This window comes from Brienomyrus brachyistius, unplaced genomic scaffold, assembly GCF_023856365.1.
Source record: "Brienomyrus brachyistius isolate T26 unplaced genomic scaffold, BBRACH_0.4 scaffold59, whole genome shotgun sequence".
NCBI lineage: Eukaryota > Metazoa > Chordata > Actinopteri > Osteoglossiformes > Mormyridae > Brienomyrus > Brienomyrus brachyistius.
Genome location: NW_026042334.1, coordinates 1,335,164 through 1,613,400, shown reverse-complemented (window position 1 = coordinate 1,613,400; position 278,237 = coordinate 1,335,164). Strand labels below are relative to the sequence as shown.

At 46.8% G+C, this 278,237-nt stretch overlaps 13 protein-coding genes and 4 long non-coding RNA genes across 32 annotated transcripts in view; 6 read left to right on the top strand and 11 right to left on the bottom strand.

Annotated features, from left to right (window-relative positions):
• Window positions 1–7,062: 7,062 nt before the first annotated feature.
• On the bottom strand, window positions 7,063–15,268 carry msi2b (musashi RNA-binding protein 2b). The gene is made up of 5 exons (XM_049001593.1): window positions 15,038–15,268; window positions 14,648–14,688; window positions 14,247–14,328; window positions 13,605–13,689; window positions 7,063–7,195 (listed from the first exon to the last, which is right to left on the bottom strand). The coding sequence occupies exons 1-5, from the start codon at window positions 15,097–15,099 to the stop codon at window positions 7,109–7,111; spliced, it is 357 nt and encodes a 118-aa protein (XP_048857550.1). The 5' UTR covers window positions 15,100–15,268; the 3' UTR covers window positions 7,063–7,108.
• A 19,692-nt stretch (window positions 15,269–34,960) lies between these two features.
• Window positions 34,961–46,339, bottom strand: akap1b (A kinase (PRKA) anchor protein 1b). Of its 3 annotated transcripts, none has more exons than XM_049001558.1 (11): window positions 46,100–46,339; window positions 39,937–41,510; window positions 38,844–38,980; window positions 38,246–38,372; window positions 38,022–38,149; window positions 37,758–37,935; window positions 36,867–37,017; window positions 36,449–36,516; window positions 36,237–36,310; window positions 35,934–35,999; window positions 34,961–35,686 (listed from the first exon to the last, which is right to left on the bottom strand). In XM_049001558.1, the coding sequence occupies exons 2-11, from the start codon at window positions 41,483–41,485 to the stop codon at window positions 35,624–35,626; spliced, it is 2,541 nt and encodes an 846-aa protein (XP_048857515.1). In that variant the 5' UTR covers window positions 41,486–41,510; window positions 46,100–46,339; the 3' UTR covers window positions 34,961–35,623. The 3 variants fall into 3 exon arrangements, with proteins under 3 accessions (XP_048857515.1, XP_048857516.1, XP_048857517.1); XM_049001559.1 differs by lacking the exon at window positions 46,100–46,339 and adding an exon at window positions 45,780–45,954; XM_049001560.1 differs by lacking the exon at window positions 46,100–46,339 and adding an exon at window positions 45,079–45,184.
• Window positions 46,340–47,033: 694 nt separating this feature from the next.
• On the bottom strand, window positions 47,034–122,154 carry nf1a (neurofibromin 1a). Of its 2 annotated transcripts, XM_049001581.1 has the most exons (59): window positions 121,817–122,154; window positions 111,247–111,390; window positions 110,584–110,667; window positions 108,739–108,929; window positions 107,120–107,226; window positions 106,964–107,031; window positions 106,149–106,224; window positions 105,739–105,896; window positions 105,368–105,541; window positions 105,121–105,249; window positions 104,883–104,957; window positions 104,158–104,289; window positions 103,404–103,538; window positions 101,994–102,092; window positions 101,751–101,830; window positions 101,541–101,664; window positions 101,174–101,420; window positions 100,624–100,697; window positions 100,192–100,275; window positions 99,053–99,397; window positions 98,429–98,568; window positions 98,061–98,183; window positions 97,838–97,921; window positions 97,567–97,683; window positions 95,767–95,948; window positions 95,144–95,355; window positions 94,890–95,051; window positions 94,284–94,387; window positions 93,031–93,166; window positions 91,964–92,026; window positions 89,559–89,717; window positions 89,296–89,393; window positions 88,455–88,601; window positions 86,774–86,920; window positions 86,429–86,539; window positions 65,315–65,747; window positions 64,150–64,490; window positions 63,482–63,684; window positions 62,973–63,166; window positions 62,479–62,619; window positions 61,462–61,741; window positions 60,734–60,948; window positions 60,393–60,454; window positions 60,005–60,146; window positions 59,665–59,766; window positions 58,916–59,056; window positions 57,295–57,421; window positions 56,971–57,102; window positions 56,561–56,696; window positions 55,745–55,902; window positions 55,342–55,464; window positions 55,128–55,255; window positions 54,794–54,894; window positions 54,503–54,645; window positions 54,018–54,064; window positions 53,431–53,647; window positions 52,688–52,753; window positions 52,176–52,229; window positions 47,034–51,390 (listed from the first exon to the last, which is right to left on the bottom strand). In XM_049001581.1, exons 1-59 carry the CDS (start codon window positions 121,874–121,876, stop codon window positions 51,248–51,250), a joined length of 8,400 nt encoding a protein of 2,799 aa, XP_048857538.1. In that variant the 5' UTR covers window positions 121,877–122,154; the 3' UTR covers window positions 47,034–51,247. The 2 variants fall into 2 exon arrangements, with proteins under 2 accessions (XP_048857538.1, XP_048857539.1); XM_049001582.1 differs by lacking the exons at window positions 52,176–52,229; window positions 52,688–52,753 and having other exon boundaries at window positions 121,817–122,149.
• Window positions 70,667–74,029, top strand: LOC125725036 (uncharacterized). Its single transcript, XM_049001583.1, has 2 exons — window positions 70,667–71,053; window positions 71,856–74,029. The coding sequence occupies exon 2, from the start codon at window positions 71,896–71,898 to the stop codon at window positions 73,297–73,299; it is 1,404 nt and encodes a 467-aa protein (XP_048857540.1). The 5' UTR covers window positions 70,667–71,053; window positions 71,856–71,895; the 3' UTR covers window positions 73,300–74,029.
• Window positions 75,659–79,040, top strand: omgb (oligodendrocyte myelin glycoprotein b). The gene is made up of 2 exons (XM_049001585.1): window positions 75,659–76,432; window positions 77,628–79,040. Exons 1-2 carry the CDS (start codon window positions 76,419–76,421, stop codon window positions 78,808–78,810), a joined length of 1,197 nt encoding a protein of 398 aa, XP_048857542.1. The 5' UTR covers window positions 75,659–76,418; the 3' UTR covers window positions 78,811–79,040.
• Window positions 82,464–84,989, top strand: LOC125725041 (uncharacterized). Its single transcript, XR_007387288.1, has 3 exons — window positions 82,464–82,548; window positions 82,688–83,545; window positions 84,380–84,989. It is a non-coding gene; the product is annotated as an uncharacterized LOC125725041 (long non-coding RNA).
• Window positions 122,155–128,081: 5,927 nt separating the features above from the next.
• LOC125725040 (galectin-9-like) lies at window positions 128,082–138,199 on the bottom strand. Its single transcript, XM_049001592.1, has 9 exons — window positions 138,074–138,199; window positions 137,755–137,843; window positions 135,959–136,166; window positions 135,595–135,714; window positions 135,425–135,457; window positions 130,737–130,763; window positions 130,533–130,621; window positions 129,878–130,034; window positions 128,082–128,288 (listed from the first exon to the last, which is right to left on the bottom strand). The coding sequence occupies exons 1-9, from the start codon at window positions 138,107–138,109 to the stop codon at window positions 128,142–128,144; spliced, it is 906 nt and encodes a 301-aa protein (XP_048857549.1). The 5' UTR covers window positions 138,110–138,199; the 3' UTR covers window positions 128,082–128,141.
• On the top strand, window positions 135,678–148,974 carry LOC125725044 (uncharacterized). Its single transcript, XR_007387290.1, has 3 exons — window positions 135,678–135,725; window positions 135,973–136,276; window positions 148,876–148,974. It is a non-coding gene; the product is annotated as an uncharacterized LOC125725044 (long non-coding RNA).
• On the bottom strand, window positions 144,455–151,060 carry LOC125725039 (galectin-9-like). Of its 2 annotated transcripts, none has more exons than XM_049001590.1 (11): window positions 150,689–151,060; window positions 150,360–150,448; window positions 148,552–148,759; window positions 148,174–148,305; window positions 148,017–148,049; window positions 147,607–147,636; window positions 147,317–147,337; window positions 146,503–146,529; window positions 146,299–146,387; window positions 145,688–145,844; window positions 144,455–144,719 (listed from the first exon to the last, which is right to left on the bottom strand). In XM_049001590.1, exons 1-11 carry the CDS (start codon window positions 150,722–150,724, stop codon window positions 144,573–144,575), a joined length of 969 nt encoding a protein of 322 aa, XP_048857547.1. In that variant the 5' UTR covers window positions 150,725–151,060; the 3' UTR covers window positions 144,455–144,572. The 2 variants fall into 2 exon arrangements, with proteins under 2 accessions (XP_048857547.1, XP_048857548.1); XM_049001591.1 differs by having other exon boundaries at window positions 148,186–148,305; window positions 150,689–151,050.
• A 1,539-nt stretch (window positions 151,061–152,599) lies between these two features.
• On the bottom strand, window positions 152,600–161,997 carry LOC125725038 (galectin-9B-like). Of its 4 annotated transcripts, XM_049001586.1 has the most exons (12): window positions 161,731–161,989; window positions 161,428–161,516; window positions 161,080–161,287; window positions 160,715–160,834; window positions 159,760–159,792; window positions 159,329–159,358; window positions 158,722–158,751; window positions 158,373–158,393; window positions 156,551–156,577; window positions 156,347–156,435; window positions 155,900–156,056; window positions 152,600–153,174 (listed from the first exon to the last, which is right to left on the bottom strand). In XM_049001586.1, the coding sequence occupies exons 1-12, from the start codon at window positions 161,764–161,766 to the stop codon at window positions 153,028–153,030; spliced, it is 987 nt and encodes a 328-aa protein (XP_048857543.1). In that variant the 5' UTR covers window positions 161,767–161,989; the 3' UTR covers window positions 152,600–153,027. The 4 variants fall into 4 exon arrangements, with proteins under 4 accessions (XP_048857543.1, XP_048857544.1, XP_048857545.1 ...); XM_049001587.1 differs by lacking the exon at window positions 158,373–158,393 and having other exon boundaries at window positions 161,731–161,995; XM_049001588.1 differs by lacking the exon at window positions 159,329–159,358 and having other exon boundaries at window positions 161,731–161,995.
• On the top strand, window positions 154,805–157,692 carry LOC125725043 (uncharacterized). Its single transcript, XR_007387289.1, has 2 exons — window positions 154,805–155,045; window positions 155,348–157,692. It is a non-coding gene; the product is annotated as an uncharacterized LOC125725043 (long non-coding RNA).
• Window positions 161,998–167,827: 5,830 nt separating the features above from the next.
• ksr1b (kinase suppressor of ras 1b) lies at window positions 167,828–202,808 on the bottom strand. Of its 5 annotated transcripts, XM_049001499.1 has the most exons (21): window positions 202,768–202,808; window positions 202,268–202,520; window positions 184,520–184,660; window positions 177,126–177,273; window positions 176,489–176,939; window positions 175,762–175,952; window positions 174,868–174,937; window positions 174,683–174,766; window positions 174,522–174,583; window positions 174,142–174,248; window positions 173,676–173,844; window positions 173,360–173,401; window positions 172,956–173,013; window positions 172,706–172,772; window positions 171,936–172,360; window positions 171,589–171,685; window positions 171,357–171,490; window positions 171,056–171,187; window positions 170,813–170,948; window positions 170,430–170,563; window positions 167,828–169,167 (listed from the first exon to the last, which is right to left on the bottom strand). In XM_049001499.1, exons 1-21 carry the CDS (start codon window positions 202,791–202,793, stop codon window positions 169,161–169,163), a joined length of 2,934 nt encoding a protein of 977 aa, XP_048857456.1. In that variant the 5' UTR covers window positions 202,794–202,808; the 3' UTR covers window positions 167,828–169,160. The 5 variants fall into 5 exon arrangements, with proteins under 5 accessions (XP_048857456.1, XP_048857454.1, XP_048857455.1 ...); XM_049001497.1 differs by lacking the exon at window positions 167,828–169,167 and having other exon boundaries at window positions 169,174–170,563; XM_049001498.1 differs by lacking the exon at window positions 167,828–169,167 and having other exon boundaries at window positions 169,174–170,563; window positions 175,762–175,949.
• LOC125724992 (uncharacterized) lies at window positions 178,023–180,628 on the bottom strand. Its single transcript, XR_007387275.1, has 2 exons — window positions 179,377–180,628; window positions 178,023–179,060 (listed from the first exon to the last, which is right to left on the bottom strand). It is a non-coding gene; the product is annotated as an uncharacterized LOC125724992 (long non-coding RNA).
• Window positions 202,809–213,643: 10,835 nt separating the features above from the next.
• wsb1 (WD repeat and SOCS box containing 1) lies at window positions 213,644–226,639 on the bottom strand. Of its 2 annotated transcripts, none has more exons than XM_049001502.1 (9): window positions 226,234–226,639; window positions 225,096–225,264; window positions 222,369–222,643; window positions 220,963–221,094; window positions 220,147–220,247; window positions 217,422–217,594; window positions 217,226–217,339; window positions 216,076–216,183; window positions 213,644–215,561 (listed from the first exon to the last, which is right to left on the bottom strand). In XM_049001502.1, exons 1-9 carry the CDS (start codon window positions 226,271–226,273, stop codon window positions 215,399–215,401), a joined length of 1,275 nt encoding a protein of 424 aa, XP_048857459.1. In that variant the 5' UTR covers window positions 226,274–226,639; the 3' UTR covers window positions 213,644–215,398. The 2 variants fall into 2 exon arrangements, with proteins under 2 accessions (XP_048857459.1, XP_048857460.1); XM_049001503.1 differs by lacking the exon at window positions 226,234–226,639 and adding an exon at window positions 225,751–226,188.
• Window positions 226,640–229,581: 2,942 nt separating this feature from the next.
• On the bottom strand, window positions 229,582–255,265 carry cuedc1b (CUE domain containing 1b). Its single transcript, XM_049001495.1, is given in 12 exon segments — window positions 229,582–233,251; window positions 233,560–233,629; window positions 233,775–233,833; window positions 234,122–234,215; window positions 234,681–234,770; window positions 235,545–235,616; window positions 236,192–236,423; window positions 236,527–236,653; window positions 237,077–237,088; window positions 237,090–237,205; window positions 238,214–238,918; window positions 254,815–255,265. Coding segments are annotated over 11 exon segments (1,167 nt in total). The 5' UTR covers window positions 238,508–238,918; window positions 254,815–255,265; the 3' UTR covers window positions 229,582–233,250.
• Window positions 255,266–259,463: 4,198 nt separating this feature from the next.
• On the bottom strand, window positions 259,464–271,775 carry vezf1b (vascular endothelial zinc finger 1b). 4 transcript variants are annotated; one of them, XM_049001491.1, is made up of 6 exons: window positions 271,660–271,775; window positions 264,672–265,435; window positions 263,660–263,729; window positions 262,851–263,016; window positions 260,508–260,549; window positions 259,464–260,138 (listed from the first exon to the last, which is right to left on the bottom strand). In XM_049001491.1, exons 1-6 carry the CDS (start codon window positions 271,690–271,692, stop codon window positions 259,777–259,779), a joined length of 1,437 nt encoding a protein of 478 aa, XP_048857448.1. In that variant the 5' UTR covers window positions 271,693–271,775; the 3' UTR covers window positions 259,464–259,776. The 4 variants fall into 4 exon arrangements, with proteins under 4 accessions (XP_048857448.1, XP_048857450.1, XP_048857449.1 ...); XM_049001493.1 differs by having other exon boundaries at window positions 264,708–265,435; XM_049001492.1 differs by having other exon boundaries at window positions 264,672–265,432; window positions 271,660–271,753.
• Window positions 271,776–277,325: 5,550 nt separating this feature from the next.
• Window positions 277,326–278,237, top strand: part of LOC125724988 (gap junction gamma-1 protein) — a 2,682-nt gene continuing 1,770 nt past the window's right edge. Inside the window, 7 exon segments of the mRNA XM_049001490.1 lie at window positions 277,326–277,335; window positions 277,417–277,474; window positions 277,476–277,583; window positions 277,585–277,757; window positions 277,760–277,858; window positions 277,861–277,989; window positions 277,992–278,237. The exon segment at window positions 277,992–278,237 is cut by the window's right edge and continues 1,770 nt beyond it. Of these exon segments, the coding sequence (XP_048857447.1) occupies window positions 277,326–277,335; window positions 277,417–277,474; window positions 277,476–277,583; window positions 277,585–277,757; window positions 277,760–277,858; window positions 277,861–277,989; window positions 277,992–278,176 (762 nt within the window). The 3' untranslated portion in view covers window positions 278,177–278,237.

Here is a 278,237-nt window from a genome sequence, read left to right as displayed (position 1 = left end):
CCTCGGGCAGGGTCACTGGCAGGCCCATGAAAACGCACTTCTGGAGGCGGGACACGAGTTGCAAATGAAAGAAAAAAGCCGCGGTAGCAGAGCTGAACGAAACAGAAGACGAGCAAGAACGAATGAGATCAAGGCCGGGCCAGGCGATTATCTGCTTCCGGCCCGGGAGGATCCTGCTCACAAGCGTCCGGGTCAAGCAGGAACACTCAGTAGTGCTGCTTGGTCCTCGACCATCTCTCAGCCGTGATAAAGGAAAATAAAAAGGGGTCACTCTGCTTCCTGAAGCATTCTGCCGCGCGCCCCTACGAGGGGCTCCAGAGTGCCCCGCAGCCGCCGCCCACCCCCCCCCCCCCCCAGGAGGGGGCCTCCGGCAGCACCATGGATCTGCCGCGGCACATCTGTCACCCCACTAACGACCTTCACAACAAATCGGCAAGGTCAAACGTAACCTAAAGATGTCCAGTAAACTAGTGAAATTAAATAAACATCACAATACACGGGAACTCTAAAGAGAGACTGGAGTGGGGAGGGGGTTAATGTCAATGGTCCAGGTAATTCACCTCGTGGGGGGGGGGGGAGAGAGGCAGTGAAAGAAATCTGAAAGATGTTTAACCCTGACAAAACATTTATGGCAAAACCCTAGTAAACCGCTCCATTCAGCGAGAGTTACTGTCACCCAGCAGCATCCATCGAGTCACCATCCAATCCCTCACTGTGACGAAAACCCCCATGGCAACATCACTGACAGGATTTACCCATAGGGGGGGGTGGGGGTCTCACACATCCTTGGGGGGGAGAGTAAAAATATGGCTGCACACCCACAAGCTGGCAGGAACACCACCCAGACCGGAAAGTGGAATGTCTCCTGTTTCTTTAAGGTTCTTATCACGGGGGCTCATCGTCCCCATTCAGTATCCCACAATGCCGCGCTTCTCCGCTTTCGGGAGCTGCATTATCACCCAATCGCTATCTATTATGCTCGCCGGCGGCACAGAGCTTGACCCCGCGGCCAGCCACGCCGGAGATTACCAAGGCGGAGATTATACAACTAAGAGGAACTTTGATAGACGTTCCGTGTTGTTTCCAAGCCACAGGGATGTGAATTTGAATAAGGAGTGGGGGGGCGGTGGGGTCTTGGGTGCCCCCTCTGCCGTGCGTCCAGTGCTGGGAAAACCTTTGTTAGTAGCGTGTCGAGAGGGGACGTTGCTTTTCTCCTCCTGCCTGCCCGCTCTCCTCATTAATGTCACTCAACATCAGTTTTTGCTAGGCTAACTGCAGTGCCCCCCCCTTCTCCAATGCCTGAACGCCATCCTAACCGATATTATCACAGAGCCCAGCACCCTTTTGAATGGTTGGCTTGATAAAAACACGAGGGGGGGAGGGGCACAAAGGACGGGGGAGGGAGACCATTGAGTTGGACAAGAGAGGCAGGGCGAACGCTCACCACCACGCCCCCTTCAGGCCTCCGCGCCACAGAACACACCATCAAGTCACAAAATCTTCACAGCTAGTATAACATACAAAGGCATTTAAATTATTACACATAAAAACTATCAGCTGTGATTTCCCATTTTTAAGAAGGTGAATTTAAAAAAGCAAGAACAATAAATGTGACATGAATCCATAATATTTTGGTTCCCCGCCGGCACTGTTCTCCCAGACTGTCCAAGACCAGCGTTACCGCTAACCGGCAATTTCCCATCATGCCCCAAAATTGCAGCGATGACAGGGGATATAATGACACCTATCAGGACGGGGGCAAGGTGGTGCTTGTGGGAAGTGGTGGTAAACTTGGTGATGGTAAACCTCTGCCCTCTGCATGCCAAATGCAGCCTGTTCATAAGCTCCCCCCTGGGCGCTGGAAAGTGGCTGGTGTGTCGGCGCCGTGGGGGGCCCTCCACGGCGCTGCCGGGAGCCCATTAGCTCAAGGCCAAGTATATTATTTGATTGACGCTCCCGTTATAATCAGAACCCTGTTTTTATTTTCGTGTTTTCATGTGCTTTTGCGATTGGAGCCACAGCGATAATATGACGCCTTTCCTACAATTTCAGGAACTCCAGGTAAACAAGGCAAACACACACGGACACACTCGATGTGCACAGTCGCATCCACAAGGACACACCTCCATGTGCACAGTCGCATCCACAAGGACACACTCCATGTGCACAGTCGCATCCACAAGGACACACTCCATGTGCACAGTCGCATCCACAAGGACACACTCCATGTGCACAGTCGCATCCACAAGGACACACTCCATGTGCACAGTCGCATCCACAAGGACACACTCGATGAGCACAGTCGCATCCACAAGGACACACTCGATGAGCACAGTCCGCATCCACAAGGACACACTCGATGAGCACAGTCGCATCCACAAGGACACACTCGATGTGCACAGTCGCATCCACAAGGACACACTCGATGTGCACAGTCGCATCCACAAGGACACCCTCGATGTGCACAGTCGCATCCACAAGGACACACTCGATGTGCACAGTCGCATCCACAAGGACACACTCGATGAGCACAGTCGCATCCACAAGGACACACTCGATGAGCACAGTCGCATCCACAAAGACACACTCCATGTGCACAGTCGCATTCACGCGGACACACTCCATGTGCAGTCGCATCCACACAGACACACAAATGCGTACATCTCTGTGACGACTCTTCCTTCGTTTCTAATTCATTTTCAGTTTTCTGATTGCAGTCACAGGTCTTTGTGGGAACCTGAAAAATGGTCCACACAACATCAAAATAACAGGTTTTGATTACATTGTTGGGGACATTTGGTCCCCAAATGTCAATGCAATAAATACCACATACAACATCAGACACACACACAACATCAATCACACACAACAATGTATCTCTGCTGAAAAGCTCCCTTGAAATCATATTATTTTTGCCCGTAAATAACGACATGCCCCTTAAGAACACAGATAAATGCGAGAGGCAGCAGAGCTTCACGTCGGACCTGTCAAACGGCCGAGACGTCCTGTCCCATCACCCCCACCCACCCCGTCTCCCGTTACCGAGCATGCCCCAATGAAAGCGGAGTGAGCGGGAGGACACGGCGGCGCGGGATCCTAATTGGAGGCAGAGAGTGAGAACAGGCTCCTGGGCTGGAGACTCTCCTGGCAGGACCAGACAGATGGGCCTTTGGGGGGGGGGGGGGGGGGGGGGGGAGTTAGGTTGGGGGGCTGGGTCAGGTTGTGAGGGGGGTGGGTAGTCAGCCTTATACACAGCCTCACCTTTGGACTTCATTAAAAGAGAAAGGAAAAGATGGGGGGGGGGGGGAACTTGGCAGGGATGGTTTCTATCTCCACACAACTCTTCCCCTTCAGCACTCACATCACCTGACCCGTGTGCTCCGGCCGGCCAATCACGCGCGCAGCAGCAGCAGCAACGGCACCGGATGGGGGGAGGGGAGGGGCAGGAGATTAAGCTCAGGGGAAAATTCAGCCCACTTAACAACGTGGCCCTGACGTTGTAGCACCCCAGCTCCCAGGAAAACAGCAACGGTTCACCGAAAACACCGGCATTTCACGCCAGCGTCAGCATTAAGCCCGGATTCGGGCTGGCCACTAAACTCCGCTTTCGCTATATCAGCAAGCACTCCGGCTCTCTCTCTCCCCCTCTCCCTCCATCTCTCTCTCCTCCGACGGTGGCTGTGTCCCACTCCCCTCGCCAGTTACCGCCACGTTAACGTGAACCACAGTTACGTCAGTCTGCGCCACTGATCCGCTATGAGTCTCCGTAAAGCGTTCCGGAGCACTGTATAAACAACGTTCAATTTAACGGAATTAACGCAGCAATAATACAAAGATACTTCAAATATTTTGATTTCCCGGGCATGTTGACTACCTACAGACACCGTGCTGACTGACTACATGCAGAATAGTGCCCCTTAATGAAAGCCAATTATTAGGATTTGGAATTAAACACTAACCAGCTAAGGCATGGCTAAAGTGTAAACATGTCTATTTTTAAAATTCCAAAGCGCCCAGCTGACACGAATCGAAAGGGGACAAGCTGACCATGAGTACGGAAAATAAGATGACAATAAGGGGAATTTAAAAACACGACACTCAGAATAGTTCTGGTTTATCATCCGTAGTTAATAATCCGGTTAAAGTAACTCAAGCCTAAAGCCGCTTGCAAAGGTTGTCAAATCTAAGTAAACTGCAAACACACACACACACACACACACAGATACAAAGAAACACACAGACATACAGACAAACACACACAGACACACACACAACTTCACCTACCCTCTCTGATTTTAAGGGCCAAGCAACGCACATTTCACACCTTTAGGGGCGTCAGCTGCAATAACAAAGGTCACCCATAAATGCCACGCAGGGGGGTGACTCCCGGCGGCGCTGCGTTTGCCAAAGTAAAACAAGGAAACCTGACAATGAGTAGCATGCCAAAAAAAAACCTTAGCCTCCACAGTAGGACTGAAACCACGAGCCACTAACCCAGATCGTTACGTAACCACATGGACTAGGTAGGTCACCTAGTTACGGCAGATAAGCGCTCAGGCCGCGCCGACCGTTTATCGTGGCTAACCACGGACGCATACGTGAGCTAACTAAATCGCCCGATCTGACGTGGAACCGCTCTTCCCGCCAAGCGATTTTGGTGTAACAGACTCTCCTCACAAAACGTCATTTTACAGAGGACGTTGTCTTCGGAGTATGTCCAGGGGAGAGGGGGGGGGGGGGGGGGGGACGACGGCAAATTTGCACTGTCCGCAAACAGCCCACGTGAGCGATGAGTCCCTGAGATCAGCCAGGGGACGATCTGGGCTCACTCCCCCGCTTCACGGGGCACGCGGGCTGCCGGCGCGACACGCCTGGGACGCCAGGCCTCGGCCTGCACCACGACTCGAAGCGTCTCACGGACAGAAGGAAAAGTAGAAGGCGATCCACGCTGCAGACCGAAAACAGACCTTGCTCGTTCACCACGTAATTAGAAGTACCACGTCCACCTCCCGGAGCAGACAGCAACGCCGGCACGCCGCGGCACATCGGCAGGCGGGGGGGGGGGGGGGGGGGGGGGGGACTCATTTGAGAGCGGCAAGACGAAACACGCTCAGCGCTCCATAACAGCCCCAGCCCTGTTTATATCGCCGGAATGACTGAATGGGGCTGGGGGGGGGGGGGGAATGATTGTGATTTCATAGAAGAGAACTGCAGCGGGAGTGAACGCAGCAGCTTTTTCAATTCCCCCCCCAAGCCTGCTCACCCCAGAGAGAAACAACAAGCCTTTCGGAATTCAGCCCCCACCGAGGTGGCCAGACTCCTATTATCAATTAAAAAACATCGTGTCTGGGCACGCAGAGGAGCAGCGCGGCAGAATCCATGCGCCGGCGATGGTGCCGTATGGCGAAGTCCGCGATACGCTGGACACCAAAATCTGGCATCCCTGGTACTGATACAGACAAACGCACAGCTAAGGCCTCCCCAGATTAAGGCAGAGGGACCCCAGGATGTCTGCGCCACCCCCCCCCCCACCGCAAGTCCATAAAGGCTTCTCTAATATGTGAAACCCTGTGATATTAGCAGGCTACGCACACAGCGGGGGGCAGGGACGCACCAGCGGAAATCACTTTCCTCCATGACTTGGTTTGCCAAACACAAGACACAAAGAGGTACCCAGAGGCACTCGGTGTACAGAGCCGGCTGTGGTGCTCACTGGCGAGAGCAGAGGCACGCGATCCCCCAGCCAGGGGCGTCTCCCGCCTCGACTTCCTGGACAGACGGCACCACAGACAGCCGTTACCTTCAGAGGTATCCCCATGGTGAAAGGTAGATAACAGAGCCCTTATCTGTGTGTGTGTGTGTGTGTGTGTGTGTGTGTGTGTGTGTTGTGGGGGGGGGGGGGGTGGGGGGGGTCGGGAGAGGGTCATGGGAAGGAGCCACGGGGGCATGTCGGGGACGGGAGCTGGCAGTTCTCACGTCGAGCGCTCAGGCTGCCAACTCCACCGCAAACGGCGGTCACCTGACCGCAGGCGTAACCTGACCTAAATACAGCGGGGGGGGGGGGGGGGGGACGCGGCTTAGACGGCAAGCCGGGACTGCAGAGCTGGCGCCAGAACCAGTGCCTGAGATTAAACGAAAACGGGCCCGACGTGCATCCGGGGACCAGCATCGAATTACCACTTCCAGCAGGGCAGAAACAAACGCGCAGAGCAACGCTAATCTCAGAGCCTTAATCTCGTCGGCCGTAAGAAACCGTGCTCCACCCTTAAAACAAATAAACCCATCTTAACTAACAAGCCTGGCCGCCAGCTCAGGACCACGGCGTAAGCCGACGAGGATGCAGTAATGCCATGACGGAGCCCTTGGCGTCTTGTGGCGAACTCGGCCGCCCCGGGAACCGGTTAAGGCTCAAAAATTTGAAAACAAGCAAAATAAATGCGGAAGAAAGAGACCATTCAACTCTGAGCCGGTCTTTGGTACTTTCCTCAATAATACGCCGATATTCCCAAGGCAGGCGAGCGGCCGAGCTTTCAAGGAGCTCGCTGCCAATTCCCCGTCTGAAACCTGAACTCGCCGGGAACAATACTCCTCTGTTCACCACGCGGAGGAAAAAATTCATTACCGATCTCGGCCTGTTCTGGCCAGAAAGGCTTTTTGGGCCATGAGTATAATTGAAGTGAAAGGGGCTCCTCTTCTCCTTTCAGGCTGCGCGCCGCAATTTTCTGGTGAGGAATGGCCAGAACCGGGCCGACGGGAAACGTCAAAGTCTATTACACAGAGCGGGGGGCTTATCAATGGGCGCTTATTTCCACGAAAAAACGAGAAATCACCACCATCGCCGCGGGCCAACCTCCTCGGCAGACGTCAACCGCCAGGTTAGCGCTCATTACACAAACGGCTCCAGGTTCCGTACAGTATCGACGCGAAGCTCCCTCTTCCCGGGGATATCCGAGATACCATTCTGCCAGACCACAATCCCCTTCTGCCATATGCTAATTAGCTGGGAGGAAATGGAACGAAGAAAACCGGCCCTAATCCCCAGATGGAAAGGAAACATTCCCGGAAGAATAAAAACTAAATCACAAGGTCCTAACGCAAACGGGCCCGCTCATCTAGAACCAGCGAGGGAAGGTGACCCAAGTCTGCATCTTACCTTGGGCTGGGCGCGTCTAGGGAAGGCAACTTTAGGGTCGATCTGCGGAGGGGTGAAAAAAGAGAGAGACAATGTAAACACTACAAATCATACTTTCATTTACACAATTAGAAAGGAACAGCAAGCACAGAATTGGGGGGGCAGGGGCAAAAAAGGAGAATAAATGCAGACAATCTCAGCATTTTACCCGGGAGTGTGAGATGCAGCCCCCCCTCCCCCCTTAATAACACAGGCATAGAATCAGATCAGCACCTCCACTCTCCCACGTCCCTTACAGTGCTTATCGTCCTCGCTAATTACATTTGTACCGTTTGGCTCGTACCACGGCAAACGCGGGGAGCAGCGTTTCTCAGAATTAGCAGTGTATTCGTGTTAAAGCCAGTCGATGCACCAGAGCTCCCCCCTGGATCAAAAAGAGGCTGAGTACTTTCCCACAATACGATGAAATGAAGGGAGAGATGTACCACTTTCCCTCTGACGTTCCTACTTGTGCTAGAGGCCAAACTGTCCCTAAGGCCGATATTTTTATTATAGCCTAACAGCCAGCTTTAAAACTTTTTTCTTTTTTTTTTATCATCAAGCAAACAACAAAAGACTAACGATGAATTACCTTGAAAAGATCGAAAGCATCAGTGGAAAAAGAAAGATCATGTATTTAGGTAAATCAAAGTGGATGTGAGCCGGTTCATTTTTTTCTCCGGATCATCCTCAAATCTTCAGAGGATTTTCCACACCTGATCTTAAAGGGACAGAGGCCATCTCGGCTTTGGATGACAGGGCGCAGGTGCACCGAGGTTAGACTCAGATGCCTGTTCTTTCCTTTTTTAGCACAATGCTAATGCTAACTAACGATCTGGGAGAGAAAAAAAAAAAACTAACAAAAGGAGCAGGGAAAAAAACCCTGTAGAGTGACAGGCACCTAAACACTGCTTTCATCCAAGATTCATTACGATTCATCCCAGCCCCTTCCGAAACCCAAAAGGACATCGCCGCGATCGGCCTTTGAAGGCCATCTTCAGAGATCCAGGTGGTCTCCCCCACCTGCACCCCCGCCCCCATTCCCCGTATTATTTCCAGAGGTTACCGTGACGCACAGTCAATGACCCATTTTGATTTCATCGATTCCAATTAAGCGGCAGGGGGAAATAAAAATGCGATGTGTTTACAGGTGCACCTCTAGGCACCACGATGCCGGGCAGAGCGACAGACAGGCCGAGGCCCAATTCTCCTCAAAAGTAGATATCGACCACATTTAAATAACACCAGCTCTGAAAAACAAAACCACTTAAACCCAGAATAAAAGGAATCCAAAACAATCTATGGGACCATTCAGGGACTCTCCACTCACACTCTCTCTCTCTCTCATTTTCCTTGTGATCTGTTCATCTCACTTGCTATTTTTACACACAGACAAAAAAAAAATATATACATGTCATCCCTTCCTTTCACTTCTTCCAAAAATATAACCAGTAACGATGTGCAGAACAGGAAGAAGCTTGCAGGCACGGCCTACGGTCAAAGGAAGAGAGAGCAGACACCCGGTCACACCGTCTACGGCGACCCGGAAAAGCACTTTGACCATAAGTCACCGCTAAGGAACGCCGACTCTGTTCCACCGCACAGCGGCAGCCGAGCGGACAAAGCAGCAGGTGAGCAGAGAGTCCGGGGCCCATTTGGCAATTATCGCTCAGCCCTGAATGCTATGAATAGTTCACAGTGTCTGCTAAAGCCCCCCCCCCCCCCCCCAAACGTTAACATCTCTTCCCAGGGCAGAAATGACTTCAGGAGAGAAAGTGTATTAGCGGATTGTTAGAGGAATACACACTGCAACATGGTAGGAAATGTCTTTCCATTCATAAGGAACAAGAAAAAGGTTTAGGGTTAAATACTTGGTTAATTCCAGTGCTTCAGAAACAGCACAAGCTATGAGCTAGCTTTGAGTAAAAGTTTTGAAGCGTGAAACTTCAGGTCACAAGTATAGTTCCCTAACCGCTACTCCACCTAATGTTAGAAGAGTGAAAATGCAGTCAAGCAAACGGGATCTGTAAACCGAACTACTTTCTCCTGATGCGTTTCTTCTAGAAACGGACTACACCCCGTGACAGGACTCAAAATTAACTTCTTAATTCCATTTTGTCAAAATCAAAGCAGGCAGAGGTAAGTACCACCTGCTTGGTGGTAGCTACACAAACACGCCGGCTTAGAGGGACGCGAGCGTGACACACATTCACAGACACTGGCGCGTGGGTCACGTGACACCGGCATTTTCACAATAACTGCACACATCCGCTTACATAAATCAGAAACAAACTGGTTATCAGCCAAGACGAATTGCGATGTAAATTATTCACCAGACACCAACTCATGTGCATTCAAACACAGAACTGGGCGTCTAACAGACGGAAGAGACACACCCCCCCCCCCCCACAAATAACTGCTGAATGAGCACCAGTAATAGTACCTAATGATCTCTGACAACCACGGGAGAAATTATTCATATCCGCGATGTCTGACAGATAAGCCAGCCAATACCAAGCAATCCAGAAGCGGCCCGATTACCCGGCAATGAACCTGATGGGGGAGCCGGCGAGCGGGGTCCCTTTCTGCCCGAGGGACATGCACCTGACACACCACAGGAACGACACGCCTCTGAACACACCACAAACATGGGGCAATGGAGCCCGGAAGGTGGCCAGTTCAAATCCCATCCTTTGACACGGTGATATCGCCGCCGGACAGCTGAGTGAGGCCCTTAATCCTAACTGCTCCAGGGACTGACTGACCCTGTTCTCTCCCAAAAAAAAAAAAAAAGTGTACATTGTTTTTGATACGCGTCAAACAAATTTAAATAAAAATACATAAGCTACACCTGAAAAGAAAAAAAAATTATGAAATTATGAAAACAAGAAAGGAAAACAGGAGCACTGATGAGACCAGAGGCGAAGCGACGCCTAGTAATGCGATGAGGCTGCGGCGATGCAGATGCAGGCTGGCACGTCTGCGCTCCCCAAAGCTCATTCCACAGGCCCACCTGGACGCACCTTTCCGGAAGCCTAACCAGCCCGCGGGCTGTTCCGGGGCGCGATCCTGAAAACCAGGCCCCGGCTCAGCGCCAGCTTACCTGGGCGCTTAAAGAAAAACAACAACGACTAAAAAAAACTGCTTTACAATTTAAAAAGGTAAGCAGTGTCAGGAAAGTGGGGGAGGGGGCGCTCCCGCAAACGGGGCAGGGAGCCCCCATCTGAGGGCTCCTCTTTGGTGAGGAGATGCCGGGTTTGACTCAACGAGAAGCAACAGCAGCTCCGGGAGGTTTTAAAAAAAAAAAACAGAAGAGCAGAGAATATTTCAGATCCCCGAGGGGAAGAGAGAAGAAGGGGGGGGGGGGGGGGGGGGGGGGGGTTTGGCCCGCCACGCTGGATAAGCCCTCGTTAGTGTACATGACGTGTTTGGGCAGAGGGGGCTGCTGGTATGGGGAGGGGGGCAAGAGAGAAGCGGACTGTCGATTGCAGCGAGATCAGAGAGGCAGGTCCTATCAGCAAGGCCACAGATCACCTCCTGCGACTCAATTTCACAACTTAAACAGAGAGCGCTGCCGCACACGCATGGCGCCGACTGCCGGAGCTGCTCCTCCGCCACTCGCTCCCGTGTTCCCCACCTCCTCCTGGCCCGGCACTCTCAATCTGCTTCCCTGACACACTGATCACAGCCGCGAGGCTCCCCTTCATCCCCAGACGTGCCTGGATCGCCCGTCCGCAGCCAACCGGACCGTACCTCCAAGAGTGTCTCAAATAGGCAAATGTGCTAAACTGATTAAATTAAATAAAAACAAAAAAAACATAAGCGCCGACAACCCCTCCCCCCCCCCCACCCCATCGTTGCCATTCTGCTGCCGGTCGACCCGTATACCTGCCAAATAACGTTATAACGAGTTAAAGCCGTCGCCCCTGCCAGCGATCACAAGGGAGAACACAGGCTCGGGATGGTCATAAGGCACTCTCTCTCACTCTCTCTCTCACTCTCTCTCACACTCTCTCTCACACAGAGACACACACACACACAGGTGAGGAAGCCGAAGTCACGACGAGAAGCACGAGAACATTACGGTTCTCGCTCGGCTGACGAACCCCGCAGGCCATCGCCAATCCACTAGTGAGTGACGCCATAAATAAGAGAGAGACATAAAACAGCCACACAGACAGCAGACAGAATGACCTCCTGCGGAGGTTAACCTGCAGTCGCTTTCACACACCTCTCCCCCGTAGCTGAGCCCAGGTGCCAGACTGCCTAGCCGAATAATATGAAAATTATAGGGCCGGGTATTTTCATTTAAAAGAAAAATTGACATGTATGAAAAGCGTCCTTCTGCGGTCTGCACAGCTACATTCAATCAGATCCGGACAGCTGTGTGCTGCCTGTCCCCCTCAACCTCCGATCACATTCCACTCATCAAAGATCAACGCTCATAGAAACGCACTGAATTTTTTTTTTTTGTTTAAATCTAATTTTGTTTTAAGCCACTTTTTTTCCCCCAGTTTGCGCCATTAAAAGGCTTTCAAAAGAAGCACGAAGTTATCAGGAACTACGGAAACATGCCCGACAGATCACACCCGAGTGCACACACACTGGAGCACAACACATCGCACACATCAAGGGGTTTCAGCATCCAGCCTGTATTTAAATCTGCATCAATTAAAAATTATAACACGGAGCCGAGTGGAAACGAGAGATCATGCATATGATCTACACGCACCTTTTGTGTCGACTTAAAACTGCAAAAACAAGAATCGAGATCTACTCCTCCAATAATCAGATTTCCAACAAGTGTTTCCTGTTAGTATCAGCTAATGACAAACAGGGACTCGAGAGAGAAAATGTCAACTAAGTGACATATTAGGCATGGATGGACGACCTAAAATAACCACCTGTTTAATATAACCTGATTATTTTTTTATTTTAAAAATAAACAGTGTTGTCATTTTCTCCACATCCAACATACCCTTTTAATAAATGTCCAGCGTGGCTCCACAATAAAAATATTTTTTTTTTATGATAATTTTTCAAATTCGAATCCAACAATCCGACACCTGCATTTGTCACAAATTTATTAAACCGAAAAACATCAAAGAGCATATCTGAGTTTTAAATGATACATTTAAAAACATTCTGATCTTCAAAAACAAAAGGCGATAGCGTAGATGCCAAATTCAATACCAATATAACAGCACAGGAAAGAAAAACACATTTAGCAACACAATTGCAGACAAAATTGCATTCAATTGTTCAAAAGCTTTAAAGTACAAAGAAAAAAAGCATTATTCATATTTATAGGATTTGTGCTTCATCAATACATTAAATCCTGAAGTGCACTTGTATCCGCCAAAACAGCATTTGCTTTAATTTAATAGCACAATATCAAATGTCAGAAACCCAGCAAGAGAATAAATGTGATCTACATGCAATCTGTCCACACATGAAAACAGTCACATCATCACAGGCAGCCGTTTATTAAAAAATATCAAACGTGTGGACATATCTAGCTCATCATTTCAGCAGTTTTGATTTTCTCGGTTAAATAGCTCAAGGAAGGTTTCTTAAAGGGTAACGCTGTGCTGACACAACATGCATTGCTGCTGTAAAAGGCTCTTAAATAGCCTTTGAAATAAATAACGTTTGAAGAAAGTAAGGCTTTATAACAACAACCCCCACCCCCCCCAGAAGCTAGGCTGTGGGGTGGGGGGGTAGCTTTTAATACCGCTTTATTGAAAGGTTTCGAGTAAGTACATATTAGGGGTGGAGGGGGGGCGGTAAATTAATATGTTCCAGTAAACTGCTCTATCAGTGCTGGTAAGCTCTCTGGGCAGTAAAAGCTAAAATTTAATACCGAGCACATTCTTCACGCAGAGTAAAACTGACAAGTGTCTCGAACCATTATTACAAAACGGTCCCAGAGAATGTCATATCTACCAAGTACACATGAAGGCACTCTCCAACACAAAGCCTTGTATCACCATTTCGACATCCTAGGGCAGTCTAATAAAAAAAAATCATCCCATAACTAAAAGGAGTGGCAGTGAAAAGAAAGCGTGTAGGATACAATTTCGAGCTTAGGTAAAGGGAGGGGGGGTAAAAAAAAGGCACTTTTGAAAGCAATTAAGTGGTGCTTTAAGCATACTGGAGAAGTGAAGGACTTCAGTAAGGAAGGGGTTAATGGAGATAAGGCAGCCGCAGGAACACGGTAGGAAAGCCATGAGTTGGAAACCATAATTACTTATTTGCGTCAACAGTGTGTGTTGCTGTGTTAATGACATTACTTATAATGTCACTGCGCAACTCTAATGGAAACAATGGAATATGTGACAGCGGCCCTTTAAAAGCCACGTTAATCAGGCAGGCACAAACACCATCCAAAAATACATACACACGTATATAAAATCAATAACGAGAAACATACCGTCTTTGAGTCTAATTCGTGGTGTGGCTGAGCTAAGACTTTATCTACACTGGCAGCATCCGCAAACGTAACGAACCCAAATCCCCTGGAAAAAGAGAGACAAAATTAAGTCAGAGCGGTTAGAGTAAAGAATAATTACGACACATACATCTTGCTAAATATCATGGAAAAATAGACAAAAATAAAAGCGCAGGAAAAAAACATGCATGCAAATCTAAGACGCCGATACAACGGTACTTGGCGATCGCCTTGGAAAAAAAATAATGCTGCCTTTTAACACGCCCTCAGCCGTATACAGAAGGTTACTTTTTAAACAGTTATAATATTTATCAACAAGCGAGGGAAACATGTATCGGCACTTTGAAACATTCGTCATTTTGTTTGTTTAAAATAAATCACATACTGCCGGCGAGCTAAAGCAGAAAGAATCCGCCTGAAGTCCCAAGTCAATGTCAAATTGTATCACCTTTGCAAAGCGCCGATTTAATTGCGGACAAAGCACAACTCGTGTGTAAAATAAAAGTACTGGATCGCCACGGTCCGCCGTGCCGAGCAATAGGAGGGAAAAGTGCATCTGTCATTGTGTGAATTTAAAGTAAAGTGAAAAACCAGCAGCCCCGAAAAACACGTCCTTGTTTTTACCTGGATCGCTTGGTCGTGGGGTCCCGCATCACCATACATTCTCTGATCTCCCCGAATTTACTGAAATAGTCTCTAAGGCTGTCTGCAAACGAAAGAAGAGGGACATTTTTTCTTAGTAAGCAGTTTCTTTTCTTTTTTTTACCAAACAAGTGCTGTTTCCTCGATTTAAAAACAAGAGGAAAAGAAGAAAAGGGAGACGACGGCCGATGTGCACAGGGGTCGAATAGAGGACTCTAAATGAGTGGAAATTTAGAATAAGACACGGGCTCATCCCGCAAGGGCGATGCACACGCCGCACATCGCGACTGGCACAGGCGGACTGGCTCGGCTGCAACAACAAGACAAGAAGACAACTCAACAACAAAGGCGGCCGCTCGGGCACGGACGGGAAAATCTCTCACCTGGTGAGGTCTGCCAGCTGAGGCCACCGATAAACATTTTACTGTAAGGGGAAAACACGGCACAAGTCAGTCCAGATGTCAGATCGGCCATTTTGACGTGCAGCTAACTACTTAGCTAGCTACAAAAAAGAAAAAAGAGAAAAACAGCGAGCTAAACGAGAGGCAAGGACAGCAGCGAGAGCTGTTACAGCTAGCCCAGAAAGCTATCCTGGAGAAAAGAGGGGGGGAGGCCCCGTTCGCAAATATCATCAAACAAAGGTGTAGTTAACTCACTGCGTCCAGGAGACACACATTTGCTTGTGCACATGCGAGGACAAATTTGTGTCTGAATAATGTATCCTCAACAAAATAATTAAGGCAAAAAAGTGTCGCTATAATTAGCTCCCTTACCCCGGGTCGTGTTGTGAATCATTCGGGCTTCCAGATGTGGCTTGGCTTCCGTCTCCCTCCATAGCTAACCCAACTATAGCCAGTAACTAACAAACACACACAGACGCGGCAAAAGCTACACGAAGCCCCGCTAAGAGAATATTACTGAGCCGGGAATGCGATCGTCACACGTGGGATCAGCTCAGCCTGGCTCCCTCCCCCCTCCCTAGACCCACATGGGGCGGAGCAAGGGCTCGTCGCCTAACCATTTCGATTGACGTCAGCGCGTCGGCCCCGCCCACTTCAGCTGAAACGCCGGTTCTGATGACTTTTTTTTTCCTCTCTCTCTCTCCCTCCCGTGAGAAGCGACGCTAGGAAACCATTACATCATTGATATCGCCGCGCGCAGCGAGCGTGCGTTAATCCCCCGTTTAAGAGCAAGATGTCTTCGAAGGTATAACGCGAAAAGGCGTCCGGGGGACAGTCGGTGACTTCAGATATAGCCCCTGCGATCCAATGAGGTCACATTCCCTAAATAGAACAGAAAATAAAAATTATTCATCTCCAGCCAAGTCAGCATGTGATGCTATCATACAGATACGGACGGATATTAATAACCAATGTCAATGTAAAAACAGCGACAAACACGAAAGACACAATCCATTCATAAGTCTGTTACGCCAACAAAATCAAATGATTAAAGGAAAAAAGACATATAGTCCTCCATCCGATTCATGTACTAAAAACAATGCTAGCTATACTTGAGGACTACTTTAACTGTCATTAACTGTAAAAATAAGAATATCTAAAAACCTTCTATCGTAATGATGCAAAAGTGGTGTGCAGGTATTAGTGACACATTTAATTTGTGACACATATTACATTCTGTGTTGTTTTTGTGTAACAGTATACCATCACATGCAAAGTGCTGTGCTCCCATAAAAACCATGCCATTTAAAATGAACCACTTCCAATTTCTCTTTCTGACAACGGGCATGTAATGCATCTTACGCGCACAGATGCTTGCTGCGGTCAGCAACAGAAAAGCCTGATCTATGCACACGTGCCGTTCTGCCACAAACCAGGCCACAGAGGCAGCAGCAGCCCTGCAAAGGCAGAACGCAGCATGTCTGGCAAAGCTCAAGAAACATTGTGTTGGAGAAAGAGACAATAAGGCTTCGAGATAACACTGGAGCTCTTTGTCACATATTAAGGCACAAACAAGAATTTATGTAGAAAAAAATAGATTCATCCGTGTTCTGTGGCTAGTTCAAGTCCTGTGAAGTAATTATATTATTTGTACGGCATTTTCCAGCTCTGAAACGCTGTCAGTGACGAGACAGTGAACCCTGAAAAAGACTCATTAAAGAGCATTGTTTCTTTAATGCATGTTATTGCCTTTCAGTCCTTACAAAATGGGCTGTTCCGTACACAGCAATTTGAAAGGGGGGAGAAAACAGAACATCTGCAATCTGCGACTTAGCACAGGTGTATCAGAGGGAACAAGAGAGAAAGCGGCCAAGTAAAGGAGATTGTACTGCACGTGGTAATTTTCAAAATCTCAGTGCCGAGGCTTTTATTTCATGCGCTGAGCTCCCGGTACTTGACCTTCTGTGGAGTGTTCATCTAATACAGGAATTTCGGAACTGCGTACGGGTGTTCTGATGCATAGAAGACCAGTCCTCGTGTCTGCTTTTTTTTTTTTTTAAATGAGACTTAACAGTGCTGGTTAAATTATCTTCATTTTGGGGTAAAACTAAGACTTTACATCCATCGAAATGTGTCAGCTTGGCCATTTCAAAACCTCTGGTAAAATCACCCCAGCATTTGCAACGATCATCCAGTACACCAGTGTGTTTTTTGATTCCACCACTAGCAAACCTTGTTTGGACAATAAATACATCACTGAGTTATTTAACTAATTAAGTTAACTGGCTAAGAGAGTTTGACAAATTTGACAAATACATGGAACGGCTGGGGTGCCCTTGAGGAGAGGTTTGGGAACCAAAGTGGTGCTCATCTATATCATTCCAAGAAGAGATCAAAAACGTTTTGGAGAACAGAAGACATTTTTGTTCATTTTTATTGTGTTACTCTCAATTTGCATATATTCTAATGTTACATTCTTTTTTTCCCCTGAACAAATATACAATTACTACGAAGACAAATAGCTTTGAACATTTTTTTGACTGTCTAAGACTTTCACACAGTGCTTTTTTTCCTTTATGATTTCCCACAGATACACCCTTAGATGTAACACAACCGTTTATTCCCACAAAGTACACAACAGCAATCAATAGCAACGTGCTGTCCGAGTTAAGAAATGTCTGGTCTAAACTTTGTCCAGGAGTGTCTATATTATGAATGTATGTTTAATATAAAGTAAATATAGATGCACAGACGTGCCTGCATCAGCTACAGCCTTTGTATTCCATCTACAAACTATGCGTCATCCATTTTTCATAGCAAGATCAAAATGACATGACGTCCAACAAAGAGCTCAAACAATCGAAAAGTCAGATTCTCCATATATGCAGATTCGGCCTCCCACGGTGTCGGGGCTCCTTCAGGATGACATTGCCTAAAATGTAGCCAGAATCCGTGGCATTTTAACCAGTATCAGCTGCTTAAACCGTCCCAGTATGTCACTGCATGCTTCCGAACTCGGAAATGTAAAGGCAACCTGAAATGAATGTAAAACCGAGGTCGCAGTCCACGGCACATGCAAATGCGCCTCGTCCGTTTCAGTTTAATCATTGAACGTAGCAGAGTTCCGCAACTCACTTCCAGAACTTCTGCCCCTCAGTATAGCTGCTTAATTACAACTCGATTTGACATCAGTAGTCTGTACTGCTTCGCACTCACTAAACTTTCACAGGGAATAGATTTTCACACTTAGGTCTATTAAGTGTTAAAATGATGTTTCGAGAGATATGGGACTGGACGGATTGGGTGTCGGACTTCTGCAGTAGCTAATACAGGGTCTGACTGATTCACTCACTCACACACACACACACACACACACTGTCCTGCCTGTACTCACGGTGTCGCTCGCTTAACCCACTCTGACGTGCAACCCCTCTTGCAGCCGCCTGTTTTTCACTAATAGCGGCGCATGCTGGGCGTAGTTCATTAAGCCGAACCAAACGTAGATAAGCATCTTTTCACAGGGTTTCCTGAAACAAGCTCTTAAAATGTAATGTTTGAATGACGTTGTCAGGAAAGAAAAAGTTTATTGAGCTAGTTCATTTATTTTATTTGTTAAACAGAAACAAACTGAGTAAAAAAAATTAGTATTCAGCTGAAGATTAATGCACAATTTATAAAACTAGCTAATGGAATAACAATTAAATCTCAGCAAAATACATTAAGCAGTTCGCTATGTGCCCAAGTTCTGCCAATCTAAACCTTAATATGTTTACAAAATAATCTGTAATGTGTTTTGCTTAGTTTGATTCACAAGAAACAAGTGGTAATACGTGTAAGATTGAAGTTAAAATTTGTTTTGGCTCGATTATTTCACGTTTCTGGAGCTTATGTAACGTCAGTAACAATTAACTTAATGTTGTGCTTGGAGAATTTAACAGTCCAGATTTTGATCTTTTGCTTCTTGGAAAGAAAAATCTTTTTCAAAGATTAACGTATGAGATTTAAAAACTCTAGTTTGTCACCTCCAATGAGACTGCTTTTACCTGAGGACGGGAAAGTAGCAGGGAAAATTACGATGAGTGTCCTTTTAAACATCACAACAGTTCTTATCTAAAAGTCAATTGAAATAAATTGATATTGTGCAAGTACATTCATTACTGGGAAGAGTGTGATTTGAAAGCGCCTTTCATTCGCCTGAAATTACCCAGTCATTTCATGATAAAGAAATTGCATTAACTAGTAATAAGTTAGGACATGTAAACACATCGGTTTTCATTCGGAAACCTTGCAGCTCCACCGTTTCAAAACAGATGTGTGAAAATCAGTGAAGTAGCTTTTCAAGCTACCGCAAAAAAAGAGTCATTTTCTTACGACTAAACCAACGGGTCGCGCCTGTCAGCTGACAACTATGTCATGTTAAACAATTGTAAAATAGCACGTAGTTTTTTTTTTTTAGAATTCGTCCCGTCGACGCAAAATTATATAAAAAACCCGTTATGTATAAAAATGACATTTGGCAAAGAGACAATGCAGCATTATAGAGAAATAGAAAGGAAAGCATTGGAAGATCCTATTACAAGCTCTAAATATGCATGCTCATTACTCAGTAACCGGCAGAAGCGGGCCTGCTTTTCCATTAAATCTGAAAGTGAGAGCTCAATTAAAGGGAGCAGCTCAGTGGATTCGGAGTCATGCTACAGTGATTGCTGTTTATTTCCTCTCTCGTTCCGAGCTTCACGGCTCGAAAAGCGGCTTACCGTTCCCCTTCTCCCCACCCCTCCCTGTTTGCTTTTCATTTTTTTGCCCCCACCCTCCCGAAAGAAATCCTCCAGACAGCAGTTAAGTTTTAAAAAATACTGGAGGGGCCACATCAAGTCAAGGACTAAGCGGAGTTGACGTGATCCCCCCCCCCCTGACTGGCAGGTGAATGCTGCTGTTTCACCTCACTGAGTAGCTCCTAGGAATATGCAGCAGTCACTATATATACGATATCTAACGCGTGTTTCCGCAGGTAATTTCAGCGCCCTTAATTATGAATACGTTCACCGTCTCCGTATTTTGGTGCAGAAATTTAAACAAACGTCAGAAAATTAAATGCAAATTTCATACAGGTTGGAATTAAAATAAACAGTTTTTAAATGTTAGAAAACCTCAAAACAAAACTTTTTTTCTAGGTAGCCTAGGAACTCCACTGCGTTTAAAAAAAAATAATAAATCGGAATTAAGCTGTGCCACCACGATTTCCAGCCAAGTGTGGCACTCTAAACTAAAGGAAAAGCTCTTCGAGGCCGTAGACGCTTAATCCCAACCTAATAGTTTGAAATCCCTTGCCCTCTGTCTAAAGGCTTGTTCCTACCGGACGGAGTTCAGTTAAATTCGGCGTGGCCCCCAGGGACCGTCCACTAACCTCTGGGGCTTTGCCAAATAGGACGTCACTGTGGTCCCTGCCCCCACCCCCATCGCAGATTAAACCACATCTCAAGAAATAAACAGAAATATGAGGCGCCCAGAAGACGTTCTTGAAAACGTCTAGCATTTAAGGATCACCCTCCTTCCGCAAGCTGTTACTGCAGACCCATATAGCCCCCCCGTTTGCTTTACAGGATTGTGGAGATATGACCGTTTGTTTTAACAGGGATCGCTCAGTGCTCGTTATGTGTGTTTAAGAATTCAATGACACATATTACTTATTTATAAATGGGTCACTCGCTGACCTTGACCAGGATAAACACTGAAGAGATGAATGAATAGGTAGGCCAATCTAAAGTGAGATGCACTTAGCGATATCTAAACATGCCTCTGGTATGCATACAGCAGCCTATTGGATTATATTAATAAAGTAGATCTATTTACGTTTATTTACGTTTCCCGTATGACTGAGTTTGTCTTATTTATTCCTTGTTGTGCCAGGGAAAACGAGGTCAGATACTGTCTGAGGCAAACCCAGTCTTCTGTTTGAAATAACTACCCAAGCTTTTTGGCTTCCTTCGCAGAGGAAAGGGCATCAGAGCATGAAAGGATGAAGAGGAGGAGAAGGACGGGTATCCGGAGTAACAAACTGGTCATAAAAGGACAGCACCAGTTAACCGATCAGGCCACGCAGCACAAAACCCACACAGCACATGCGTTTGTAACAAATGACCTTCGGATAATACACAAACACACAAGTCGCAGATCCCTCTTTAACTTTAATGCGCTTTAAAATTACATTTTAAATTAAGCCCGCTAGAATTATCATTATGAGACATCTATAGTAATTCAAATTACTCCAGTTTCTAATTAGATTTTCATTAGATAGCAAAGACGCAGGCTCTAGGTTATGATTTTACTAGAAATTGACTAATTCGCTCAGACAAAACACCGAAAATCCCATTTGCTTTTCTCCGATTTCCAATGCGCGTCCTCAAATGGAGCCGCAGTAACTTATCATTCATGAGAAACGCATTTCCTGCGGCAAACTGCAAACCCTTAGGACAGCGCCGAGACCACTTGTGACGCCCGACTTAATCGTCCTTATTTTTTTCCTTCTTTCCCCCCAAGTGCACTGACACAATCCGCCATCCGTAGCGATGGAGTCACCGTTAACCCTTTCTGGCACTTAACGACTTAACACGCTTTCGCTTAGCAAAAGCAGCACGACCATGCGTCCAGCAGCACACGGCGGAGAGTACAAAAATACCCAATATTAAAAGCCTGTTTCGCTTGTCTTTACGGTCTGATTTTCTGTGGGACTTTAGGGCTCATTACTTGACCTTCTACATTCACCCACTTCTGCATGTTAGTCCTCATGGAAGCGATTTTGTTGCGACAAATTATAAATATATATATCGCTACAGAGCCGAGTGGGTGGCGCAACGTCGAATAGGAGGGGTTTATCATGGATAGGCGGGGCTTATGGTTATGGTATACGTATAAACCCCGCCCATAATGCTCCTCCTACTCGATATTGCCCCGCCCACTCGACATTGCTCCTCCCATTCGACATCCGGCTCTTGGATGCAGTGATACGCCTCTCACAAATGAGGCTGGCCAGCAGGAAACCGTGACGCACATGGGCGTCTTCGACGTTTTGCTCCGTCACCTGGGTTCTTCCTTCGCTTGTTCTCCCGCTGCCATCACTGCACCATCACTCCCGCGCCGGCAGAGGAAAGAGACGTCTTCCATGTAATAAAATCCATATTTAAATGTGAATGCTAACTTGACTGCGACAAGAGCTCCTTATGCGTGACGTGCAAATATATAGGTCAGCAAACAGAGTAAGATATTACCGCTGGGCTGAGCACACATCACGGGGCAAGTGCTCACCGTGGATAAATCATTGTAATTGTGACAGCTGTTCTATTTATTTCAATGAAAACATATAAATCCGGGGTTTATGGAGAGTTTGTTTATTCTCTTTAATCTGTGCAGCTATCAGTGTTAAGTGAGTGTGGCAGAGAAGCCATTAAACCTTCAAAACAACATAAGAGATGGGAAGCTCTTGTGCTTCGCCAGCTTTTAGCACAGCTGTCTGTAAGCGCGTTTCTTTTTACCCATAAAGAACTGGAAACGCAGTTCATACCGCCGTATTAATGTTCCATAATGAAAAGCACGTGTCAATGTTTGGACACGGAGGGCACCTATTTTCTGCTGAGCGATTTAAGTTAATATGTAAATGGAAGACTCCTGTTCGGGGAAGTGAGTCAAGAAATATAATTTATGAACATAGATGTATTCGCAAACACTGCCTGAAGCGAAAACGACATCTTTGTTTCATTATTAACTTGATGAAGTATTTAAGGGAAGAGTTTAAATGTTAATGTCCTACAGTTGTTAAATGTCATGAAGAGATAAATATGAGTCCCTATTACTGGAGAGGATGAATCCTGTGTGTGTGTTTCTATACAAAATTGATTTACTTGGCAAACGATGCGGTCAGCGCCAACAGACGTTGTGTTCTGTCACACTTACCAACACTCACGTGTGCCGTGTGACAGCCACTAGTGGCATTCACTCTGACGCAAACCCTGCATTTGCTTGGGGCCCCTGAATCTTGGGGGCCCCCTGTTGTCTGCAAGCAGTAACTACATGGGGTGGGGGGAACCCAAAGTGACTCGGAGAGAGGGCCCAGAAATAACAAACCCACCCCTGGCGACGGCCGAGTTTCCGAGGACAGAAGCCTATCATCAGTGAAGGCTGAGAAAAAAAGGAAGTCTGCTGGGAATTATGGGAGGGAGAGCATTTGCAGCAGGAGGGGAGAGAGGGAGAGGGAGTGAGAGCCAGGGACAGCCGGGGACACGGAGCACATGATGCAGGAACAGGGATCTGCACGGGGCTGAGAACATGGACACAGCGCCCGAGAACCTCCTGACATGGAGCACGTGATGCAGGAACAGGGATCTGCACGGGGCTGAGAACACGGGGCACAGCGCCCGAGAACCTCCTGACATGGAGCACGTGATGCAGGAACAGGGATCTGCACGGGGCTGAGAACATGGGACACAGCGCCCGAGAACCTCCTGACATGGAGCACGTAATGCAGGAACAGGGATCTGCACGGGGCTGAGAACACGGACACAGCGCCCGAGAACCTCCTGACATGGAGCACGTGATGCAGGAACAGGGATCTGCACGGGGCTGAGAACACGGACACAGCGCCCGAGAACCTCCTGACATGGAGCACGTGATGCAGGAACAGGGATCTGCACGGGGCTGAGAACACGGATACAGCGCCCGAGAACCTCCTGACATGGAGCACGTGATGCAGGAACAGGGATCTGCACGGGGCTGAGAACACGGGGCACAGCGCCCGAGAACCTCCTGACATGGAGCACGTGATGCAGGAACAGGGATCTGCACGGGGCTGAGAACACGGGGCACAGCGCCCGAGAACCTCCTGACATGGAGCACGTGATGCAGGAACAGGGATCTGCACGGGGCTGAGAACATGGGACACAGCGCCCGAGAACCTCCTGACATGGAGCACGTAATGCAGGAACAGGGATCTGCACGGGGCTGAGAACACGGACACAGCGCCCGAGAACCTCCTGACATGGAGCACGTGATGCAGGAACAGGGATCTGCACGGGGCTGAGAACACGGACACAGCGCCCGAGAACCTCCTGACATGGAGCACGTGATGCAGGAACAGGGATCTGCACGGGGCTGAGAACACGGATACAGCGCCCGAGAACCTCCTGACATGGAGCACGTGATGCAGGAACAGGGATCTGCACGGGGCTGAGAACACGGGGCACAGCGCCCGAGAACCTCCTGACATGGAGCACGTGATGCAGGAACAGGGATCTGCACGGGGCTGAGAACACGGGGCACAGCGCCCGAGAGCCTCCTGACGGCACAGTCCCCCTTGTTTGTGACAGAGCTGACTCTCCAGCAGACTCACACGCCACTTGAGTTCACATGCAAAGCTGTTGCACCAACCTGAAAAAAAAATGCAATTATTCAAGTGTCAAAATGCACCCTTTGCGACCCCCCCCCCCCACTCCCCGGGTGAAGGTTTGGATGATATCTTCATACATCCCTAAGATTATATCATGGGAAAAAGACACTAATCTGTGCCCATTCACTCTGAAATTAAAAAAGGGACAGCAAACGAATTTCAGCCTCATCAGCCTGTTTTATCCATTATAAAAGGTAGTGATATATTTATATGTATGTTTATAAATAAATATGTGATGCAGTGTGGTCACCGTCCTGTCTGGATCCACCACACGCAATTATCTACTGATCCGTGCAAAACCTGCCCTTGGCTCTTAGAAGTCGGCACAGGTGGACCTTTTGGGACACTCGTCCACTCGCCTGTCCATTATCAGCAAAGACTTATGTAATGCAAAAACAGGGCCTTTCATGGGAAGCATGGGGAAGAGGGGGCATATATGGGACAGGACTTGTGCTTATTGAGGCCTCTCACTAGTGTCACGGGTGATTTAGAGTACCAGAACGAACCCACCCCCCAAAAAGGGAGAGAGAAAATGCGGACTCTACATTTAAACTCGTCATATAGTCTCTATGATGTTTGCAGTGCTGCTGTTGATCCGGCACACGCAAGATGAGCTGCCACAGCATGTCACTTCCCCTGAAGGTCGTTTGGGAAGTTACGGGTTAAAGCCTTCCAGCGGAAGCCCTTCATTTTCATATGGCACTGAACTGAATAATGCTCTGATTAGGCTGTAAAGCCATTGTTACAGTTGGTACGGAGTCCTGAATATATTTAAGGTGCAGTCTTCAGACGGGCGGACAACATTAGCGCATAATCTCCAGAGTGGAGACGCACAGCACAGCCCCAGCCGTGCGCCGAATGAGATTAAGCCAACTTAACGGCACGGTGAGGATGACGTACGAAGATTGCCTGACATGCCAAGCGACAAAAGGTACAAGAATAACAGCTCTGAAAAATACGGCACAATGTAATGGCGGCTGAAATTATATTACATGTTTCATACACTCTTTTATCATTCTTTCAATTGTATGGGAAGAACCAATCTAGTCGCCTGGTTTAAAGATAGAACTAAAGTATTCAATAAGGGCCCTCAAGTGTATTTTTGTCTGTTGTTGGGCAAAGGAGTCTGTTCTATTATCTGAGCCAAAGATAATGAGACTGACAAACTGTGATTTAATTAATCAATGGGGGTCTTTGAAAAGCCATTTCATTTCACCAAACATTGAACACGTTTACTGCTCCGTTCAGAACCAGCGTACGCACCTCTGCCGGCTGCTAAACACTCAGTGCGCAAATTAGGGGACACGTGACTGCGGAGTCGCATCGGGACCGTCAGGAGGAGAGAGCAGGCAGCGCCATTTATAGTGGACTGATGGAAAAAGCGGTAATGCTGCTGCAATCCCCTAAGGAAAGGGGACGCAAGGTGTGCATTTCCTACCCCCCCCCCCCCAAGAGAATAGCCCAGGCACGTGTTTTGAGGTACAAAAGTGTCTGACGTGTTTTCTTCCCCCCCACCCCCTTTGAGCGATGGCTTCACAGGTACCAACAATTTATTTCCCACCTTTTTTCTAAAGCAATCTTTTAATCAGTGTCACGGAACTGCGCAATTATTCTCCGAATTTCACGGCTGAGTAAATAAAATTCCCGTTTGACAATCGGAGCCGGGGAAAGCTGTCAATATAAACCGGGGGAGAAAATGCCGCGCAAGCTTTTAAGAAGCCTACTGGCGGGAATATTTTTAAAGTCGCTCCCCATTACCTTCCCCAGTAAAGCTAGGTTTACCTTCCAGAGTTAAAAGTGATCACAATAGGGACTGTTGCCACAGCAACTGCCGAAAATGGATGTGCAGCTTTCATGGGTGATGTGTGGTTCAGGGCATCTCCTGACTGGCAGTATCCATCAGTCCGTGATACAGACACAGCCGTCACTAGAAAAAAAAAACAAACTTTCCAGATTACTGTCACATCCCCTGTTGTTGTGCACACGGATGGATAGTGTGCTGTCACCGGGCCCCGTAGTCCGGAGGAGTCGACTAAACGCTGTAAATCAGCCTTTAAAGTAACTAAGATTTCCTGACACCACTTTCACCAAACACAAACAGCTATCTTGTTATTCTGAGCCAAATCGCCCTGGGTGCACATGTTCGATTTGCTAAGGGAAGGTTCAATGCCTGAAGTCGTCTTCTGCGAGGAAAAAGAATGTTACCTCGAAAAACGGTTCTTATTTCCAATGTTTTTCTTCTTCTCTGGGGACATTAAATAAATCTTGATTTAATAAAAACGATGGAGACAGGGCTGGGCGCTTGTTTTCTATTGGCCAATAGCAGTTAGCTCTGAATTCCTGGCTTTGTCTGGTCCCACGCTTATTCATCCTGTTAAAAAACTTTACATAGCAAAACATCCTGTTTTATTCCCCCCCCCCCCCTTAGATCTTGAGAGATTTGGAAACAAATCAAAAGAATTATCTGTACTTGGCAGCTTCTAATTTGAGCACAGATTTATTTGTCAATGAAAGAAAGAAAAAATCACAGTGCACGGTGTGCCTTCGTCAGCGTACTATTTAATGTTTTGTTTTGGCTGCTTGTGACATGCCGCGGATTTAATTTTTTCTGACGGGCGAAGATCGCCCCCCCCCCTTCACCACGGGCCAGCAGCACAAAAACTACATAAAAGACGTTTCATTGTAATGAACTCCCCAGAGGACCGGTGGCCTCTTCATTCATAAGCTGAGGGCGAGAATCTCGCGCCTACGTTTTATTTCTTTGTATTTTGAAGTTGCATGCAGCATAAATGGATGGCGTCCCTTGGACGTTCATCTTTTTTCCATGAGTAAATGTTTCTGATGATATCCATCCCCACCCAAACCATCACAATATCACAACTCGGATATAAGTGACAAAATGAGAGAATATAGTAGCGCTATCCATATGGCGGCGACCAGAGAGTCATTTTTCGCAGTGCGTAATGAAGGTGCCCTTTGGCGGGGGTGTTTCATCGGTCCCGACTGAACTTGTCCTTATAATAAAAGCATTTCGATGACAGAAGAATTGCCCAGAACTACGCTGGCGGTTTTAAAACTACAGTTTAATGTGCATGCTCCAAAGCTACAGCCCTCACCATCGCAGAACCAAGTAAATCCAGAACCAGCCCTGCTTTAATTTTGGTTCTTGGGTTGTTTGCGGTTCCAAACTCCTGGTCCCATTTCTTCCTGTGAACTGTTCTGCTCTGTTTGGTCAAACGATCTACGCGCAAAGAACCCACATCCTACAGGAATAAAATATTTAAAATCCGATAAATACGCTCATTCATCTGGCAATTTTGATTTAAAAAATGTTTTGGGCGAGAAATATTTCAACAGCAACATGGTATGAAAGGAATCTGAGATAAAAACGTGCTGTTACCCGAAATGCAATTTGGGGGTTCACTGGAGTGCAGTAGCGCGAGTGCGGTGGAGATAACGCAACACGTCAAAGGCTCAGGGCAACACGTGTGAATTATCGTTAATCACCATACAGAATATATAATAATTGCCAAGGATTCGAGTTTCTATCGATCTCCTATCGATCTCCGAGGTCACTGCAATGACCGAATCTGTCCTGTAACTACTAACAACTGGTTCCCTTGGATACAACGTACCTTCTGTCATCTGGTTACATCTCTTGTCATTACCGTTGACCTTGGTTTACTAAGTGATCTGGTGTATTTTTTTAATGCAGCTCCAGGGAACGGCCATTAGGATTTGCTCGGGAGTAAAATGGGCTGTATTTTGGTGGGCAAAAAAATAGGAGACAATGATGATACCTGGGAAGGTTTAACACAGTTTTGGCTACACTGATGTGCAAAATCTAGTTAAAAACGCTCTAAAAAGCATTCAAACAAAAATACCAATTTAAACCCCAATACAACTATTGGCATCGCTGCAATAAAATTATAATATTATGAAGAAGTATCAAGTATTGAAGCAAAACAATAAAGAAGTTAATCATTTGAACTATACTTATTAAACTAGTTTTCGTATCAAATATATATATATATATATATATATATATATATATATATATATATATATATATATATATATATATATATATATATATATATATATATTATTTCTATGTATAGTACAAACCAATAGTTACAGCGTGAAGTAACGCTGGTGAAGTTCACACGAAATAGTATCAACATTTGACAGACACGGTGATTTAAAAGAGCCTGCAAGTATTAAAACACGTTGCCTCATTCATGCCGCTTTACTAAAATCGATGAGACGTTGAAAAAACTGCTTCAGATCTTTAAAAATCCAGTGGATATCTGTTATAAAGATGTATCTAGTCAAACACTCCAACAAATCATTTCTTTACGTTATTGTTCCTTCTGTTACCTGTGAAACGTAAGCCTCAGGCGCCATCTGGTGTCTAAATTAAGCAGTTACACGTCTGTCTTTAATATTCAGGTTCAATATTGCCTGAGAAATGTTGCTGCCATTCGCCTGTTTTTGATAATTTATCCTGACACATTCTTCACGTTTGCTACTTAATCCTGATCTGCATTTCTCCGAGAATAATAATATTTGCCTGGTACATAAGGTAGGATCTATAACGGATTAGGGTGTTCATATTAGTATGGCATACTTCTTCAAATGTATCCATCTATCCATCCATAAATCCATCCATCATCGAACGCTTATCCGGGTTGGGGTCGTCGGGAGCCTGGAACCTTCTCTAAACATGTGCTTTTTATGTATTTCTTTGTATTTTCAAATATTATACTGCGTGATACGATTGTAATTTATTTTATTTCTAAATATGATCGATGACAGTAAAATTCGACTGAAAAACTGAATAACTATAATTTATAACACTGCTCAATGGAATTCAGGCGTATCATAGAAAAACAACATGCAACAAACAGCAATACATTAAAAGTTCAACGTGACAATCGTTCACTGAGACATAAATAACAGCAAATGAGGGGGCATTTATCATGGGATGGGAGGTATGAGTGCATGGCGTCATCAAACAGCTGAGAAGCGTAAATGCCTTTTACCTCTGCGTCAAAACTGTTAATAACAAAACGATTAACAGGTCACTTGCACTTCCGACTATCTGATGTCTGACTCTTCTCTCCTGCGTTCTCTCTTATTTGCCTTCCCTTTATGCCGCACCGCTATAAACAGGCTCGCTCGTTACTTACGCCAATCTCTGGTTAGGTACTCGATCTCCGGAAAGTAAAAATCCATACCATGATTTACTTTCAACCAACCAGTTGAGTACTCTGTGACTCTTTATGCTCAACTGGTTGATTTAAAGTAAATCATGGTCTGGATTTTTACTTTCTGGACCTGAAATTGCCAACTCTGCTAACTAGTAAACAAAGCACCATCTAGCTGACGCTGTGAAATAGATGGATCGAAGCACACAGGCTACCATAGGCCGAAAGGTAGAATATTTTTTTTATTAAATTCATCAGTCCCGAACCAGATGCTCTTGGCCCTCACTGACAGCCATAGACAGCAAACTTACGTGCTTAGAAAGGAGGCCGTATTGCTGCATAATATGGACAAAAAAAATCCCGTTTTGTAATACGAGCCTTTTCTGAAGTTTGGGTAATGTGTTTGGGCAGTTCTGTACTCTGTAATCTCTTTTTACAGGACGCCGATATTTCTCACGGGGAAGAAGCAGCGCCCTAGACTCCACTAGAACTGGCCTGGAAATGAATCATTTTAGCGTTTCGGAAAAACATCGTAAAAACAGGTGAGACACTCTCTTAACAGTCACACATAACTAACAGATCTAACATGGATCAATCACACCAGACAATGGTAATGAAAACGGTCAAGAAATGAACAGCAACCTCAGCATCTTAAAATGTAAATTGGTCAGCCAATAAATTTCGCTTTATTGTTTTTGCAAAATGTTTTAACGGTTTCACACAATATACGTATACAATTAGTGTGAATTTTACTTATATAATTGGGAAGAAAATTTGAATCTGTCGTCAAATGATTAACATACAGCTCTGGAAAAAAAATTAACTCCATGTATTTTTTTTTTAAATCTGCATTTCTAAATCCTGATTTAATCCTGGTTCTGATGGCAGAAGGTTACGTTGAACAGCAGGTTGCTTCCAGGTTCAGTATTTCTAAGACAGCAGTACACAAGCATAAGGTGAAGCAGGAGACCCTGGGAATGACCAGAAACCAGCCAGGTAGAGGGTGGAAGTGATTTTCTAATGGCAGAGATGACCGTCAACTTATCAACAGTTTCTCATGAATCTGAGGATGACATCAAGTGACCTTCGATAGGGATGGGAAACATTAAGTGCAGATGTGAAGTGCACGGCTATGACAGTTTGTATCAGGGTTCTAGAAGCAGGACTGAAGTCCCATAAACCAAGGAAGAAGCCCTTCATTAGTGAGAAGCAGGGGAGAGCCAGGCTGCAGTTTGCAGAAAAAACGATGCATGTTTTACACAGGCATTAACCCATAAACTGAGGAATGAGTGAAACTGTAAATGTCGGTTTGGTTTCGGTTTTTTCCAGAGCTGTACCTATGAGCCATTCCATCCATCCATCCATCCATCCATCCATCTTCTGTACGCATTTGTCCTATTCGTGGCTGCGGGAGGTCCATATGCAAGGCAAGGTACAAGCCAGGATGGGGCACCAACCCATCGCAGGGCACACTGACACACCATTCACTCCTGCATGCACATCTGAACCATTTCAAATAACTTCAAATATAACAACCCACTTGTCTAGATGTAAACAGATATAAAAAGTTGTCTAGGAAACTGGAGCCAGCTGATACGCATGTAGGCACCTGGAAGGTTGTTGGAAAGCCGAATCACAGTAGGCTGATGCAGCTGTACCCAGCCTGATGCTGCAATTCTAACTTAACGTTGTCTGGCATGTTATTTACAGCAGGCACATGGCCAGGTAGAAATGAGTGTCAACCCCATCCCCAGTCCGCCAAACCTGCGGAGACCGACCCGACCTCCTGTCGGTACAGGGAAGGACGCACCTGTAGGGTTGCCGGGCCCCCTCACGAAATGTGCTTCTGGCTTCAGGCCTGATTTAGAGTAACAGCAAACAAGATGGTCCTACAAAGAGAGAAAAACAAAGGTATTGTACAAGAATGCCACATCGTCAGCTTAACGTCACAGCAACGCAGGTCTATGTGTTTAATGTGTGACTGACGAATTTTCATCTCAACTGAGACTTATTGACCAACACAATAAGTTTAGCTTTTGGCAAGGTCATATGGTCAAAATCAGGATTGACAGTAATGCCATTCGGCCCATTAAGGGGCATCCTTGGGTATATTGTTTGCATGACCATGTGGATTTTCGACAGAAAAAAGGGCTATGTTGGCTACATGGAGAATACAGAGTTACAGGGTCGGTGTCAGGTTCTCTTTGAAGCGGATGGGTGTGGTGGCCCACTGCCGACTGGCGGGTTTCTCCTTTGATGAGATTTAATCAAAGACAAACGACGGGTAGCAGCTGCAACCTGAAACATCGGATCATTAAGCTCCCCATTCATAATAACCTGAGCACCGCATTTTAACACTTCAGATTCACATCAGAAGAAATCGCGCACCAAACGGGCTCGCAAAAAACGACTCGGGCCTTGTCCGCACATACACAGGTATGTTTTTTCAAAACGTAGCCTTTTCTATGCGTTCAGCCCTTTTGTCCACATGCACGCAGCGTTTTAGGTCACTGAAAATTGAGCTTTTGCAAAACTCCGTCCAGGGTGAGGAACTCAATTTTCTGCGTCGATGTGTAGACACTAAAAATGGAGTTCTAGGCTTGTCATGTCAGAGCGTGCGCCGTCATCCACCTCGACATGCATCGTTCGCTATTTACATTAGGCGAGTTTGCTTGACAGCGCGTTTTTAGCATTTTCATGTGGACGGAGATTTTTTCAAAAAAACAGTGTTCGTGTGAACAATTTTTTTTATAACATACAAAAAAAAAGCATAAAAAAAAAACTCAGCTTGCCAGAGTCCCCCCCCCCCCCACAAAAGTAACACGTTTCAGTAAAATGCAGATAAAACACGCATTCTTTGCCACGTCTCTCTCGTCAACTTTAAGGCTGAAATGAATGTATGGGGAACAATTTGACTACTTTAAAACGTGGCTGTTGAAATCGTTATAATTACTATTATAATTACCTTACAAATCTCCCCATCCATTCCAAGAGCGACAGGATTTAAAATTTAGACAAGATCAAACCAGTAAAGAAACACGCAGTTGAACCAGAATGCAGTAATCGGTTCCTGTTTTTTAAAAAGGTGTCAGGATACAGCAATTTAAGCTGCCGTTTCCAGTATCGCTTGCATTAAAAATGCAAAGGCAGAAAATAAAAAAAGAAAAACCATTGAAAGCCCTTCTGATGGCTCCTTTCATAGAGAAAAAGAACAAAGAACCTTTTTTTAAATAATTTTATTTTGCTTTTTTTTAATAGATCTTTACAGCCAAGAATCAAACCTTCCATGAGCCTAGCAGACTGACCTGTATATGTTGATGCTTTGGGCAGGATTGCTAACACACACAGTTTAAATAATCCAATGATCAATTACCTAGCTAAGCAAACACTTCAAACCAGTCTCAACAGAGAACATTGAATGGGACGGGGGGGGGCGTACAATCATGTTCCCTTTGCGTTTCCTATTATCTTCAATGTTATACAAAAGTACAGTGAAATCTTATTTACAGAGATCCACACAAGTCAGGAAGCCTGGTTTAACAAATCGAGCTCAACGGAAGCTGGGGATGAATGGGGGTGAGTTAAACAAAAAAATAATAATTAAATTTGAATATAGGAAAATGTTCTGAATCAAATATGAGAAGGATCTTTGTGTTTTTTTTCTTCCTTTCAGTAAGCGGTGCAGGGCTTAATATTAGGCAGGTGTTACATACTTCATTTGTGGGTGGGGTGGTGGGTGATTTACAAAACACGCAAGGAGATTTGCATGACACGACTGTTAGTAAAAACACCCCCCACACCAAGGCATGGGGGAGCAGGACCACCTTCCCCATGTTCCCCTGTAGCTGAGAGGTTAAAAATGATTTGCCATCAGAGCAGCACGTGCGTATGGTTCTACGTCATATGTGAAAAGGGGAACCCAAACATGGCTGGGAGGTCCGGCTTCACACCCCCACGGAGAACCTTCGGCTTAGACAGACAGAGTGAGACTTTCGTATTTATATAAAAAGCCCGTCCCGATCTGAACCCATTTCGGGACGTTACTTGGAAGATTTGATGCACACTAAACCACCGTCTATATTAAAAAGGGCTGGACCATTGGGAAGAAGTTCCGGGTGTCATTCTTGGTTGTATGGTCTGGCTAATGGAGACGGCCATCGTCGGTTTGAATCGTGGTTGGCGAGAGAGAGAAAACGAGTCTCTCATGGGGAAGAAGCAGCACCCTGGACTCCACTAGAACTGGCCTGGAAGTGAATCATTGTAGCGTTTCGGAAAAACATCGTAAAAACAGGTGAGACACTCTCTTAACAGTCACACATAACTAACAGATCTAACATGGATCAATCACACCAGACAGTGGTAATGAAAACGGTCAGGAAAAGAACAGCAACCTCAGCATCTTAAAAATCCGTAGTGTGCAGACCAGGTAAACAGTTGCAGAACTTACTAGACATCCTCATATCTAAATAAACCCAGACAATCCACTCAAGCTGTAGTTTTACTCCGCATGACCTGAAGACGGTACTAAGGCCTGCTACATACGCAGGCAATTTCCCCTGGTGACATTTCCAATAATGCACTGCGAGAGCCAGAGCCAATTAGAGCGCGGAGGGAGACTGGCAGGAGTCACAGGTCACGGCCGAACGCCAATTCTGACAATCCAGCACCGATTAAAAATTCCGCCATGTCTTCCGGACAGGCAGTTACTCTCTTTCAGACAGCAGTCTTCCCGGGATGAAAACAGGAAGTGCCGACGGACAGATTCACATCCCAACAGAACAGGGGTGGCCTCGGGGGGAGGGGGCACAATGACACGCAGGTAACGCCGAGACGATGTTATGAATCACGGCAGGTCTTTCCAAAACAGAAGGACTAGCCTCAACAGAGAGCTGAAGAATTAAGAGGCCAGAAATGGTCAAAAGGTGGAGTGACAATCCCACACTCAGGTCTCAGCTTAAGGACGGTTCCTTCTGAATCCACGTACAAATCCATACAGCGTTTGGTTTAGGTCCAGGTGCCGAGTGAGGCTAGCAAAGACAGTCCTTGGTGCCATGGCGATATGAAGAAAGGATTTTAAAACCGTGTGTGGTCGTTTCCAACACATCTGGGAGAATCGGCGCTCGTGTACAGCGTGAGGCAGAATGGCGATGCAGTAGTGGGCGTGTGAACACAGTCTTTGACATCAGGCCAGTCTCAGAGGAAAAGCATTCACAAGGAAAACATCGCCAGGTGGGGGTAGGGGGGTAGGTCTGAGGGCTTTTCAACTGAACCCGGAACCACAAAAATCAGACTCAATCCCTTTTAAGGCCACAATGTCCAACAGGAGACCGGCAGCAAGATGGAACCCCCCCCCTCCTTCCCCAGTGCTGAGAGGAAACTAGAGCTCCAGTCATCCTCTTGATGGGAGGGGGGGCAGGGGTGCACACCCCACAGACGAGTGGGGGTCTGAACAAACATTGGGAGGGGGAACACAAACAAAAACGACACACGACCCCGGATTTGTCACAGACGGATCTGAGATGCAGAGGTGAGAGTCTGTCAGTTACAAAGGTCCCCGTAAAGACGTCAGCGGCATCCGGGCACAACCCAAAACGCCCGGGGTAACCATAGCGACAAAAATGAAAGGGGGAGGAGAAAAAAATCATCTGGATTTGCATCAGACTTTTATAGGGGGGAAAAAAAAACCTGTATGGCATGAACTATACAAATTTATACAATTAATTACCATTGTAAGTACTGTACTAAATTCTTCATATACAGTATTGTGATTTTTCACTATACATCCACATTATGATATTCCACAGTCCAGTCTATACAGAAAGCCTGAGTGAAAAAATTCAGGCAGGACGGAGTTCATGAGCCTTTATTACTGGGTAGGTTTATTATTCCCCATTAACAAGAACTAGAAGCATAAGTGCTTTGTTTTTAAGGAGATTTTTTTTTTTTTTTTACAAATTTTATTTTTTGATATCGGGATAAGGAGGGAGTCGGCCTGTGGTGAGGCGGCATTTCCACCCGGGGATGGGGGCAACAGTGGTTAAAAAAAAAAAAAAAGGAGGGGGGGAGGGGAGAAAAACAACACCCCCACTTCACCAAATTTAAGGCAAAAAAAAAAAAAAGACTCCAGAGAGTGAATCCAGTAGCGCAGAACTGCAGGACCTACCAGCAGATCAGTTGGGCCGAACTCCAGTGTACTGCATTAACAAAAAAAAAAAACAGGGGAAAATGTGGGGTGGTGGGGGTAAAGAGGAGTGTGGAGATTATGGTCTTTGGGATGTAGTGGCTGGGGGGGGGTGGGGGGGGGCAGGATCAGAAGCCGTCCAGCCAAGTGCCAAGTCCTCGTTCTATGAGTGTACGGTTCACTGACACCAGCTGAAAGAAGAGAAACAGACCATGACTGGAGAACACGTCTTCCCATTGTGACATCAGCAGCTCTCTAAACACACCATAAACATCCCCGTCATCCTGCCCTCGCTGTACCCAAGGCTCCTAAGGAGCTCCTCAGTCTTTATCAAGCGCACAGAACAGTGAGGTGAGGTGCACGAGCCAAAAGCATCATTAGCAAAGAGCCTGTCTCTATACAGGCAGGGCCTACAGACCACAGGAACGACAACCTCACCTCATCTCCGACCATGTTCCACATCTGAATTAAAGGCAGGCCGGTGGTGCTGTCGTAGCTTGTTACCTACAGGGGTAGAGGATGGTGGAAAAAGTCAAAAGGTACCACCAGCAACTTTCAGTTCCACCAAAATAAGCGCCTCTCCTATCTGCTTTGCATGTGTCTGATCTACAGATGCTTCCAGTTCCGTCGGTCAATTTGTTTCTTTGATATAAACTAAGGTTTCCCGACTTATGTAAATCCTTCTGGCAGACCCACACCAAAGCAGTGACACGAGCTCTATTAAACATCGTACTGGCTTACCTGTGCCAGTAACGCTACACCCCTGGTGATCTCCTCCAATGCTGTGCTGGCCTCTGCTGAAAATCGATCCGCTCCTAGGAAAGATAGGGAGATGCATATTTAGGCAGGCGATCACGGGGACAACCTCCGTGATACTGGCTGTCCGCCTTCCAACGGCAAGGGACCCCCCCTGCACGCGCCCAACATGACCGACGACAGGTGATGATGCGTACCTGGGAGGGGCGCCAGGTTGTCCAATAAAACTTCGGTCCCTTGGAACGGTAATGTTACAAAGTCCGATCTGTAACGGTAATGAAATCCAACAGTCATCAGAAAACTTTCCATCAGCCATTAATAAATATGTTACCGTTACACAGCCATAGTTACTACTTCAGCATCCTGCTTCACAGGGTCCTGACAAAACAGAAGCCCTGTCTATGTGCTTGTAAAACATCACACCTAAAGATAAATAAACGGATGTTTATTCCTTAATTATCTCCCTGGGATTAATAAACAGCAGAAGCTTCTGAGCCCGTCAAACTACTAATAGCACAATTACAAGGTTAATAAGCATAAATCATATAAAACAGTTACCCAGAACAGAGTAAAAATGAATGATACTTATAATGTATGAGTGTAAACACAGCTCACCTTATCTGCCGAAGGGTGTCAACCTTGACCCGGTCATAGCCTCCATAGTCGACGTATCGGATCTCCACTTCGTTGGAGTCCTTGCAGTAGGCGATGACTTGTGCTCTCCACCACGCTCCTTCCCCAGCGGGAGCGGCGCATATGACACCCACTATAGGACGGCCAGGAAACGTGTAAGTATTGGGGGGGGGGGGTGGGGGGGGGGGTGGTGGTGGCTGGCTAAGAAGCTCGGAAACTGGGGGAATGTGGCCCCGGGGCCTCGAATCGTAGGCGGCCCAAATTTTTTTTTTTATAGCAAAATTTTATGCTGTAGGTAAGGCCTCGCCATTGACTTCAGCCCACCTCTATCCATTAAATGCAGCTCTCTGTGTGGTGGAGGGAAGCCAAGGGGGCAGGTAACAATATATCACACAATGATAAATATGCAATATAAAATTTATATTGTGATATATTGTGGATGTAAACTGTGAAATGGCTCAAATTATCACGATGCGTAATCTCTTCATTTTTTTTCTAGGTGTAATTTAGAAGTTCAGACACCGATATTTGGCCTCTCCCCCTATCTGCATATCCAACCTGCAGAGGTAACACTACAGAATGGCGAAATGACTATTGAGAAAATGTCAAAAGTTAATACATTTTCATTACTACTTTAAAAAATTACATATTTTATTCCAAGCTTCACAAATGCTTGTAAATGTAGTTGGTTTAGAAAAAAAAAAAGTTTTAATTTAACAAAAGGAGGATTTAAGTCGATAAAGAACGGGAATTTTTTTGGCAATAAAATTTTCTTGATTCGATTTTTTTCCCCCAAAAATATCACGGGAAAATCTAATCGTGAACCCAATATCGTGTATCGGGTTTGTTACATGGCTAGAGATGGGGATTTACCTTCTACCGGGGATGGGAGAGTGGGGGTGCCGGGTTGCGAGTAGCATAGGAACATCTGCTGGTCGAGGCTCCGCAGGGCGTGGTACGTGGGGTGCGTGTGCTGCTGCACGAAGATGTGGCCCGCCGACACGATGTTGACGACGATGACCTCCACCGTCACCCCGTTAGGAAGCATGAGCTGAGAGGGAGAGCCGCAACCATCACATACCGGGGTGGGGCGCACACATGGGGCTGCCGGCGGCTCGCGGTTCCACGTACGCTTACCCAGGACGTCATGGGCAACGAGGGCAAGCCGAGAGGCAGCGGGGGAGGGGCGTACAGGTTGGTCAGGTCCAGGTCTTTGAACTTCTTGCCAATCAGTGTGAGGGCTTTGTCCACCTGCTGCTGCGTGCCTGGGGGGCCCACGCATGGCGACCTTGAGCAGTCTGCTACCTCACCAACCGCCCACTGCTAGACGTTTTTCACTTCCAAAGTAAACAGGGACTCACCCTCTATGTGGCAGATCTGAAAATCCTGAGTGTAAGGCAATGTGGAAATGTAGATCTTTGCGCCGGAGGTCTGCTTCAGGAAGCTCACGTATCTCCCCTGCTTTCCGATTAATCGGCCAACAAGGTGCTACAAAAAGCAAAAAGCAGGTGAGGCAGGCTGGTATCTAGCTAGCTATCTGAAAGGTTAATGCCACGTCAGTGTTGATGGCTGTCTCATGGAAGGAACTAGGATAATTCATATGACCAACAGAAACAAGATAAAATTAAATTATACGCAAAAATGGGCAAATGGTGATGTCTGGTAAAATTTGATTAAAAAGATAAAATAATGCATTTAAAAAATTGCACAAGCTTAATACAAGGCATGAATGAAATGCATTTGTGAGGAAAATTAAGCAAGAACCCTAATTGGTGACCCGTTACTAAAAAGCACCTTAAAATAACAGTCATCTGAAGCTCTGATAAGCAGAACAGTCTAATAAAAAGTACACTACCATCAGAGGGGAAAAAACAACAGAAAATATTCAGGCAGGTTTCAGAAAGATTAGCCATTAAACTGAAGTGTGATTGGACAGTGTATACGGTCACATGGACTCACCTTCGGCACCTCGATCTCCCAGATGATGAGCTCTGTGGTCTGCGAGTGGGGGGGCTGGCTCCCTGAACCACGGTGCCCGTCTGCCAACCCCAGCGTACAGCCACTGTCCACCGAGTCCATACTGTTCACGTCTGAACCTGGGCAGGGGTGGGGGCACACACATTAGCTACACTCGGAGTGTGGTCACGCCCCTCCGAGCAGGACGTGCTCGGAAGATTTTTGAGGCGGCCGCAGGGAGACCACATGACATCCAGGAAGGTCAGAGGTCAGTCTCTCATCTTCCTGCACCGTACCAGCCTAACAGCCTCATGCGGCTCGGGAATAATGGCCCAATGTGAAAGGAGCGATCATCCTCCATACCTGGCCTGCCTGATTTAGCCCCCCCCCCCCCCACAGGGAGACAGTTCAATGATTACCAGACCATTACCGGCCACATCCTGGGCCCACACATGCCCTGAATGGTGACAAGCTCCTTTTCAGGTTCAAACTCAGCATACTTTAAGCTTGGACAGGCAAACCTGTAGCGGTCTCCCACTGCCTGATTGGCTGAGTCAATGAAGCCTGACATAAATTGACCAATGGATCCCTGACCCCGACATTTGGCCTCTTCTGGCACACACCACACCCCCCCACCCACCCAGAAAACTCTGCAAACTTCCTGTAATCCGACAGCTCCAAAGCCAGACCCTCCAGGCAAAAGCCAAGACAGAAGTCTAAACAGAAGATAAACAGAAGTCTGCAGACTTGGGTGGTTAGATATTTAGCGAAGGCCTAACAGCACGCATGGTTTTTTGCACTGGTAGCCCCAGGGTAGGCGATTTACGCACATAAGAGGTGCACTGAGCAACAGGAGGAATGACGCCTCAACGCACAAGGGGCAGATTTGCCCCACGCCGTCAATCACTTCCTGGTTTAACCCACGGGAAAGCCACACAACACAAGGCGTAACGGCACGCCGATCCCACGGGCTTTTCCCACATGCGCTGAATTGCGACGTTTCCCCTCCACAGATCTCGAAAACAAGGCAGACAGACCGGCCTACCTGTTAGTTTAACACATATCATGAAGAAGTATTCCAAAGCAAGTAACTCACCACCCGATTGGTCCGCCTCTGTCTCGATCACATGACTCCCATTCCGCAGGACGGTATCATTCAGGCTCTTCTCCTCATGCACAAAGGGATGAGGGGCCACCCTTTCTGGGACCCACCCACATGCACCTGAAAGATGCCTCGGGTCCTCCTTTCTGTTGGGACCCGCACAGACGGACCCCGCACCGTGCAAGACGTCCTCGCCGCCTATGCCGTCTTCCGACTGGCAGGTGCTGCAACCGGAATCCTCCGCCAGGGCGATGGCCTCCTCCGCCTGGAGCTTGGCTAGGCTGGGGGGCGTAGCCTCTTGAATTTGGGCGGGACAGATGCTTTCTGGTCCGTTTTCCGCTCTCATCCAGATATGGTCATTCTCAGGCGTCTGCCACGCTAGGCAGCCGTTCACCTCCGTGGCAGCGGCGGCGGTGCCGCCCTCCTCCTGTGGCAGCAGCCCTGCCAGGGCGCCCTCGCCAGTTACCACCTCCGCGCGGCTTGCGGCAGAGCGCTCCCCTAGAGATGGGTGGAGAGTCTCGACGGGTGTCAAGGCGGCGTCCCTCATGGCCTCCTGAGCCATGAACGGGCGGCCGTTGGTCACTGGGGTGCTGTTGCTGGGCTCCAACGGCCCACCAGAAGCCTCATCCCGTTCTCCCTCTGCGAGCACCTCTCGGGCGGCTGCAGAGATGACGCCGGTGACCAGGCCCGCTGCCAGGCTCTCGATATCTTCAGCGTGTAGCCCGTTCTCCTGAGGCTCCTCGGCGCCCGGCGCAGAGAGGGAGGGTGGTTGGGCGTGCCAGGGGGGGGGACTTAGGGCCTCTGCAACGGGCTCAGAGCAGAGCACGTCCTGCCGGCTCGACCCGCAGGCCTGCTCTTCGGCCACGGGCAAGTCCTCTTTGACCGCGTCCGGCTGTATGCTCTCCACAAAAGGCACTGTGGTTTTGTCATCTGCCACCTCACCCTCTGGTTCCGGTCGCACCAAGTTGGGCAGCTCTGCTGCCACCGCCCCTTCCGCTGTGCCGGGAACAGGCTTCCCACAGGGAGCTGGGCTGCTTGTCTGGACGCTCGCTGCGTCCTCCTCTGGTCCCTTGGATCCCCGGGTCTCTTCCTCTGCCTTCGGCGGAAGCGCGGCTACGGCCGTCACCATCACGGCAACCACGCTGCCGTTTTCCCGGTCAGTCGCATCGTCGAGCTGCGGGCTGGCTGCAGCAGCGCAACTGTCCGCAGCCTCCGTAGACTGAGCTGGGCTGGGCGGCTTAGCCGCCGCCGGCACATGTACCTGCGCCAACACCTGTTGCTCCGCCGGTTTCTCCCCCTTAACTTTCTGTCCGTCTCTGTCAGACCTGCAGGGGGCACCAGCTACGGCTGTGGAGCAATGCTTTTCCATCAGGCCGTTACTGCCTTCGCTGGGGGAGACGTGTAGGTCCACAGTCATCCCCTCTGCGCCCTCATGACCAGCAAGTCGGCCTTTCTTTCGGGAAGTGTACCACCACCATCCTCCTAAGAGTGCCAGCACACCGGGCACGGTGTACGGGACTAAGGAGCGAAACCTGAATGGCATCTCCTCTGCACCCTAACAGCTACACCTAGGAAAGACAAAAAAAAGAAGAAGGTCAGGGAAACAAAGCAACCACCCTCCAAACTCGCACATCCCCAAAAGCCGCCACTCAGGACAGTCACGTCAGCTCCTATGCCCGGAAAGCACAGAAGAACAGAGGCTTTACGGAAATCCAAATAGCACACCCAGTCCCACGGCAGAACATCAGGCTTTCCGGGCTCACAACACATGGCGGGACAGAGTGCAATCGGGAACAAGAATACTACCAAAATACTGCGCGGCAGCCCGTGGAGCAGCGATCGCGTTTTTCAACGCGCCGTGTACAGCTCGGCCTCAAAGACACAGGCGGATCTGTGGTTTACAGAATTTCCCCGACACCCAGCACAACTAAAGATTGTCCTCATCTGCTGTGTCTAAAAAAATAATAAAATGCATCCGAAAAATTTGCGCGCGCACACACACACACACACACACACACACACACACACACACACACAAATGTGTATCTACCACGGTTCAGAAAAACAAAAGTTTGCCAATCCACAGAGCATGCTTGCCATGCTGTAACGATAATTGCGATGCGGGCACAATAATTACTTCTTAAAGGGCCAGCATCCTAACAGAACAACATGTTCCTCAGCTTGAAAACTAAATCCAAAATGAGGGGTCGAGCTCTACAGAATCCGGGGCAGGGGACAGGCACACAGATCCCAAGGCAGGAAAAAGGTAAACATTCATCCAAAAGCCCCTGTCAGGCTGGCTGCAAAAGTCCAAGAGTAATATTTAACTCAAAGGGCTTCCTGACATGCATGCAGGCTGGGCGGGAACTGCAGGTCGCTCCAAGTTTATAAAAGGAAGAACAGACATGCCTTTCCTTAACAGAAACAGGGAGGCCAGCCCCCAACAGGGAGCAATGCATCATGGGTGACACCCGGGCCTGCTACAAAGTGGGGAGGGAGGGGGGGGCTCAGCTGCCTTCGCCCTTCAAGACCAGCGATCATTTCTGGGCAGGCCCGGAAATGAGGCAACCACGTGGACTTAGCCCCCCCCCTGCAGTTACGGTGCAGCTACGTTCTCCTGATGGGCATTCGCTGCAGTTGCGGTGCTGCTGCATGCTGAGGTAAGCTGAACAGAGGTACAGTCATCCACGAAATACAGAATTACATTCTACCAGAGCAGGACTTAAGCAAAACTGCTGCCATACGATATTAACATACGATAGACTGTAGTGTTGTTGAGGAGATGCTGGCAAAAACACCTGCTTGTTAATTAAATGGTAGGAGGGTCATAACATGCAATGAACATTTTTCAAAGTCATCAAATCATTAATTCTTCTGCCTCTGCAAGAGCTTATATAACAAGCCTACCATCAAAGTAGGACATGAACCATATTAATGAGGAACAGATGTACCCTTAATACAAACATTTAAGGTGAATAACGAGTAGAAGTGAACTGTACAAATCTGTAAAAAGAAAAAAAAAGGAATTCAACTTAGTATTCCGAATTATCAAACTTTATTAAGTTAAAGGGTTATCAGTATCAATAAAATTTACATTCAGTGGAAAGATACCCTGAATGCAAACTTAGGTTTACTCTCAATTAAATTAACATGTTTGTCCCTGTTGCCCATCACTGATTTCAACAGACATGGAGACCAACATACTGGAAAGAGTGTACCAATGAGCCAACCCCCCCCACCCAGCCCCAAGAGCATGACTTAACCCAGTTTCAAGAATTCTCTAACGCCACAGATGACACCGAACGCTTCATAAGAATCTTCAGACAGAATGTAAGGGCTTGTAATACAGCTACTGGTAAGCACCACACACACACACACACGAGGGAGAGAGGGCAGATACACATACAGCACTGCACAAACCCCACACTGAATGACACCAGATTAACGGCAATCTGCCGACGTCGTGAAACACACCGCCCCGTGCGACCGTGTGCCTTAACAACGTTCTGTCACCAACTGTCTCCATAAGATAACAAGAAATGTCAGGCAATCCCTGTAAACCCCCCTCCCCTAGCTGATGTCATGTGGCAGAGATTCCTGAGCTAGGAATGGTGTATCCCCCCCTATCCCAAGGTGACAGGGACCCCTTCTGATAGGACAAAGGACACAGAGCACAGCACAAAACTATAAAATACTTTCAAGTTGGGCCAAATAGGTGTTTGGCCAACCCCCCCCCCAATTCAATGAATATAAAAATGCCACTTTAGAATATTTAATCCAGTACTTTGGAAAATACACTCAAAATATTTATTGAGCTACGAGTCTTTAGGTAAGTGTGACTTTGAAAGGGCACATGACCGAGTGATGAGGACACAGGACAGCCAATCAGGACACACAGGAGGCAGAGTAAGCCCTCCTCTAAGCAGGACTTCAGCCAACAGCAAACTACACCGCCAGCAGCTAGTGCGCAAGCTTAATGGTAAATATATTTTACAAACTACTTACAGGTGGACAGGCATGTATATAAACTTGCAAATCAATTTTGGCTTAAGGGCCAAAATCTACATATCTTTTAGGAAAGGTGACACAGGACCAACTGAGCTACTTTCCATTATTTAACACCTGCTTTAAATTCAGGTGTGAAACTACATGAAACAGGACCCCTGGTACGTAATCTCTGATGCTATATCATCAAGTCCATAGGCACACATCTCTCACGTCTCCAAAAAAAAAACAGCAGCCTCGCATCCTTTGGAAACCTTAAAAGACAGAGATTGAGATCTCGGCTTAAGATAAAAAATAACATTTCTTCAGTTAATCAGAACAGTACCTTCGCAAAAAAGCGTGCGCCACGCCTCTTACAGCCTTCCCTACATTAGCGGGCATGAAATCAGATTGAAAAATGAATATTTCACGCGCGGCAAATGCGAGCCAGAATAAGGAGCACAACGTGTAGCAGCGGCTAAACATCACGTGACATGCCGAGGCGATTCTGATTGGCGGAGCAGGGGGTGCGGGTCAAACGCTAAAGCGTGCACGAAGCTCAATGCGTCCCGTTACCAAACTACAAACTGAATCGCATCCCAGAAAAATGAGCAGCGCCCCGGTGTGCGCTTCACCTGGCCCGCGGTAGTATGCAACGTCTCCGTCACGGCAGGCTGATAGTAAAAATGACCCGCCGACACTCGGCTCCTGCAATTAATGGGCCGGCCGCATTAAAAGTGACGAAACGCCCTGGGAAGGGAAGGGGAGGGGGGGCTCTCCAACAATAAGTGGAGAGTTGGGGGGGGGGGGGGGTTAATCTGGTGTGTCCCCCAAATCGCGAAAGGCATCCACTCTCGGAAGGAGGTGGAGTAACGGGTGGAAAGAGTCGGATCGAGCCGCGTCGCCGTACGACCTTGGAGCCCGATAAGGGAAAGGGTCAAACTCCGTACCTGCCCGATATGCCACCAGGACCTGTAAAGCGCAAAAGGTGGCGCATCGCAGCTGCTTCGGCACCGTCTAACACACCGAAGTGGTGCCCCTTCCCCAATCTTCCGTGCTAATGCGCCGGTGCGCGGCGGCAGTCACATTAAGTATACATGCATAATGGGGGAGGTACGCCGGACATGCCCGCCGAGACGAACTGCTGCTTACGGTTCGGACAACGAAGCACGCCCCGGTGCGTGGGAAAGCAGAGACCCTTGCGCCTCCTCCAACCGGAGCGACGAGACCCGAACGAAGCGTGTATAACCCCCGCCGACCCTCGGCGTCTGAGCGGCCAGCCCCCCGAAATCCCATAATGCTCAGCCCCGTGTTAGCGGCCCGGTGTGTCTGCATGTCCCGGCGGCCGATGCGATTCGCATCGCCTACGAAGGACACGCTTTTTGGACCAACACGGTGAAGCCTGCGGCCGCCAGAGCGCCTTTAACCTCCGTAGCCGTATTACAGCAGCGCGCTAGGCCGCGGCGCAAGGCGACCAGTTGAACTGAGAAATGAAAATACCCGACGGGCCGAGAAGCCGGCGAAGGTTTACTGTGCTGGGAGCCTGCAGTATCGGCGGGACGACAGGCAGCGACAGCGGCAGCTGCTCCAATCTTGCTCACGGTCGCACCTTCGCGGTCCACCCCGGGTCGCACTCCAAAGAAAGTGACAATTCATCCACGTCGCTTGCGGCGTGCAACCGCAACACGCACACACCAGTGAAACGTGCACCTACATATTCCCCGTGATCGATAAGCGGCGATGACCGCCATCTGACACAGTTAAGAGACCACACATTAGTATTAGCCTTAAATAAATTAGGAAATCACGTACATGTCGAGAGGTCCGCATCCCCATGCCGGCCTGGGACTTACCTGAGGTATCGAGTTAAATAATGGAAGCCAAATGGATACCAAGCTAACAAGCCGCCCTGATCTCCCAAGACATTTATTTTCTTTTAAAAGTCTTCGGCTCGCTTTGCCGCGGTGCCCGGCGACCGCACGCGCCGCCGCGGACGTAGATTCAGTCGCGCGAGGAAATCCTTCCCATGATGTGTTCCATGAAGGAACATTAGCCTCCGCCTGCACCATTCACCACTATGCAACTCGTCCCAGCAATTAAAATAGCCCGGCATCGGGGTTCGCTATGCGTGAAACATCGACTATGGGAGAATAAACAAACAAAGCACACTTACTGTTGTGAATTGTATTCCGCACCGCCACCGTGAATAGGTGCACGTTAATCTACGTTTTCTGGGCCCCAGCTCAATCCTTAGACGTCCCCTCTCTTCTATGCACGGTTCTCCTCCCCACGTGTTGACCGTCCGAACACTAGACTCTAAAAACAGACCAACAGCTGATCAAACATCGCGATAATTGAAGGACGGGACGAGGCTCGCCTCCTCTCGCGTAGACAGTCACGAGCGCAGTTGCAGCGCAACCTTTTGCTCGGCCAGCGACGCCACCACGAGAAACCGGGGAGCACGTGGCCATTTTGGCTCAACCTCTATCCAAAGTCAGGTGTCTTTTGAAGCACGATGGGCACGATTACAACTATACGGTTACTTTTGAAAGGGTTTCGGTCACAGCTGAAATGTTTTATTTCCCCCACTATTTGTGCAGGGTCTATTAATGACAGCAGCACACAGTTAAACTGTTTATTGGGATGTCCTTAAATAAGTGATATATTCAGTGTGAATAAATACGTGGAGATGGTAAAGCTGATATCCAAGTGTCATATGCAAAATAAAAAGGTTAATAAAGCAAGGTCAACTTTAGCAGAAAATCATGTGATAAATGCAAATCCACAAATTACTTTTAGAAGTATGTGCATATAGCGGCTGAATGAAGAGCACGAAAACAGCGCGATGTGACAGGATAAATTTACATTTTACTTCCAAAAAAATACATACTGTACATCGAGGGATGCAAATGACAAAATCATTAGGTGGGACTTTTTTTAAAGCAATTTTCACAATATTTAAAGAGTATATCATTCAGGTTTGACAGCAGTTCCCCATTGAGCATGGCTATGCCCCTAAGCATTAAACGAGATTCAGGTGAATTCAAATGAGAACATTAAACGGATCATACACAGTGTGAGTTTAACACAGCAATTCAAATACCTCATTTGTTTTTATTGTTTTTATTCTCAATATTTTAATGACACGATGCAGTGGCAGCATGGAGAGAAAGGTTTTCAATACTAACACTAGATAATTCAATTTATATGTTATACATGTACAGCAACTAACTGCTTTACAAAAAAGCAAAATAATACAATATCATCACATGTATTTACAGTGTAGTAAATATACCTTTGTCAAATTTTACACAAAAAATATTTACAGAAGTGAAACGTACGGCATTTTAAAAAAAAGTGGCCAATCCTTAAAAGAGAGAAAACTTTGTTTTGCATAACCTTAAGACATGACTAACAAAGGCATTTTAATCATACATACTAAACATCAGACTGCAATTAAAGATCTATGGCCTAACATCCACCTTGATAACCTTGCAATGACAGGCTACAAGAGTGCCTGATGTTTTCTGTGTGTGTGTGTGTGTGTGTGTGTGTGTGTGTGTGTGTGTGTGTGTGTGTGGTGGGGGTAAACTCATACAGTACAATCCTTCAACCAAAGCAGGAAATTGTCACAACGCAGCAGGGGTGACCCACCAGGTAGGTCAACGGACACAACGAATCCTTTTAATTCGGTGGGTTTAAAACCTCCCTCAACCCCAATAAAAAGCCACTACAAAAGCAGAGTGGTTAAACAACGTCATTGTGCTAGATGTAGTGGCCCTTTAAGAAACGAGGATTTAATTCATTGGCTGCAAGTGAATAATACAAGTTCCAGGTCACCTATAGCAGATAATTCGCAAACTATTCTTGGTTGTAGTTTTTTTATGTCATATTTGGTATGGAAAAATAAGCTCATGTTCTACACATGAGATGGTTTGACGAAACCAAGCTATAAGCAGAATGGAACATAAACAGAACCACCAGCATCCCAAACACTAATTCTGTACCTCAGCAGTGGAGCCCGGCCGCAAATTTCAACAGCGAAAGATGAGCTATCAGCAGGTGAGCTCAGGTGCTCAGGGTGGAAACCTGACATAAAACTAGCTTTTAAGCTTCAATGCTACGGCTAAAGTTTCGCCGCTGCTCACTGACACACAGAAAGATGAGTCACTGCAGACAATGGGGGGGTCGTTTGCGCATCAAGACCACTGGGGTCTGGCTCTGCATCAGTTGATGTCACTCACCATAATACAGGACCGGAAGCCAAACAGCAGGAAAGTTCGGTGGTCAATTTACAAATATATAATAGTTCTCTGAATTTTGTTAATACTACCTGTAGAGCTGTAACACTTCATATACTGCTGTGGACACCCTTACCGTCACTCCTTGAAAATTACAGACTTCCCTTTATACCTGACTGCATTCAAAAGATGTGTATTCTCACAATTCAAGTATGTAAAAACAAAAAAGATTTGTAAACAAAATTGGCCCTTTGGACATTATTTCACTGATCGCCCCCCCGCCCGATCTCTAATGCACACGACAAATACAACCAGAACACTTTGTGAAATTTAAGTGCATGGATCACTTAACCCACCCCCTCCCCCAAATAAAATTACATTATACAGGGTGATGTGAAACGGATTGCACAGAAACCAGATGCAGTAAAAACAAGATATAAAAAAGTTAATGCTTACTTGTTAAGACTGTTTCTGAAAAGAGGCAGTGAATGGTCAGAATAGCATCAGTTTTTAAATCCTGCCTCCCCAGCTACCCCCCCCCCATTTAGCTTCACCCCCACCCCCATTAATCAGGACTTCCAGATAATTCCAGTCTACTCAGTAAACACAACACACTCCGGGCAACAAGAAACCGGTTAAAATTTATAATGGAAAAGCAACTTGGCTAACGAGGCAGGATCATGTTGACAGGGCGTTAATGCATCATGTCAGGAAATCAACGCACGATGTCGCCATAATGCTCCCTTTGCGCTGGGAAATTGTTCCTTGTTTTTTTTTTTTTTTTTTTTTTAAATGTTTAAGATAACATGTCTGTACACAGCGGAAGCTATAGGAGAAGTCAGTCTGGACAGACGGGAGTAAATCACACGTCAGGCTCCACGCTGAGATGCCAGCAGCAGAGTTTGGGTGGGAACCAAATGCTTACTGTATGCTACATATACTTATGGAGGTTAAACAAATACAAACAAATGGAGAAGGGAGAAAAATCAAAATCACTGTTTAACTAGTATTTTTCAGTCAACAGCACTAAATAGGATTGATTTTCCTTTCGCTAGTGCAAGCTAGTCTTTGGTGCAGAGTGACTGGGGCTACTCCTGTTGGTCATTGAGGGGGTCGCTCCATTCCCCAAAAGCACGTGCGCGCGCCTGTGTGTGTGTGTGTGTGTGTGTGTGTGTGTGTGTTTGAGATGCTATGTTGGGCCATCCCGCGCCAGGCCCTGTAGTGTTGTCCTTAAAAATATCAATGGCACCGTCCACCCACAACACTGCCCCCGTGAGGCAGAACTGATCACCACACCTCTGACATTTCCCCCTCGTCTCAAAGGCTATTGGCACTTTTTTCGAACAAATCTGGGGGCGCCAAGATGGCTGCATCCTCAGTACGTGAGGTTGACCCCAGGGCCAGTCCCTGCCGTTCCAGAACGCTCATCAACGGAATGCGGTCGCCAACCGAGAATCAAGAAATACTTAGGGTTCCTTAACTTCTGAATTATTTCGGAGGCATTTTGGCAAATCTGTTTTGCATATTACTTAGCATCACCGTCACCGTGGAGACTATGACCAAGTCGCGATGTCACCGAGGCCTGCCAGCTACTCTCATCCGTTAAAATAAATGCGTCTCGCTATTTACACATCTGCTGCTGCATTTCTAGTGTTTATCAATCCTTCTCATACAAATAATGTTTTTTTTGTTAAAAAAAAAATAAACCACTTCACTACCTTTGCAGTTTATATTTAGCTATACAGGGAAATTAATCTCAGGCAGAAGTGAGCCATATACTGGATAATTTGTAAGATACTGTTTAACTGTATTTACATTCATACTTAACACAAGAGTCTATAATTAGTACCTGGTTCTTACTTTTCAAATTTTTTTTTGTTTTTTTTTTGTAAACAAACTATACACATCTGGAAACCCTGACGAAGGCACACAATGGATAAAACAGCATCCCAAACTGTGTGTGAGAACAGGACTTCACTGTTATATATAAGCTTTCAAGATTACATATTTATATATATAATTTTAACATGTCCTTCTCCCCACCCAGCACAAACATCATAATGTACGCCAACGCGGTATCTCACTGGTTATGTTTCGGCTACAGACGGAGGTTTCACGCGCTCAGCATCACGGCACATCTCTGCAGCTGAGGCACGGTGGGGTTGTTCTGGAAGTCCCATGGTAAGGGTGGCGGGGTGGGGGGTGGGGTGGGAGTGGTGCAATCCCATTCTTGAGGCCCCGCCTAGAGCATATATTCCTGTTGCTGGGCAATCCAACCATCAAGACAGGGACTGGCTGTTGGTCCCCAGTGTTGTCTTTATCTGGGGGGGGGGGGGGGGGTGTTATAAAAGGACTTGCTCCGCCCATTCTCTGTCAAAGGGGGGGGGTCGTGGACTCATGTGCCGCCCAGGCACCCTCAATCTTCCTCCCAGTGGCTACTCAGAACAGTCCTAACCGTTAGCGATTCAGCTCGTTCTGCTAACCAAAAAAAAAAGTGCAATTCACTCTGAGGAGCCGAGTCCTTTAACACACGGAGATTCAATCCAGGGAGGGGGGAAAAAAAGCGATTTGAAGGAAAAGTGCGCAAAACAACATGAGCAATTTTCCGATAACACTTTCTCAATAACGTAAAAGGTTAAAATAAAGGGGACAGGAACGTAATGCCTAATTTTGACAATCTGCAGTGTTGTGATATTTCAGTGCGTTCATTCAGCTAAAAGGCGAATTTAAAAATCCTGTCTAGTGTATTTCATTACGTGTATTGTTACATCCTACTGCCACGAAAAAAGGTCTTTCGCAAAATGCTTCTGAAACACTGAGCGGAGTTTTTTTTTTTTTTTTTAAAAAAAGAAAACAAACGGACGAACGAATGAGTCTCTTGTCACGTCAGGCGGGTCACTGTATAAATGTTGATCGTTAGGCGGAACTGGTTGACTTGGCAAACGAGTACTATTAAAACACGAGAAAACGAAACAGTGGGGGGGGGGGGGGGGGTGGCTAACGAGGAGGAGAAGTGGAGAAAGAGAGGGAGGGAGGGAGCACAGCCTGAGACCCGAGTCCCGGTGGCGGCCCCCCCTCCCTCACACTATCTTCTTGATACTGGGCCTCTTGAAGCTGCCGGCACTGCGCTGTTTCTGCACTTGGCTGGCCGACCCGTGGCGCGTGCGTCCGCTGTTGGCGTGGCCCGTTGTGGGGGAGAGCTCCACGTTCTCCTTGTCGATACCTAAGGGGGGATGGAAACAGGAAGAGGTGGTCGGCGTGAATTCACACCAAACTCCTGATCTGAGGTTGTCACGCCATCTTGCGTTTCAGGGGCAACGTGAGCACATGCTAAAAAAAAAAATCAGTTAATCGCTGATTTTTAAGCACTAAACTGTTAATATTGTTAATATTAATCATTCACAATTATTTCAAAACTACATTTGAAATAATCCTTGTATATCTAGTCAGGTTAAGTGGTTGTAATTTTCAAAGCAGGTTTAACGGTAAAAGCAAGCAGAGCCTTGCCTGGTGATGAGGCACACAGTCACCACTAGGGGGAGCAAGTGCCTAACAGCAAACGTAAGTTCAACTTTTCATGCTGTTCTTATTTATCCATCTCATTGTAAAAGCCCTTGTGATACATACATTAATCCTCATTACAAGAGCAGATCAGACTGTTCAGGGGCATCTGCATCTTCCAAACTGCTATGTAACTGTGCACATACAAAATTTGCAGCTCCAATACAGACACCTCCATGGCCTGGCCACCTTCAGAGCCACACAAACGTGGAAAACAGCACTGGGGCCAGAAGCGAGAGGCTATCGCACATTTCTGGAGGAGATCACGTGCTTGGAGAGCTGCTCGCCAGGCTCCACCTGCAGCTCCACGCTTCGAGCGTCAGAGCGTGCTGTGCAAGCCGTCCGGCTCGGCCTCTAAGCGATCGGTCGCAGAGCATGATGGGATGTGGGATGGGGTGGTCTGGCGGGGAGGGGGGGGGGTGGGGGTGGGGTTCTGGGTCGTAGTACCTGGGCTGACGAGGGGCGACGTGAAAACGGCTGACTTAGAGCAAGACAGTGAGGCTTCACAGGCGAGAGAGCAGAAAAGAAACAGCGATGAGTAGCCATGGCAACCAAAATGTAAAAAAACACACACACACACACAATCTGAGCTAACAAGGGAGAAAAGGGAATGAGCTTAACGGAAAAGAAAAACTGACAACTGGATGAGAACGAAGCAGTAAAGAAAGTCTAAGGACTAAAATTATGGAGAAGATGAATTAATATAAAATTCAAATTACTGGGCACGACAAAATTAGGAAAAAATATACAGGCAAATACATTCTAATTTACACAGTTTAGATTAGATCAGTATCAGTCACAGACTGCTCATTCTTGATACTATTATCACAGGCAGAGTGCAAAACTTTAAGAATTTCAGTAACAAAAGAGGGATAAAATAAAGTGAAGAGTTACCACTTTCATAAACTATAGGCTTGGACATTAGTTGCCCAGTACAGCTCTATAGCTCTTAATTGTACCAGGGATTCTTGGCTGAACCACTTCGGAGGACCTCATATGGGACAAAGTCGGGGAGCGTCTATAAACTACATGCCCGGCACAGGCAGGCATGTTGAAAACAAACAGAAAATGGGAAGGATGGTTCAGTGAAAGGGTACTGAAATGTATTTAAGGCAACAAACAGCACCATAGAGAAAGTGGTTCATAGCAGATAGGTTTCTGCCTCCACGCGTGCACATATACACATGCACACATACATATAAATTTGGGTTCGTTAGATATATATACACACGCGTACATACACGCGGTACCCTAAGCCTGAATGAAGCCAATGCAGAGATCATGCATTTCTAAACGCACCAGCGCAGTGACTGAAAAAAACCTGCCACTAGGGGGATGTGGTTTGATAGCGGCTCAGCTTGAGGTCACAGCTGCAGTGCTTTAAAGTGAAACCGACAACTAGCCTCTGCACTTCACAGTCGCTCACGGGTATCTTCTTCTAAGTCAAGCATATTTCCCATAATGAACAGCTGCACTGAGTTGTCTGGTAAAGATACTGAAGCTCAGGCTTATGCTGAGGGGGGGTTAAGTTATTAGCTGGTTGGCCCATACTACTTCTGACATATTTGTGAACTGGAGCCTCGACAGTTATTTTACCATAAAAAAAAGCCGAAAGAGAGGTAAACGTCGGATGGTGTGATGGGAGCGTGAGACCCTGGAGCGGCTGGGCCGAGAGGCGGAAGGACGCGGCACGCCAGCTCACCCGGGGAATGCTGGGAGGTGGCCAGCGAGGTCATGGAGTTGGAGAGGTTGAGGTTAGCAGTGATGCTGAGCTGGCTCTGGACGGGCGGCGGGTAGGGAGAGGTGGGCGTCCGTAGAGACTCTTCGCTGGTATCCTCATCAACCCCCGGCAGGTAGGTGTCGATCAGGGCGTCCAGGAACTTCACGATCAGCTCCGCATAGTCCGGGATCTGGGTTTGCTGTCATGGGGGGTGAGGGGCACTTATAGTCTGACCAACTCCTTTGTTGATTGCCGACAGGCCTGAACGCATTGGCTCCATCGACTTGCACAGAGCATTAGGACAGAATGGTTACACTTTTATTTATTCAAATGAGAGTCTGTCAGACTGCATTATCTGTCAGATGGAGATAGAACAAAAGTAAGGTGATCGATGCGGAGGACAGGATGCCAGTCGGCGTTTAAAATACCACAAGCGTCTCCACAACTGCCACAAACTGTGGGGTTGTCCTGCCATAGCTTGTCCGCTAGTAACTCAGACTAGTGAACATTGTACACTAGAAAGAAGGTTTGTAAGAAATAATGAATAAAAACACAACAAAAGAGGTTACCTTTGAGAATGGACCAGCAAACCTCCACAGTCCATTGAAACCAAAGCCTGAATGAGTGAGAGAGAGAGAGAGAGAGAGAGAGAGATTGTCAGAGTATATCATAGGTAACTGGACATCACAGTGACAGTCCAGGAAATACACCAAGGACTCAGTTCCTGGTTGTGTTCAGCCACGCACCACGATGATGGTGCAAAGTTGGTATCCGCATCATCAATTGAAGAGCAAATTTCCAATCTCAGGCCATTCTTTTGTGATCTTTGAGAAGAGATGATGAGGCGTCCTTATCACATGTTACAGTATTGGGAAGAATTTTCGTTAGCTTTAGAAATCTCACAGAGATTCTCTCTAAAACGTGTCCCGCGGACTGAGCGAGTTTTGGAAATTTGCTCTTCACTTAACGCAATGGGCAGATGAATGGCAATCGTAAGGGTATCATGAATGTCAGACATGGACTGTGTTTGCATCTAAGGCGGCGGAGGCTTTACTCTGCAGGTAGGAAGGTTGGTACTGGGGGGGTGACTCCTCGTGGTACACCACGCTCTGCACAATGCCGTGGATGGGGTTCAGCAGGTTGGGGTCCTGACACAGCGACAGGAGGGTGCTGATCTTCGAGTCTAGGAGGTTGTGGCTGGGAGGGGCGGGGGAACACGCAAGTCAAATATCTACTGCTTATCGGTAGCTGACATTTGACCTCCATAGGTTGTTTTTCCTTCCTGTATCCATTGTAGGATTACGTGTTCAGTTGTACCCGTCGGACTTTCTGCAGAGACACTTACACAACAGGAAAGACCTTCGGGAAGACGACACTAGCCTCGGCCAGATACTCATATAGGATCCGCTGGTCAAACTCGTCCGTAGTGTATTTCACCAGGGTGGCCTGGAAGAAGAAAGGGAACTCAGATGACCTACAAGACGTCTACCTTCCACCTGCTAGTAGACAAGGTAGACACTGCTCATGAAGGATTTGATGGGCAATCCAGGATTTATAAAAGCATCGGAAGAGCTAGAGGGTACGTGCATGAGTCTGGATGCTAACGGACCGACGGAAGGGAGAAGGAGAGACCAGCAGAGCCGCTGGATGGGAGGCAGACCGCGGCTCGTCTCTCTCACCAGGACTGTGAGAAGCAGCGCCTGGATCTTGGGGTCTGTCAGCACCTCCTCGTCCAACAGCACGTTGGACTCCGACACAGACACCTTGCGCAGGTGGGGGTGTTGGGGGTTGGCTATTCTTTGGGTCTCTGTACAGGGTGGGGTGGGAGTCGAAGGTCAGGGCGCCATTGATGTACGGGTGACCCATGAACAGGTGACCAATGAGATCACTCACCTATTTCGTAGTCATTCTCAGCCACCCGCCTCATCTTGGGGGGCGTGGTGACCCCGGACTCCATCTCAGGTCGCTTCGGGGCCTTAGTGTCAGATATTAAGTGGTCGAAGCTCTTCCTCGTGCCTGAAACACAAAGGGTTGGGGGTACTGTGCACCATCATCAGGTTGGGGGCCCGAGATGAACAAGCCTCGAACCTCAAACATACGAAATGTAGAAATCTTGCACTTCAGCCAGTTGGTGTTGATCGGGTGTAAACGCGTGGTCAGGAGGGTATGAGCTCATAGCGCGGCAGCTACCAGAACCGCGATGTAGTATGGGGTGGATGCCAGGCCGCCCTGGAACTAAAGCTCCAGCGGGAGGCGCTGGAGGTGTGCTGGGGAGCGTGGTCGGGTGGGGTCTCACCTAGCAGCTTCTTGGTGTTCGCCTGCGAAGGCTGCCCCATGTCCAGGCTCATGGACTTGCGAGTGCGGGGACTGATCTGCCCCATGGTGGGGTAGCTGGCAGCCAGGTAGCGTTCCGAGACCTTTGGAGATGCCCATGGCTGGCTCTCCCGGAGGGTCCTGGGGGAAGACAGGCGGGAAACGAGGGAAAAGGATGAGGTCTGGACTACAAGATCAGCAGTCATCCATCCATCCATCCATCCATCCATTTATAAGCCACTATTTAATAATGGTCCTGGTTACTGGAAGTGTAACGGAAGCAGAACAGGGCACAAGGCAAGGGGACACACCATGGATGGGATGCCGGTCAATCAAAGGGCAATCACACACTATGGGCAATTTAGGAACGCTACTTAGCCTAACTGCATGGCTTTGGACTGCGAGAGAAAACTCCCGCATGAGGAGAACATGAGAAATCCACACAGAGAGAGGAGGTGGGATTCAAACACACAACCCTGCCGGTGGGAGGCAGCAGTGCTTCTCGCGGGGCTGCCACGCCCCCCGAGGGATACAGCCATGGCAAGCTTTAATTTCTGCATGAGGACGGTTTCTTCGTCTTGCTTATTCCAGTTTTTGGCCGGAAGGAGTGAGCCGTGAGTTTATGTTATTTAAAAAAGAACATCTGCATGACTGTTGGTGGGGGGGGGGGGGGGCGGGGGAGGGTTAATATCATGCTAGAAAAAAAGATCATTAATCAGCCCTGCTGATTCATTACTGCCGCCGCCACAACATCGAGAAAAAAAAAAGCCAAAGCCCACTGGGGGACAGACGCACTCACCTGCAGGCAGAGTCGCTCCGGTGCACCGAGTACGTGTCCATGGGAACATTCTCCATGGCAACCTCTGAAAGCAACAACGACTTCCTGTGCTTCAGGCTGCAGCGGCTGCGTACTTCCTCCGAGACGGTGAGCAGAGCTGTCAGGCAGGGGCGATACGGGGCTCAGGAGAGAAGACAAAAAAAACAAAACATGCAAGACGCCCCCCCAAGAATGCTGATGCTCATCGCTGCATAAACATTTTTTTAAAATGCTTAACAATACATCTTCAGCAATGTTTAAACAACTATCAAGCTGGTTATAAAAAAAAAAAAAAACATTGTGGTTAAGACAGCTACAAGAAGCACTACCACCAGAGGGCGCTGTTACTGCAGCTAATGGACCTGCAGCCCCTGCGGCCTGCCGTCACTCACCTGCCAGGTAGGCCACACTCTGTATGTTCACCTCAAACTTGTCACAGTTCAGGTGCTTTCCCACTAGGGCCAGCAGCACGTGGAGGATGCGTACGGTCCGCGCCACTGTGGTCGGAGAGGGGTGCCGGTAACCTGTGGGACATACCAAGGGGCACGCAAAGGTGGGTCACATGGGTAAAAGTAACATCAACTCCATGATTTGAGAAACGGATTAGACTTCCAGATTAGAAATAGGCCCCCCCTCCCCAAATTCTACAAGTGGGACACCCCCCCCCACCCCACACACATTTCAGAAATGAGATTGCCCTCTCCTCCCTCTCTCACCTTTCAGCAGGTGACCCACTAGTGCAAAGTTGAAGTTGGAGTTGAAGTTGAGGCCCACGAAATGGTCCATCTGTTTGCAGTGCCATTCCAGAGGCTTACGGATCTCCATGAAGACCTCCTCTGGGCTCTGTGGGGCAGGACGGAGGGAGGTATTATGACACGTAATTTACCCTGTTATCTGCCTCCCATCCGAACATGCATCAGAGAGGGGACGGCCGGTTAGACGTCAAGTTCCTGCTCAGCAGTTAACGTCTGGTCTTAAAAATGGACACCCTACCATCTGGGTATCTGCAGCAGGTATAGCAAGAAAAAAGAACCTGGACGGCGAATGCATACTGATATTTTACGTGACATGATTTAACAGGTGATTTAAAAAGCTAACATTTAAGCAATCTATTTGCAGTTAAAGCAGAAATGCTTCACTGCTCCACTGGTTTCCTGTTCTCGCATGATTGGTGTCATTACTGTAAATTCTGTCACAGAATATCTATATTTATTCTCACCCCCATCCTCAGGCCATTATGTGTACAGCGCCCAGGAGCTCCTATATGTGTCAGAGTCCCTGAGGACATGTAACCGGAAATAGGTCAACCCAACCCAACCTTAACCAAGCCAACCCAACCAACTCATCCATCCATCAAAACCTGAGCAGGACTTCGGTGCAAATGAAAACCAGATAGGTGGAGAGATTAATGAATAATCGATTCTTCGGAAGCATGCCCAAGTAAACAAGCGTATGCTACGTTAAGATTCCCACACACATGCTAGGTTAAAATTCCCAGTTCTGTTGCCAAGGGGACACACCAGGACGTCACCGGTGTCACTCAACCCTCCCTTGACCCCAGAACGATCAGAATCATGAGCAAACGATATATTATCTTCTGCCAGCGAATGGATTCAAGGTTTTTTTTGTCACATGCAAGGTATACAGTTAAAACTGTACCCAGCTCTGAAATACAAACCTGAGAACCATAATCGTCATCAGTGGCAACACCACTTAATAATGACCGTGGTGACTGAGTAGGATGGAGTGTCACTGGGGTTTTTACTAAATCTGACTGATGGCTTGAGGGACTGTTGAGAGACTGCAAAGGCACCTCTAAGAGCTCAGCCCCGCTCAGAAGGACCTCACGCTTACAAGTCCGTCTGCATGCATCTGTGTGCTGTGCATGACGCTGTGCAGTTGCAGTCCCTCGCCGCCGTGTAATTCTGCAGGTTAGGACGCTGTGTCTGCGGCTGTAAGGTCGCTGGTTCACATCCCGTCCTCAGCAGAGCGATTTTGCAGTGAGGCCCTTCACCTCGATTGCTCGGGGCGCCGGCTGACCCCACTCCCTCAACTGTGTGTCGCTAAAAGCGTATGCTAAATAAAGAAAAGGTATAAGGCCTGTGTGTCCCATGACCTGTGTCTGATATGCGCCCATGTGGCTTTGCATTAACTGCATTGTGAGGGCATTTAAAACTTTTTTAGCTTGTGGGGACATTTTTCAGGTCCCTACAATTTTTATAATATCTGTGACTGCAATCAAAAAACTAAACATAGCAAAAGTCTTATGGTTAAGATTAGGGCTGGGTTGGAGTTAAGGTTGTGTGTGTGTGCGTGTGTGTGTGTGTGTGTGTGTACCTTGTCGTTGAAGACCCGCAGGCTGTCCAGGGTCTGCAGGTTCTGCTCCAGCAGTGCTGTCCCGGCTGAGTACAGGTTCACCTCATCTAGCTGCAGCACAGCCACAGCCACCCAGAAGAGGGCCTTGTGCATGGGCGAGTCCTGGGGACGGGTGTGGGTTAGGGTTAGGATGGGAATCCCACACACACACACACACACACACACACACACACACACACACACACACACACACACACACACACACACACACATACATACAAAAACCCTACAGCCAACTACAGGGAAGATGAATTGAGCAACAATTCCTAAGAATCGGGTCGGTTCGTTACTGTCGGCCATCCTGGACGGTCAGCGCATTGCTGCTCATTTTCTCTGTACCAACTGAGCCATTTATTTTTTTGAAAGTATATTTCAGTATCTCTAGCCAAGAGTCACTTAAGCAGAGCCTGATCTGAATGCTCTCCACTCTGCTGAGTCCCTACGATGTCTACGGTCAGCAGCATCAACAAGGCACCCTGGCAGATTCAGGGGAGCCATATCAAGATCCCCACATTACCACAGACTGAAAGGGCTAACCCAGGTGGGGGCCATTTTGCCAGGGAGCCCAATTATTAGCGATGGCCATAAAGATATATTATTGGTGTTGGGGTCCGTAAACACATTGGGGAGGGGGGTGCAATCGAAAGGTCGAGGTATTCATAAGCAGACAGGCCTCAAACGGCCAGATGACAGGGAGGGGGTGCTTTTACCTTACTGAGAAGAGGCTGCAGTTTGGTTAGTGCTATGACTGTAGCCTCTATCAGCACCTGGCTGTTGTAATTATCCGGCCCCTTCAGACAGCTCTCCAGGCCCTGTGGAGGAAACGGCTCGGGTCATCAGGCTGCCTGGGCTCTGCACGATGTCATTTCCTGTATCAATTTCCTCTCTTGATGTCATTTCCTGTTCCTATCCCGGCTAATAGCAGGATTAGCATAAACTTCAGCTGCTACCCACTTTGGGTGCCCATCCAAGACCGGCCACATACACAAGGAAGCTGGTGTGGGCGTAGGGGCAGGAGCGAGAGGGGCCATGTTTTGGGTGAATACGCACGCGGTCAATGCTGAGCAGGGGGCTGGCCTTGCTCAGGATGCGGATGATCTGCTTGATCTGGCCGTGCGACACGCGCTTGCTGATGCAGCCAAACACCACCAGGGCCCGTGGCTGCAGCGACGGGTTGTACTGGAACGCAAACCTGCGCAGACAACCAGAAAGGAGGAGTAAAGGAGGAGAAAAGGAGGAGCAAAGGAGGAGTAAAACAGCACAAACCCTACAGGGCTCCACATGAGCTACTCCTTATATCGAACGACAGGACGAATGAGGCAATCAATCCAGTCAGTCACAGGCCGCGGGCAAATGTAAATGGGGCCTAAATATTAATGTGAGAGAGGCCATTTTCATGCTGCTGTGTGACATCACAAGAGGAGCAACAAGGACTTACTTCTGTGCAAGCTCCGTCCACTGGTCAAGCCATTTGCACGAAGGAATGTCCCTCATACAGGCCTGGAGAGGGAAAAAGAATATCAGCCACATTCTCCCTCTCCTACAGATACACACAGAGCGAAGTGAGATGGGAAACAATTTTGCCAGTCAGGCAAGGGGAACCTCGTTTGATACAGAGCACTGAGGAAACCAAGTCACAGGCAAAGAAAACAAAATTCTGGGTTCAGGGTGTTTTTGCGCGCGTGAAGTCAGCTTTGAGAGAGCTCATTTAAATTCCACCATGTCCCAGAAAGTTCCCCGGAAGCCGATTTCTGCCCGGCGCTTCAGCGAACTCCCAACCTCCATGATCTCCAGCAGGGCCTCGGTGACGGTCTCCAGGGACGACAAGGCGAAGGTCTCCCGTTCGTAGGAGCCGGGGGAGAAGGACCGGTCGCGGTAGCTGGAGCGGAAGGCGATGACAGCGGCCGACTTCACCTTGCTGATGCCGAAGAGCAGGTAGAACTTGGGCAGCGAGAACTCGGTCAGACTCAGGCGCAGAACCTGCTTGGTTTCCTCTATGGATAGAATGCAGAACCGGCCAAAGTCAGAGGAGAGATCAAGGTGTTTCTCATGGCTGCACTTCACACGCACACAGAGACAGTCAGGCACTCAGGGAGGGGGCCGCATGGTAGGGGAAGGGGGGGCACACGGCGGCAAAGGGTGCAGAGATATACAGGGAGAGAGATAGAGGGGATCATGGCGTGGGGGGAGACGGAGGGGGCACCCACAGAGTGAGGGAGAGAGAGGTGGGGGGGCATTCAGAGAAAGAAAGGGACAGGGCTACAAAGGGGGGGGGGGGAGAAAGACAGGCGGGTCACAGAGGGGGTGGGGCACCCACAGAGTGAGGGAGAAAGAGAGGGAGGGGGGCCAGTCAGAGAGAGACAGAGGGAGGACAGAAAGAGAAGGGGCAGAGAGAGAGAGACTGACAGAGGGAGGGGTAGTCAAAGGGAGATCGGGGGGGCAGGCAGAGAGACAATGAGGGGCTGGTAAAAATATGGCAAACCCATGCATGCAGAGTACAGCCTCACCGCTGAAGTTGAGCTGCGAGCAGGTGCAGAGCGAGTGGATGATGTTGATGACCAGGCCGTGGGTGGAGGCGCGCAGTGAGAGGGGGCCTGTGGCCACCAGCAGGGTGACCACGTGGAAGAGGTAGGGCAGGTGCGTGGCCACGTCCAGCGAGTTGTGGAAGGAGAGCATGAGCATATAGCGCGCCAGGATGGCGATGTCATCCCACATCAGGTGCTGCACCAGCGTCGGCGTCGGCGACAGGCACGTCTTGTCGATAATCTTGCACATCCGACTGATCACCTGGGAGTTCAGAGGTGGAGCACACCAGACGTCAGCAACCAGCGAAAAGTCCAACAACCAATAACCATAATATTTCCACCCCGCGGTGCATGAGCAGACAGATAAATATAACATAAGAGCTGCCTGTGGTATCAATAGCTTTTTTTTATCATCTTATCCAGCACATGCTACTGACGACAAACATCTGAAACACTTCTATACATAAATGCGAAGCATGTCTTTGACAGGTCATGTCTCACCTTGTCCTTCATGTCTTTGTTCGCGAATGGACACACACCACAGGAGCAAACACTGAAGGGAGCTTTACTAAAACATGCATTAAATTAAAAAAGAAACTATTTGCCATGCTTCCCTGTGTAGACAGTAGGTCTGTGAGGAGCACATAAAGGAGTTCCTTGTTCCTGACCAGTCACAGGTACCCCTCCTCCCTCCACCCACTGGCACTGCACACTTCAGTTGGTGTTGCACCAATGTCCCCGAAGCATTTAGAAATAAAGAACGCACAGTAACCAGAGTGACGTTTCATGCAGACTACCTCCAAGCCCCAGTCACATGATTGCTACTCCAGCGTAACCTAGGAGCCACTCGCCAAACCGGGCCCGTCCGTAGGGCGGCAGAGGGTCAAGGGAGGGCAACAAACCCGAGGACGGGCAACCAATTTCAGCCTGGACCTGTGCGATCTTTGGCCGACGGGTAACTGGCTTTTCCGGAGAGTCCCCCAAAGCCCATGGGCTCACCTTGCTGGACACCAGCTTGACGTTGCCGGATGCCAGTGCCACCGCTGTGTCGGCCATCACCTCGGCCTTGACGGAACCCAGGCCTCCAGTGGCGCTAGTCTTGATGAAGCTGTCTAGCACCACATCCAGGAGGTCTGTTATCTTTGTGGGGGGGGGGAGGTCATATGCTTTCAGTATACTTTTGATTTTCTCAAAGAAAGTAAAATGCACAAAGAGTACAGAAGGGACTTTCGGGCAGTAAAGTCTACATGCAAAAAGACATCAAAAAACACCTTCACTGTGCACATCTGGACCCCCCCGGGACACACAAGGAGGTGCTGATCCTCACTGGTGTTACGATATGAAATTAGAACGGAAATTTCACTTCCCTTTCAACAGCTAAGCAAGAGACAAATTAAGCTCGAGGGCACAATAGAGGGGAAAAAATGCTTCTGCTAGGCTTTCAATCGACATCTACTGTGACAACATGGAGGACCACCAGACTCAGGACCCACCTGACCCAGGCTGCCCCAAATTTTGGCCTGGATGGAAGGGTACATCTGCTTCTCGTTGATGGTCATGGTGATGAGCTTGTCCAAGATGGCCGTCACCCGCTGTCGCTTGGCGTCGTCGTTGTGCTTGCAGAAGCGCACAAGGTTCAGCAGCCACGGTGTCATGTACTCCAGGCACAGGTGTTTCAGTTCGATACCTGCAAGGGCCGCATAGGGTCAGCCATCGCACCCAGGAAGTCTCAGGAAGAGAGCAGGAATGGAGTGAAGAATCACTATATTTCATGTCTCCTTCCTCCAGTCCTTTTTGGTGCCACATGAAGTACACTACATTAGCTAACCAGGCACTAAATTTTAACCATCACAAAGAAATGCTTTTGTTTTGTCTCATTTACAACATGATGCTATATCTGTTTATAAGTGTTTTGGGTGATTCGATTCATCTGACAACGCAGAGTCAATATGGAAGTTGACGCAGACGAGTATGGGGTGGAAGACCTAAGCGGTATACTGACTGGACTTGCTGAACCCAGAGATGCACTCCTCCAGGAACTCCAACGTGAGGTGGGGTTCGTTAGCCGCCAACGTCTTGCTGATGGAGACGATGAAGAGCGTGTTGTTGGCGGGAATGCACAGCCCCGACGTCTCCAGCAGCTGGCCCTCGATCTTCAAGTTGAAGGTGCAGGTCAGGGCACAGAGCAGGTTGTAGGCTGCAGACCTGCAACGAGTCACGTCAAGTCCGAGTCAGTCAGAGTCAAGTCAAGGGGGCTTTGCCATACCATCCATATACAGGTACACAGTGACACAAAACATTGCTCGCCCAGAGCCATGGTGCAGCGGCATCCACAGGGGGAGGCTTTACACAAAACCCAAAGTGTAAAACACAGGGCAGGCCTGGCTTAATATCTGACATCTGCCAATGGTCTACAGATGGAAACTCCACCGACAGGACCTTAACAGTGTCTTAACAGTGAAACTACATTTTGTTGGGGATAGGTACACTGCAGGTAGATTATCTGTATCACGTTTGTTAAATTAGGGCTGCATCCAAGCTCTGCAGGGTGGTAGATCTTCCGGAGCAGGGCTGGTGACCAATGCTCTAAATTATGACTGTTGATTGCCATGCCAACCCTCAACGCTCAAGCAATAAGCTGAGGACAAGGAGGTCCAGAAGGTGTCTGACCTCAGGCTTGGGTCGGAGCTGCCCAGATTGAGCAGGGCAATGTTGAGCAGGGTGCCAGGCACGTCCTTGGGCCGGATTTTGGTATGCTGAGGGATAGAGTCCGGCTGCGAGAGCTCCCAGCGCGTGCGGATGTGGATGATCGACTGGACGATGGCCTCGCACTCCTGGTGCATGAACGTGAGCGGCGTGCCCTGGTTGGCGATGGTCAGCGTGAACTGGTTCTCATCCACCAGGCAGATCTCCTCCACCTCGGACGCGTAGTAGATGTCGTTGAGGAAGACGGACTGGCCCAGCACCCGGGTGCGTTCCGCCGAGGTCACCTGAACCGCGGTAGAACCCACCTGCGATACGGCAGCCAAGAACAAGGAGCAGTCAGGCAGGGAACCCAACATCACGCGAGCATGTCTGTTTGCTTGACAACAGTCATAAGAAGAAAACTATGGTGATCAGGTTGCAGTTTAAGAGCTGCAAATGTAATGTATGTTCGTACAGCTTTTCTATTTATATTAAAGTTATAACATTACAATACAATATTTAAAGTAAAGGGAAATGGAACCCTTCATTACCAAAGTCCAGACTACAACTCTAACCCAGTGGTTCAGGGGTATATGCAGGGGCGGGGCCACAGGGGCCCTGGCTCCAGCCATAACCTGATTGGCCTCTGGACTGCCCACTCCCTTGTCACTCATTTATTCAAAACATATCATTGGATAATGATAAGGATGCCCCCCCCTATATATGAATCATGGTTCTTAATATGTCCCCCCATCTTATCCTAGAATCATCCCTGAACAGGCTACAATGTCGCCATGTGAGGGCCATTGGTATTGACTTCTGATGTATAATTCTGTTTATTGTCACTGGGTGTTCCAGTAAACATAAAAATCTTAAAACAGTGCGCTGCAAATTCCAGACGTACATATACTGCACCCTATTTCTGACCCAGTGTGCCAAATAAAATCTAGCACGCAGCAATCTTGGGCAAAAGTGGTTACAGTAGTACCTGTGCATTCACTGGAAGCTCAACCTAACTGCAGTTATGTCTAGTTGACGTACCAGTCAAAAAACTGGACACTGCAAATGATCATGCTGGCAAAGAGACACTTCGGACAAAAGCACCTGCTATATATGTGAATGTTAATGTAGCCTTAGTCCTCACTCTCACCTTAATGGAGACCTTTGTGTCCTTATGGGCCAGCTTGAGGGCATTGTGGAACACCTTGAGATCTTCCTCCAAGGCCAGGGTGGCGGCGGGCAGCTTCTGCTGGTCAGGCTCGACATGCTCAGCCAGTCGCGCCGGCGAGTCGATGAAGAGCAGCTTCTTACTTCCCTTGAGGCCGGTGAGCAGACGCTCGTGGTACTTGGTGTACTCTCGCACCCATGAGTTGCAGTTGTAGACGTAGACGGCGGCCACATTCTCGTAGGCGAAGCCCGGGAAGACAACGAACCACTTGGACAGGAAGTCGGTTTTGAAGCGGTTGCTGGGCCCGACGTGGGTTAAGTCAACCACGATCTCGTACGGTTTGGCGTAGTAAGGCTTCAGCGTCAGCAGCACGTGGTAGATGAGCAGGTCGCCATTAATTTGACCAGTCTTGAATCTGGGGGGGGGGGGGGGGGGGGCAAGCATCAGAAGAATTCAGTCAACCTGCCCCAACCCGACTTATAACTCTCTCGGTATCCTTTGAGTCCATTCACTTCAGCGTGTGACCAGACGTTACTTTTGACTATCTTGTTGATCGTCATTTTGACAGACAGGGTCGTAAAAATTAAATTATAATCTATTATTACCTGTCATTTTGAATTTTCATTTTTAAACAAGACATATTTAACAGCATTTTCGTTCATTCATTTTCATTTCTAAATAATCAATATAAAGAAGAAGCTTATAGATTATGCATTTATGAGGGCATATAGGAGAAGACGAAGAGACGCCAACCGTGTGGTCACTTCATGTCAAAACCACATGAAGCAGATGAGTCCCTTCCCCCCCGACAGTGACAGCGGAACACAGCTTGTCCTGTAACACAGGCCGCTGACTGATAAAGCTGAAGTATGGGCACTTTCCTACGGAAATTCAGGAATCGAGTTCTTGGTTCCGAGTCCCTTGACTGGTAACTTTTGCAGCTCCTGGCTACTGTCATACATGGCTCTCACACTGCACAGCAGTGTATGCTAAACAGGCACGGGAGACGTGAAAAGCTCGTAAGTTAATCGTCACGCAATTTGAAATGAAACTACAGCGTCCCCCGCCCAAACAACGGAGGATGAAAAAGTCATTTTGGTAGTTACTGAGGGGATCGATCACGCAGTCTGAAAATACAGGACAAATCACATCCCATAATGGTTCAAAACAGGATACGGCATTTCATTAATATTTCATTTATATGGACCCACGACATATTTATGATTCACTAGTTAAGAAATTAAATTCATTAACTGAATAACTGAGCAACAGAAATATCTGCTCAAATTTTGCTCCAATCTCTTTCCATAGCTCTTCTGCATAACCTCCAAGACAGTACCGGCACTTATAGTCAATCAATCCGCAAATGTATCGGAATAAGACAGAGGTCATGCATGCGAGACCAAAAACAAACCTAGACAATAGCTAACTGATGCGCACAATTGCCACTGGACAGGGGTATGATTTACTTAAAATTACGGTACATCACCCTCTGTGTTCTAATCTGTCAAAAAGCCAAACGGCTTTCAATGTTTTCTGTCAACGGCGTAACACGTTTCGTTAACACGACCTCTGCGTGCGACAGACGTACGTGTGGTAGGAATTAAAGCATCCCCAAATAAAACCAGCCCGTGGGTTGGGGGGGGGACAGGAAGCCTGTTGGCCACGCCTGAGGACTCAAACGACAGTGTCTTGCCACCCGCGCGCCTCACACTCCGCTTACCTCCAGAGTGCACCGAGCAGAGCACAGCCAGCATCCAGGCAGCTATACCTCCCGGCCCACCGCCACCAGACCAGCCAGAGAAACCACATTCCCAGGTCATCCTGCAGGTGAGTGACCCTTTGCGAAACGCCCAGACATGAAGGTTCCCCAGCAACCTCTGAAGGACCAACACTCGCGTACCTACTAAAGCATAAATACTGCAACATTTTAATTCACTGTCTGATTTTGTTACTGTTTGAAATTGTTATTGGAATTACTAAAAAAAAAACACGATTAATTATTTGTTCAGATATGAAATTATGTCTGCTGCCTCTTAATTTTGATATTAAGATAAAAATGATATTTTTACCTATAATGCTTTAGATATGCTTTTACAGCCAGAATTTTTTTTATCTTCACAATCATCTTACAAATGTGATTATGAACTACACTGCCCTGATTAGACCTGAGACATATTTCACAGTTGTGTCACTACGCAATTCATCTCTCGCGTCAGTGCGTGCCACCGTTCAAACCACATGGGGTTTTTAGTTTAATTCAAGCACGCAACTGACAACTCAGTGAACCAGACACTTAGATGCAAAAGCCATCCAGAGGCCAGCATGCTTTAATCCCAACACGGGATGTTCAGGAAATCTTCGCGGAGAAATGACACCGTAATGATCGCAGGTCATTTTGACTTGGGTAGGTGGTATAAAATCGCATGTTCGACAAACTTATCGCGCTGATGCGACTACCATCGCGACCCCCTCCCCCCACATGAATGCAGATGAGCTCATGCGAGGGACATTTTTAGTCCTTGTGCACTTCCTGCAGGGCTGGTGATCTTTTAATGATGATCATTTGCATGCAGAAAAAGACCACCTTTCTCCATTTCTTCACAGCAGAGCAATGGGCACGTCCAAGTTCTACCTTGCAGTCGGCTTCATAGCCCTGATGGCTGCGCCACTGGTTTTCACAGCGGACAATACAAACACCAGCACCACTGGGGGAAGCACAAACCGAATTGAAGTGCAATCTTCTACTTCATACCATCATACCACCAACACAGGGAACAGTATAACGAACAGTGTAACGAACCAACCATGCAAAACTTATACACCAACAAGAGGCAATTTAATTAGCTGGTTGGATAATGAGTCTAGATTCATAGGGTGGTTTGGGCTTTTACTTTGCCTGGTGTTCTCCAACGCCGTGCTGGCCTGCTGCATCTGCAGCCTTAGGCGCCGCGTGTCCGCCTGGACTATCAACAGGATCGGGAACTTAATGGACGTGACAGAGGACCGGTATGTTGGCAGGGATGCTGGGTTACCGGTACATCAGGCAGTGGAGCTGTCTACGATCTACACCATGCCAGACAAAACTAAGCAGGAAAGGACCACTGAAGAGACACAGAAAGCAGAGGGCACCGCCACCACCAGAGAGGTGGAACCCGCTAACGGGGATGCCCAGAGTCCTGAGCAGGCTGAGGCCTTGCTTCCAGAACCCCCAGCTGATGCAGCAGAGCCCGTTGATGACGTGACGGATGTTCTCCTGGTCGTGTAGGACATGTGGGAAACACCAACAGCCTGACACCATCTAGCAAAGTTCAGCAAGTATCCTGCATTCAAGACACCTGCTTTTGTGCGTACCCCCCTGTAGGTGAAACTAGAGAAAAGATAAAAGGGGAAGGACACTCGGACTCCCCGCATCCGGTAATCTGTCTGCTGTGAAAAGCTTGAGATGTTACTCATTATTCAGACAAGTGCAGTGTTTCCCAATCCGGTCCTCCGCCCCATAGTCGGTCCATGTTTTTGCTCCCTCCGAGTTCCCCAGGTGAAAGTTCACATTTCCCTACTGGGACCTCGGAGGGAGCAAAAACATGGACTGTCTTTGGTTCCCCTAAGACTAGATTGGGAAGCGCTGAAGTACAGGTGTGTACTGCAAATGCAAAGTTATATAGAACTGGATTTCATAACATGATGTGTTACTTTTGATTTATATTTGATTCATATGTATACAAGTTATGCTTCTGCTGAGCTCTTATTTCATTGCTTTTACTGAATGGTACGAGAACTGTACTCTTCGCAGGGAAAGCAATGTATTGGTGTGTGATGAACAAGCAGTAAATCGTCTCTAATGAGAGACTAAGACTTAGATTAAGGCTGGATTAACAGATTTGCTGGCACGCTTGCGGTACGACTTTCACTTTTTAACCCCTTGTAATCTGCCGAGACCTGCTGAATTAAAACTAATAAACGATCCTGTTTGGAACGAAAATCCAGCAAATGCTGCTGCCTCTTGCTTAGGTTCCGGCTGGAAATGGGTGATGCGCAGATCAGCCGTCGAGAGCACCCACAAGCCCCCGGGGTTCCTTGTGGGGGATGACGGAACGCTCCTGTGCCTCTCTAAATAACCTTTTAAATATACAAACTTTCCACCCAAAACTGTAAATCCCATCGTCCACACACGTGCACAGTGCGGCCCTCTCATGGTGGACAAGTGGTCCGGGCCTTACGGATTTGCGAGCCTGTCGTTTTGAGCGATGAGCCCGACTTGGTTGGAATACAAGACCAGCCCTGCAGCTCGCCTCGTCGATCAGGCCAGCTCTACATCATCAACAATCCCATTTTCCCCCACACAAATCATCTTCATATCCAAAACTCCTCCATCTGAAGATGATATGCAGATGAGCCCCCCTTCCCTTAGTAGCCCATGTTTACACAGGAACCTACACCTTTTCACACTCATAGTGTTTGGGGCGGAAGACCCCCGCGAATGTGAAAATTCGCGATTTATGCTTGACCCATAATCTCAAGCCATAACAATCTGCTAGCTTGAGTGATAACGTAAAACCCTATTATTACCAACTACTGAAACTGTACACCAAGTCAAATTACTGTGTAGGTACAGACCCATAATTTAGATGTTTTGTATATTATATAAAATAGAAATAGGTGTAGGTACAGACCCATAATTTAGATGTTTTGTATATTATATAAAATAGAAATAGAATATTACTACTGGGAGCACTAGGTTTTGCCAAATTCACAGCATAGAAAGGTTTCCATAGCCAAAAAGACAATTAAAATGTGAGTGAGGCTGGTTGCCAAGACAAAGATGCATAGCAATACTGTGTTTCAAAGATATGGCAACAAATGTTATGATTACTAATATTTATACGATTTTTACGTGACCCACGACATCTTCAGTATTGTTTTTCGTTTGTGTGTCGTCTGCGATCTTTCAGCGAGCTCCGAAAATATTCCTGCTCAATTGCTCATGGCCAACTGACGAATAACCGAAAACCGCGAATGTCAGACGCGCCGATGCGTCTGGGTTATTGTAAATCCAGAAGCGGCACCAAGTGGAGAGTAGCATGCATTTGGGGGGGGGGGGGGGGGGGGGGTTAATCCTGTGAAGTGCCCACGACAGACAAGACGCAAACTCCCCACCGTTACATAAAAGCAACACTTTCATTCCTTTGTATTTTGATCACTTAAGGTGTCATAGGAAGCATTTATCGCGATGCCCCCCCCCCCCAGCCCCCCATGCACGAAAACAAGCCACACTTCTCTGCTACATGTGACCAACAAAGAGACTAGAATGAGCTCAGATCTTGTAACCACACCTTGCGCGCAACTCCTCCCTTCAACCTTTACGCAACATGCCATTCAGTCAAACGGTAGCAGCCAGCATCATTTAGGGCATTTTGCACTCAGGACGACGTTTCCACACCCCTCAGAATACAGGAGGAGACGTTTCACCAGCACTAGACTGCTGTTCTTAATCATACTGATAAGAGAGGCTGATGAAGCGCTGCTTCAGTCTCTCACTTCCTGCCTCCGGAGTAACTGCAACAGGTTCCGTATTCTACCACACTCATGCCTCACCCCTAAGCAGCAACCGCAGAGAACGCTAGGGTTCGGGGAAAAAAAACCCAAATCGTACTCCGATACGGATCGTTTATTAGAAGAAGAAATGCTAGTGTCCCTCGGGTAACCTGGGCATCTGCTAAGGTAAGTCAGAGCCTTTTCTCCTCCACGCAGAGAGACTTATTGCACTCATTTGAAATGTCAGTGATGTCTGTGTCGCGTCTCCTGCAAGAGGAAGAACGTGTCACAGGAGGCCAAGCTAGCAATTCAGCGAACACCTGCGGTACGGACAGCTAACTGAGTCGGTTTATCCTTTGAGGTTGAGAGCTCTACAAACAAAAACCTTCTCTCGACGCCTTAGATCAGAAAAGCCCCCATTACGGGAGGATTTATACACGCCCACACCTGGCCATTTTCAGAATGTCATGGCAGCCATGTGCGTTTCCGAATATGTAACGTGGTTTCCAAATTTGTGAATAGGGATGCCGCGATTTATGCAATGGCACCTGAACGTGTATTTTATTGACTGGTTTTTAAAAAATAATAATAATAATAATAAATCCATTATGTTCCCCTTCAGCTAGGTAATGAAAAAAACTATTAGCATGTCACGCCACCTCAATATGATTGCTTCGGTCACAGATGTATACCGACTAATCTGATATTAAAATTAAGGAAACCAGGAAGAAAACAAAATTTATCTAAAAAAAAAACGCAGACCCATGAAGTGTTTTTATTGGGAATAACTCAAAATCAATCATTGATATTATTCCTGAGGCACTGCTAATCATTAAGCATGTTGCGCAACAGTTACTGTCGAAATTCTAGCTTGCGGCTTCCGATGACAAAACAGAGAAGCTAGCTGTTGTGAAGCCCTCGGACCCAGCATTTCGTGAACAATGACGGACGGAAACAAGCTCTCTCCATCTTGTTTTTCATGAATCAGATTGGCCGACACGCTGAAGTTGAAGATAAGGCCCATCAGCATGGTCACCTTCTGGTTGCTGGTGGCTCTCTGGACACCGTCGGCAGAGGGTTACCCACTCTCCGCCACCGAGGCTGCGACCAATGGAATAAGTAATGCTTTCAGAGCCAACCTGGAGACCAGAGGAAATGAAGAAACCGGGAGGTCTGAGGAACACACGGCTGCAGGAGCCGAGTTGGCTTCAGTGGAGGAAATGGTTTCATTTTCGACACCGAGCTACACTAAGAGCAAAGAACCACATACCCTGTCCTCTCCAATGGTAGCTTCTAACACAAGAACCCAGCGCAGCACCTTGCTGCTGTCCAGCAATCCATCAACAGCACCTAAGGAGACTGGTCATTCATCTACCACAGAACATAAAACCAGTGATAGACCACAACAGCATTCCGATGGTCCACACTTAGGTCATGTAACCACTTTGACAGCAACCACACAAAGACCCCCGCAGTCATCGGCTCTGCCAGCTGCCTCGGGGAAAGTCACTCTGAGAATGACCACAACCAGTATGAGGGCGACAGTAGCGAAAATTGATGCCACATCATATCAGAAATTAAGTTCATTTAGCCAATCAACAACATCCGTATTAAGGGACAAAACCACTTCTACCAATAAAACTCAAGTCAAGTCGACTCCAGGCCTTACCACGTTTTCCACACACACAACTACCACTGCCATCGCTTTAACTACCACCAAATTAATTGAAACGACTGTACCCTCCATCAGCACTGCGACTACTAAAATATCCGAAGCGATTATAGAGAAACATGGTAATGGTGCAGGCACTACAGTGGCTGCTGTTATAATCGGGGCAATAGTAATCATGATCGGGGCAATCGCTTTCATCATGTTGCGGAAGAAACGCAGGCAGGAGAGGAACAAGTACAACACCACATGGGCCGGCCCCACACCCTTCCTGGATGGTGAGATCCAGGCTAACATTCCTTTAGGCGAGGATGATGATGGTGGCAAGAGGCAGCCACACAAGCGAATCTCGGTACCCAACTTCCTATCTGGACTCTCATCCAAACGCGAGTCTCTCCTCAAAGATGAAGAGGAACAGGTGCCCATGGAAGGACTGGTGCAGGGGAGCACCTTCAGTAGGCCTCAGGACAGCGTATCCCCCCCCAGCAATGGCAGTGTTCTTAGTGATGAAGCCCAGCCTCTCGGGGCCACGCCCACGCCGGATCCTGAAAGCCCGTCACCAGACACCTCGACCAAGGGGGAAGACAACTTTGGACAAGATCCTATTGAAGACGACGCAATAACGGAGACCCAACCTGACCCTCCTGCACCTCTAGTGGAGGTCGACCTCGAACCCCCACCTGGACAGGAGGCTCTACCACCTCCACCCTCGGATGGCCCAATTGTCCCACCTCCGCCCCCTCTACCGCCCTCCACAGAGTGACGCAGATCGCTGCAAGCAGCCCAGCCATAATAAAGCATTCGTCTTATGCCTTGGGGTTATTCTGTAAATACATGATTTCCGACTGCTTATTCCTTACATACAGCTTTGCCGTACATTGGGAAAAAGGGATGACTGGGGAGGGACATCTAGGTCAGCACTGGTGGTGGGGGGTGTGCGCGGAGAGGTTTAACAAGTGGAACCTGAGGCCGCAACGCACTCTTTCTTTGGGAAACTACTGGCTGGTGTGCTGCTTCTGTGAGCCAATCAGCGTGCAGGATGTATGATGAGGGTGGGTGCAGGTGTTAGACTCGTTTGTGAGGGGAGCAGGGGACGCTTTGAAGGCCCAGATGGAACACGTATCTAGTGATCGCAGAACGCAAAACACAGGGACAGCGGGGGCCAGGGGCCGGGGATCGATGCAGCCCGAGTTACTGCAGCGCTGCAGCGCGAAGATCTGGCAGTGACTGCGAAGGAAAACCACGGCCGAAATAGAGCTGCGTCTATTTCACTTTGACCCGGGACAGGAAAAGCCCATGGCAGCTCGCTGCAAAAAGGAGAACAGACTGTCAAGGCTGCTAGAGCACAAACAACACTTACGCTTGCTACTGCTTTCGCAAACGTAAGGGGTGATGATTTAAAACCGAATCCTCCGTCGGTGCCTTTGCATGCTATACATTGTACGGTAAGCTTCTGCAAACAAATAAATAACAATAAAAAAAATACATCAAAATGCTCACATGGTCCTGAATCCAACAGACTGTAATATCTGTGAGCCCCACCCCCACAAACATTTTTTTTTTGTTTTTTTATTAAACTGCATATCAGCCAAGGACTTTTCCTCAAATTCACCACAGCCCAATACAATCAGGGCGGCCAATGGTGAACAATCCCTCCCACGAGGGCAGGCCTCCACTAAATCTGAGGCGGCGCGAATCGGCGGGAGGTGAAAGGGGACGAGGAAAACAAACCTACAAAAAAAAGAAAAGAAAAAAAGAGGAGAGCACTCTCTGTAAATAGGGACTGAACACTTTGTTTAAACCACAGGCGGAAATTTCAGATCTAGAAAGTCCAAATCCAGGCCAAGGTTTAGTTTCAACCAACCAGTTGAGTTTAAAGAGTTAAAGAGTAATCAGCTGGTTAGATGAAACAAAATGCACCTAGCACAGGCGACGTCCTCCGTGATCACTCCCTCCCTATCGCTCCAGAGGGCCTCTGTTTAACCACGTCCTGGCCCGGCTGCATAGCCTGGCATCATACGGCATCATCCGGCATCATACGGCATATCTGCCTGCCGTTTATGCCACCCGGGGCCATCGCTGCTAGCTGACATCCACTGACATTTTTATAGTTATAAGACTCCTCAATTTGCACAAAAAGGGGAACTGATCCTTAGACTCCACATGATGGCGGGGGTCCTCAGAGAGATTTAGTAAGTTCCCTTCGGTAAAACCCCATGTCATTTCCATTCAACTTCAAGCGGTGCGGCTCACATATGAAGTGAAATGATGACACCTACATAAGACATAAGTACGAGTACAGATTGACCAGCATGCTTCTTTAATATCCCATCATGCTCCTTTGATACAGATACATATGACTCTACTCTGCTGAGACTCAAACCGCTGACCTTCCGATCTCTGGCACGGGGGCCGAATCGCACACCCACAAGGGTGACTTCCAAGTGAAACGCAAATGCAGAAGTAGAGGAAGCTGAGATTCTCCAGGTCTTGATTTTGGTTAAAAGTGAAACAGTTGCCCCCCCCACATCTCAGTCTTACCTTCTTCAATCACAGGTGGCTGAAACACTGGGACTCACCTGCCGCTGTGCGACTGGCAGCCATGCAGATAATATAAGTAACTGGGAGGGTGTGAACAGGCCGGTAAGCTGCCAGTAAGTCGCACCAGCACCAAGGATGGGGGGGGTCCAGTAAAACTAATTATTTTAATAAAAGCAAAAGATAAGAGCTTACTTATAAATTATCTGCTCATATTATCCAGTCTATAAGAAGCCACTGGCCATGAGGGGGAATCCTCAATTCGATACCCACAAAAAAAAGAAAAGGAAAAAAAATAACAGGAAGCCTGACTATTGCAGAGCGGTTTGTCCTGTGATCCCCAGCAGCGTGTCTGGAGAGATGGGGATCGATACCTTACGTCAGTCACGACAGGCAGGAGGCCCTGTTTCCCAGCGGATCCATCGCACGGACGCAGCAGGACATTCCCTGAAATGCCGACACCTACCTCAGAGTCACCTGCTTGCGACTGGGTGGTGGTTGGGGGGGGGGGGGGGGGCGGGGGGCAGCTCAGAGTCCCCCTCCCACTCCCCCCCGAGAGGGTTGTTAGTCATCCCTCTGTCTCTCAGACCCCAGTGTCTTTGTGCACATTTTACAAACTACAGAAGCATCATGGGAGGGTGTGTGTGTGTCAGTGTGTGTGTGTATGTGTGTGTGTCAGTGTGTGTGTGTGAGAGAAAGAGAGATTCGTTGAGTGAGCAGATCCAGATCATAAAAGATTGGAGTCAGCAGCCCCCCCCACCCCACCACCTCAGCCCTACCCTCCCCAGCAGCAGAAGAGGCCGTCCCTATGCTGCGTCCCTCCATCAGTCTCTCTCTCACTCCCTCGCCCGCCCGCCCGCTCCGCAACTACCCACAGAAACGCTCTCAGAGGAGCACTGAGGAGCACTGAGGAGCCTGCGGAGCGTGCAGAAGCTGGTATCAGCGGGGGAGACGCAGGGCGGCCATGACAGGGGGCCAGCGGCAGCCGGGCAAAGGGAGAGAGAGAGCGAGACGCAGTCCGTGAGAGAGACCCCACTTCCCCCCGCCTCCTCCTCCTGTCACCTCCAAACACTACCGGAGGAAACAGGAGAGACCCCCCCATGCCAGGAAACTGAGGGGAACCCAGTGCCAAGAAAGGAATACAGAAGGAAGGAAAGAACACGGAACACGAGAAAAAGGAAGAGGGGAACGAAAGAACACACTGATTGTTCACTCTGCAAAGATCCACTATTGCTGCTCCAGAAAGCAAAAGAGTGAGCGAGCGAGAGAGAGAGGGAGGGACGGAGAGAGGGAGAGAGAGAGTGAGCGAGCCAGAGGAAGGGGGAGAGCGATGACTGCACAGCCATGAAGATTATAAGGTGAGTTATTTACAACATGGATGGAAAGACACACAGAGGCACACCCAGCTCAACACACGCTCCCATTCAGAGTGCCGGCGTGCTCGAATCCCTGGCATGGCTGCCCGGAACACTGCACCAGGGGCGATTCCCTCTCCGCGGCGGAAAACCGCAAGGTTCCCCCTACTCCCAGACCCCCACCCTTCGCCCCGGCTCCGCCGTCCGTCATGACTTCTTCCGTTCATTCGGCCGATTTCATCCCTGAATTTGGCCAGCGGGAGCCTCTCGATGGTCGTTTCGATTGGGGGGGAGACAGCCATGCCGGACGCAGACCGCTCGAGTCCCGCTGCCTCGCCAAAGGGGGACAGGCTCAAAAAAAATATATATGTAAAAATCCCGTAATCATGTCACGTAGCTAATGATGCTACCAAGAAACGACACTGGGTAAAAGATGTATATCAGGGGGCAGGTGGCGCAGAGTTCCGGACGAGGAAAGTTATAGCTGTGATATGCATGCTCTTTGCCTGACTGACTGAGAGACGCCATGTTGGCAGCTGTGTGCCCCAAACGGGGGGGGGGGGGGGGGGTTAGGGTGTAGGTGCACCACCTGCACCTGATTTCAAGCGCCCGTCTGCGAGCATGCGAGAGGTAGCAGGAGCAGCATTAGATAGAGGGGGAGGGTGAATGCAGTATTGCAGCACAGCCTTGCTAGCACGGCCTCGCAGCGGCCCGCATGCTTTGCTGGATGATAGACGGCACCCGCTGCGGGACGGGAGCTGGGCCGCTGCAGACTGCCATGTGGACTCAGAAAGGAACTGCAAGAGGAACCGTCGGCAGTCCTGGGACTGCGGTGCGCCGGCCCAAACCATCCTGGGCAAAATAGAGCACCAGTACCGTGCAGCTCTTCCCTACTGCCTGAGGACCCGCTACCTCTACCGCCGTAGACATTTAAGAAAATTCAGGGTTAAATCTCACCTTTAAGTGCCACAAGGGGGCGCCAACAGCAACATTCAAAATTGTGTGATTCTACATGTTGAACTTGACATAATTATTGATCTAGGGGGTGAAGTCATGTATGCCACAAAGAACTGTTTATGGTTTAGCCTTCTTTGGCAGTATCGAGTTGGAAGAGTATTAGCCAAGTTGAGCTCAGCTGAGAGGAGACCGCATTCTCTAGACCACCTGACTGCCCCCAGACCCATTTTTTTTCCAACAGGAGAGTCCCGACGATGTCCCCGTTCACCTGGACGACCGGCATCCTGCTGCTGCTCCTCCTAGATGTCCGCGTGCTGGCCGTGTGCCCGTCCATGTGCTCCTGCTCGCGAGGCCACCGGACTGTGGACTGCTCCGGCCGTGGCCTGACCCACCTGCCCGACGGGCTTCAGCACAACATCCGCGAGCTCAACCTGTCCCACAACCGGCTCCGCGACCTGGACGGACGGCTAAGCCACTTCGCACACCTGCGCGTACTGGACATCTCACACAACCAGCTTGCGCGGCTGCCAGGTGCGCTACCACGGGCTCTCTGGGACATCCGCGCGGCAGGGAACAGTCTACGGCAGCTGCACAAGAACGACACGGCCTACCACTGGAACCTGCGGGCACTGGACCTGTCGGCAAATGAGCTGGAGAGGGTGGTCTTCATCAACAACACGTTGGCCAGCCTGAGCTCGCTCAACCTGAGCCACAATAAGTTCTGGACAGTGCCCACCAACATGCCCTACAACTTGGAGATGGTGGACCTGTCGCACAACTATCTGATGCAGATCCTGCCCGGCTCGCTGGACCGCCTGCCGCGGCTGGCCCGCTTCTACCTACACGGGAACCGTTTCTCGGCCGTAGGTGAGCAGGCCTTGGCCCAGTTGGCCAGCCTGCAACTCATCACACTCTACGACAACCCCTGGGCTTGCGAGGATGAGGAGAACATGACCGACCTCCAAGCCTGGATGGAGCACACCTCTGCCCGGGTGCTGGGCTGCCCCTGCTCCACCCGGCACATATGCGGCGAGGCCCACCTGGCCAGCACGGGCTACGGTTGGCACTTCGCCTCGTACACGGAGCCCCCGCAGAGCGCCGATGCCCGCGACGCCAGCCGACCGCCCATGCAAGCCATCACGTCGGGGCACCTGTCCAAATCGGCGCCGCTCGACTCGGCTCCAGATTGGAGTGGCGGGGAGCGCGGAATTCCTGCAGACCGAGAAGCTGCCGGCACTCCCGTGCCCCCGACGGCCACCTCCCGCCCCATCTCCACGCAGACAAGCACAACGGTCCGTACTCGCAGCACCAAGAAGACCAGGCCCAACGACGTGCGTAGCACAGGTCAGGTCCTCAGCGCCCTGGAGCCGCATACCTTCACCGCCAGCATCCTCCTCACAGCCACCATGCTCAGCGCCTTCTGAACCATTGCCGGAAATTGCCAGAACTTCCAGACACTAAATGGCATACGAAATAGTAGTACCTACTTCTTAAATTGAGTTTTTATTTTAAAATACTGTACGACTGTTACTGCCTCTGATACTGTATGCATCTGCTTCCGACACACCGTCCGCCTTCCACAGAGTGTAGCCCATGTACGCGATGGCTATATTGTGCAGACACATCGATATAAATAACCTATATTACGTGTAAAGCAACACTAACAGCAGTCCTGTGTGCAAAAGGGAATGCTCCTCCCTCAGAACCACGCTTGTCCACTGAAGGATACTGCAGCATTTTATGGTTTATATAATATACAGTTAAAAAAAAAACAAAACAAAAACCACTCCTGCATTGTGTACTTTCCATTGTGCATGATTCAGAGAGACATCTCTTGGTTCTTTGGCATGAAAACATGTGCTAGACCCCCCCCCCGTGTACGTGGGCTGTGCCAATAGGTGCTAATAATGAGGTTACAGAGGAATGGTTCACTGGACCACAGGGGTGGGGGAGGAAAGCACAACCAGAGAAGCGCTTCCGTAAAGCTAAACGCTTCCGTCGTAAATATTGCGGCTAATTAATAATGTGTTACAAAGGCACACTGCGCTGAATACAGCATCAACAAGCGGGCTGATAAAAGCAAGACAATAATTGTCCGATGTCTATAACACTGTATGCCCCGCCCCCCTGTCTAATACTGCATGCTGACCTAGTCTTTAAAGACCTCACTGCCCTTCCCGGAGCGATCGATCACTGGCCCTTAAGGGGTCCCGTCGCAAGCCGTCAGACAGAACGACAGGACAAATGCAAGCAGGCCCACAGGTGCTGTAATTCCTTCCCGATAGGGCGGGCCCCGCCAGCGTGCTCCTCAGCTGGAACTAACAGGCACTGATATACACACCGAGGCTCCTTGGCCCGGCCACAAACCTCCACACCTTACCGTACATTCCAACACGCTGTGCTACCCTCAGGCTATCCTGCACTTCCATCATGCTGCCACCAGGTGGTGCAATCAACCCACTCAGGAGAGTGCCGTCCAACTCAAGGACACTGGCCACTATTCGCAGTGGTGCTAATAAGCAGACTATCATCATTAGCCCCGATTCGTTTTTTACTACTTTTCATATTCAAATCCATGACTCAGTTGCTGGCTGTAATTAAACATCAGCACTTAAAATTTCCCCCCATGCTATAGTCACAAAAGCAGAGGGCTGCACATCAAATATGTGCGGCTTAATAACCAAAAAATATATATATATATATTAAGAAATGCCAACTTTACAGACACACATTCAGCTTAGCCTTCTGGGAAGTATCAAATAGTTGTGAACGACAACAAATCAAAACAAAAAAACGAGAATAAATGTGAAATATTCAAAACATTTAAAAAAAAACCCTGCAAACAGGTTATAATGAACCAAGGTTCCATACCAGGCTCAAAGCAACCAACACAGTAAAATATTACCCAATAAATCCCTCGCAACACTGTTTTTCTGGAATGATTTACAATGGATGTAGAATACAGTTTATAATATGATTACCCCTTATCTGTGTTTACCCCTTATCAGCTCTCCTTTACAGCAGATTTATGTATTAATCACAAACCCATTAAGGGCTAACCTTACTTCTGTTAGTTTCCGGAGCATAAACTGATCCTCTATCAGGAAACTCTACACGCTACACTACAAGTTACAGTAAGACTGCTTTACTTTAAAGTAAGCAGGAAGCTTTAAGGCAGGAATGCAAGGATCATCTAAGTCATGGTTCTCAACCAGAGAAAGGTAGACTGCCCCCTACAGGTCGGGGATGAGTTACTGCCCCAAGGGGAGGAATTCAAGCATCCTGGGGTCTTGTTCAGGAGCGAGGGAAGAATGAAGCTGGAGGTCGACAGACAGATCAGTGCAGCATCGGCAGTAATGCGGACACTGTACTGTTCAGTCGTGGTGAAGAGAGAGTTGAGTCAAAAGGTGACGTTATCAATTTACAGGTAGATCTACCTTCCCACCTGGTGACACGAGAAGACTAAAATTATGAAGTCACTGACACGGGAGGCAGAAATGAGCTTCCTCATTTCTGGTGAGGAGCTCGGACGTTTGGAAGTTACAGCTGCTCCACATCGGAAGGAGCCAACTGAAGTGGTATCGGTCTAGGATGCCTCCTGGACGCTCTGGGTATATTCAAGCTAGAGGAAATCCGGGACATGGTAGAGCGCAGAGGAAACGAGGCGCCAAATTTCACAAACGCCGAGCGAAAATTCGGCAGAGGAAATGAAGGCACGCACTGCGCAACAGCGAACGGCTCACCGTGCACGAGCAAACGTACACGACAGACTGAATTATTATCGTGTGCAAGAGAGTTCCATGTGAAATATGCTGAAAATCTGTGAGAGAAATCGAGAACCAGTCTGACACCAGCAAAAGCAAATCATTAATACAGAATAAATAATAAAGAACAAATAAATAAAATCAAGCAGTGGAAAAGTGTGCCTACTGTTCCCTCTCTACCTCCCTTTCCCCAGTTGCTCATTCCCACGCTACCTTTCATAATCCCAACTCTAGAGGATCACATCAGGGGTTTTGCCGGAAAACTAGCACGATAACTACCTTGAAGGCAAGCAAAAACCAACCACTACCAACACCAGCACACTTAGGACAGACTAAAAGCTTACCAGCATAAGAACTGGGGTCTTAGCTGGCAGCAACTGCTGTGAAACCTTTTACGAGGACCACAGAACTATATAGTGCACAGCCAGGGTAGCTGGAGGGAACAAAGACGAGCTTATAGGTTCTTATATACCATATGCGACCTAAATAAGTTTGAAGATGATACCTAAAAATTGTTGCTTATAAATCATACCCCACAAAGTAGCAAATTATTGCATATCGCTGCTTTAACATTCCTAAGTGACCATTACCCGAAAGTTATATGATTATTAGTGCGAAAAAGTATCTCACACACATTACATAGGCTACAAAGAACAAGCCTCTTCAGAAATGTGGTAAGTATGTGTTCTGTTTATTTCTGGTGAAACCGAAACTGATAAAGAGTATGTACCAGGGCTATATGAGAGGGCCAGGGGTGAAGCCTCTGCGGCCAATCAGAACCGGTAATCACTAAACAAATTACCTGGTAAAACCTTTAACTTGCACGCACTTTCACTTTCTCTCACGTGGAACTCATCGTGTCTCACGCAGAAAAATAACTGCCTCTCGCGCACACTTCCAATATCTCTTAGGTAGATTCCCGCAATTTTTGCTCCGCTTTTGTCCAGTTGTTCGTCGCCTCACACGGAGACACGGATGACGAAGGAAGAGAGAAAAGCGGGCGCAGTGGCAGAGACCGTTCTAATAAAATAAAATCCATTATCCCACCCCCCCAACCCCCAACCGGATGAGCTGACATAGGATGACACCCTTGAAATGAGGCTGTTTTCTGCCATCTTGATTTGCAATATGATCGTCACAAAGGATCATTACCGTGACGACCATGACCGCCACGACCAGACCTCAAGCCAGGGTCAGAACGCAGGAGAGAACCGAGGCGAAAAACAGAGAAAGAAAATCAGCGAGACTGTTGGTGGCTGGGGAGGGCAGGAATTCCTGGTTCACACCAAGGTAGGGAGGCAGGCATCACGTGCGCATTAAAAAGGGCGTAGGAGTGCATTCTCGACTCATCCACCAGATGAGAAGGACTCTGTCATTCTCATCCACCAGGCACATAAGGTGAGTGACATCAGTTATTCTGCTTTGTTTTTGTGTGGGGAGGGGGTGGTGGTATTATTCAGTAGCACTATTCAGGTGATCCTTCAGCCGAGGCTGTAGCAGAAAGAGCTGTAATGAAATACATAACTCCCCCCAATAGGCTGAACTGACATAAGATGAAAGGAGGCTTCCTGTTGCTGTTGGTTGCCATGGTGATTTTCAGTATGGTCGCCGTAAGTGACGCTAACCCTCCACAAGGCAACCCGATCACCAGCAACAAATCAAGCCAGAACCAAGTCACGCCAAAGAGTGGAAGCGCCCCCCAGCTGGCAGGACACCTGCTGCTGACCCAGGGACCCGCCGTGATGCTACAGCACCTCCTGCCGCCCTTCTGAGCCCAGTGACCGCAGCGAACAGCGACACCGTTTTCATTCGCTTGTCCTTCGCCTGACTTGTCGTCTCGCTCTTGCTTCAAACTTCCTCCTGTACGCATGATCACGTGAAAAAGAGCTGCTTTTATACACCTGCTGCATGCAAAGGCACTTCCAAAGGAAACTGCTTGCATCATGCTCTGCTCTCTCACCCTCCCCCCTCCCCCAAATAAGGGTGAGGCCTCTCAGCCATGTTTCATAACAGGTGAAAATTTTTTCATCTAACAAGGGAGGGGAGGAGGGGGTTTATCTTCAATAAATTACCCCTGACCCATAACAAATGTGTCGTCTTTCCCTTTTCTGCGATTCTACTCACATCAACGAAAGCTTGATGAAGCAAAGAAACCTGAGTGCCACGTTTTAATTTGCAAAGTTCCTGTGTTAACAGAGAAAGAAAACTGGGGGAGGTCTATATTGGGGCCCAGACAGTTACTGGCTGGGGAGGGAAAGGGGGCGGGTCTTCCTGCTTTACACCAACGCAGGGAGGCAGGGATCATGGGCACATTAAAAAGGGCGCGTTCGTGCATTCTAGACTGAGCCGAGACAGAACGGAGGAACTGTCATTTCTCATCCACCACACGCAACAGGTGAGGGACATCAATCATTCTGCTTAGCTTTTTTTTTTTGGGGGGGGGGGGGGGGGGGGCTATTATTCAGTACAGACGCTCCTTTACTTACGAATGAGATACATTCCGAACCGCTGTTCGCAACTTGAAATGTTCCTAAGTCGTAATTCAGCATCATTCTAAGGGTATGGCGCAACTACAAAGAAGTACGATGCTGGGAGTTCGCGCCCCACGCTGCTGCGCGGCAGGAGTAGCGGCCAGAAGTCGTACTGGCTGGAATTGGCGCGCAGAAAAAAATATTTATGTTGCGGACAAGAAACGGGAGCCCAAGGAACACAATTTGGACTTACAGTCCTCTTCGTTCCTATGTCTGAAAATTCGCACGCAAGTTGAAAGTTCGTAAATAGAGGAGCATCTGTACTGCTAATCAGGTAAAAAAAAGAATGCTAATCAGGTAAAATGCATATCCTTAAACAGTGGCTTTCAGACTTATAATAATACAATAAGAAAGACCATTGGCAAAGTCGGGGAGTTGAGGGGGGTGGGCATGACAAATTTTTCCCAATTGCGGAGAAGTGATGGACGGCAGCAAAGAAAGTTGTTGCTTAGATTATTCAGAAAATGTTCTCGCAACCCCTCCAAACTATAGTGTGCAGCCACAGTTTCAGACCCACTGTCCGAAACCAGAATCGGAATCAGGGGAGTGAAGTACAGACAGCTTAGGACTCACAGCCCAGCACGTCAGCGGGGGTGGGCACTCCGGGCAAAGGCAGAGGGCCGAGTGGGCACTGAGCGATACGCCAAAGTCGTTTTTGCCACAGAAAGAGCTGTAATATGTACCCCCACCCACAACAGGCTGAGCAGACGCAGGATGACGCCCAGAAAAGGAGCCATTCGGCTGCTGGTCGCCATGCTGATTTGCAGTATGGTCCTCGTAAAGGAATCGCTGCAGACCCCGAATCAGGAGCAGAGCTCCGCACAGAAGACTGCAAATGTCTCGTCAAAGAGTGGAAGCGCCCCCCAGCTGGCAGGACACCTGCTGCTGACCCTGGGACCGGCCATGATGCTACAGCACCTCCTGTCGCCCTTCTGAGCCCAGTGATCGCGGCGAACAGCGACACCGTTTTCATTCGCTTGTCCTTCGCCTGACTTGTCTCCTCGCTCTTACTTCAAACTTCCTCCTGTACGCATGATAACGTGAAAAAGAGCTGCTTTTATACACCTGCTGCGTGCAAAGGCACTTCCAAAGGAAACTGCTTGCATCATGCTCTGCTCTCTCACCCCCCCCCCTCCCCCAAATAAGGGTGAGGCCTCTCAGCCATGTTTAACAGCATAGGTACTGTCGCGCGCCAATTCGTATCTGTAACCAATCCACTTGTTGGGAGAGAGTTGTGATGGCAAAATGTTTTTGGTATGACTGGGGAGGTGGTTTATTCTCAATAAAATACCCCCGCCCTACGAAAAAGCTGTGTCTTCTTTTTGTGCAATGTGACTTGCGGAGAAAGCATCCCGCCCATTCGTGTATCGCTAAGACACCAACACACTCAGAAGAGAAATGCCCATAACAAAAAATAAACGCATAACAAAATCGTAAATGAACAGATGATCTGGCGCCATCCTCTCCAGACAGTATTCGCAATCAACAAGCGAAGAATCCAGAGGGCTGTGCTACACAAGTTCCCCGGCTTAACAAGTTTTGCTAAGGATTCCTTCTGAATTCCGCGCATCACAAAAGGTCCCCTTTAAATGGGGTATACTGTTCTAATTTACACCCGAGCAGGTTTAAGTGCAGCCTTTCAGATAAAATAATAATGATAATATAATTGCTACTTTTATTTATGAAATTGTCTTTACGCCTCTCTTAACTTGCTTTTCGTAGAGTATGAGCTTTCCATGAAGGGCAGCCACCTGTTGGGGTGCCCAGCGAGCTTAGAGGTCAAGGACCCACAAGCGTGCCGAGGCTGGGTTTGAACCGGCGACCTTCTGATCACAGGCACACGGGCTCAGCCCACTAAGCCACATGCTGCCACATGCTAAGAAAGGGTGCAAGACCTGTTCTTTCACCAAAAATGTAAAATAGTGGATGCGTGTTGATCTGATACCAAGTAACCAAGTGGGTTTTTATCCCAATATTGATGTTCAGCGGGCTCTCAATTTGCATCCTTAGCTTGCAATGCCGACATCGACCCCCTTGTTAAGTATAAACACACAGATTCTGATTAAGCTCCCCCAACGTACCTTGTACAAAAACAGCGAAGCATCTTACACTTTATTGCGCCTGAGTTTCACTTAACAGACTTTCAACACCAAAGTGGGCATTTTCAGTCCCCCTATCTAAAGCAAAACGGCTCATTCTGTTTTGTGTCGTTAAATTTGTTCCAGAAAATCGGCACAATGGGCTTTACGCTGAACTGCCTTCCTGCGTTAAAACGCACTTGCTCGGAGGCACAGCGGTAGACACCACAAACCAAGCCGTAAATCCACATCCGGTACCAGCTGTCAAGACAAAGAAAAACAAGCGCAAGAAAAACAAGAGGAAGAGGAGGAAGACGAAAAGGGAGAACGAGGGACCGAGACATGCACAAGGCACCAGAGCAGTACCTAATAACCAGCGGCTGCCCTATTATTCAGAGATCGTGTGGAACACAGGGAAATGTCTTAAAAATGAATCACTCAATGAACACAATTCAAACTAAAATCATGCACCAATAAATGCATTCCGAAACGGCCAAGTCATACACGTCTTATACGACACCCACACTAAGTGCAAAAACCTCTTTTTTCTCATCTTGGATGCGTACGCTGTCATGTCAGGCAGTGAGAAACCACGCAAAGGCATGTGTATGAACGTTGACACGGCAGGTTAAAAACGGGGGAGTGGAGCATGTGGTCCTGCTGACTTGCCTTCGAGCGACATAGTAGAACACAGGATTTCCATTCTTGGACGTGCCGGCCTGGTAGAAGATGTTGAGCGTCTTCAGAGCTTTGAACTCCTCTTTCTCGTGCACTTGGTGCCTACAAACATGAACCTTCTTAGCCATGTAAACTCACTCTTAAAAGGAACCAGCATTTGCATGGGGCTTGCAACGAAATACTCTTGTCGGTACTTCTCTGGTTATTGTAAGAAGTCAAAACATCTCATTGTATAATGTAGAGTGCATCAAAAAATCATGCACATCGTATCTTTGAGATGTGTAGGATCATAACTATCCCAATCACACATCAGAAAGCCTAAACGTTTGGTCTCACCTGGTCATGAACTCCTCAAACTTGGAGCTGGTGAGGTTCAGGCTGGACCAGTGGGTGTCTGCCACGGGCTTATGCTCAGGGGGGCCCAGGTAAGCCAGGAGAGTGGCCATCTTATCGAAAGGCCGTCTGCCCACCGCCTTGTGGTCCCTGGGGACAAAAAGGTACTGCTGTCACCACACTGGACATACCTCTTCAGGTACAATTCATTATCTATGCATGCAGATGTTCAGCTCTAATCCCTACACCTCCCACACCCCCCCCCCAACACACTCCCCCCCACCCTGTGTGACAAGTCTCGGCGTAATCGGTTTCACCAGATCTGCATTTGCGCCTGTTCCTTTATCTACCACCACTAAGTGACAGTAAGTTCCGGTCCAGTGTCTCAAAATGAAATAGGTCTGAGCTCATCACCCACACAATGTGTCTGCAGGTTTGAAAAAGATGCAGGAAATATTTTTGGGGTTTTTGTGTTCACTACACCAAGTGTCTTCTAAGCTGCCATTTCCTTCTATGAAACTGTGCTGCTTTTTCTATTTTGGGGCAATTTCTCTTGAAATGAAATTTCAAGGTATTGTATCAATATAATGTTCTTATGAAGCAGTAATAAGATCTATCAAATACTTTGACTTATCGCATTGGTTAAATGTCATTTGCAGTCATCCTCCCCTTTGCTGCCACCGTGCAGTACTGCTTCAGTATTTGCTGCCACCGTGCAGTACTGCTTCAGTATTTGCTGCCACCGTGCAGTACTGCTTCAGTATTTGCTGCCACCGTGCAGTACTGCTTCAGTATTTGCTGCCACCGTGCAGTACTGCTTCAGTATTTGCTGCCACCGTGCAGTACTGCTTCAGTATTTGCTGCCACCGTGCAGTACTGCTTCAGTATTTGCTGCCACCGTGCAGTACTGCTTCAGGATTTGCTGCCACCGTGCAGTACTGCTTCAGGATTTGCTGCCACCGTGCAGTACTGCTTCAGTATTTGCTGCCACCGTGCAGTACTGCTTCAGTATTTGCTGCCACCGGGCAGTACTGCTTCAGTATTTGCTGCCACCGGGCAGTACTGCTTCAGGATTTGCTGCCACCGGGCAGTACTGCTTCAGGATTTGCTGCCACCGGGCAGTACTGCTTCAGTATTTGCTGCCACCGTGCAGTACTGCTTCAGGATTTGCTGCCACCGTGCAGTACTGCTTCAGGATTTGCTGCCACCGTGCAGTACTGCTTCAGTATTTGTGTGATGGGTCTCAAAACTTGATCGGTTCCAATTCTGCACCCAACCGATGTTATTGTCTCTCCTGCTTGCCCACCATTCATCCCTTGGACTTTATCAATTAAGATGTTTATTCATCTTGTTTTGATTTCCTCTGCCTAGCCCAGGAGGATGCCCCCCCGAGTCTGGTTCCTCCCAAGGTTTGTTCCAAATAGGGATTGTTCCTTGCTCACTGGGGGCTGTAAAGCACTGTGAGAAAATGTAATGTTAAAATGCCCTATATAAATTTATTCGAAATGAGAAATTGAAATTATTGCACTACGGTGCGAATATGATCAGCGGGCCTTGGTCTTGATTTTGAAACGCTTGATGTGTGAACCCACAACCTCTACCCCAAAGTAAGATCCAGGCAAACTCAGTGAAGACAGCCCCTGCCCTCCCCCCCGTCTGGGCATGCTCACTGGCCCCACGTCACCTGTTGCTGGAGAGGTACTGTCCGATCCTCTCCTGATTGTTCCATAGGAGCCGATGCAGGGCCAGCACGTTGCCATCGCTGATGAAGGACAGGCTGTGGTTGACAGAGTCGCTCGGTGGTGAATCGGAGGCGATGTCGAGGAAGAACCTGCAGGTCAATTGAAGCCACCGTAAGTAAATGTGAGACCTGAGCCACCGTCACAGAAAAAGCTATAATAAAGGTTATTGTCATGACTTAGAGCCGCAGAGTTACAGGACCCAGGAATCACACATTCACCTTTACGGTCAGTATTGGCATTCAAGACTTCAAACTTGCTTCTCCTACGGCCTCATGAGCCCACAACACAATTTATCAGACAAGGTACCTCTGTGCGTGTTTGTCGGATGACTTGTGTCAGGCTTTCATTTATAGTCTGATGTGTTCCATTTTAGAGTTTTACCCAGAATCCGGCATCCCCGAAACTGGTGCCAGAACCAAGTACAGTGATCCCCTGCTATATCGCGGTTCAACCATCGTGCCCCCACTGTGTCGCCGATTTTGCCCCGACGCATCACAGTTCTCCGTATATGGCGTGCCTAACTTGTGTTCCGATTCTTGTGAGCAAACTTTTTGTGAGATTTCCATTTGGTTTTAACTCCTACGATTTAAGGCTTAAGCTATCAAAAAATGTTTATTTATATGGTCTTTCTATATCGCGGGTTTTCACTATCATTAATGGGAACGTAACTTCCGCGATAGGCGGGAATCATTAACATCTACCTGCTGGCTTGGCTAACCCGTCTAGCTCCAAGGTGGCCAACAGTTATTTCTTACATCAACTCAAGACCCTGGTTGGACATACCGCCTAGCTGCATCAAAGTTGCTCTTCACAAAATCATTGAACGGTCTCATGTGTTCCTCTTTGGTGAACAGGACGTGGTTCGCAATGCTCTGCAGGATCTGAAAACAGGAAGAGATATCAGCTATCACCACATCTGCCATGCGTCTTGAAAGAGCAGGCAACTTTAAGGGCTGCTTGTCTGGTGATATAACGGGATGGGAGGAGAGCATACATGCGGGTGACTGTTTAAAGGAGTCTGAGGACCGGGGTGAGGGAGGTGCTACCTTGGACATGAGCTTCAGGCCTCGCTCTATCCTGGGTGGGGGTTTTTTATCCAGGACACCGGCCTCGTAGGGCGATACGATGGCGGGGTTGATGAAGCGAAGGAACATGGCACTGCCTACCGCTCCAATACTGTTTTGGGGGAACCTTAGGCTCACCACCTGTGGGGGCGGAGGGTACAGGGCACGGTTGGTCAGCTTCAAGACGTAGACCCCAGAGAGGGGAAGGGTGGAAAAACCGCCACATCACTCCCACCATTCTCATAGGTCAACCAAGAATGGGTTAGCCGTCTCAGCCAGTCAAAGAGGAAGCAGAGAGAAGAGGGACACACTAGAAAGCAGGCAGGCAAAGCAGAGCGATCGAAGAAAAGCAGATGTAAGAGGAGAGATGCAAGAGATGTGTACAAACAATATAGTGCGATCTAGACTGGAGACACTACAAATAGTGATCATTACATTCAAAATCACAAGACGCAATAAAGTCACAGGACTGATCGCTGCCCATCTGCTCAACAAGGCAACATGCTATCTTGAGTTCCACAAACCAATGCAGTTGGCATGTATAGGGCATCATCTTTCAGGGTAACCCTGCACGCTCCGCAAAGGACAACATGCAGGCTGGCAGAACAGGCAGTGAAACTGGAACTCGGGTTGTGAAAGATTGAATCGGGCCGACCCTCTGAAACATGTGTACTTGGAGCTTTCATGCAATTACACTGAAGACCTTGTCGGTGAACGATTTGGTTACACTCTACAGAACACTCCAGAATGGCTTCAACACAGAGAAACATAGAGATGTGCCCAACTGTTTAAAATTATTTTTTTTTTTTAAATCAGTCCTGAAACTTTATTGAACTGGCAAACCAAGTGACAGACTTTTTGGAGAGTTCCCCCCCCCTCAGAACACAAATGACTTGCCTGATCCCACCATTTAACACTAAACACGCAGAGATCATCTACTAAAGATGTGTTTTTTATACCAACTCCTAATGCTTGTCCCAGATACCCAACCACATACGTCTTTCCCAGAGAGAGAGAGACATGTAAGACTGACCTGATCAACTGAACAATAAACCCAACAATGTGCAATATAAAAAACAAACAGCCGCAATCTAAGGCTTTTTTAATTTTACAGTCAAGTCAGACGTACGGGGTATTTCCACTGCATATAACATGAATGCAGTAGTCACTGGCCCAATACCGATAACTGCGATACACGAGAATGTCAAAGCCGTCAATCACACAGATAAGAGATGCAATCATGGGTGGAGAGTCTGGTGAGAAAAAGTCCGTCACACTTGATGAACCCAATACCGAGCCAGGCCAGCATTACACCAGAAAACTGGCAGGGGTAATCATAAGAAGTCCCTCTTAAAAAGTGTCACAGATCTACCACAAGAGACAAGCGGATGAAGTTCATTTCGAGAACATGGTCGACAAGAACGGTCAAGAACACCCGGCTGCGAGAGTTAGCAACAGCCAGTGAGTGCAACCAATAAAGCATCGCATAAGCTCTAGCAGGTGCCACCTGAAAAAATGTGCTGCGCATCGTCACCCGAGAAGGCGGCTTGTGCCCACCCCCCCCCCGCAAAAAACCCCAACCGTCCGTCTGCCAGCTCAAATGTCACAGATCCATCAATGCAGGACGCTTCCAGAGATCCCATGACCTGTCAGTCCGGGCTGGTTCTGCCCCAGAAACGAAACCGCTGACACCCTCCAATGTACAATCAAAGGCAGCCAGATTGTTCCCTAATACATCATAAGCATTCTTTGCCTTTTATTTTAAAAATTTGCTTTTCATTATTCCAACCTTTAGTTATTTTCCCGTAAGTAGGCTACTGGCCAGGTCACACTCACAGAACCCCATTGATTTTGTGGTACAAAGACAGACGTGCATCTAACCCTAAACCCTGGCTTGACTGGGCGGAAAGCCCCGCCAGTCGCCGAGACAACACCACAACACAAAAGCCATCGGAAACACACTGCCTTGGTGTCGCCAAAGCAGAACGCTTGAAGGAAAAGGGAAATCACGTTACAATAAAAGCAGACCCTGGGCGATTAGTGCCCCAGAAATATACGTCACAGAAATCCTCCTCAACAAGTCGAGCTGACCGTCTCAGCACTCAACGGAATGACTGGAGGACGACGAAACAGCACAGAGCCACTACTGTCAGTGTGTTACGTGTTAACTGAAAAATGGAGGGAAAAAAAAAAAACTACTCAAAGCTGGAATATTAGTATGATGATTTCAAGTAAAGGTTCAGCACAGACTGGAGTGTGAAGATGTTTTTGGATAAACAGTTATTCACTTAAATAAGGGCAAATAAAAAGCAAAAAAAAAAAAAGCTTTTTTTTTTTGCTTCGTAAAACAAAAAAAAAGCGTCTAGTGAACGGTTCTCCAAACTTACTGATTTTATGCCTTCCAATTTTTCTTTAACTGTGGCTTTACTCAGAAGAGAGTGGCAAGTTGCCTACAGGACAGAGATGAGCACAAAAAGGTCACCGAACCGGCTACACAGTCACACGGAAAAAAAAGAAAGAGAATCTCACCTACACAGAACCTAAAAAGGACACGTGACAGGTGCGGGGGCAGCGGAGGCGGGGAGGGGGGGTGTCTGCACAAAATCTACGAAGGAACTAAGCCCCATTTTGATATTGTTCAGCCACAGTAACCTTTTATATAGTGTAGCACCTCCCGATAAATATTCACAATATTCACTGCTGACACACATACCATCTACTACCCAAGCTGTTCTGGACCATAGGGAGTGCTGACAAATGCTGAAGAGGCCTATGATGTCACAGACCCTGGCACGGAGCTGAGACTGAAGGAGAAGTAGAGTAGGGGCATGGGTGGCTGGGTGGGGGGGCTCTGGGTTTGTGCAGCAGCAAGGTCACCTGCTAGTTCTGTGGAACAGGGCAGTTAGCCACTTCGCCTGTCATAACGTAGCAGTTGCGAAGCAGAAAGCAGGCTGCACGCAGTGACGCAGATGTAATCACTCTCTGTGTGCCCCCACAGTCAAGGTGAGATTTTAAGCGAGTCAGTAGTGGCGGAAGTGCGAGGGGGGGGGGGGGGGGGAGGGGTGAGAGCGCTCCCAGAACAGCCAACAGATCAAGCTGCGGTTTGCTTCATGGCATGCACAGGCCCGAATCCTACGACATGCATGGGGTTGTCCAAGTGCACGGAAGTGCGGGGGTGGTCGTGGCTGGTGGGTGCACCTACGTGCGTGTGTGTGTGTGTGGGGTATGACCAGCAGATCCCCCCCCCCCCACCACCACCACCACTTTTTTTTTTTTATTGAGGAGAGAACCGCGGTATGGTTAATGGTGTGTAAAAGGAAAAGAAGAGAGCAAGAGTGGAAGAAAGGACTGGCAATGTGTTAGCGCCGCATGGGAAACAAGGGGGACGAAAGCACAGCGAGCAGTATCACACACCCATGTACGCACCTCGCACAGGGAGGGGGGCGGGGCGTACCTGGTACAGGCAGTGACACACACTGCGCAGCTGTGGGGGGAAATCAGACGAGGAGCTGATGATGGCCAGGAAGAAGCGGTCTGTGATCCTCAGCAGGTTGCGCTGGTTGTCCTCCAGACACTCGCTTGCTTCTAGCCTGTCGGCCGGGGGGGATGGTAGGGGGATAGTTAAGTACTGATGGACGTCTACCAGTGACCCCAGTCTTGGCACTTTTCTACCACACCAAGTACTTTCTCTTTTCCATTGACTTCTGGCGGAGCACCAGTATCAGAAATTCCAAACCAGCTGGGTTGCTTGGTACTTCGCCACTTTGGGGTGACACCTGAAACGCTTTCTAGTCGATTTGTTATGCAGATGGCCAACCTCAAACAGCGCACGACCTCTGCCTTGACCAAAAGCTTACAAACTCAGAAAAAAAAAAAACAACAATGATCAAAGTAAAGAAAAAAAAAAAAAAGCAATAATCGTGGATGGGTGTGCAAATGGAAAGACCCAAGTGATCTGACCAGAAGAACAGAAACAAGATCCGGATGATGTGACAAGAAATAAAGTAGGACAGCGCTGTATTGGAAATTTTTCAAATATCACGAGGTGATTTTGTTGTAATAAATATTGGGGTATTTATAAAGCAAAACATTTCAACATATTTCTCACGAACCCATCTAGGAGTGATTTAAAGAGCAAGGATGAAAATGATTACGATTGTCTAGGAGAACGCACGCAGCGCCTCATGCAAAAACAGCAGAAGGTGAACTTTAAACAGACTTTTAAACATTATACGAAATCTTGAAAAGGAATAATCATTAAAATGGAAAAAAACTTGCTGTTTTTCTTTCCTATGACAGAGTGAAAATATTTTAGGGAAACTCCCTGTCCTATAATGTCATAAAGGATGAATGGCATCAATCTAGCTGACTAGTGATGCAAGAATTGCATGTGCATAACATGCGATGTCGGTATTAATATTGCATGTCGTCACGCCATATAATATACTACAGGCATTTTTCAAATTCAGTATAAAATACCTCCACTCACATTGTGATGTCATTCGACGCTGCTACCAGTTTTTACATCAGTGGATAACCAACACCTTGAAATACCGTATGGTACCCAGTGTGGTGGAAAAGCGTCCTCTGAACCCAAAGTGTTGGAAAATGATCTCTGGGAGTGTGGGACCAGGCGTGGCACAAGGGCCCCAGTTGGATACGACCCACTGGGGGGGGCTCACAGGGACGGAGAAATGGCCTACCCACCTGGTCGGGTCAACCTCAAAGCTGATCTGCTGAGACTCTGGCGTGTTAATGACTCCTCTGAGCAGAGGATCTAGCAGCTTCTGAAGATAGGTGGCGCCGTAAACCTGGATCACGAGGAAGCCGCCGTTCAGCAGACCGACTTGCAATAAATCTATGTTAACACTCAACAAATCCCTCAAGTCTAAAATGAGTTTTGCCACCCTGAGCTGATCAACCAACTTTATATTTCTTGAACGGTGCAACATCCCAACCTTCCCCCGGAACAGTATGAAAGACTAAGAGGACTAACCCACCAAAAAATACCCCCCAACGCTGACACTGCACAACTGCATGCAGACTCACTAAAAGGTTTTAAAGTACAAAGCTAAGAAGGCCTAAAGCCTGGGATGATATGGATGCTGAATACACTTTCTGCTTCCTAATTTCTATATGTTTACATTTATATTTATTGAATTTATCTGACACTAGTCCAAAGTGACTTACAAGGGTTACAATTAAAGTGTACAATTACAATTAGGACCCATGACCAATGCTCTCTACCTACTTTTATCTTTTATTTACAGCTGTACACTTTAAAGGTGGTGAGGAGTTCCGGACTGTGCGTACCTTAAAGCAGAAGGTCATTATTTTACTGGCTAGACTATTTCCACGGAAAAGCGTCTGCATGGAGTCGGCCAGCTCAACCTCCTTGGAGAACATGTTCCATAGAAGCTGGTAAAGCAGGTGCCGGGAGTCGAACAGCGACACCAGCACGCGGGCCAGCTCGTCCTGTGTCGGGGGGAGGGGGGTGGGGAGTGTCATGAATACACCGACGGCAACATCCACGAAGCGGGCAAGAGGCCCAGGAGAGGAGGACGCACCCACTGCGAGCAGGGCACTACGTTGGCCAACGCCATAGCGATGGGGAGCTCTCCCTGGTCACCCATCATGGTGACCAGCTCCACCAGCCTCTCGAAGCGATCGGCCAGCACGGTCTCGGCCAGAGTGTCAAACTCCGTGCCCTGCTGCAGGATCTTGGTCAGTACCTCCATGAAGGTGGCTCGGGTCTGCAGATCTTTGTGGTAGCCCAGGCCTGAACAGGCAGAACAAGGAGACATTAAGACACTTCCCCAAAAATCACATGCTACTTACGGACTAGTCCTGCAGAAGGGTCATGTAGAACCACCGTCCGTCTATCCGTCCGTCAGTCAGTCGTACTGCTTTCTCTATACAGGGTCACGAGATCCTGATACTATCCCAGAAGTTATGGGTGCAAACTCATAATAAGCCAGGATGGGGAGCCACACAGACACATTCAGACCTATGGACAATCTGACTACACCATTACTTAACTTAAAAGTACGACTTATTTACTATTTACGGCCTTATTTTTCCATGTGCCATCAGGCTTGAAAGAGGTTGTGACTGTATTTCCCACCAGCTTCTTCATAAACTGACATGTGGCTACAACAGAATATTCCGGATCAGCCGCAGGCAGACTCACCAATGGAATGCATGAGTCCGCTGTCAACATTGGCATTGAGCAGGTTGGACATGGCCAGCACGGTGCAGTGGCGCAGTGACGCCAGGCGGCGGGACATGCCCCGCTTACGCCCACCCACCGGCTGCCCGTTGTCCTCCACCTCACTGCAATCATTCAGCAGGTTCATGAACAGGGTGAAGTACCTACAGGGGACAGCAGGGGGTGTAGCGGTTAACAGACTGATCACTTTGATAAAAAGGTTGTACATCCGAATCCCAAAAGAGGTCACTCCTGTGACACACACCTGACTATAAAAGTTTATTTAAGGCAGCAGCATCTGAAACCAGTAGTTGGGTTTATTTAGAAGACCGCTAATATAGAGACCCACAGCACGCTCAAAATATCACAGTACACTATAACACCTTAAAAATATCCAAGCCTAAATCAAGTTTTTAAGCATGCTGCAAGGGGATGCACAAAGTACCATCAATCACGCGTTTCCCTCAATGCATGAATTGAGTAGTGCCTCAATCACAAAGCAAAACTGAGACAAGTTCATTCAATACGCTGCAAGATTCTTTGACTGTCACATATGTAGTTATACAAAGTACAACACGTAGTGAAATGCATGCTAGTTAAAGTGCAAAAAAGCTAAAATGAAAGCTAAAAATGCAAGCAGAGACGCACGTTCAAAATAAACGGTATTTCCACGCCTTGCCCATCCGTCACTGACAACGAGGGCAGCAGGCGTCTGCTCATTCTAGATCTGTTCCGCATGGGATTATGAGTCAAATGCTAAAGAATCATTACCAACAGCAAGTTCCCACTGGGTGGGGGGCAGTATCAACCCCTCCCCCCCAAAAAAAAAAAAAAAAACAGGAAAAGGAAAATGTAGAATTAGAAAGACACCTTTAAAAATAAAGTTAGGTTAACGTACTGTGTGGGATCACAAGTCCTTAAATGCCAGGGCAGAGGTGTGATGAACAGGTCACCTCACAAACATCGCGAGCAAACGTAAAGTTAGAAACGCTGCAAAAAGATGCCAAAAGCAGAACGGAAGCAGAAACCCAGGTCTTCCAGACCCGCACGACACTAACAGTTGGCGGGTATGCAAATTTTGCCAAAGAGAGTGCAACTCGTTTAAGGAGAGTAACAGTTTAGCCAAGATTTCTTATCGGCTTGTTTGTTGGTTGGCTGAAAGTCATTCCGTATTCAAATTGCCCGGATGCCCCTTGGATAACGCATGTACACCTTTGTGACCTCTGTCCGTACAAAGTCCTCCTACGAGGCTCTGAAAATGGTCGAAACGTTGTAAAGCGCTTCTCACTCAGACAGGAAGCTCCACAAAGCACTGAAGAGTTTTTTTTCTTGACATTTATGACATAAGAAGATCAGTCACCGGACCGCGCATGTAAAGGTGTGAAACCAAAAGATACTGGCCAGGGGTGTCTGTCTCATTGTCCTACCCCTGTATATAAAATGTCTACTAAATGACTGTAATATAGTAATTCCGTAATAGGACGGGGGGGGGAAACACTTTGAACTATCAGTTTGTTTTGGTTCTTGGCGCATGCGGCACACATGGTGAACTATGTCTGTTGAAGTCCACCACTTCTGCTTCAGATGACTCGATAAATTTTGGGACGCATATATACCACAGGGCATTACTCGACAAGCCGCGAGTCAGCCGATCACGGAATGCGCGCGTTTAGAATTTATTTGCACAACAACTATGACGACTGGCACAGAGGTCACGGCAAAGACTCCACAGCGCCACCTGGTGGCATGCATGAGAAAGCCATCAGAGTGGAAGGCGCTTACTTCAGGAAGAGCTGCGACTTGGCCTCCATGAGCTCCACGCCATCCCCCTCCTCCGGCTGCAGAGGCAACCCGGCCAGAAGGGAGACGACAGCCTCCATGCTTGCCTGGTCCAGGTCCCTGTAGGAGACGAGCCCTGGGTTATACCTTCTTTTTAACGACACTATTGAGTGCAGTTTCAGTATTGCTGCTAGTTTCAGGGCGTGACAGAGAAGACACTAAAAGTACAATACTGCGTAAACACGGTGATGGTGAAGAGGTGGATTGTGGGTACCTCGTCAGGCACTTGACATCGTCGTCTGCTGCTTGATTGGATGTTCCCATCACCCAGTCCGTCAGGTACTCCACCATCTTATTCCTGGGGGAACACAGAGACCGTCAGATGTGAACTTCCAAGTATGTCAGCCAGAGCCACTAAAGGTGCTGGATATGCACATGGCTGCAAGAATCTGTAACTAGGCCGTCTGACAGGACAAAGAAGATACGGCTCGTGTCACCTGAACTTCATCTCCTGGCAGAAGGAGAGATCGTCCCTACGCTCCATCATCACTTCCACCAGCTGGCAAAGCTTGGTCTTGATCTGGATGGCGTGGACCATGTTGCCAAGAATACGCACATACCTAGGGGGTGTTAGTGGGGGGAGGGGGCGGAGGTGAGATGTGACATCTGGTGAGCCTTAAACTTTAAAACGACCGTTTTCTACCCATTTCATACAAACAATAGATATTTGTCATTCTATACATTTAATAAATGTAAATATCTATGTGATGGCTTTAAACAGTAGTTTGATGAGTCGGCCTGGATAACGTGATTGAATCCATTCATTGTGCCATTATTTGTGTAGGTCTTGGTTAGTTCTCAGTACCTGACCAAGTTGAGCATCATGGTCTCGATGCTGGCCTGACCCAAGTGCTCAGAGCTGCCCTCTGTGTGGTTGTCCAGTAGGTTCTTCATGATTGCGATGGTCTGTTCCACGAACTGGGTGTTGGTGTCATTGATGGGAACCTGCGGTGAAATTTGAGACTTTTATTCCCCCCCAACCGTTGGTTTCATTTGAATAACTAAAGACCACAACATCAGAAGGGCCGATGTTTTAGTTGTGACATCCCAACTTACTCGCCAAGTGCAAAAAACCGGCAGCCCTTTTTGGCGGATTCGCATTTTCTCGCAAATCACACTTCCTCACGTTGGGTAAAGGGTGACTAACATTTTGCTGTAGAATCTCCACCGTGAGTAGCCATGTACCCTATGGCATAGCTGCAAGTCTGTAGTGGGCCTAGGGAATGTCATGATATTGCAGCCCAAACCATCATTGATGCAGCCCTGTTTCCAGGGAAGTGCGCGTCAGGGACAATGTAGGGTACGTAGCTGGCGGCGTAGATTCTACGCAGAGGTATGACACCGCTTAAAGAGCACAAGCGAGATTATGCGAAACGCAAAGCCGCACGCATAGTTAGGCGTCGGGCGCCAAGACGGAGGGCCCACCCACCGGGCCCTGCGTGTCAAAGAAGCGGCTGATGCTGTTCTTGAGCTTGTTGAAGAGCATCGGGTAAAGCGCAGGGCTCAGCTCCAGGCCCACCAGGTCCTTGATGTTGGTGCGGATCTGCAGGCCCACCTTCTCGTGATTGCACACCATCAGCGACAGCAGGCGGTCCAGGAACTTGCTGAGCGGCGTGTCCACGTTGCCCTCGCTGGACCCCATAGAGATCATGGAGCCCTTGCGCTCGGCCAGGGGGCCCATAGGGGGGCTGTAGGTGGGCTGGCAGGGCGTGCTCCTCTGCTGCAGGCACACGCCCCCCAGGGCACACAGGAAGCCCGTCATGTTGATCCACTCCTGCGGGCAATAGAGGTTCAGTTCCAAGATCCATTAGTATGTTTGGACAAAATTTGAGTTTTACTTTCAATAAGCAATAATGTGGACCAGATGCAATTAAAGCTTGCCTTTAAAACATGCCTTTAATCAAATTATATTTAATTAAATTTAATAAAAATTTAATTGTCCATTATTCATTTGGTCTGCTAGTATCCTAAACAGTGTTATGTTAGTGACATTTGTTTGATTCTTCAATTTATATTTATATTCAATTTATATAGGGCAAACTTATTCAGAAAGGCACCATCCAAAAATACTTGGTTAAATAACATTGATGATATCCTGCTTATTTCTGATTGGCCACTCATCCTGTCCAATAGCCAGAAAGGAATGATTTCTCAGCTCAGAGAGATTCTGTAGGACACAGGCCGCATGCAGGGGCATCAGAGGGGCATGGGTACCCTTGCAGATTCAGGGGACCCAGCATTTAATAGCGGCTTCCTGCACCTCCCAAATTTTGAGGTACTCCCTGGTCACATGACAAGTCACATGACGAGGCAGGAAGCACAAAATGAAGACACCAGTTATACATCTAGAGACAAATTCTGCTCAATGATGGTACTTTAAGTAAAATAGCACTGAATGGAGACAAGTGAAGGTAAAAGCGTGAGAAAGGTCACTGAAAAGCAGCAATTTACTGAAATGTACCCTATGGCTATCTGTGTGCATTTACAGTACATAAGCTGTCCCTCCCCAGCAGTGGTCATTCCTGTGACGGGGGGCACAGGAGGGAAGCCGCAGGATGTGACTCTCACCTGGCCATCCTCGATCTTGATTTTCGGGTGGTTAAGGATTAACTTGGTGGCCTGCTCCCATTTGGCGTACGTGTCCTCCCAGGCCTGAGTAATAAAAAAGGCACCGTCAGGCGGAGGAGACCGCCGCGGTCGCTAGTCAGGCGGAGGAGACCGCCGCGGTCGCTAGTCAGGCGGAGGAGCCCGCCGCGGTCGCTAGTCAGGCGGAGGAGCCCGCCGCGGTCGCTAGTCAGGCGGAGGAGCCCGCCGCGGTCGCTAGTCAGAAAGCTCAGTAACAAGATTCCTGCAGCACATGTACAGCTGTGGGAAGGTCAGGTGGGGGGGGGGCACCAAGTTCGTTTACACCTCGGGCCGGCCTGGGGCGCTGTCCCAAACACCACAGGACAGGAGGCTGGGGGGCAAAACCTGGACAAGACCCCAGTGCCTCACACTCACCTCAGTATTTCCTGCAGTGGGGTGTTCTGCCCTCCTCAGCAAAGCCATCACTCTCTTCTGCAGGGCAGCACGACCTGCAGGCACATAGAGGTTTGGTGGCTCTGCAGTCTTCATTAAAGCAAACAACTGAATATCACACTCATAACACTATCTAAACTACTGCTTTGTGACAATCCCCAGAAGGGATATCTGTCAAAATAGGTTCTTAATACAGCAATTTGCAAAACTTAATACTGCTTAATTGCTATAAATGGAACGACCTCTTACTATTTAGCAATTTGCTTACACAATGTATTCACCTTATACCCATTTCACTATATACTTAATAGCCATAAACACACACATAATTCCATGTAATAGCGCAGCAGTCATTACAGCTGCATGGCAAAGAGATTTTTGTGGACGTTGCTGCCCTCTAGTGCTACGGAGGTAGATTGCAAAAAGAAGGCCATCATCCCTGTAAGCATTTCCAAATTACAAAACAGAAAGGAAACAAAAGGACTTGGGGGGGGGGGGGGTTGGTTATTGGTGAAACAGGTGACCCACCCACCTGTGGACATCATGTTACTAACAGAGGCAAACTCCATGAAGGTGTTGTAATTGGGCAGGATGTTTTGCACCGGCACCTCGTCCACACTGCAACGGATGTCGGCCTCCTCGCACAGGTGCCGGAAGCAGGACATGGCCACCAGCACGGCTTCCATGTCGGGGCTCCACAGGAACATGTAAAGGGACACTTCTAGTTTGGTCTGGGCCTGCCGGCAGATGGGGATGCCGCTCCCCAAGGTAGCACAATCCTAAGGACCAGGAGAAGGTGGGAGATGTGAACCAGTTTGCTGGCTGCAAAGTCTATCCCACCACGAATAAGGTCAAATTTGACACTGGAGTTTGACACACATCCCGGCACATGAACCCACCTTGTTCTTGAGGAGGAACTTGTTTCTGCAGATGAGGATCTCCCGCAGCCACTTGAGGATCTCTGTGCTGTTAATCATCTGATGGCCAATCAGCTTCTTGCAGATAAGGTATAGGACCTGCGAGCTGAGAGGGGATGAGTCGACATCAGAGCAGAGCAGTTAGCTCGCGGTCATACCTGTCCACATTTTAGGCAGCAGAAACACGGATACCTGATGTCCCAAAAGGTCTCCATTGGTGCATCTGGGTTCCACAGCGCTATGGTTTCAGGTTGGTGCAAGACGAGCAGGGCCTGTTGAGGCAGATAATAAGCGCACCCTATGGCAGAATGTTTCTAGCAGTGCCTTTCGACTGACTTTCAGATACTGTAAAGGCAGATCACTACTCTGACTGGCCACACCCAGGGCCAAGAAGCACAATGAGCATTAACAACCTGAAGAGAAAAAGATACCAACCTCCATGGCCTCCTGGGAGATCTCAGACATGCTGGCCAAGGGCACCAACTGAACGAGGCCCATAATGAGGTCCACTGTGCTGTTCTGAATCTCCTGGCCCTACATAAATGAAAAAGCTCAGATGAGGCCTTGTGCTCACCCCAGATGTAGACTAGCCTATTGAAAACAATCAACTACCTGCACCAAGCCAAAAAACCACCTACTGATATGCAAAACGAATACAAATTCCAGTTCTGGCTGAGTGCTGCAAAGTGCCAACGTTTTCACAGCAAGAAGTGACCGCTGGCAAGCTTGTCACACAACAGGTAACAAAATCCTGGCCTTAACGCAACAACTTCCATTAAACAAGAGCTCGGAGGTCGTTCCCAGTTCTGGGATAATCTGTCATAAATCTTGCCCTTTCAAGTGGATTGACCAGAATAATCCCCCCCCCCTGCCCTAAATGAGTACAACACAAACATTTCAAATCAGCTTTTCAGAAACGAAAATCTTGGATGGTGGGAGAAAAGTCAAGAAGCAAACCATTAATTCTCAAATTCTTGATTTTTCTGTGAAGCATGATATTTCACCCAGTGAATAACTGAAAGCTCAACTACACTGAACTCAGGACAGTTCTGAAGTCCAAATTGGGACATGTGCTCCACGCCCCTCCACCCACTCACCTTCACTGTGCCTTAGATATCTTTCAGAATAGAGGGCAAGAAACCTCAACCAGGACATTACACAATTATGATGCTTATCCACTGGTATACAGGGACCGAGCCCTACTGCGACAAGAGACTACTTACAATGCCGATCCAGCCCGCTTTGGCTTTCCATTGCGAAAGGGTCGGCTCCGAAAAAGGTGTTGCTGAATTTGGAGAGCAGCAGCGACGTAAAACCGAAGACAAGCTCATTTACTGTTCACAGAGTGTACATCATGATTAACTTTCTGCTATTTTCTGCCAACACATCTAGGAGACTCATGCTACGTTAGCATCTCACACCGTCGGAATTAGCATTCATTGCGCAAATTTGCATGAACACATTTTGTTCAACTCCTCTGTAGTACTTTTTTTAAGAAGGTGGAAATTTTCAGGTTCCGAGTTGTCGGGAATGCTTCAATACATCGCAAGGTGCAATACTACTAATAATGAATAATATATAGAATATGCCCTTTATTCCTTCAGATCATCCATGCCCATCGACACAGAACACCAGTATCTCCCTGCATTAAGCCCAATCAGATGGTGCCAATGAAGCTAGCTCAGTCTGCTCACACGTTCAGCTCCATGTCAGCTGGGGTATGGCTTGCACAATTCAGAACGGGAAACTGTCAGTTCACAGCACGACTCAGTTCTCAGTGGCATGTTCATTTGGTGTCTCCATTTGTAGCAAGAGACATCTAGTGGCACTTCCTGTGAGCCTTACATGCAGCATGAGCTTTGGGTCGGCGTGGATCAGCTTGACCATGGCCAGCAACAGGTGCTTATGGCTCCTAGTGTCCAGATCAGTGGTCTTCTCTTTGAACTTCAGGCTGGTCATCTTCTCCTTGAACGTCTGGCTCTGTGGGGTGTGGAAGAATGGACAACAAAATAATGGTCTTCCTTACTGCAGGAAAAACACCAAAAGCAGCTTTAAAACAGGAATGGTCAAGGCGGGTTGACATGGCAACCATCCACTTCCCATCCCTACCCAGACTTTAAACAGGGGTTTGCTTTTGCACTCCTCTTCAGGTCAACAGATTATATTTCATGATCAGAAGCAACCTAATAGGCATGAAAGTGATTAGGAACCAGAAAGTGGGATACAGCTGGAACCAAACCAGTAGCAAGCAGGAATCTTGAATAGGGTTGCAAAATTCTGGGGATTCTCCATCAATTCCCATATATTCCTGGTAATTCGAAAGCAAAAGTTCCCAACTTGGAATATTTCCAAGATTTCCCATCTTAACTTTCCACGGAATGGAAAGTTTCTGGAAATTTACCGCACCTTTGAGACCCCATTCTTCAAGAAGGACTTTTGTTGAGTAAAGCACAATACCACCAAATGAGGTGGCCAATGGACCAAAATGATTAGAAGACAAGATCCCCAGAGCTGACAAAAGCCCATCTGCCTTCTGCGGCAGAAAAAAGAAAGAAGGTTCTGGATTAGGGGGCAGGGTCACACCAGCTCAGAACCTTACCGGTGTCATGCGGAGGGGCGCATGGGTCCCAAAGCCCTGCATGACCCGGCCCAACGTGTCGTTGAACATGGACCGCAGTTCTCCAGAGTAGCAGTACACAGCATCGATCTTGGGCCACCAGTCCAGAGGAGACTATATGGAGAGATAGAGAAAAGTCAAGTGAGAAGAACTTCGACAGCCCCCTGCCCACCAATGCGACCACTCTGTGATACACAGACGTATAGTTTATGCTTCGGGGGAGGCTTGCGGAAGTGCCCCAAAGAAGGAGGCCTTTCAGAGGCAGTGAGGGGGAACTGGCTCACCCCTGAAAGTTCACACACACACACACACACACACACACACACACACACACACACACAACACAACACAAAAAGGGTCTCAACAGAAGAAGCACTAAGGCTGTCAGGGTCAGGCCAAACAAATGGCACCGACAGGCACACACACACACATACACACACCTACACACACACAGAAGCATAGCATGCCTACAAACATCTACAGCACTCCTCTTCAACACAGGGCAATATGCCAGACCTGCATACAGCCAACATGTGACATGAGGCCTTAATAAAAATGAAAGTCAGCATAGTGCAAATTCTAGGTCCCCAACCCTATAGTGCTGTAAGATCTCATTTCAAGTTATTAAAAGCGAAGAGTCTGCAGTTTACCCGATACACACACCCCATCCCCCCCCATACGGCCTGGTCAAGGAAGCGGGTGCTTACATTAGTGATGATTCTGTGCAGGGAGTTGACCAATACAAAATGAAAGGTGGGTGGAGATGAAGAGGAGAGACAGACCTGCCAAAAGAAGAGATGCAATCCAAGAGATTAAGTGGACTGGTTGACTGATTGCGGATTATTACTTTTCACGTTGGGTCTGATCATTCAGCGAGCCTTGATTTTTGTGGTGCACATTTACAGTAAAATTTAGAAAGAGAAATATGCAGGCAAGCACACCAACCTTAAAGTGCTGGTTGTTGTGCGGGTTGATGCGGAAACAGGAGACAAAGCAGTCGATCATAAGGTCCACGTCGGCACTCTGGCTGCCTGCGCCACGCGAGAATGGCTTTGCGGGATTGAAGAGCAGGGCCTGATAGGAGACACCAAATCAACTAGTTGGTCCGGGCAGGGGGGGTACAGGGTTTGTCAACCCCAGCAAGGGGGTCCTTGCATACTTGTGGCTTACCACAGTAACCTTGATGCCTCACCTTGAGGTCAACCACGATGGACTGTACCAGGACGAAGATGACGGAGTGGTCCTCCCAGTTGACGTAGGTGGAGGCCTTGCAGAGTTTCACACAGGCAATCGCTGCACTCTCTGTCAGCTGTTTGCTGCCACCATGACCCGCCAGTGCCTTGCGCAGGTTCTCCAAGAACAGCTTCTGCAACGACAGCGGCTAACTATACACGGCCTGACAAACACAGCCCTAAACCCTGCTCTGGCATTTATGATCATCTCGCACATTGATCAAGGCTTCCCCATTGACTTCCTGTCAGTGTCATTCGCTCCTGGTGTAGCCGACATGGTTCTGGACAGAGATGTCGGATTAACCCAAAGCAAAACCCAAGGAAGCCTCACCTTGTTGGCCGTGCTCTCTTCCACCACATCGCGGGAGATGTTCTGCGTGATCTCGGGACAGAGGATGAGGAGGATGATCTGGAGGGGCCAAACCGCAGCCTTGCGCTTGGCACTCTCTGCGAAGCTATCCACCAGGTCGAAGAGCTTCTCCGCACAGTCTGAAGAAGGTAAGAAGTGGGCATGGGGGATAACGAATAAGACGACAGACCAAAGCTTTACCTGAACCAGTTTTATTGAGAACAAAACAGGACTGACAACCACCCTTTGCTAATGGTAGACAATGTTCTCCAGCTATTAGGAAACAGCAGAACCGGAAACCTAACAGATGCAATCCGGAGCACGACAAGGGTTGGTTTGCAGATTTGAGAAGCAACACAAGGGGAGGTGTGGACAATAAAGTCTTCCTTTACCTGCCATGTCTGTCTGGGGGCGCTGGTACAGCATGGTGAACTCGTCAGGGTAGTTCTCCACCCAGTTCCAGAAGGCCTGGGCGACAAAGAACATCACCACGTTAAAGGAACAACGTGTCAAGCTCACTCCTTACACCAGGGTTCCCCAATTCTGGTGCTGAAGAGGCAGACAGCAACACAGTTTGCAGATCTGCCTGCTCAAACACACTTACCAAACCTGGCAATTAGCTAGTAAGCTAAATAAGGTGTGTTTGAGCAGGGAAATCTGCAAACTGTGTTGCAGACTAGCCCTCCAGGACTGGAACAACGCTTCTTAACACCACATGTGCATTACACGAAGATACATAGACATACATAGAAATGTCACGGGAGCAGCTTGACAGTAGGAACAAGCAAACCTAAGCAGAATTTAACCCTTGACTTCACAAAACGGATATCAAACACCACAGAAATCTACTGAGAGGTTGCTTTCTATCACCATGGAACAATGATACTTTTATAACTTTTACTCAACGGGTAAGAAACAATGATTAAGTAACATTTATTACAGATTGTTCAGTACAGGTCTTTGACTCCCCTAACTATAAAAAGATATACAATTTTTCAAATAAGTAAACAGAATAAACCGAGTTTTTAGGCACCTTACTTGTCAGAGTATTGGAACAAGCTTCAAATGTTTCTTATTTGCAGATTCATTTCTACACCAAGGAAGATGCTATAAACAGCCACCAGAGGGCAGCACGAGAATCACTGGCAGGAAAGGCTGCTGCTAGTACTCAGATCATACAAAACAAAACAAAAAAACGATAACAGACCTTCTCCAAACTGTTGATGACACTGAGCTGAGCGGGTTTCTTCAGCGTTTTAAATTTGAACACCGTTTCTGCAGGGGAGAGGAAATAAAAGGCACATACATGTCACAAAATTTTTTTTCCCTGCCTGGGAAACGCAATTGTTGGATGAGCCTCTACCTTGAAGAAGTCTTTTGAGCTTGGAGCAGTCTACATTGATGTACTGGATGAGTTCGATGTCGTGGACGTCCACGTTGTCTTCTGAACACACCGTGAGCTCCTGCAGCCTGAGGGGAGACACGGACCAAGCTCTCAGAATAGCTCGACCATACATGGCATATGGTTGGAGCTGTTAGCATCGTGCCTAGCCTGATATCACACACTGTGTTCATTTAGCATTTAGCATCAGCGCTCTTCCAGATCCAATATAATATATAGTGCATGGTTACCATTTAGCAGACAGCTGCCTCGACCCAATAACACATGGCATAAAGTTAACATTTAGCACTCAGAGCAACCCCTGACCCACTACTATCTGTGGTATGCAGTGTTTAGCCAACACTCCTGGCCAGGAGCTGCGAGAATGCATTTCCTGAATGGACCTGTACTTCTCAAGTGTTATATGACTTTTCGAAAAAAGTTACACATGAAATACATTGACTAAATGACGGTATCCTCAAAACAACAGAGTACAATTACATTCATGACTAGGCAGATTGTATCTAAAAGGGGAGGATTTTTTGTAACGGATTTACTGCAATGAATAAAAGCATGAAACAGAAAATAGCTAAGCATGACGAGAATGAGAATAACATGATGCACGGGCTGTTCAAGTTAAGAAGTTCATAAAAAAGCCTTACTTACTACATAAGTAAGAAAAGCCAGAACTAATGTAAACTTTTACCACTGTAGTGGACAGTTATGGTTTAAAAAGAAGCTGCTAAGTTTGTCAACCAAAGTTATACCGGGGGGAGGGGTGGAAGGGAGAGGTTGAACTTTAACAAGCAACTAAATCGATGTGCGCGCACGCACACACACACACACACACACACACACACACACACACACACACACACACACACACACACACACACACACACACCCCCATTAATGCACTAGGTCTGATCTAGTCTCACAATGGCTGCAGGCAGCTTTAACACCCACAGAGAAGCACAATGTGAGTCTTTATGCAGAATTCCGGAGGTCCAGACACTACCACTCCCCCCTACCCAAAATCCCCAACCAGGCCCAATCCCACCCCCCCCCCCCTTCCCCCATCAAGTCCCCTCAAGCTACCAGCTGCTTGACAGATCAGCCCTACCGCACTATGGGGCAGGAAGTAGGGGAGGGGCAGGTGGAAAGGGACAAGGGCCGGCAACAAAGATGCTAGTGGGCCGAGCCTCTTGGGAGGAGAAAAGGTAGGAGAGACACAGAGGAGGGGGCTGGGAGGGAGGGAGACAAAACCTCTATGTCAACAGTATCCGTGGTTTGGTGTAGTACCAGGATGCTCCACCAGGGGCTCACATTAAAACGAATGGACACGCAAGACAAAGTCCGACGTAGAAACATTAAGATATATTTCGTGATGCTAAAAATATAAGCACTTTAATTAGGCTCATCTGCATATTGATGCTTCAAGACAGAAACATGTATTATCAAACCCCCCCCACCAAAAAACGATGGAACCCTGGTCCCTTTATATGCCATGGAGGGAACAGAGTGAGTCCTGAAGGTGGAAGTGTCGCGGAGGCTTGTAACGGCGAGCGGCAGGAGGAACCCAGCACTGCCCACATTGCTACCTGGTGGCGATGCGGCTAAAGACGGCGTTGAAGTTGTTGCAGCTGAGGGAGAAGAGGACCCCCGAGGCAGAGCTGCGCAGCTCGGCCGCGTGCGGGTTGCCGTCGCGGTACGTGTGGATGAAGTGGCAGATCTCTGGCAGGAGCTGCTTCACCAGCATCGTCTCGTCCAACCGCATGCAGTCCTTGGGTTGCTGAAGAGGGTAGGGGGCGAGGGGCGCAGGGAAGAACATGGTCAAAGAGACAGAAATCTCATTGGAAAGCTGCTGGGCGGGGCAAAGGGGCGGGGACAGACAACGATCAATCACAGCTTTCACGTCACAGGCCTTACTTTGGCCAAACTGCATCGACACCAGATGCCAAGCGAAAATGGGGCACAGCGGCTGGTGTGGGTTGAAACCAAGGCCCCAGTATAAGAACAGCTAGGTCAGATCCACGAAGCTCAACCCCTAATCTGAGGGGCAAGACCAAAATAAAAATCTAAGTGAACTTTTTTTAGGGCGGAATCAGGCATAATGGACTAATCATCCTGTTTTGGTGGCGTTTTTAACAGCTGGTTACGGCATCGAGCACACGGTCTACAATGGACAGGCCAGCCCCGGATTCCAGCACGGGACAGGAGAACACTCAAAACCTCGCAAACAGGCCTATTAACAAATCGATATGAGGTCAGGACCTGCGGAATACCCGCCCACCGCGGGCTCTATGCCGGCGGTCCAGAGGAGACCATTGCAGCCCATCTCCACGGAATAAATCGCCAAACCTGGAGCAAAAATCCCAACCCATTTTTCTAACGCTGAATGGGGAGTGATGGTTAATGTACAAAGCCATCAGAAGGATGTGAAACATGCCTGAGCACGTGCAACAAAAGGCAGTCAGCACCGAGGCAAGACGGCGGGCCGGGCGAGTTGACCGCAAGCCGACTGAAACCCTCCCTGCTTCCCCCTCTCACCGTTCATGAGCGCCGCCCTATAACATACATGGGGAAACACTCGGCTCGTGACAGATACAAATCTCAGCTGCAACGTCACCTTACCATTGGTGCAGAATGGGGGGGGGGGGGAGGGAGCAGACGCGACAGATCGTTTTTCGAAAGCAGCCTTTCTGCTCTCGAACTAAGGCGCTATATCAAGTTCTCTCTCTGCGGCTTCTGGGCCACGTCGGCAAAGGCGGGGGAGGTGGGCTTGTTATTTCATCACCATGTCGGACAACACCAGGAATCAGCGTTCGGGTTTTTGTTTTTTAACACAGGAGTTTTCCCCGCCGATGGCATGCGGTTCGGGGAACCATGCGGCGGTGCGTGAAAGCCCGGCGTTTCGGGGGCACCGCACCCAGGCAGGAAGGCTGCAGTCGCGCAGCTCAGCTGCCTTCCATCTGAACACGCACATTATTGCGAAGCCTACGCAGGAAACTCCCAGCGATCCCAGCGGAGGCTGTGCAAGCGCTAAAACTCCAGGCACGAAAACACCTGCAAAAGTCATCTAGTGCAGGAGGAGAGAGAGAGAACGGAGGATGACAAGTGGAGGGGAGAGGTTGAGCGCATTAACAGAGATGCATCTGAACCCCCCCCCCCCCCATCTCCCACGAGTCTCCTCCAGGTCCAAATTCGCTCCCTGGCCAAAGACTGAACGGCCCCAAGGCAGATTCCGTCACGGGTCACAGCTATTCAGCTGCAGTTCAGTCACTGGTCACATGACTGCTTGCAGCCAATAAGTATGCAGATATGCGATGATGGCGAGGGAGGCAAGATGGGATTGCCATGTGGTAGACTCAGGGACAAACCATACACACGTACATGCTTACAAACACACACACACACAAACATGGGCAGGACGTTGGTCTCCTCACCCCAGCCAGGCACTTCTCCAGTGTGTCCAGGATGATGAGCTGAGAGAGGTAGAGGTTCCTCTCTGCAGCCTCCCCAAATATCCGCTGCAGAAGGGGACAGACATAGGAGGGATGAGTCTGGAGAAGATCAATGCCACGTACCAGCCAGGAGCACATGCCCTGATATGGGAGCGGGGGGGGGTTAAGACTGCAGCTCAAACATTCCTTACATATGGCCCTACTACCTGGGCAGCTAAGACTCAGCGCGGTAATCGGTACAAAAAGACTCGTACTCTGGTAAAGCTGCATTCCGTAACAGGGGACATAGGACAGACCCCGCTGCATAGCTTAATATTAGTGGTCAACTGGGATTCCAGACATAGCGACTCCCAACTCTACCCTGCCCCCCCCCCTCCCCCTCCCCCTCCAACCAACAGATTATAGCCACAGGTGACCTTTTCAGCCTGCCAGCTCCTACCTCACCTCCTGGTCACACGGTTCAGAGTCTGGCCAGGAAGTGACATGCAGAGAGCAGCGGCAGAGTCTCACCACGGGTGACAGTACTTCCGAGCCAATCGACGGACTCCCTCCAAGGTCTAAGATGAGGGCATGAGCGAGAGACCCGTGCCAACCATACGGACGACTCGGGACGAGGCGGGCCAGGACCGGGGCTGGCACACTCACCATGTTGTTCACATTCTTCAGTATGTTGGTGAGGCCGCTGATTACCAAGGAAAACTTGTACTTGGAGATGTTGATCAGGCATTCTTTGTTGTGCTCCGTGCTGACTTTGGTGTGAGTGTTCTGTGGTCCCGCTTTGATTGGAAGCTAGAAAAAAAAAACACAGGGAGGACTGAGTACATAAGAGCAGGAAGACACACTCAACTCAAAGCACATCCTGGGTCAAAGGTCAGCAGAAACCACTGACAGAATGTGGTCAGTGGAGAGATCACAGCAAACCAGCTATTCCAATAAACCTCCTTATGATGTATGTCCTTTTGACCATAAAAGCAAGTTATAATTAAATCTAATATGCTAAAAGTTAATTCACAGTCAAGAACAAACAAAAAATGGTATGCATACATGATGCGTTTATAACCTTTCTGAACAGCTCCCCCAATTCCTACACAAAAAGTTATTATAAACAGTGAATCACAAAGAGCAATATATTTTTTACGGTTCCTGCTCAGCACCATTTCGATTTTATTGTTCCGTCTTGTCGCAAGTCCTGCAAGAAACTGTATCCTGGAAATAAGAGCTAAAGGCACGCACGGCAGCAGCAGAGATTTAGCATTAACCATCAGAAAGATGGTAATCAGCCTTATCACCTTTGTCCGCAGAGAATTAAGCGATTATGCTGCATTAGCCGGAGCGTGGAAGTGGACTATTTGTGGCCTGTTCCTGGAAGGCAGTGCTTTGGACGCAGATGGCGGACGGCAGCCCTAGGGTCTCGCCGACGCCTGGCCAGAGGCTGACCTCACCTAGGCCTGGTCGCTGGCCAGGTCACGGCCAACAAATGCTGGCACGGGAGCCCCCTTCGAAGCAAGCAATGGGATTGGCAAAGAAACAATCCCGTCACTTTTCAGAGATCCTCACAGAGGGTTAGGCCTCCGTGCCAGTGATCAGAAGGTTGTTGGTTCGAATCCTGCATACAGCAGAGAAGCCCCCATCTCAGATGGGACTTTGAGTAAGGTCCTCAAGTCACCCCCCCCAAAAAAAAAAACTCTTAAAAAAAAAAACATACAGATAGGGAAGGCTCACCCAGACAAACTATAAAATGCATGTGCATCCCACTCAGCTCAGAAGCATGAGGAAGATAACAGAGCAGATCGCAGGCCTCACTGATCTGCCCAGCCCAGAAGAATCTACATGCTCACCTGGAGGCTGCAAACCCACCCAGGGCAGCCCTCCTTTCCAGTGAGAAACAAAGAAGCCATTCTTCCCCACGCCCCCCACCCAAATCAGTCCCATCTGACAGCAGCACACCTGCAGCTCCGCATCTTTGCAGCCTAGATCCAGACAGGCCGAGCCGAACAGGAAGGGATCTCCCATACGCCTCATTAAGGGAGCATGTCTGGGCGTAGCAACAAGCCCCGCCCACAATCTCAAATGGCAGTTACACCGCAGTCGTATGTGGTGCCTTCCCCGTGGATCCAAAAGAATGTTCAACAAGCTCGATATCAACCGCGTGGGATTATGTTATGCTTTGTGTGCAAGGATTCGAGTGCTTAATTTTGTAATAAAACAATATTCCAGGAGACTGGGGTTCAAATGATATGCAGAGGGACGGGGCGGCTTTGGCCTGGAACGGGACGCACTTGACCCGAAAAGGGATGTTATTGTAATCTGGAGATCGCCACTCCGAGAGAACTTCATATGAGGCTGGGCTGGTGGTCACGGATGGCGGAGTGACCTCCTTGTGTATGAGGAAGTGACAAACTTCCCCCTCCCACTTCAAACCTATACCCCCTCCCCCCCCCCCGGCACACTCCCTTTCTGGATCCCAGTAGAGAAGGCATGTGCCGAGATCTCTGGGGGGAGGGAAATGAGAGTCCCGAGACAGGGATGACCCTGCCATGCAAATCCACCTCCCCCCACCATCATACACAAACATACATACTCAATCCTTTACATTTATAACTTTGTGGGGATTCTCCATTCATTTCTATGGGCAAAAAGCCCTAATCCCAGCAATGACAATCTTAATTCCAACCCAGCCCTTAACTAAAAGTAACCAAACAAAACCCAAGTCTTTTGACATTTTTAGTTATTGATTGTAATCACTTTTAGAACCGAGTTTCCCCTTGTGGGACTCAGAATAACAGGTTTTTAATCACATTTTGGGCGCACACACGCACACAGCCTGGCTTGTTTACATCCATATTCATGCCGGGAACACAGACACTAAGCACTTTGTTTCATAGGCAGGACTCCACATTCCTGGAAGGTCACCAGCCTGCCTCCTCCTTATGCACAGAGATGCATGTGCGGCGGTGGATGCATGTCCATTGTATGTGCAGTGAAGGGGGGGGGGTCACAGCAGTGAGAGCAGTCACTCGAGGACGTCATTCCCAGCAAAGCAGGGATGCTGCATCCAGGGATGCTGACATTTGGGCTCGGCCTTGTAAGGATGCCCCACTACAGAATTCCCCAACAAACAGCTTCCAACTTTGAAGTTCCCGGGTGTTGAAGCAGTGCCCTTGTAAAGAAAACAGTGCATTTCAGGGAGCGGGAACGTAGAAAAAGGCCCAGGTTGCAAAAAGGGGGGAAAAAATGCAAAAATCCAGAACAATCTGGCATGTCGCAAAAGTAGCCTGAACAACACAAATAAACCTCCCTGCTTCCATCTGACCAGGGAACTCCCCCCCCATCCAATTCCACCAAAAAAATGCAGAGAAAGTTTAACAAAGGCAGTAGCACATGCACCGGAAGGATCTGGACACTGATATTCTCATTGCAGGGACCACGGTCGTAAAAAGTTTTTTTTTTCTTTTTTAAATAAACACCAAAATAAATGCACAGAAATGTGTGGAGACGATGCTCAAACAGACCCGTGGCATCCGTGTACGTACTGATCCCTCATGCCCACTCTGACGCTAGAGACACATTGTTGTCAAACCGCTTTTCTTGGCAAAAAAAAAAACTAACCCTTTAAGTATGGTGCCAGGATCAGGCTTACACAATACCCAGTAGCACAGCAGCACTTCTATCAGTAAGAAGTAAGATAAGATAAAAGCCTTTGTAGCAAAAACAATAGCAGACGGTATGGAAAAGGTTAATTGACGTTTGTTGGTAAAGATATACTATCCTGCTTTTATAGTTTGTACTTAATAAAACGGGGGAGGGGGCTATGCATCAGGATATGGATATAATTAAATTGAATTAAATTAAACAAGCATTACCAGAATTGACAGTAGAGGTGATGGGGTACTTTACAGTGCAATAAAAACACCACGCATCAGCTGCGAAACCACGGCGACCGGTCGGAATCTGTTAATGATAAATGTTTACACAATGGCTGCCACTAAGGGGAACAAGTTTTTACAAACCAGCTACATTAGTGTGAAAACGTGCTTTACACCAGAATGATAAACCTATGAAATACCGGGGCTGGATGATAAAACAATATTACCAATAATCAACGATATCAGACAAGTAACTTGGTGTTGACAGAGTGACTAACGCTGCTTTTCCATTGGCATACAAGTGAACTGTACTCGATCCCTACCGCGAAGAGACACTAGTTACAGGGCGGTTCCAGCTCGCTACGGCGTTCCACTGCACAATGGTCCACTTGGCATCATTTGGAGAGCAACAGTGACATAAAACCGAAAAAACACCTTACAGTTCACAAGGTGTACATTATGATTTACTGTGTGCTAATTTCCTCATTTTCAAGCACATCCATGAGAATCCTGATGTTTTGTTAGCATAAAATGCTAGCGAGATTAGCATTGCCTTGCATAAATTTGCAGTACGAATACATACCGTTTAGTACTCTTTAGTACTTTTTAAGTAGGAGGTTGGAAATTTTGAAGCTCCAAGTTATCGGGACTGCATCAATACTTAGTAATGTATAATGAATGCATCGAATATAATACATGTATGGAATACAGCGTTTATACTTCCGATAACCCATGTGCAGAACACCAGTATCTCCGTGCATTTCGACCAATCGGATAGTGGCGACACAAGCTGCTCGGTTTGGTCACACTCTGGCAGAGGTGTGTCGGCGAGGTTAGAGCTCGGTTCTTCGTGGTAAAACACCACAACTGGCAATAATCACTTTTATCTGTGAAGTAGGCTTAGGCTACACACAAAGCAAAAGATTCACACAAAGTAAAGATTTATGATTTTATAGTTGCATTTCAGTTCAGCCTACTAGCCTTAATTTCTGATAACATTAAAAGCAAAACAAACAAAAAAAATCACTTTGCCATTATTTTATTTTTATTTTTTTAACTCCTTACATGGTACATGGAGGTATCGGCATACGTCGAATATAACGGTGGTATCCGGCTAGGGAATACTGTCAGTTTGTGAACCACTTTGTAATTAAAACGTAATTAAATCCGGTTCAGTGATCCATTATTTTCCACAGATAATAAAAAACGATCAGCACCGCTAAACAGCAGCCCCTGCCGCCACCAGTCAGCAAGTTTTAGGATTTCCCGTATATTGTTTGCACTTTTTTCTCTCTTATACAGTCAGTCCTGCTACAACACAACAAATGTGTTACTGGAACAACTTCACATTCATTCACATTGTAAAATACACACAACCAATGGGGAAAATAGGGTTATGGGAATTCAACTCCATAACTTAGTAACGCCAAACAAAATTAAACAGTAATACCAGTAGCCAATGTAATTATATGCATTTAAAATAAGAATTAGTTACACATTAATGAATTATATCTCCTATGGGTCTTCTAAGTCTCCAGAGAATTGCCTAGTAACTTCAACTGAACGTGCTTAACTTGCTAACTTGTCAACTGCCAAGAGCTGGGCAGTAGTAAGCCATAGCCACCATGCTGTTGGGTATTCGCTCAACATAAATACAATGGATTACGGTATGCAGGGGGGTACTAAAGGGAACATGGCTACAGACAGTCTACAAAAACCAAATGCAAGTGAATTGAAAAAGGCTGCACTTAAGGGTGTACCGATGCACTCGGCTTACCATCCGATACACTTAACAATGCACAGCTCACGATTCGATACACTTGTTAGAACTTTCGTGAAGTGTAATTTCAATCAGATGTCTTAGTCCCGCCTCCTCTAGTTGCTTGGACCCACCCCCTCTACAATTTGATTGGTTCTCTCTCTGAACCAATCATTAGTTGTACCATAAAGCTAAATGCAAATGATCGGTTAATAATAATTAATGAAAAGACTTCTACATCTGATATACATTTTTGGTCGTATTTTATTGTTGAGAACTCATGCTAAATGTGAACAGGAAGCCTTACAGGGTCACTCGAAACGTACGGGATACTTTGAAACATATGGGGTACCTTGAAATCGGATCATCACGATTGCATCATTGGCCTAACAGCTGAGCGATAGGTCACAGGCGGAAGGAATTCGGACGGAGGAAGAGATCTGGTATGACAGCTGTCATTGACAATTAAAGCACGAACACTCAATAAAAATCACAGTTTGCGACGTAGTGCAACACGACTTGAACACTGCGATGCGTATCGAACCATAACTGAACTGCAAAATTTTGTGCCACGAAATTTCATCACACCCCTAGTTGCTCTGTGTTTTAATATGATGATTTGCCATATATTTTCAGATACTTAGAGCCGGGCAACGTGGGCAATGCGTGAATGTACAAAACAGTCCGTTTCATTCACTGAAAAGAATCGTTCGGAAATCGGACGTGACCTGGACAGCCATTTATGCGCGTAAGTAGTATTTTTCATCAAGATCACAGCGCGTTGTAGTTCGCGTCGTGTTTCTCTCTGGCTGAAAATCGCGCAAATATGAATGCGATTCCGTGTCACGTTGGACTTGGGTACTAATGTGTCAACTGTGTTAAAATCGCTCGTGATATCACATGCTGTAGCAGCACTGATCATTTAAATTTTTAAAGCCTAAAAAAACACAATAAATCTTCTATCATCAGGGAAAAGTACCAGTATTGATACCTCGGTATCAATACCAAACTGATACCAAATGAATCCTGTAAAACATTCTTATTTAAATATTATTTTGCTCTGAAATAAGCTTATGTATGAACTAAACCAATAATAGCCAATAATATTGGTGAAATACGTATAGATCAGTTAAACTCCACTGAATGCATAGAATGCCATTACAAAACTTCATCAATGACACTCTGACATTTACATTTGGTTTATAATGGCGTTTGTTCTGTGCATGTTTTCATCACTGGGGAGAAGGATATGTATGAAGTTGCATGAAGACTGAACATGACTAAACAAACCCTAAACGTATCCATTAAGTTACATTGCTGTGTGTTATATCTGTTATCAAGTACCTGATGATCTTTAAACTCCTCTCACAAATCAGCGAGAGACACACTCAAACCACGTGCAGGAACTGCATCTGAGGCTGTAGGTTCACCCTTTTTAATCGGGTTAAAAACCAAAATGACACCATATCTAACTTTTATATAACCACCCTGTTTATCAACTAGATTTCGGTAGTGGGTGATGCGGCTGCTGCATAAGAGAGACAAGCGAGTGACACTGTCTGCCCAAAGTGCAGATCTGACAAATGTCCACTAAACAACGTAGCTTTTAAAGTCTTTGATGTGTGTAATAGAAATATACAGCAACTTCTCATTTAAATATGGAAATTAGCAACATGATAGAATCAAGTGGTTAAAAATTTTTAGCAATACGATACTGATACCAATATATCGAATAACATTAAAACACACGCGCACACACACGCGCGCACACACACACACAGACCAGAACCGCTGAGGTTGTCGAAGGGCCTTGGGGCTGCAGTTCTCGGACAGTTCCGGAAGTACCGACCATCGCAACACAAAAATGATCCACAGAAATGCATCACTGAGATGGGGGGGGGGAGAGAGAGATGGGGGCTGGGTTGGGCCACGGCTGGGACTGCAGCCCAGGTGTCAGCTGTGGCTACAATCAGTCCCAAAGCGCTCTCTTCTCCTGAGGCGGACTCCAGGAGATGAGGTCTATGACTAGACGGGAGGAGGCGGGACTCCTTGCTGCACACATGCTATGCAGCAGCCAATCAGAGCAGTGCAGCAAATAGCCACTGTTTATCATTAAAAACACAAACGTGTGTTACTTAACAGGCATTGAGACACAGGGACCACCGAAGACATATTCTGCTGCAGGAACATCCTTATAAACCCCCCCCCCCCCAATGTCATATGTTCAAATGAAACAAAGGCAACGGTACAAATCAGGTACTAAGCTGACAAACGAAGAGGACCAGATAGATACTTGAGATGGTTTGTGTGATTCTACAGCGACAAGGGAGCACAGGACCGTTTTCTGAAATGATAAGCTTGGGGGAGGGGGGATGCCGGTTCAAAATCTTATGTTTTTATACAGAATTCAACCAAAAGACAAGGCCAGATTTCATCCACCTTCACATATCATAATTCTAACAAACAGCAGCAATAACAACAATAATACTAATAAAGAACTAGCTAGTCATTCAGTGACTTCGAAACTTTTTTCTACTACAAAATATCGCCATTCAAATCTCTCTAGTCCCGAGAAGCCCCCTCCCCCCACCAGAAAGCAACTTCACCTCCAGGGAAGCTTTTACACACTAGTGTACAAAATTATCGCTTAAGAATGCACTTCAGCAGAGAAGTCCGCTCAAATTTCATAAGGTGGGTGGACGAGATAACGATTATGAGTTAGATTATGAGTTAAATGCTCCGTGTGACACAAAACAGGGACTTATTATTTAAAGAATGTGTTTGTTCACGTGCCGTAAACTTCCAGGACAGGCCCTCTCCAGCCAACCAGAGCGTGACATGGGCGGAACATACACGTCCATCAGCCAATGCTATGCTCTCAAGCATTTTTAATCCTGATATTTTCTGAGGAGGGAAAGTGAAAGGAACCATAAGTCCTCTCTCTTGTCAGCCAAGATGTTGAACCCGACGCCAATGGCACGACCCCGCTGCAGCCCGGGCGAATGGCACGATCCTAAGTGGCTTAGCGGTAAGGCACGGATTTGATCGCCATTATGCTTTCATCAAACCCTAATGAGCCGCGCCCAGCCTCTAAGCCCCTGCACAATCGCCGCTCTGTGGCCTGTGAAATCGGAGGCAGGCGCTAAGCCCGGCTCCAGGACGATTGCAAATTCTCCTCCAAGCCACGGAACAAGGAGGAGAGACAATAAACATAATTCCAACACACCTGGAGAGAGAGAGCTCAATGCAAACAGATCATCCACAGCCCTGATACAGGAGTCACCAAGGATAGTCACAACCAGGTACTTCGCACCAAGAGAATCCACAAGTCTGCAGAAACCTGGCGTGCCTTTTTGTCAATAAGTCCACAAAGTACGAGAAACAGCACAGGACCGCTGAACCCAACACGTACCTCACAGCTTCAGTTTACATGTGCGGAACAACAGGGGGCAGGACTGAAGCATAGAGCCCAGCACAGAGCTAGGATAGTGGTGACAGAGGTGTGATATCTGTGGTCATCTTCAGTGCTCTCTTTGCCTCCTAACAATCTGACTGTGCACTTTGGGCCAAGAGAGGTGGAGGGACTGACAAGCGTCATCACTGTCTCACAGCGGACGCTGGCAGGCTAAGCCACCTCCAGCTTCCCCCATAGCTCAAAAACCTCAAGCACAGCTAGGGTGCTGCAAGAAATAACCCAGGCCCGGAAAGCATCTCGACACCTACATCACGGGGGCATGCCATCTGCCTTTGACCTTGCAGGGAAACACCAACAAGAACCCCTTCATCCTGGCCAATACTCACGGGAAGCACGAACCAGAATCGCCGTGACAATGTCCATATATGCACAAATTTGGGAATCCCCCACATGATCTCATACTTGAGATTCAGAATCTTAAAAAACCTCGAGATAACGAAAAACCACAAGGTGTAGGAGAGCCTACACAAGATGCTGCATTACAACCACATTCCGGTTCAAACTGAAACAGCAAAATTAAGAAATAAATACAAATGTACCAAAAGTGCAGACTTTGTATACCTAACAAACAAGATAAAAACTTCAGATTCTTTTAAACCATGAGGATAACTTAAGGCAGACCAACTCGGCGTGACTGCCATTCTCTGCTGACAGAATCAGTAAGTAGAGTTTTTTTAACTGAAAAATTCTTAAAGTTTAACTTTAATCAGGAATCTCTATTAGTCCCAATAAGGGTCACCATTTAAGGGCATTTAGCACGCATGTAGATTGTCATTTAAAGATGTTTTGCATGAAATGCGTTTAACCCTTTAACTGGTTCAAAATATGATATGAAAACACATCATTCTACACCCGTTGGCAAGTTGGATACAAAATCCATACTTCTCAAATAACAGTATTATGCTGTTGAAAATAAAATGGTACATAATACCGAAGCAATCATACACAAGAACTTTTTTTCACAGAATTAAAAGTGCAAAAGGGTGAGAAGAAAAGAAAATTCATATTAAACGGGCAGTTTCTGAACTTTCTATTTGACGGCATCTTACAATGGATGGATGGATGAATTTGAGCCGCTACTTTCAATACTACTTTTTATTCGGTAGAAGGTGCAGATCTTATTACTAAATACTAACTGGGCTATATCCGTTAATCTGAACATAATTAATTACATTTGCCTTGAAGGAGGATGGGGGTGGTTATTTCGGTGATCCGTTAATAGTTGCAGCAGGAAATACTCTAATGCACTGTAAACTTTAATACCAGAGCGGTAAGTACCCACACCTCTTTCATTATAGCAAAGGCATTTGCGGATAGCACAGAAAACGCCACTTCTACAGCTAAGCACAGCTCGCAAAAATCGCCACAAAATTAACCACTCCAATAAGATATCATGAGGTAGTCCTGCAGTAAATCTGACCTGTTTCATGTAGTTTGGATAGATATCTGCCTGTCATCGCCCTTACATGACACCAAAGCAGCTGCTTGTCATTTGTAATCACGGTTATTTGGCGACGGCGAGGAATAAATACCATCTAATGTATTTTGAACGCAGTCCGCTGAAGAGCGGAGCGGTGATTTAGTGAATGTTGCGCAAACCCCGGCGGCCCAAACCCAGGGCGCACGGTCACCTAAGCCGGGCAGATGCCCCGGCCGCCGATCTCTCCCGTGGAGCCGGACGGCCAGGTGAAGCGCATGGCCATGCCGCCCCCCATGCCTTTGTTTATATTCGCCGGCCCTTTAGGCGGCTGTGCACCGCCGGCTGTACGACTCACTCGGGCCGGACTCGAACGCAAAGGGGGATCTCTCCTGGAAATGTCTTCACCCGCACTCGTCGATCGTCCGTCCATCCTCCTCCTCCTCCTCCGTACGCTACAGCTCCGGCTTTTAAAACAACAACAAACGCGAGAGCGGCTTCTCGGCGTCGTCCGCAAACAGCTCGCCATCGTCCAGCATAGTTGACTGGCTTAAGGGACCTGGCTATCATCCGCCCGCACCCCCGGCCAGCATCGGAACGGCTCCCCGTCGCTGCCACGGGCCCTCTCCCCCGGCAGCTCCGGTTCCTCAAACACGGAGGAGCGGCGACAATCCCTCGATCAAGCTCCCCATTCTTACCTGCTCGTCGAATCTATTAATTACGGCCTGAACCCATTCCACGGGTTTGTGCGCCGCCATGGCCGGCCGGATGGGAGCCGCGGTGGGCTACGTGCGATCCCGGTAGTGATAATGTCTTTCCCCACGATTTTCCAGCCGCCAGAGCCCAGAAACCGTTATCGAATCGGACGGTGGGGGTTGGTTTTTTTCCCCTTTGAGCAGAGGCTACCATGCCGCCATGACACTCCACCGGAAGTTTGAATCCTCCTTTCCAGTGTAGCCGTAATGAGACTAGCTTGCCGAGAGATGGTCACTGCGCATGCGCCATTTGGGATCTGCGCGGGGGGCTGGGGGCCGTGTCAGACCAAAGCCTTTAAGCAAGCAGGTCCGTCGCTGTGTGTCACCAATGAAAGCTAAAAATGCCAAGAGAAACTGTCATTTTCTACTTATTTGACCGATAAACGATGATACCTTTCCAGGGAAACTCAGATTTTCTCAATGTTGCTCTTTAGAGATGCGTAACTCCGCATAAGTGATCCACCTTTTCTGTGGCGCTATGACACGAGTATTGATATTTTTATTTTTAACACATTATTATGATGATTATTCCTCGGCGTACATCGTTATAACATGAGCTGGGTGTGCGTGAAGCTTTGGTCGGACTGGAAACATTTAACGATGATTTCGTTGCATCTTCTGTCTTTTAATGGACGCGCCCCTCCCGTTACAGGTAAAACGGGACATTTTCATTGAAGGCGATCTCATGTGAAGCCTCGTTATTTGTGAATGTGTTTGTGAAAGAAGTCGGGGGAGGGGCCAGAGTTGTAAGGACGAGAGAATGTGTGGGCTGAGTGTGTGTGAGGAGGAGGGGAGGATTTAATTTAATTTTCGATGCCAAGAAAGAGTGCAGTCTTCAAGTCTTATGTAAGACACAACGGTTGTCAGTATCCCGTCTCAAATGACATTTCCTGGTTCTCATATAAGCCCAATTCTAATGTAACCCATATTTTTAAGTAATTAATCGTCTTCTGTGTGTCCTGATGCACTGTGCACTGCAGCATTAAGGCTCAAAGAAGGCTGTCTCCATAACTTCTGGAGCTCCTCCTCCAATCACGTGCCACACAGCAAACGTAATTAATCTTACCAACCGCATAATATACAAAGTTTGTCCGTGCAAACAATGTATGCAAAAGTTAATAGTTCGGCGGGAAAACGCGACAAATTCTTTAGAGGTGAATACAATCGATTTATAATGCATGCGATATTTCGTAGAATATAAGACTGGGAAATAAGACACAGTACGTCACTTCAAGATGTCTACGACCCCTATTCCAAATGTTTTACCAGGGAGGAATGCAAAGCGTGATTAATCAAGTGCTAACCAAGGGAGGAGCTAATCTTTAACCATTCCTTATAAGTTCCCGGCGTTTCGGTTTTCGGCTCGAAATTACTACACATTGGCAGGGAGCATTTTTGAAAAAACATCGCTTCCAGCGCCGGAAAGGCACAGACCACGCTGCAATCGATAACAATCGGCGAAAGGCAGTGGGGTAAGGCGAGGGGCTGTGCCGCGAGGCCCACGTGGGAGCGCGCTCTAAGATGTGAATGGAGGAAAAAGCCTCAAATTATGAATGGGCCAGAATGGAGCGCAGCGCACAGTGCGCGCAGGCTGCGCCCACTACAGATATATGCAACCTACGCATAGTTTCTTTACGTTTACTGGATCTAAACTGGACATTCAAGGAGATCGTCGCTCATCATTATATATGTAGGTCAGCATGTACCCAGGGCAGGCTTTAGCAACGCGACGGGCATCTTTTAAACATTATACGACTACTAAAGCAACGAGATTGGTGTTTATTTTCAACATATTTTATTTATAAGACTACAGTAAAATTTTAGTATATGTAATACGCACAAATAAAATGGCTTTACATGCATGACTGGTTATTCACAAATACACCAGAATATTTCTGACACTAAAGACTGCTGCTTTGTAAATTTAAAATACAATATCGTTATTTATATATTATAATAAATTATATTAAGCTGAAATATAAATTCATAGTTGTAAAAAATAATATCAACAATACGCATGTTAATAAATTTTTTTTATTTTAATATGCATCCTTCTTCCACACATGAGGCTGTCCCAGGGAACACCCCCATGTGAAAGTGGTTAGACAGGTGGGGAAAACATAAACAATGCCATTAATTTCCGTGATGATATATCAATATTAAAACTCAAACATACTGGTAAAACCACGCTGGGTATACGGAAGATATGACATATTTAATTAACCAGGGCTGGAAGAAAAAGCTTGATGGCTCCAAATATGGACTCCTACTGCCCACTAGAGGTGAACTTTTGCAACAGCACTGGCAAATCGACACTGGGACTTCATTATGAGTACTTGGGCTAGGAGATCGTACAGCAGAATCTCCTCACCAATACGGTCACCAGTAACGTGGGTATAATGGTTTGGCAGATGAAACTCTTTACAGGCAAAACCAATTATGCAGGAAAGATTAATTGTAGCTATTTAATGGAGCTGGATCTTAAAGGATCAAAGGAAAGTAACAGCACACACATTTGATTTGTCAGATAGTAAAATCATACAATAACATTAACTACCAAATAAGTCATATATACAAAAGCAGCACAAATGAAGAAATCTGGGATTATGGAGAAAAGATGAACTGTAGCTGTTAATGGTGGCTAATCATTAAAGGATCAAATGAAAATAACAGGACATAGTTTTGATGTGGCTGACAGTAAATACATACCATAACATTTGAAGAGTTCGGATGCAAAACCCTCTAAATCTGCCTGATCACTCCTCAGTTAAAAGAGCTTTTTTTATCAGGCACCAATGTTCAAGTTCATTTTGAAGGCAATAAGGATATTAGTTAGTGAAAAAAAAATTTGTTTGTTTTTTAGAAATATAACTTCAGCTAATTCACTGCTTTTTAACATTTTTTTTTCTTTTGCGTCAAAACCAGCTAAATTCACAGGTCTTTTTCTCGCAAAAACCTCTAAATCCACCTCGTCCAAAAAGACATAGGAAAGAGTTGCAAAATCACTTAAGATGCAACTGGAAAGTAAAGTATAATTAAAGTATAATACAAAAGTAGTTTGATGTGCAAAAATTGATGTTTTATCTTCTTTTAAAACCGTATACTTGATCGACACCTCTCTTTGTCGTCTCTTCTCTTTAAATTCCACTTGTTGCCGCCTCCATTTGCACGGTATAACATCCATATGAAACAGAAGAATTGCATTTTGTTTGACTTTATCGCAGGTGTAATAGAGCTGTTGTTTGATATATGATAAGTCCGTTTCCGTGAGAGTAAGAGCAGCGTACGATAAATTGTTATGAGTGCATGCTATACTTGCGACCAAGCCATTTCCACTGTATCGGTTTTCTTTCGCCTTATAACGGGCATAGTTTTGAGGGCGATGACGTTTTCTTCGTCTACGTACTGTCATTATGACAGGCTCATCCATGCTGTCTTACTCCACGTTCGATTTCAAAAAACACTGTTTACAAATTACCCGACTCCTCAGCGCGGCGAAAACACTTGAAGTCACATGATTCGATCGTGCGGTCTGATTGGCTCTCGGAACGTAGAGGATTTTGCTGCGAAAGGGCAGTGGTTTATAAAGGATTTTGCCAAGAAATCGATATTTCAGACGAGGCAGGGAGTGGTATTTAGAGGTTTTTGAAGCAAAATAATTAGATTTACGTATAATACGTGTGGATAGCATTCACACAACATTGTTATTCAATTTTTGACGGAGGTGGCGATTAACGGCTTTTGCATCTGAACTCTTCATTTATTAACAAATGGGAGACATGTAAAATCATACAAGGCCAACTGAGAAATATAATCTAACCAAAAAGTAAAAGATGTATGAAAAACTGTATAAGCCAATGAGATGGAAAGGAAAAGTAAATGAAGAAGATTTAATGCTGCTTTCGGTATAATTTGGGATTCGGCAGCAAGTAAAGGTTTAAAATGTTTATTTAAATAGAAAAATGGAATGTAAACTGTAAAATATACAGTAATGTAGCACACAGATCATAACCTCTGTTGGGGGGGGGGACCACCCCCTCCTGATGCCCAGTTGGTTGAAAAAAATCACTAAACTGCCCTCTAAATTGGCAAAAATTCCATAATTTGCAGGCCTTCATAATCAATAAAATTGAGATTCATCTACAGTGCCCAATTCATGCAAGATACTATGATGATGTGTCCTACTGAGCAAGAAAATGTGAAGGAGTGTCTCATTGAGTGCCCTTCTAATGGACAAAACGTGACCGATGCACCGAAAATACTGCATACCCCACGTTTGTGCCACTGAGCCAAAGTAAAACATGGGGAAAACATGGTGGAACATCGGAGGTAAACAGACTATTAAACATATACAGTAAAAGCATAATTCGTTGCAGAAACGTGCTCCTAATCCAAAGCACTCGTATATCAAAGCAAGTTTTCCTATTAGAAATAATGGAAACTCAGATGATTCGTTCCACAACCCAAAAATATTCATATAAAATTATTAATACAAAATATAAAGTTAAAAAAACATAAAACAAATTAACCTGCACTTTACCTTTGAAAAGAATCGTGGATGGTGTGAGGGAGACGAGAGAGAGGAGAAGAGGGTTATTTTGTAGGACGACTTTCACTATAACTAACGGGATCACTGCTGTCTGTTAGCTCACTGGAATGTTTTTCTTTTTGTGCGACTCTAACAAGGAACCTATCCAATGACAGCTGCTTTTGTCTCCTTTTCGAGTGCGCGGAAATGTGGACATTGCATTGTTGTTAAACAGATTCATCGCTCGCACTGCTACACCCTCATTCGGGTGGTGCTTTTCTACTAAATTTTAGACTATACGAGTGAGGCGCGCCGACTGAGACCGACCCTGGGAGACGATTACCCACAATCCCGCAGCAGGGGAGAGAGATGAACCGACGGCTTAGTTGTGATCACGTGCCACTTGGCAGACAAAGCGTATACGTAATACTCGTAATACTCGCTGGTTTATCCATTTAAAATTTATTTAAAAATTTTGCTTGTCTTGCAAGACACTCGCAAACCAAGATACTCGCAATCCGAGGTTTGACTGTACTATACATATCTTGAAAACGAATAATCAATAAATTGCAAAACTAGCTAAGTAAAACCGTTTTAGCGAAATATTAACCCTCTGCGTTATAATGTCTGTACAGTTCGAAGGTATGAAAAAGCCAGATCTTAATCTAGCTGATTAGCGATCTAAGAATTGTAGCCTATGTGCATAACATACGATCGATTGGCATTAATAATATTTCCCTGCACATATTATTATTTGGAAGAGTATAGTACAGTAAAATCCCGTTATAACTTAAAGAGACCTGGCAAAACAGTCCGTTATATCCAGAGTTGCTGTATGCCCAGAACACAACTACAGGACACCATTTACTCATGCCACACCGCAACAGACACACTTGTGGAATAAATTATTATATTGTACATGTAGTAATCCAACTTTACATGACCAGATGCGTGACTATTAATAATCCCGACAACGTATCTGCGCTGGATATCACCGGCACGCCATGCGCCTTGTGAGCCTGCATCACCGTTATAGCGAACAAAACTACAGTTAAAAGCGGCCCTGGGGACCAAATTGTTTATCCGTTATAAGCGAAATTCCGTTATATGCGAGTCCGCTATAACGGGATTTTACTGTATATAAAGTTTGATTTGGAGGTTTATAACCTATGGATTGTTTTATTTAAATATGTTACACCTGCTCTTGTTTGGTAAAGAAAATGTCAGATAAAGCTAGTTCCTGTACAGCCAACTTTAAGTAAATTGTTATTTGTATCTCTTCCCAGTCACTTTATTTTATTTTGAGACTTGTTTAAATGAGAGAAGATCTTGTAACTTAGTGGAGTTTGGAAATTAAGTCTATTAATTTTTTATTATGAAAGTAGATTGAAGAAAAATTTGTTTATGTTTGTATACGCTGTGAATTATAGTTCTTATAAAGAAAATCTGAATCGGCAAAAGTCTGTATCGGCAGGTCATACTTGCAAAAAAATCGGAATTGGCCAAAACGTTGCAGTCGGTGCATCACTAATTACAAAAATTTGGTTGTATTATGTATGAAAGAATTTAGCCAAAGCCTTCATTAAATATGAATCACTGCCGGTAAAGTTCGGTTAACGATGAAAAAGGAATTTCAACATCAATTTATTCATGGCCACATACAGGAAAAGTTGGCAAAAGTAGAAATAGATTGTTTTTTTATTAGTTTTATCATATAATCTGATAAGCGGCCTGCCTTCTTCAGGACGTTACTGAGGTCAAGGTCAGATTTCCATCCACATCCAAGATACTGATCTGCCGTAAATTCTGGTGGCGGTGGTTGAAGATGAATGCCTGTACGCCATTGACGATAATCCTGTACAAATTACTTTCACAAACGATAATCATCTGAAAAGAAAGAATGAGGCCTCAGAGAAGAAGCAGATATTTCAAGACAGAGAAGCAAAGTGTGACTAGCAACATGACTTCCAGAACATCGGAGGTTACTTGAGTTTATCGTATTTGTATATATCGTAATCATTGTTAGCTTTAATATCCATAACGACAGTCATCTATTCCGCCCATTTTTCCACACGGGCTCTTCCTGTACTGGGTTATGTTGAGTCTGGAGCCTATCCACTGAAAAACAGGACACAAGGGAGGAGATATCCTGAAAAGGGTGGCAGTCTATTGCAGGGCACGTGCACAATATTTGATCCAAAAACTCTCTCTGGTGGTGGGGGCAGCTAACATCGTATGGTGATTTGGATAAAGTGACGTGCACTTGATTTAGGAGGCGGGAAGTTTGCGAATTCTACAATTGGTGCAGAAGGCACACACAGGAAATAAAATTAATTTATTTGTTGTACACTGTTATAGCTTAAGTTTTTTTTTGACAAAAGGAAGTAAGGAAAGTGATGCAAGATTTCAGTAAATGGTTTATTCTAATATCGCTAATTGTGTGCTAGCATACTGTGCATTTACGGCTAGCGATTTATATTGTTTTAAATTGGTGAACTTGGTTATTAAATATATATGTGTTTTTCTGAGTTTTATTGGAGAGGCATTAAATATTTGTTATTGTAATATTTGTATTTGAAACTTTGTTTTCATGGTGTTCAAAGCAGAGGTGGAGATTTCAGATCCAGAGAGTACAAATCCAGACCAAGATTTTGTTTCAACAAACCAGTTGAGTACTCTGTGATGTGACTCTTTATACTCAACTGGTTCGTTGAAACAAAATCTTGGTTTAGATTTGAAAGCAAAGTTTCAAATACAAATATAGCAAGATACACTAACCATAGAATAGATCTTTGCAAACACCAGTATGAAGCATGGACTTGTTATGTGACCATTACACATAAGCCTTTTAGGCTTTAGGTCATTTGCGGTCACATCTCAAAAATCACAAAAAAAGGACTGAGGGAGTTTTGGAAATTTACTTTTTAAATGGAAAGAAAAATGTAGTACAGATGAAGTGAAAAAGACTAAATGCTCAAATAATTTTATCTACCAGCCCACAATATTTACTCATTTCATAATGATGCACTAAGGCTGACATTCAGGATGTCCAAGTCCAGTGTTTCCCATTCCGGTCCTCAGGGGAATCACAGACAGGCCACATTCTTGCTCGGTAGGAAGCCACATGCCTTAATTTTGCGTTCATGTAATTTTTACAGGCGCGTTTCATTGAAATTAAAGCATGGAGTGGCTTTTAAGTCTCATGAAAGTGTACGTTAAATATATGATCTGTGCAAAACATCTTTAATAAATCACTAACTTCTTACACAATTTATTTTTTCCAAATTTGCGTAGAAGATTAATGATGTGTTGTGTCCTGCATTGTGCCCTTTGCTGCTTAGGACAGGCTCCAGACTCTCCACGAACCTGTACTTGAGAAGCAGTTGGAAGATGTTTCCATATCCAACTACAGTACACTTGTGACACAAGAACTCCAGCAAATTCAATGGAAAAGGAGTAGAGGTGGTGTTTGTTACCGTGAACATCTGGCCTCGGCTGAAGGGCATGCCTCCGGAACGTTCCTCTGTGCCCCATCTGCCTTGCACCTGGTTGTTGCGCACCACTGTGTTCTCGTCAAAGCGGGGGCTGAAGTGCAAGGCGATCCCTGAGTTATAGCACAGGTTGACGTGGAACCTGTGTATAGATGTCAAGAAGACATTATTTTTTGTTATTTCTCCTGTCCTGTGTCTCCTTACCTCTAAACCCCAATGATCAGCAAGGGGACAAAGCACATGATTCAGAGAAGAAAACCTCTCATAAACTGATGGAATGACCTTAGGCTGAAAAAAATTGCTTTCAATGCATAAAGTAAAAAGTGACTGTCATCACCATTGTGTGCAAATAACTAATTAAATGCGTGAAGCTACATTCTGGCGTCACACACACCATGTGTGGGTCAGTGGTTTAGTATGCTGCACCTGTGATCAGAAGGGGATTGGTTCAAATCCCATCGTTGGCAGAGTGATTTCAGTGTTGGGCCCCTGAGCAAGACCCTTAACCCTCAATTGCTCCAGGAACCATATGATCTGGTTCTCAATTGTATGTTACTTTGGATAAACGATCTGCTAAATAAATCAAATGTAATATAAATAATCTGTGTCATACAAGTGTGAGGTCCTGCTTGCACCAGACCTTTTAGCGTCAGGATGGACCATGCCCTGGACGGTGATGTTCCTCCCTACACGAAGTCCACCACGTAAGATGGATTTGTACGGAATGACCTGGGTTCACAAAAAACAACTGGTGTCACCAGGACACTCTGGATATGCCCACTGTGATGTGAGCACCATGGCAACGATGATTATTAGATCGTAAATCGAGGGGGGGTGTACTTACATAGGAGGGAGAATATCTAGGCATAGCCTGTAAAATAAAGAGTTATGGCAACTTAAATTAAATCACAGTCATGTAGGAAGTCACCTACACCCCTGTAAGGGGATATTTTCTTAGCGACCTCTTCAAATGATCTGTAATGTCTGACAGAGTAACAAAAACATATCTGATTGTGGCCTCCTCCCAGTGGGACATGCCCGAAACACCTCACCAGGGAGGCGTCCAGGAGGCATCCTAAGTAGATGCCCGAGCCACCTCATTTAGCTCCTCTCAATGCGGAGGAGCAGCGACTCTAGTCTGAGTCTCTCCTCACCCTATCTCTTAGGAATAGCCCAGCCACCCTGCGGTGGAAACTCATTTCGGCCGCTTGTACTCGCGATCTTGTTCTTTCAGGCTCTACCCATAGCTCATGACCATAGGTGAGGGTTGGAATGTAGATCGCTCAGCTCCTTCTTCACCATAACAGACCGATGCAGTGCCTGCATCACTGCTGATGCCACACCGATCCGCCTGTCGATCTCCCGCTCCATCCTTCCCTCACTAGTGAACAAGATTCCGGGATACTTAAACTCCTCCTCTTGGGGAAGGACCTCCTCCCCAACCTGGAGAGAGCACTCCACCCTTTTCCAGCTGAAGACCATGGTCTTGGATTTGGAGGTGCTGATTTTCATCCCAGACGCTTCACACTCGGCTGCGAACTGCTCCAGTGAGAGCTGAAGGTCACAGTCTGATGAGGCCAACAGAACCACATCATCTGCAAAAAGCAGAGACCTAATCCTGAGGTCACCAAACCAGACACCATCAATGCCCTGGCAACCCTAGCGGAGTCCAACCCTCACCGGAAACGAGTCCGACTTACTGCCGACAATGACTAAGCTCTGACACTAGTTGTACAGGATCCGAATAGCCCTTATAAGGTAGCCCGGTACCCCATACTCCCAGAGCATTCCCCGCAGGACTCCCCAAGGGACGTGGTCCAATGTCTTCCCCAAGTCCACAAAACACATCTAGACTGGTTGTGCAAACTCCCACGCACCCTTCAGTACCCTGCCGAGAGTATTGAGCTGGTCCACTGTTCCACAGCCAGGACGAAAACCACACTGCCCCTCCTGAATCCAAGGTTTGACTATCCAACAGACCCTCCTCTTCAGCACCCCCGAATAGACCTTACCAGGGAGGCTGAGGAGTGTGATCTCCCTATAGTTGGAACACACCCTCCGGTCCCCTTTCTTGAAGAGGGGGACCACCACCCTGGTCTGCCAATCCAGAGGCACCGCCCCCAATGTCCACACGATGCTGCAGATGCATGTCAACCAAGACAGCCCCGCAACATCCAGAGCCTCGAGGAACTCATCCACTCCCGGGGCCTGGCTACCAAGGAGCTTTTTAACCACCTCAGCGACCTCCACCTCAGAGATAGGTGAATTCACCCCCAAGTCCCCAGACTCTACTTGCTCATTGGAAGGCGTGTCTGTGGGACTGAGGAGGTCTTCAAAGTACTCTTTCCACCGACCCACAACGAACCAAGCTGAGGTCAGCAGTGCACCATCCCCACCATAAACAGTGTTGATGCTGCTCCGCTTTCCCGCCCTGAGCTGCTGAATAGTGGATCACAATCTCCTTGAAGTCGTCTGGAAGTCGTTCCGCTTGGCCTGCCAGTACTCCTTAGCTGCCTCCGTAGGCCCACGGGCCAAAAAGGCCCAATAGGACTCCTTCTTCAGCTTGACGGCATCCGGTTCGAGGATTGCTGCCACAACAGGCACCGACCCCCACCCGAAGGTGATGGGAGGCTACCCTCTCGTCCACTGCGGTAAACCCCAATGAACAGGTGCCCAGCCAGGGGGCAATAAGTATGCCCACCCCTACTTTACAGTAATCTTTACAGGCATGTTTCACTGATATTAAAGCATGGAGTGGCTTGAAAGTGTGCGTTAAATATATGATCAGTGTGCAAAACATTTTTAATAAATCTTCTTACACAATGTATTTTTTCCGAATTTGCGTGGAACAGTAATCATGTCATGTCCTGCTTCCTCCCTGGAATGACTCTAACAAGCCAAACCTGGTGCTCGCTGGTCTCACCTCTCGTTCCCGCCCTCATGTTAACCACTCCCAGCTGCCTCCTGTCTGTTCCCTCATTAGTCCTGTATGTAAGTGCTTCCCGATCTTATGTTCCCCAGTTCCATCATTGCCATTCTGCCCCGCTGTTGTCTGTGCCCTGACTTGACTCTTGGGTTGCCTGTTGTTTTCCCTGCTAGGTTCTTTTGAGTTTGAATAAACCCCCTTTTGTTCTGGTCATCTCACCTGCTCCCCTGCCCTTCGTCTTAGTCTCATGACATGATGCGCACTTTGAAAACATTTCCATGCCATAAAAATCTGATATTAAACCTGTCTGATCTCCTCATTTCCACTCGGGCGTGGCTCTAAACTAGCCACGTCTGGAGCTCGTTAGTCTTACCTCTTGTTCATGCACTCCTATTAACCAGCCACAGCTGCCTTGTGTTTGCTCCTTTGTTACTCAGGTACATTAGCAGAAAATGCACAGTGACCATGACATGTACGCATACACGTTGTGAGTGTCAAGTATAAATAAGCTCTAACCTGTCAACATGAGTGAACCCGGCCTGTTTGTCTTAATAAACACCCCCTACGTGGGGTTTTGTTTGAACGCAGCCTGCATTTGAGTCGTGCCTTGTTTGATGAGGTGACAAGAATCTACGTTCAACAGCCTAGATAGTGGATAAGTTAATGGAAACAGTGTCAGAAATCACAGTCAGAAATTAAATCCCACTCTAGACCTGACTACTTTGCTCCTTTTACTTCACTTACTCCAAATTAGACATATAACTCAGCATATCAGACAAAACAGTGAACCTCTTTGTTTCTGCGGTTATTATTAAAAGCCAAAATATCATATAGTAACCAGTATATTGCATTTCAAACTGAACCCTTTAACCCTTAAAAAGAGAAGTATTAGCCTGCCCTCAGTATAGCATAGTACTGAAAACCCTTCAACATGGACATTTGTCCTGTGTTGATGCAGAATAAAAATGCATGTTTAAACTTAATGACACCTAAATACAGGCATTTTTACCGTGTCTAGAGTAAGGCTGTAGCTATGGAGTTACAACAAACAAACAACAAACAAATTTACTTTTGTATAGCGCATTATCACAACATTACATCGTCTCAAAGCGCTTTACAGCATCCTTACCCAAAGCCCCCAGTGATTAAGCCAAAGGTGACAGTGGCAAGGAAAAACTCCCAAGAAGGAAGAAACCTTGGGAGGGACCAGACTCAAAGGGGGAGCCCATCCTCTATTGGCCGGCAGAGACAGTCAAGTAGGAGAGATGGTTAAGTGCCAAGTCACACTGTCCCAATCATAAGATTTGAGAAATAACCGGAGAGCAGCGAGGTGATGGACAGTTATCATTGGGGGGGGGGGGGGGGCAATGCTGTAATTATAATATATATTGAGGGGGACATTGTGAGCACATTTGAATATTAGGGGGACATGTCCACAGCCAAACCGTGAACGATAAGCCATCTCGGACCTCTCATTTCTTTTATGACAAATGAATACAACATAAAAACAATCCCCTATGTGACAGATGACAACTCAGACAAATAAATTGTAAGCTGTCATCCTTTGGTAATTAAATTCAATTAAATCTGCAGCTAAAACAGTAAGACAACACCTTTCAAATTAGCGTTGTCTTTTCTGTGTGTTGAATTAAATAGTAATGCTAAATTTTGGTACCTAGCGGAAATGCACCATACTGTGGCTAAAATAGTAGACGGTTTTGTTGTTAATAATACAAACAGTTATTCATATTCATTAGAAGCAAACACAACTGTAGAGTTTCTTTAGTTCACTTTTTTGTATTTGCCTCTCCAATATGATTTCCCTCATTGTAAATGGTTCATTTTGTTTTTCATAGAGTTCTCTTCCCAGTTGCCCTAAGGCGTCTCATGACATCTAACGACAACACTGCAGATCGCCACAACACTCGTTCAGTTAGCATTGTTAGCGTGTGAATACTTATAGGAAAAGCTTCTGAAGGAGGAGAGTAAAAAAAAAGTGACAAAAACACATATCTTTTAAAAAGTCTTGTCAATGACACAACACATTAAAAAAACAGTTGTTAAAACAGTTTTAACAATAACATGCCCAAAAATTTCAAGAAAAGGCAGCGGTGAGCTGAACCAAAATGGTCATTTTTAAACCAATTAAACCAAGTTATGAAAGCATGTGAGTATTGCATGAAACCACTGCCTACGCATGATATGCCAGTTGTCTGCATGCTGCCATATGTGAAATTGCCCTTAAGTTTATACATTTGAGAATTATTAAAGTGCAAAAGTGTCAGGTCATCCACGACAACCAAAGCATTGACACTAAGTCAGGGATGCCCAAATCCAGTCCTAGAAGGGTGGAGCCCTGTGTAGCTTAGTTCGTTCCCTGTTCTATTATAAGTGATTCAGATCAAGAGCTGTGTGGTAATTAGCACAAGGAGCTGAATCAGGTGTGTTAAATGAGCGGAAACTCAAAAAATGTGCAGAGTTTGACACTTCTACTTAAAGTCAATCCTGACAATGCAGTATAAGTCATTTTCATTTTCTTGGGCAACATAAGTTAATCATTTTGATTGTGTGCGTTTTCGGTAACCTCATTCCAGGTTGACACATACAGGAAGTCCATCCCGTGGTGGTGTACATGGAGCCTGCAGAGGGAAAAAATACCATTAATGTTTAATGTCACGCAACAAAACTAATTTCTTTTCAGATCCTACAAATTCATTCAAAGTGTGGCTAGTCTTGTTTTCGTAGTTTTCAGGTTGCCACCTGCCTGTTGGCTCACCATGGGATTTTGGAAGCTGACGGAGGACAGCCGAACTGCACCATCCACTGTGACGGTGTCCACTTGACCAAAGGCCATGCGGTGATTATATTCCATGAAGTGGATGCCATTGGCCAACAACTGAGGATGAAGTAATTTCACTAATTACAGTTGACCTTGAAGTCAATTTATTTGACATAAAATAAAACTAATATCAGTACTTTAAGGCATTTTTTGATGGGGCATAAAATATGCATATAATAGGAATGATCCTTTACTCCCCCCATATCAATTAAAATCGGCTATAAGACAGTAAACAGATTAAATAATTATATGATCTATTCTATATGTGATGGTAATGAGAGCGGTGTTTCATTCTTCTGACCTTGTATTTTTCAGGATTGACCATGATAACCAGATTGAATGTGGAGCCCCGATGGAAAGGGGCCTCGTACTTTCGCACCTCTGCGCCCCACGCTGAGTTCTTGCAGGTGTTCAGGACCATGTATGAGGGACGATTATCAAACCTCACGTTGATGTGAAGCGCTACGTCCGCTCCGGCCCTATCCCCACACTGCAAATTCACATGGAACCTGGCGGAAAGGACAAGATCCAGATGAGAGATTTTATACGCATTTCAGAGGACACGAAGCCATCCCCCCCGCATAGCTTTACGACTTGTGTTAGTACAGGGTTTCTGCAGGTTTCATCAAATTAAACTGAAGACTTAAGACCAGGGGGAGGCATGGTGGTGCAGTGGTTGCATGTTCTCCCTATGTCGTCGTGGGGTTTTCTCCGGGTACTCCGGTTTCCCCCCACAGTCCAAAGACATGCTGAGGCTAATTGGAGTTGCTAAATTGCCCATAGGAATGCATGTGAGAGTAAATGGTGTGTGAGTGTGCCCTCCGATGGGCTGGCCCCCCATCCTGGGTTGTTCCCTGCCTCGTGCCTATTGCTTCCGGGATAGGCTCTGGACCCCCCGCGACCCAGTAGGATAAGCAGTTTATAAAATGGATGGACTTAAGACCATTTTAAAACCATTGTGATTGCAATTTAAGACCTATTTCACATCCATGCTGGCAAAAAGTATGAAGGATGTTAAGGAAGGGTCCCGGAATTCCTTGCAAAGTAAATTTATTTATTCACATTCATCATAAACATTAAGTTATTTATTAATTATTATCATTGCTGAGGAGATAGCCCACACCATATCGCAACACTAACTGGACGTGCTCCGATAAAACTCTGACTGGGCTACACAGTTAATGTTTAGCAAGTAGTAGTTATTGGGTCCATGTTGGCTTCGTTAAAGTGTAATAAATATTTTTTTCCTCAAAAGACATCTAAAAGCGAGACTTACGTTAATGCAGCTTCATAAAAGTACAGTAGTCCCCCCGTATCCACGGGTGATGCGTGCTTAAGACAACGGATAACCGAAACCGTAGATAACAGAAAACTACCCGCGGACCCCATATACAGCGTGATAGTCGTGTAGCTTTCGTACTTATGGTAAAGCTGAACTGATAAATACAGCAAGACATTACCACGCAGTAATAATAAAGTACATTATTATATGCATACATATATAATAATTATGTACACATTTGTATATTATTATATAGTGCTGTACAGTGCGGCTCTGGTTCGAATGAAAGGGATTCTAACGTATTAGACTAATTCTCAAGAGACAATACAGCAATAAAAAATAACATGCATCAAGGCGTGACGGAGCAATGAAAGTGCTTTTTAAGCTCCCCAAAAGGACAATGAAAAACGTAGGCAACTTGCGCATTATGCAACGAAAAATAATGCATCAGGTATAATTACCCATAAATAACTTGTAATAGTGAAAAAAATGTTTATAAATATCTTAGCCTATTGTGGCGTAGTCTACTCAGCGGCTTACAGACTGTACTCGCGTAGAGCGCGATTTTAAACTTATGATCGCTTATACTGCAATACTTTTTTTCCGACAGCAGTAAACTGTAGCGGCATTCGTGATTTTAGTTAATAATAAAGTCAGTTTCTAAGACCTGTCAAAAACGTTGGCCTATGTCATTTTAAGGGCTAAAATTGTAAATATTGGATTTCAGACTTTTTAACGATTTAAAAGATAGCGGAAACCCTGTACTAGTATAGAACCCGGTTTAGACTTAAATCAAGTTAAATTAAGTCCAGAACCTCTTCGCATCGTATTTAATTCTTCCGGTAATGGTGATCGTTTTCCAATCTTGAAGTCCACCATCAATAGAAGCGGTGAAGGGGACATCCTGTGGAAATACGTGATGATATATTTATTACGATGAGTTAAGGATGGCATATGATATGTTCAACATCGGATGCTGTAATTGGCATAGTCAAAATGTAAAGTTAAAAGCTGTGAATTCACATTGTCTAACATTAAAATTCTGAATTAAATGCAATGTGAGATCATATTTTGCTCATCACTTTACATCCGTTAAATAGCATGTTTTCTAAAGCCTTATGTAATTTTACTTACCGGGTTAATAATCGGTGGCTGGCTGTGACACGACATCGTTTGTATAACAGCTGCTCAAGTGATACAGGTTTAAACGCAACTTATCCTAAGGCTATACCTCACTTCTGCTTCCTTAAGAGGGTTTCGTTTTCCTGGACTTACCTGCGTAGTGGGGAGGCGCACCCCCTTTGAATTTTGGCTCTGTATGTGCTACGTAAATGAAACTTGCTCAGATAGTACACTTCTCCACACAGAGTGTACTGTTCAAAACATTTTGTGATATAATAACCAGAGACAAAGATACAGGAGGTGCCATTACTGGAGGGGAGGCGTGATGGTGAAACAAAGAGGAAAGATGTATTGCAGTAAATGGGCAGAGACTGGAAAGGAAAGGACCATTAGGGATAACAGACGGGAGGACTGCCAACCAAGGAGGACAGAAGCAACAGGCAGATACGATGTCAGTGACCGGACTGGGGCTGACGAGACAAACAGGTACTTAAACACAAGGACCAACGAGGGGTAACAAGCAACAGGCGTGGCTCATCAGGGCCATACCAGCGAACAATTTCCGCGAACCTTCCCAGGATCACTTAAGCGAACGTTCCGCTAACGTAATTCAGTAAAGTTTTCTTAACGTTCCCGGAACGTTTGTTTTTGAGAAACTGTATGGTTCGCGGAACGTTCTCCAAACATTCGTATGACATTCTCCAAAGTTCGCGGTAAATATACAAAATGTATATTAAAATGTGGCATCGCCTAGTTTTTTTCTTATTATTCTTTATATCCTACCGGGTTTCCTCACAGCGCAGCAATTACAGGATATTTAATGGTCTGCACTGGCCTGCCTGCCAGTATAGCATGGGCGTCGCTGCCATTAAATCTGAGGGGACGTGTCCGTTTGGACCCCCCCACATTTCACATAAAATATTAGTTTTATGCCAGTGTCCCCCCTGCAGTACAGCAACCACATATTGTTCAAAGTACGGTCCATGTAACGTTTATCAGTTTAATTTTCCTACCTGATACGTGGAGTTCAAATATCCAAAGTTGGCATTGTAAAATTACTGCCCCTGGACTCAAATAATTCAATATTCTCTCCCCAATTCCCGACGAGGATTAGTAAAACACCGAACTAGCCTACCAAAATTATCAAAAGTCCTAAATAATCCCAAAAATATACAAATGCAAAAACTTATATAGTTCTGATAATTCGTTATAACTAAATATCAGAAACAGAAATTAAACATTAGCTTGTTCAAATGTTTTTATTATACAACATATGTATGATACATTTGTATATTTATAATGATGGATACCAAAATACATTTAAAATAAGTTAGCAAAATCACACTGTAAAGAAATGGATGGGGCCGAGGGGTCACTGCAGCCAAAATGAACATTTCAAGTACCCCGGCCCTAATAGATGTAATCTCACTCTAAAGTCTAAACATTCGATGAAACTTGCGAACCCTACGTGTCATAATATTTTTTCCAGTATTATAACATTAACATTTTTCAATGGTCATGAATGACTAAATGTAAGTGCAGAAAACATCATGTTGAAGCTCACTGCTCCGAGTTAATTAGAGTTTCGGGGTATTACATATATAATTCTCTCAGAAATCCTGTCAGGTTAGCGTAGCTAGTTTACGTTGAAAGTCAAATACGCGAATCAAATAGTAAAAAAAAGCCTTAGAAATCCTGTCAGATTAGTGCGTGTAATGGTAAAACTATTACATGAAATCTTCTCAGAAATCATTTCATATAATATGACAAACATAGTTAGACATTTTATACAACATTTACATCACCTGTCTCTAAGCCGCTGCTTCCCCAGACGACGAGTAACGTTCGCGAGCGCGTTACTCAAATCTGGCGCTCTATCAGGGACCAATCGATTAAGTTCATGGGTCAAGTACTGATGGAATACCCGGATGGGCTCTCGTTCTTTGGATTTAATAGAGTACACGCTAGAAACAATTTCAATGGGCAGTCAAATTTAGAGATCAGTGTTGATAGCCACACCACAGCACACAGTGCACAACAAAATGTGTCTTCTGCATTTAACCCATATGCCCTAAAGGTTATTTTATGGTTCTATAAGAAATAACCTCAAGGGAACATTCACAGAACGTTCGTAAAAGGATACAAAAAAATTACCTTAGTAGAGGCTTCAGGAAACATTCCCTAAAGGTTCTCCCAAGGTTCCACAAAATGTGCCCTTTAGAGAATGTTCTTGGAACGTTCGAAAAAAAGGTTACAAAAACGTAACCTTAATAGAACCTTCAGGAAACGTTCCCTAAAGGTTTTCCCAAGGTTCCACAAAATATGACCTTTAGAGAACGTTCTAGGGACGTTCGTAAAAGGTCACATTTTGTGTAACCTTTTTAGAATGTTCTCTAAAGGTCAGAACCTTCAGGGAACCTTTAGGAAACGATTCCTGAACGTTCTGTGTTTGCTGGGATGTTAGGGAGGAGCCAGGAGGGTCAGGTGTGAAGGACGTGACAAGTGGAGTGTATAATAAAGCAAGAAGTTAAACAATATTTGTGTACGTTGTAATTAAATAAAAAAATTTGGCAGCATATATTATCTCAAATATTTAATAAATGCTTACCTTCGTGTTAGACCCTGACAGAGCAATTTTGCTTTGAATAATAATATCATTGTATAACCATGACGCTGATTTTTACGCAACTGCACATATGGTCGCATGAGTTACTCTAGTGCAGGGGTCACCAACATGGTGCCCCCAAGGACCACATGAGTCGCCCGCTTTAAAAAAAAAATCACAACTCACCTTAAGCAGCGTCTAAAATGTTGTTTTAACCTGTTGCTCTTCTAGGGCCCTATGATTTCCAGGATACGGAAAACAAGGACGGAATCGCAGAATTCAATAAATAAAATGGAATCCGTTGTAAAACGCGGGATGTCGTATAATTCGCTGATATAAGTGTGTGGGCAAAGCAAAGCAATGGTTTCTAATAAATTTTGGGCGCTGCAGCCCCCTGTGTGTTACCTGTTGAGGCGGGACTCAGCTTTCCACACAAACTCACAGACAAACACCTAAGTCCTCAAAATATTACGGAATTCGACTCTTAGTGCTAAGTATAGAGCAGAACAATACCCAAACGGTTTTTATGAATCGGAAGAACAACTGTTTCGTACGTTTTGCCAGCACACGATAGACTGGACCCGCAAAAAATACACGTGACGACCATTTACAGACAAAGACTGACATCAGAAACAGAGACAAGAGGCAAACTAGCGCGAACCGCTCACTCTAGCAAAGTCTAGGTCATGCAAACAAATCAGCCGAAACAAGACGTGAGTTTACTGAAGATTTTGATGCTGTGTGCCAAGTCAGACATTCCTTTAGAAAAAATGAAAAAGCTACGTCCGTTGTTGGTCTAGCACTGTAAACAAGGAGGACTGCTGCCAGAACACGAGAGTAGCCTCCCTCAAGCCCACTTACCCCGTGTGTTCCAGCAGCATATGGAGGCTGTGTGACAGAAGCTTCAAGGGAAAAAAAATATCAGTCGTTGTCGACGAAACTACCGATGCAAGAGACTCTAGCGTTCTGAACATCGTCATTGCTGAGCGAATTAAGTAGATAGCATTCACACCAGTAAATTAAAGTACAATATACTTATAAGAATGTAATGCAAATTACATGCATTACAATATTGCAATGCGTTTGTTAGTCATGCCAGTATGTAAAAATATGCATATTTCTTGTGAAATATTTTTTGTAAAAATGAACTGTATCGGAATGACTAATAATTAGTAGGTGATTACTGGTGATTATCCATTGTTATTCTGATGCTAATTAAAATAAAGTAAACTAAAAATTTCTTCTTATCTCTCTTATTTGGTCAGGTTTTGAAAGCCAGTACTTTCTAGTGGATGTTATTTTCATGGACCGATGCAACTACTCACGCTTTGCCCAAGCAGTAATAGGCTTCCTCCACAACAAACTGGACTTTCAAGGGGCACTGGGCTGCATGGTGATTACAACTGCATCGCCAACAGTGGTTGTTACTCTTAATCCAGGTTGCCTTCCGCTCTCTGGTCAACTGTGTGAAACTGTCACATCCATTGAGAAAGTGACTCTCTTTATTACAATAAGGGCTGTATGACTGTGGCTTCCCTTGTCAACTGCTGGTGGGTGACTTCGCCTCTAAATTATGTTTGCTACTGTCCTCTGCCTTCTCAGTACTCACCAGGAAGGTAGTTAATTTATTGGGGGTTTTGGCATCCCAGTGGCCATCCCTCTTCCTACATGCACAAGTACTTAGACGTGCACTGTCACCCTGAACCTGAAGCTCATACTCTAAGCAACGCTTATAAACACTGTGGGCTGTCGGTCAGGACTGTGACGACATACTGGACTTAGTAGGAAGAGTCAGACACCATTGTCCAGTCCTTAGTTATTTACTTGCAGTGGGATTATACGTAGAACCCAGGAACATAGGTACGTATGCAAACTTTATTCAGTAGATGTTTTTCTCATAGTAACATAGACCTGAGAAGGTAGGGTTGGGCCGTTGAATACAAATTTTCTTGTAGTACCAAAAGTTCAGTACCTGATGTGGTGGAAAAACACCCTGAGTATATCTGTTTCTCAGAGGCCAGCAGAGCCTCTGAAATGTTTATCAGAGGACTCTATAACTTGTCAGACTGTGTAGCTGTTGTCATCCTTGATAAAGAACTGTAATGGAGATTGCAGGTATTGATAGATATCATTGTAGCAGGTAGATTACCTGCTACAACTGAACTAGCTTTTCCTCACCTATTGTGCATGTTTTTAATTAGTTTGTATAATGAGGCCATTTTGGAGCAATTTGAATGTGTGCTGGGTGGTGGGCTGACTGCTTACACTGGCCTCTTGAGCCGGCTCTTTCTGGCGCCTGGAATCCAGTGTCGTAATTTGGCTGCTGAGGTGCAATGTGAGTCATGGGTCCGTAAACTTGTCCCCAGTGCTCTCTGCTTCCTGGTTGTTCCTAGACAGGTGGCTATGTACTCCACCGGGGTACCAGAGCCCCTATATTTGTTGCTGGATTGTCGACTGCTAAGAGATTCAGATGTGAGAAAATGAGGGATGAGCAGAGGGATTTAGAAGTCAGGACTGGCCACTGCTGTTTTGCTCCTGCTCGCTTCTATACTCCTGTTCGTTGTCACCTCCATGTTTGTCTCTCTGTAATGTAATAAAAATCGCCCAATAGGTGGAGCTATAACTCAAAATAACGTATAACTCGTAAACCATTGGACATAAAAAGATTAAATTTTGCATTAGCGTTCACAGTCATGGTCCCAACAGATCAAATAACAACAGTTCATCTACTCATCAAACATGGCTGACAACAGCCAGTCAAACTTCAGCAAGTTATAACTACCCTTGTACATGACTAAGAATGAAATATTCATCGTGTTCTTATTTTATGCTTTCCTTAGTTTCCTTGAATTTATGTAATATTTATATAATATCTGTACTGATTTGCTTGTGTAATATGTTATATGTCCATCATGTGTGCAGGTGTCAAGTCAAGTTCCTAGTATATTTCACCAAGTATGTTAAACAAAGTGATTCTGATTCTTAAATCTGTTGATGCAGTATTCCTTCCACTACCCAGGCCAGAAATAAGACAAAGGTATAATAATAGTAATAATTACGTGCAGGACCGGATTAAAAAAAAAATCTAATTAATTAGAAGCTTTGTAATTAATTAATCTAAATTAATCACATTTCAATATTTGACACGCGAAATATGAAATTTAAGTTTGGTTGATGAATGAATCGATATACATAAACTTAAGCTTCAAAATCTTGTTTATTTTCCCATCAAAATTTCCCCCAGCGAAATTCCGTTATATGTGAGTCCGCTATAATGGGATTTTACTGTATATAAAGTTTTATTTGGAGGTTTATAACCTATGGATTGTTTTATTTAAATATGTTACACCTGCTCTTGTTTGGTACAGACAATGTCAGATAAAGTTGGCTGTACAGCAACTAGCTTTAAGTAAATTGTTATTTGTATCTCTTCTCAATCACTTTATTTTATTTTGAGACCTGTTTCAAATGAGAGAAGATCCTGTAACTTAGGCGAGTTTGGAAATTAAGTCTATTAATTTTTTATTATGAAAGTAAAATTTTGCATTGAAGAAAAATTTGTTTATGTTTGTATTTGCTGTGAATTATAGTTCTTATAAAGAAAATGTGAATCGGCAAAAGTCTGTATCGGCAGGTCACACTTGCAAAAAAAATCGGAATCAGCCAAGACGTTGCAGTCGGTGCATCACTAATTACAAAAATTTGGTTGTATTATGTATGAAAGAATTTAGCCAAAGCCTTCACTAAATATGAATCACTGCCGGTAAAGTTCGGTTAACGACGAAAAAGGAATTTCAACATCAATTTATTCATGGCCACATACAGGAAAAGTTGGCAGAATTAGAAATATATTAGATTGTTTTTTTATTAGTTTTATCATATAATCTGATAAGCGGCCTGCCTTCTTCAGAACGTTACTGAGGTCAAGGTCAGATTTCCATCCACATCCAAGACACTGATCTGCCGTAAATTCTGGTGGCGGTGGTTGAAGGTGAATGCCTGTACGCCATTGACGATAATCCTGTACAAGTGACTTTCACAAATGATAATCATCTGAAAAGAAAGAATGAGGCCTCAGAGAAGAAGCAGATATTTGAAGACAGAGAAGCAAAGTGTGACTAGCAACATGACTTCCAGAACATTGGAGGTTACTTGAGTTTATCGTATTTAAATCATTGTTAGCTTTAATATCCATAACGACAGTCATCTATTCCGCCCATTTTTCCCACACGGGCTCTTCCTGTACTGGGTTATGTTGAGTCTGGAGCCTATCCACTGAAAAACAGGACACAAGGGAGGAGATATCCTGAAAAGGGTGGCAGTCTATTGCAGGGCACGTGCACAATATTTGATCCAAAAACTCCCTCTGGTAGTGGGGGCAGCTAACATCGTATGGTGATTTGGATAACGTGACGTGCACTTGATTTAGGAGGTGGGAAGTTCACGAATTCTACAATTGGTCCAGAAGGCACACACAGGAAATAAAATTAATTTATTTGTTGTACACTGTTACAGCTTTATTTTTTTTAAAGTCACTCTGTGACTGACTATACTCAACTGGTTTTTTGAAACAAAATCTTGGTCTGGATTTGTACTGTTTGGACCTGAAATCTCCACCTCTGCTTGGAACACCATGAAAACAAAGTTTCAAATACAAATATTCCAAGATACACTAACCATAGAATAAATACTTTGCAAACACCAGTATCAAGCATGGACTCATTATGTGACCATTGCAGTTAAAGTGGGGAGCAGAGTACCTGGAGGAAATCCACAGTGACACAAGGAAAACATACAAACTGACACATGTAGAGTAAGTGTGTAATTCTGTGTGCTCTGTGTTCACATCCAGGATGTACCCCTGCATTGTGCCCTTTGTTGCCTAGGACAGACTCCAGACTCTCCACGAACCTGTACTTGAGAAGCAGTTGGTAGATGCTTCAATATCCAACCACAGTACACTTGTGACACAAGAACTCCAGCAAATTCGATGGAAAAGGAGTAGAGGTGGTGTTTGTTACCGTGAACATCTGGCCTCGGCTGAAGGGCATGCCTCCGGAACGTTCCTCCGTGCCCCATCTGCCTTGCACCTGGTTGTTGCGCACCACCATATTCTCGTCAAAGCGGGGATTCAAGTGCAAGGCGATCCCTGAGCCATAGCTCAGGTTTACGTGGAACCTGTGACCAGATGTCAAGAAGACATTATTTTTTGTTATTTCTCCTGTCCTGTGTCTCCTTACCTCTAAACCCCAATGATCAGCAAGGGGACAAAGCACATGATTCAGAGAACAAAACCTCTCAAACTGATGGAATGACCTCAGGCTGAAAAAAAATTGCTTTCAATGCATAAAGTGAAAAGTGACTGTCATCACCATTGTGTGCAAATAACTAATTAAATGTGTGAAGCTACATTCTGGTGTAACACACACCATGGGGCTGTGTGTGGTTCAGTGGTTTAGTATGCTGATTTCAGTGTTGGGCCCCTGAGCAAGACCCTTAACCCTCAATTGCTCCAGGAACCATCTGATCTGGTTCTCAATTGTATGTCACTGGATAAATGACCTGCTAAATAAATCAAACGCAATATAAATGATCTGTGTCATACAGGTGTGAGATCCTGCTTGCACCAGACCTTTTAGCATCAGGATGGACCACGCCCTGGATGGTGATGTTCCTCCCTACATGTAGTCCACCACGTATGGTGGTCTTGTACGGAATAACCTGGGTGCACAAAAAACAATTGGTGTCACCAGGACAGTCTGGCCACACCCACTGTGATGTGAACACCACGGCAACGACAGTTATTGGATCGTAAATCGAGGGGGGGTGTACTTACATAGGAGGGAGAATATCTAGGCCTGGTCTGTAAAATAAAGAGTTACGGCAACAATATTAAATTAAATCACCGTGAGGTAGGAAGCTACCTACTTCCCTGTAGGGGGATATTCTCTTAGCAAACATATATGATTGTGGCCTTTCTTCCCAAGAAGAAATACTGACAAGACACCGTTGCAAAAAAAAAAGTACCCTTGAAATGTTGTTATGGGGGGACCAAAGACATAATTATAAAATATACATTGAGGGGGACATTGTTAGCATATCTGAATATTGGGGGGGGGGGGGGGTAACGTGTCCCCATAATGTATATTATAATTACGCCCTTGGTCTAGAGGGCAAAAAATGTCATGTCAACATGAATTCTGTCTCACGGTTTATACCCTGACAGCATTCTATAACATGCCGGCATCAGTAAGGATCTGATACCACTGGAGACATACGATTCCAATGGATTGAAAATCTTGGAACCGGTTTTCAAGTGGAACCTGTTTTCGAATCTGGAGTGAAGCCACATACCTGCCATGCCAACATTAAAAACTGCAATGAAGTGTTGCATTTTTTCGGGAATTAGGAAATATGCCTACGCCATGAACCAAATGCAATCCCGGATTGTTGGATTTCTTTTATGAGAAACGAGTACAACATAAAAACAATCCCCTATGTGACAGATGACAACTCAGACAAATAAAAAAAATTGTAAGCTAACTGTCATCCTTTGGTAACTAGATTCAATTAAACCTGCAACTAAAATGGTAAGAGAACACCTTTCAAATTACCCAAATTAAACAGTAATGCTAATTTTTGGTACCTACCGGAAATGCACCATACTGTGGCTGAAATAGTAAAGAAAGTCATTTTGTTAATAATACAAACAGTTATTCATATTCATTAGAAGCAAACACAACCGTAGAGTTTCTTTAGTTCACTTTTTTTGTATTTGCCTCTCCACTATGATTCCCCTCGTTGTAAATGGTTCATTTCAGTTTGTTTTTCATGGAGTTCTCTTCCCGGTTGCCCTCAGGCGTCTCATGACATCTAACGACAGCACTGCAGATCGCCGCAGCACTCCTTCAGTTAGCATTGTTAGCGTGTGAATACTTACAGGAAAGGCCTGTGGAGGAGGACAGCAAGACTAAAAGAGAGGGAGAAGAAAATGCAACTATTAAATAAGTCTGGTCAATGGCAGAAACACAAACTCTGAAAATAAAACCATTTTAACAATAACATGCCCAAAAAAAAAGTTTCAAAATTTCAGAAAAGGCAGCGGTGAGCTGAACCAAAACAGTAATTTTTAAACCAAGTTATGAAAGCATGTGAGTATTGCATGAAACCACTGCCTACGCATGATATGCCAGTTGTCTGCATGCTGCCATATGTGAAATTGCCCTTAAGTTTATACATTTGAGAATTACTAAAGTGCAAAAGTGTCAGGTGATCCACGACAACCAAAGCATAAGTTAATCATTTTGATTGTGTGCGTTTTCGGTAAATTCATTCCAAGTTGACACATACAGGAAATGCTTGCCGTGGTCGCATATATGGAGCCTGCAAAGGGAAAAAATACCATTAATGTTTAATGTCACGCAACAAAGCTAATTTCTTTTCAGATCCTACAAATTCATTCAATGTGCGGCTAGTCTTGTTTCGTAGTTTTCAGGTTGCCACCTGCCTGTTGGCTCACCATGGGATTTTGGAAGCTGATGGAGGCCAGCTCCACTCCACCATCCACTGTGACGGTGTCCACTTGACCGAAGGGGATGCGGTGATTAAATTCCATGAAGTGGTCGCCATTGGCCAACAACTGAGGATGAAGTAGTTACACTAATTACAGTTGACCTCTAGGTCTATTTGTTTGATTTCATGAAATAAAACTAATATCAGTACTTTAAGGCATTTTTTGATGGGGCATAAAATATGCATATAATAGGAATGATCCTTTACTCCTCGCATATTAATTCAAATCGGCTATAAGACAGTAAACAGATTAATAATTATATGATATATTCAATATGTGATGGTAATGAGAGCGGTGTTTCATTCTTCTGACCTTGTATTTGTCACGATTGACCACGATAGTCAGCGTGAATGTGGAGCCCCGAGGGAAAGGAGCCTCGTACTTTCGCTCCTCTGCGCCCCACGCTGAGTTCCTGTAAGTGTTCAGGACCACGAATGTGGGATGATTATCAAACCTCGGGTTGATGTGAAGCGCTACGTCTGCTCCAGCTCTCGCCCCGCACTGCAAATTCACATGGAACCTGGCGGAAAGGACAAGATCCAGAAATGAGATTTTATGTGCATCTCAGAGGACACGATCCCCCCCCCCCCCCCCCAGCATAGCTATACGACTTGTGTTAGTACAGGGTTTCTGCAGGTTTCAACAAATTAAACTGAAGACTTAAGACCATTTTAAAACCATTGTGATTGCAATTTAAGACCTATTTCACATCCATGCTGGCAAAAAGTATGAAGGATGTTAAGGAAGAGTCCCGGAATTACTCGCATATGGGGCGCCGTTTGTAAAGATAGCAAACATTTTTGTACTTGCCACTTTTTCAACATTTAGTGCAATTTTCTGACATTTAGCTACAAGTCAATGGTGTTGTGGATCATCAGGTTTTTTTGCTGTGTAAATTATGTTCAAAATTGTTCATCATATGTAAATATAAATGGCTTGTCTATATATAAATATTAAATGTAAATGTTAAATATAAATGTTAAATGTAAATATAAATATAAATGTTAAATATAAAACTTAAATGTAAATATAAATGTTAAATATAAATGTTAAATGTAAATGTAAATATAAATGTTAAATATAAATGTTAAATGTAAATGTAAATATAAATGTTAAATATAAAACTTAAATATAAATATAAATGTTAAATGTTAAATATAAATGTTAAATGTAAATATAAATATAAATGTTAAATATAAATGTTAAATGTAGACTCTAAATGTTGAGAACGTATGCAAATTAGCCACGCCCATTTGAGTAAAATGGGCGGTACCGACGAGAGCGCAGATTAGGGCTGATGCGGGACAATATGGCGAAAATACATTCATAGCTTCCCGATGTCACAGTGGAAGGTGTACATGATGTTGCTCCCGGCTGTGTAGCAATACCATGTAACGCAGCGCGAACAACTGCCAAAACTGCACATTCTATGGCCTCTAAGTGAGCGGAATTCGCCATATTGTCCCGCATCAGCCCTAATCTGCGCTCTCGTCGGTACCGCCCATTTTACTCAATAAAGTACATTATTATATGCATACATATATAATAATTATGTACACATTTGTATATTATTATATAGTGCTGTACAGTGCGGCTCTGGTTCGAATGAAAGGGATTCTAACGTATTAGACTAATTCTCAAGAGACAATACAGCAATAAAAAATAACATGCATCAAGGCGTGACGGAGCAATGAAAGTGCTTTTTACGCTCCCCAAAAGGACAATGAAAAACGTAGGCAACTTGCACATTATGCAAAGAAAAATAATGCATCAGGTATAATTACCCATACATAACTTGTAATAGGGAAAAAATGTTTGTAAATATCTTAGCCTACTCAGCGGCTTACAGGCTGTACTCGCGTAGAGCGCGATTAATAAACTTACTGCAATACTTTTTTCCGACAGCAGTAAACTGTAGATAGCTATAGTGGGATTCGTGATTTTAGTTAAAAATCCAGTCAATTTCTAAGACCTGTCAAAATCGTTGGCCTATGTCATTTTAAGGGCTAAAATTCAGATTATTGGATTTCAGACTTCTTAACGACTTGAAAGATAGCGGAAACCCTGTACTAATATAGAACCCGGTTTAGATTTAAATCATGTCAAATTAAGTCCTGAACCTCTTCGCATTTTGTTTGACTTTTCCAGTAATGGTGATCGTTTTCCCAGGTTGAAGTCCACCTTGAATAGAACCGGTGAAGGGGACAGTCTGTGGAAATACGTGATGATATATTTAATATGATGCGTTAAGGATGACATATGATATGTTTAGCATCGGATGCTGTAATTGGCATAGTCAAGATGTAAAGTTAAAAGCCGTGAATTCACATTGTCTAACATTAAAATACCGAATTAAAAGCAAAGTGAAAACTACGGAGATCATATTTTGCCCATTACTATACATCCGTTAAATAGCATGTTTTCTAAAGCCATATGTAATTTTACTTACTGGGTTAAAAAACGGTTGCTGGTTGTGACACGCCATCGTTTGTATAACAGCTGCTCAAGTGATACAGGTTTAAACGCAACTTATCCTAAGGCTATACCTCACTTCTGCTTCCTTAAGTTTCGTTTTCCTGGACTTGCCTGCGTAGTGGTCTCGTGACGTAAGGAACTATAGGACTGGAGGGGAGGCGTGGTGGTGGAACGAAGAGGAAAGATGTATTGCTGTAAATGGGCAGAGACTGGAAAGGAAAGGACCACGAGGGATCACAGACGGGAGGACTGCCAACCAAGGAGGACAGAAACAACAGGCAGATACGATGTCAATGACCGGACTGGGGCTGACGAGACAAACAGGTACTTAAACACAAGTACCAACGAGGGGTAACAAGCAACAGGCGTGGCTCATCAGGGCCATGTTAGGGAGGAGCCAAGAGGGTCATGTGCAAAGGACGTGACAAGTGGTTTGTATAATAAAGCAACAAAGTTAAACAATATTTGTGTACCTTGGAATTAAATTGAAATTTCCGGCAGCATACCGCATCTTACGTAATTTTTGATGCAGTATTCCTTCCACTACCCAGGCCAGAAATTAGACACAGGTCTAAATATAGTAATAATAATTATAATAACTATAATAACCATAGTAATAATAATTACTTTTATTTGTATAGCACCTTTCATACAGACATGTAGCCCAAAGTGCTTTACAGAAATTATAAAATAAGTTTAAGATAAAGAGACAATAGAAGTAAAATGACATCAGGAAGACTTAGAACAAAAGTACATGAATGATTACCAGAGAGAATAAAATAGAAATAAAATATAGAAATAAAAGATCAAATTAAACAAGATAAAAGAAAAGCAGATATACAATAATTTCCAGTAAATAAATGTGTAACAAGTTGCAGTAGATAACTCCAGTACGCTGAATGAATCTGTAACAACCTGCAGCAGATAAAAGGAGCATAAGATGGTACACGGACTGTACACATTGGCTGGCCTCATGGTGGCGCTACAGCGCCATAATCCATAGATCCATCCATCCATCCATTTTCCAAACTGCTTATCCTACTGAGTCGCGGGGGGTCCAGAGCCTATCCCGGAAGCAATGGGCACGAGGCAGGGAACAACCCAGGATGGGGGGCCAGCCCATCATAAGATTTCTGTTTTGTAAATTTAAAATATATTATCATCATGTAGCTGAAATATAAATATATCGTTATAAAATTACTATCAGAAATACTTTTCACATATTCCATACTGATGTCCATGAGAGACACCAACATATATACGGCTGAGAGCAAGTGTTAGGATCTGAGCCCAGGTCAGCTAATGTCCAGCATCCCTACAGCAGCTGTCATGGTCAAAGCCCAACAACATCATTCTAATGGCCACAGGATTCAAACCCACATCCTGTGGGATAGAGGCACAGGGCCCCAACCCCCCCGCCCAGCTGGAAACCATCCCCACTTCAAAGTGGTTAGATGGCAGAAGGATGGATGGATATTTAGGGTGGGGATAACAGAAATAATAGCATCTATATCCATGATCACATGTCAATATTAAAACTCAAACATACTGGTAAAGTTACTCAGGGGATACAGAAAGTATGACATATTTAATTAAACAGGGCTGGAAGAAATAGCTTGACAGTTGCAAATATGGACTTTTACTGCCCTCTGGAGGTGAACTTTTGCAACAGCACTGGCGAATCGACAATGGGACTTGAGTATGAGTACTTGGGCTAGCAGATCGTACAGCAGAATCTCCTCACCAATACGGTCACTAGTAACGTGGGTATAACGGTTTGGCAGATGAAACTCTTTACAGGGAAAACCAATGATGCAGGAATGATGAACTGTAGCTATTTAATGGAGCTGGATCTTAAAGGATCAAATGAAATGACAGGACACAGTTTGAATGTGGCAGATATGTCTTTACTAACATTTACCAACAAATGAGAGGTGCATACATATTGTATAAAAGCAGCATAAATGAAGTGATCTTGGGTTTTGCAGCAAGCAAATGTTTATTGAATCTTTATATAAATGGGAAAATGCAAATCAAACTGTAAAATGTAGATTAAAAATGTCTAGCACATTGCATCTACGAAATACAACAATATATTTGTAATCTATGTATGAAAGAAAACGTAGTCAAAGCCTTTGGCAAAAATAGAAGGATAACTTCAATTAAAGTTCAGTTAATGAAAAAGGGTTATAATTTCTTTAAAAATACACTCTTTGATGCATATAGCTAAAGTTTGAAGAAGCAGAAATAGATTATGGTCATTGTATTTTTTTTTACCATGAACATTGACCAGTAGATGCAGGCCTGTCTTCCTCAGAACATTACTGAGGTCAAGGTGACATTTCCATCCACCTCCAAGGTGTCATTTGGCTCTGAGGTCCCACGGCGGTGGTTGAAGGTGAATGCCTGAACGCCATTGACGATAATCCTGAAGAACTGATTTTCATACATGATAATCATCTGAAAAGGAAGAAACAGACCTCATCTGAGGTTACTTGAGTTTATCACATATGAATCATTGGTCGCTTTAATATCCATAGTGGCAGTTGGTTTCTGCTCTCTTTCATAGGGGCTCCACAGGACTGGGGGAAGCCTGGAGCTTAACGAAAAACAGGACACAAGGCAGGAAACGTTACAGTCACTTTCCAACCGAAGTGCATGAGCTTAGTTCCTGCGCCATCTCAACTGGGAACTTTTGTAATTCCTGGCTACTTTCCTTTGGTGCTTTCCCACAACACCACAGGAACTGTGACTTTTATGCTAAATGAGCATGGGAGACACTCATAGGTTAAACGTCACCCTTGCTCGGTTTTTGCTCCACTACTTATTTTCCTCACACTTCCAAGTTCTTATGGTCAACCAATCAGCAAAGTTTATTAACAGAAGCCCCACCCAGTAGTTCTTGGTCAAGCAAAAAGTCACATCACATGACCAGGTCACTTGACCTAAACACGGTAGAAAAGGTTTTGGAGGAGTTTGACCAGAGAGTAAAGGAAAAGCGACCAATGAGTGCTCAGCATGTGTGGGACCTCCTTCAGGACAGGGGGAAAAGCATCCCAGGAGGTCACCTCATGGAACTGGTGTAGCAGAGACAGCAGGGTCAGCCGGTCCCTGGAGCGATAGAGGTAAAGGGTCTCGCTCAAGGGCCCAATGGTGGAATCACTCTGTTGACCCAGGGGTTTGAACCAGTGACCTTCTGAGTACCAGCCCACAGAGCTGCCTCCCCCCCCTCAACAATTAGTTTTTTTTTTATATACGTTTTTGTTCGGTGCATAATTTTATAGTTTTGATGTCTTTATAATTATTCTAAAATGTTGAGAATAGTACAAATCAATCTTTCTGTGGGTAGGTGTGTGCAAACCTTTGACTGGCAATGTATGACTGTAAATAATCTTTGGTCTAGGGAACTGTAAATTAACTGATCATCCCTGCGAAATATCGCCTCATTGCCTTACTTGTATGTTTCTGCTAATGAAATGACAGACCTTCCAGTCTAACTGCTGCATGGCTCCCCCATTCTGCACTGCATTAAAAACAGACACGATTCTATAGTGGAAATCACTGCATGGGCTCAGGAACAGTTCCATAAACCACTGTTTGTGAACACAGTTCGTTGCTTCATCCACAAATGCAGGATGAAACTCCATACAAAGAAAAAAAAAACATATCTAAACATGATCCAGAAACATCACTGACTTCACTGGGCCCGAGCTCATTTATGATGGACTTAGACAAAACAGAATACTGTCCTTTGGTCTGACGAATCAAAATTTTTTAATTCTTTTTGGAAATCATGGACGCTGCATCCTCTGGGCTGAAGAGAAGAGGAACCATACAGCTACGTATGTATAGCAGTTGTTAAAATGTGATTCATAATTTCACCAAAACATTTGCACTTATTATAGTATATAGATATTTTCTCTTTTTAATCTCGCGTTCCGGGGGGTAACGTGGACACGCGCGTGAACATGAGCGCGCCTGTAAAAAGCTCTCGTAACACCGTGGTCGAAGGTAAGTCATTTACGTTACGTTTAGGTGACTGAAAGTTAACAGTATGGATTAAAACACAAAATTCGGGGGCGAACCAAGTTATTGTGTTGTTCTGTAACGCCTGTTTGGTTTTGTATGAATCCCGTGGCAAATTGGTTTTGATCATTTAAGTTCTCATGAAGTTTCGTCCCGACGGTAGCATATTAGCGTGCTAGCTTACCGGCATGCTAAGGAGACGGTGCGGTTCCACGTTCATGACGTGCATTTCGCTCTTTCATCAGGGGGGCCAGGTGGACGGGACGCTCTGCTCAAACAGCTCATGTTTTGTTTTACTATTTCAGGTATGGAGAAGTTTTTGTTTCAGTAACGTAAAACCTGCTGGAAGTGCGATTTGCTGTATTCGAATGAAAGTTGAACTGTGGCGCTGTTTGTTTTGTCTAGCAAAAGAAGTGAGGTATTGATTAATGTATACCTATTAAATATGTGCTAGACGTATTAATTATAAAAAAGGTTACGGATAATTATGCTTTTATGTATGTGTAGGTAAATATGGATGTTAATGTTTGCTTTTGTTATACAAGAATTTCAAGTGATTTAACTGATCAACTCTTTTTTTTCTTTGTACCTGAAATTATTTAACCAGATAGGGTAGCCGACGCATCTGGGAAGGCACCAGTAATGCTGAACGATATACATACAGGTTTTGGAGCAACATATGCTGCCATCCAGCTGACGTCTTTCAGAGAAGGCTTTGTACACACACAGTCACATATGGGTTTATATGATTTGTAAATCATTGCATTCTGTTTTTATATACATTTATACTGCGTCCAAACTGGGGTTGCATTCAATATAACTATTTATTCTGTCTCGTGGGGGTGGCACGATGCCTCAGTGCGAGGCGCTGTTACCTCACACATTTAGGGATTAGACATCTGCATGCCCTCTAAGTATTATGAATTATGTATCTTTAAATTGCCCGAGTTTATGACTGTGTGCCCTGCAACTGACTGGCATAACATCCAGGATGTACCCCAGCATTGTGTCCTATGCTTCCTGGGACAGGCTCCAGGCTACCCATGAACCTGTACTGGAGAAGCAGTTGGAAGATGCTCGAATATCCATCCACAGTACACTTGTGAGACAAGAACTGCAGCAGATTCAATGGAAAAGGAGCAGAGGTGGTGAACATTACCATGAACGTCTGGCCTCGGCTGAAGGGCATGCCTCCGGAACGTTCCTCCGTGCCCCATCTGCCTTGCACCTGGTTGTTGCGCACCACTGTGTTCTCGTCAAAGCGGGGGTTAAAATGCAGGGCGATCCCAGATCTGGAGCACAGGTTGATGTGGAACCTGGGCAGCGATGTCAAAAGGTGTTATTTTCTGTTATTTCTCCTGTCCTTTGTCCCCTTACCTCTAACCTACAATCACCTGTATGAGGACGAAACACTTCGATTTAGAGAAGGAAGCCTTTCTTATAAACGGATGCAGTGACATCAGGCTGAAAAAAATTGCTTCCAGTGCATAAAGTGAAAAGTGACTGTTGTCAATGTTACGGGTGAACAACTAATTGAACATGTGAAACGCCATCCTGGCAGCCCTATCCTGTGTCACACAGGTGTGAGATCCTGTTTGCACCAGACCTTTTAGCGTCAGGATGGACCACGCCCTGGATGGTGATGTTCCTCCCTGCATAAAGTCCACCAGGTATGATGGCCTTGTACGGAATGACCTGGGTGCACAAAAAACAATTGGTGTCACCAGGGCACTGTGGCCACGCCCATTGTGATGTGAGCACCATGGCAACGACGATTATTGGATGATAAGTCGAGGGGGGGTGTACTTACAAAGGAGGGAGAATATCCAGGCATGGCCTGTAAAATAAAGAGTTATGACAACAATATTAAATTAAATTAAATCACCGTCAGATAGAAAGTCACCTACATCCCTGTAAGGAGATATTTTCTTTGCCATTTCTTTAAATGATGCATAATGTCTCACAGAACAACAAACACATATCTGATTATGACCATTCTTTCATTTACCCATTAATCCGGAATTAATCCTTACAAGCTTTTGGGACAAAAGAAAGAAAATTTCTACCTTCACCCTTTTTATACATATATATATATATATAAACTGAAGAGCAAATTTCCAAAAGCCACTCTTTAACAAAAGTTCTTCATTGGGTTACATGAGGACTGAGCGAGTTTTGGTTCTCAGTACTGTAACATACGACAAGGAAGCCTGAGTTTAGGTAATTCGCGGTCTTGTCTCAAAAATCACAAAAAACATAGAGTTTTGAAAATTTGCTCATTTGGGGAGAGGGACGGAGAGAGAGAGAGGCCAAATAATTTTATCTACCAGCCCCCAGTATTTACTCATTTCACAGTGATGCACTTAGGCAGAGAGAGAGAAGGGAAGTGAAATAGAGGAAACGCCCAAGTAATTTTATCTACCAGCCCCCGATATTTGCTCATTCCATAGTGATGCACTTTGACTGACATTCAAGATGTCCTAGTCCAGTGTTTCCCAATCCGATCCTCAGGGGTACACAGACAGTTCATGTTTTATCTTGGGAGAGAGCAAAAATATGGACCATCACTTAAATGGATGGTCACTTAAGACCAAAAGCTGGGGATTTAGCTCTGCTTTGCTGACAGCAATATTTCCTACATAGCATGTGCAAGCTAAAAAAAAATAAAAAATCAGGATCGTTTCCTGATTACACTGAAGAAATGGCTGGATACATGCAATAGTATAAAGGGAAAACGTTTGGAAAAGTCCTATGACCTACTTTGGTCATAAAAAGAAACTAATAATAAAAAGCTAAAGCAGTAAAATATCCAGCTGCCCAGCTAAGTAATTCTGTTACTTGAATGAAAGCTGCCCATTAACTGGGCCTCCTGGCTGCACACACAGCAGATGTGGGAAGTTTAACCAGCAGCTCTGGAGGTGTGAAGCCATAGCGCCACCTGCTGGCCTGCCATGCCGACGTTAAAACAGACACACGTGCAATCATGGTTACATGGGTTGCATTTCATCAGAAAATAGGAAACGCACCAAGACCCAAAAGCCGGTCTGCACCGTTCAACCCCGCCCTCTATGACCCTTCCTCATTTGGCCAGCAGGCATTGCTGGTCATCCTACCTTTACCCCTCTCTATCTCAGTCCCTAGTCTTCCTGATACCTTTTCCCTGTTTCCTGGACTGTGGTTCAGTCTGTAAACCTTGGGAGTCACAGGTTCGAGGCTGGCCTGTTTGTGTTAATGTGGCTGTGTGTTACTCCATTTATTCCTAGCGTTCCCGATTTCCCTTTGCATGTTAGTTTACTGGTTTTCTTTTCATTTGTTTTTTTTATTAAGTTTAGTTCTGACCCTTTGTGCTCCCTTTTATTTTGTGATTTATTTTATTTTTCCACGTGTCCTATTGTTTAAATAATACCCCTTTAGTCTCTGAGCTGCCACCCTCATTTCTGCCTGAGCCATTCATTTCATTTATGAAAAATCAATATAAAAATAAATCTCCATTGTCAAACAAATAAAAAATAGTAAGCTGTCATCCTTTTGTAATTAAATTAAATCTGCAGCTAAAACAGTAAGAGAACACCTTTCAAATTAGCGGTGTCTTTTCTGTGTGCTAAACAGCAAAGCTAAATTTTGGTACCTACCGGAAATGCACCATACTGTGGCTGAAATCATAAAGAAAGTCGTTTTGTTAATAAGTTACTAAATGGTCTGCACACGATAATACAGCAATTAAGCACTTCACTGAATTAATATTTGTGACACCGTTATTTGTATTTATTAGAAGCAAACACAACCGTGGAGTTTCTTTAGTTCACTTTTTTGTATTTGCCTCTCCACTATGATTCCCCTCGTTGTAAATGGTTCATTTCAGTTTGTTTTTCATGGAGTTCTCTTCCCAGTTGCCCTCAGGCGTCTCATGACATGTAACGACAGCACTGCAGATCGCCGCAGCACTCCTTCAGTTAGCATTGTCAGCGTGTGAATACTTACAGGAAAGGCCTGTGGAGGAGGGCAGTAAGACTAAAAGAGAGGGAGAAGAAAATGCAACTATTAAATAAGTCTGGTCAATGGCAGAAACACGAACTCTGAAAATAAAACCATTTTAACAATAACATGCCCAAAAAAAAAGTTTCAAAATTTCAGAAAAGGCAGCGGTGAGCTGAACCCACGTTAAGATAAATGTCACGGGTCAGTTTTGGTGTCAGGGACCAGTGATAAATTAAAGACTGACCTGCCATGCCAACAATAAAGCAGCCACATGCACAATCATGATTACATGATCAGAAATTGGACAATGCACCATGAACCAGAAGCCAAGATGATCATTTCATTTATGAAAAATCAATATAAAAAAAATATTCATTGTAACACCAATGTGACGGATGACGACTCAAATAATAAAAAAAAAAAAAAAAAAAAAAAAAACTGAAGCTGACTGTCATCCTTCGGTAATGAAATTCAATTAAACCTGCAGCTGAAATTGTTAGAATTAAACTCCCTTCAAATTAACGAAGTCTTTTCTGTGTGTTAGATAGCCAAGCATTGCAGAGCACCATACCGCTCCTTCGGTTATCATTGTTAGCGTGTGAATACTTACAGGAAAAGCTTGTGTAGGAGTACAGTAAGACTAAAAGAAAGCAAGAAAAAAAAACAACCTTTAGTAAGTCTGGTCAGTGACAGATGACAAGGAAGCCGTTTGTGCCGCAGGTCAACATTTCAAAATTTTAGGATAGAAGTGGTGAGCAGCCAGCTGTTTCATGACTCAAATCATAATTTTGAAAATTAAAAAGAAAGGCTTGTGAGACCATGTGAGTATTGCATGAAACCACTGCCTTTGCATGATATGCCAGTTTCATTCACACGCTGCCATATGTGAAACTGCCCTTATGTTTACACATTTGGGAATTATTAAAGTGCAAATGTGTCAGGCGATGGGCAACAATTGAAGCATTGAAACTTTATGTCACTTCTGACATTGTTTTGATCATCTGTGCATTTTCGGTAAACTCATTCCAAGTTGACACCTACAGGAAATGCTTGCTGCGGTGGCATATATGGAGCCTGTAGAGGGAAAATAATACCATTAGCGGTTAATGTCATGCAACCAAACATTTATTATCTTACAAATTAATGCAATGCGCAGCTAGTCCCATTTCCCAGTGTTCAGGTTTCCGCCTGTTACAGTGGGGTGCAGACAAGATGGGGAAAGAAGGCAACGACCCACGGAGCAGCTCAGACACAAAAGGGGTTTAATAACACTGAGCACACCGGAGAAAAGCACAAGAAAGGGATCACAAGGGATTAAAAACAGGACAGGAAAAAGTAAAGGACCAGCTACAGGAATGACAAAGTAACACCTAGTGGACAGAACAACACTAGGCAACCAAGCAAAGCAACAACACACAGCAGGTGCACAATGACTGACTAACAAACAGTGAGGGCAGGTACTTAAATACACAAAGACAATAAGAGCAAACAAGGGACAGGTGTAAATCATAATCCAATAAAACAAAGGAACTCAGGTCAACAAACAACAGGTGGGGTGGACACATTTAACAAGCATGGAACTGTGAAACATTAACAGACACTAAAGGATAAAAACAATAGGAAGGACTAGACTAGGAACAGAAGTGCACACAGAACATAATAAAACAAGGCATGAGCAGGATAAACTAAAATGGGGACACAAAGAAAAATAACAACAGACACTAAGAAATGTAAAACCAGAAAATGTTAAATAATTGGTTAGCCGGTCCTCCAGCCAGCCTCGAACCCATAACTGGAGGGTACAGCCCCTGAACTTCATGCTCATCCCTTAGCTACATGGCTGCCAGGGAAACAGGGAGACACACTAGGGCTAAGGGTTATAAGACAGAGGATGGAACTGGATGGCCAGCACCACCTGCTGGCCAAACGGGGACAAAACATGTAGGAAAGAGATGGATAAATTCCGACCCTGATAGCCATCTGCCCAATAGCTCACCGTGGGGTTCTGGAAGCTGATGGAGGCCAGCTCAACTCCACCATCCACTGAGATGGTGTCCACTTGACCGAAGGGGATGCGGTGATTATATTCCATGAAGTGGCTCCCATTGGCCATCAACTGAGGATGAAGTAGTTACACTAATTACAGTTAACCTCTAGGTCTATTTATTTGATATCATAAAATAAAACTAATATCAGTACTTTAAGGCATTTTTGGTGGGGTATAAAATGTGCATATAATATGAATGATCCTTTATTCCCCGCATATTAATTAAAATCGGCTATAACACAGTAAACATATTAATAATTATATGATATATTCAATATGTGATGGTAATGAGAGCGGTGTTTCATTCTTCTGACCTTGTATTTGTCACGACTGACCACGATAGTTAGCGTGAATGTGGAGCCCCGAGGGAAAGGAGCCTCGTACTTTCGCTCCTCTGCGCCCCACGCTGAGTTCCTGTAAGTGTTTAGGACCACGTATCCTGGATGATTATCAAACCTCGGGTTGAAGTGAAGCGCTACGTCTGCTCCGGCACTCGCCCCGCACTGCAAGTTCACATGGAACCTGGCAGAAAGTACAAGATCCATAAATGAGATTTTATGCGCATTTCAGAGGACACGATCCCTCCCCCCATATACTTTAAAAATTAGTTCCAACAGTTGCACCCGGTTTAGACCTCAATCAAGTCAAATTCAGTACTGAACCTCTCCGCATATTGTTTAACTTTTCCGGTAATGGTGATTGTTTTCCCGTCTTGAAGTCCACCTTGGATAGAACCGGTGAAGGGGACAGTCTGTGGGAAACATCGGATGGTATCAAAAGCAGTTTAGTCACGTAGTCTAACATTAAAATATTTAATTAAATGTAAAAGTGAAAACTACGGAGATCATATGACAAGACAGAAGAAAAAAAAGCCTCGAAAGTTTCGATTGTTCTCGCCTTTTTTGCTCACCACCATATCTCCTTCACATAAAATGCTTTCTAAATCCATATATAATTTTACTTACTGGGTTAAAAAACGGTTGCTGGTTGTAATGTGCCATTGCGCTATAGAGTTGCTGAAGTCGGAGTATGTGGAAACAGCTAGTTCAGTATCCGAATGGTATGGCTTACGCCCACTTCCGTTTCGTTTTCTCTGCGCGGTTCAGTATGATGAAGTGAAACTATATTTGCGCATGTATGTTTTATATAATTCCGGCAGCATTTAAATAAACAAATTCAAATAATTTACGGCTGTTCTGCGGCCATACAATAAACACTGCTTTCAGTTTCGTTGAATATCTTTACTGAGCACCTCAAAAGACATACACAACACCCGCTCGACTTATCTTATGGTCGCGCCAATAACACACGGCCCCCTACCTTAAGGACGGGTGAACTTTCGCTATATTTTCTATTCACTACAATTTCCCTGAAACCTTGCTTAAAACGTGCTAATGTGTAACCTGAACACTGAACTCAACATTGATCTTTATATATTTTTTTCTCTTTTCTCACAGATGAAGTCTCTGCGGTTTTATTACATCTTTGTCTGATCTTGTCCTCGTGTCACTGGGTGTGCTGTGAGATTTCACCGTTGGCAAGAGTTTCTGACCTTGTCCCTGTAGAGGGGTCCCCCCCTGGTGGGCAGATGGGTTGGTCCTCATTGTGTGACTGAAGCGCATGTATAGGCGCAAGGTGGCAGCGGTTCGTCCTCAGTTTCCCTGATGGTCTGCTGATCAGACAGGACCATGGGCTAGGGTGTAGTGATGCCACTGTACCTTGTGCTCTTGTGTCAGAAATTCAAAATTGGTTTCCAGGTACCAGCTGTGACAAATCCCTTGCTTTGTGTCTCCGATTAAAGTGTTTTGCTGCCATCTGTCTCTTTTCTCCCTTCTTGTGGCGAATTCGTGTCAAGTCCTGGAGAAATGGTCGCAGGTTCTCGGAAAGGGTAGGGACAGTCGTGCAAAGACGACTTGACGACTCAGCGGTTGGGCAGGGCTGTAGCCATTGCTCAGTGGTGTGGCGCGGTAAGCTAAGAAGGCGCAGCACGGATCTCTTGCGTTCTTCAGCAGGTTCTTAAATCGTTTGAACAGCGCGCTCAGCCTCGCCATTACTCTGGGCATATCTAGGGCTACTGGTCACATGGACAAATCCATAGTCTGCTGCAAAAACCTGCATGTCACACCCTGAGAACTGTGGGCCATTGTCATTTAAGGGATGCCATGTTGAGTGAACATTGACTTCAGATGAATGATCACATCCATGGACCTTGTTGGGTTGAGCTGTGCTATCTCTATATACCTAGAAAAGTAATCAATGTGGACGACCCACTGGTGGCTCAGTGGACAAACGGGGATTTATTAAACAAAACAGAAAACACTAAGAATACTACAAAAAAATATAAGGACCATGAGGGGTCAAAAACAAAAGGGGATAAACAAAAACTAAATTTACAAAAGAGTCAGGTAAACAGGCATGCATGCGGCAAAACTATGACAAACAATGAACCACTTGAGAACCTAAACTCAAGCAGGAACTTAAATAGGAAAACTGAACGGGGTAACGAGACAGCAGGACTGAGACAAACAATTAACCAATTAGGGATGGTGCAGGACAATGAGCAATCAGGAAAGCACACAAGGGCAGGCACAAGAACAGGCAACAGGTGGAACTAATTAACTCAGGGAACTGGGAGGGGAGAAACTAAGACTGACAGAAAGAAGGAAACAGAATCTACACTAAGGGAATAACAGACAGGTAGAAACACAAGCACATAGAAATTAACCAAAACCAAATACGAATCACAAGGCACAGGAACTAGGAAAACTCATACAATGAAACACTAGGGAACAAAATACAAAAAACAGAGGAGGTGGGACTCAAACACACGACAAAAGGATTTGCAGGTAGCCACATGCTCAACACATTGACTCATGCGGCTGATAGAGAACAAGGAAAACACAAAGACTGACAGGAGGGACAGGATTGCCAGCGATGCCTGCCGGCCAAACGGGGAAGGGACACAAAAGACTGAGACGACAGGAGCTGACCCTGACAGTCTCTTACATTGATGTCGGCCATCCATGGGTAGTCGCCGGAAGTCACCTCTCCGGGAATCAGCTCGTGCGTGTCCTCTGCAACCTTGTTCACTGTGCAGTTTGACCTGCAGACCTTGGCATAATCTCCTCTTTTACCAGATTTGTGGTATTCTGTACTCTACATATTTTATGCCCCGTCACGCTCTGCCCAGTTCTTGTGACTTTTAGTTGTCCTTGTGTCTGTTCTTTGAATTTATCCTTGTGTTGCTTTGCTCTCTTAACCTGCACTGTGTCGATGGCTCTTTTGGTTGCGCCTATCTCCCCTTTCAGGTCAATCTGTTTCCTTTTTATTTCCTCCGACTGTCTTGCCATTATGATGGCTTTCGTGAGGGTGATGTCTTTATCCAGTTGCATCCGCTCAGACAATGATGAATCCCTAAGACCCACCACTAATCTGTCTCAGAGAAGTTCATAATGCAGTGCTCCATATTCACAATTCTCAACGAATGCATAACAAGCCATGATAAATCAGTCCACTGATTCTGAGTGTTCCTGCACTCTCTTATTGAACTTGGATCATTCACATATCATGTTTTTCTTTGGGACAAAGTACGTGTCCTCTTGCAACTGCATTGTACTGCTGGCGCTGCTCGCCGGTTAAATCGAACCCCCGTAGCACGTTGTCAGCCTCATCACCCATGAAGTTTACCAGCGTATTTACCTGATTGGCTTCAGCGGAATTAGCCAGGTTACTTACTAGTCTGAAGCGCTCGAATCTCTGGATCCACTTCTTCCATTCCTGCGGTTTCGAAAAAGTCAAAAGGTCCCGGAGGTTTTATTGTGAAGTTTGCCGTCAGCGGTGCCGCTAGACCCAGCTGTGTCGGTGTTCTGTCAGGTTGAGCTACATTGTCGAGTTAGGCTGCCATAGTGCTAATCAACAGCCCGAGAAACTCACCACATATGTCTGATTGCAGGTGTTCCCAAGGCTTGGAGGGTATCTAGGACCACCGTGCAAAAGCCACATGCTACACATGAGTCATTCCAACACGAGAGCTCCTGCCTGACACAGGGAAAGGCTAGCAGCTCCTAGGTGCAGAGCTGGGAGAGGACTGGGTCCTGTTCTGAGGATGCTTTTAGGTCCTGTAGGGTGACAGTGGTTTGGAGTGGAGTGTTTAGCATGTGCATGATCTCATTTTCGACATGGTTCATGCAGGTGGGTAGAGCCAGGGCAAGAACTGATCGAGATATGAGGTTCACAACGACATTATCTCGGACTGGTATAAACTGCAGGGTGTAGTTATACTGGCGTAGATAATCATACCAACGGTGCAATCTCAGGGGCTTGTGGCCAGTGCCTGCAGAGGACAGCAGAGTTGTCAGGGCCTGGTGGTCCGTCTTCAATGTGAAGTGGCGACCGTACAGGTAAAGGTGCATTCTCTCGCATGCCCAGATGCAGGCGAGTACCTCATGCTCCCCAACCAAATACCGTTGCTCAGTTTGGTTGAGGGCCCAAGAGGCAAATGCGACAGGTCTCTCGATGCCATCCTGCACCTGCGATAGTACAGCCCCAATGGCAGTGGCTGAGGCATCACAAGTGACCACAGTGGGGCTGGATATGTCAAAGTGTGATAGCACCGAAGGTGTGGTAATTTGTGCTTTGAGAGTCCGTAGCACTTCAGCGCACTCTGGGGACCACACCCATGGCACATACTTTCTTAGCAGCTGGCGTAGAGGGGTTGGTACAGTTGAATACTGCAGCATGATCTTCACGTAGTTCCCCGTCATGCCCAAGAAGGCAAGCTGAGCAGCTGCGGTGGGCTCGGGAACGGAGATGATGGCCTCTACATTGGACTGAAGGGGAGAAATGCCCCCAGCAGACAGACGAAAGCCTACATATTCTATGGCTGGCACAGCAAAAACACACTTGTCAGCGTTAAGGGTGAGCTTATGCTTGGCCAGAGCTTCGAACACAGAGGTGATTGTCATGAGTGTCCATGGTTACACCATGTACCACCACATCATCGAGGAAAATGACTACACCTGGTATACCCGCCAGGACTGAGGCCATGATCTTTTGGAAAAAGGAGGGGGCAGAGCTAAGGCCAAAAGGCATCTTAGTGTAACGGAAAACACCCAGGTGTGTTACAAAGGCCGTGAGGTTTCTGCTCCCGTGGTGAAGGGACACCTGGAGATAGCCTTCTCTGAGGTCCAGCGTAGAAAACATTGTGGAGTCATGGAATTGCACTATGAGTTGCTCTAGTGTTGGTAATGGGTATCTGTCCGGGATTACTGATTTGTTGACCACGCGCAGATCCACGCAGACGCGCAGAGCACCGGATTTCTTTCGGACCACAACTAGATTAGACACCCATGGTGAAGCATCAACTGGTTCGATAATTCCGGCATCCAGCAGTCGCTGAAGTTCAGTGGAGATCCCGTCCCTGAAGGCTAGTGGAACGCAACGCAGTGGCTGAATTACCGGAGTCACCGAGGGGTCAATGAGTGGCTGATGGGCGAATGCTGAGAGGCAGCCCAGCCCTTCAAACAGGGGTGTCCAACAGCAGCAGTCAGGATGGCAGCGCCTCCTGTGTCTATTAGTGAAAATCCCAAAGCAGTCAGCAGTTCCAGCCCCATTAAGTTTGCCCCTCGGCATGCGATGTGGAAAATGAAGGAGGGCAACACCTTGGTGCCATAGCTAACCGTCACTTCAATGGAACCGAACAGATCAATTTTGGAATCCCAATAACCATGCAAGGTAGCAACGGGCTTGGACAATGGTAAGTCATGGAAGAAGGTATGGTACATATTAACGTTCAGTAGGGTGAAGACACACTCCATTTATATTGACTGTACAAGACTTGAATTTTATGGACCCCACCATCACCTGGTGTATTATGGTGATTGAGACCCGGGAAACGTGTCCGTCCAGCCTTGGGGGAGCTGAGTGACACATTTTAGCAAAATGATTTTTCTTCCACAGTTCCGGCTTGTTTGCTAGCAAGCAGGGTAGTCCTGTGCTCTGGTGGCATGTGATTTTGATCTACAATTGCCACATGACGGAAGCCGTTGTCGTAGTTGCGGCCTCCGTTATCTTGCAAGATGCATGACCGGGTCTAATGTTAAGTCTAATGTTAAGGAATGACAAGGAAATAAGGTCCAGGAACAAAGCAAGACAGGGAGCAAGAAGAAGCAAGGGAACAAAGCACAAACTCATACTACAGAACAGAATAACATCTAAACTTCCAACACAATGATCAACTCAGGAACTGAACTAAGGCAGGAATACAAACACAGAAGCCGAACCGAGTAACAACGAACAACTAATACAACTAATACAAAAGAAACACTAAGGAACAAAATCTACTAAAGACAAAAACAAAAGCAGCTGGATTTGGCTACAGGGTTTAGTAATCACACGCTCAGCCGACAGTCATGCAGCAGTGCAGGGAACTGGAGGAAACACAATAAGGACTTGGACATCAGGGAGGACTGGATGGACAGTGACACCTGCTGGCAAAATGGGGAGGAGGCACAAAAGCCTGGGACAGATGGGTGCTGACCCTGACACTTCCCAAGCTACCTCTGGCAATAAACTATGTTGTGTTAGATTTTGAATGCGTGAAGATACTGGAACCTTCTGCATGGGGTCAGAATTGTATGATGGACAGAAATACAGCTAAGAATTAAGAAGTATCTACTAAGTATTTACCAATCATGAACACAAAGAACTTAAACAATGTTCCGCTACAGTGTCAGAGACTTCAAAATTGCCAAGTTACGCACCAGGCAAGGTGATAGTGGTGGCCAACACCCTGTCACAAACACAAATAATAGCGGTAATTAGTGCAGTTGTTACTCGTATATGGTGGGGGTGGGGCATTGTATCGGCATTGTTTCAAAAAGGAGCACCTCCCTAGCAACAGACAAAGGGAGGTAACCTTCTTGTGTCAGACCCCTGAGATTCACAGGTTGTTCCTCGTCATTTCAGACTCGGGCCTCCGGTCAATGGGCTCCAACTTCCAGCATGGCTTCCTTTGGTCACAGACTGATGCTACCACCCATTTTAGAACAGAGGAGGACAGAGTCACGTGAGGAGACTTTATTGTCTTTCAAGAACGGAAACAAAACCTAGGTGTACAGTATGGCTGCCACATGCAATACAAAAATATGAATTCTTACATGACATAAAAAAAACATTGACCCATTCTAAAAAATGTATAATTTATGTTTAACTATTTTGTACATGGAAAAAATACATAAAGATCTGTACACTGCTGGGGAAGTTGTACCTATTTTAAAATGTTATGATGTTACAGTGAAATATAAAATGTTTATACAAATATTAAAAGAATTATGTTAGCTGTACATTAAATAAAACAATATTTATATATTTATAGATTTTCTCCAAAACTGCAAGAGTTAACCCCTAGTTATCCCAAACAGTACATTCAACCACGTGGTAGCCATTGGGTAATTGTAACAATCATGTGCCGATATGCAAACGCGCACACACTTACGCACACATACACACACAACACTAGTGCACAAGAGGTAATGAAAGAGGTAATAAAAAAAAAAACACACACACTGTCATGCCCACAAGTTGTAGTTGTTTTTTCCCACTTGCTATTAGTTTTTTAAATGGTTTTTAAATTGTGTATTTTAAAACACGTGTGCTCAGTGGCCTCCCATCATCTAACGGGGAGAGAACGCGCTCCACAGTCTCAAAAACAACAGCCCTGTGGACAAAACGCTGTATAACCAGACAGACCTCTTGGCACTGCGCTACACGTCCGCCAACTGCCTCGCTGCACTGGCGACTCCAACACAGGAAGAAACAGGAAGACAGGAAGTGCCCCCACCCCCGTAACATGTGACCAGGGGGCAGTATGCGGGCGAAGTGGGATTTGGTCAAAAATCCCCACGGAAAGATGAGTTTTATTGCCAAAAGCTTTCCATCAGTCTCGGCGCCACGGCCTGTCAGGAAGCCAGGCTTCGAATTGGAGCCGGTCCGATACTGCGTGGCTATCACACCCGGGAAGTTAAGAAGAAAGAAAAAGGTAAGCAAGGCCATTTGCTACAATTGGCAAAGTGAAGGCAGGATACAGAGGTAGGCTTGCAGCGGCTGAGAAAATGAACGTTAAACAGAACATTTATATGAATAAAGTGGCCGGCGTCAGCAGCTGAGAAGAAACCTAGCAGGAAAGGCTAATAAAAATTAACCAAACAAGTACTTAAAAACGAAAAAAATGTCTGTGCTGGTAAGGGGCTGAGACAAGGATTCCCAGAATCCACCTCCCCCTCCCCACCCCATGTAGATTCCCATCAGAAGCACTGCCTCTCTCTGCCAGCGATGCACAAGTCAGGTTTACAGCTTCAGGAGCGTGCCAGGCTCTGCCTGCGATTCGCGCTGCCGGCTACAACCTACATCGGGGCGGGATTGGAGACGGGGGGGGGGGGGGGGGGGGACAAAGACGGGAAGAGGAGGGAGAGAAAAAAAGAGAGGTGAAGGCGGAGGTTAGTGGGAAAGAATCAGGAGGTTAGTGACGGAGCGTTCAGAGCAACCGCATGTGAGGTGTTAACAGAAAGTTAGGGGGGAAATATGAGAAGTCTGAGAAAGGTCATAAGGTGGAGCTTTATCTGATTAAACGCCCGTTCAGGGGAATCAGAAGAGGAGTGTAACCAAACATACAGTAAAACGAGGAAAAGGAAAACCCAGAATCACACACTGTCACGTCACCGAGGCTGCAAATCCAAGGATGCTGGGTGGGACAGTTCGTGTGCTTCACTGCACAGAAACGGTGCCTTTCACACGCACTGCCCCCGCTACTCGCCGCACGCCGGGGGTCTTTAAAATAAGACTTTCTGTGAAAACAGAAACCATATCCAGAACCTTCGGTTCCGCTCAACTGTTCTTCCCCCATCTCCTTTTCTTTAGTGCCCGTCTTGGTGCCACCGGCCAGTCTGGCAAGAACTGCTCTTGGCATGCAGCCGCCCCGACGCGTGTGTGAAGCCGCTTGGAGATGCCTCCGGGAAGAGCAGGTCTGAAGCCGATGCTGGGCCAGGGTAAGTCGATTCACACATCCGTGGGTGTCACAGCACTGGGACAGAGTGGTTTATGTGGCACCAAACCCAATCTTAATCATAATAACAACAACTATAACGAAAAAGGTTTCACAGCTGTGTTTAAAAGTACAGTCGATTCCATTGCAGACTATCCATGGTACAAAAGACAAGAAAAACAGCACATCATAAAAGTTTCGGTTAAGTTTTAGTCGTCCCCACCCGCCCTCCGCCCCCCAAACAAAATTAAAATTCAGCAGAATGCAGCAGGACCTTTAACTAGTCCGTTACACGGTATCCGTCCGTTCAAAGAAAGACCATCTCTGTCCGTTCCTGGCGTAGAGTCGAGCAGATCATCAGCACTAAAGGCTTCAGGTACTGTACATCATACGACGTGGGGGGTGCCCACTTGGGATTTGGGGGTGGGGGGTCTTGGGGCATCCCGGTTTTTTCACGAGGAGCAGCCCCCACCCCAATCACCAATGACGGAAACATATATATGGCGACTCTCTGCTTGCGGTCCTGAATGGGCCGTGCACCCAAGACTACAGCACAACTGGGGCCGGGTGGGGGGTCTGCGTTCAGTGTCCAGTGTGTTGCCATCCCGCCTCTAGGATACATACTCTGCAGACTTCCAGAAGTGTCCCGGGTGCGAGAGCCGGCGGTTGAGTTTGGGCAGCCTCTCCAGCATGTCGGTGAGATGGCTGAAGCTGGGCCTGTCGCTATAATCGTAGGCCCAACAGGCGGAAAGGATCTCCTGGGGGGGGGTGGGGGACAGAACAGGTGGGCTGTCATTTAACACAGTTCGTTTTCACACCCGTGTGTACGTGTGAAATGCGTCTTCTGGCAGCGTGCTTCTTTCGCACGTCTGACAGATGCGAAACCGCGACTTGCGGTTGGGGACGGCGCCATCGCATACCAGCCGCTTCCCAGGAAGCCTCCCGCTCCACGCTGCTACTCTCCCCCCCTCAGACGCCCAACCCGGCCCATTGACCGGAGCTCTCACCGTGACTTCCTTGCCCATGCTGATCTCGGCCAACACCTTTTTGATGCCCGCTCCGCTGCCAACCAGCCAGATGGTGGCCTCTGCGGGCTGCTTGGTAATCGGCCAGTCCCGGGCCTGTAACTCGTACCAGATGGTGCTAGGAGACGCAAGCGGAGAGCCGGTCATCTCATTTTATCAAAGACAGAGCTTGCTGGATGTGAAGTCCTTAACATTATTTCAGAAACTATGGGCATCTGATCATACCCAAAGGCATAGACGTCGGCGGCGTTGGAAAACGGGAGACGGTCCTCGTCATTCCCCGGGCCCATCCGCTGCACAATCTCCGGGGCCAGGTAACAGATCCATCCATGGGGCAGTTTCAGCTCGTTTTCCCGCCTGGACATATGGACGCACGGACACACATGGACCACCCTCTCAAGGACTGATGCATTTCTTTGACCATTAGTCAGGGATACTACCGTAAAACACAATTTGCCACCTGTGGGTAGTGGCTACCATTTAGCATAGCGGTTCCGAACCAAAGAGGCCCAAAGCAAGTCCTCACCTTCCTTCCTGGACGACTCCCGATATCCCGAAGAGCCCAAAATCAGTGATGACCACCTTGTTAGTGTCATAAAACACATTCTTGGACTTGAGGTCCTTGTGGACGATTCCCTTGGCGTGAAGATAGCCCATTCCCTGAGGAATAAAAAGTACCGTCAGATGTCCTCCTTACAGAAATGAAAGGAGAAGATAAGAAAAAATTCTCTCTGTTACTGTATGGGCCAGTTGCTCACTTTCACAATTTCCTGAGCGATCTGCCTGGTCTTATTGATGTCCAGTGTATTTTTGGCGTCTCTCACGACAGAGTACAGTGTCCGTCCTTTACAGAAGCTGAGAAATAAACAGGGAGACGGTTTTGGTGACCAGACAGTTTTTTAATTCTTACTTTGCTTTGTTACTTGCCAGACATTTTTATTTAATACGAATCATTCCAAGTTGGCTACAATCCTAGCTATTCTTCCCCCAAGAATTACATCAGGAAAAGCTTATCCTGGGTCTTTAAGAACATACACCACCACCCCCCAAACAGCTACACCTATGTACCACACCTCTCAGTCCCCAAGCTGAGCCCCTCCCTCACCTGGTAATGATGGCCAGATGTGGAGGCGCCATGCAGGCCCCCATGAAGAGCACCACGTTCTCGTGCCGCGTCTGCCGATAGTTCATCACCTCCTTCTTGAAGAGCTTCAGGTGGTCCTGGTTGTTGCCGTCGATCTCTAGCAGCCGGATGGCCACCTCGCCGTGCCAGCGGCCCCGGTATACCTTGCCCCAGCGCCCCTTGCCAATGAGCTCGCCCAGTTCCAGCTGCTCAAACGGGATGTCCCACTCCTGTAGGTACACGCTGGTCTGGCTGGCCTTGCGCGAGATGGGGCCTTTCCACCGGCCGCCCCGTGAGCTGGGCAGGTCGTCCAGTTCATCTCCCTCACCTTCGCCCTCCGAGCTCTCTTTTTCCTGCCCCTCCCCATCCTCTCCTTGGTCTTCATCCTCGTCTGCCTCGTCCTCCCCCTGCGAGACAAGCACACCCACATACTGACCCACAGGAACTCTGCTATGGTTCTTCTGAAGCGTTTTCAGGATGGACACCTTCATAGAAGTCCACGACGAGGACGTATCATGAGCAAGATAACGTTTTCCGGCTTTCCGCTGATTCAGATACATAGTTTGGCTACAAACAGAGAAGCTGCCAGGAATTCTTGTAGGACTTGATTCTCGTTAAAACCTCAGCATTAATGCACTGAGCCCCTCCCCTCCCCACCCCACCCAGCTTCCTTCTGTGGCTTTATATCCCCCCAGGTCACAATCTCACCCAAATGCCACTCAATCACGCAATACACACACACACCCACCTACCCCTGCCGCAGCTTCTTCATGCTCCTCCAGCTGCAATCCGTGCTCATCTCCATGCTTCTCCGCCTCCCTGAGGAGGCAGGCGACAGGCTTTACAACAAGGCCTTCAGCCCTCGCCGGGCCTGGGAACTTCCAGTGCAGGTGTAATCACATGACCCCCCCCATTGCATGCACAAGAGATTTTTCACAAGAGAAGAATGTCTGAGGATTCCCATGAAAGACCAGACCAACAACACGAGGAGTCATGACTTACCCAGAGTCCAGATATCCCTCTGAATGTAAAGCTACAGATTGTGGTGAACTGGGGACATCTGTATGAGGATAAAGGTATTTTTGTAAATAAAAAGCATGTCAGCTATTCTACAAATATGCTGGCAGAATTCGCTTTAGCTAAGAGTGTGGAAAACACTGTACACCAGGCAAGACACAGGGTCAGACCGGGGATGTTGCTCACTTTCATTACTAGGGCGAGATCCCAGCTATGCAAGATGAACGCCAGCAGACCACACAGTGACAAGGAAGTGTCAAAGCATGCCAGTTTCATTTCAGAGAAGCAAACTCTGGTGTGGTTCTACAAACTGCCAACAGGTAGGAGGGGGGCAAGCCTTCACATTGATAAAAATATGGAGACCTTACATGGGCAGGACATGAACTCACCGGGGAAGACAAACTGCTGTCTGTGCTGAAAGTAGCAGGCGGCTTGAAAATAGATGGAGGTAAAAAAAAAAAAAAAAACACCATAGGGAAAGATAGAAAGAATGAGAGAGAGCGAGAGAAAATCAGATACCAGGTTAGAGAGGCAGTTAGTGACTCAGATTCCCACATTCCAGCAGCCCGCTGTATGGTTTATGTTAGTGCTGTTAAAGAGGATCAAGTGACAGAGCAGATACTCATCCGAGCTCAGCAAGGTGCCCCCCCCCCCTACAGGAGGAGAGCATGCAAAACATGGATGGGGGTGCTGGCAAGGACTCACCGGGAAAGTGGAAGCGGTTGTCACGGGAACCCTTGGGTGAAGGGTTGGGTGGAGGCGTGGCACTGGGGGGGTTGCTCTGCTGAAAGGCGGCAGGGGAGGAGGGGGTGGAGGAAGTGGTGGAGGAGGGGTTACTGCTGGAGTCCAGCTGGTTGTGAACTGGAGGGTGATCCTGAGGGAGAGAGGGACACACACCTCACTTACAAGCGGATAACGGAACAACCGAAAGGTCACATGGCCATTCTGTAAAGCAAAAAAAAAAAAAAACACTTCTCATATGCACCCAGTAGAGGGCGCTACCAGAAAGGTACAAGACGAACTTAATGTCCTGTGTTCAGAAACGACTACACAACAGTTATCAAACGCAAAACACTTTATGGATGATGAAATCTGAGGCTTTGTGACATTTCTTCTGTTGAATTCGCGTAGACCCGGTTTGTCATACGGGCCAGCAAACATAGGTGTTTACCTTTTTAAGCGTCTTTGGTAACGTTCCAAACTGTGGGGCGTCGGCAGGCCGGTCGGTAGGGTTGTTGATGTCTGACGGTACAGACTCCGTCCTCCGGATCTTTCGGACTAAATTGCAGCAGAAGGGGCTGGTATTATTAGCAAATCGGGTGATATTATCAAAATTCCTCTCTTTATTGATTTGTTTGTTAAGTTATTGAAGAATTACTGCATCCAATGCAGCTAGTTTACATGACAGCTTAACCCATGCAGACATCTCCCCACCAATTGATGAATCAATCAATTACATTACCAATATGCATACATTAATGGGTGTTTATATAAATTTTTTTGATTCTCAAGCATTGAAATTATGGTCGAAAAGAAAGCTTTTTGGCTTACATGAAATAATCGATATTTTGCAGGGAAGAGCGTCTTTTGTGCATTTGTTGTGGCACTTTAACCTGCAGAGATAGGAGCACCAATTAAGACACACAATGCTAGGACTGACATGATTGCTATCCAATCAGGGCCAACTAAGAACGGCACCGCCCACACTCTACCTGCAGTGTTTGCACTTGACGCCGAACATCATGTTCTTGTGGCAGACCTCACAAACCTTGGACAACCAGGACTTTGTGGAAAACCTTAAAAAGCAAGAGCGAGTTCAGGGGAGTGCGAGTATGAGAGGGCAGCACTGAAAAGGGTCCATGCAGTGTCTGCGACGAAACCTTCAGCTCCTCCTCACCTGTGGGTGACAGGCAGATCTATGTCTCTCCTCACGGGCTGCGGGGAACTCCTGTGTAGCAGCAGGTTATCTGAGGGGGTGGGCGAGGAGGACGCAGGGTTAAAGGTCAGTGGTCAGGGGTGAATGGCACACGACAGGAGGTCCAGAGAAACCAAGCAACTTGTCTAAGGAACCCCAAACGATGCTGCCTATTTTGCAAGCATTTTTTCCTTGCATGACAAATATAAAACTAATAAGTCTTTATTCAGTTGCCAGTTACAATAACATTAAAGTTTATATACGGTATTCCAGTTTCCAGTTTTGTACACTGGGGACTGTCCTCAGGGTGTGATATAATGTGTGCGTGTGCGTATATATGTGTGCGTGCGTGTGTGTATACAGTAATCAACCGTAATATCGTGATAACAGATGGACAAAGGAGACAACTTTTGTCATTTTCACGAACGGTGCCTATTTAAAGGCACACATGTCCCTTTCGAACAAAAGCCAAGCGAATCGAATCTCTTTCACGCCGGACCAGCTGTTCAGTGAGGCCGGATGGGGGTGTGCGCGCACAGTGCTGCGAACGGGCACACTGCCATTCCTTAAGTAACGCTTGGCCTCCAAACGTACAAGCACATAGGCAACGCCAATCCCCATGACTACATAAACCTGGGATCGCGACATCTGCCCAAGTACCCTGTGACAACACAGGCACACACTGAATTGGTATTTGCATACTTTTACATTTGATTAAAGAGCCTGCTTAGCACCAACATGAAAAAGCACATAGAACAAGGAAAAGAGCAACAACATGAGCAGTGCAGTTCTATGTCGCCATCGACATAGCGAATAGGGACGCAGTGGGGGTGTGTCCTGGATGGAAAGCAGCAGATATTTTAAGGACGCACTCACTTTTAACGATAAGGCGCTCCTCCAGGAGCGTGGGGGTGGCGGGCAGGGTGTAGGAGGCTGTATTAGGGGTGGAGATGGCCCCCGGGGTGCGGACAGAGAGCAGCGGAGAACGCGAGGGGGAGTCTTCGCACACAATGCCACTGCCGTTGATCTGCACCTTCAGCAAGAGCTTGTTCTTTTTCGTGCACCTGCTGAACGGGAGACCCCCATGCGACCATTTAAGCCCAAACGAACTGCAGTGTCTCCATCTCAGCCGGACTAACTGTCTGCCAGCTTTCGATCAGAACACCTGAACGGTCACAGGGTTGTTGTTGTGTTTTTGTAAAGCAAAATACAGCTTGTTATGTGCACCCAGTTAGGGGCCCTACCAGAATAGTATAGGGTCACTACCCAGTTAAGTTTCACAGGTCTAGAATCTGGAAGGACGTGGGGCAGTGTACAGTCGAAGCAAGACAGCAGCTCGCTACAAAGCACCCACACACACACACACACACACACACACACACACACACACACACACACACACACTCCATGGGCTGAATCTGAACCCATGACTGTCAAAGGTAATGTCACTACAAACAGCACCAACAAGGAGACCATCTATTGACAGTGTAAGTTCTGGAAATATCCAAGTTTACACGAGTGGGGGGGGGGGAATCGAACAGTTATACTGGCTCAGACGGGTCCAACCTGCGATTCAGAGACGCCTGACTTCCAGGTGACCTACTTGTTAGCGACCGGCTCCTCGATGCGGTTTCCCAGCTGCGACTCGTGACTCCGGCTACGTGTGAGCGTGATGTTTGGCAGCAAGTGCAGCAGCTTGCGGGATGGGGCCGGCGGCGTGCGGGGGGGCTTCAGCTGGGGCCGCCTCTTGGATGGTGGGGTGATGGGTGGCGTGGCGATTTGGCCAAAGGCACGGGGCATTCTGGGGGAGGGCAGGAAGGCGTCGAGCTGACCGTCGGCATAGGATTGAGGTCCCAGGCTGTCAGACACAAATCGGAGCTGGGGGCCAGGGTTGAAGGGCGGAGAAGGGGTGGAGCCAGCAGGGCGAGCCAGAGGGGAGGGGCTATGGGGCCGCAGGAACCCCACGGGGCACGACAGTTGGTCGGTGGAAACCGAGGTGCCGCTGTCTCTTCGCAAAGACTCCATCCACAGACCATCGTCTCTAAGCTCCCCTCCTGTGGGAGTCAAACGAACGAGTCACGCTCAGAACCGCACGATGCCTCGCTGCGACCTGTCACTGCACGAGTAATACAGCGTTACCTCATGACACAGCTTCCTGCGAACAGCACTGGTCACATTTCCTGCAGGAAGTGACTCAGGCACAGATCATCACACAGCAGAGACCCCCCCCCAGCACAGACCTGTTTCAGCGGCGCTCTTCAGACAGGAGAGGGCAGCAGTGATCCGGGAGCACTCCTCTGCGCTGGAGCCGAGCTTCCTCATTGTGTCACGCACCTGGGATCCGGACATCTGCAGCAGGGTGTCCAGGGACAGTTTCCCTGACACAGCCTTAGGGGAGAGGAAGGGGGGAAGTTTTAGGCAAGATGAGGTCAGAGTTGGCCAACTAATGGAATAACTGGCAAAGACTATACCAGTAAACACCAGAAACCCAGATATAATTAATGACAGGCACAAGCAGCATGTTGCCACTTTCCTTTTAAACGTTACTTATTTGAGCAAAATGAAGAAGACCTGAAGTCTGATATTCACATGCAAGCATGAAAACTGGGAAGGGAATGCGTTTGGATTGGGGAAGTGCATCAGAGCACTGGGGAGAACTTGGATCCCAGCTACACGTTGAGTAAGGGAGGCGCACCAATGCTACCTGTCCGGCCTCCACCCCCCCAAAGACAGGAAACATCCCCAAAACTTCGCACTTATGTCCATAAATCTTTTCCAGAGCGTTTATTTTTAAGAATCATCTATCAAATACACAATGGAAGCTGTTGTTGTTATTCGCGCATAGTTCATATGCAGAGAGCTATGATGACAGCGAGTCAGCACAGGTACGCCCAGCTCAGCCCGACCCAGACCAGCTGGGCCGCTTCAACACCCAGCACTGAGCAGCAAGAAATTACATCAGCATGACGGGGGAAGGGAAGCGGCAAAGGAGCAGCCACTTCAGCGGGACGCCCTAAACCGGCCATTGGAGCACTGAGGAAATGAGGAAAACATGACTTAAACAGGAGATTTACAGTTATACAACCTGACTGCGATTGGTTTCTTCCTCTCTCTGGCCCACAAAGCACTCATCAGCACCACCACTATCCCTGCAGTAATGTATTTAAGTACTGTAACTGTAATTGTAATTTTATTAATAATAATAATAATAATAATAATAATAATAATAATAATAATAATAGATACTTTAAAGATACTTTTCCATGGGGAAATTGTCTTTACGTCTCCCTCAACTTGCTGTTTGTAGAGTTTGCTGTTCGCAAAGGGCAACCACCTGTTGGGGCGCCCAGGGAGCTGGGGGGTTACAGGCCTTGCTCAAGGACCCATAGACGTGCTGAGGCATGCTGGCACAAGGCAGGGAAACACCTTCACCCTCCGTCACTCACGCAACCCCTCCCCACCCCCCCCTCCATACTCAGCAACACACAGGCACATCAGGGACACCGGTTAACAGAGCGTCTTTGGGGGAATCCTGTGTATCTGGGGGAAGCCCACCTGACCCAGGACACAGAAACGCCGCACGCGTGCGCAGAGGGGGGTTACGGCCCCCGAACCTGCCGGTGAGTGGCAGCAGCGATCCCTCCCCCAGCCACCACACCGCCGCCAACAATGTAACCATAATAATCTTATTAATAATGTAACAATATGACATATTAATATTTCACAAGAAACACACCGAGTCATAAACTTGGCATGTCAGCAACAGGTTCAGAACGAAAAAAGCCAGTTGGAACAGTTATGTGTCATCATGGGGTGGGGGGGGGGGGGTGACGTCTCGCTGCTGTGCGCTTCCTGGAATTCACACCCAGGGGGTCGCCATCCTCACTGGCCATGAAAAGGAGGTTTGGAGTGGAGACACTGGTCACCCCTGCCCCTCCACCCCCACACACACAACCACAAATTTAATGCATGACCCAGTTATTCAGCCCGCTGGACCAGCCGGCGACGCTGTTCCAGGCCGCCGACGCCGCGCAAGATGCTGCCGGCTGGAGGGCGACGCCAGACCGTCCATCGCTATCCCGGCCCAGATGGCTCGTCTACATCACATCGCTCTGCCCAAATTCCCAGCATGCTTTGCCACCAGCTCTGGCGAATCCATATATCCAGAGCTATAACTGGGTGAGAATCAGCATAATGAAAGCTAGTCATCCAGGGTCACAGTGGGGACAGAAGCAATAAATGCATACCATCTTGGCCACATGCAGAACCTTCTTTCATGGGTGCCCTCCCTCTCTCTCTTCCTTTCCCCTACTGCAAAGACCACTTATTTAAACCCACAAGCTAAACAGCTGCGGGGTTAGGGGAATGAATGATAATGACGAAAGCCAAATGGAGATCGCGCTCGACTAAGAAACAGAGTCAGGTCTCCACGGCTTCTTCCGGCTCCCAGCGAAGCAGGAGTTTGCCGGAATTGCCAGTATGAGTACCTACCGAAAGTCCACGGCAAAAGCACTGGTGTAGGACCATAATCCACTCCGCTGGCTTCAAACAAAGCAGGCCTACAAAGTCACATAAAAATAACACATTCATACATAATGAAGAAACTGCTTTTAGTGAAGCAGGCCAATCGCTGTGGACACTTGCCGGGAGATACTCCAGGGGAAACAAAAAAGGTTGGATTTGGAAGGGGGGGGGGGTGGAGGAACATGGAGATACATACCGGGCTGGGGGGGGGGCAGTTGGCACACTCCTAGACACTGTTATTGTCTCTCTGGTTTTTCTGGAAATCCCTTTTGTGAGGGAGCTAAAAATAGTCCTGGTTAAGCTGCCGCATAACGTGGGGTTGGCAGGAGGGGGGGTGGGGGTGCAGCCAGCAGCATAACTTCACAGGCACCGACGGGGGGGGGGGGGGGTGTGCCGAGCCGGGGACGAGAGGGGCAGCTGCCCAAGACGCTCGCGGCTGCTTCACACGCACACGCTGCATCTGATACCGCTCAGATATCTGCTGACTGGCCAGCCAATGACGTAGTTTTATTTATAACCAGGGTGGGTGGGTGAGGGGGGACCAGTGGCGATAAAACCCTGATAAAGGCCCATGCCATCAGACTTTATTACAGGAACCGAGCTAACAAGGGGGGCACACCCTCCGCCGGCCCAGACAAACTCCCAGTCCCCAAAGGGTGCGTTTTCCCCCTAACTCCCACCCGGCACGCATCCCGGCACCACAGAGGCGGCATGTGCGCCAGCGGCTCCGTCTCCAGGTACCAGCTGACTATTCTGTTCTGCTACCTGGGGCACCACTTAGTCTGAAGGGAAACCGGAGTGAGAGAGAAACCCGGCACAAGAGAATCAGCGTCCTGGCAGAGTGACGAGCGGCGCAAACTGACTCTCGAATCATCGAACCAACGGCAGAAGCGTCTGACCACGAGACCCCCTCCCCACCCCCACTCTCGAAAAGGCTGTGTCTGGACAACGTGGAGCCAGAGGACGCGGTGGGCCGTGATGGACGGCGACACATGCGGGGCAGAGCTGATGCACAAACGTCTTGTCCACACCTCCCTCCCTCTCACACACACACACACACACACACACACACACACACACACACACACACACACACACACACACACACACACACACACACACACAAGCTTGCACGCACACGTATGCTCGTCTCAGACGCAAACGTTTGAAGTGCGGTTCCCAACTCGTACCAGCGTACCCTGGTGGACTCACGTGTGTGTGTGTGGGGGGGGGGGGGGGGGGGGGCGTGGATGCAGGCGTTAGGGGGTGGGGGTTCAGAGACAGGTTAGAACCAAACTGACAGCGTAAAATGGCTGACACATACCGATACCACAGGACATGTCCCAACTAATAAGGCTGAACAAGCAAGGGAGGGTGTTGAGGAGCCAAGGGAGGAATATTTACACCAACGTCGCAAGTACCGCCAATAACCCATCCAGCAAACGAAACAGCCAACAAATAAACAAACAAGCAAACAAACAAAAAACTTTATATACAGGCTGGAAAAGTCAGCCATGCAAAATGAAACCGTCTGACAGTGTGTGACAGCCAAGATCACACTATAACTTACACCAACACACACACACAAATATAGACATACACACCCTGCCACACTGGGCGAGTCTCAGGCATGCAGTAAACGCTAACAGCCATGCCGGGGTGGCGGAGGTGGGGGGGGGGGGGGGGGAAATCAACACAATGGCTTCCGTGCTCCCATTGAGAAGCGGGGAGAAGGAAAAAAATAATAATTTAAAAAGTCAGTGTCCCACCTTGCAGCACCGGAGTTATTTACGTGACGCGCTGAAAAGCCATGCGGTGCAGGACGGCAAGCCCCAAACGGGAAAAAAAAGTCGCGGTGAGAGAGAAAGAGGTGGCGGGAAGCCAACAGAGCTACCGCTGCCACCGCCACCGCCGGGCCGCGCGATCGCTTACATACCATCAAGGCGCTGCTGACACAAATGACGTGACCGGCTCTCGCATGTCCTGCAGATGCAGCCGTCGTGCTCCTTGCTCCCAGTCGCAGTCGAGCTGTGAAGGCTGCTTTCCTGGTTCCACACACACACACAGACACAGCCCTTCCCTCTGCCCCGCCCCCCCCGGCAGCTGGCCCCTCCCCTTTCCTCCTCTTCTCTGCCCCTGCACACACACACAGCTTGTGGACTTGGCAGGACTGTTGTGCCGTCATCTTGCCGGTGCTGGTGTGACCTGACCTAGCCCGCCACCATTCACAGCACTGCTGAGCTCACCCTCTTCCTTTCTTACGAAACAAAATGTAATGAAAAAGAAAGAAAGTCATGAATCTAGTTTGTTCCTGACAAGTCTGGCCCACAAAGCACCCAGCTCACAAGTATCGGGAACAATCCAGTCCGCGGCACTTGAGATTCTCAGCTTGGGAAACGTGGCCTGATGTAAGGGGGGCATTAGTCACGGAGGTGGAGGGCGGGTTCAGTGCAGTTTCAGTCATCCTCAGTGACACACCAGTCAGATACGAGGTAGAGAGCCACAGACACAAAAATACTGCTGTAGCCCCTGTAACTCAACAACACAAAGGTTGTAGGTTCAAATCCCACAGAGCACACATACAACTGTAAGCCTTCCTTCTACTGCAAGTCGCTTTGGACAAAAGCGTCAGATAGATGAATTAATGTAAATGTAGCTACGATGTGAAAATGAACGCTAATGAGGGCCAGATGGCCACACCCCAATCTATGAGCCTGTGTCCACTTAGGGTCACAGCTTATGGAAATAAATGGGACGTATAAATTAAATCCTAAGGCCAGGAATGGCCCCGTCCTGTCTGCACCTAGCACATTCTTAACTGCCTGCACCGTAAACAATTCAAAAGATTAAAACATGCTATTGCTGCTTATAGTGCCACGATGCCGCCGAGTCACGGACACGCATTGCATGCACCGCTTTGAACTGCGATGGGGGGGTGCGTCAGCTGGCACAGGGAGGAACCACAACACGTCTGGACCAGCAAGGGAGAGAAGCCCACGGAGGTCACGTGACCAAAAAGGGGTTGAGATGGGTGACGGATGGGCCTGCTCACTTGGGTGGGGGTGGGGGGTGTAAAAATGGTGGGGTTTGTGGGGGAGGGGTTTAGGAGTCAGGCTGACTTGACAAATTCTCTCGGAACAGAAGCACTGCCGGGTTGGGGGAGTGGCCTCGAGCATGAGGAATGTGACCACGCTGTGGAATAAGATTGGGGGGGGGACAATGCACCCAAAGTCAAACCGCTCGGTGGGTGCAAACAGAATATGGGAGGTACTTCGGAATATTGAATAAACATGGATGCAATGCTGTAAGAAGATCTGCTGCATTCATCTTCTCCCTTTCACCTTCACGCGTTAATGCATCAGCTAAAGGGACATCACTCCTGTTAGTCTGGGGAGGGGTGATGCATTGGGACGCATTAGCGCCTACACCACGCCCCTTTGACAACGTTCCATTAACACGAAGTGCTGCCGTAAAACATAAGACAATAATGACGGTGGTGACCCCGCTTGCACCCCACCCACATCCCTCTCTTACCAGATTCCTGCAGTCTCTCCCTCTCTTACCTTCCGTCCACCCCGCCCGTCCTGCCCCGGGGTCGGTCCCCTCTTGGTTCCCATGCCGCTTCCCCACCTGAGCCTTTCTCATTCAGCTCAATCCACCCCTCCCTCCCCACAGAGCTGACCCAAGAAACCACGAAGGTGGGGTGAGATCAGCAGGGGCCCACAAAGGCACTTTCAGACTTTTAGACGCGTCTAAGAGTGGAAACGCAGCCGCTTATATGATGATAAACATCGTCGCTCCTTCCAAAACGCGCTCGTGTTCCGACACACCGAAAAAGCACGACCGCGTCGCCTCAAAAGGTTTACGGTGTGAATGGCTCATGGTTTACACGCACGGGGAAAACGGTAAAGTCAAACTGGAATAATGGCTGAACGGTAACCGGCAGAGGGACTTGAAGGGGTGGGGGGCAGGGGACAACTCCTCCCGTGACTCAGTCAGAGCCACACAAATACCCAGCTTTCCACACAGTCATTTCCTGTGCTGGGAAGCAGCTCCGAATTACCCCCCCTCTCCCGTCCCAAGGGAATCGGCCAATGCTCACCATAATTAGACTGTCTGTAGAGAGGACCTCAAAGAGCCTTCGACATTACAATTACTAAATTGCTGTATCACCACTTTAATCCAACAAAACACACAACGGGCCCAAATATACAGATTGATGTTTGACTGCTGCAGGGTAGATCCTCAACTGATACCAAGGTCCAGGAGCGAAAACCCTTGTGGGAACCTGAACTGGCCATTTCAGGATCCCTGCTCCATGTGCATATCACTAATGTAAACGTTACTGATATATGCCTCCAGCAGGAGGTTGGCACAGGCCCCGTCAAACTGTCACGCTGGTTTTGTAATCCCAGAAAGACCGGTTGCTGTCAGTAAGGCAGAGAGCAGCGTGAGTCAGTGTTACAGAACTCCTACCAGTGTACTGGGTGTTAAAAGAAGCCCTTTAAAAGTTATCGTCACACTTTCACCAGCGCTACTAGCAAACCAGTAATTAAAGAGCCACTGCAGCCCATTAAACAACAGACGGATTTTACGTCCAAATGATACAATTTTTAAATGAAAACCATCACAGGATGAGCTGCAGCCTCATTCACGTTTGTACAGTACAACAGCCACCTATAGGCAAGATTAGACTTTTCTCTGCTTAGAAAAACTCTCCTTAGACAAGTATGAATATTTGGTAAACAGAATTGAAACTCCAGTACAAATAAAGCCTATGAACATTTGCCATAGACAATGCAATGGACAGAGGACAAGATGGTTAGCATAAAGTCTGTTAGCACAAAGACAAGCTTTGTCAGTGAAGTCGGAATTCCTTTGTGGAGGTCAGAAGAGCCAGGGAAGTCTGGCAGAGCATCGCAGAGGCCATGGGTACGGGGTTAGAACCCCCAACCAACCACCCAGCACCTGTTGACACCCTTACAGGCCCACTGGCTTACTGATAGGTGACCTTTGACCTCATGATGACTCATCCGCCATGCTACAAATTCTACTGTCTCTGCACCAGTAAGCCACTGATCTGCCCAGACCCCCCCCCCCCCAGCCGTACCTCTATGACCTCAGGTCGCAGGTTGACAGTCCGCAGCCAATCCATCAGCCGGGGGTAGCTCTCCAGACCCTGGGGTCTCTCGCTGTCTGGCACTTTCCGTTTACACTGCAGCTGCTTGCTGATGTACTTCATCAGTTTCACCTGCAGGCGGCGACATGTCACAAAACAGAAATGGGGGGGGGGGGGGGGGATCAGTTAGCAGATAGGAGTGAGGTTTTCGGCTCTGAGGCCTACAGTGCTTTGCACGCTCTGGGGATTCTGAACCAGACTTGGACAGACAGAGTGAGAATTTCAGTTATGACAAACTCAGGAATCTGGACAGTTACAGTGTGGCCAAGAACAACTGAATGTGAAACCAATCGCTCAAACAAATTAGAGCAAAGCGGGGAGAGGGACCAAGTTCCCCAAGGTCAGGAGCAGAAGGGGCAAGCTGATCTCGTTCAGCAAAATCAGTTGCAGATACTTACCACGAAACACTTAAAAACCAGCTAATGTTCAAAGTGTCTAACAGTCATTTACAGCTTGAACTTTCACCCAAATGTCTGGTGAGATTTGCACCTTCAGCCAAGAGAGAATGATCAGCCCCCCCCCGTTATATAAAAAAAAAACCCAGCCTTAAAAAAACGGCAGGTAAGCAAGACAATTGCAGGCCTGCTTGACGCTCGGGAGACGTGCCGAAAGCCGCTGGCATTTCACAGCAAAGCCTCTTCCACAGAACACTCAGGGTGTAGCGCGCGAACCCGTCAGCGAAAGGAACAACCTCCGCTGTTCGTTGAGGAATTCCCCCCCCCCCTCCCCCGCACAGCTGCAATGCACTATGGGTGGACAATGTAAGCCACAAGATGGGCCACTACAGTGAAATGAATAAAAACACAAACCATTTTTTAATTATTTTATTGATTGATTAAAAAATGTAATAAACGATTCAAAAACGGACACCATTTATGGTACAATATACAATATACTATTTTATAGAACTGTACAGATACCATATAAAAAGTGGGTCAATGTAATTTCATAGAGGCAGAAGCCTACAGGTTCTAAATAAAAGATCGAAAGAACGAAAGTGAAACAGATCAGCTCAGCAAGCTTAGCTTCCATAAGTCTGATAAACTAGATAAGCAATTTGTAAACATAGACAAGTAACTAGCGGTTGTTTGATGAGAACAGTGTGTATGTTCCCACAGAACATGTGGGAAAGCTGTTCGGCAAAGACCTTCAAGCCTGGAGTTATCAGATAACCCATGTCAGGGATGACACTATGATCTAGGACAGCATTTGTAAACTACCATTTCAATCAAAAAGACCTGGATTTCACTTAAGCACCAAGACAAAAGAACATAACTATTTAGCCAAACAAAAAAGTGTAAAACGTCAAGTATCTCCTCCCTGACATGGATTATCTGGTCACCCTATACAAGCCAGCATGGTGCAAGCGTGTGGCTCACTGGGTTCAAATTCCATGGCTGTGATCGTAAGGTTGCTGGATCGAATCCTGGGGCTGGCAAACCGATGCCGCAGGTGGGCACTAGAGAAAGGCCCTTTGCTGCGATGGCTCCAATGGCTGGCTGACCATAGTCTGTCAATCATATGATAAGTGCCCCCCCCTCCCAGCCCAACGTCACGGCTGGTGTGGACCTGCTCAGCCTTGGGGTTGTCTTCATGCTATAGTGGAGGGTACACAGAAACAGAAATAAAAAGCAAACAATGAAAGACATGGCCGTCGCCACCAGCCTTGGCCTGATCCATTCTGTACGTGGGAGACGTGTTGTCTCCGTAATTCTGAAACCATGCCAGTCCTCTGCACCACCACTGGTCACGGACATACGTCTCCCTTCCCGGTTTTCCAGTATGTTTCCGAGAATACCGCACACCCTCATCACCCCAAGCAGGTCCACCCGCCCAGCACGGGGCAGACCTATCTCCAACACAGAAAAAGGCGTGTAAAAAAAAAATAAAAAATTTCCTTGAAATCTGCACAGCTGTCCAGATAACGCCCCTGGGATTGTCTTGTTACATTTAAGACATGCGTGGAGGGGGTCCAAACTTAACCACAAACAAGGCCACCTACCCCCCACCCATCCACTGCCCTCAAATTCAGAAATTAAATAGGCCAAAAAAACAATTAACAAACTGAGACTGCTAATTAAATAAATAAACATGTGGAATTTGTGGCTCACAGAGTAAAGAATCAGGCTGGATTTTCAAACCCCCCCCCCCGCCCCCCATGTCTTTGCCTTCCCCTCCGGCAAACAGGGCTGTCTATAAATAGCTGTTATTATATGGAGGAGAACAGCGAGTTACCCTTCTCTTGGGGGCGTCCGTAACGCTGCCATGGCAACCAAGTGTCATCAGAGTGCTCTGGCCATGGATGGGGGAAGGGGGTGGGGCTTAGTGACATCACAGGGCTACCGAGCACACAGTTCACAGTGAGGTTAAACTAACCACTCCCCTCCAGGGTCACATGCTGTTTCCAAACCCCCATCTGTCTACTCACTCAAGGCAAAAGACCTACAAGTAAACGATTCCCAGAAATCAAAAACTCATTAAATTGCTTGTACTATTATTTTCATCTACACGACCTCACCTACGCTAATGCCACCGCTGTTAATTAAATTCTGTCCTTCTTGTGAATTTTCCCTAAAATGACATCAGCATCCATAAGAAACGCCCAAATCATCTCTAGGGGACAACAGGAACACCTCAGTCCTTTACAGGATGAGACCTGAGGAAGGACCCGGCCCTCCCAGATGCCCTGTAGCAGGTTTGGTCCACCCTGTGACAGGTCGTCGTGGAGACAGTTCCCAATCCTGAATGGGAGCGAGCTGAGGTCATGGGTTCCAAATCAACTTGACAGTGACCTGACTGCCTTCGGAAAATTCCACTCCTCTTCACTCTCCCCCGGTACTTGGAGCGGTAGGTCTGGCAAAGCTGGCCATCATCCTACAGTTCGATGGCGGCCGAGATTTTAGGGTTTGGATTACAACAGGGCGGTCCGCCCGTCCCACAAGTTAAGGTGTGATATTTCTCAGGTGGTGGGGGGGGAGGCACAGGGCATCTTCTTAATATCAAATTTAATTCACAAGAGGCAAAAAGGACATAGCTAATTTAAGGGAAAAACAGGTTGTAGTGACGGTCAGGCTTGGTGACCAGTGAGCAGACACTGTGGACTGAATAATCACACTAACATAATCCACACAAAGCGGCCCCCCCTCCCCAAACACATAAGACAGAGGAAAATAGGAGGAGGTGCTCAGCAAGCATGAGAAAAACATCACATTAGTTCTTTCTTCTGTAATCTGGTTTTGGGGGGAGCACATCTTTCTCTTATTCCTCCTTAATATGCTAATAGATTCCAGAGGGAGGGGGGTGTTGGGGGGGGGTTGCACTGAAACAGCAGGACCTGGTGAGGTTCATTAAGTCTGAGCTTGCACTTTCAACACCTGAATGGAGACCTCCTTCCCAGCATGCCCTGGGGACTGATATTATGTACACAAGGGCTATGAATAAACCTCAAAACAAGAGGGTGTTGGTTTGCACCAGACAAGGGCAACCTTCGTTCTGCTAAAGTGCTCCTGGATTCGGTGTCTTTTATCATTCTCCTCATCTGCTGGCTCTGTTACACAGAGCTCCTGTGAACAGGTGAGGGTGCTGGGTTGTTTTTGGGGGGGGTGGGGGTGGGCCAGTGGCTAAACAGAAATATTCTCAACACCGGCTGGGGTGCTTGTGACTTCAGCACCTACACTAAGGCGTGAACCGAACAGGCCATTTCCCAGGTAAGACACACACACACACACACACACACACACACTCATGAACGCCTTGGTCGCCACCCCCAAGTGGGACTTGACACGATGGGGGTCCATTCCCGAGCTCCCCACAAACACAGAGGGCCAAAACAAGGGAGGGGGGTGCAAAGAGTTCAGTTTAGTTCCTTCACTGGACCATGTCTGCTTCGGCCTGGACTTCGAAAACTGGCACGCGGCAACCTACCAACGAGCTAAACTAATTTAAATCTTTATTATTCCAGGTAGCGAGGTGGTTACGGACAAAAGACTAACACGCCGATTCCAGGCAGCGGGGGTGTGGCTGCACCTCAGCATAATTAACCAGAACTACCTTGGCCCAGTGCGGTTTTATTAAAGAACAATGACAATAAAGTAGTGCCAGCTAAGCGGGGAAGCAACTACGACCTGCGTAACGTTCCCCGTCATCGCGGGCCCCTGGCAGCACGTCATGTTCTCACGATGGGTGACAGGCACCATGGCAAAAGACAAGCAGAGTCGACAGAAAGCCTTTGGACCCCACTCGGGGAGGGGGGGGGGGCATAGCTCTGGGATATGGAAACTAGAGGAGTCTTATCTTAGCTCTGTGACCTGGGGACTCAGATTCACCTCCCATACGGGCCAGCGTGCGGCTCTGTGTGCCTGTAATCAGAAGGTCGCAGGTTCAAACCCAGGCCTCAGACTGCGGGTCCTTGAGCAAGACCCTTAACCCCCAGCTCCCTGGGCGCCGCTAAGGGTGGCAGCCCTTCGCAGAAACAACTTACTCTACGAAAAAGAGCAAGTTGTGGGAGGCGTAAAGACAATTTCCCTACGGGGATCAATAAAGTATCGATTATTATTATTATTATTATAATTAATAATAATAAAAAAGAGGGGCTCTTAGGGACTTCCTCAGCATTCGGGGCACATTCTGCTTTGTAGCACTCGGAGACCCCCGGTCAGCCTGTTCCAGCATCGTCAGACCACAACCCCAAACAATTGAAGGCCATAGCATCGACAAATGGGATCCCTTTGCCGAGAACACATCACAGAACACATCACAGAACTCGAGTGCTGGGGGGGTGGGGACAAAAATGGATGTCAAACAACAGAGGGAAGGAAAAAAAAAACACACCATATAGATGGAAACTATTGAAGCTTGTTCTTTTCTTTTTTTTTTTTGAATGAACGGACGCCCATTTTTGTTCTCCCTGCAAATGTGGAACCGAAACGAGGGTTAAGTTGCAGAAGCTGCACCGTTCTGCTCCAGGTCAAACCAGGTCAGAGCCAGGACCAAGACCTCCCCCGCCCCCCCCCCCCTGAGACCAAACAGAACAGATTCAAAAAACCTCCTCGGTGGCGCTTGCTGGAATGTCATAATTAATGTGGAAAATATTCAAAAAGGCCGTCTTTTTTTTGTTTACGTAACAAAAGGGGCTATTTTTAGCACCAGAGGGCGAAGGGGAAAAAGAAATCATCACATTATATATCCATGTGTGTGTGTGTGTGTGTACAAACACCACACACACACACACACACACACACACACAACAGGGTGATGGAGCAGGTCAGGGAGAGAGAGAGAAAGCAAGTTGGAGCACAATGCTTGTCGGGGGGGTCATTCTGAAGAATGACGCTAAACCACATGGGGATTTCCTGAAACGAGTGATCACTCTTAAAGGCCCATTGGCTCCTGTAGCCTACATGCCTGAAACAGCAGGGCTGTCTGCTATCGCTAACAAAAAGACGTTCTGAGCTATGGCTGTGTGGGTCTCGCCGACGTGAAGCCCCGCCCCTATCGACAGGGGCCCCAGCTGCCATATAGGGGATGGGGTGGCCCATGTGACCAGGCCATGCCGTTCCACCCCGAGAGAAGGGGGGGGGGGGGGTCTAGGACAGATATGACTAATCCGGTCAAATGATCGCGAGGTCTTTCGCCACAGCATAAGCGTCATCGATTTGACAGAAGCTTCCGCCACTAAGGAGCATCTCGAACTGGAGTAACCCTTCGAAGACTCTTAGAAACAACAGAGGTGAAACCACAGGCTACAAGGACACCCGCGTTTATGTAACTGGAGCCCAGTCCGGCCAGGCCTTCGAGCATTGCTGCCCCTCCGATCGGAATGGGAGCTTCCGGAAGAGACTGTTGTATGTTGCAAGAATTCCCCGCGCTTGCTTACTCATTTGCATACATCAAACCAACTTTGAAGGACTCTAACCTCCCTGGGGCAGGAGAAGCCTATGCTGATGGGCAGGGAACCCGGTATCTGTGTATCAAATACTTCTTAATACCCTGAGTGAAGCTCCAGCAGTCATTAAGTCCTCTTAACTAGGCCCACGAACCTTATAGCAGGAACCAAGCCTCTTAACCAGTCAAGAACATGGCAAACACCCCCCCCCCCCAACAATATACAAGCACCGTAGCATGGCCGTCTAAACAGCTGATGGAGGCACTCTCCAGTTTCATCACTATCAGCATCTTTCACCTGTCCTGAATTCACCAGTCAGGCCATTACAGCGGTCAGGGAGGGGGCTGCAGAAAGTGTGTGGGGGGGGGGGGGGATAAAATACCTCGTTGGCAAGTGGACAACTCCGAGTCCTGGAGCCGTTGTAAGGTCCCAACCTGTGTCACCTACAAGGTGCTAACAGAACCCAGACCCAACTGGGACCACTGTCTACATTAAGCCCCTTTATGCGACACACCACACCGCAGCCGTCGCATTTATTCAAAGGCTCACAGACGAGCATCCAATGGACTAAACAAGACATATGTTTCACTTACAAATCATCCCTGAGTAACAACAATTGACCAAAGAGCCAATCTTTCCATTTCAACCCGGCCCCTAGATTTGTTTCTGTGCCCAGAAAGGTTTTGATGTCCCAAAACCTTTCAGAAGCGGAAAATCAGCGAGAAAAGAACTGAAACATTGTCACTGTATCACATGTAGTTTTACTTAAAGAAAAGTAAGCCCCCCCCCCTTCCATCCCAACAGTGCCTGTGGGATCTCAGGCTGCCAAACCTGTGATTCTCCACCTCTCTTATCTCAGAATCAAACGAACAATGTATGTATGTATTTAAGTAAATGTTGCTGGAGCCAATGAGAGCGGATAAAAATCTCAGGAGCTCAGTTCATTGGACAACACTGTAAATTTCAGTGTTTATATGTATATGTGACCTTCGGGTCAAACCGAAGTCGCATTCGGGCAGGACTTATTCAATACGGGCACAGGCTCGGAACGCAACACGTCGTATCCACTTAGCGACGTGCAACTTTTAATCAACAGACTGAAACCAACACCCACTGCAGCCATGTGTGAAGCTGATGATGGTGGTGTAATGGAGGACGCGCGAAGGGAGCATTGGATCGGGACGGGCCCCAGGAAGACGGAGGAGTTCTCAGGGCCCCTCAGGCTGCGGGACGGATCCCCAACCGTCACCAGACCAAGGCCCACCACCGCTTAGCCCAGCGAGCTACGGCAAACATCCATGAGAGCAGTGTAAACACGGCAACCCCCACCCCCCCGCTGTCATGAACAATGATTAACCGATAAACTAGAAACACATAAGACCACATGTGTTCGCGGTGAAAGCTCTCTCAGAGAAACGTTCACACCCAGGCCCTCCTGCGACTCGTCGGCTCACGGGACCGATTCTCCGAATCGTGACCAGAATGTGGACAGACACTTTCTTCGGCTGCTAACGGCAGACTTTTCCGTGATGTTACATCTGCCATCTTTCGGCATGAGCAGAGAGTGGCACCAAGCAGTGGAGCGGAACAATTGAGACGCAGGGACCCCACGCACAGCGATAGAGAACAAAGCTGATAAAATGACACGACAGGCACAGATGGGTCACTCAACCTTGTTAGGTGGCAAAACAACGTCTACGGCCCTTTCACTTTTGGCCTGGTGGAACCTTTTGACCTTTTGGCCTGCCGTGCCTCACCTCTGGGCAAAAATTAATTCCACTGTTTCTGGTAAAAGCAAATGACAAGTAAAGTGGCACGCCAACCTTGAGTGGTCTATTTACTCAGAGATCAGAATTCTCCTGCCATTCGCCGCCCCCTAACACCAAACCCCATTTCCCCCCATCGCTCATTCCAGTCTCGATTTGACGCGAGTGGTCAGAATGCAAACCTTTCCCCTTTAACACAGAGGTGCACATTTCCAGAAAGTACCACGCGAGCAAAATAAACAGCCGATTTCACTGGCTGACACCCTGGCCTACATTCCACACCCCAGTGTGAGAATGAAGAATTAAGGAACGCTGCAGAGCTTTCAACTGAAATCCTAAATATAATTTTCTGCCCTCATGTATAAAACATACTTCTAATGGTCCTTCTTTAATCATGATCTCAAGAGAAGTTTTATTATAGACAACGGCTCCTTCAGTGCCTCAGGAGGCACCGCCCACTTTTAGTGTATGGGTCAGTGATTGGACAGTTTAGAATGGGCAGAAAAATTCGTCAAACGTCATTGGTCACCTGACAGATCAATCTTATTGTGCCTGCCGCCACAGTAGCTCTGTGTGCCTCCTTGTGGGAACAAGCCTGCAGTCCTATTCACACAACCAAGATTGTACAATATATCTCCATATTTAGCAAGTGAAAAACATACAGATACCTGTAAACTAACCTAACTAAACAAACTAAACCTAAACCGGTGGGAGACCCAGAAACATCACGTTAAATCATACTATGCAAATTACACAGTCATTCGCAGACTTACATCATATTCATATCATCACTTTCAGTCAGTTTTCTAACCCCCACGTTCAACAAAAATGGGTAAAATACCAAACAAATGTTTACAAAGACCTATTCATTTAAGACGCAATGACGGCGATAAAGGAGATAGAGATAAATGCCGACATTTCATTATGTGGAACACTCTCCCGGTGCTGTTAAATAATTTATACATGTATACATTTAATTAGAAGCCGCTTTTATCCAGAGCTACAGTACGGCTTATGTTAGCGAAGACTAATCGGCATTTTCGATACACGTTCCACTTCGCACAAACCCGTGAGATCTACCACAAGCCCGCCTGCCATTAATACGCAGAATCCGACGATGGCAGCACGTGGGAAACCACCGCCCACCCCGGCAAGAAAAGCCAGCCGACTGGGGGGAGCAAGAGCCAAACGAAAGACGCCGAGATCGCTGGCTGGATTCGGACGACATTAGAACATTCTGTGGCGCTATGAGGCGCCCTCAGGCCGCGACACAGCTCCAACGGACCGACTCAGTACTGCCGCTTACCGAAATTTACGGCTTACTTTTCTTCCAAACTTGTGGAAACTATGACACACATTTTTGAGTGCAATCTTTTTATGCATCTGCTAATGACAGAGATACATGGAAATTACGCCTAAAATAAATTTACATGACTAATATGTCTCAAATGAATTTACCCCTTTTTAGGGATCATCAATATTTTAAGTCTACAGATACATTTCCAGCTTGAAGGCATTCCTGTTTAGCATATGCAATAATTGCTTCATGAATTTATTTATCAAGTTAACATAACCAGCTATCAGCAGGGTGTTGTACAAACCATATGCTTAAAACTTATACATTTGTTTAAGCCTATATACAATAAAAGTGTTTCGTTAAAGGGACGGTGCAGTGATTAGCACTGCCTCACAACTCTAGGAGCAGTGTTCCGAGTCTCTGACCCAGCTCCATGTTCTCCCGGTGTCATTGTGACGTTTCCTCCTAGGACTCCAGTTCCCCCGCCCCAACAGTCAAAAACATGCTAAGGTTAAATCCCATCCATCCATCCATCCATCCATCCATCCATCCATCCATCCAATATCTGCTGCTTATCTGGGGCAACAGTCTAAGCAGGGATGCCCAGACTTCCCATCTCACCAGCCACCTCCTCCAGGGAAATTCCAAGGCGTTCCAGGCCAGCCGAGAGATATGATCTCACCAGTATGTCCTGTGACTGCCCCGGAGTCTCCGCCTGGTTGGACGTGGCCACAAACACCTCCCCAATCTACCTTGCATCCGACCCCCATGGCGCCCCCTGCAGGTGGTGGGCCTACAGGAAGGCAGACCTATTTTATTTCTTTGGAACCCCACAACAGAGCCGACTGCCCCTACATCATAGAGGCATTCAAACCCCTCCACTATAAGGTGGTGATTCATGGGGGGGGGGGGGGTAAGGTTAAACGGAGATTCCAGATTTTCCATATATTTGCCCTGTGACAGTTTGGTGCCCCATCCCAGGTTATTCCCTGCCTTATGGGCTCTGAACCCCCATGGCTCTGCGTAGGACAAGTGGGTACAAAAAAATGGATCCTTCTTTAAATAGCCTTTAATGGGAACCACTCACAAGTATTTAACCTCTCAGTGCATTCTGGGGAGAAAAAAAAAAAACTGTGGAATGTATCGTGTATGGTCAAAAAGTTTCACTGACTGGTTGCCAAAGCCATATCTTGTTCCCAAACTTCTGGGGTGCCAGAAGATCAACACCAGTTCCTTCACATTGATGCGGAAGGCAGAGGAATCACTTCACGGGAGCTACACACTGACCCATTCCTGAACCGTGGCGGCCCGCTTAGGCTGATTAAGCAGATTAAGCGGATCAAGTCTGTGAAAGTCTTGTAATGTACCTAAATAATAACAATTGGGTTTCAGCAGCTCTGCTTAATGGAACACGGGGGCCTTTGAAGCCAGCAGACCTATTCTTCAGGTCTGTATATGCACTCTCGCGTTTGTGTGCGTTAGTGAGACACGTGACCCCCCTACCCGCCCTTCCCGGTCACTGAAGCACGCCGACAGGTAAGTATCCGGCAAATCCTCTGGCCTTGAGCTGCCCAGCACCGTCCCATGGTTTCATGCCCTTTATACAAATGCGCTCGGGGTCGGTCCCACCTGGCGCACGCACCACAGAAAACAGTCAACACCTCGCAGAGGTTCATTAAAACCGAATTAAGCTCCGAGTTCAACATTTTATATGATATAACAGCAGGACACGGAAGGGAGTGGAAGAGAGGGAGAGAAATGGAGGCCACCAATAACACAAGACATGTTTTTTTTTTTTTTGCAAACAAACCAAGTAAACAAACCAAGCAAACAAATAAATCAAACAAACAAACCAAGCAAAAATCAGACAGCCTGCAGAGCGAGGTTTTAACTACAGGTTAAGGAGCACAAGTTAGGACACGTTTGCGGGTTATAATGAGACACCAGTCCGAAGCTTCACTTTATACACGTGAATCACATTTCAGTTTCGTGACACAGGAGCCCAAACAAGGCAGCGACGCCCTTTAATTGGAGAAGACAATTAACCATTAATATAAGAAGTGATGAAAGTGTAGCATGCGAATTGCGGCAAGACCGGCTGCTTTGGAGCAACAGTAACGCAGGAATGATGACTGAAACCCCTCCCTGGCAGACTCACACTCGCCCCATACCTTACTAACACTGGGAAGAAAGCTAATATTCAAAATGAGCTCACATTAATTAGGACTCTGTTAACTGGGCATTATTAGAATGACTTTTCAGTCAGAGATCGTTAACCTAATAACTGACTGACACTTGCTGCAAGGAAGAAAATGGTTTATTACAGGTTATTTTGGCTGATGGGGGGGGGGGGATGAATTCACATAATCGTTCAAGAATATATATTTTTTTTTAATTCTTTAATAAAAACATATCATTCCTAACATTACTCTACAAAACCACTTTAATTTTTATATATTTTTCAGTACATTCACATATATACTATCAACATTTTTGGATTTCAAAACCCAAAAATGTCAGGTGGGGACAACTGTCCGAACAAATGAGAAGAGTAAGAAAACTATTAAACTTGGTATTTAACTAATTTAATCATTTAAATTTATTGTATCATAATATAGTATTATTAATTATTTAAACATGTAATATAGCTTGGCATAATTCTACGTACGAAATCTTTAAAACTAGAAAGAGCTGCAAAATACTGTTGTTTAAAACCATTAAGGTAACAGATGTAAATTTGCAGACAAATGTTTATTACCTCAAATGTCAGGCGACACAACCAGGAAAGGGGAGCTTTTGTTTACAAGTCATTGTAGAAAACAGTGAACCAGATGTTACGTCATAAACAGAACCCAAGTGATCTTCTCGGTGCAAAAAAAGTGTCAGTAGATCTAATTTAAATATTGACAAAATTATCATTATCAACCCATGGACAGATTTTTCATTGTTTGCATGTCAGGTGATACAGACTATAAAAACACTGAAATACGATAAACTCTTTGTTTTTGAAATTGTATGCATAAGCCTGAGATAAAGCACAATGGTTTGTGCAGGTGTCCAAGCAGACTGCCTGTTTGATTTGCAATGAGGCACAACCGTAATTAATACTAATAGTCATGAATGCGAAAAACAAATAGGAAATAGCATTATTTGATGAGTTGTATACACTTAAATAGTGTTTTTATTAATTTACTTTACTTTTCACTTGGGGGGGAAATAACTGGCAAATATAATACTTTGTTTGTGCCACCTGACCTTTATTCTTTGGCAACTTAATATTTGTTAATTGTTGTAGCAAACTGGTCAACACCAGTCAAGTCAACGGAGCAAATGAATCTGTTTTTTTTTTTTGGTTTTTCAACGAAAAGTGTTGCAAAACTACATCCTGTATCTGTTAATGGCACAAGAGAGGAAGCAGCACTGGAGAGGATAGAGAGAGCAGCTGTAGGGGGGTTGGGGGAGGTGGAAAGGGGCGTCAGCACATAAGTATGAGCAAACACGCGACAAGACGACGAGAACCCATACCAAGCCGGTACATGCCTGTTCGCCCAGGGTGGATCGGGTGAAATAGCGACGAGCAGTAGGGGGTACTCTCGAGACCGTAGAACCTGCAAGACGGGAAGCTGTAGGGGGGCCATTCCATGTGCCAACTGCAGCGGCACCACAAAGGAAGGGGGGGGGAGCGGCACTGACACACGGTAACAGACACGTCCCCATGGTGATCAGGCTTGCCTTGGCATGATTGGCTGGCCCGTTCTAGGCATCAATAGCTACAACATATGAGCCCGGTGGCCACGCCCACCAGCGGCCCTCGCACAGCTCTGCTGACACGCACCACCATCATGCACGCACCACTATCCCGTGGCCACCAGCGTGCGCGAGGATTCGGTAATCTGTCACAGCTGCCGCGATCCCACACTCCCTCCACCCCTCCTCTAGGCACAAGATGCAGAAAAGAGAGAGGGACTTTTCAGGCCTTATTATAAATAGACCTAAGGATTGAAACTGATAGTCACGGGGACACCAAGCCTTAAACCTCGTGGTGGCATAATTCATGCTTGGAATTGAACAGACTGAAACACAACATTACCGAGCCAAAGGGGACAAACCTAAATGATAAGTACAAATACAACACCTCACCTAATGAACTTTTCAGCAAGGATTTCCAATTTTCAGGGAGCCAATCCACCAACAGGACTAGCTAATGGTCTACGTTCATATTCTCCAGTTGCGAACAACCTGCTGGTCAAAACAAAATGGTTAAAGGCTTCAGGTTCTGGGCTAAAGAAGCTGCCGGCTTCATCTTACCCTTGAATTTCCGCAGAAAAAAATAAACGTTACAGATTTAAATGCTAATTGAGCTGCGAGGCAGATTATTCCGGAATCCGCAAAAGATGCACTCAACTTCTGAAGACAATTAACGCAAACTCGTGGAGACCAGAACAACTAAGAAACCCAACACCAGCAAGTTCCTCCCTGTCTCACCTTTATTAAATTGGTTTCCAGGAGAGCACCTACAGCTTAGCGGTATTGTCTTCAGCCTGACACTTGGATAACACAATACCCAGAGCCACACGGCGCATCCTCATCTCTCCGCAACACTAAAGGGAACCAATGATTGTAATGTGTGGGCCTAGTCCTCTCCGATGACCATGAAAACACAATCCAGGGAATGTACTCTGCTGCTGTAACCTAACCCCGCACAATTCACCCAGACAAGCACACTAAACAGACGGACCCCTTACAGGAATAAAAACACAGGAACAAAAAAAAAAAGAAGAGAGAGACACGGAGAAAGAGAGAGGCCGACTCTGGGGGCTTTTTGGGGCTGGCTTTTGTTCATCAATGGTGATTACAAGGCCCCTAGGGGCTGCCAAACCACTTGCCTGTTTAGAGACAGTCTTCTCTTTCTCTATTTTCCCTCCCTCACTCCCTCCATCTCCTCCTGTCTCCCTCTGAGCGTCATTTGATTTTTTTTTTCCTTCTTATTTAACAAACAGCTCCGAAAATGCGTAGGAAGAGCGACATCTAAAAATAGAAGCAGCCACAATAGCACTCTGCGAAGCACTGTGCCCCCCCCAAGGAGCAGACCGGGGTGACGCGCAGAGAAAGATGCGTTATCATCTGTGCCGGGTCTGTTACATCTTCATGAGAAGCCCTGGGATCATAAACCAAGAGACGCCATGGGGGCAGGACGCCATGGGGGCAGAACGCCATGGGGGCAGGACGCCATGTGCTCTGCCAGCCGCAAGCTGCCCTCGCAGCCAGAAATGTGAACAAAACAGGCGAACGAAGCCGCATTGCCTTTCTCCATCAAAGAACTTTTTTTAGGCTCTACAAACAAAAGAAAAGTGCCGACACTCCAAAAAATAAACCTCTGCGACCCAGCATGTTGGGAGTTTCAATATTTGAAGAAATTCACACAAAAAAAAAAAAAAATCCAATAGGCCTGAATCCACAATTGGATGCGTTTCTGGAAATGTCTGCCAGTCATTACATTTAATCAAGCACGGTCAACTATTGAGAAACAGACAGGCATTCATCCAAGACTGGGACCAGTCCAAACATCTAGTAAGCCATCCTGGACTTCTGATCTCATAAAAGACACATCAGGGGTGACTGGGAGAGTGACGAGACCACCGAAATGCCCAGGACGGCAAAAGACCCGGCTTGGGCCAAAAAAGGGGCAATAACTACGACTGAATCCCCGTCAAATGCAGCCCCTGCTCCCAAAAGGTCTAGAGGTCAAACTGAGGAGCGACCTGCTCTCGGAAGGAGGCACTTCAGCCGCAGGGAGGGAGAGTCCTTTTCCCGTGAAGCACTCTTCCTGGGCTCTCCAGCGGGAACTCGAGCGGCTCTCGGAGCCCGAGGGCAGGCTCTTAGAGAGCAGGGCCGGATCGTGGCAGGAGAAAAGCAGCACTCAGCCAATCGTGTGGGCCGATTACGATGCAGTTAAGCTCTTGGTGTGTGCTGCCAATCCACTGTTTCAGCACATGACAAGCGTTAGGCCCCGTCTTGCAAGGGAAAACTAACAGGATAGATATTTAGCTCAGGTGACAGAGACCTTTCTTAGCAGCCGCTGCCCCTGTGCAGGTCGATATCAGGTCTCTGGGGTGCATGTCTCCCCTGCTACTACGCTTATCTGTTTAACACCTGTGCCAGCTGCAAGAGCCACACCGCGTTGTTCTGAAATCTGCAGACGCGAGAGCAGCCGAGCCGAACTGTCTTGTTAAAAAAAAAAATAAAAAAAAAAAACAGCCCGCCAAGCAAAGGCAAGAGTCGTCCACATCCTTTATAAGCCCCGCCCCTTCATTTCCTATCCCCCCCAGTGCATAGGTTTTTTTTTTGGGGGGGGGGGTCCCTGAGGGGTGGGCTACAGAGAGCAGGTAGGGGGCAGACTTCCTGTACGAAGACAAAGCAGAAATGAAAACGGCAGCTTTTAGAAGAAGGGGTCTCTGATGTGTGCATGGGGGGGGGGGGGGGTGGTTCCCTTGGCAAAAGTGTTCAAGACAAAGTTTAACTGCCCATAGAACAGGCTCATCTTTACAGAGACTTGTGAATTTTTTTCTTAATCCTGGATAAAGATTAATTTGATGTCTTATACTTTAAGATCGCATAGACACAACCGACACATATATCGTGACAACAGTAAGTTGTCTCCGTTTTTTTATTGCTCTTTGTAAATTTGACGATCCATTTTTGAGACAAACAGTACCGTCTAATGTTCTATAAAGCAAAAGGGATTTTAAAGGGGATTTCGAGAGCAATCTGAATAGTGCTCTATTTACATCCCAGTATGGGGATAGTTGCAGCCGGGTTATACTAGAAGACAATTTATTTTATAGCACAACTCAAGAACATTATGTTTCTAAGCCTTGTGCCAAATCACTCCCATAACAAGCATATTTCAACTCACATGCCCAAAACCGCACTCAGCTCAAGTTTGGGAGTTTTTTTTTTTCAAAATCGTTCGAATAAAAAAAGGCCAACATTGTATCATTTAACATTCTTTCCGTGTTTGTATTTCTGTCAATCGCGGGAAAGGATACAGTAATAAGAAATGCAAGACAGCGCAAATGAAAACCAATGTGTCAGCACCGAAACTATCACGGTATCCGCCGGCAAACTCACGTCAACCGTGATTAAAAATGCCTTTCATTTCCTATAAATAGAGCACGTTTTGCAAACATGGATACACATAGTGCTGACACGGGTGGAGGGATGTCCCTAGTGTTTTAAGGTCAGCTCAAAGAAACAAGCCCCCCGCCCCTTGCATGGCCCGTAGCGGGACTTGCGGGATCGACCTCCCCGCTCTCGGGGTACAGTCCTCTCGGTGTTTCGGTGCACCTGCTCACCAGCAATACCGAAACACTCCGGGCAGCAAGTTTTTGCCAGTGCAGACTTGTCCAACCACTGACCCCCATTCTCTCAGCATCCCCCCTCCCCCCCCGAAACTCCACTGCAGAAAAAGACTCAACCTCTAATATACACAACTGTCGCCGCTGCTGAATGAAATCCACAGCCCGGATCACCACTGCATGGGGCAACCGGGGTTATGATCAAAGATTCAGCCAATGCAGACGCCGGTTGATTATAATGTGCAATGCAACGCAGAAAAAGGGCTGACTAATCGCGAACATCAGCCATACACGTCTTATATAAATAACCAACATCGTCGGAAATGTCACCGTTGAACACACCTACTCCCCCATACCAAAAGCTAAGGGTTATGAGAATCTTGAAAATCAACCAGAAGGACGCTGCAGTCATCGTACTTAACAATTAAAATTATTACATGCATATTATGTATGTGTCTGATGCGCATTATACACACTTACCAAATATTAATGCTATATGTATATGGGGCCATCAACGAATTGTTCCTTAGCCTTTTAATTATCACGTCTGCTTGACGCAAACGGCGTGCAGGTTGGTCTGCGGTACATACCCATGACCCCTCCCAAGCAGATCACACGTTTAAACGTTGAACTTTGTCGCCGTAATCCTAACCAGCACATACAACTTCAACAAGCAATATCCTCGCATTACAGCCCTAAGGGATAGAATGTCACGCCACACACACCTCGCACACAAACCGCCACAAGGTGCAGAAATTGCAGGGGAGGGATACTTTTAACGGAGTTCGGGGCTGCTAACTCCATACGGTTTATTTTTTTAAACTAAAACATTTACTTTCGCAAGCCTTCGTCTAGTCTCATGGCCCCTGATATTTTAGGGTCTCGGCTAATTGCGGATGCGCGGAAACCTGATGCACAAACGCTATTCTATGGAAATATACGGCGATCTCGGCCAGGGATGTCCCACCAAATAAACGGGACACCCGGGACATTATACGGGGGACAACAGGATTTGACATGAGCGAAAACAGCGGATCGTTACCAGAAGAACAATGACTGCACACTTATTTGAACCAGCTGCACAAAGAGGTCAAAATAACAGGCTGGCCCGTCTCTTCCTGACAGATAGAAACCCGCCTGTATCCCTTATTTGGTCGACAGCATGTTGTGATTACTTATAATATGGTATAACCACACATGTCTAGGTACAGCAGTACAGTGGACGATCCCACGGTTTAAGAGTGCCCTTCGCTAGAAATGAAACGCGATAAGCTGTCGCTATCAAATAAAGATGTACCCCACAGCAAAAGGAGCGCATATGCATGACACGGCACATAACTGCGTTTGAAATGTCTGCTGTCGTCCGCCTGTTACCTCCAAGGTGCGTATCTCTTGCTGTGTGAGATCGTTGGAAGCCGCGCATTTCGTCCGGAGCCCCTGTAAGCTGGAGATGGAGATCTCGATCATGTTCTGGATGAGTTCGCACTGGTGTAGTGCGGCCATCCCTGCGCCACCGCAGCTCGCCCTCTCCGGCTGTTCATCACTTTCAACCATCTTTCCACCTTTGCCAGACACGCTATCCATTCCTCGGCATTGGGCACTGCTTGAGGGGGGGTCCGCGCTTACACTATAAATACCAAAAGCAGCAAACACATTAGAGATGCGGCAAAGCTCAATAACGATGTCCGCTTTGCAACTTGTGCCAGTAAAACACAAAACATAGATTTCTCTTCAGTCAAAAGTGGAGAGTTTAAAAGCGACCTCAACTGCTGCCGTGCCAACTAGCCTGACATTACGATTAGACCTCCTTGTCTGCTCGTCGCGCCGAGAGATCCTTCCTCTCGATCACTGGCAGATTTCACATCGGCTTTTACCGTCTGTCAGCTGTTGGTAACATCATGCGAGGTGCATCATGGGAGATGTAGTCCTTCGCGATGAGCCTCTTTATTGTAGCGTAGGCAGAGTCCAACAGGTAATATTCCACTCATCATTCGCCAGACAGAATTTACATTGCAATTTTTATATGACGGCGAGTGAGCCAAATACATAATAACGCGAGGCAGAGGTCACATGAAAGCCTCAACGTAAATGGTTGTTAGTAAAGTGACTCATCACTTGCAAAATACTGGAAAGCACCTTACATCTTGCCCCTACCGTATTGCGTTTGAATTACTTCATGTTCGGATTCTGATTCGTGGCAGTAGCTGTCTTTTTCGTTTACCATATATGTCGTTTATTTGAGGTTTGTCGCCTTCCAGTGACATTTATGTTACGTTCCTGTTTGTGCGCTAGAGATTAATTTATCAAGTTATAGAATGACGAACAATATAATCCACTGCTTATGTGTGCTTGAGTCACGTGAAGAAATTGCTCATAGGTCTCTTACCACCAAGTGTCCACCAGTCATGCACAATATTTCCAAACTATATATAGAATCAGGTAAGAATGTAAATTACTTTAATATTTCACAGTAGTACAGAGAGCGCAATCAGACCGCGATGCCGGCCGCAGGATTTGGGTCCTTTGAAATCCCTCTGACTATATTGGAGCGGCAGGAAACTCCTGTTGCCTGAAAATAAATTCTTCAAAAAACAAAGCTCTTCCTTTATTTGACTTTCTGAAATGATTGTTGTCATCTTTTACACTTGTTTTTTCACTCCCTCCATGTTTTCCCTATTTGTTACCTGTCTTACATGTGTTTGCTATATACATGCCAGTACACTGATCTCTCTCTCTCTCACACACACACACACACACACACACACCAGCACATGCCGTTGCTGGGTGGGACACCAGCCTACCTCCACATCTGCGGACAGTGGCAGGCAACTCACAGAAACACAGGGAACACATGCAATGTCCATACACACCGATCTGGTGCCAGACTTCAGATTCTGAACCCCTGAACTCACAGTGCCATTTCCCGACTGAGGATGCAACCTACCTGTAATTATACATGACCATTCTTACATATAGCAATCTGCTGCAAGCACAGGTGGGGGCTGGGGGCTGGGGGTGGTGGAGCACCCATTTTCTGACCAAACATCATGCAAAATCTACCCTAAGCACCCCTCCCTCCCTAACCCTCTCAAAAAGTAGGACTACTGTCATTTTTTGCACTTGAAATTTGCTTAGAATGTGTTTTTAAAAAACATATACTTGAATGTCAGCAAACTATCTTTTAAATATCAGTTTTGTTAAATAGGTTGTACAGTAGTAGGTTTTTGGGTGCAGATTAACCTTTCAAGTATACCCCCCCTCCCCCCCCTCCCGTTGAAATGTATAAAGGGGTGAAATTGTATGTTGCTCTGGTTCAGAGAAGAATCTGCAGTACAGAATGTGTTTTTTTTTGTATTTCGTTCTTTCTAGTGTCCCATTAAGGCAGTATGTGGGCAGCGAGAGTCAATGCAAAGATAGATGTCAGCTGGGGGTGGGGGGGGGGGGGGGGCACTGAAGAATGCACCTCTCCCACCGCCCTGAGCCTTGTCCGCTTTGATAGCCTCAGCGCTCCTGGTTTCCTGCTTGCACCAGGCCGAGTGGCTCACACACTGCAGGAAGTGCTGAGGCAGGAAAAGCAGGATTTCAGGAAACATGGAGGGATGCTGCTGTTCACCCTTTACAGCTAACTGTGTGTGTTGGGGGGGGGGGGGCAGCCCTCATCCCAATCCCACTCCAGACGCCAGTGTCCAGTATCTCCTGCCTGCCTATCTCACACTCAGAGACACCAGTGGCTCTGAGTTGCTGTATCATGCATACTGTATAGTCAGCATGTGTCCTCTGGAAATAGCCCACTGGGCTCAGACCAGTGGAGCAGATACTGTGGCTTGGATGAGTGGTTAGTGGATGGATGGATGGATGGATGGTCTTTCTAATGAAGCCCGTTGGTAAATGACATTTTAAATCCACACCAGAGTATAACCTGTGCTGAGTCTGTATATTCAGCAGCAGAGGTGGAAAATTCAGGTTCAGAAAGTACAAATCCAGGCAAAGATTGTTTCAACCAACCAGTTGAGTATAAATCAGGGCTCTTCAGATCTGCCCCTCAATACAGGCCCTGTTTTCAGTTCTCCCAGGTAGTTAGTTTAGTAATTACTGATTCTGATTGGCTGGAGGCTCCACACATGGCTCACAGGTGGAAAAAACCTGGAAAACCAGCAGGGCTTGTACCCCGAGAAGCGTGATTTGCAGTAGCCCTGGTATAAACAGTCACAGAGGACTCAACTGGTTGGTTGAAACAAAATCTTGATTTTGGGTTTGCGTTTTCTAAAGCTGAATTTTCCACCTCTGATCAGCAGTACATCTCATTCTGTTTACATCGCCCTGAATAGAGTTACAGTGAAAATGACGCTGTTATTGTCACACATTAAGAGGCCGCGTGTGTCAGCAGGTGTTAAGTGTTCCTTTGTGCAGATAATATAAAAGCTGATTTTCTTTTCCTCTCTGTGCGGTAAGTGTTTATGAGAAAGCTTGTGAGTCGTGGTTCATCCTCCGTGCTTGTGATGAAAGGTTTTTGCTGTACAACCAGTGCGGTTCCTTCCTCTGCTTGGTTACCCAGCTTCTGCATAGCATTTAAGTCACTTTACTTTTCATATTTTTCATTCAGTTTGCATGTGATACTTAGTTTCGGTTTTTACTATTCTGGACATTGTCATTGAACCTGTAGCATTTTACACCCATTTATTCTTTATAATTGATGGGGTATGTTTAGTTTAGGGTTTAATATGTGCACTTACTATTAATAGTAGTTTATAAACTAATTCTAGTTTTTAAATGTGTGGTTCTTTTGTATCAAAACACTATGGGATTATTCTCTAAATGGTGTCCATCCTTTATTTTCCATTTGCACAAGTACAGGGGAATGCTTATTGTCACATATCCCACCTCGCTCTCCTTTGAGGCGTACGCACACACACAGCTGAGGATGAGGCTTGGGATCTGTGGGCCCTGGGGCATTTTGGGGGTGGGGGGTGGGGGGTTGGTCAGGGGTTCAGCAGAGATGTGGCTATTCTGCTGAGGCAAAAGGCTTGAACAGGGGATGACAGGTGCAGTGGCATAGAGTCTCCTGAGCCAGATACCCCACACTGTTCTCCGTTTCTGTTTGGTCTCACTTCTTCCTACGGCACAAACACTTTCGGTTAGGCTAAGCGGTGTCTCTCATTTGCCCATAATGTGTGTGTGTGTGTGTGTGCACCCTGTGATGGACTGTCAACCTGTCCCGGTTATACAGTAACATTTGCACATTTAGCAGATGCTCTTATCCAGAGTGTGTACAAGTGTGGCAAATAGCACATTACAAACATACATGCTGTCAAGGAGTTGACTGTCCAACTCCTCAGCTTCCACTGAATGCCCAGATATGAGAGTAATTAGTATTGGGGCAGGAGCTGCACAAAAATGTCTTAACAAAGCAAGAACCCAGTAAGACAATTCAAGGGCGAGAAGTGTAGCACAAGAACATTCAAACGTAAAGAGGCGGTTGAGGTTGGTAGAGGAGTACACCCCAGCCCCTGTACCCTAGGTGACCCGTGACCAGGGCAAGCAATGACGGATGAGTGAGTCTGTAAGGGGAGGCCGTGGCCTGCTCACAGCACCCCAAGTATCATGTCTACTGAGGATGACTTCAGAAAATGTTGCTATGGAAGATTACTCAAACTCAACCTGGGTGTCTTGTCATGTGACCTGTCGACCGACAGAGGTGTCACTGGAAAATGAGACTCCGGTTTGTTTGGGCTCCAGCTTGTGGTTTTTTGGTTTCGGAAGATCATTTTAATGCACGCTAAAGCAATAAAAGAGTTTATAGTTTATATTATTTTTCAGGGCAGATCATTTAATAAACGTAGATTTATATATTGCAAATGTACACATACAAATGCGTATAAACATGCAAACATCGAAACTCATCAGGATTGTCGCCGTAGATGATGTCAAATCATCGTGATAAAATAGGCTTAAAAAAGCTTTAAAAATCATTCTGTCATCCTTCAGAGATTAACATGACTCAGACAATCACATTAACGTCGGTTAAAATAATTCAGGTGTGTCCATTACATTTTAGGTGAAATTACAGCATTTTTTTGGCATTAAAATAATAATTATAATTATATGAGGTGATTAGGATTATGATGACATTTGCTGTGGCTTAGCTGCATTATTAGTGAAACACTACGCATGTAAGCATGTATCTGTTTTAGCGTAGGACTTATTCTCGCACTCATTCTCTCTCCTTCCCTCCCTTCCTCCCTCCCTTTGCAGATCATTTTTCTAGCACCTTGTGCACCAGCCACACGCCACTTGCCGCTTTTGTTTACTGCCGTGTGGCTTTTTTCCCATGATGTCATCAGTCCCGCATCTGGATCGCGAGCAGGTGGAGGCAGTCGGAGCCGTCCCTTCCCATGAGGGCGCCAGCGCACCGCCTGCTTCCGCGGTGCTCGCTTCGAGTCTCCTGAGACTGAGGCTGATTTTCCTACACCACCACCTCCACCACCACCTCCACCATCTTCTCCTCCGCCTCAGAACCTTTTTATGACTTGCCGGTGTCGTAAACTAGGGCCTTCTCGTCTCATTTTTTGACATGCTTTATCAGTACCACAGGGTGTGTGAGGCTGTACCTCCCTCCCAAGGGCAGCCTTGTACTAACCATGGAGAAACCCAAGGGAGGGTCACTAAAATCCCTGGGGTGTCACCGTCCTCGTATTTCCGAGATTGTCATAGGAGGAGCAGTCTAGCCCTTTTCCTGTCAGGGAACAGAAATGAAACAGTACGTGATATTTGCACGAGTACAAGTACAGGTAGATTGGACTGCTTCTTTTCACGTATTCCACCTTGCTCTCCTTTGAGACAAATAGACCCCCCCTCACACACACACACACACACACACACACATACACACACACACACACACACACACACACACACACACACACACAGGCACTACCATCTGCTTTGGTCAAACAGTCCTCCATTTGTAGCAATTACATGTAAACCTTGCACATTCTAGATGTCATTTTTAGATATTCATTTGATCTGCATCTCACAAATGTTCTTCTTAGGATCCGAACACCTCAAACTTAGATCCGTCTATCCGTAGCACTTTTTCCAGTCTTCCTCTGTCCACTGTCTGTGTCCATTTGCCCATCTCAGTCTTTTCTTTTTCCTGGCCATTCTGAGATACGTCTCTTTCTTTACAATCCTGCCCAGAGGACAGGCATCCCCAAGTTGCCTCTCCACTGTTGGTGTTAACGCTGCTCTTTTGCAGGTCCTGTTTAAGGACGTTAAAGACCTATGAGGCGTCTGTTTCTCAAGCTGCCCACTCTAATATATTTATCCTCTCGCTCGGTTGTGCACCAGAGCCTCCCTCACCTCCTTCATTGTGGTTAGAGCCGGTTTGCGCTGCTCTGTGAAGGGAGCACTACACAGCACTGTACGAGATCTTCAATTCTGATCGACCTCCTGCAATGTGGCACAGAGCCCCTCCCTTCCCACTTGTGGAGAAGCGGGGTCCTTTACTCATACAGTCTTTGATACTACAACAGTTGTGTACATTTTTCCCCTAAATGCTGAGGTTACTTGAATCCCACTGAGAGCTGAGTTACATAATAGTGAAGCACACAGCTCTGCCCCCCCCCCCACCCCCCACCCATCCCAACACGAGTGTCATGGCCGAAAAGGTCCTGCTGAATCAGACATGTCTCAGGCTGGAAGGGCATTTCAGTTTTTACTATTGGAGCCGCCTGCTCCAATCTGCCCTCTCACCTCAGTCTGATGACCTGGACGAGTCACCATCCACCCCCCGCCACCCCTACCCCCCGCCCCCCGTCTGGCTGGTGCTCAACCCTTGAAACAATCGCTTTGAACAAGCGGCATTCCCCAGCAAGGCCCGTATGCTTGGCAGATTCTCCTCCATCGTCTGTTAATCTCGTTAAGGATGATCTGAGCGCTTAATGGAATACTTTCCAAAAGGAGCTACAGGGGCTCTCCAGTCCTTTCGGCATTCTAGCATCCAGACAGGCCTGGCACACAAGTTCTAAGGAGATCATCACCTCCCTGCAAGGAGATGCAGGACTTGGCTTTCACCTCCATCTGGGCTCCAGACCGGAGGATTGCATAAGATGGCCAGTCCTGCCATTAAGCATCCGGGATCCTGGGACTGGATTGCTTCAGAATTCTTTGATGTTCCGGCGCTTCTGGGGGAGGGAGAGAGTACTGCAGGGCATACGCCAATGGTATGGAGTCCAAGAACGCATCCAGCTAGAAAGATATGAGGCAGAGGGACATACTGAAGATCCTGGCAAGGCTCAGATGTCTGCACTTACCTAGGAACATACAATTCCTCCCCACTTGGGTCTGTAGGCAAGACCTGGCAGGGGGGGGGTCACTGTCTTAGTGTTTCCCTCTTGCTGCAGACACCAGGCAAGTGCCACAGTGGTTTCATATCATGAGGAGTTCCGCAGCCCATCTGCCGCCCCCTGGGCCTAATGTATAGGGGAATGGGGGGGTTGTGAATTACTGAGTTCAAAGCAAACAAAGCCATGGCAAGAACCAGCCTTGGACCAGGGTCGTCTAGCGACAGGTTCAAGAGGCTGGAGATGAGAAAGCAGCAGCACAACTATAAGGTTGGGGTGTGGATTCCGGGGCCATCTGGAAGGCATGTGTGCGGAATGACCACCGGACAGCCCGCGGCTGCGGGAGAGTCACGTGGCGGCTGAAGAAGCGAAAAACCAATGTGGTCGGGACGATCGCACCTTTTCAGTCACCATGTGATTCAGTCTCGTGGAAACCGAGGCAGTAACCACTGGGATGTGGGTTCAAACTGTTGATGACTGGCAGCACCCAGTAAGCTTAGCAGCAGTGGCTTTCATAGCCTCATTTCGGAAATAGCTAAAATACGACTTTCGATATTCAGTCCTACCTGAATGAGAACTACAGATGACACAGAACGTTAAACAGGATCTCAGTCGGGAGTTTGCGGTGTTTGCGTTTCTCCAATGCTAACTGGTCGTAATCAATTTGCCCTGTGTTAATGGTTTGTTTTATATGAACATTGTGCCCTCTGGTGTTGATAATATGAATTTACCAATTGGAAAAGACAGTCCGATTCCATTAGATAAATCGCTGCAAAGATTTACTAGATACATTTTCCATCTTAGATGATTATTTAATTTCTACAAAAAGAGTATGGGCAGTGAGACATGTAGACAAATCTGCTAATATCTTTAACTCCTTCACAAATTAGTTTCTTAGCGCTGATGCTCAAGATTCTATTTTGATACAAATACCCAGTTAACTTTCAAAGTTAATCTAATGAGAGCATCCAGAGGGCTTTAGCGGTGGGGAGCCGCTAAACTGAGTCCCCCGAGTGAACAGGAGGGGGGTGTGTCTAAGGCTGAGAGTGCAAGGACTGATCCGGGGTAGGGGTGTGGCAGGAAGTGACTCAACAGCAGTGGGTCAATGGGCCAAGTGACAGGAAGTTTCCACAATTGGAGGAAGGATAGGAATGTGGAGAATGGCCACGAGCTGATTTAGATTAAATTGGATGGGCTGTCTTTCCATATGCCAGTCAATCAGAACAGAAAACGCGCAGTCTCTTCTCCAGCATCAGTTATCTGAAAACTCTGGTATTATCTTAGTTGGAAAATATTCCAAAAATTGCTATTTACAGGATAACAATATCATTTATTAGTACACATCTACGGAGTGAGTTTTTATAATGGGGAAACGGGTATCATAGTAATACAGTGCAATTTAGCAGTAAAAATATGACCAACTGTTTTTTGTTTTTCAAAACAAGTGGATGAGTCTTTCCCTAATTAACGTGGCAGTTTAGAAAGCATTTCCTAGCCCAAAGTGTCCTCCCTGACATGGATTATCTGGCTACCATAAGTTAAGGTTGAAATTATTGTTATTATTTATTTGGCTATATGCGCACTTTCACAATATAATCGTCAATTTTCGTAAAATAAGTTCACAGATCGCTGCTCTGGACCATAATTTCTTGTTCTTAACTGTTTCCGTCCAGTGGGTTAATGTCAAGTGCTTAAGGCACACTATGCTATCTTTGTTTAATACAGTTATTATCTTGTACAACAAGCTTTACATACACGCGTCTTATTCCAATTTATTTCAAACTGTACGATAAGCTGATAAGGACACGTATCAGCCAACTATGTTTGTACAATTAGTAGCAGTGCTAATAGTTTTTGGGCTAGCGACCCGCACTGACTAAAACTAGAACTGAGTACTTGCGATCAGCAGCGCTCCTGAGCTCCGATTACATTTTTTGACGATGACGCCCCCTTCCGGTATGTTTATGTAAATGGGTGTCTTGCAGACAGCTATTTTGCAGGCTGTTCACGGGACGATAGTGCAGCGGCAGAGATGCGGCGGCTTCTCGGACGGACTCTGAACGCCCTTCCTCGCAGTTTTATGTCTCTCTCTGCCGCATGTTACGTTATTCACAGCAGTGATGCGTTTATATAATCTGCTTCCACTTGGCGTTTTACTGTTTGTGTATTTACTGAAGCTGTTCGGGGAGTGTTCAGTGAAGCTGGTCCCTCAATGGTACAACAACAACCCTCCCCCATCATTGAGCTGAGCTTCAACATCACTTGCTTTTTCTCACAGACTGTAAATATTCACCACTTATTTCATCGTGGACAACACAGCAGGCAAGTACAGGTAGTGTCAGTCAGGTGGAACCCAGGGACGCCTCACATCCTCTCTCTGGGCATCCTGGGGAAAAAAAGGCGAAGACTGATGTTTTTCTGTTCCTGGGAAAACGGTAATTACTAGGCCACATGACTAGTGAGATAAGATATGAGACAGGAGCCAATTAAACAGCAAACTGCACTATATGGACAAAGGTATTGGGGCACCTGGCCATTACACCTACAAGAACATTGATGACATCCCATTCAAAAATCCATAGGCTTCAATATGGAAATGATCCCCCTTTTGCAGCTATAACAGCTGCCACTCTTCTGGGAAGTCTTTCCACAAGACTTTGTGTCTCTGTGGGAATTTTTGCCCATTCATCCAGAAGAGCATTTTCGAGGTCAGGCACTGATGTTGGACATGAAGGCCTGGCTCACAATCTCCGCCCGAGCTCATCCCAAAGGTGCTTGAAGGGGCTGAGGTCAGGGCTCTGTGCAGGCCGGTTAAGTTCTTCCACACCAAACTCATCAAACCATCTCTTTATGGACCTTGCTTTGTTCACTGGGCCACAATCATGCTAGGACAGAAAAGGGCCTTCCTTCCCCAAACTGTTCCCACAAAGTTGGAAGCATAGAATTGTTGAAAATGTCTTGGTATTAAGAGTTCCCTTCACTGGAACCAAGTGGCCAAGCCCAACCCCTGAAAAACAGTCCATTCCATTATCATTCCTCCACCAAACGTTACAGTTGGCACAATGCAGTCAGGCAGGTAACGTTCTCCTGGCATCTTCCAAACCCAGACTTATCCGTCCAGTGGCGGCGTGCTTTACACCATTCCATCTCACGCTTACGTGGTCTACCACTTCCTTGCTGAGTGTGTCATCTCTAAATGCTTCCACTTTGCAATAATACCACTTACAGCTGACCGTGGAATATCTAGCAGGGAAGAAATTTCACAAACTGACTTATTATGACAGTAACACTCTGGAATTCAGGTCTTCAGAATGACTTAATCTTCACAAGTGTTTGTAAACCTGACTGCATGGCTTGGTCAGGTCAGGTCAGGGAGCCTGCACTGGTACAGTGAGTTTCTGCACCCACCACACCATGAAAGACCTCAGGGTCCCGGATGGCCACTGAATTCAGTGACTCAGAAGTGTGTCCCAGTACTTTTGTCTATATAATGCATATTCATTACCTGAACAAATATGCTTTACTATACGTCATCTCCAACAAGCTGAGCTTTTTAATTGGGATAGGAAAATGAAATATTAGCAAAGGTTTTTGGCCAGCGTGACCCTTCGGTAAAGGTTCATAGCGGGTAAAGGGTAAAGGTTCATAGCGGAATTCCAAAGTCACGATTCACGCTCGACAAATGACTCACGTTCTTGTGACCTTTTCCTGTCTAACCTAATCATTTGACTCCTTAATATTTAACCTGAACTGCACAAACTGTCCTTCAATAACAAACCAGGCTGTAAATGATTTTTTTTTTTTAACCTTCGTGGAGGAGGAAGGGGGGGGTTGAGCTTCTCCAAAGGAAAATCCGATTTCAAGAATTACTTCAATTCACAGTACAAAGTCAGTTTTCTTCATGAGCGGAATATCAGGCGCTCTGCTAAAGCACAGATGGTCTCATCGGCAGTTGTGATAGTTGTAGGCTCCAGGTTCGAGTTCGCCACTGGGCCGCCGTCATCTCTGCACAATGAGCTGGTTACAGCCTTTTCGAATAAGTACGCAAGTCCAAGGCATCACGCTTTTACAGCTGACAAGATGTTTGATCTGTCCAGTGTTGTACTAGATAAGGGGGGGGGAAGGAGAGCAAGCATATACCCCTAAAACTTCAGCAAGAGGGAAAATATTTAAAAAGTTAAAGTGGTTTAGGAGGATTTCAAAGCCGGGGCCTGAAAATATTATATTGTGACGTCAAACAAGGGAAAACAAATCCGCTTAAATCAAGCAGAAATGCGCGGATCTGAAATACCTTGTATAGCTCCTGCTCCAGCCGTTTACACGACACCTGGTCCTTCCTGGGTAGAATGCAATCTATGGAAAAGAATTTGTGAGCTTGACTAGTAAGAACCCATGGCGGACGCGGGGATTTTTGGGCAGAATTTTATTAAGACTAAATGCAAAAATACGTAAGTAAAAGGAAAAAAAATATATATACATTTATTTAAATTTTGATTATCTGCGACAGTCACTGCCGCATACAGAACGATTCGAGTACTTCGTTGAAATGTTCATAATATTCACACTAATAATATTTGCATGGCAACAAAAGTCCAGCAGGTTTCTAGTATCAAACCAACGAAGAATAAACAAAAATAAAAGTTTGTACTTTCGCCCGGCGCTTCATTGTAGCAAGGCCTTACTAACGATGCTGTTTGGAACACTGTTTGATGTTTAAACCAAAGAATTTCAAGTTTTTTTTTTTTTTTTTTATGTTTTAAACCTGGATGAACACAAAATCACACAGGACTTGCAGATATGAGCAGCTTTGGAATCAGCTCTAAGAATAGCGTCATGCTCATTGCCAAAATGAGTCAGCAAAATTCCTCCTTCAACTACTGTGCCATTTGACATTTAACAGCCCTGGTCCAGCATCTACTTACAAGATAACTGCATATCAAATCGCCCTTTCAGAAACTCTCCCGAGACCAATAGCGAACGTCGCGCTCGAACAAAAAAACGCCTAGGGCATCGATGACCGAACATAAAACGAGCGCGTCAACATACTTCAGTGACTTCCGGAGGTAGCTTTTAAAACACAAAACAAGCAAAGGCCCAAAGACTCCCCAAGAAACTCCCTTTAGGATCCGTGTGAAACCAAACATGTTCCCGGCCCACCTGTGCATTAAAAAATAAAAAACAAAAATCACATTTTATATGTATAAACAAAAAAAAAAAAAAACACGGCAAAGTGACGCAGGGCAGAAATCTCGTAAAAGCAGACGACGGGATGAGCAATGTTACCGCAAACGGAGCGATATCAAAAACAAAGAAAGAAAAACCTGATGTCTGTCATTCACCTGCCGTTCTCACACGCAAGTCACATTATAAGGAAACATTGACATGCAAACATTTGTACAAGCGAGGATGATTCTATACAATTGACTTAAAAAATACGACAGCAGTGTAACATGAGAAGCTTTGATATACACATTGAATGAATACAATTGTCTTTACAGAGTTCTATACAGGTATAAAAAATATATATATATATATGAACTGAAGATCCCTCCATGGGAAGGTGTTGGTTATGTTACTGGTTTATCCGTAAACCTCTCCCTGACTGGGCGGGCAGGCGATCGAACACCAGTGATGCAAGTTAAGAGCTGGAAGAGGTTTTAAGGGTCACCTGTAAGGAGTGGGTGTGCAGCCATTAGACTGGGGGGAGGGGGGGGGGTGACAGTGCTCTGGGGTGCAGCTGGGCAATCCAGTGACCCCTCCAAAAACCCACACCCATTCCATCCACAAGCGCTGGGTGCCCGCATGCTCCTGTACCTCGGGAAGGAGAGATTCCCATCGCATGTCAGTCCAGTGAGCCATTGTGGATCACTGGTAATCTGGTGTGTTTTATGAAGAAGTTAAGGTTTGTCTTGCTCGGGCTTGTGTTTGGGCACGATGGGAGACTGTGGACGAGGACGTCACCCCCAAGGGTGACACACACTTCTGAAATAACTTACAGCGACCGACATCTCCGGAAGAACCGTAAGAATGCACACGGACACGCCCAGGATCATACAGCAAATAAATAATTACAAAACAAAAAGGTCAACGAGTACTGCATGGGGGGGGGGGGGGGGGGGGGGGACCATGAGGAGGTGAACCGGTGTGAACCGTGCAGGCAGCGTCAGATGATCCTGTAAGACAGGAAGTCCACCATGCGGGCAGGGATGGGCAGAGTCTGCACCTGTGGGGTCGTCATCACCCGTCGCAGGGCCATCCGGCACAGGTGCTGCAGGCTGGCGACTCGCCGGGGCGACGCCCAGAAGTGCAGGCTGCCGTCGCGGGTGCTGCGGGGGGAAAACAGTCCACGGTTCAGCCGAGTCTTTCGTTATTTTGCGACTTTTATGCGCCCTATTTTGCTTTCATGTGTAACAGACGATATATTTCTATTTCAATTTATTTACTTCATAAACAGATGCGGCCTTTTTGCACAATATCTGGCGTTTTCCTACAATTCCCAGCAAACTTTTCATTGCGTAAATTAAAGAGGGCCTGCAGATTTCACAACAGTGACATGTCACATGCATGGTTTGTCCAACTGGTATTAGCACATGGGGTGAATGTGTCCACACCCCCCCCCGCCCGTTAAATCCTGTTTAAAAGATCATCTGTGCACTACGACGATCTGCCCAACCTGAATTACCAGCACGCAGGTTGCGGGTCTGTCTCACTGCCATTCCTAACAAGCAGAGACCTGCTCATTTCTTGCAACCCTGTGGCTTGGACTCCCGGCCCAGACAATCAGGTTGCGATGAAAAATTATCACATGCTGCAGCTGCGTGCAGCTTGCCCAGGACTCACCCTGCAGCGAGCACGCTGCCGTCCGTGGAGAAGGCACAGCAGAGGCCGTTGGTGAGCGGGGAAATAGCCTGGGGAGGTTCCTCAGCAATGTTCCAGAACCGGACCAGCCTGCAGGGGGAGGCACATTAAAGTACGTCACGCCTCTGAGAAGCCAGCGTACGGTCACATTCTCACCAGCATTACGACGACTAATGGACAACAACGGTGACGAAAATAAACAACAGCGGCATGCAAACACATCAGTCAGCAGTTACGCAGCAAGCGAACCACAGAACTTCAACCTCAAAATCGCAACGCTGCTCTTCCCTCCCCGTTCCCTCCCGGGTTAAAAAAAAAAAAAAAAAAAAAACTTTCCTTCGGCCATTTTGTGAAAAGCACACGCTGCCTGCGGAAAGATTCCCACCCAGGCGACCCCGCAGCCCACCAATCAGGAGACGGGGCCGGACCGAGGAGGGCGGAAAGGGGACAGTGATAAACGGCCATCATGGGAGAGGCATACGAGCGGCCGAAGCAGGGGCCCAGCGGCAGCTGACACACGCGCGTCTGCGTCTGCACGCACACGCACACACACACACACACACACACACACACACGCACGCACACCATTTTACATGTCTAACTGATAAAAGCAAGTCAGAGAACATTTACAGTATTTACAATTTATGACGATACCATGTGGCCATTTTTTCGGAACGTACTTTGCAGGGCAATGCTACATTTCTTCGCAGTGGCAGCGTGCGCACACACACGCATGCGGAAACGCAAACACCGACGGCGCATCTAACCCAGTCACTCTTTCAACGCTGCCCCAAACTCAACTGACTCGTCCTGCTCTCGCAGACAAGAACGGCTGGGTGACGCTACGAGGCCAGAAATTCGAGACGGTTCTACGTGGAGCCAGACGGGACCCGAAAAAGGGAGGGGGTGCGAAAACAGCCGACAAGACTTTTAGAAAAACTGGAAAACATCAGGATTTCACAGCCTACATGGGACACAGAATGTCCCAGAATTAAAATGTAAGCTACCTTAAAACCTTCAAGGCGTTTAAAAAGGTTTTGACTAATTCATGCCCCACCTTTCAAAACCAGGTGCAGCCTCCGTGGTTGGGGGGGGCGGTTATATAAGGAGAGAGAGATCAGGCAGACTGTACCTGTCGTCAGTGACGCTGGCCACGTGCAGGCCGTCGTGGCAGAACGCAACGGAGCGCACCCACCGGTCGTTTGCACCCCCCGCGAATATGGGGGAGGGGGGGGGAAACAGGTGCCTGGAGGGAGAGACACAGGGGCACACAGTTCAAGGTTTCTGTCAAAAACCCACACATACCAAAGCCAGGGGAAGTAACTCACCCGAATTCCAGCAGCACGCAGCCCATGTGGGGGTCCCACACTATAACACGTGTGTCGTAGGAGGCCGTGACCAGCAGGGCCCCATCGGGAGAGAACTCGCAGGACACCACGTCGTTATGGTGACCCTCCAGCTTACGAATGAGCACGTACTTATCCATGTCCCAGAGGAAGATCTGCAGGCAAGAACAGCCCAGGTTATAGGCCACGGCGGAGCCTTCAGCTGGGGGGGGGGGGTCATTTTAACTAATTACAGCAAAGGCACAATTAAAATATCAAGGTTTAAATTAAGAGTATGGTAAGCCAATGAGAATTAAACATGTAATTACACATGAAATTAGAAAAAAAGAGTGCTCAGTGTCATTTAATATTACAAGTACTTTTTAACCAACTAAAACATAAATGCAACTAAAGATATACTAAGTAGCAGAAGTGTTAAACAAACACGCGAACTGCAGCGAACATAAAGCAGCCCGCTAACAGGACTTATGCTAAGATCAGAAGTCAACTTTGCCCCCCAGATAACTTGACTAGCCGTCTAAATGTATTAATTCTACAAAAAAAAATCCCCACTAAACAAAAGTACAGTGCATTGAATCTTACAAGAACAAGTCTAGAAATACATACACCAGTAAATACTACAGGAAAAAAATAAAGGAATATAAAAATGAAAAAAGATGTATATACAAACAAGTAGTAACTTAAGGTAACATATTGTTACTCCACTGGCTTCCCCCATTGAGTTTTAGTTCACTTTACAATAGGCTTGGCCGGCCGGGGAGGGTCTACAAAGAGAAACAGATACTGCAAGAGAAGAGAACATTTGATGGCCAAAAGACAAGCTTCTGGCAACACACACAACTGCAACACACACGCGCGCGCGTGACATCCCAGCCCACACGGGCCCCCGCCACACCGTTTGCTTCAGTGCGCCCGCCGGGTCTCACGCCGCGGAGTTAGCCTCTCTGGACTGCGGTCGTGGAAAATCGCCACATTTTTTACCTCTCCTTTAAGGAGAGAGATTGGGGGGGGCACCCTGCAGACGGCGCACTCGAGCAAAGGATTCTCGATTAAGCTTACAGATAATTGCTATTTAATGTCACGCAACCTGCACCCAGCAGGGCACTAGAACATTCCAAACCCTTCTGATGGTACCAAAGGTCCCCGTGCTCAGGGCGACGGCCTGCATTCCGAAGGCATGGCGCCCTGGCAAAAGCTCGCGCCGACTCGCGCGCCTCCTCTAAAGCTGACGCGGCTTCGCGCGCGTCATCGCGTCAAGATTTGCCCGTTCCTACGGCCGTCTCTCAGAGAGATCAGCTTTGTTTGGTCTCCCCGTCCTGTTTGCCTTCACCCAGCCGTGGAGATGCCTTTTAATCACCACAAAAATATGCGAGGGAGTGTGTTGCCCTGTTTACAGGGCAACACCTCTAACAAAGCAAATTTTGGAACTAACTCCAGCAACATCCTAACAATTACTAGAAGAAGCTCGTTGCAAGCAGTCAACCAGAGCACGGAGAACCTTTCATTTCATTTACGTCAAGAATGTACCCCCCACCCCCCACGTTACTGACTCAGGTACAGAATGAGCTAAGCTACGCTATTATAACACAGCACTGTAGGGCTAAGACTAAGATGGCCCGGGATGGGCTGGCCCCAGGTTCGAGCCAAAGTGGAGGCTAGCCAGTATATTCTACAGGAGGTGGGGATCAAATGAGATTTTTTAAATCTACTGAGCAATCCAGTTAAAAATGACCAAGGGGGGGGGGGGAGGTGGAACTGACAGCAAGCCAGGCAATTAATATTAAGTCAAAAAACGTACGTGGATGGGGGGGAGGGGGGGTGGGTAAGGGGTGTGGGTTTCAGGGAAGAGGTACTGCCAACTGGATTCCTGTTCTATCCTGCAGAGGGAGCAACTGAGAGCATTTGGTAGACAGACATGGAGCAGCACCTACGTACGGGAGGCCTTGCGGTGGGTGCAAGGCTGCCCCCTGGGGAGCGGGCAGTGCGCGTCCCCTGGCGCGGTCCGCACCGGCTGCGCTAAGCCAGCGCGGCGCTCGCCTCGCTACCAACCACACACAGTGCTGCCACCACCTGGGACAGGGAGAGCAAGACACTTATAGACACACACAGCCTAACAGAGTGAGCTCTGCCTGTATATGGGGGGGGCCTCCCTCATGATGGGGGGGGGGTGTAGGGGGCGGAGCTTACAGAGATGTTTTGCTGAGCCCCCAGGAACCATAAAGGGCTCACTTGACTATATCAGCAGCCCGCCCCAAATCGCTCAACAATTTTACACTTAAGGTGTAAAAAATCTTAAATGGGAGGAGGGATTTTGTCAAAAATGGATTTTTTAAATTATGTTTTTGGTTACACATGGTTCTGGATTATTTATTGCCGTTTATCTCTAGGAATGTCTACACGAATGAAGGAGTAAGACATCATCGGCCTTGGGGACACCTGCGGCAGATGGTCTACATGCGAGTGTGATTAAACAGCTTCTCGAAAAGCGAGAAGTTAACTTTTTATAAATTTCTAAAAAAAAAAAAAAAAAAAAGCAAAACTTCAAGCAAGGCAAAAATTGCGCACTTCATGACACCGAGCACAACGTTACTTTGGGGGGAGGGGAGAGAAAAGGTTTCATTCGGGTATTCATTGGCAAGACAGATCTAGCACTGTAAAATTATGGAGGAGGGGCAGACAGAGAAGGAGGAGGAACCGTGGTACGTACCGATTTACTGGCCCCCACTGAGCACAGCACAGCGGAATCGGGGGAGAAGGCACTGCAATAGACCCAACTCTGGTGGCCTCTCAGTACTTTCACCATATTCCCTGAAAGACCAGACCTGGCTTATTAAAATGCCTACTTTCAAACAATAACAACGGCAGGCGATTCAAATACTGAGAACAAAGAAAAATTTATTCTCACAGCAGCTACCTTTATGGAATTAAGGCTTTTTTTGTGCAAGGTTTGCGTTTCGGGGGTGTCAAACTCCAGTCCTGGGGGGCCGGAATCTAGCACGTTTTTGAGTTTCCGCTCCTTTAACACACCTACGTCAGCTCCTTCTGCTAATTACCACACATCTCTTCAGCTGAATCATTTGTGGTGGAAGAGGGAAAGAACTAAGCTACACAGGGCTCCGGCCCCCCAGGACTTTGTTTGACACCCCTCATCTAGGGCATTTATTTTTTGTACAGCCAGTTTTGGGGAAGTTAGTCACAAAAGTAATCGAATTACAGAGGTGGAAAGGTCAGGTCCAGGAAGTACAAATCCAGATCGAGGTTTTGTTTCAACCAGCCAGTATAAAGAGTCAGAGTCACGGAGAACTCAGCTGGTCGGTTGTACCTTTCTGGACTTAAACTTTTCAGCTCTGCCTGTAATGGATTACTTTTGTGAGTAACCTCCCCAACACTGTGTACACTGCACCCCCACCAAAACACCGAGTCACTGAATTAAGTGCAGGACTGCCTGGGATGTGGCATTTTTCATAATACTCCACGGCGACCTGGGGGAGGGGGCAGTAGGTCCAGCTCCGGCGGCTCCTACCGTCGTCTTTCAGGTCCCACACGCGGAGCGTTTTGTCCCTGGAGGCAGACACCAGCATCAGACTGCCATCAGGCGCGAAAGTCAGGTCTCGCACAATGTCAGTGTGATCCATCAAGTTCAGCAGCAGTTTGCCTGCCCAGGAAAAAATGAAAGTGGGGGGGGAGCAATTATAACAGGAAATACGGCTGAACTTCCAGAAGAAAAATCCTGGGGTTATGGTGAGGCGCAGACCTCCCAGAAGTTGGCCCCTCCCACTCTAACACGGTCTGTGGCTGCACGTACAAATGTACCTGACCTAGGGGGACGCAAGAATACAACAGCAATTTGTCAGGCTAATTCCAGATAATCCTTTCTTTCTTTTTTTTTTGTGTTACCACCGTGCCAATAGCAGCAAGATTATATCTGCTCGCTTTTCATCAGGAAAACCAGCCTGGTGATCCTGCCACAAATGCCACCCTGAAATCACAAAGGAATTAAGGATCAAGCCGACTTCCCAAACAACAAACCAGACGGAGGGAATGAAATACGGCAGCTCCGAGCTGGCTAGCCCGTCACACTGCCGTGATTAATGTAATTTCCCTGGCGCCAATAAATCTCAATAAAAAATATATATATCTGAATCGGTTACAAGGCCTTACGGGAAATTTCCAGAGCTAAGGATCACAGCTCAGACCATGATCTGGTTGCCAGATAGAGGTGATAAGCGCCAGACTGCAAACATGTTGGCACAGATCGTGTAACACGTCAACTGCAACTCATATGCTGGAGTCTCAGTAGCCAATAGGACAGCTGCTGAAGGACCTGCCCCTTAAGAGAGAACTCAGAGAAAATAATACCTAGGCCTCTAACCAATCAGAGATGGATCCCAGTGCCGGCCCACTTGCACAAAACTAGGGCTGTTCTGTTTGCCTTGAAAATGACGGCACAAGTTGAAAAACACCCAATCCTCAGATTGGAATTTACCCAGAGGGGGTATAAAACAGCACCAAACAGGAGAGTGTGGGCGGGACATGGGTTTCTGGTTCGGAGCTACAGCGAGGGATCTTCATTGGAAGCGCCTGTGGGCTCCGCCGATACACCTGCGGGATGATGACCAAGGGTGTCAAGGGGCACGGCGCTACACCCGGGGAAATGGCAGGACACGGGCCAGCAGAGGGACGTCAAGAACGTGTCTCAACCCAAGCCCCGACCCGAAGGAGTCTTCAGTTTGGAAAATCGTTCATTTCCTCTCTTTTGTAAGGAACCCAGCCACATCTGAGCCCAATTAACTGGGGGGGAATCCATTCCTCATTGTGACTAGAATTGCAAACAACCCATGGTGTAGAAGACTGGCCATGAATGGGGGTTTGGCTGGCTTTTGGACCTAAAGCGGCTGAATCCCATCTGCAGAGAAGCACGGGGCTCACCAGTGTAGACGTCCCAGATTTTGATGCGCCCGTTGTTGAGGCCCGTGGCGAGCAGTAGCTGGTCCTGGCCAAACTTGAAGCGGTGCCACTCGATGTTGACACAGCGGCTCTGCTTCTCGGGCACGGAGGAGCCGAAGGCCAGACCCCAGACGATGTCACCGCAGTCGATGGTGTGTTCGCGGGGCATGCTGCGAGCCGGCTGTCCATCGCTGAGCTGCCGCGACAGGCGCCGGGGCCCCGCAGCCACCTTGGGCAGGTCTGCACTGCCAACGGTGCTGTGGAGACAGTCGGGGAGGGGGGGGGGGGGGTGGCATCAGGCTTCCCGTTACTTCTGCAGTTTTTAATTTTGAATTTCTTACTTTAATATGGAAACTTTTAGCACTGCATGGCAAGCCTCTCTTTTCCTCCAAAGAAAATGCCAAATGTCATATACAGAAAATCCATCGCAATGTCAGGTTCCCCACCGTGCAGATTACCCTCAATTCATCAGGCAGGCGGTTAATACCTGCAAATGTGGGATACAGAGCAGCCACCCAATAAAAAGCCAAATCTGAGCAGGGAGCATGAAACAGACGATCTCCGGCAGGAACCTTTAACACTCCATGGCAACCCTCAACACCCACAGACAAATGTCAGGAGGCCGCTGCGGAACATTCCTAACTTCCTGCACAGGAACTGAGGCCACGGCACATCGAAATCCTAAAGACCTACACACGAAGGAGCTGCTCAGAGGCTGAAGGTGGAGGGTGAGGCGAGCACGATGGGTTTCGATGGGACGCCCCCTTCCCAGGACAGAACTTGTGGTGGCCCTCAACACCCAGCCAAAACTAAACCACGCCCAACTCAAGTTTGTGGTCTCACAAGGGGGGCTTGTTCCCCCTCCCGGGGGCTTAAAACCCAAGGGCCAAGAAGATCACAAGAGCTTACTGTGATGGGGTAGCTAGCAGATAATACTGGCCACGTGTCCCTGGCAGCCGCTCCACGGCACAGTGGCTTCTTTATGTTTTCATGTTCTCCAGGAGGAACAAACAAAAAGAAAGCTACGCTGGCGGTAAACAACTTGGGAGCAGTAAGACAGAAATGGCAGAGTTACATCAGCCGTAACTGAAAGGCACCGTCGAAGGGGCGGGGAAAAGCCCCCCAGAGGAGGCTTGACTTGTAATCATTAACCCGGGAAGGGAATTGGGAAATGCTATCCTGCTATTCCACATGTGAAACTAGTCTACACCTCAGCCCACGACACAGTATGCGCGCTCATTTTCTTGTTTGACAGTCGAGCTGAGTCATAACAACAATTGAAAAACGTCCGTCTTTGTGACTGCATGTCATGCAATGGCAGCATTTCCAAATGCATTTTTTTTTTTTTAACAATACCTTTTTACAAATCCTTTTAAGATAAGCCAGAAAAACCTGTAACTTTCTGGGGCTGTCCACCATGTATTGCAATGTGGAGAAAGCAAGTTGCAAAATCTCCACCGAATTCATAAAAAGCACACAACACAAGGACTATTTTCTGATTTGCACAACCAGATCAATATTTTAGACTACAGACAAACTACAGCCAAAGCATCATACCAAACAAAAACATAAAAATCTGGCAAACAGACCACAGTGATCTGAAGATGAAGGGTGCTTTCCGTTTGGACAGAAGGCTACTTTACATTCTCTAGATAACTTCTTCTAGGACTCCAGAAAACAACAATCCCATTACACAACTCAACAGGTTGTGCTTCTTAACAGACATCCAAATGGACAAGAAGTCACGCAAATAACTACTTACAGAGACACGATAGAACACAAAGTGGCCAAACCAGCCCATGATACAACATACTAAGCATTCACCACGTTCTGAACATCGCGCACTACAATCCATCTCTATCTGGATTAACGCTCACGATCACACAATGAACCAAAACAGTATGTTTCAAAGCAAATATTCTCACGGATGATTGCAAGAGAACAAAAAACAAGTGACTTCTGATAGGGAAAAAAACCGACTCTCAGACAAGGCTGATCAACCACTGTAAATAAGCCAGACTGCTTGGGAGCATGACCTGCCTTCGCAAAGTGAACGCAGCCCTGTAACCGTGGGAGACGCAACAGCGCATTGCCAAGAGGGGACCAAAAAGCCTGTTGGAAAACAGCACGGGCAACAAGAGAATAGCCAGGAGCTCCCAGTCGACTTGGCGGCACACGCCGCGATTCTGAGCAATGCCAGCAGTGACATTCCTGCCACCTCACTGACATCTGAGCCAAAACAATTACGTTATTCTCTACTTTCATCCGGTTAAATGCAAGCATTAAGATGACGATTAGGACTTTATCGATCCCATTAGCAAATTCTGGCACATACAACAGCAAGAATACAGTGCACAGATAAACTTACATACAGTGTCAAATATTTTGTGCAAAGACAAACATAGTGCAAACAAGCAAGTGTGGTGCAAACAAATAATAATAAATAATAATAAAAAAAAAAAACGCTAACAGAATGTCCTGAAAACTGAATCTAGTAGCATTACAGAAAAATGTTTACAGGTACAGAATTGCACATGACGAATTGCACTTAGGAAAATCTGCTAAAATAACCAAGCCTTCATAAAAAGAGAAAGAAAATAAATACACACATTAAATAAACCGGGACTGGCTGAGTGTTCGGGAGTGGCGGCTCTGCCTCACATTCCATCGTTAAAGACGTGCGCCTCTGGCCCCGGGTGACATACTCACAAGTCGTTCAGGCATTGCGACCAGGGTAGGAGCCTCACGATGCGGTGCCCCTGAGACCAGGCCAAGTAGGAGCCATCGGGAGCAAAGGCTACAGCCCACGTCTCCCTTCCAGACTTCTGGTCGAAAGGAGCCGCAGACACTAAGAGTTCCCCGATGAACTTAGCCTTGCCTGAGGACAGATACAAGCCGTGAAGCACATCGTCACGCCAGTACAAGTCCTCCCCCGTAAATAAACATGTTGTTTTCAAATTACATTCAGAAGCAAACCGTAAACAGTCACACCCTCTATCTCCAATATACACCCAAAATAAAACTTTGTTACTGTACAGGGCATTTGTGCCTTGCATCTATTTTTCGTTTTATGCCTTATTTGTTAGTTTTCAATAGTCTGGCGTCTCTAAGAATGGCAAAATTTGCCAGCAAAAATTTCAATCGGTCCTGGTCGTGCTGCAATAAAGATTCTGATGCAACACTCAGATAAACCGATTCATTTCAATAACAGTGACTAGGCGTCAGCAGACAGCACGTCACGTTTCCTACATAAACCACCTTGGTTTTATACGCATCGTCTCTGTGACAGACAAGTATAAAAGGAGCTGGAATACTACACAGCCCTAGGAGGTAATAAAAATTCAAAGCGGCGACTCGCGCTTACACTTCGCTCCCTCGTGCATCATCAGGACCCCGCACGCACAGCTGGAATAAAACGTGCCGTCGTCTCGCGCTGTCACGTCCTCATCGCCAGTCTATCGAAAGTCGCGAGTTTCATTCTTTCCTACGCCTGCGCACGCCGCGTATGTGAGTCACGCTGCAGCAAAGCTATCGCTGAGGCTGCGGCGATGAGCAGCGAGCGGGTGGGGGAAGGGGGGAATGGGACGTGGTCTATGTATGCACGAGAAAATGTTCGTCGCGACTGTGCGTGAAAAAACACTCAAGCAGGGAAAAAAAAACTCGCGGACACACGCGGGAATAATACTATTTCTGTTTTAATTAAACCTTAACATACAGTTTTACAGCGTTGTACGTGCAGCTTCCACATCATTGTCAAGTCATACAGCGCATGCTAAAAAATAGATAACCCTTTTCTGAGCACTGTCAATTAAATTAATTATCAGAAGGTTTGGCGATTTAAACTTACCTATTTCATTTTCATTTACAAAATCTGGGAAGCTTGCCATCTAAATGGAAACGGGATTCTTAAGAAAAATAAAAATTCTTCAGGCAAAAAAAAAAAGATTTTCCTCTAAGGCGTCTGGATAGCCGATGCACTACGTAATCCTAGCTAGCTAGGTATCGTTAGTTTGGGAAATAATCGCCAGGAGGGAAATAACAAACTGATGCTTCAAAAATTTTGGTGAGAAAAATGTCCCTAGCCGTTATACTAATAACACTTTTCTTCAATCAGAAATATACGACAAGTATGAAAAAGAATAGTCTAGATGTTAAGGCTGCTTCCAACCTTCCGCACACGGTCTCTGACTGCAACCTAGGAATACAACACTCCGCGAGTACGTTTGAATACACAGCGATGTAATGGCCGATGGCTGGACAGCTAAGAATTTTGCACCGCCTGTGGGCGGAGTTATCATACACGTCACCCGAGTTGTCAAGACGACGCCGAAGACCCGCGATTTCATTGGCAGATGAGTTTAGAATAAGGCGGATCCGAACCAACGATAGAAAAAAAGTGTCATTATTGCCTTTACGGAGGGTTTAGGGAGGGTACGGCGGCCGTCGGATAGAGTGCGTTGGCACTGGTTACAATTAATTTGCAATAAACGCGTGTAGATATGTTGGAATCATGAAATAAGATGTTATACAATATTTGCAATAATCTGCAATGTTAACTTACTGGTGACTAAACAGTTTCATACGATACCATTCTTGGGTTGTGCTGCACATGAGTAAATATTTTGGTATGTCATTGTCATTGTGCCTTATACGAGCTTAAACGTATTCTTAAACTGGAATTTCGACAATAGTAGTAATGAAAACTCTCTGCACTGAACTATTATCAACCGTATTGCCACAGTCAAGTGTATAAAACAATATGCCACATGTCAAACGTCATGTGATGACAAACTTCAAATGTATCGAATAGAGAGAGCTGTTTAATGCAGCCTGTGTTTTTGTAATTGCGGGGTAACCTCATTCTCCTCCTGCCGCCTTCCAGTGTTCGTGATAAACACTATTGTGAAATAATCTTGCCAAAAACACGTAACACTTTCCCCCATTTAATACGTTACAAAAGACCACTTCCTTCTCATTAAAGAAGTATTAGTTAACTCCCAGCTCCATTTAGCATAGCTGTATTTCTCAAAATCTCATACAAGTTACTTCAAAATACAAATTTAATGAATGAAATATTTTTAAATCAAAATATTTGGAATATTTATTCGTAAATGTCAAATACAGCGACCCCATTATATATCGATGTATAAAGATCATGTTTTATTTATACAAATTACTCTACATTAACTGCAATGAGTAATTTGTGAACGCGAAGATTGCAAACAAATTTCAGAATAGATTAACAGTTGTAAATGTATTCGCCGTCGTTTTGCGTTTTCAGTTAGGCTAATAGGCTATTCTTGAGTTGTTGAAATCGTTTTCAATTAATTCGTTGACTGCAGTATTACTACCTTTTTACACAAGTTGATTTTTAATGATAGGTTTTTTTTTAATGGTTTCTTTGTTTCGTTAAACGTCATCTTGGAATATTATTGACTAACGTTTTTCACAACAATCGGTAAACGGTAATCAAATACATAACAACTAAACACGTTTAGGAATTTTGTCTTTGGTTTTAGAAAAAGGATTGGAATTTACACTTAAGACGAGGAAAGCACATCTACCAAAAGCACAAGGATTGTGTGAAAAACAGCACACTGAGAAATGTTAAATCGTGCAAATCATAGGCACTCATGAAGCATTTCAACGTAAGCAAGCAAAGAGACAAATAAAATAAATTAAATTAAAATAAGCACTCAAAGGTAAATAACATACAAAATCTGAATACACAGCTCACCACAAATGCCAGCAATTAATGTTAAGCTATAACGAACATCCGTTCAGAAGGAAAGTAATTTTATTAATTGTGCCACTTCTAGTAATCCGTATTCACCGACTACACATAAATAAGGATCGAAACAAGAGGTGCAAAGAAATCACTGGCAAAGCAAGAAACTGAAATTTCTTAAAGCAAGCGACCAAATTCACCTCTTCCCCAGTTACGCTGTAACAGGAGAGTTTTGTTTTCATTTTTCCTTTCTCGAGCAGAAAAGGCAGGATACCACTAGAAGATCTCGAGAAAAGGATTACAAAGATTACAAGGATATAAAAGGATTATATAGTCATATATAGACAGTTTATTGAAAAAATATATATATATTGAAACTTTTTAAATAGGCCTATACGTAAACTCACTGACCTTTGTGATAGGAAAGAGATTCAAATAGCTACACTCAGATGCTCACTAACATGAGTGAAACGAGAACAGGTTCAATTACTCAATACTAAAAACCAAGTTAAAAGCAAAACAAGAAGCAGTAACGTCAATTATAATCATATGTTCAGCTCAAAGATGAGGATATTTGCTACAGTTTTGGACAGCAAATGTCCGAAAGATCACCTTTAATCAAAAAAGTAGTATATTCTTGGTATAAATACAGATGTTTCATTTGACAATTTTGACAATTACATTACTTTACAGCCGATATTATTTTTAAAAGGTCACAAGTTGCAGTCCGAAAATTGATTATTTTAGCGTGACGGATAACGTGCGCAGCCGTGTTTCTCATGTCTTCAGCTAGTACTCTGGACACTTGTCTGTTAAAACGAAGAAAATGAAAATGTGGCAGTCGGCGGTACAGTAATCCGACCCGCTTGTTCTGGCTCTGGCTCCTTTATGGCATCCCACCAGCTTCAGCCACCCTGCCGTGGCGGACAGACTTCTGCTAGAAACAAATCTCGAGAAACAAAACAGTCCCAACGTGTTCAAAGATAATCCATCATTAATCACAACTGCTACCTTAATAAGGTTAAACGTCAATACACTCATCGAGCCCCCCCAGAGTTGGCGTTTAAGCTCCGCTCTTCTGATCGGTTTCCTACACATCGCTTTTAAACAACCGTTTATTTGATATTTCCTCTTTGTCATGTATACAGACACCGCCGATGTCGATTATCATGCTCTGATCGTGCAATTTGCTTGTCAGTTAATTAGTGAAAGTTTCTTTCCGTCAGCATTATGCAGCTGGGTGTAAACTGTATTCCATCTTGTCCTTTATTACGTTTGTTACACTACTTTCAAATTGAATTCTAGTGCCACCTTATGGTCTGACTGTGTAAAAGCAAACAATACGTCCCATCTAGCATTGAACTAGTAAATAAGATATTGTATTAATAAGTCGCAAAGACTTAAAAGAACCAATGAATTGGTATGGCTGTGTATTTCTAATTCATGGGAAAAAAATACAAATAAAAATGGGGTACAACACATTTTTTATTTCAATAGCTAATAAACATCTTTGAAGTGTAAGAAATCTCAAATCTGGAAATAATCTTGAAATTATGACATTTACAGAGCCTTCACACATTATTAGGGGAAGCTGGAGAACACAAATTTCAGCCACCCGCCGATTTGTGCTCCATTTCCCCCTGCAAATAAAAACGCATTTCTGAATTATAAATGGGATTTCATTTTAATGATTTAAACTCCAGTTAATAGCTTGTTTCCGGAAGTAACCTGTCAGTCATCGAGTAAATACATATTACGCTTCGTTAAATTCAACGTCATGATACACGTCATTTTTTGCCTTAACAGTTTCTCACTCACACATACATATAGCATACATTCTTACAAAACGGTTATGAGCCCACGTGTTAATCGGTGCACCGCCAAATCGTAACTCCTTTCTGTACATTCGTTATTTCTGGGGAGGCATCACGTCCAAGACTTTACGTGGTGTATATACAAAGAGGAACCAGATATGAACGTGGCTAAAAATGTCGGAATCGATTACCGTACCACACCGCGACTGTGTTGGTACTTCGGCTGCCCATTTTGCCTATGACAAACATGCCAGATACGGCAGCTATAAAATCGGTCAGTCGCTAATAACTCAGATTTACAGTGCTGTGTGAATCTGTCAACGCAGGACAGGCTTTTTTAGATGCGGTTTTTGTTTAGTCTGAACGAATCCGTAGAACAATTGTATGTATGTGTCCAGAAAATTACATTTCAAAATAGATTTTTTTAAACAAACAACTGGGTAAAAATGAATGAGCAAATCTCGCCCAGCCAAAGTTAAAGTTGTGCTTGCACCAGATAGAGCTTAAAGGTTTGTGGACGTTCCCTGAGAGGTCTATGCACCTACTAGTATGTATATGGTTGTTACAACACATAGGCCTACTGTCAAAATGGCTACCCTCACTTCTACTTCAGTTCAGAAACAAAACATCTTTGCAAGCGGGTATGACTCTAGACTTTGCCCCCAAAGGAAATCTTCATGTACACAAACATCTGTCGGAAGTTTGCACGCAAAACTGTTAATCTGACATTTTTCCCCCTCAAGAACGATAAGATGGAATTGGGTCCCGGCCCTTAGCAATTGATGTTAAGCAATGTGCAAAGGAATGCAAATGTTTTGACAGATTTATCAGCGAACGAATGGCTTTTGTTCGCAGCGGTTACGGCTGACTGGCGCGCTGATACAGATTAGTGGGGGTGGTTTAATATCAGTCTGTACTAAATGTTTCTAATAATTCTCTCAGACCAGACATTTTTTCAAGTGATGAGATAGGCCAGCAGGCTCATTCCTGGTCTGGCCGAACGCATCACTGAAAACATGGAGGCTACATCAGCGGGATGGAGTAGAGAGAGAAGGAAATAAAGCCCTGATACTTGGTGGCCAAAAACGCACCATACAAAGAGAGAGAGATTTGGTCAAAAAAGACAAACATCAGCTATGTTGCAGCGTATGTTAATGCAAAGATATGCGTGTCTGATTTAACGACAGGAGCATCCAGTAAAGGGGAGCCAAAGGGGGAAGGAAGATGGATGAATGATCAGTCAGTGGAGCTGCTGGGAAACACATAAATGTGCGAACAGCACAATGACCATCGCTGGTGTGGTGACTATGGCTGTCGCACCAAGATAACAGCGCCCAGCGGCAGCCCTCTGACTGGCCGACACACAGGACGGCCCGCTGTGGCCCCAGCCATCCTTCTTCAAGCTGCCTGCAATGCAGCTGTCCCCTGGGGTCCCCACAGACCCATGGCGCCTGCTGCTGTACGGATTTTAGAACTTCAAATATATTTCGGATTAATGGCGCACGGGGGTGGGACTACGAGGGCCCCCCTGCTCTACGGCCTGTTCCAGGCACCTGACTCCATCCCAACATAGCTGAGCTCTTACCCCTGGCCAGGTTGGCGGCAACAAAAGGTAATTTCCGAGCCATCAGCCACAGCTGAGAGTTAAAGGTGACTGCTCTCCAATCAGCCGGAGGACAGGGTCGCCGTACAGGTTGTTAGATTCCAGTGGCCCGTAACAAGCACCGTCATCGGTGCCGGACGGTGCGATTGGGACCGTGCTCTTAAGCTGAACGCCACGAGGAAGGAAACATCAGTGGCGGTCCAATCAACAGCTCTGAAAGCAGAAAAAAATAAAAATACAAAAAACACACAGGATTTCCCATATCTATCCAGAGTCTCAGTCCACCCTGAGGTCAAGTAAGGACCTGCAACAGCCACTGATCTCTCTTAATTGAACCAATTCACCCACTGGTGCTGAGACCTAGACGAATCTCTCAACAACTCCAATTTTCCTTATATTTGGCCAAAAAGTAATTTCAAAAGTGATTCAATAAGGTTCTACCATTACATCCAAAGACTCTAAGATTAATGCCAGTCCTCACAGAGGCATCACTTGAAAAGCCTTTCGTTTACAAACAAATCACCACCATCAATAACTGGTAAATAAAACTTCTCTACATCGAAATCTACTAGTAATTACATCAACAAGAATGTTAATACTGGTCCTATGTATAGCATCACCTCTTTCAGATGAAAACTTCACATAAAACTGGAAAAAGAAAAAAAAAAAAAAATAATTATAAGATACGGCAGTGCAGATTTGAGGGACGGTTTGTGTAGTCCATTTTTTTCCCGCCCTCGCAAAGAGCTTTTCGTAGGTGCTTCTGACGGATCACCTGTCGAAACGTGGAATCGCCATAGGCTGAGATGCAGTGGAAGTTTGGCATTGGAAAAACGAGAGGGATGCAGCTGTGAAGGAACGAGGGAGGAGACGGAATACGCGTGGGCAAGGAGGGATGTGCGAGCAATCAGTTCTAGGGTCCCTCCTCCGCCACTTTCTGCCAACCCCCCCCAGTGTCGACAGGCTTCCAGCGGCTAGGTGGTGCTAGGGGATGGTGCCGGTAATATTGATCAGGCGGCCCAATGCTGCAGACATTCTACCAGCGGTTCAGATGCCCCGGCTTTGAGATTAGTGACCCACAAAGAGGCTCTCGGGGGGCGGGACCGAGTAGAATCACCTCGGCTGGGCTGCTGCATCTTGCCACAGGGAGCAGGCCGCTTTCGGGGGCATCTGCAGAGGAAACCTGCAGGACACCAGCTTGCATGTGATCTGTTGAGTAGCATAATGCCTGACCCAGATTGTAACTACAGCCTCTACTCTCATCGGTTATGACCACAGAGTGGGGGGAGCGTTAGCTTGAAGCAAATATACATAACCTAACAAAACAGAATGAATAGCAAAATTTATATGGTTAAATCATATGGACAACGGCTGTTAGATAATCTGGGGGGGGGGGGGGGGGCAAAACAGTATCAGAACTGACAGCTGCATTTGTTCAGTTTCTTCAGACGCAAAGTTCCATAAGCACTCAAAGTCTAATGCAGTTACGAAGAGGAGGGGCTCAGGCTGAGGTGGGTGTGGTCTCAGGCGGCCCCGGTGTAGCAGTGCAGTGCGGCTCCTCACTGGCGGGGCGGGGTGCGAGGAGAGGCTTCCCGGGCCACTGGCACCGCGTACAATTGGCTGGCCTAAGTCAGGAGGGAGGAGGAGTCAGAGCTGCCAATAGTCACAGGGTCATTCTGCGGACACCGTGGAAACCTCGAAGTGGCAGGTCTGGACTGATCTAGATGTGAAGGGGGAGAGAAAGGATGTTAGTTAGGAGGGGGAGGGGGGGGAAAGCCAGTCTGACTTAAACAATGATTTATATTCTTAGCAAACGAATCAAGCAGTCGCGTAATAGTGATACAAATGTAAACACACATTCGAGTTATAAATTGCTGCAGAATGACTTTGCGTCATTAACTTATCAAATTACCAGTGTTTCAGATTACATATGACCTATATGTCAGCCTGTCCATTCATAATGAGGGTATGGAAGGAGTTAATTGATATGGAATTTGGGGTCAGGGGAGGGGGGGTCTGGTCCCTCACCATGACAACACTTCCTTGTGGGGCTCCTCCTCTTCCTGAGCAGCTGGTCTCCTGAGCTGACCCTCCTCATCTGCAAGTGCAGGAAAAAAAAGAAGAAGTGGTCATTACCACAGCTTCCAGCAGCTCTAAGGTTGAACACATGGGGGCGCCAGATGAACTTCGCAGCAGCAGGTTTAGTCTGTGGGACGGACCACAAGGACTGGCATGTCTCTTACCGCATGGGTTCCCCTCCACATCATCCAGCAGGTTGGCTGTAGAGGCAGCGATTCCCAGTCTGTGTGGCGAGGGCAGGATCAAGGAAAAAAAAAAAAAAAAATACACCAGGGACCTATTGCCACGCTCAGCGTAAAGCCCCATCTGTTAGAGGGCGTGACTCTGACCTGCTGCTATGATCCCAAGCTATGGGGCAGAGCCACTCGCTCCAATTGCGGCAGGACAACAGAATACTACTGCAAGTCACAAGACAGGAAGTGCCGTGCGATGCCTTCCTGTGAACTGACGTTTTTACGGGGTACGGAGCCTCAGCTCAGGCGCCCGGGAAATGACAGAGGCGGGAGGATACGACTGGTGCTTCAGCAGCATCCTCCTCTTCCTCTTCCTCCTCCTCGTCTTCTCGGAGAAGGCTCGGGCGATCTCAAACAGCTTCCTCCTCGTGGCTATATGCATAAAACATGGTCAGCGTGAGAGCTGGGCGATAACTGCCGCACGTGACGGCGATCACGCTGAACCCCGGGGGCTGGCTCACTCTGCCAGACTCAGCATGGGGGTGTCTTTTTACAATCCACTGCAGTGTTTCCCAATTGGGTCCTCGGGGGCTCGGACACAGCCCACGTTGTTACTGGGAGGGAGTAAGAACGTGGACCGTCTGTGGGTCCCTGAGGGCGGGTTGGGAAATTCTGCTCCACTCCTCCGCACACGCAAGCAATATGAACTCTGCGTGATGCCGCGGAGATAAAAAACGGCCACGATTAGCCTGGATATCCCGTCGTCTCCATATGAGCAGATCAAAGCACATAACAGATTTCCGCCGTTCTACTCCCCCCGACAACTTTGGTGTGAGAAGGAAGCCAAGCCCCAAATGTTTTATTTATGAAGTACATGACGGGAATAGGATCTCTTACATTTTCCCATGTGCTTCAGTTTGTCGCGAAACAAGGCATCTTCAGAGACTGGCGAGCAGGTCTCACCAGAGCCGGCGGGGCAGTGCTCTCCTAGAACAGAAAAACAGGTGGCGTGACCTACAGACACACGGACTCACGCACGCGCACAGGCTCCTGCCAGTTAGGCCCAGCTGTCCAGCAGCGAGAACACCTTCACCCGGCCCTCCCTGGCTCGAGCGGCTCAAGTGTAGCAACATGCGGGCGCAACGGATTTGTGGGAAGTCCTGGCGGCATAGAAACCTTCAGGAAATTAGTTCAGGCAGACTTAATTCAGCCCAGCCGGTGACACCCAGTGTCGATCTGGCCCTCAGCACAGCACGACTTTCATCCTGACGGCTTGGAAGCGGGCTGCCATGGCAACCCAGAGAGAAACACACAGACACACAAAACCACTCCACCCCTCCAGAGGCCTGTAATCATCCCAAGCCCGCCCTGACGTGCGGGCCCGTCGCTCCACGAGGTTCCCTGCCTCGTAGGCAGGCACGCGTGAAGGTTACAGACAACTGACACAGATGGTATGAGGCGCCCTGGCACATTTTGAAGCTGCAAAATGGGCCAGAACTAAGCACACGATGTAGGAAGCTGCTGAACTGCGGAAACTGAAATAAATTAATAATAATAATAATAATTAAAAAAAAAAAAAAACACAAAACATAGAGCAGCATGAAAGCAAATGCATCCTCGGGCAAGGCGGGGGCGCTGAGGGGATCAAAGACTCACCTACAGCGCTGTACGCCACTCCGCTGTCCGTTTCAAGAACAGGTACATGCATGGTCACGCACATGGGCGTGCAGATGCACATGCGCAGACAGGAATGATATCTACCTGCTGTGGAACTCTCCATGCTAGCGGATGAATGAGCGGACCCAGATTTCTTTGATTCATACTTCAGCCGATCTAAAACAAAGAGAGCGGATGTTACGACAGCAGATGAGAGAAACAGACAAGCGCGGTCCTGGTCTTCGTGGCACCGGGGGGTGGCTTTCGTGGGAACTAGACGGAGGCAACTGCTATGGGCCAGGGGCAGTTAGGGAGGGGATTTTTAAGTCTGATAATGACCCTTCATCTAAAGATGTAAAACACGTGCTGCCTTTGCCCAAAGCCAGGGGGCGCTATAAAACCCCAAATGAAAACAACGTGCCTTTGGAATCCAGGCCTGGCATCCAATTTAATTTGGCTGGATTATGTGGGCAAATATCAAAGGCAGGCTGAACTTTGTGGGGGACGTCTAACAACTTCACCGCCGAACGTCCGGGCTGATAGCGAGCAGGACCCCCCTACCAAACAGGCTCTTGCCTGAATGCCAAGCCATGGTGGGGGGCACGACCCCATTGTACTGACAGCGGCTGGCGAGAGCGGGAGTGAGCAGGCAGCTCTCGGTGGGGCCCCTGCGGATCGGGCGACAGATGGACAAAGCAGACGGAACAGGCAGACAGACGGGGCCTGGGGCCGGGGGGCCCAAGCATACGCACCTCTCTCCAGCGCCATGAGGAACTCTCGGTTGCGCTGCAGTTCCTTCATGAACTCCTCGTTCTGCAGGAAGAGGGCGATGCGCTCGTCCTCCAGGTACTGCTTCAGCTTTCGCTCCTGCTCCGTCGCCACGCCGACTGGGCCCGTCCCAGCCCCAGGGGTTGGTCGCTGGCTCCCAGACGAAAGCGAGGACGACGACGAGGACGACGGCTGGGACAGGCTGCTCTGGGACCCCTGAAGTGAGGTGGGTGGGAGTCAGGTGACGCTACAAGCATGCAATGAATGTAGCATCGACGCCAACAGGTGACGGCCGGTTAAATGCGAGCACCGCCGGTACCTGCATGCTGTCCAGCTGCTGCGGCAGGATGCGCAGGAAGTCGTCGGGCAGATTTCCGAGCAGCGGCGGGTTCCAGTTCTTGTAGCTGCGCACTTGCCGGGGGCCGGGGGCAGGCTGTGCCTCGAACCTGTGGCGCCGAGCAACATCATCGGCATGACAACCGCACACGCTGGGCATAACTTCACAAAGTTACTCTGGACCTGATAGAGCAGAGTCACGTGACATCTTGGGAGATCTACCTTTGTCTCTCTCACACACACACACAACTGGGCATGAGATACTGACCGCAGTTCCCTAAACAAACACCAGATGATGCCTTTGGAGGGCAGGAGTTTAAAGCGTTCCTTTTTGCCCTTCCTTCACACATTTGAGTTAACAGACACCCCAGCCATTACACCAGGCCCCTCTTGCTGACCTTTGATGACTATTTAAAAGGTGGATCATGTATAGGAAGCCCCTTAACCCCTACTCTCACCCAACCACGTTCCACCGTGAGGCAGCACTAAAAATCAGCATCCGAAGGCTGCTTCTCTGACACCGGCCCTCTTACCTGGGCGGCGGGGGTGGGTGGGGGCTCAGGGTACTTCCTGTCGTAGATGTGCATGGCGTAGGCTGGTGGGGAGTACACAGGTGGGGGTTCCTCATCAGAACTGTCTGGCTCCAGCGTTCGTTCTAAAATCTATGGGGGGGAGGATAAAAAAAAAATACAAGAAAAACAACATTTACACTTTTAACAGATTTAATCATCTAAGGCTGACAAATGTGATGCTTTTCCCCTCTTATTTTTCAGAGTGAGTCACCGCGGTCAGTTATTAGTCACAGTACCTGCAGGGCGAAGGCAGCCAGTGAAAGAAAGAGTGTGGTCAGCTATTACTCACCCACTCTACATCTGTATGTCTAAATACTCAGAAAGCCGTTATAGCTGGATAAACGGGCCGCCTGGCCACGACGGTATTAACGGTTAAAGGTTAAATGAGCAAGTGGCATGGAGCAGCACCCACATCAGCCCAATGAAGCCCCGTGAACTTGCTCTGGCAGGGCTGCCATCTCCATGCGACAGTGGTTGGGGGGGGGGGGGGGGGGGAGGGGGTGTCAGGAAACAGTGGCGTCCTTTCATTGGGGAGACGGGAAAGTAAACAATCACGCAAATCAGCTGAGCAAACCAGGCACGGATGGGACGGGGTGGGTGGGGGGTGTATTTAGTATGTATGGGGGGGGGGGTGTATTCATTTTATTTCGTGTGTGATGGCAGCCCCGGTGCCCAGTGGGAAAACCGCCATCATAGGGTGTTTGGATTACTTAGGTGTCCCACATGAGCTTCAGGGATCTTTAACACCTTGAAGGAAAAAAAGACTGGATTCTTTCCTAGGGAGGGGCGTGATGAGCGCTCACAGAAAGGGGCCTGAATGTGCCGACCTCCCGTCCCAGCACAATACAAAGTGCCACTTCAAACCCATCCACTCCCACCCTGGCGCCAATGCCCTTGAAAGGATTGGGCAGAGGAAGGGGAAGCGTGCAATACAACAATGGAAACGCGTATATCTGGCCAGACTCTAAAGCACTGATCGACCGTTTCCATACCGAGGCAAGCATAGCAAATGTAACGCCTCACATAGAGTGTATCAACTCCCATTGTTAACGGATGATGAAAGTAACCCCGCCCCCAACCCAAAGCCCCGCCCCCAACCTCTGGAGGGATGCTGTCGTCCGAGTCGGAGCTGTCATCGGAGCCCTGGCCGTCGATGCTCATCTGCAGCAGCTGGTCGATGGTGGCGTCCACGGCGCCGTTGTTGGAGCGCAGGACGCACTCGATGACCTCGTAGTCCATGCTGGGGAACATGGTCTTGAAGTCCTCCATGGCCTTGTTGAACTCCAGCCGCCGCACTTGCCGCGCGGGCCGGCTGTTGTTGAGCTCCCCTGCGGCCTCCCCGCCTCCCCGCGACCCACCATTACTGCTGCTGCGCCGGAACAGACTGGTCATCCTCCGCGACGTTGCCGACCGCCACGCCACTTGGCTCCGCCTCGCTGGCAACGTTACCCGGGAAACGGAGGCTCTGTGTCAGGCGCCGGAAACCCCCCCTCCCTGCTTCACTTTTGCTCTTCCGGTCCCACCCCCCAACTTCACCTTCTTCTTTGCTCCGTATCTCCCGCTCGAGCTACTCCTCCATCAGGCCGACGGCATGTCAAGTCCACGGCTGGCAGAGGGCAGGCAAGCGATGAGCCAGGGAGTCGCGCAAGTCCTTCCTTCCTCCTTCGCTGCCACGTTCTCAGTTGCATCCGACACCGTGCCGAGGTGGTGGGGCTACCAGGGTGAGCTCCACCACAGCAGGACCTTCAGACCAGAGCAGTCCCTGGCCTGAGAGACACCATTTCCAGCCTGCGTCCTCAGCACCTGCCAGTCAACAGTTACAGTGCATTTGATCTCCTCTGTTTCTGCTTATTTTAGTAACACTTGCTCCTGATCTTCAAAAAAAATCTGTATAAAACAAGACAACCTGAGTAAACACAATATACAGTTTTTAAATGACTGATTTATTGAAGGAAAGAAGCTCCCCAATCCCTGTACCATCCATCCATCCATTTTCCAACCCGCTTATCCTACTGGGTCGCGGGGGGTCCGGAGCCTATCCCAGAAGCAATGGGCACGAGGCAGGGAACAGCCCAGGATGGGGGGGCCAGCCCATCGCAGGGTACACTCACACACCAGTCACTCACACATGCACTCCTATGGGCAATTTTAGCAACTCCAATTAGCCTCAGCATGTTTTTGGACTGTGGGGGGAAACTGGAGTACCCGGAGGAAACCCCACGACAACATGGGGAGAACATGCAAACTCCGCACACATGTGACCCAGGCGGAGACTCGAACCCGGGTCCCAGAGGTGTGAGGCAATACCTGCAATTTAATTGATAATGTGTTAAATTACACTACACCCACCAAGGCCTGAAGGCCGCCAGCCCCACTGAATCTAAATATCCCTTAAAATACAAGCTTCTCAGCAATATGAAAGGTGGCTAAAAAGTTTCAACAAACAGCAGACCATGCCTCAAATCAAAGGAAATTCCAGAAGACAAGAAAAAAAAAAAAAAAACTGAAGAAAATTACAGAAATAGATCAGTTTGGGAAAGGGTTAAAAAAGCAATTTCTCAACCTCTGGGACTGCACCAAACCACAGCGAGAGAGGAACTTCACTTTCAGCATTTGCATGCCTTTCTAGCTGAGCTCTGCTAAAACGTTCAGCTGGACACGGAGAACACATAAAAACGAAGGTAGATTTCCCAACATGTGAGAGCATGAGAATCTGCGGAGTTTAAATTTCGATGACCCTAACGCCAATGACACCTCCCCAACGTAGACGCACTGGGCGTCCACCCAAGTGACAGGGCAGTCAGCTGGGAGGCTTTACGGCACCAAGGGAACCAGCACTGCAACGTGGACCAAGCAGCCCCTTGCAGAGTCATCTTGTCAACACCTGCAGAAGGCGCATCGATGACTCAACACACTCATCACAGTAAAAATGCAGAAGTGAAGAAGCATGCATCCCAGACGCTACGACCCACTGCTGTAAGCCACATTCCCACCGACGGGCTGACACTCGTGGGACGTGCTCGCGAACGACGACGGAACAAATGCTCGAAAAACCGCTGCCTCTACATATTGTTTGCGCATGTTCAACACGGGGACCCTGTCCAGCAGTGCTGTGTGTCACACAACTACGAAGTAAACAGGACTAACCGGAGTCAGGAGACACATTAGGAAAATGCTGCCTACCGTATATTCTACATACTCACTGAATACTATGCAATATAGACACCTCCACTTAAAAAAAAGACCACAACCAAATTGGGAAATTCCTTTGACAAAAATATTTAATTTCTCACTCTAGTTTCCACACTTAGTTAACCTTATCAATTTGAACAAAAATTCCCCAAAAATTCCTAAACTTTCATCAAACTCCCAGGATACGGGGGAGGGGGGCAAAGACAGAAACAACAGACCAATGAAGTACGAGTGGCCGAGGCCATCTGCCGAGGGAAGCATTCCCTGGAACTCAGACACCGAGTCGCGCCGATATCATGTGTGACACGGCACGTCTACACGGAAAGGCCCCCGACTCAGCCCCTTCCTCCATGAGCCAGCCTTCTCTCCATATACTTAACTTACTTTACTTGCACAACAGATGAGTCAGCTTTTTGAAAGCAGGAGCCTCTAGCACCGATCCAGGCACCCTAACAGTCCGAGGGTGTTGGCTGGAAGCTTCCATTAACAGGACTGGAATGTGGAGAATAAGGAGCTCCATCAGGCGGAAGGTGGCACTCCCCCTGCGCCGTCCCCCATCCCATCTGCCCGTGCCGGGGAGAGAAGCTCCCTGCTGTCAGGAACTGCCCCCAGGGGTGCCAAGCCCCGAGGCATCTGGGTTGACACAGTCACAACTGCCTGGGCATCAGGTCTGCAAAAAGAAGTGTAAACACCGGTCTTTGTGTCCTGTGCTGTTCAATCTGACAGTGCACCAAGGTGGAGTCTAATTGGAGGATTATCCATCCACATTAAAATCTCTCACGTCTCAGTCATCTCAAGCAAGGCAGCATTATGCGTTCAACATCCAGGTATAGCATCTCTTCCGGAGAATCTGGAGTGCAGACCGGGCAGCCCCCGCATCTGTCCATTTCGCTCCCCCTCCCCCGATCAGACATGCTGGATTAAAAGGCAGCTGCTGAGCGACCAAGGAGAGAGACAGCGAGCACGATGACAGGAACCACCCCCCGATGAGACAAGGAGCTCACAGCGAGGGAGCCGGGCGACGAGGGAGCGGGAATCTTTAGCAAGTAGGCAGAGAATGACCCCTTACCAGCTACTGGAATAGTATCAACTCTCTCCGTGCGCGAACATTCACATGTACTCCTCCTGCCTTAATCAAACAGTCCCTGATCAGCACAATTCCACAAACAGTTAACTGAGTTTTCAAACCATGCAAGCACCTAGTGTTATACTTATGGAGAAACTTAAGATATATAAAAAGCAAAAAAAAAAGAATACATTGAAAATAACCTGAGAAGGCAAAAACCTGAACCACACATCAATAACGAGATTATCTATAAAATTAAATATAAAAAAATCCTAAAGAAGGTGCATCACAAATTTCACAAACGGCGCAGAAAACAATGGGGCCTGAATCCAAAAAGAGATCGATGGATTACAGGGAGGCTTGTTGCCCGTTTCAGCTCACAGACAAAAGGCTGCGATGGGCGGCTTGGTGCTCCATCAGGAGTCTCGGAGGACCCAGTCACCCCTCCACCCCGGTTTTTTCCACAGTTTTGATTGTTCCATACCTGCCTCCCACCGTCCCTGATCGCTCAGCCAGATCGGAAGCTTGCAGGCATCCCCTCGCGATGACCCCAAGCCAGCGTTCAGTAGTTAAATTCGGCCTCTCGGCATGGACCTCGTTATACGTCCTGGAGCTTTGCAGGACCGAGCCACGCTCCAGGAGCTTGAGACCTTCTCTCCACAGACGAGTGGAGCCAAGCTGCATCCTCCGTCGGTGCTGGAGGTCATCCGCCCCACACATAGGATGGAGCACACTGGGGGATGGATAGGCGCCGAGGGAGAGCGTGGCCCAGGTGAAGGGAAGAACAACCAAAGACACGGGGAACGGCGTGGTGTTGCTGCAGAAGGAGAACTGCCAGACGCCGCTAATGGGCCGGCGTTCCCATCATGCCCTCTGCCCGTCTCTGCGGAGCAGCCAGCAGAACGACAGTGGGCTTCCCGTCCTGCTTTGCGGCACAGAGACGGCATTTCTAATGCTGACCTGGTTCGGCGTGGAGAGAGGGGAAAAGGGAAAAAAAAGAAAAAGAAAAAAAAACAAAAAAAAAACAGGACGTTGCACGATAATGGAAGACTTAATTGCGACGCCTCTTCCACGATCCCGGGGGGCTCGGTGCGCCGCGTCCTTATCAGTTGCCCGCAGGGGGGGGGGGGGCAGCGTAACTAGGTTTCTCAAAAACACAACGGTGATCTGCCCTTGGATGGAACACGGTCGCTCTTCTCCGTGCATATATTTAACCAGGTGAGACCGCTGGGGGCATTTAAACCCCCCCCCCCCGCCTTTACTGTAAGGAGACGCCACACTGTTCGCCCCCACAGCCTCCCGGTCAAATCGAAACGATGATGGACCACTGTGTCAAACCGCTGTGGGGGTGGAACAGATAGCGGATTTAAGACGGGCTGCCCCCACATCAATTACACCGTGCTACACGAGAGTCAACACTGCGGGGGGGGGAAGTGTACTCCATTCCTGAGTCTCCACCTACACGCAAGTGCTTCCCTGTCTGAAAACATCACTTCCTGTTCTCAAAACGATCACGTGCTGAGCTGGTGGGGGTACGGTCCCCCTCCCCCACTCCCAGCGAGTACTCCTTCACACAGTGCTGTACTAATCTGCACCTAAGACCCAGCTAAATTTAGCCTGTGGATCAGTGGCTCTTTGTCCCCTTCCCCCAGCACAGAGTCTGCCCTGGCGAGCGATTTTGGTAACACTGAGGCTAATAGGAGGACGAGACACAAATTAAATTCAAATCTACTATCTAGCCTTGATGGGACCACAGAGTAATGGCTTAAAGAAGCAGGGGCCTTATTTAGCTGCACACAGGAACTGCTAATATGGTTATTTTTGCCGCTCTTTAGAACGGAGCCCTAGCCTTTGTACACACAGGAACCCCCCCCCCCCCCCCCACACACACACACACACACACACGTCACCCATTAACACTTTACGGATCGCATTTAAATCATTTTGTCAAGACACTAAATGAACAGACACATAAATGCCACGACTGCAGGAAAAGCAAAAAAAAAAAAAAAGTAATAAATGTTTCACGGTTTGCACCCCTGCAAGCCAGACGCTCGTCACCAGGTTATCGCAGAGCCCGCCTGCCACATACGTTGCTCCCAGTGTGGCCAACTCGTGAGTGCTCGTCCCCATGGTTACAGGGCCCAGCTCACTGTCTGGCGCCAACATGGATGTGGCCGCCGTTGACCCTGGATGGCTACTTATGGGTGGGATGACCTTCCCGCACGTCCACCCATGACCAGAGCAGGCACACCGTCTCTGAGGATTTGATGCACACATAGTACGTCAGAGCTTGACCATAATGTGGCGGCAGCCATCGACTCCCCATGCAGAACTTTTACAAAGTACAAGGTAGTCTCTCTTAGCAAAAGCTGATTTTCATTAGTTACTGGAGTAAAATAAATAAATAAAGAGAATCACTGACACAGATGAAAATTCCAGGATCGCTCTGTGGCTGACTGCACACTCAGAGTCCCACAGGAGAGCTGCAGATCCTGGCTCTGTCAAGCTCAGCTTCATCGCTTCTTCTTGAGCGAAATGCCAGGCAAGCAAAACACATGCAATTACCGCGAGCAAAACGTGAATTGACAGCCAGTGGACCACAGCGCCACACGTGAACGAACACACACACACACACACACACACACACACACACACACACACACACACACACACACACACACACACACACACACACACACACACACACACACACACACACACACACACACACACACACACACACACACACACACACACACACACACCTGGTCCCTGGCTTCCTGTTGACGCCGCCCCCCTCATGGGCACATGTATCACCCCCCCCACTCATTCACCGAAACGTCATCATGCATTTTCCGGAACATTTTAAAAGATCCCCCAAAACTCACAGCATCCGGTAAGCTTCCTGCTTGAAGTACTCTGACCTAAATGCATACAGCAACCCCGGGGAGGTTTGAAAGCGATCTATGCCCCGGAGGATTGATGCCTTGCTGAACTTGCGGCTGTGCCAGCATTAGTGGCCAGCTAACAGCTTATAAAAACCGATTTGGGTTTTGCCCAGAAGTCCTTTGCTTTTCATGCCTGTCTTGCTATTTTTAGGCAAGCATCCGTCAGCACACATGTAGCACAGCTGATATCACGGCAAAGACATGTCACCTGTCTCAAGTCAGGACTTCGCTGAGCTCACGGACGGGTTCATGTCCATCCTACACAAAGAATCACTCTCCGCAAGACTGTTGCATCCCCTACTGATTACACACCTCAGAGATCCTATTTCCTCCTCCTAAACGGTTTCTTTACCCATAGCGACACACATCTTTCGATTAAACAGAGTCAGGCGGTGCCTGAAGCAACTGGGATTAAAGGGCCTTGCCCAGGAGCCCAAAGGTGACAGCACTTCGTGACCTTCTGATCGCAGGTGCAGCACCCAAACCCATCACACCACCACCTCATTTCCCGAGTATACATTTTAACCATTTACTACAAAAATGACGAATAACTACTATGTGAGACATACTACAATAACACAGCTGATGACATCTTTCCTGGTGCTTCTGTCATTTAATTTATTATTATTTTTTTAATGACCTTACATCACCCTTAAACTGAGCACCGCTTCAGGCATGAATGGAGTCGCCCTGATCCCGTAACGTACAAATTGCCAGCATCAGGAGACCGGTTCTGTTGTTTTTGACTCAATGCTTTGAAGTTCAAAACGAAGGCAAACAATCACTCCCGGGGTTTTAAGTTTTGCGCTCAGTCAGCGAAATGTCATGTTGATGAAATAATCATTCGCAAATGAAGATCAGGATCGGGGAGATGCTAACGTTGCCAAGAAGAACCCAGATGCAAGCAACCAGCTGGAGATCTTTTCAGGTCGGGTGATCTGGTCCCAGGACCATGAAGGCAGAGTTAAGACTCCACTCGCACCCTGGAGAATCTAAGGGTTCACGATCTCCTATCATCAACACAAGGGAGCAGGAGTCAAGCTTCACCCTCCAAATCAAATCACCAATATCACATCCAGTGCTGAAAAGAGAAAAAAGAAAAAAGCAACAGTTTTGACACGGTCTTCGACATTGCCTCAAAAAAATCCTCAGCACCATCTATTTTTAAAAAGCTTTTAATGAGGTGTTGGGGAATATACCTAGCACCCATAACACCATGGTCCCCCCCCACAATACCAACAACCCCCCCCCCACCAAACTTCTGCCACACACAGAGCGCTCCGAGCTTCACCACGATACATATCATAAAAAATTAACGAGTTAATTAAAACTCACATCCTGCCTGCAAGGTGGCGGAGAGCCAAGAGTCAGCCAGCTGTCATAAGAGAGGAACGAAGCCACCCGCAAAAGATGACTGAACACAAAGCCGGCACCTGACTCATCTTTTCACCAGAATGGTTGAGTCGGGGAGGGACGTCAGTCATTTAGATCATGATTTTCAGACGGAGAGATGCATGCTCGGATAACGGCCGACACCATCCCAAATTAACGTTTCGCTGACACACTGGGATGGTCGCAGTTACTGACAATGGAAGAGCTTGGATCGGATTATGAACAGCCTTGCGTATGGAAGGAAAAGAAACTGAGGATTCAACAGCGCAACAGCTGTGCCGTCAATCACATTTCTATATGTTTCACATAAGGCCTTTTCACGCTAAAGAAGTTTTTTTTTCCCGGCACAAGCGATCGCATCAGCGCCTGCATGCTCTCCACAGGTGACGACATTTCTGCTAAACTGTTGGTCGCCATTAGTGTAATATCGCTCACATGGACATGTGCAGCAAGCACCGAGGCAACACCACGGAGAAGCATGTGTTGTGAGCCTGGGGACACTTTTTATGGAAGTGTAAGAAAGACAGGAACTGGCACCTCAGTCTTAGGGGGGGAACCACAATACCGATCCTGTAGATTTCTTAGACATCAACCATGAGACGGCACAGACATCCCAAAACCCACTCAAAATGACACGGGGCACTCAGACGACACAGGTGTCCCCCCCCCCCTTAACATAAACAGCATATAGTGCAAAAACGCGATACAGGCAAGTGATCTAGGCAAAGGCTCCTGGTGCCACAACAATACAAGTGATTCAATGGGTCAGGTTTCCAATAATATCTCGCCAAGGCCACTGCGTTCTCAGATGTGCCGTAAAAAGGGACTCTGATAGTAACGGAGGACAGTACGGCCTTTATTGTTCTGGGAAACAGGAAAGAACAGCAGTAGATAACCAGAAATGCCTAGAAATGTCATCTGCCAAAACAAAACAAAATAAAAAAGCCCAAATTCTAAACAGAGTTGCAATCTGCTGTAGCACAGAAATGTCACTTTCAACTATGTATTAATAACCAGTTTTACACTGTAACTATAACTATAGGGAAAACATAAATGCAGTGCCAACTGTCAGCAATAAGACATTTATAGATCATTCATGTACGCTATGCTACATACGTGGAATAGAAACCTTACACTGCATATCGCAAACATTCTGATTAGACACATTACGTGGGAGTTGAACATCTGAATCCAGTCGACAGTTCAACAGGCCATTTTCAAAAGAGGAATTTCGAGGGTGGCAGCATTCGAGTGAGTGACGACCAATTAAAGCTGCTCTCGGAAATATTAATGGAATCCCCCTATGAACCATCAAACCGCTCTCACATCAGGCTACTTCTCAAGTAAAGGCTCACAGAAAGGGATGCTGGGGAAGGATCGAATGTGGAAAAATGGAGTATACAGATTGATCAGCAAACAAGGAATACTGTCAACCATAACCGCTCTTATTCATGGGTCACCTTGGGGGAGCTTGGGGGGGGGGGGGGGTCAGTTGGCTTTGGCCACTGCTTTCTGTACAGGTTGTAATATGGGTGGGGGAAATTTCACAGTTCGGTTTCTGCAGGTCCTATACTTGCAGATTAAGAAAAACTTTATTGATCACAGGGGAAAAATTCTGCTGCAAGAACACAGCACAGTTCCAAACAGACACGGAATAAAGAGACACACACTCAATGAAAACAAAGTAAACAAGCTGCAAAAAAACCACCCACACACACACACACACACACACACACACACACACACACAATACCCCAATTTAATATAAATGTTGTTCAAATAAATGATGTGCAATTAGAACAGAAATGTCTTTTTAAATGCCTTTTAAAATAAATAAGTCAGCCTGTCCATGATTTTGCAATAATTTGGTACGAGCTGGAGTTAAAAAAAATATATATTGTGGTAAGACAACCATGCTGTACACAGTACTTATGCTCCTGCCAGGGGAAGAAAGAAACCAAATTCTTCAACGAAATGAAGGCAAAAAAGTTCAGGCAAAACTTCTCTTACCCAGTGCATTACCACAACACAGGTGCTGGCAACTCCTCGTCCGGCTATAAAAGCACCAGATCCAACGTCTGTCTGACACTCAGCCTTAATGCACATAAAAACCAGATGACGACAGATTACCGGAGGGTTTAATTATCCAGGTTTATGACAAGATAAACAAGAACGGACATTAGGTAACAGCTCCTAGTGAAGAGAGGCACAAACATCAAAGAGATGCAAGAGCAAAAGGAAGGAATAAAGTCCTTTTTTAGGAGGATTCACAAGTACTACAGCTTCTAAAACACTTAACCCCAATAAGAGAGAAAGCAGGGAAAAAAACCCTGTCAGTCAGTCATAAGAACCAAATGAACAACCGGAAAGACAAAAGGGTTTGACAATTTTTAGTTTGACAATAAACACTGCACTCTCAAGCAATATTTACTAAGGTCTGAAATAGACCCATTTATTTCCTGACTTGCTAATAATTGTACAAGCTTTGTGCCTTTCCACTAAATTTCAAAACAAATGGCAAAGGAAAAACAGCAAGGGAGGATGTCGTTTACCGGTGATCTGGAGCACGCTGCTGGTGTTTTGTCAACAGCGGAGGGATTGTTGACAAACAGCCGTAAACAAGCACATTTGGGTGAAATCGGAGGGGGAGGGTGGCTCCTGCAAGACTATTGCTGCCAGACATCCTAGGTGGGCTGGCCAACCAAGCTGCCTTGGCAACGGAGCCAGGAGAGTAATCCATCGTGTCGACGCTTCTGCGTTGTCAGGCCATGTCAGCACAGGGGCCGGGGGTGGGTGACGGCAGAGACGGTCTGGGTGAGGGGCACATGCAGAGGCCCATGTGATAGAGCTACCCCCAGGGGGAATCGGGGGTTGAACGTGGCAGGACTTCGGTACACCGTTAGGGGGGGGTCGCACATCGCTTCAACCCATTAAGTGACCGAAATATTTGCCCCCCCGCTGAGCCACACAACATCTACACAGACAACAGAGCCTTGGTCCCACCCAGGACCCCGTGGGAGGGCGTTTACAGGGGAACCTGTTTGTCGAAATGCATTGAACTGTGCAGAAATGCCGTGGCTAAAAACGCAAAGACAAATAAATAAATTAAAATCTGCCCCTGTTGCACAAACACAGCGATCTTTTGTGGCCCACGGTGAGAGGAGAGACAAAGCGGGCAGTCAGGCACGCTCCAGATCAAAACGGAGCACAATCCTGACATCCCACAATCCCCCTGTTCGGCAGCTGCTCTCAGCAGTCAGAAAGAGGCGCAATGGGCAGCAAGTCAGAGGAAAATCAATACCCCCCCCACATTTGCCTTCTCCCATCCTGTGGGCCACTTTTGTCTGTTACACATTCTGTAAAAACTAATGATGACAATAATGATTTTAATAGAGTCAGTGTGGGCCAGCTGTCATCCTTCACCCAAACTCCCAAGAAAGGGGGGCACACTAAATGGATTCCTTAGGTCTATACAAGAAGCAGGGTGAGCAGACCCCTCACCATCCTGTAGCCATGTGCCCCCCCCTGAAGGGCTGCTTCCAAACCACTCAGCACTCCCAAATTTGGGCCCAAAAGGGATAATCGTGCTCCAAATGCAGCAACGAGCGTTTATAAAAACAACAGCAGGCCTTGCCAACAGTAATAGGCCGTAGTTAGCTACAAAAACAGGGCAGAACGAGGGCAACAATGTAGGACATACAGAGGCAGATCATCATCCAGGGACGGCTTACACCCATACCAGTGTCTCCTGACTGAGGAAGATCTGGATGAGCAATTAATTTGTTGCTGCCACAATGAGTGAGTTACCCATCAATCTTTTTACTACTTATAAAGTAAAAGGTCACAGAGAGCCAAACACCTATACTACGAAGCTGAGGACAAGGCAGATGGACACCCCTGATAGAACGCTAGTCTACTTAAGGGCAGACACACGTGCACAAGGGGCAACATCTACTCTGTCTGTCTTTTGGCTGCCAGGGGCAAAAGGAGAAACCACAAAGCAAGAGAGGGATTTGAAATGCCAACCTTCGAGGGCACAGTTCTACCAGCAGAATGGCGTGTTAACAGCAGGGGAGAAACAGAAAAAGTCATGGAATATACGTTGGACACCAGGTCTTGCTTATGGACGTTGCAAGAAAGCTTCTCTGCAGCCTCGACACTGGGGGGGGGTCAACCTTCAGATGTGGACACCCCTGAGAGTGACCTCATTTTCACTGCCAGTGTGGAAAATAAGTAAAATACATTAGAAAAGAAGGGGGCACATGTTTAGTCATCGTTAGCAAGACGGCAATAAGCAGAATTTCACTGATCAGCACTCACTGATGAGGCAACACCAGTAACTGCTCTATCCTTGCTAACAAACTACTGCCAAATGGGTGGGGGGAGGGCAAGGAAATGTGCATGAAACCAAGCAGGGTCAAACCAAGCATTTACACAGGACACCTATGGGGACAGGAAGAGGATCTCCGCTATCAGGACTGGGGAAGTCAGCAGGGACAAAGCCCACCCCCCCTTCTAGCCTTCCTCTCATTTTCTTCCTTCTTCTTACTGCAGACCTTCACAACGAGAGAGGAAATTCCCTAGAGGTGTCACATGACTGTCAATTGTCAGTGGGAGGGGCTCCGACCAGATGGGACACATTGGGCTTCTTACCTTCCCATCATCCTGTGGTAGAGCAAAAGCAATAGATCACTGAGCAAAAAAGGAAGAGCATCAGCTGTCCAAGACAAGCAGCGGCGGAGACTCGATCGTCACGCCCTCTTATCTGTACTCAACGCAAACGACCGCGTCTCTGCTATTGTACATAGCTTACAGAGTAATACTTTCCTACGGGGCTGAATGATTTGACGATTTAAAAATCGAAATTGCGATTAGAAGCTACGCAATTTAGGATATGCATTATACAGCACGTCTGACCCAGGGTTTAAATATGTATATGTCAGGTCACTAAAGACTGCAGGTAGATACACAAAGGTTAATAAACTGTGGTTGGAAGCAATTTGTATCTTCTCCTCCTTGCATTCGAATATAGACCAGTTATTATTTTGATGGTATCTCATGTGGTATGTTATGTCACGTTTTAAATCTGTTACACTCAATATTGAACTGAAGCTGGACTTCTTTTAAAAAAAAAATGATAGATTGCGATTTGATTCGCACTGTCAGAAAAATCACTATTATATATTTTTCCCCCAAATCGTTCAGCCCTGCTCTCCTTACCAAACATGCATCGCTGCTCTGCAGCAAAACTTGCCAATCACAGAGAGGGTCTTTAGCGGCGCCTTACGGAAGGGCGAATGTGCCAAGCTGCTCTGGAGAAAAGCCCCTGGCAGGTAAAGTGGATGGAGCCCTGAACCGGCAGTTGAAAAGACCGATTTCTATTCATCCGATAGCATTAGCATTCACACTGGCTACTCGCGCAGGGCAGAGAGTGGCAGGACAGCTCTCTCCGCGCCAACACTGCCAGACAGACCGAGCCTGGAACTCCAGGAAAAACAAGCCAAGCAATTGGCAGCAGTCTTCTGTTCTTAATCCAGTCTTGTGTGGCATGGACAATTTTTATTTATTTATTTTTTTTTAAAAAAAAGGGAGGCTCATCACAGTTGAGAAACCGACAGCGTGGGAGAACGAATTACAGGGCTTGATCTCAAAGTGGCATCTCCACAGGTATGGTGGCCTCTCAAGACGGCTGTGTGGGCAGGCGTGAAGCGGTCGGGCGCCTCCCACAGAAAGGCAGTCCCCACCCCCATCCCAGCCCCCGTTCACTGAGGATTGGCACCCGCTGGCCTCCCAGACCTTCTGCCACATGCTCTGCATTTCTCCGGGGCCTTTCTGCCTCCGCGCTCTTTCGGAAAATGGCAGCATCTCCACAGACACGGAAATTCCCCCCTCTCCCCTTAAGTACAAGGCACTACACAGTGAATTAGTTTAAAAGGACCAGACTCTTCTCAGGTACAGCATTTACACAAATACTTGGACCTCACTATCGTTTCCTGAAGAAACACCAAACACAACATACAGCCTATAATGGTCAACAGCTAAAGGCGTGCGCAGGATAGGTCCGGCATACGAAAAGCTTATTTCCTTCCCTTGCTTTGCTTTTCTGACATCTGTCCAAAATATTTAGTAAGTGTATGACATTAATCTCCACTATTAACTATTACTCTCATATTCATGATTATATCCATTATTCTTTCCGTGTTAAATGTTCGTCAAACACTGTGGTTCCTCTACCACACAGGCCAGAACACTGAAATATAACTACAAATGACAGCTGTTCTAGGGGAGGGACCGCCAAATGTTTGAATGACTACATCCGCTTAGGGACATTCACGAAACATTTATTTGTTCCCTATACAACCCACTTGTGCAACACTACTTATTTTTGAGCCGTTACTTCAGAATTCCATGCAATACTTTCCCTGACATTGCTTGAACTGTCACCGTTTGTCCTCATCTATTGTTTTATTGTTACTGTATATTACTGTCTAAATGTCTTTTTATTGTCCAAATGTGTGTATTGTGCTACTGTGAACCTGTAGTTTCCTTCAAGATAAATAAAGTATCCATCTATATCTAAAGGAGTCACACGTTCCAGTTGGCGGTGGTTGCATCTGTCCTGCGGGAGAGACGACGGCACGTCGCCCAAATAGCAGCAGGTAATGCCAGTGAACCCTGACAGACGTAGGTTTATTAATAGTCGACACCAGGAAAAGAGGGGGAACAAGGCAGCCTGTGGCAAGGGGTGGGGAGGGGGGCTAGCCTAGCATGTCTTACCTGTTCCCTCACTGCCAAACTAACAGCAAGGACAGGGATAACCTGAGGCACGCAGGACACCCATAACACAATTAGCCTGAACAAGCACCAAGCACGGACCACAAGGAGAACTGACCAAAATGCATTTCATATGTTCCAGCAGGTAGGTGGCCGAACTGATAGTCAAATCCAGTCACCAAGTCTCCACCGGTGGACCCATGTAAAATAGCTCCCCCCCCACTTCAGCGACAACATAACCAGCTCACTTCTGTTAATAGAGTCGGTTCTCACGCGCAATCCTGGGGGGGCTCCTTGTGTTTACTTGTTTCTGTCCCAGCCGAACTGTTAATTACTGGGTCTGATTTCTTATGATTAAACTCTGGCCATAATTTCTCTTGACATTTTTGTTTCAATAAACCTTAAAAACAGTCCATTAACATAATTAAAATGGTGCAGCTCGATAGTTCACTCCCCTTTAAATACCAAGTAACAGATTTTCTCATAATTAAATATTTTCTACTGCTTGAGGTACAAAAACATATCAGACCAACAAATGACTTAAATTCACAAAATACCCTAATTACTGCGACCCACTCATGATATCCTGGCCACACAAACACTCTTCCTAGGACTTGCCTGGGAAACATCACCTTGTACGAAAAAACAAAAAAAGTAAAGAGCAAGAAATCACCAGTGTGTCTTTTCCTCAGGTTAAAAAACACACACTCATTTTATAGGTGTGTCTCCTCAGCTCTGGGTTATGCTCTCCGACAGGCCAAAAACTCCCCAGGCTAAATACTGCAGAGCATCTTCCAGTAAAAAAAAAAAAAAAAAGTTGCTAAAGAGTATTTTACAGCAATGCCTTTAATGCATCCGAGCAGAAGCTAAACGTGGATAACAGAGCATCTGCATTAAGAAACTGCTGACAAGATAAACAGCAGAGAGACCAATGCATCACAATCTGGTCCTACAGGTACGACTCCTGTTGCCCCGGAAATGCAGCCAAGCCAAACATCTGCAAAGTTTCTCACTGCACCAGTAACAATGGAAATGGGGAGAAGATGGCGGCTGTCAAAGGCAATGCCACAGATGGTTAAAGAAAATACAAACTGCAGCAGAATCGGCAGAAGTGTTCTATTATCTGAAGAGGAATAAAAAAACAGAAATGAATTTATTATGCATTTGAGAAATCCAGATTCATCTTTAAGACCACAACCCCCTAGGACTACACCTGAACCACTTCTTTTAGTAATATTATAAAGATAACACTGCAGGTTGGACTTTTTCCATAAACCCTGCAGAGTCAACGAAACTTTGACAGGAAAAGTCTCTGCGGCCACGAATAGCCACGTTGGCTATTTTCTTGGTTGCACAGCCATGATTTAAGAGAAGGTATCGCCTAAGCGGGGCATTTGGGTTAAGGGTGCTGGTTATTTCCCCCCTCTGCCCCCAAACCGTATCCATTGTAGATGTACATAAATACTGCTGTGTGAAACTATCATTCCGATAGCAGCAGCATCACATTCATCCATGAATGCTACTCCAGTCCCCGGTACAGCCCTATTGTCCATTAAAAAAAAAAAAAAAAAACAAACAAACCAATATTTATGCAGCTTTACAATAAGACTAACAAATGCGTATTTCTTTAATTCAAAAACTGAGAATAAGTGAATCGTGACCTAAAACGAAACTGTCCATACAAGGCATGCAAACCTAAATAGGATTACATACACTAAACCAGCAAAAGCACAACAATTTAATATTAAAGGCTAGCAGGTCGCTTAAACGGGCTCGGCGCACGCAGCTACGGGGAGATAATTAACGGGGATAATTAGACCGAGTCGCCACGAACATGTTTAAACCCGTAGGGAAGAAGAAAAGGAGAAACGGGACATCCTAAAGCCCGCGGCCGGACTGGGAGCGCTGGTCAGGGCTGTACTCTCAAAGGACACGCCGCTGGGGCGGGAGACGAACACGGAGGCCTTTTTTTTGTTCGCCTAACACTCCATACTTTGCAGGTAAACACACATACACACACGACCCAGCCTCCTTTGGTTATTATTATTATTAGCATTTTTTAATTTTTTTTTACTGGGCTACGTTCACCAAGTAGCCGCTTCCGAGGGAGTCGCCTCGAGCCGAAAGTGGCCGGACCCGTTTAACTTACTGGGCGCCCGCTTTGCGGCGCAGACAGCAAGCCGTCCAGATAACCAGTAACCACCGGGAGACAGGCGGCTAGTTAGCGGAGCAGCCCGCAACCCCCCGGAATCCCCGAGTGGAGCGAAAATAAAATAAAAATAAAGAAATAAAGCGAATGGCTGCAGACCGACAAGCTCACTTACCAGACCGGACATCAAAAGAGCAGCTTCCCAGAAAGGCTCGGCGTCCCCGTTTGCTGGAGCATTATTACGCGCTTTGCACCGACGAGCGGCTGTTGCTGGCCGCTGCTCTCCGGCGTCTCTCTCTCGGTCGAGCGGCACTGAGCACGGGCTGGTTTTTTAAACCTCTTCCCCCCCCTGGACCCCACGAGGCTCCGGTAGCCTCTTCTGCTCCTGCTAGACAGGCTAGTTAAAAATGTTCAAAAAAAATAAAAACGCCATGGAGGTGGAAGGAGGGGGGGGGGTGTGCTGGTCTGTTTTTTTTCTGTTACCGCTGCGAAGAAAAAATATAAAAAATAAAAAACAAAAGAACCAGACAGCATCCTAGTGGTGAAAGAGGGGAACTGCAATTGAAGCGGAGGGGGGGATTACGGATAAAGACGGGAATGAAGCCGTCCCACACAAAGACGCCCGCTATGAATGGCACCGAAAGCCGCTTTAAGGAGTTCCCCATTATTTCACTTTCTGGCTGCATTTTGTAACCTATTTGCCTTCACGTAAGTATTCTCAACGTAATGGTCATTTAAAGGGATACTCCGTTTGACAATAAGTATATCGATTGGGTATCATGACAATTAACATAAAATAGGCTTATTTTATGTAGGCTAATAAAAGTGCCGTCATTTGTCCGTTGACTTTATTTGATGTGCTATTCCAAATTTTTATGTTTCTCAAAGTCAGATAAATTAAATCACGATGGAGCAACCAAAGAAGCTGGTCATGGACTGAGAACTACTAACAACAGTATTTTGTCCGTTTGAAAATAAGATTAACCTTTGTAGCCCCCTGACTTCTTCGCCTTACTAAAGGCGAGCTCCCATAGTTAAGTCAACATCTAATGATGCATAAAATGTGTTTTTATTAAATGCGGCTGTTGCTGTGTAATGCACGAGACGAATACCGTCTTCGTTTACTGGTATTTTTTATGGAATGTAAATTGCAATAGTGTAACACACACCACTATCTAAAACGTGGCATTGATTTTTTTTTCTTCTTTTAATATAACATTTAATAGAATTACTAATTTAAAAGAACTAATATCGTGCCATGTTAAATAGGCTAAACTTGTTTTCGGTTGCATAGGATAAATGTTTTCAACTGATACTGAAGAATAAGAGCATCTTCAGTTGTAAACTCCAATTTTTATTTATACTTTTGGCCTGATCGAATATTAAAAGATCCGTAGAAGCTAGTTATGTACTTTTTGAAAGGAAGCTAATGAAAATAGCAATAGGCTACATCTTTTAGCCTACGTAAATGCGATTAAGATTTAGGATGTAGTTCTGTTAATGGCAGAAGATTATCTATGAATGAAGAAATAGTTGTATCTAGTAGATTGGTTCTTGCATATAACCATCATATAATATAAGCATTCGTATTTTGAATGTGAATGTTTACTTGCTTTCAAAACTCGGTGTGCGCGCCCGGTGCGGGGGGGGAGTAGGTCGGCTGCGGGTCGTGATGAATGGCACCATTATACGGCACATTGCACGGCTGTGGTGCGGCTGACACGGGGAAGAGCAGCTGGCAGCCCCCCGCATTCCTGAGCGGGAGAGACCGAGGGCTGTCTGCCTGGGGAGTCCGAACAGCTGCGGTGGCAAGCGGCTCCCAGTCGCTCAACACGCGCTTTTCCGTGCTCATTTGGTACCCGCATTGATGATCCTCTTCAAATGGTTTTACATCTCAACTTCCAGTTCTACGCCCTAACCGGACTCCCCCTAGTGCCATGTTCATCAACATTCCAATTAAGGGACCATTTAAGAATTACCAGTACTTACCAAAACAGCTCTGGGAAACGCTTAAGATGACCCAATCCACAACGGAACAGCGAACACCTGTGGATCCACCTCGGCGCAAATAAGCGGAATGGTTTGCTAAGCAGATGGTGAACATGGGGGGAAGCAGAAGCCAAAAATCACAGACAACCCCCCCTTCATCATGTTTTATAGTTCTCTTTTATTCAGACAACCCAAATAAAAGGCACATAAAACATCGCGCGTGTGTTTACATAATTATTCTGGACAGACATACATTTAAAAAAAATGTAGGAATGTTTTACCTTTCTGCTACTCAGAAAGTCTAGTCTTCATATATACAAAAATTACCGTTGTTAATGTTCTAATACAAAAGATTTATAAAAGGTTATTTTACTTTTTTCGTCTTGCACATATCTATCATGACTACCACGTCCTCAAAACTAAAATGGTTTTATACAAAGATATACATTCATTAGCCTACACAGGGTTTTCAAACCTGCCAATCCATCCATACTGGTAATATGTAAAAGAGCAAATCCATCAATTCTTCCCCATTCCCCGTTAAACATTATAAACCACAGCTTTTAGTTCAACTCAAAAAAAAAAAAAAAAAAGCACTTAAAAAGGAAACCAACGGCGCATAAAACAAATCAGTCCAGCCGTTACTTTTCTCTTATATGACAAACATCACTCAATGGTTTCGCATCTTTCCTTGACAAAACTAGACAATGCCTCAAATTCATATTCATTATGGCAACATGGATCATTCTCCATACTCACAAAAAGCTTCGGTTTGCTAACATAAAGTCTCGCACTTGACAGAGCGGGTGAAGGTCACTTCCACAAAACTAATAATCCACTTTATGTCCATCAACAATAATCGCACAGCATTTACTCGGTGTGGCAAACGTTTGGAAGTAATTCAGGCACATAAATCTTTTCACTGTGAATGACGACCAACTGCACACATTAACTTCACCTTCCCAACTAATGCTGGGCTGATTTAGTGTTCTCTTTCCACAATGTTAATCTCCCTTGTCATTTCATTACTGTGTTGTTTTTTTTTTTTTAAATGTATAACCAATATGGATTTGATGTTCCCATAATACTAGGGAGCAATTTATAGGTGTCCAGCGCATTTGGTCTTTCATTCCAGGTGGTGAATGCCGCACATCTCGTACCTTGGCACGGAATACTACAGTAGGTCACAAATGACTATCTGTAACCATGACACAAACAGCGGCAGCTCGGGCTTCACAGACATGACATACTGACTATATACGCTGCCTTACTTTAGGCCAGAGGCACTTTCGGCCTGTGTGCTGCACACTCATTGGCCTACAAGTGCTTTTTTTTTAAGTCCACAGTAAAGACAAGATCAAATGTCTGGGGTGGCACTAAAGGATTCTGGGAAGGCGCGCACACGACCTCAACAAAACCCTAAGCAACCCTCAGGGCACCCGTTCAGCCTTCTTATCACATGTTCCGGTCTGCAAGAGTACATCTGAACCCTGAAGATGGCAGTTTGCGTTATGAATGTGAAATAAACAACTCGAAAAGTAGTCCTTTTTTCAGCATTTTTCCTCAACGGATTCCCACAAAGAAAAGTCGATTTGTGGATCCCTGATCTCTGAAGGGAGTTTATGTTCGAGTTAAAATCCAGTACAATATGGTGCATTAATATTTACAAAGTAACATTAAAAATCTAGGATGCATGTAAAAACAAAAACTAATAGTTTACATAAACCAGACTGCTGGGTCACTCAGAATTCTTGAGTGGAGGATTCTTACTAAGGTTCTTCAACTTTAAGAGTAATAAGATCAAGGGTATATTTAAAAACCCTACAAAAACTAACCAACATGATAATCATGAAAGAACATTTTCAGGACCCCTCTCGGCATGGCATCTGCTGACCACTAGATGGCCCCAAATCTACATAAAAAGGTTCATTACCTAACACTTAAAATCTGATCTTTGATAATACTGATGTTTTCGGAACATTACACATGGGATATGCGTTTAGTGCAAGACACAACTTTCGATTTCCCATCAAATGGCCGGCAACCACCGATTTCCACGCAAGAAGCACATTCCCAGCTATCCCAAAACAAGGGGGAAAAAAACCTGCAAAAGGAAAAAAAAATAAAATAAAATAAAAAAATCTAATAGCAGAAGTGCCTAACCCTGGCCCTCAAAAGCCCTGGGGAGCATGTGTGCTGCTTCTCACTCCACCTCAGCTCTTAATTGCTTCATTGAAGTTATTACTGGGAAATCAACCAACTTCAGGAGTCAGCAAGGTGCTAATTTAAAGCATATTCCAAAACCTGCTGGATTCCAGCATTTCAGTACCAGGGTTGGGCACCACTAGTCAAAAGGGACCATGGAGAATTACTGTGAAAAGCAAACAAGGTTGAGCTGGTTGACGTTGAGGATGAACATCATCCGCTCCACATGCAGTCTGAGACTGACACGCCTCTCTTCCTCGATACAGTTTGTTTTCCATGCAGGATATTTTAAACATTTTCCCTCCCCAGCGGAAGCCTTTGTCCCTTTTGCTATATTTCTTAAAATATGTAAAAACTATTAAATACTGTTTAGCAGGCTATAAAAGGAAAAAACAAAAGACACTAACAAACCCACCACTCCGTAAGAGAACTTTGAAACATTAACACACTGTTTTTGCTCATCTTTTCTACCAACCCCACCCCACCGACGCAAGGCTGTTCCGTACTCAAGAGCACAAACCGGCATGCAAAACCTACCTGCCCCCATCAGTCTCATTACTCATTACACACCGCTCATTTACAGTCTAATTTCATTACTTCACACAGAGAACTCTTGGGGGGGGGGGGGGGGGGGGGGTCAGGTGTGTATGAGAATTAAGAGGGTGGGATGGGAGAGAAAAGAGGGGGGGGGGGGGCTGCAGATGCCTACCGCATCTCCTAACTGGACCTCCTACTGCTGACACTGAAACACTCTTGTTCACGCAGCCAGGCCAGAAAAATGCAGATTCCTAAGTTGCTTCCTGCAGAGTAAACATCACTATATGGGCTAAAATGGGAAGCCCTGTAAGGGGGGGGGGGCACAGGTGTAGAGAAGGAAAGGAGTGTTTTTTTTTAGGTAAGAGAGTTAGGGGAGTGAGTGTGGATGACTTGGGGAAGTGGGGGTTTACCAGGGAGGGGAAGAAGGCAAGACTTGGGAAAGAAAAGGCATGCTCTCCATAGACCTCATGGCGATGTTGAGGGGGGTGGTGATGTTCATGGGCATTGGTGTGGTGATGGCTACCGGGTGGGCGATGTTCATGGGCGCGGTGGCGGGGATGTTGACCGAGGCGATATTGACCGGAGCCGTGATGGTCACCGGGTGCTGCAGGTTCACTGGCGACGTGATGTTGACGGTGTTGGTGGCGATGTTCATCTGCGCCGCGATGGTGACGGGGTTGCTGGGATTGCCGCGGTTCATCGCCGTGCTGTTGGCCACCGAGTCTGTGACAGGCGTGGCCGCTGCAGAGTTGCACACCTCGTTCGAATCTGGATGAGACACACATACACACAGAGTGAACACACTTAACTGCGTTGACACCAGAACACGTTCCTCACGGCAACGTGTCAAAGTTCTGTGTAGAAATCAGCGACTGGTTAAACACCACAAGCAATCCATCACGCATCTGTGTTTTCTTCTAAATCACATGAGGCTATCATAAAAATAACGTATTGGTTTTAGGCATGAAAGCAATGAATTACACAGGGCTTTCAGCAGGCAGGACATTAAAACCGTGCATGGCCACCTCACACTCCGCAAGCGAGGCTACTGTGCAGGTTTGTCGCTGCACTGCATTGCCAGCGTGCCCGTGTCTGAGGGTGCTCAGGCCGGCCTTTCACATTCAGCCACAGTATTACCTTTTGCTGACCCTGATGAACTCCACTTCCAGTCTCCTAGGCCTATTCAGAAATAGACACACAGGGTTATAGGTGGTGGCCCCCCCCCTCCCCACATCTCATGGGAGGTTGGAGGGGAATGAATGACACACCCAAAGTTTGGACCAAGAACGATGCCCTCAAAAGCACAGTAAATGATACAACTACCAACCCCACGACTCACAAATAAGCCCAAAGGGGAATGATGCTCCAAGATAACAGACCTGCAGTCCCAACGCGCCTCAGCAGGTGAGTTATGGTGAACCTAATATCAATCCCCATCTTTACAGACCGTCGAAAACACCCTAATTAAAGAACTATATAATGCCATCAAAATAAAAAAAATAAAAAAAGACTAAAGACTAGCCATATTTTTACTATACTGAAATGCGAAATGCCTTCAATCACAGTGCAGACATTGGCACAGGCACTGACCACAAGTAGAAGCCGGCGCATAGATTTACTCCTGGATCACACGACTGAGGCCTTGCTTTGAGATTTACTTAGCTGTTGGACTCAAAGCTAAACCAGAAGGGCCTTGCTCAACAGGGGGGGAGGGGGCCGGGGGTGGGGAGTTAGCATTTCAAACAAACAAGAAAGCTCCTCCAAGCCACAAACAGAATCTTTTGGGATAATAATGGGCACTTTAATCTAGCTATTAGACAGACCAATCAAAAAGGCGTCATCCGCTCTGTGAGGAGGTATTTCGTCAATTAACATCTCACAGAAGCCCTGTCAGAATCGCCCGTGCCAAACCGGGCTGAATTGTGCCAAATCAGTGTGTGCCCCTTGGCAAGGCGACGGACTTCCCTCACAAGCTTCTCTTCTAAAAGGAGCACAAACACAGACGTGCTTAAGAGCCGTGGCCTCCATTAACAGAGGGAGCCTGGAAAGAACGAGCGGCCCAGACAGAGGAGGGGCAGGAGGAAGGGGCAGGAGGAAGGGGCCGGCGTCATCTCCCCCAGGTCATCCTTCCTATTCGGATGACTGCACTCAAAAAGATGTTGCGGTGGCCCAAGTTTACAAACGAGGGGAAGTCGTGCATTACGAAATGACAGGAAGCATCGTCAGTGGATTACTCATGCACTTCGTTTGGAAGTCACAGGTGTCAGGTTACCCCCCACCCCACCCAAGCTTGTGGTGGGTAACTGGAGTGAGTGTAAAAAAATAAATAAATATGGTTTTAAACCTGCATCTTCACATCCCTTCTGGAGAAAAGTCACATTAATTTGGTGCCTCACCTAAAACCCTGCCGTTTCCCAGCATCCTTCAGTCCTGTGTGAGGTTTTCCCCCACACGCCCGGGAAACACGGAGACACGCTCCCTCGTTACCTTTGAAGCAGCCCAAATTTATCTGCCAGCTGCCAACAGCCTTCTACTGGGATACAAACGTGGAGGAATTACAGGGAAAGGCAAGGGACGGGGCAAATTACTGCATCCCTGGCAAATGAGGTGTCGTGCTATAGATACGGGCAGACAGGCTGGCAGAAAGGCCATTCGCAGACATGCCTGAAACAGAAGCCTAAAAGCGGTTCTCTCTCCTCACAGCCATTTGTTCCAGACACATAAATGCTGACTAAGGTTTCATTTCAATCTTTCCATGCAGTCATGCTAACTGGAATCTCTAGTTCGCCTAAAGAGTACCATTACACATGTGCCCTGTAAAGGACTGGTGTCCTGTCCAGGGTGCACCTCAGCCCAGTGACCTGCACTGCCTGGGACAGCCTTCCTGTGACCCAGGTCAGGATTGGCCGTCGGATGGTTCTACAGCATCTGGTACGTGCAGCCGATTTTACCACAGATGAGTCACTGTGGCGTTGGGAGTCGAGTTAAAGCAGAATGTGTGGGCAGGGTTAGGTGAGAGTAGAATGAAGAGGTGGGTTGCATATGTGGGGCCAACTTTAACATTAGCCAATAATACGTTTTGAATCGGGAAGGGGCCAATCACCTTTGAGCTGGTGCCCCAGTCAGCAGCTGGTCTGGCAGAAACAGGTACAGGGTGGGGGTGGGGTAACACTGACTCAACATTCCTGCGGGACTGACTCAGTATCCTGTCAGAGTGGGCCAGCGGCAGTAGCGTCCGGCATTCCTGAGACTCGGCAGATGAGGACTCCCTTCGTAAGACATGTGCACTGCGCACTGCGCACTGCTCTACAGTTGGTCAAGGTATCACATACAAGCCGATTTTCTCGGCCATGCACATGCTCAGGAAGGGCTAATATCACAGCCGAGAAAAAAGGCACCAGATCGTGCAGGGGGGGCTGACGACCTGAACCCCCCCCCCCTCCCCTCAGAGTGGGATGGGGGCACGGCCCGGCGAGGTACCTTTGTTACAGGAGACGTTGAAGCCGGTCTGGCCGTGCGTCTTCAGGTGGCTGGTGATGTAGGCGGCGCTCAGCATCTTGCCGCAGACGTTGCACGTGACCTTGCCCTCGTGCCGGATCATGTGAGAGCGCAGGCGGTCTTTGGTGGCGAATGCGGCCGTGCAGGCCTGCGACATGGACGGGAGAGAGGTTTTAAAACTGCGGGCCAATGCAATTGCTACGCCTGACCATGCACCGCGAGCTCGGGGAGGGGCTTTAAACCTCGGTTCAGGTCATCCACCGCCACCTTCCCCACAGCCGCACCGCAGACAGAACGTGTGGTTAAACCACGGTTTAGGCGGATAACTCCACACATTAAAGGGTGAGATGAAACCACACTATGAACGAAGCCTAACTTTAGGTACTAAGCGTTACCAGATATTTTCTGCTTCCATAAATGAATGAACTGTTTCCACAACAGCAGAAGATTTACAAGTGACACAGACTACAGAGAGGTTTCTTTGTCCGGACTGTTTCTTAACCTCTTTCTGCCCTTCATCAAGGGCTGGTGAATTAGCTGATCTTGCTTACAGTTTAACCCATTTACACTGAGCTACTGCTTGGGGACCAAGACATTGGATTGGTTGGTCCCACCTCCTCTAGTGGCTTGGACCCACATTCTCTACAATCTGATTGTTCAGAGGGCAGAAAGAAAGATTTTCGTGCATGAAAGTCCCACGAGCCTAGATCACACTCTACGTGGTTATGAACACATCGTGCAAGAGCCATCATATGGCAACACAAACCCGACCACCGAACGCGTCGTCTTACCGTTACTTGGCATCTGAAGGGTCTTTCTGTAGAATGAACGTGCTTCACGTGACAGCTGAGATGATCCGGCCTGAAGGAGACGGGTGGGGGGTGAGGGTGGGGGTGGGGAGGTGCCAGATCAACACTACTAGGACAGGAGACCACAGCCTCACTCATGCCATCCACGCACTCATTCACTCCCTTGATCACTCACTCATTCACACACACACACACACACACACACACACACACACAACCTCATTCCAACTCTCAGTCCAAGTCACAAGTATCACAAGCAGTTTTCCAGGGTTCAGAACTCTACACAGGCATGTAGGAGCCAAACCCTGTACTTCCACTAAAGTTCCCACAATTCAGCAGACCGGTGAACATGTTCCTTTAAATCTAAAGCCATCGGTTACCTATTTATTAGTACGAGTATTACAAATCGGTGTTGTGATGCTGATGACCACTATCAGACAAGGTGCCTGGGTCGTGAGCTGTGTTGCCCCATCCTACAATTGACCACCTGCTGTGGGACTTTTCCACAGCATCATGAGGGAAAACATGGAGAAGGACGATGAGTTTGAAGCAGAGAAGTACCACCTTGGTCCTTGAAGAGCTTCACTGCTGCACTATTCCAGAGCATAGGTCTAACTTTAAACATCAGTCTGTCTGAATTGTGGGACTGTTTCAGGCTTTATTGCAGTCAAATATGCACAAGAGATACTTTCAGCAGGGGACGGGATTCTCAAAGCGCAGACCGCACTGGCTCACGCTCCCGGCCCACTCCTCTCCTCGCTGTATCTGCTATGGCGCCTCGGCGGCCGTGGGCTACACAGCCAATCAATGTATAACGTAACCGAAACCGTGCCATCAAATTTGAGAAGAATGTTAAGCGCCCCTCCCCCACTCACCCCATCCCCAAAGACTTGGGGAAGGGGGGGCTGAGGGTACGAGGGCCGCTTGGCGAGATCGAGAAGTCTGACACGCGTTTGACCTAACGAGGCAGACGAGGCCGGCAGCGGGCACGCACCTGGAGAAGCCCTTCCCACACACGGAGCAGACGTACGGCTTGTTGACGTCGCCGTCGTGCGAGCGCACGTGGTACGTCATGCGATCCTTCCGCTTGAAGCGCTGCTGGCAGATGGGGCACTCGAAGGGCTTCTCGTCCGAGTGAGACAGCTTGTGGCGGTTCAGGTGGTAGACGTCGCGGAAGGCCTTGCCGCACATGTCACAACCATGGTTCTTCTTCACCGGTTTCGGCGGCTTCTTCGGGGCGCTCTGCTGCGGCACGCCGGACAGGGCGGCGGCGGACATGATGCCGGGGCCGGCCGAGGCGGACGAAGAGGAGGTGGTGGCCGTGGTGAGAATACCGGCGATCGTGGAGATGTAAGAAGAATTGGCAGCGCCCTCGCGGGACACGGTGGACACCAGGGGCACCATGGTGGGCGCGGTCTGCACCTTCTTGGGCCGTGACACCATCTTCACGCCCGTGTGACAGGACTCATGACGCCGAAGGTGGTAGCTATCTCGGAAGGCCTTGTTACAGTATCCGCAGATGAATGGCGTCTTGCTCTTGGGCTCCTTCTTCACGACGACAGGGCCCACGTGACCCACGCCCCCAGTCCCGCTGGCCACGTTGTCCTTCAGCAGTTCGGCGATGCTGACTGGAGGCTTCTGGTCCAGGGGGATGGGCAGCACGGGCTTCTGGTCCGGCGGGTCGGCACCGGAGTTGAGAAGAGGGAGAAGGCTGTTTTGAGCCACCTGGTGCTGGTGGTGCAGAGCCTCGTTGGCCTGCTGGGGGGCGGTAGAGAGACAAGAGCACACCCGGGGGATGTCAGCGCTGGCTGCTTTTACAACAGTGGACAACAGAGCTCGAGCTTAGAGATCACAAACCCCTAGAAGAAATATCCATCCGGCTAAGGACTCATATGAAGGTCAAACACACCAGGTCAGTTACGTTCTCTCCCGTGTTACCCTAATAATGAGTTTAAGGGCTCACATATGTGATCAGTCAGGGAAAAGAAAAAAACCCACACAAAACAAAACCCTCCTGAGAGAGAGAAGGGACAGACACAGACCACAGCTCTCGAATGAAACTGATTCATTCTGAAAATCGCCCACATCGTCTAAATGAAGATGGAGTCCTCCCAAGAAATGCCACATTAGCTAGAGCGTCCAACCAGATGCTTGACATTCACCGACTGTCTAACCAGGCAAGACAAGCTCCAACGCTGCGTTTAGCACAGCTCAGCAGTTCGGCTCTGATAACCGGAGAGCTCCTGCTTTGAAAGAACTACACAGAACGTTTGCAAATGTCTGACCACCATTGGACGTGCTGAAACCAGGACCTACTACTGGTTCACAGATCTGCGTATGAAGAACAGCTAACTGCCAGTCGAGGATCTAAAGGGGTTTGGTGTAAAAATGACTGTCCACAGCGATGGGGTCGACTTGACCTTTAGCGAGAGGCTAGCAGTGGAGCATGACATCCCAGCACACGTACGCACCAGTAAACCCATCAGGATGGTCTGGTCGCGGCAGGCTGGCTTCAGGCGAGGCGTGAGAGGCAACCAGCCAGTTTGGCAGCATCAGGACACAGTAGCCTGACTCAGCGTGAGCTCGCAGGAAACTCAGTTTCCCCAGACACCCCCTGTGACATGAAGGTGTTTACAAGCACCCTCTGACCAGAAACGTGCAGCAAAGCGAGCCCTGCGGACTGTCAACTCATTGCCTCGGCAAGAGCTACGTCCACTTGCAGTTACACACACACACAAACACACAAGCAGGATTAAAATGGAGTCTAGCACTGTTTTAAGTATTAAAATGATTCTCTTTGCCTCTTCCCATTAACATCCTACCCGTACCTCACACGCAACAATGGAATGAGAGAAGTAACAAAGGTCACCAGACACTTGACATCCATGCAATCAAAGCACCGCAAGGCTTTGAGATGTGCCGGTATTTTCAGTACTTCCTTCTGCCACAAAACGACTGGCCTTGGGGCGAGGGGAGGGCTTTTGAACCACTAATGACCTCTCACTGTGTTTGGTGGAGAAGCCAACCAGCCTCATGCCTCAATAAGATGTAAATATTTTGATGAGAAAAAAATTGCTATCTTTGCAGGCTAGTCAGAGCCAAGAGGAATATTCTCTTTCACAGACGTTGGCACTCTGATAGAGAATGCCTGTGTGGCTCATGCACGCACGCACGCACGCGCACAGCATAAATTCTGCAAAACATGACTGAGGAGGAGAAAAAGAAAAAAACCTTCTGCAACTCAATTCCTCGCTCACAAATGCAGTTTCTCCTCACAAGCAGCGCTGACACAAGCCTGATCGCATGTCGATCTTTGCTCAGGGCTGCTTGCGCTGTGGCTGTAACCTTAACACTGACTCACCGCACACTCCCAAAATAAAGCGCTGCCTCAAACCCAAGCCCTTTGAGTCGCGGTAACCCTACCTCCCGAAGCGCAACAACGAGCGAAAGGCAACGCCGGCACTCGAGGCGCGTATCCTGCGCAGCAACTAAAAATAACCCCCTTTGAGACTTGTTTTTCGCAGATTTCACGTGGGTTTTTTAAGGAAACCTGAGACAGACTCGTGTGACATGGTCTTGGCTCACGGGCCGGCTCGGTGAACCTGGGAGAACATCCATCTCGACGGATGTCTAGGAAGCATTCGGGCCCTCGGGGCCCTCGTGCTGGAGGCCAGCCAAGATCGAGCTGAAAGGAACTACAGGCTTGGCAAAAACGGGGCTTCCATCCAAAAGGGCAAAAGCAAGACGACACCAATTTGCAGGAATCAACAACAGTCCCGCATAAACACCTCTGAAAGAAGTGGTTTCAAAACACTAGTGATGTCATTTCCTCCCTGAGGAAGGAGGAGGAAAAAAAATGCTGGCTCTGTGGAATTCTCTCTCAAAACAAAAGGCTGATATACTTCTAGGAAATGCAGTTTCATAAATTAGCCTCCTTATGGAAAAGACAGAGAAAAATAGATCGTGACCATGGAGGACTTTGGTTTAGCAGAGAGCCAAGATAAGATCAAGAACACACCAAGATGGTCAAATTGAGAAGAGTTCTGATTTGCCAGCCGTCTATGGCGAGAGTCCTCTGGCTTTGCTGACATTTTGGGGGCTTTAAAAAAAATGTCTCACTGCTAACAGGGCAAATATGGGGGGGCACACCAAATCTGACCCCTTGCTTTCAGGCTCAGCCATCCATCCAAGCATTGCAGCAGAACAAGGAACAGGGTGAAAGAAGGGGGGGGTTGAATTCCAAATTCTATCCCTTATGCTATCTGCTCCATTGTGGGGGACAAAAATCCAGGCAGCAAGGCACTTAAAGCCCCGTGTGGGGGGTGCAGCTTTGTGAGAGCGTCCTCGCCGATTAGGACGCACCATTCATAAGGGGGCGGGGGGGAGTCCCTCCCTCAGGCTCACCACAGGCGGGTCGGCATCCCCCAAACCTAGACCCTTTATCGACATATTTAGGATCCAGACCAGATGGGGGGGTCTAGTCTGACCCCAAGGCTCACCACAGCAAAGAACGTAGATCCTGAAAAACTAACATGGGGGGGGGATCAATACTTCAGAAGTATGACACTTGAGGATGAACCTTAAAGACCCCCCCCCCCCAGTCCACAAACATCAGAGTAGTACCCCAGGAGAAATGACACCGGCATATGGAATGACCCCTTTAGGCCCAGGTCTTGCGCAACTCCAAAAGCAAAACTGGAAGACCATTTAATATCACTGCAGGAGCGCCAAAAATCCCCCCCCCCCCCGCCACATTTGAGTCAGAGACCACACATGACTTCACAAAGCCCTCGAAACCACGTTTTCACCCATTCCGCAGCACGTGCCTGTGATGACTCGGAGTGGAGGTAATGAAAGGGCCAGCTACGATGCAGGCACACCGCCAAAACCCTCAGAGAGTTAAAAAAAAAAAAACACAAAAAGAGGGTGGGGCTTAGTCAGAGCTGAGACGCGAGTGGGGTGAGTCATGAGAGCGAGCAACTGACGCCTCCACAGGAGCAGGGACACGGTGGCCATTCCTGAGCTTGCCTGATGCCAAGTACTTTTAGTGCTCACTGGATGCTAATTAAAACAAAACATTAAAAAAAAAAGCACATAAATACTTACCACAAGAGCAATTCAAATTAAGTACCTTGCTATGGAATATAACTGCGGCTTCCCCTGCCCGCAATCCTCCACTGAAGAACGCGAAATCAGTAATCTCCAGGTTGTGGGTTTGCGTTCATCGTATTACTTCTGATATGAAATAAGGCGAGCGGCCAGACGAGGCTACCCAACACAAGGAGAGTGACAGGCTGCTTTCATCAAATAGGACTGGAAGGAAATCTTGTCGCCCCAACAGCCAGCCCCCCCCATCTACTAAAGTTGAGTCTGGTTTGTAACACCACTAGAGAGTGGACTATGCCTGATTAGAGACACGAGTGAACATCCTGGATCTTCAGCAAACCCTACGCCGCAATTTATGGACTTAACTTTAAGCATAACATGTTGATATAATGGAGGGGACGGTAAACTCATCAAAGAACCAAACCACATGGTACAATGATTGCACTGAGCTCTTCGACTTCATCTGGAAAAAAACGGATCTCACCCCCCCCCCCCATGAATCAGTGATGTCTGAGAGGCTCAATGATAGCTCCATGTTCCAGGTGAGGGACACAGAACAAGTGACACCCTGTGTCACACAGACTGATGTTGGAGGCCGGTGGGGGAGGGGGGACACATACAGTGCTCAAACATGACTCAGAAACACTGTCCAATTACATGCACCTCACCACACTCCTGAATGCGCCAATGCAACTCTCAAACTAAGGTCCGTCTCTCGGGAAGTGCATGCACCTGAGTGCCGAGCTGCCTCACACCAGGTAAAAACACAGTGGAGAGAATCTGCCCACTACTGGCAGGGACTCTTCTCCACCCACTATGCTCCAAGGCCACCATGTGGGACCACAACTCCCTCCTCAACGGGTGCCACGCACTCCCACACGGCAAAGAACAAAATCTAATAAAAGTATTAATGGGCTTATTACGACATTACTGAAAAAGCACAATCCCAAAACATTTCAGAGTAAATAAAAACGTAATGCAACTTTCTCCCACAACGGAATCAAATTTTAGGAAAAAAAAAGCATGCTTTAAAAAAAATCCAAAGAATGAATTTAACTTTCACCATTCCAAATGCTCTGTAATTTGCTCTGACTCAATATGAAATGTTATAACAGGAAGCTTCAAAAGCAACAGAAACAAAATGCTTAAATACCCCAGGGCTGAAAGTACTCCACATTTATAGGAAATTAAATTAGAAAGTAGTTTTGTCTCTTTACTTCCACCTCACCAAGGGGATAACTGCGTATGACAGAATAAATCATATTCTTCACACAGGAACCTGACATGGGGGGAAAAAAACAGGACTGCATCCTAGTCAATCCAGGGCAATAAAACTTCATCCTCAGCCCACATTTAGTCTAGACAACACTGAGTATCTGATTGCAAACTTGTACAGTGTGTTCTAGAGATGATTCATATTCTTTATGTACCTAAAGTAGTTTTCAATAGTTATTAGTTTCATTTGTTATACCATGGCAAAGAAGAGTTTTGCCGTGTCCCATAACATCGCCATCCACCCAATATCATTAATATACAAAAATACTCCAGAAAAATGCAACTTCTTTAAGATCTATCGGTTGCAAATGTGTTCCTGACAAGTCCAGTGAGTCAGAGCTGTATCTGTGACTCACTTTCAGGAAGGACTCGTTTTTCTTTTTTTTTGTACTTTCTCAAACCGGAGAAGGAATTTTAATAGGCGACTAACATTTATACCAGACGCGAGCCGAATTTAATTATCCAGCTTAAAATAACGGCCATTACTATTTAAGAAAGTTTCAGGGACACAAACACGCCGCAGACGTAAAATAAAGCAATAAATGGAAATATTTAAGGGGGGGGGCAGGGAAAAGGCGCTCAAAGACGCACGCAAATCACTAAACAAACCGGGCAACTTAGCATTTCAACCACCCGGTTAGCCCTGTCCTACAGTCAAAACCAGAACAAGATAAAACACTTTAAAATGCAATTTAACGGACGGCTCTGCCACTTGGCGTTAAAGGTTAAACCAGAGCGCGGTCATTTTATATGATATACGGCCAAGGCTCCGTAAAACAAAAAAAGTTAACCTGAGGTAAAATGTCACGCCTTTACACTGGTCTCAAAGAGGGAGGGAAAAACCTCCCCGAGTCGCATACGGCCGGTAGCCATGATGAGTAACTTCACTTTGTATCCCGAAGCGCTGGCCCACGGCCGGGGCCTCAGCTGCACACACACCGCCATCCGGATCACTCTTACTAACCAAGTTTGCCCCCAAGCCCAGAAATCACATTTCAGAATGCAATCTTAAAAATAGAGAGAAAAAATAGAGGAGTGCACGCTCGCTTACTTTTCTAGCATCGCTGTACTGATTTTTAATTATTTTTTTTGAATTAGAGAATTGCTGTTTTACACTGGTCGGTCTATTCAACGCTATTAAAATGGACGTTTTGGGAAAGAAAAACCAGCAGCGAGCTGTGGGCACCCACCGTGCGGCTGGCGCGGATGGTGGCGACGACTTATCTTTTATGTTTAGTTGGCCAGATCACCCCCCCATCCATACAATAAACCATCACCAGCATCTTTATTTAACGAGTGGTTTTCAATCCCCATAACCGGCGAGTGCATTAAACTACCATTATTTCAAGAGCTACGAAACTTCGCTGATGTAAGCGCCCAGATTCTTTTTTTCCAAGCGGGTTTTCCTAGCCAGCCATACCTCACAGCTGGAAGTCCTGGACTGATGTAGCAGCTAGCTCGCTACCATTGTTTTGCCTGGGTAGATTTATCTAAAATTAAAACCTCTTTATAAAACGAACCGGTCCCGTAGAATCGCGCCGTCCTTTGATTCGCGCCTCGTTTAAACAGTTAAATTGTTTTGCCCAGGGTAGCCCACTTACCTGAAATAAAAATGTACTCCAACTCGGTTCCATTGCAACACTTAAAAAAACCTGCAGGAAACCTACAAGAAATCTACAACAAAGCAGCTAAACATGGCAGCTGCTACAACTTCCTGTAACCCTTGGCCCGAACCATCTGACAGCGGTTTTGGGTGAAATAGAGCCAGTTTATAATACACACTGTTCGTGTAGCGTACTGTGTCGATGCATATTATACAGAAAACACTCACAGAGAAAATATAAAGTGTATTTTCTCAATAATACATTACTCAGTTTTAATATTTTCTGTTCGAAAGAATAGTTAAAATATAAAAATCCCCTATTAAATCATGTTTCACTAGTCCAACAGGGGGCATTCGAAAGATGGCATTGAGTAAATCATTTTCTCCCCGCTATCATAAAGCGGTTGTTAACTGTACAATTTTTTCTTTAATTACAAAGTAATGTGGAATATTCTAGTGTGTACGTTTGCGTGTTTATTAAAACTGCATACAAAGCAATAGTCTTGCTGATCCACTGCAATTAACATTTTAACAGACGGTTAAAAAAAATCTGGAGTAAGATTACCTAGGAAGCCAAGTTAAGGCGCGATTTGGCGGACTGCTGGCCAGGGGAGTTAGCAAACACTCATTCAAACGTTTTAGCTGTTTTCCTACATGCACCAGAGCTCGAAAACAACGTGTGATACATTTTGTACACAGAATCGTTGTTTTTCGCACATTTTTGTGTGTCCCGTATATAGTAAGATTCACTCTGTTTTAAGCAATATTTCATTATTATAAACCGCTAAGGTGACGTAGCCGGCAAGTTTATTTTACACTATTACCAATTTAAAATACCAGAGCATAATAATAAGATTACACATATTTTCTATATTCTCAAAATAAGGGGATTATTAAAAGGGACTGCAACTTTAATTTTTCTTCTTGGGTATTTGATGTCATTCCAACTGCCATATTTGGTATCTGTGTGGTTTATTGAGGTGACTATTTAAAACTATTACGAAAGTATACCAAGGAGTCACAAGTTCTTCAGTAATATATTTGAAAATGCAGCACAAAATCACAATATGAAGTTAAGGTTTATTAGTAGATGTTGTTCCACTTGCTCTTTAGAAATGTTTAAGTTGTTGAAAATTCAAGCAGTTTCACATACTTTTCAGACTATGGAACATTCGTTCAGATTAAATGCACTCGACATATCTATGTGTGCGACGTAAAAGTATGTGCGAAGAGATTTTGTTACTACTTTCCTTGAAGCGAGCACGATAATTATGCGAAATGCATGCAACATGCGCGTACAATATCGATATAAATGCATTTAGCAATCATTCCACAACTTGTGGATTAGAAAAAAATTAATAACTCTTTGCAGGAAGAACCAGGGACTAAATTTTCCATCATGAATTATTTGTAGTACATATACATCTGTTTACTTCAGGACTTCTCTGAACACACACATACTCTAACCAAAATATATATAATATATTTGTGATCAAAATATATAAAAAGTTTGGGGATAAGTGCAAAATAATACAGACCAAATGCTATGTAGTTTCTATAAAGAACTATTTTCTGTCTTTTTTTAAAAGTAAGGAATCTCTAAAATCCTGAGAGCCAGTTAAATTACAGGCCTGAGTTTTGTCTAGTATCTCGTTTGTTTAGCATTAAGTTGTAATATGCTCCAAAAGTTCAAAACTGAACGTTATCTTCACAGTGATTACATGAGAGTCTTGTTGGAAATGGCTCAGAGCTGTTACACAATGCATTTAAGGCAAGCTGACTTCATTGAGAAAATATGTTGAGATTTCTGTATTAACATGTAACTGCAGGTAAATTATGTGGTTTTTACGGACAATTTGTTAAACAGATATTTCTTGGTGCCGCGGTTAAACACTTACAGAATTTATTTCTAACCAACGGTAAATACAGAAATTCTAATTATACATTATGGCTTAACTGCTTCCTCTCTTAGCAGAATAGTAAGGAAGTCCTGCCTAAGAAATACTACGTAAGTCATAGACTGGAGAACAAAAATTGCACAAGAGGAATAAATAAAAATTCAGAAGGTCATTCACTAAACAGAAGTCTGTATCGATTTAACGTGTGGAATGATAATGAGGTAATTATCTTATAAGATAAAATACCACTGAAAAGGTGGCATGGTAGATTACCGTTTATGATTATATGGCGACATTATGCTAATTCTTAACTCCACACATCACATATCAATCCATTCAATGATGTCAAAGATTTTATTGACATAGTAAACATATAAGAAAAGTTTTGAATATGGAAACATTGAGAGAGTAGGGCTTATCCAACTGGGTCGCGGGGGGTCCGGAGTCTATCCTGGAAGCAATGGGCACGAGGCAGGGAACAACCCAGGATGGGGGGCCAGCCCATCGCAGGGCACACTCACACACCACTCACTCACACATGCACACCTATGGGCAATTTAGCAACTCCAATTAGACTCAGCATGTTTTTGGACTGTGGGGGGAAACCGGAGTACCCGGAGGAAACCCCACAACGACATGGAGAGAACATGCAAACTCAGCACACATGTGACCCAGGCGGAGACTCGAACCCGGGTCCCAGAGGCAACAGTGCTAACCACTGCACCACCATGCCGCCCGAGTAGATTCTTGTATTCAAGAAATATGACTACTGACCATCACAGAAACATATGCTGTATGGAAAAAATTATTGGGACACACTTCTTCGTCATTGAATTCAAGTGTTTCATTCACAACCATTGCCACAAGTGAATAAAATGAGGCACCTAGCAATACAGTCAGATGTACAAATATTTGGGAAAGAATGAGCTCGGTGAATTCAAGAATGGTACTGTCATAGGATGCCACCTTTGCAATTTGTAAACTTTTTTCCTTGCTAGATAATCCATGGTGAACTATAAGTGGAATTATTGGAAAGTAGAGAATTATTGCAACTGTAAGTGGTAATATTGCAAAGCTTAGGAACAACAGAAACTCGGTCACAAAGTGCAGACTGCATAATTAACAGAGCATTGTTGTATAGTACTAAGGCATATAGTGCTTAAAAGTCACCAACGCTCTGCTGACTCAGTAACTGCAGAGTTCCAATCTTCCTCCGCCACTAACCCCAGCACAAACACTGTTCGCTGGGAGCTTCATGGAATGGACTTCCATGGCTGAGCAGCTGCATGCAAGCTTCACATCACCGAGCGTCAGATGCAGTGGTGTAAAGCACGCTGCCACTGAACTCTGCAGCAGTGGAAATGTGTTCTGTGGACTGATGAATCATGCTTCTCTGTCTGGCAGTTTGATAGATGAGTCTGGGCTTGGCAGATGCCAGGAGAGCATTACCTGCCTGACTGCATTGTGCCGATGTAGTAAAATGCGCCAACTGTAAAGTTTGGTGGAAGGATAATGGAATGGGGTTGTTTGTCAGGGTTTGGGCTAGGCCCCTTAGTTTCAGTGAAGTGAAGGGAACTCTTAATGCTTTAGTATACCAGACAATTTACAAAGCAAGGTCTATAAAGGCATGGTTGGGTGAGTTTGGTGTGGAAGAACTTGACACAGAGCCATGACCTCATCTCCATCAAACACTTTTGGTATGAAACAGAACGGAGATTGCGAGCCAGGCCTTCACGTCCAAAAGCAGTGCCTGACCTCACAAATGCTCTTCTGGATGAATGGGCAAAAATTTCCACAGACACACTCCAAAATCTCGTGGAAAGCCTTCCCAGAAGAGTCGCATACTGATACTTATGGATTTAGAATGTGATGTCATAAAAGTTCCTGTAGGTGTAATGGCCATACTTTTGTCCATAGTGTACATATACACCTTGCTACACCTATGAGTGATTATTTTTTTAATGGAACATGAATACCAATGGATGCTGATTTATGACACGGGTGTCAACTTTCATGCTTCTTTGGCTTACGGTGAAGTGAATTCCTGACCTTCGTCAGAGTGCAGAGTGACAATAAGAGCAGAGTGATAGCAGGTAGATGACAGAGGCATTTGACCTATGGCACTAGCTCTATGACAAGGGTTAGGGGGGGCAATCATAGTATACCAGGGTAGATATGCAGCAGCATGCACCCTCTTCTTTTGAGGGAGTGACTTAGGGTAAATTTCAGTGATCTGTTATCGAAAAGCCACTTAAAACCTCAAAAGGTGCACTCACGAAAAATGTGTACGTTTGCTTATCCTTGAGGCTGTATCTTTCTAATTGTACCTTTTAAGGTACAGAAATGGACTCTGAACAACATCCCAAAGGTACAAATAGCATTAATGTACCATCAATGGTACAGAAATGTTCCTCAGAGTCTATTTCTGTACCTTAAAAGGTACAATTACCTACAGCTAAGGGTATAATTGGCAGACCCTCAAGGGTACAGCCCCAGTGACAAGCAAAGGTGCAAATTTTTACCTCTTTTTCTGAGAGTGTGGGCACTTTCAAATGCGCAAACGGGGCAGATGCTCAGGCAGTTTAATCTACCGCTGATCAAGGTTGGAGAAACCTTGGAAAATGTATGTGATATACTTCTATTTAGTGTTTATTCCAGTAAGTGAACATATACTGGAATACTCACAATGAGTGTTTCAGAGGAGTGGATGTGAGCGACCAGGCTATTCCCTGACACCCAGAGCAGCACATTCGGCAACAGACGGCCTCTCCTTTGCACATAGTCATGCAGGTTGCATCTTTCAGCTTTTTTCCAGATTCAACCCACAAGGAGAGTTTGGCAGAGGTGAGCCGCTCTATGCTGGAATATGCTTTTCTCTCCCCTGTTGGGGTTTAGTTTCATACCTACATTCCCTATTCACCTGGTACGTTTGTCACCCATACAGTGCAAACAATGCCACCCATTCTTTCCGTGAAAATCCATTTTTCGCCTTTTTAAATGAGGATAATAAGCCGAACTCTTGCGTTCAGGTTGTCTGATGAGTTGGTATTAGGCATGTTTTTTTAGTTTTTAAAAAAATTTCCAGGTCCGGATCACAATTTGAAGTTTCCTTTTGCAATCTATCTGCCTCTGTGGTGGACCTCTGCAAGATCCAGACGTTTGCTTGTAGTTCACCGCACAAATGTTCCTTTGTACATTGTGAAGACTTGAGGTTGGATTTTTACAAGCTAAAGGACCATCTAAAACTGACCTTTGCCTCAGGCCACATTGTGAGGTCAGAGGTCACCGCTTTGGGCACTGCTTGCTGTGTGTGCATGTCAGTGTTTATGGGAAGCTTGGATCCCGGCAGATGCAGCCGTCTTTGGTGAGCTGTGACTAATGCGTAGTTACAGGATGGCTAGAAGTTGGTTAAAAAGAAGGTTTAAGACCAAGATTGAAACCACTTTTATGACTAAATGCCCAACTTTTATTGAACATTGGGTGTGTTTTTTTCTTGCTAGAATCTCAGAGTTGCTGCACATTCTATCACCATATTCATATGCCAAAAATAGCTTAAACATACTGATTCTATTCTATTTACAGCAAACAGTATAGACATGTACTATTTAAACTAAGAACTAGCATAATATTTCATTTCAATTTATTTAATATAATACCACCCCTACACATCCATAATTGCTCCAAAAGGTTGTTCCTCCACACCAACTAGGACCGCTACAGTAAGTTCAATGTTAAAGAAAATTTTAGATATAATATTTAATGCAAGATGTGCAATTGTGGGATTCACATCCAGGGGGCACTGCTGTTTGTGCCCTGTACGGCAATAAAATAAAGCATTTGTCCATTTGTCTTTCCAGATAGGGAAAAGGGAGACTGGTCCATACTTGGTCACTTTTTAACAGAGGTCCAGAGTCATTGGGAAGATGTGGCTCACCGTGGTACCGCTGTTTGACATCCTGTTGGTGGCGCTGGTGAGTGATGGCATGCACAGTGACAAGCAGTCCAAGTTCACCTGCGACCTGATGCTGCAGCAACGTCTGTCACGACACGTTCGCCCCCATCTCGCACCTGCGTTTCTGGGTCCTCCAGCTCATGCCGGTTTCCACGCCCTCCATCTTTCATACCATCTATGTGCAGAACAGGATCGCCCAGGGTGAAAAGCTGGAGATGGAGAGGGAGAAGGTCAAGGTTCAACAGCCTGCAGGGAGAAGGATCCTTATAGGTTGGCATGCCCACTTCAGACCCCACTCCATGAAGAGATTCGGGCCCCCCAAGAGGAGCAGGAGTGTGTGAAGGAGGAAATTCAGAGAATGGGAAAGACCCCGCCCACATTTCCAGAAAGGTGCTGTTGATCGACGTCATCCACATACTTCTGTGATCCATCTTGGTGATCACCATCCTGGTAGGACAGCACTACTAGTTTGGTTACAGTAGACCATCTTTCTCCGCTTCATATTCAGCATCAGCTGATGCTGCTTCATCCTCAGCGTCAGAGAGCTGCCGTACCTGTGCTTGGTTCATGTCGTCCGCGTGCCCTGTTCCATCTGCCTCAACTGCCTCAACGGACTTCAAGAGCACTTGCCTGTCTGTGTGTCAACCAGGGAGTCCTCCAGATAAGACTGAGATGTGCCCTAGCTATCTCCTTTCAAACCAAAGCTGCGGTGCAGTGCGCCCCCAA

Bases quoted from the DNA above. Each gene is read 5' to 3' on its own strand.
- LOC125725039 (XM_049001590.1), bottom strand. From the start codon at position 150,724: ATGGCGTGTCACAACCAGCAACCGTTTTTTAACCCA. The intron at 148,050-148,173 runs GCAGGTGGCAAC...TTCCCTTTGCAG, and splicing joins ATCCCATGGTGAGCCAACAG to GCTCCATATATGCGACCACG. The intron at 146,530-147,316 runs GTAGGTACCAAA...TTTATTTTACAG, and splicing joins CACAGTATGGTGCATTTCCG to ACCAGGCCTAGATATTCTCC.
- LOC125725036 (XM_049001583.1), top strand. From the start codon at position 71,896: ATGGTCACCTTCTGGTTGCTGGTGGCTCTCTGGACACCGTCGGCAGAG.
- LOC125725040 (XM_049001592.1), bottom strand. From the start codon at position 138,109: ATGTCGTGTCACAGCCAGCCACCGATTATTAACCCG. The intron at 137,844-138,073 runs GTAAGTAAAATT...GTATTTCCACAG, and splicing joins AGCCACCGATTATTAACCCG to GATGTCCCCTTCACCGCTTC. The intron at 130,622-130,736 runs GTAAGTACACCC...TTGTGAACCCAG, and splicing joins CTAGATATTCTCCCTCCTAT to GTCATTCCGTACAAATCCAT.
- ksr1b (XM_049001497.1), bottom strand. From the start codon at position 202,793: ATGATGTTACCAACAGCTGACAGACG. The intron at 174,249-174,521 runs GTAAGCCAAAAA...GCTGCAATTTAG, and splicing joins CAAAATATCGATTATTTCAT to TCCGAAAGATCCGGAGGACG. The intron at 173,014-173,359 runs GTGAGTTCATGT...ATCCTCATACAG, and splicing joins ACAGCAGTTTGTCTTCCCCG to ATGTCCCCAGTTCACCACAA.
- vezf1b (XM_049001491.1), bottom strand. From the start codon at position 271,692: ATGGAACCGAGTTGGAGTACATTTTTATTTCAG. The intron at 263,017-263,659 runs GTAAGACGACGC...TCCATGTCGCAG, and splicing joins CCTTCAGATGCCAAGTAACG to GCCTGCACGGCCGCATTCGC. The intron at 260,550-262,850 runs GTACCTCGCCGG...ATTTCTGAATAG, and splicing joins CAACGTCTCCTGTAACAAAG to GCCTAGGAGACTGGAAGTGG.
- nf1a (XM_049001581.1), bottom strand. From the start codon at position 121,876: ATGGCGGCGCACAAACCCGTGGAATGGGTTCAGGCCGTAATTAATAGA. The intron at 98,569-99,052 runs GTGGGTGGGCCC...ATTTCACCGCAG, and splicing joins TCTTTGACACGCAGGGCCCG to GTTCCCATCAATGACACCAA. The intron at 55,256-55,341 runs GTGAGTGATCTC...CACCCTGTACAG, and splicing joins TGAGAATGACTACGAAATAG to AGACCCAAAGAATAGCCAAC.
- LOC125725038 (XM_049001586.1), bottom strand. From the start codon at position 161,766: ATGGCACATTACAACCAGCAACCGTTTTTTAACCCA. The intron at 160,835-161,079 runs GTCAGAAGAATG...CTTCATCCTCAG, and splicing joins TCAGTCGTGACAAATACAAG to TTGATGGCCAATGGGAGCCA. The intron at 159,359-159,759 runs GTAGGTGTCAAC...GCTTTCTTTTAG, and splicing joins CACCGCAGCAAGCATTTCCT to TCTTACTGTACTCCTACACA.
- akap1b (XM_049001558.1), bottom strand. From the start codon at position 41,485: ATGCCATTCAGGTTTCGCTCCTTAGTCCCGTACACCGTGCCCGGTGTG. The intron at 38,981-39,936 runs GTGAGTTACTTG...ACCCCTGCCCAG, and splicing joins AGAGGCGGACCAATCGGGTG to GTTCAGACGTGAACAGTATG. The intron at 38,373-38,843 runs GTGAGTCCATGT...TGCTTTTTGTAG, and splicing joins GGGAGATCGAGGTGCCGAAG to CACCTTGTTGGCCGATTAAT.
- msi2b (XM_049001593.1), bottom strand. From the start codon at position 15,099: ATGGAGGGAGACGGAAGCCAAGCCACATCTGGAAGCCCGAATGATTCA. The intron at 14,689-15,037 runs GTAAGGGAGCTA...TTCCCCTTACAG, and splicing joins GATTCACAACACGACCCGGG to TAAAATGTTTATCGGTGGCC. The intron at 13,690-14,246 runs GTAAAAACAAGG...CTCTTTTTCCAG, and splicing joins CCCACGACCAAGCGATCCAG to GGGATTTGGGTTCGTTACGT.
- wsb1 (XM_049001502.1), bottom strand. From the start codon at position 226,273: ATGGCAAGCTTCCCAGATTTTGTAAATGAAAATGAAATAG. The intron at 220,248-220,962 runs GTAGGAGCCGCC...CTGGTCTTTCAG, and splicing joins GTGGGACCTGAAAGACGACG to GGAATATGGTGAAAGTACTG. The intron at 217,595-220,146 runs GTACGTACCACG...TCTTGCCTGCAG, and splicing joins CAGTGGGGGCCAGTAAATCG to ATCTTCCTCTGGGACATGGA.